Source organism: Sorex araneus, chromosome 1, assembly GCF_027595985.1.
Source record: "Sorex araneus isolate mSorAra2 chromosome 1, mSorAra2.pri, whole genome shotgun sequence".
NCBI lineage: Eukaryota > Metazoa > Chordata > Mammalia > Eulipotyphla > Soricidae > Sorex > Sorex araneus.
The window spans coordinates 23,797,524-24,067,640 of NC_073302.1; the positions used below are offsets into that span (position 1 = coordinate 23,797,524).

The 270,117-nt window shown below is 39.9% G+C and overlaps 1 protein-coding gene and 2 pseudogenes across 9 annotated transcripts; 2 read left to right on the top strand and 1 right to left on the bottom strand.

Annotated features, from left to right (window-relative positions):
• Positions 1-44,745: 44,745 nt before the first annotated feature.
• LOC129401060 (small nucleolar RNA ACA64) lies at positions 44,746-44,850 on the bottom strand (annotated as a pseudogene).
• Positions 44,851-65,411: 20,561 nt separating this feature from the next.
• Positions 65,412-215,154, top strand: LPAR1 (lysophosphatidic acid receptor 1). Of its 9 annotated transcripts, none has more exons than XM_055135409.1 (5): positions 66,375-66,421; positions 72,148-72,237; positions 121,403-121,562; positions 147,557-148,304; positions 212,698-215,154. In XM_055135409.1, the coding sequence occupies exons 3-5, from the start codon at positions 121,518-121,520 to the stop codon at positions 212,997-212,999; spliced, it is 1,095 nt and encodes a 364-aa protein (XP_054991384.1). In that variant the 5' UTR covers positions 66,375-66,421; positions 72,148-72,237; positions 121,403-121,517; the 3' UTR covers positions 213,000-215,154. The 9 variants fall into 9 exon arrangements, with proteins under 9 accessions (XP_054991400.1, XP_054991409.1, XP_054991344.1 ...); XM_055135418.1 differs by lacking the exons at positions 66,375-66,421; positions 72,148-72,237 and adding exons at positions 66,728-66,783; positions 75,738-75,878; XM_055135389.1 differs by lacking the exon at positions 66,375-66,421 and adding an exon at positions 66,751-66,783.
• LOC129400990 (U1 spliceosomal RNA) lies at positions 185,607-185,781 on the top strand (annotated as a pseudogene).
• Positions 215,155-270,117: the final 54,963 nt, after the last annotated feature.

A 270,117-nucleotide genomic window follows, 5' to 3' on the forward strand; every position in this document is an offset into this window, starting at 1 on the left:
GGACACAAGAAGACAGTTAATGCTATGCTTTAATGCTACAAGTTTTGGGAGTTAATTGGCTCTGAATGATATTTACCTCCTGGACATCTGTTCTCTCAACCTAAGCCTCAGTTGCCCTTACTTTTCTAGCACCCCAAAAGCAGGGGCCCGACGAGGTACTGGATGCACCCAGGGCAAACTGTGAGCTATGTGCTGCCTGGTGTCGAAATGGGCCTGGCCAAGTGCCATAATACTTAACTATAGGCTAAGACCATGGTCATGGACAAATGCTGTCATGATCCAAAAAAGCATAACTAGATTTGGACCCTGCTAGGATTGTATCATTTGTATCATTTGTCATCCCGTTGATCTTCGATTTGCTCGAGCAGGGGAATCTGCTGGGACCTGCTCTCCCCTCTCCTGCTAGGGTTAGAAATGATTAATCTGGCCTGAGCACTGTAGTCTGAGTCCGTGGCGAGATGTTCCCGGGAGAGCCACCCTATAAGCTCAAGCTCAATGTATCTCTAACAATGTCCATACAAAATAACTAATATTAAGAAGTCAGAATTAAGATGTTAATCACGATGTTAATTAAGTTATTGGACTAAGGAGAAGAAGAATGGCCCCTAGGTGGTGTTTCCGCCCTTGAGCCTGATGGACATCAGGAAGGGCTTTCTTATGTTGATTTTGCTACCAGACTGAGTATAGCGTCTACCCCCAATGCTGGAGAGTTGGAGGAAGATGAGTGGGTTGGAGAGAGATGAGAGAGAGAGAGCAGGACAGCAAGATGGAGCGCGGAGAGACTAGCAAGGGGAACAGAGAGAGAAGAGAGCAGGCACGTGGAGAGAGAGAACCCAGGCTATGAGTTAGAGCATGGAGAGATGAGGGGGAGAGACAGGAGGAGACAGGAATGTGGGGCAGTGTGAGACTAGAATGGGGGCCTTAGAGAGACTGAAACAGGCGCATGGAGAGAATGGAATAAATGGCAACTGACCAACCAGCTTGGCCCTTGTTTCCTCCTCCATCTGCCCATGACATGGGTTACCCTGGCTGGGGTGGGCGGCTGGCTCAAGACCACCCAACCCGGGTGGCACGGGGGAGAGCTGCCAGGACCTTCCCTAGCTGCCCAGGAGATTATACACCATTATACTCTTTTTTTGTTGTTTTTATTTTTACAAATTGAGAGATTGAGGCTCAGAAGATTTTAGTAAGGTGGGGGGATGAAGATTAGACTGCGGTGATACTAGGACAATAGTAGAGAGCCACGCATGCATTGGGGGGACTAGGAACCAGGAGCTTTGTGCACTGATGCTATAAATTTAAATACTATTGTAATCATATTGTCTAATCTACAATCAAAATTTTTAAATAAATTGAATAAAGAACTTTTTCTAAATTGTATCTAAACAGTGACAGAGCTGAGATTTAAAACTAAGTCTTTTGGGGCTGGAGCAATAGCACAGCGGGTAGGGCGTTTGCCTTGCACGCGGCCGACCCAGGTTCAATTCCCAGCATCCTGTGTGGTCCCCTGAGCACCGCCAGGAGTAATTCCTGAGTGAAGAGCCAGGAGTAACCCCTGAGCATCGCAGGGCGTGACACAAAAAGCAAAGATAAATAAACAAATAAATAAAACTAAGTCTTTTCCCACTATACACTCTTATTATATTCATTCTGTAAATTTTACATTAACTTTACTCCTAAGGTTTTTGTGGCTATTTATGGCAATCGTAAACAGCCTCTTCACCCTGCAACAGATTTAATATATACAAATTCACATGTTTGGTTGCTACCATTTTTTTTACATTAAAGAAGTAAAAGGATTTTGATATAGCTGACACCCACCCATTTATTTAAAAATTTTCTCTCTTTCTGGAACTGGCCAGAACCTTAATGTTTTCATGCATGTCTTAACATTTTTACCACAAATATATAAGTAGATACATAACATTGTATTTTAAACTATAGTCATTCGCTCATATGTTATCATGTTTAAAAAATCAGGCATCATTTTAAGATGAACCAATCAATTGAAGATGAACCAAATGAGCAGATGTATCACTTAGCAAAAATGTGGGAGGAAAATATTCCAAGAGCTTTCTATTTAAAACAGATGCTCTGGGATCTGAACTGATTCAAAGAAAGAAAATTTTAAATTAAGAATGAAAAAGGAAAATGGTCAATTTTAAATGTGACTGTTACTTTATATTTCAATAGGAAGAGATGTTAGCACATTTACTTTGCTAAAAACTAATCCAATGTGGAAAAATGATACAAGGGGAAAATAGTATAAAAGGAAACCCAATAAGGCTTTTGTAAACTTTTCATCCTGAGGCCTATAAGGTTTCTTGGGATATTATTTAAAGACTCTTTAATTAGAGAAATTGCTGATGAGACAAACTAATACAGGCTATTTCTCCTTTGTCTAGTTAAACTTCCTGAATTGTGGAATTTAAATTACACGTGGAGATGCTCTGTCAGAGCAGAATCCCCTCCTGCTTCTCAAGTAATTGAAAGCAACTGGATGTTTGCCTCTGGCTCATAACATCTGAGAAACTTCCATCTTTCCTCACTCCCCGTCAAGTGTATACAAACATAAAAGCAACTATCTCTAAAGTCTTGCAGGCCGATTGCAAGTATATCCTTATTCAACATTTTAAGTTGTAATTTGTGCTATAATATGCCGTAGACATAGCCAAATAAAGACAAGGTGAAAGGAGCATAATGTCAGTTGGTCTACACTTTTTATATTTCCACCTGAATTATTTGTGTACTCTGGCCTCAGGTCTATGCTAAACACATGGAATTTCAGGGCTATTTTGCTGGCCTTTAGAATTCTCTTGTGGAATGTAGTCTCTGAGTTATAGCCCCTGGGAACCCACACAGATAAGGATGGAACTCGGTTGAATTCTGCCTGGAAGTTGAAGTTGAGACATACTGGGGGATGAGGTTGAGACATCCTCAGAAAGGCAGAGCTTCCACCCTACTGAGACTGTTTCTCCAAGATGGGGCTCTGCCCTGCTCGCCCTTCCTCCTCCCTGCAACACTGTCAGTCTCTTCTCTTGAAGTAAAGTGTAAGCTGTTACTCCAGCTGCACTATACAAAGTGTCATGAAAACAAATTCTGTAAGGATATTTATTCACCCTTTTAAAACCCAGAGAATCCTCAGTAGAAATAACTAATTTTCTATAACCACTGAATTTGAAACATCTCATTGTGTTTGGAATAACTTGGAGCAACCATATCACCACTTTCAAGTACTCAAAAAAGAAAGTAAATTAATAGTTAAATTTCTAATCATAGTTAAACTGGGTTATGTTGAACAATTTTTGAACTTGTTCTTGAGAAATATGATTTTAGGAACTATTTTCATAGGATTGATCTTTTAAAATGACATTGAGCAAAAAACATACTAATTAGAAACTCTCCTTGCACAATTGGTAGACTTTTTAGTAATATGAGCAGAACCCAAGATTTTAATTCAACATGAAAAATGAAAATATCCGGGAAATAATTAAATAATTTCCAAACTCTATTTCTTGTAAAAGAGAGAAAATAAGTGATCAGAGTACAATTTGATACAATTGAAACAACTCACATTTTTTTAATAATTTAAATTTTATCCTGTGTATTCGTCCCAGAGGAATGTTTGCAAATTGAGGAGTAGGCGCCATGGGCGGAATTTCTAAGTCACTCTGCAAAAATCATTTTCTTCATTGGTCTGTCTCTCATTTTTCCTTATATCACCATCATTTAAAACCTTTTTGCTGAACAAGACAGTTGATGAGAAAACAGATCTCAAATGCCTCATATTGAACTGAACCATTTGTATTTGAAAAAATATTTTCACCGCTATCTCATGCTGAATTTTAACCTCTTTTTTCTTTAAACCTCATCATCTTGAGTAATCTTCATTGAAACCTCTAACAACATTCCTGCCATATTTCCTCACCACCCCCATCCCACCAGATGGTGTCTTCTTTTGTGCTACCTCTATACCCTGTCTTGACCTTAATCACATCATTTAAAGACCAAGGCCCTACGAAAACAGGATGAGAACGCTATTCAGGTTTCCCAAAGAGAAATCAAAAGAGCTATGCTAGGGAGTTCCGACCTCCATCGACGGTCAAGAATCAGGGATGCTGTCTCATTTGCCAAGGCATTGAAAATTAGATGGGCTGCACATGTAATGTGATTCAAAGATGACCGCTGGACTAGAGCTGTTACCAACTGGATTCCACGGGACGTCAAAAGACCCACCAACGAGATGGTCAGACTTCTTCGTCAAAACCCTGAATAAACGATTTGAGGCTCTTCCTGTTTCTGGAGCAAGTAGATATCTTTGGGCTACACTAGCACGTGACAGGGACAAATGGAAATATTATTGCTGCTCGCTTGAGCAAATCGAAGATCAACAGGATAACAAGTGACAAGTGACAGGTGCATCACACTTGATTACTAGTACACTTGTAGAACATACTGTGAGATCTTAGAGAATAACTTTTTTTTATGCTTCAAAGCATTGCAAAGAACCAGCCTCTTGGGAGGTCCAACATAACATGTTTCATGAGAAATTAATAAGAAGATGAAGAAAAGTTCGTGAGCAGAAATAAGACGGAAAGTCCCACTGTGGCACATAGCTTGCATGATGATGCTTCTGGATGCTTGAAAGAAAGAATTATTTCAACACCTATTTGGAAAAGAATGTGGAGTTGTTATTTATTGAGTAGCTTCAGTTTTGCAATGTAAAAAAGTTCTAGATTGGTTGCCTAACCAAGTTGCCTAAAAATGTCTACTTAAAAATAGTTAAGATGGTGCATGTTATGTTTTGTGTGTCTTACCACAATTAAATATTTTTCAAAGAGATAAATTTGAAGACAGATACATACAAGAAATCCTAAGTGACCTATAGATCCCTCAGTTGGGCCAAGTGGAGATAACCAGTTTTTCAAGAACCACTTGTTGAGGAAGTTTTTCTTGCTTCAATACATATTTTTTCACTCATTTATTACAGATTAACTGATCATATATCTGAGGGTCAGTCTTTAGTCCAATACCATGCTGTTTTAATTACTGCCACTTTGTAGTACAGTTCAAAGTTGGGGAAATTATGCCTACCATCTTCTTTTTTCCAAGGATTGCTTTAGTTACTTGGTACTGAGGGTAGCTGAGGGGGGTCATTTATTGCATATGAATTTCAGGAGTGTTTGATCCATTTCTTTGAAAAATGACCTGGTATTCTTATGGAGACCTCATTGAATCTGTATAATGCTTTGTGGAGGATTGCCATTTGAATAAAATTAATTCTTCCAATTCATGAGCAGGAATGTTTCCATTTCCTGGTGTCCTCTTTTTTTTTGAGAAAAGTAATTTAAACAAAATTTTTTTTTTATGAATCACTGTGTGATAAAGTTATAAGATTTTCATGATTAGAAAGATTGCACTCATCTGTGGAATATAGAATAATAGACTATAAGACTAACACCCAAGAATAGTAGAAATAAGTACCAGGAGGTTGTCACCATGGCTTGGAGGCTGGTCTCTCATTCTGGGCAACTCAGAGAAGGGAACACCAAGTAAAATGTGGTTGGAGGTCATGTGGGGGAAAGATGATGCGGGCCGAATATAGACTAGAGACTGAACACAATGGCCACTCAACACCTTTATTGCAAACCACAACACCTAATCAGAGAGAGAACAAAAGGGAATACCCTGCCATAGTGGCAGTGTGGGGTGGGGGGAGACGGGACTGGGGAGGGGGGGAGGGATGTTGGGTTTACTGGTGGTGGAGAATGGGCACTGGTGAAGGGATGGGTTATCAAACTTTGTAAGGGAGAAACATGAGCACAAAAATGTATAAATCTGTAACTGTACCCTCACGTTGACTCACTAATTAAAAATAAACTATTAATTAAAAAAATAAATAAATAAATAATAAAAATAAAAAAAGATTTTCATGATCAGGTTTCAGTAGTACCATGTTCCAACACCCATCCCTCCACCTGTACATTTCCCACCATCAATATTGCCAATATCCCTTTCACTCCCACCACACCGCCACCCCACTCTGTCTCCATGGCAGGCACTTTTCTTCTGTGTCTCTCTATACTTTGGGTCATTATGGTTTTTACTACAGATATTGAATGGCCATTAGGTTTGATCCTTTACCCTATTTCAGCACACATCTCCCCTCCAGAGCGATCTCTCCAACCATCATTGTCATAGTGGTCCCTTCTCTATCCCAACTGCCCTCTCCGCAGCATTTGAGACAGGCTACCAATCGTGGACCAGTCCTCCTGGTCCTTTTTTCTACCTTGAAGGAGTGTTTTTTAATTTTCTTTGTACAAGTCTTTCACATTTTTACTTAAGTTGACTCCAAAGTACTTGATTTTCTGAGGCACGATTGAGAATGGGATTTTTTTTTTAAATATCTCTTTCTTCTCTTTCATTATTTGTATATATGAAAGCCATGGACTTTTTTGTATTAATTTTGTACTCTACCACTTTACTATACAAATATATTGTTTCTAGGAACTTTTTGGTAAGGTCCTTAGGATTTTCTAAATATAGTAATAGTAAGAGCTTGACTTTTTCCTTTCCTATTGGGTTCCCTTACTATCTTCCTCTTGCCTAAAACAAGCATATTTTTAAGGTTAGTTATTGTAGTTTAGATTAGATATTGTAGTTTCATATTTGTTAGTCATATGGTTCAGATGTACAGTTAAATAACACTTTTATACCACCAGTGTTATTACTTATAAGTCAGAAATTTGTGTTTCAAATAGAAAAGATTTTGTTGAATTGATTCAATGAAGTCTGCCTAAACCATTTCACTGTATCATTTTTTAAATTAATGATACATTTTTATTGTAGAATCATGGTTTACAATGGTATTAATGTTTTATACTTACAATGTTGCTATTGCACCACACCCACGCCAGAGTGACAACATTCTCTGCCGTTGTCCTCAGGTTCCTTCTTCCTTCCCCCACCTCTGTTTGGCAGCCTCAATTCTCAGTGCTATTGGCAATGTCTCAAGAGTTTGTTTTTATTGGATATTGTCTGTTCTCTTCTTTACTTCTTTATGTATGAGATCATCTGGTATTTATCTTTCTCTTGACACACTTCACTTAGCATGACACCCTCCAGTTCCATCCAAGTTGAAGTAAAATGCAAGATTTCATCTTTTCTCATAGCTGAGTAATATTCCATTGAGTCATTATGTCTTGAGGTGCAACAAAGAGATACAAGTTCCACTTGAATCACAAAATCAGTGAGTTTCCACCCTTTTCATCCATGAATTCTATAATTATACATATCACATTTAAGTAACCATACACAAGCTTTTTTCTGGATACTTAGGCATCTTTAAAACTTATTGATAAATTAACATACTTTTGATAACACAAGAGGCATAATCAATAATAATATTAATTATAGAACAAGCCTGGATTTTCCATTTAATAAAATGTTGATAAATTCCTGACATATATGCCACATTTAGTAATGTTAGAGATGCATAACAATGTATGACAGACTTACAAAATGGTCAAACAAAAGTGGCTTAAATATACACAATACATAGCCTCACAGTTCGGGAGATTGAAAGTCCAAGACCAAAATGTCAGAGGATTTGATTCCTCTCTTTAATTTTCAAGTTACTGCCATCATTCTTTGTTATCACATGGTTTTCCCTCTGAATGCTTCTTTGTCCAAGTCTTCTGGTTTGAGGATACCAGTCCTATTGAATTGTAGACCAACATGCAGACTTCATCTTATACTAATTACCTATTCATTGAAGACCTAGTTTCTAAAACATCCAGCGGTGCTAGGGGTTAGATCTTTGACCCATGTAAATTGGTGGTGGTTGGGGGTAAGTTCATAACAAAATTCAAAATTACAAAAGTCAGAGCCATTCATTCTATTGTAAATCATTGTTTGAGATGATGGGATCCAATTGCTTAAACCATTTGTACAATCAAAACACAGCCAAAAGTGACTTCACTCCAGAACACTTGGGGAAGTTACCTCCCTCTTCCCAATTACATGGCCATTTTCCCAAGGCTAAATAGAGATTTCAGTTATTTTTTGGCTTTATTGCTGGCCATGGGGCAGCTGCTGTTTGATATTTGAAATATGCTCTGATGAGAACATGGGTGGGTGGAGGTTGAAACTGTTTAGATGCAAATACACAAAGAGGCTGAATGAAACTATGTGATCTCACAGGGTGTATTGAAACAAACAGAAACTTTCAGGTCAATTCTATGAAATTCCAGAACTCTGCTCCTTCCCCCCTACCCCACCCCTGAGTGTTATTCTCCCTATGACAGGTCAACATATAATGAATTTGACAACACAGAAGAAAGTTTTCTTGATTTTGTTCATCCTTATATATGATTCATCCTTATATATGATTCCACCCAGATCCTCCATTTTCCGGTAGTTAGGCAGTCACACCCACAAACTGCCCCCCGGCTATAAAACCAAGCTCCTGGAAGCACACGGCCACTTTGTGGTCATGAGACATCTTACAGCCTAGTTCTCCCTCTTGTAGAACCTGACAAGCTACTGAGTTTCCTGCCCAAGCGGGAGAGCCTGGCAAACTCACTGTGGTGTATTCCTATGCCAAATACAGTAACAATGATGGGTCTCATTCTCCTGACCCTGAAAGAGCTTCTAATGTGGCCCATTAGGAAGGATGAGTGAAAAGAGGCTGCTAAAATCTCAGGGCTAGGACAAATGGAGACTCGAGCAAATCGACGATCAACGGGATGATAGTGATAGTGATATTGATATATATGATTCAAAATACATTAACTAGGAGAATTACTATTAAAGTAGACATGTATATCCTTCCTTCCTTTTTTCCTCCCTATCAAGGCTCAGGAGAACACTGTCAATTCTCTGATAATTGGGCCAGTGGTTCATCATTAGGGACCAAGGATGCGGGTGCCTTTGAGACCCCTCGGTGTCAGAATTAACTGTACCATTTTGGCGGTGCTGGGGGCCTCCAAGACTGGCTGCAACCAGCAACCAGCAATGCTTGAGGGACCAGGTGGCACTGGGAATCAAACTCAAGTCAGGCACATGCTAGCCTTGCACCCTAACTACTTCACTTTACTACCTCCCAGGTCCTAGGTATGTATAGATTTACTACAAAGCAAACGGGGAGGGGGGAATTTTGCTATGTTGTAGTTGATAAAAACTTTTCTATCTTTCTAGTAAAACATTATAATTTTCTTTTGTCTAAAATAAATTTTTCTCTTGAGCAAAGAGGAAAGCTCAAAGTGTTACATGATTGGCATTTGGGGGCCAAGGTTTTATCCTCTACATTGGATGGTTCCCGAAGCACTGCTGGGATTGACCTCCAAGCACTGAGCTGAGAGTAGCCCCTGAGCACCACCAGGTATGGCCACCAAAACAGTAAAATAGAGTAAAATAAAATAAGTACTATGTTTCCCGATAGTAAAATTCTTTGCTTCTGTCTTCAATGTATAACTGTGTGTGAAGTGAGGGCAGGACACACCTACACATGACTTACCTGTGGCCTTACACTATTGAGTTCCAAATGTGTTTATTGCCTGAACTTTTTCTTCTGAGTGCTAGGAGTTTGTTAACAGTTGTCTCTGGGTCTTGTTAATTGACTTCCCAAAAGGATATCTGTACTCAATATGTGCAAAAATGTGCCTCTGTGTGTCACTCAGTGTCACTTCAAAGTTCTTATGTCACGGAGGCTTATGACCCTACATCGCTTGTCTTAGTTCATGGAACTTAACCAGCCAGTTCCTCAAAAAAAATAAGTTAGATTTCTTACACCTTGACCACTTATTTAATATCTTATACTTTATTAAAAATATGTATGAGCAGTTTGTTGTTTCTCTGACTTGCTGTTCCTTGACTCAAGGTCATGTATTTATCTGCAATTAATTATCACAAGCTCCTGGTTCTCTTTTAAATTTATATTTGATTCCAGAAACCTAGACCTTTTGCTCTTTTTGTCTGGCCACAGCATGCTATGCATGACCTTCATTTCACATGGCTGAATTGGACTGGTGTCTTTGTCTATCTCATACAGTAGATTCCCAGTTTTGCATCCCCAAAGAGAACCTTATACACTTTCATGGTGCTCCAGCATCTACTCAGGACAAGCCAGAGAGTGAGTGCTCTAAGTGTATGGAATAAACAAATGTGAAATGCTTTGGAAAGCTTAAACTTGATGGTGTTATACAGGACCTTTTAAAACAGCAAACATTACAGCTATTGTTTTATTGTAAAAAGAGCTAAGAAATTACAGTTAGAAGTTCCAAGTCCTGGTCTATGTCTTTCTATTAACTATAATAGTTAATTATTTTTGACAGTAAAGTAGAGATTGCTACCATCTAAGCCAGTTATGAGAATCAACTGGCACAATATGATGGGATATTTATTTCTATAATATTAATACTGTTCTAGGGAAAGACATGTTAACATTAACTATGCTTGAGTCTTTCTGAAGCTGAATATATATATACACATATATAAACAGATATGAATTTTGTTCTTATCCTTAAATAGTCTACCCCATTTGTCTAATATTTCCTTGAGTCATAGAGAGTGATTTCCCCATTTTTAAAGAAGAATAATATTTGTAGGATTAGGCCTCAGTTAGCTGTTCATTACATATCCATGTAATTATCATAGAGCGATAGCACAGTGGGTATGGTGTTTGCCTTGCATGCGGCCAAGGGTTTGATTCCTTTGTCCCTCTCCGAGAGTCCAGCAAACTATCGAGAGTATCCCGCCCACACAGCAGAGCCTGGCAAGCTACCTGTGGTGTAATCAGTAAGACAAAAACAGTAACAAAGACTTATTACAGTAAAGACTTGTTACTGTTTTTGGCACTTCGATTACACCACAGGTAGCTTGCCAGGCTTGTCACATGGAGACACTACTGGTGCCCACTCAAGCAAATCAATGAGCAACAGGATGACAGTGATACAGTGACACAGTGATTTTACAATACATTGCTTTCACAATAGATAAGAAAGAAATTTAACCTAGTTGGATAGAGAGAAGTATTCTAGGACAGCAAAAACAAACTGGTTAATTCAAATACATGTTTTACTTTTATCTGAAAAACAAATAAGTTTTACTAAAACATTTTTTTAGTATGTGGGAGCAGGTGAAAGTTTGCACTTATTTAAGATTTATGAATGAAAAATGAGTCCTCTACAAACCTCCATTTTCTGTTTTAGGCAAGTTATGAAAAAATGCTCAACAGTTGGGTAATTATACCCAATAGTTGGGTAATTATTTAGAACAGTCTTAGAATGATCAATTTGTGCTAGTGGAAATAATAAAGAACCCCCCTCATTCTTTAAAGCATCTCAGCTTGGATAAAAAAAAAAGTCATATGTTTGGCAGAATGTCCTGACCCTGTGCCAGGCTGTCTTCCTGGGGGCACCTCGGAGGGGGGTGGGTTGAGTTTCCCTCCCTGCCCCAAGCAGAACCCCAGCAGCTGAAAACGTCCAGAACCCAACCACTGCCATGCTCAATGTCACCCTCCGCATGCTCAGACGAGCCTCACCCAAGTGGCATCCAGCAGAAAAAAAAAAGGTATGTGGGCCCTGTTACTGAGACCTCCAAGCCCGTTCGGATAGGGACTGGGCCTCCTCCCCTCAGCTCCCCAGTTTTCCAGTATATTGACAGTCACACCCAAAACACTGCCTACCCGGGACCAAGTAATCTTATAAACAGCATAGATCCAGAGTCTATAAACCAAAGCTCCTGGAAGAGAGCAACACAGAATCTTCTGGAACTTATACTCTAATCTTATACTGTAGCTCACTTCTGTACCAAAAGTAGTACACGTTTGTTTGGTTTTAACATACATGCTTGTATTCTCTTATACATGGGTTTAAATGGCTCCAGAATGAAATACAACAACATACAATAATCTTAACACACTTCTCTCTTATTGTGGTGGGAAGGTGCTTCATGGTAGGATTGGTGCTTGAATATTACCTGCAATGAACTATTGTGAACTACTTTATGAAAATAAAATATATAGAACTTGCAAAAAAAATAAACATATGTTCTTCCCAACCCTAGAACATATTGAATGTATGTGTGGAAATTTACCACCCTAAAGCCAGTTGAATTGGCACCTTCGACCTCCATCCAGCTGGGGTTGGTCACAGAGAATGAGATAAACACACAAGGAGACAAATGCATAAGGACTGTTCAAGTTTTAGGCTATCACTGTCACTGTTGTCCCATTGTTCATGGATTTGCTCGAGCGGGCACCAGTAGCGTCTCCATCGTGAGACTTGTTACTGTTTTTGGCATATCGAATACACCACGGGCAGCTTGCCAGGCTCTGCCACGCAGGCGAGATACGCTCTCTAGCTTGCCCGGCTTTCTGAGAGAGACGGAGGAATCGAACCCAGGTCTGGCCACATGCAAGGCAAACGCACTACCCGCTGAGCTATTGCTCTAGCCCACGGGAAATTTATAGAAGCAAAAAATCTACAACAGGCATCAAAGTCTACATCAGCAAGTCTAATGAGGAGAACCAGATCCCGGCTTACTAACGACCTCTTTAAGGAAAGACTCAGCAGCCCGAGGGGGTGCGTGGGGAGGGCGGGTTGCAGCGTGGGGGAGGAAGTGCCGTGAGGGGCGGGGAGGGCGGGGAAGGGGCTGTCGGGAAGCTTCCTCCTATGGGGTCCCCCCCCCGCATCCAGGGCACCCCCGTCTGGGCACGGCTACCTTCGCGCGTCCACAGGTCTCAACGCTTCTGTGGGAAGCGCCGGCTGTGCATGTGCAACACCACGTGACACCCTGACCACCACCAAGGCAGACCCCAGGAGCATGGCCAGGTGGTGTCCAGCCGTGGCCCCTGCCCTCCCCCCACCAGTCTCCTGTCCAATTAGTCTTTACTGAAAACATTTCATTTTGGGGGGTTGGACCTATTCCAAGGGGGACTCCGGAGACAGTTCAGTGCCCGCATTAGCCAGGGCTGGCCACATACCAGCCAGCCTTGACCTCTTTGACCATCTCTGCGGCCCTGGGTGGGAATATCCATGTACTGAATCCGACCCGGGGATTCTAGAAACGGAAAGGATCTGAGTAATACTCCGGCGTCCTGGTCCTCTCCACCGCCCAGCGAGTGGCCAGAGCGCCCAGGCGGCCCCCCGGGGCTGGGCTCCGCACCTGGTAAGCCCCTGGGAAGTTCCAGGCGGTGGCACTGGACTCGGAGAGAGCACGGTCAGTCCCCTCCCCGGAGACACAGAACACGGTGTTTCAAATGTTTCAAATAGAAACATTCAAAGCATTCCTTTTCTTCAATTTTCTTTCTTTTCTAGGTATTGAGATTTTCATTGTTTAGAAAGTTACAATGGCTTTTAAATGTATGGCGTTGACATACAAGATTTTCACTCACCACCGCTAAAGTTCCATGCTCTTCCTTCCTCGTCCCCTCGTTTTTTCTGATCTGCTCTTCTTTTCCCCACCCCACCCCCTACTCCTTTGGTGATTGGTTCTATATTCCAATGCTAAGGGGTTGTTATTGTTCAATACAGTCTGTTCTCTTCTTTTGACTTTATATTCCACACATGAATGAGATCATCTAATATTTGTACGTCTCCCTCTGGTTTATTTCACATATATGATGTCCTCCAATTCCACCCACGTTGCAGTGAACTCCAAGATTCATCTTTTCTCATCTTTTCTTACTGCCACATAGTAGTCCCCTGTGGCAAATACCACAACTTCTTGATCAAATTATCTTTAATTGGACCTTTGGGTTATTTCCATATTCTGGCTATTGTACAAAGTGCTACAATGTACATGGGATGCGCATATATCGCTAAGAACCATGTTTTTGTGCAATTTCTTCTTTCTTAAGTTGCTTCATTTTCTTCTTTAATAAGTTAACATAATGATTAGGTTTGACAGAACAATGGAGCCACCAAGCTTTCAGAGATGGGAAAGTATTGTAAAATAAAGATAAATCTCTCCAAATCTTGCCAGTTCTTTCTGGGTGTTTTCCCCTCCCCCCACCTCTTTATGGTTTCTCCTTTCTTATGTGATTGTAACTCTAACCCACCCATAAATGAGATTATAGCATTTATCTGTAGTATTGATTTTGGTTTCATTTCATTATTAATCTGAGCTGTTTGAGTATACAGAATGGGATTGTTGCTCTTAATGTTGTTATAGTTATAAACTAATTTTGTTTTCCCTTTGACGTCTCTGATTCAGAATACCTTGATTTCATGGGAAAACAGATCCTCGAACATGGATAAGATAAATGTCTCTTGACTTCTGAGGATATTATCTAGAAGTAAGTGCTTTTTAATTTTTTTAAAGCAAGATGTATTTATTGAAACTTATTTAGAAAGACGTGAGGAAAGGAAAGGGGAGAATTGTGTTTTTGAGAGAGAACATGACTTCTCCAGAGTTAAAAAAAAAAAAGCAAAGAAACTGATGGACAAACAAGTGATACTTGTGTTCAAGGGCGAACATGGGCCTGAAGAACAAGTCAGTAAGTACATTTTTATGGGCGTTCTCTGAGCAGGGATTCAGACACCTTTGGCAGGGGCTCTAGGCTAGCTAAATAGCATAGTTGCAATTTCTCATCCAGCAGAAAGTGTGACACATACACTCCAATTAGCAGTAGCCAAAACTATTAGCCCCGGGGCCTGCTGCAGACTGCAAAAAGCCCGCTAAGTTATGGGCAATTTCGTTCAGGTATTTACTTAACACCCATGAGTCAAGACAAAAGAAAGTTTATAGAGTAGGCGCCTACTAAGGGAGTAAATGTCTAAGAGAATGCAAGGCAGCTAATTAAGGAGGAAAATCAGAATCCTGCTGGGATTTCATTTCCCGAAATGCCCTAAATTTACGCTGGTTTATGGGACTCTGCTAATGTCATCTTGGAGACCCACTCTGGGCTCGGCTCCCTGCACCATGTCAACTTCCGGCATTAGGAACATTAGGATCACGAGGATAATTTTTGAAACCAGGAAATCCAGAGTCCACGATGATGAAGTCAATGACTCTTGCTTCTAAAATCTAAAACTGTGGGATTCACAGAAACAGAGAAGACTGATTACCCAGGACAGATGGCCATGGGCTAAGCATGGAGACATGTTGATCATAAAAAAACAACTTTCTCTTATAGGAAGAGTAAGTTCTGGGGGCCTAATGTGCAACCTATAGAACCTAGGAACTATACTTACCAATACCACATTGTGTGCTTGGACTTTGCAGAGAGTAGATCTTAAAAAAAATTGTGATAGGTAGGAGGCTCCCTCATTCTCAGGGGCATGGGGCCCACACCCAGCATTACCGAGTGTGACTGTGTGGCACTTCTGTACACCTAGTAGTAACTGGGGACCATCAGGACCCCTTTGGTATTAATTGGGGTGATGTGTGTGAGGGATCATGGAGAACCATGTGGGGCTGGCAGTCGCATTCTTGTTCTTGAGTGTTCTGGGCATGTGCTCCAGTCCTTGGAGTGACCTCTCAGGTAAATCCAATGTATGGCAACAAGTCGGGAACCAGTATTGGAAAGGGTTAGACCATTTCTCTAAAGGCCAAAAGAGATAGGTCTTATTTTTAATCTGCAACTTAATTTTTTTGTTTATTTTTTAAAATTGAGGTACCATGACTTACAACGTTATTTATAGTTGAGTTTCAGGTATACAGTTTTCTGACACCAATCACATCACCAATGTCAACTTCCCTCCACCAATGTCCTCACTTTCCCTCCTACCCCCAGCCTGTCTCCTTGATAGGCACATTTAATATATATATATGTGTGTGTATGTATATATATACATATATATAATATGTATATATACATATTTTATATATGTATATATGCATATATATTTTTTTTATTTAGTCACCACTTTTCAATAACTAGGCAGTGACTCCCAGAAACTCCCCTGGAGCCCTGTAATCCCATCAATGGCCAACATCCAGAGACTATAAAACCAAGCTCCCAGAAGAGAACGACACTGAGTCTCTTGCCCCCGCACCTGGATGACTCCACCGGGGCCCCTCGGAAGGGGTTGGTTGAGTTTCCCTCCTCACCCTGAGCAGAGCCCCAGCAGCCGAAGACCTCCAGAACCCAGCCACAGCCCCCTCTTCCGAGGGGCCCTGGCTGCTAAATTCTCAGGGATAGTAGCATGGATGAAGATGTTACTGGCACCCGCTAGAGCAAATCAATGATCAACAGAATGACAGTGATACAGTGATACAGTGATTTAGTCACTGTAAACTTGCAAAGTTATTCAGTTCCAGGCATACAATGTTTCAATTCCAATTCCTTCACCAGTGTCTACTTTCCCCCTACCAGTGCTACTTCCCCATATACCATACACCCCGTTTGCCTCTCACCCACAACTTTGCCTCTAAAGAGACGTGTTTTTTTATTTTTTAATTTTAAACAAGGTTGTGGATTGTGGTTTACAACACTTTACTGATAGGGTTCCATGTATAACACTTTATCATTTTTCTTTACCACCACCTCCTTCCAGTTAAAAAGTTCTCTCCAACATAGTCATTCCTTTGTCTTATTCTCCAGCACTCCAGCCCCCAAGTCCATGTTTCCAATTTGAAGACCAATTTTCATGTTCTTTGTTTCTACTGTCTTTGGGCATTTATTAATTCCGGTACTATGTCTCTGGAGGTAGTGGAGGTGGAAGCAGAACCTGGCAAGCTACCCGTGGCGTATTCAATATGCCCAAAACAGTAACAACAAAGGGCCTCATTCCCCTGACACTAAAAGAGCCCCCAATAAGGCAGCGTTAAGAAGAATGAGCAAGGAGAGGCTGATAAAATCTCAGGGACAAACTAGACTGCCAAAATAAAGAAGGATGAAAATTACTGTCTGTACTTTCAATGCACGTACGCTGGCATCAGAAGCATCCATCAAGGACCTGATGGTGCAAGTGCAAAGGATCAAGTACAACATCATTGGTCTCACTGAAATGAGAAGGCATCGATCAGTCATGCCATTTTTGACACTGGAGAAGAACTGTTCCTCAGAACATGTGACAATAGAGGTGTTAGTGGTGTCGGTGTCCTTGTCAAACACAAACTTGACCATGAGCATTGATTCATTTGAATGCCTAACAACTCGAAACGAATGATTATGCTTGAATAGATGTGGCTCACAGCTGGCAATTTCTATCTTCATCGTCTATGCACCAACATCCAACTATGATGAAGAAGAAATTGACAGGTTCTACATGGATCTGGAGAAGTTCTATAAAGAAGACCACACCTTCTACAGATCATTGTTGGTGAGTTTAATGTGAAGATAGGTCACCCGAAGAACTCCACAATGGGACCCATGGCCTACAATAGAACAAACAGGGTGAGAGACTGAGTTCATTATGTCGACGAAGACTATCCATGGTAACTCATAGTTCCTGAAAGCCGAATCTAAACGTTGGACATAGGAGTCTCCCGGTGGACAGTTCCACAACAAAATTGACCACATAATATTCAATCAATGGTTTTGCCTGCCCGATGTTGCTGTTGTCCCAAAATTCCAAATGGGATCGGAACACCATCTCCTTTGTGCAAAATTCTACTTCACAGAGCAGGGAGAATGAACTGCAAAGTTTAACATTAAGAAGAGAACTCCCAGAATGACCACCAACTGGGAGTTTTTTGGCACTATTGCGGCAACATGGGAAGATGCCATCGTTGACAACATCGACGAAGAATATGATCAACTGGTTCAGCACCTTCATGACTGTGCGAGGAATACCAAGAGTGGGAAAGCCACAAACAGATGCCTGTCTTTGGAAACTCTCGAGCTTATTTGCCAACATGGTTTGGCACAAGTCGCAGGCAATCACAAGCTAACTTCTGAGCTCACAAAGCTGTGCAGAGATGCGATAAAAGAAGACCTCAAAGACAAGAGCAGCAGTGTTGGCTGATGCAGCAGAAGCCGGGAAAAGTATTCATAACACTCGCCTGTCCTTAGCCAACTACAAGATGACTGCCCTCCAACATACTGATGGATCTATCAGATCTTCCAGAAGGGCAATGGACAGGATTATTCATGACTTCCCCTCAGATCTCTTCGATATCCATGTCCACCTGCCCACATACCAAATTCTGCAGGATGGATATGTCGCTTCCAACGTTTTTCCTTCCGAAATCTGACACACCATTTCATTGGTAAAGACAGATATAGCACCGGGTCCAGACAAGGTCATACCTGAACACTTGAAAAATTTTTCACCAGTACTCATCAATACACTGGCTCAGCTCTTCACATGCTACCTGTACAAGAAGGGAGACATCCATGACATCGCAACTATTGCCCAATCTGCCTGTTGTCTGTCTTCTACAAGTTGTTTACTCAAGTCATCCTGAATAGAATATGCAGAACACTAGATGAAGGACAATCATGCCAGCAAGGCGGTTCCAAACAGGATTCAGCATGACCAACCATATCCACATGGTGACCAAGCTCATTAAAGTTTTGTGAAAGTTCAAGATGCTGCTCTGTCTAACATTCATTGACTTTGATTCTGTTGAGACTGAAGTGGTCATCGAAGCACCTAACCAAACAGGGCATTCACACTCAGTACATCAAGACTCTTCACGAGCTGGATTCACCACCAGGATCTCACCATTCTACAAGGAAGTAATCATTGATGTAAAGAGAGGGGTCTGGCAGAGTGATACCATTTCACCGAAACTCTTCAGTACCACCCTCAAGAACTGGACGACTGGAATGCAAAGGAATGGGAGTGAAGATAGGCGGTCGGCAACTATACTACCTCCACTTTGCTGATGACATCATTCTCATAACACCAAACATTAGCTAAGCGGCACAAATGCTGGCTGACTTTGACCGAGAGAGTTGAAAGGTCTGACTTGAGCTGGATGTCACCAAGACAATGTCCATGAAAAACGAACTAGTCCCTGACGTTCCATTTGCTCTTAATGGAACAAATATCTCCAAATGTAGTGCCCTCTGTCCCACCTTCCCTCCTTCCCTCCTTCCCCCTTTCTCCCTTCCTCCCTTCCTCCCTTTCTCCCTCCCTCCAAGTTGCAACACATTGCATGATTTCATTCTTCCTTGCAGCTGAGTCAGATTCCATTGTGTATGTATACCATACCTTCATTATCCACTCACCTATTGTTGAATACCTAGGCTGATTTCATATCCTAGCTATAGTACTAGGTGCTGCAATGAGTAATAGTGTGCACAGAGATAGGATGTTTTAACCATATGGGACCCCAAAGTGCAAATGAGGTAGATAGCTTCAGTGATGTCAAGATTTAGCATCGCTGAATTTTCCATATCTCTTAAATTTGTCTCACTTAGTTTTTTGAGGAGAGTATTTTTCTTTAGAGCCTCCTATTTCACCCTCCCACCTCTCTTGTTAACCCCCAAATAATGAGTATTCATTTGCTTCTGCCAGGTCTTGGTCTTGAACATGACCGTAGTGAGCTTCACACCCAATTAATCTCTCATTTCATGTGACCTTGCTCCTATAGGGACTCTGCTCACTTTATAAATAAGACATGAAATCCAAACATATTAAAACATGTGAGGCCATAGGAAATCTTTTAAAAACAAATACTTTGCTGCTCATGGAAGCAAGAAGCTTAATGATAATGTCTAAGAAAAGTGTCTGGGAGGATTTCCCACAGCTCTCCCTTGGCTCTTGTTATCAGCTGCTGGGAACATCCCATCCAGCTCAAAGCACTCCAGTTCGATGACACAAAAGGGCTGCTAGCGAAAGGGCTTTGTGCTCTGATTCACCCAATAGAGACACACATTTCCCTCTTTATGGTGGTCTAATAGAAGTTTGGTTTGCAAACAATAAATTATGAAACATAAATTCATGTACCAGTGCTATTTTTTTTAGCTGTCTTATTTCCAGTGTGTGCTGACTTGGGTCTTGTTTAGGTTCCTTATGTGAGCCTTATCACTTTTATTGTGTGCTTGTTGCAGCATGTAACATAACCAGGTCGGCTAAACCTGGTGACACTTTGCTAATGTCCCATGGGAAATGACCTAGCATTTGCTGCTCGCCTTGCCCACCCGAGTCCTTCTGGTTTTGTCTTGGGATTAAGGGCTCAGCACGACTCTCCCCATCCTTCAGCTTTCTTCTGTTAACAGAAACACTGACAGCAGCATGATTTCTTGAACATTCTCTTGAGTTAAGACAGATGTAGGGCAGTCCATCAATGGCTTATGACAGGGGAAAATGGTACTGTGTATGAAATCTATGAGCATCTTTCTTCATACTGAGAATGACATAGAAGGAACTTATAAATTCAAATTCAAAACCTTACCGTAGAAAATATGACTTTATTTCTTCTACCAAGACATCTGGAGGAAATAAAATGAATCCTCTGAGAGTTGACCTACCAAACTGAGTTTGCTAAGGGTGAGGAATTGGAAGTGGGGAGGGCGGAGACCTAGAGGTAGTGATGGCTATTCTCTGGCACTCTGGTGCTGAGTATGGTTAGCAACATTGTATGCCTGAAATTACCATTAATTGTATGGTAATTCATGGTGTTAAGAATTAAAAAATGATGAATGCACTTCCTACCATGATTCCCAGTTCTTGTGCTTCCTTTATGAATTATAGTAAGCCACATATCTCATCCAGGAGGAGCCGCTGCTGGATGTGCCTGGTTCACCTACTAGATGGTTCTGCATGGTCAGCCCTGTCTGTGCAGTCTCTCCTGGTGCCCCTTCCTCCACTATATGTTTCCCCTCCTCCACTTCTCATCTTCTGAACAATATTCTCTTTGATTGATTGCCAAATAGAAATAGCTTCATGAATGAACCCTCCACCCTGCTCCAAACTGCTCCCCTTGAGATTCTTAGTTATAGATATAAAAGCAACAGCCCAGAATCCCACACAAAGATAATGCTGTTGCTGTTCTTTGATGATGCTATGATCGAGGGCATTTCCTTGGGAGGGTGGTTAGGTGATGCTGATTTTTGAGAGGTGAGCTTGTCATAGTTCCCTTCGTGAGTGAGCTCTGTCCCTGAGCAAGAATGTCCTTGATACATAAAATTTCAGTTTCAGGTTTAAAATGATACATCTTCCATTTTTGTCTTCCAGAGTCATCCTGAAAATTCACTATGTATGCTATAATGTGCCCTTTAACTTTATCTGGTTGAATATTAAGACCAAGGGCTCAGTTGTCCTTTCCAAATATTAAATATCTGTTAAATACCTCTTATGTGGGAAACTCTAGTGGGTACAGAGGAAGAAGTTCCTGTCCTTAAGTACATAAGCTCCCTGTTGAGAGAAAAGGCACGTGCATTTAAGGTGATGAGTAAAGAGATTACCATAATCAAGGGCAACTTCAGAAAGGGATAGTAAAAGAAAATGTGAGGAATTGATGTTCTGAGACCCCCTTCATGGAAGTACGATAGATGTAAAGAGTTCCCAAAGTCTCTGTTGATAAAGGAATGGTTTATACATAATATATATGATTGCTGACATATGCATTTATGTCCATGTTAGTATATTTACATGTGCAGATGTGTATATAAGTGAACCTTCAAGATGTTGGAATCTTATTAGGGCTAAACAAGACTTTCCTCAGGCTTCTATATCACAGTTCTATAAAATGGGGTACTTGGAAGCAGAAATGTATTATTCACAGTTCTGAAAGAGGTTAGAAATCCAAGACCAAGATGCCAGTAGATTTAATATCTGGTGAGGGGTACTGTGTGCTTCAGGGGTGGCTGTTTACTTGCTCTGTCTTCACAGAGTTAGTGAAGGCTTTGGTTTCTTAAGTGTCTTCAGTGGCTCTAATAGCTGCAATTACCCTTTTATGCTACTCCACTCTTGTGACCTGGTCACTTCCATGGGCCCCCTCTCCCCACCAAATTGCATCACACTAGGAATTTAGAAATCAAGAGATGGATTTAAGGGAACATACCTGCCTCCCTCTTTTTCTCTTTTCTTTCTCTAACTGCCCTCTCCATAATTATAATAACATATAGGACTAGGTAATGTTATGTAACAAGTCCCCAAGGCTCTGCTAAGTTTTATTAATACTTCTCCCTTTGTTCCTCACTGTGGAGAATATTTTTTTTAATTAAATCACTGTGAGATAAAGAGTTACAAAGTTGTCCGTGATTTGGGTTTCAGTCATGCAATGCTCCAACACATCCCTACACCAATGTACATTTCACACCACCAACATCCCCAGTTTCTCTCCTTCCATCCCCCACCTACAGACAGTAGAAAGTGTCTATCTCTACTACAAACATTTTTCTTCTCCCCCATCTCTCTTACTCTCTCTCCCCTCTCTCTATTTTTCTCTTTCTCTCTCTCAATCTCTATCCTTTTGGTCATTATGATTTGCAGTACAGGTACTGTAAAGTTATTTAGTAGTCCCTTCTCTGTCCTAACTGCCCTCTACCCGTCCACCTACTTGTGACAAGCTTCCAACTAAGGGACAGTCCTCCTGGCCCTCATTTCTATTGTCCATGGGTAATAGTCTAATACATTTATATATGTGTGTGTGTGTGTGTGTACAACTTCTACTTTTGGTCTATCTTCAAATAAAATTACCTTTCTTTTGTCATCTGCACACATCTGTTAAATCTACCCGGTGAAATTTTTCTCATACTTTGTAATTTTCCTTTATAAAATTACTTATGCTTATATTTTCATATGCTTATATATTTCATTTATTGCATGCACAAAGAAAGCCACTTTGTGATTATGTATGTGACAATACCTGATTCACCACGGGGTTGGTTGGGTTGTTTTCTCTTTTTGATAGATTTTCCATTTTCTTAGTTCTCATGCTCTGATGGGTACTTGTGAGCTATGTCTTGGATAGCATCAATGTTAACAGGTGAATTTTGCTGTTTTTCACTCTTGAAAATTTTCCTTTGCTTTTTCAGATAATTATTTAAAAGCTGGGTGCATAAACGGAAGTCAGTTTCTTGGGAAGTATCCCTGGTCTGATTGACATCTTTTATAGGGGGTTGAGCGATCTGGAATCTTTTCTGCATATTGAGGGTTTAGAAGCCTGTCTGCAATTTGGGTAGTTTGAATTTATGGATCCTCTGACTTTCCCTCCAAGAATTTTCCTATTCTCAGGTCTCATTTTTCCAATTTCTCAGGGCTGGAAATACCGCATTTTCTCTACATTTACTCCATCTTCCACTTACTTTGTACTTTATGTATACTGTATTAAACTCAGGCTACAATACATGGAAATTGGAATATAGTGAGGCGTCTTGTCTTTTTTCCAAAGCAAGCATGCTCTTTTCAAGCAAAATTTCTCTATCTCTGTACACTTTCCAGTAGTTTCCTTTAATATCATGTCTCAATTTCAAAGTTGTTTTCTGCAGTGCAGAGGCATCATTCAACAGAAACTTAGTTTGTCACAACCAGAAGAATTTCTCCAATCTCCTTTTAGATAAACAAAAAGAAAATGAAACCTTTATGTTGATGGATGCATTTGCCATTTTATTGCTCTATTTGCCATATTTTCTTAAAAAATAAATGTATTTTCCCACTCCTCTACCCTTTCTTTTGTTGCTGTGATGACCCGGAGTCATTCACACACTTCATTGTGGTGCTCATATACCCTGGGGTGGTGTGCACTGCGGTTAACACTCCTTTTGTTGCGGTCCTCATGTCCATTCTGGTTGTAGCAATTGCACCCATTGCTGTCATGCTCACATATGTACTTGCTGAGAGTCACACCCTTTAGTTTTGGTGTGGACACATCTGGCATTGTGTGCTAGAAGTAATTTCCGTTGTCCAGGATTGCAGGGAGCAGAGCTGCCAAGATCACGTTTGGTACATATGGCGCACCACATTGGGAAGGGAACTCATTATGATCTTGTGCTTGCAAGGGAGGTGCTTTGCAACTTAGCCATCTCCCAGCTCCCAGCATATTTATTTTTTCTGCCCATTATTTTTTATTATTATTATTACTATTTGTTTGTTTGGGGCCACAGCTGGTAATGGTTACTCCTGGCTGTGCACTCAGGAGTTATTCCAGTGATGCTTAGGGGACCATATGGGATGCCAAGCATTAAATCTGGGTTGGCTGCATGCCAGGCAAGCACCCTATCCTCTCTACTATCTCTCTGGCCCCTGCTGCCTTTTCTATTTTGCCTTTTATATTCCTGTGAAATTAATTATATCAAAGTCTTGAGTAATCATTATATCCTTAGCTTGAATCACCAATAAATATATTCCTGGATTCCCAACTCCCAGAAAATGGATGATAGTAAAATATTTGCCTTTTAATTGTCAGTTAAAGGAATCAAACCATTAATCTTGAAGGTGAATCTCCCCAGATCATCTTCTCTGATGGTGATTTGAAGAATGTCATGAAGAGGAGTGTTAGTATTTGTGAAAAAAGAAATTCCTGACAAATTTCAATTGGAAGTGGTAAAAATATAAAACATCCGAGAACCCTTTCTGATAGATTTAATGATGGTTTCCCTGAAGAACAAAAAAACACCTAGAACAAAAAACCAACCTGTGGGTGGTTAAAGTGAAACAGGAGCATGACCATATAGTAGGAGGGCGACCAGGCATTTTTTTTGACATTCTATGGAATCTAGTCAGTAAGGGCTCTAGTTCAGTGGATGCTCTTGAAGGCGTTCTGTGCCGCTCTCTTCCTCCTGTACAGTTCCGGTGCCAAGTTGTTCTTCATGTTGAGTTCTCGATCCAGGTACACATAACTGCTGAATTTGGAGATGTTCATTCCATTGAGAGCAATTGGAATGCCAGGAATGAGTCCATTTCTCATGAACATTGTCTTCAGGAGAATCAACTGCAGTCCGACCTTTCCACACTCGCAGTCGAAGTCAGCCAGCATTTGTGCTGCTTGGCTAATGTTTTGTGCTATTAGAATGATGTCATCAGCAAAGCAGAGGTGGTGTAGTTGCCAACTATCCATCTTCACTCCCATTCCTTCCCATTTCAGTCATTGCATGATGTTCTTGAGGGTGGCACTGAAGAGCTTTGGTGAAATGGTATCACCCTGGTGAACCTCTCTCTTTACGTCGATGATCACTTCCTTGTAGAATGGTGAGATCCTGATGGTGAATCCGTAATACTGGCTCACAGAGGATCCTGATGTACTGTGTTTGAACAAGAAGGATTGAGAAGGTCACCCCAAAACTCAACATTGGAACCCATGGCTTAGAATAGAACGAACAGGGTGAGAGACTGTCTGAGTTCATCATGTCGACCAAGACCATTCATGGTAGCTCACAGTTCCAGAAGGCTGAATCTAAATGTTGGACATGGGAGTCTCCTGGTGGACAGTTCCACAATGAAATTGACCACATCATATTCAATCGATGGTTTTGCCTGACTGATGTTGCTGTTGTCCCAAAATTCCAAATGGTATCAGACCACCGTCTCCTTCCTGCAAAATTCTACTTCACGGAGCGAGGAAAAAGGGTTGCAAAGTTTAAGAAAAGAACTCCCAGAATGACCACCAACTGGGAGCCCTTTGGCACTATTGCAGCAATATTGGAAGATGCTGTCATTGACAACATCGACGAGGAATACAATTGACTGGTTCAGCACCTCCATGACTGTGCCAGGAATGCCAAAAGTGAGAAAGCCACAAAAAGACGTCTGTCTTTGGAAACTTTTGAGCACATTCACCAACATGGTTTGGTGTGAGCCTCAGGCAATCATAAGCTAGTGTTTGAGTTCACAAAGCTGTGCATAGAAGTGATAAAGGAAGAGCTCAAAGAGAGAAGATCAGTAGTGTTGGTTGATGTGGCAGAAGCTGGAAAAATTATTTGCAACACCCGCCTGTCTTTCACCAACTCCAAAACCAAGATGACTGCCCTCAGACATCCTGATGGCTCTATCGCATCTTCCAGAAGGGCAATGGAGAAGGTTATCCATGACTTCTAATCGGATCTCTTTGATAGCCATGTCCACCTGCCCACATACCAAATTCTGCAGGATGGATATGTCATTTCCAACGTCCTCCCTTCCGAAGTCTGACACACCATTTCGTCAGTAAAGAAGCGTACAGCACCCAGTCCAGACAAGGTCAGACTGAAGACCTGAAGAATCTGTTGACAGTACTCGTCAATACAGTGGCTCAGCTCTTCACATGCTACCTGTATGAATGCAAGTTTCCACCCCAGTGGAAAACTGGCAGGACCATTCTGTTGTACAAGAAGTGAGACATCCATGACATCAGCAACTATCGCCCATATGCCTATTGTTTGTCAGCTACAAGTTGTTCACTCAAGTAATCCTGAATAGGATTGGCAGAACACTAGATGAAAGACAACTATGGTTCCGAAAAGGATTCAGCACGATCGACCATATCCACTCAGTGACCAAGCTCATTGAGGTTTTGCGAGAATTCAAGATGCCGCTCTAATGTTCATCAATTTAAAGAAGGCCTTTGATTCTGTTGAGACTGAAGCAATCATCGAAGCCCTAGCCAAATAGGGTGTTCAAACTCAGTATTTAATTACAATTGTCTCAAATAATGACTTTAATATCTCTGATTATAATTCTTTCAATAAACTAGTGGACTATTCTGGGATTCATTGGCCACAATTTACAGGTGAGGAAACTGTTTTAGGAGAATAAAGTGACTGGCTCTAAAATAACATAGTTTGCAGAACTTACACTAGAACCCAAAGACTCATATTCTTTCTATGGTACAGCATTATTTCAATTTTTTTTAGTTATTAAGCCAAGTGTCTATATTTTCCTTCCATTCTCTTACCTGCTAAAGAGAATAGATTCCAGAACTTCATTGAGAACCATTTGGTTTTTGTTTCTTAATTTTACAGCTGAATTCCTTTCACTGGGAGTTGCAAACCACATAACGAAAGATAAAATAATGTGTTTATTTTATTCCTATTCTTGGTGAAAGGTCTTGGCTCAAGGGATAACTTAGCTTTGTTTGGCAACTTGAGATAATCAGATATTGATAACCTAAATCATTTAAATCTCTATCATTTTAATCTTGTCATGGAAAATTAAGGATGGTCATAGGTCAGAGAACCCAGAGAAGATTGCAATATTTACTTTTTCTAATTGTAAAGAAAAGAATTAGAAGACAGTATCTCAGGAAAATAAAAACCGACAACAACAAGGGGTTTGGAGTTTGTATGGTCTCAATTAAATCACAATTCAGCTACTTAAGTAACTTAACTATTTTAAGACTCAGCTTTCTCAGTTATAAAATGTGACTGATAAGTACTTGGAAAGTCATTACAAGAATTGGTACTGGAGTTAAGGGGTTAAGGCACAGGGGTTAAGTTCAGGGTTTAAGGTACTTGCCTTATATGTAGATAACCCTGACTTGAATACCCAATACCACATATAGCCAAGGCTCATTCCTGAGCACAGAGTCAGGAATAATCCCTTAGCATAGCCAGGAGTGGCCCCAAATTCAACCAAAACAAAAAGAGTTGAGTGAAATAAAGAAAGTTCTTTATGGAGCACAATTATAAAGTTGAAGCTCAGTAGCCAATATTAGTATTTATCATTGTTGTTGTTGTTGTTATTGGACTGGAGCAATAACACAGTGGGTAGGGCATTTGCCTTGCACACAGCCGACCTGGGTTCGATTCCTCCATCCCTCTCGGAGAGCTTAGAAAGCTATCGAGAAGTATCTCACCCGCCTGGCAGAGCCTGGCAAGATACCGCTGGAGCAAATCGATGAACAATGGGAAGACAGTGCTACAATGTTACAGTTCTTGTTATTATTATTCCCTCACTACTATGGTGTGTTGGGTTCTCAGCAGCCAGCCTGAAATTTTGACCAAACCCCCTGCCCCTGAAAGCAAGAGCCAGCCCTGTTTACAGGGGCCCAGGGGCTTGCTCCAGCACTCCACACACAGGCACTCCGGTTGTGGAGACAATGAGATAGATGAGGGGTGTGACAGTTAACATTTGCCTGAGCTAGTTAACCCAGCCAAGATTGGGGAATACAAATCATTAACTAGCATCTGTACTGAGCTCCACGAGATAAGCGGGATACATGTGTGGAATGCCCCCTCCCCCCATTGTGTGCATAAAACCTCCTATGTAAGAGTCAATAAACGGAGACCTGCTTGAGCGCTAGGCTCCCCGGCTCTGCTCAGCAACGACGTTCTTTCTCGGTTTCTTTCTTGGCAGCGGTGCGGCAGGAATCCCGAAGTGAGCGGAGGGCCAGGGCAGAGGCTTCTCCCCTTTGCACTCCCTCTCCCATAGGGAGTAAGTCCAGCGAATTCAGGGGACCATACTCCAGTGTGCCGGGGTCGACTGGCCAGGACCCCGACAATGGTGCTCTGAGAGCAATGTTGCTAAACATTTTAATCTTTGTCAGATTATTTCTCCCAGAATTATTAAAATGCGGGAAAAGAATTGGGGTCCAAAATGGTGACCAGCTAGTTAGGCTGAGGTGCCTACTTTCTCATCATCTGAAGCCATAACAGCCTCGAACCCTTTGCACAGAGCAATGATTAGAGGAACAGAGCAGACGGAATGTCTGAGTTACTCCCTGAGTGTGTGCCGATGACCACTTCTCAGTTTTAATTTCAACATCCATAAAGTGAGTAGGATGATAACAATCATAGAAATGGTTCAAAATAAAAGGACATAATCTATATGGAGTACTCAGAGGCTAACATCTTACTGGAATTCACAAAGTCTTATGTTCTGGAGATCAAATTCAAGAACTTGGAATGACATAGAGAGTGCTTCAAATTCCCCATGAGTGCTGTGCTGCATTTAATCCCACTATGTCGGGTTTCCCAGCCACAGGAAGCTATATATTAGCTTCCTTTGAATATCTATGGTATTGTCTTTGTCTTTATTTTTAATTTTTAAGCTCATCGGAGCTGGACGTTCTTTCTCTCCCTCTGTCTCTTCCTCTTCCTCTCTCTCTCTCTCTCTCTCTCTCTCTCTCTCTCTGCCGACTCTCGAGAAGGCCACTGAATTTGTGGTAGGTAAATGCAATAGGTGAGTACAAAGTGGCGTAGGCGTACATGCAGTGATTCTGGACTGAATGAAATAAAACGAAATGAAAGATGAGAAAAACTAGTGATCTAGAAAGTGTTGCCAACAGAGAAAATATGAGGAGTGTGGAGTGTGGAGACCAGAGAAACTTGTGGAAACTCATCATTGCGAAGGGCAGGGGGGAACTAAAGAGTTGAAGAAATTGTGAGGGTAACTAGGGAGATAAGGAGAGACATTGCAACAAAAACCTTAAAATGATAAGTATTATGACCCAGAGATTCCATTCCTTGGCATCTACCCCAAGAACACATGCACAAAAAATTAACTTGAAAAGATATAGGCATACCTATGTTCATAGCACCACTATTTATGAAAGTTAAATATGAAAATCACCCAAAAGTCCAATGACAGAGAAATAGAATAAGAGTTTGTGATTTTTATATGTATATAAATATACATATGATCATATAAATATATATGTCATTATATATTTATAATCATGTGTACATCTGAGTATATATGTATATATAGAGGGATACGTGTCATGAGTAGTATTAAGGTGACTTCTTGCCTTTTGCTATAATGTGAATGAAACTAGAGGGTACCATGCTAAGCAAAATAAGTCAGGTGAGAAGGACAAGTATATCACTCATATGCACTATATAGAAAAACATAGCAAAGGGATGGACAGTATCAAATGATATCAAATCCTTGACCTTTGATTGTGAAACTGAGATTACCAAGCAGAGAGAGGAGGAGGCAAATTTGAAGTGATGGAAGGACAGTTCTGAAGGATTTTGGGCATTTTGGTGGTGGCGGAGGTGCAGTAATTTTCTTTGCCAAAACGTAAATGTCAACACTATTGTAACCATGTTACCTCAACTGTAATTAAAGAAAAGTTGTCAAAATAGTTTATACTTCTCTATCTCCATCCCTCTACCAAACTGAGTTTGCCCCACTCTACTAAGATTTGTAGTAATTCCGGGCCTAAGGAATTTTTTCTGGAACTCTAGGAGAAAAACCCATGTGACTCAAAGATCATTTCCCAGAATTTTCAACAAAATCCTTAAGAGTCCCCACTGATCACATATGGTAGGCTTTAAGAGCTCATATTTTTCATCCACTTTAATCAAGACCTGCCCAAGGGTAACTCACAAAAGAGATCTGAGCAGGCACTTAGGCTCCCTGCCTTCCTATACTCAAGGAACTGAGATGAACCCCTACCCGTTAAGTCTTTTCTTTTCACTGGCTACCTCTCTAAATGGTGGCTGGTGTAATAAAGTCATCACAGGAGTGACCTAAGGCTGGCAAAATACTGCCACAGAGCAGTCCCTCTAGGTCAATCACTCTGTCACCAGCCTCTGGAAAAAAAACTTATATAGATATTTCTGAAAATTCCTGCCAACCCTGAGGGTAGACATTTTTCATTTGCTCTCACAAAATTCTTATCAATGAGAATAACATTTGTCTCTACTTTCCTGGATACTCTGGGCAATGTGCAGTCAGCGGTTTTATAAAAAGTCCCTACAACCCAGTTCATAGTTTTCATTTCCATAGCCCTTTGCCAGGATCAGTTTTCCCAAGAGTCCTTGCATGACATTGGATGTTGCTTTAGCTTTTCCACCTCTCCATAAATGCTTAAACCCACATTATGTTCTCTTAAAGATTTCTCTCAAAGATGATCACTGGGCATTTTCTACAGTTCTCCCTCATTTCTTCCTGGTTGCAGTGTGTTTCCACATTATTCCAATGTCTTCCTGGGTTTAGTCGAAGAAGCATATTATTGGTCACATTATTGGCTAACTCTCCCTGATACTTAAATCCCTGTGAAACTGGAAAAAAAGCCAAGAAATAGTTCTTCCACCAAGAATCCTACCAGAAGGATTTTGATGTGCCGTGGTTTTCTAGCTTGAGGCAAATAACTGTCTCTAATAACTAATATTAATCTCAGAGGATGTGCCTCTAGAGAATAAAACTCACCACCATCACCATCATCAACATCATCCCATTGTTCATAGATTTACTCGAGCAGGCACCAGCAATGTCTCTATTTCTCCCAGCTCTGAGAATTTAGCAGCCTCTCCTTAGTTGTCAACAATTCACAATGATTGGAGGCTCTTTCAGGGTCAGGGGAGTGAGACCTACCGTTACTGTTTTTGGCATATCGAACACACCTCGGGTGGCTTGTTAGGCTCTGCCCAAGCGAGTGGGATACTCTCAGTAGTCTGCCGAGAGTACATACACATATATGTATGCACATATACACATATGTGTATACATAACTGTCACTCTCACCCCTTTGCTCATCAATTTGTTCGAGCGGGCAGCAGTAACGTCTCTCATTGTGAGACTTATTGTCTACCAAGAGTATCGCACCTGCACGTCAGAGCCTGGCAAGCTACCCATGGCGTATTCCATATGCCATAAACAGTATGTGTATACGTATTAATATATATACACACATGTACACATCTATGTGCTTATATCTGTCCATATCACTTGTATCACTTGTCATCCTGTATATCTTTGGTTTGCTTGAGTGGGTGCCAGTAACGTCTCCATTTGTCCCTGTCACGTGCTAGTGTAGCCCAATGATATCTGATTGCTCCAGGAACAGGAAGAGCCTCAAACCATTCATTCAGGGTTTTGATGAAGAAGTTTTACCATCTTGTTGGTGGGCGGCCACATGGTCTTTTGATGTCCCATGGAATCCAGTTGGTAACAGTTCTAGTCCAGCAGTAGTCTCTGAATCGCATTACATGTCCGGCCCATCTGATTTTTGATGTCTTGGCAAATGAGACAGCGTCCCTGATTCTTGATCGTCGATGGAGGTCAGAACTCCAGATTCCTTCTCTCATTGAGTGAAATGTGATACTCCAAGTATAGCTCTTTTGATTCCTCTTTGGGAGACCCAAATAGCGTTCTCATTCTGTTTTCTCAGGGCCCAGGTCTCTAAGGCGTATGTTACTGCAGGAAGAATGGTGGAGTAAAAATAATATGCCTGGAGCCAGAGGTTCTTTGTCCTCTTAACCACTTCTTCAATTCTCTTGAAGGATTTCCAAGCTGCTCTCTTCTTCCTGCGCAGTTCTGGCACCAAGTCGTTCCTCATGTTGAGTTCTCGACCCAGGTACACATAGCTGCTGCATTTGGAGATGTCAGTTCCATTGAGAGTAAATGGAATATCAGGGACTTGTTTCATTTTCATGAACAACGTTTTGCTGAGATGTTTGCAGCTCAGATGAGTTTTCAGCTGCAGTCCAACCTTTCCACACTCATGGTCGAAGTCGGCCAGCATTGGCTAATGTTTGGTGTTATTAGAATGATGTCATCAATGAAGTGGAGGTGGTGTAGTTGCCGACCATCAATCCTCACTCCCATTCCTTCCCATTCCAGTTGTCGCATGATGTTCTCCAGGGTGGCACTGAAGAGTTTCGGTGAAATGGCATCACCGTGCTGAACCTCTCTCTTTACGTCAATGATCACTTCCTTGTAGAATGGTGAGATCCTGGTGGTGAATCCGTAATACAGCTCGAGGAGGATCTTGATGTACTGAATTTGAACACCCTGTTTGGCTAGGGCTTCGATGACCACTTCAGTCTCAACAGAATCAAAGGCCTTCTTTAGATCAATGAATGTTAGACAGAGCGGCATCTTGAACTCTCTCGAAACTTCAAAGAGCTTCGTCACTGTGTGGATATGGTCGATTGTGCTGAATCGTTTTCGGAACCTGGCTTGCTCTCATGGTTGTCCTTTGTCTAGTGTTCTGCCTATTCTATTCAGGATGACACGAGTGAACAACTTGTAGATGACAGACAACAGGCAGATTGGGCCATACTTGCCAATGTCATGGATGTTTCCCTTCTTGTACAACAGAACAGTCCTGCTGGTTTTCCACTGGGACGGAACATTGCATTCAGACAGGTAGCGTGTGAAGAGCTGAGCCAGTGTATTGACGAGTACTGGTGGCAGATTCTTCCATAAACATAATTAAAACATCATGGTACTAGAATAAAGACAGACTCTCTGGTCAGTAGAATAAAATAGAAAATCCAGAGTCAGACCCCTCAGGTATATGATCAGTTAATCTTTTATAAAGGAGCAAAGTGGAGCAAGAAAAGTCTCTTTTGCAAATGATGCTGGGAAACTTGGTCAACTATATGAAAAAAAAAAAGAGAGGTGAACTTAGACCTCTTATTGACACCATACACAAAAGTCAAATAAAAATGGGCTAAGGACTTCAATATCACACCTGAATAAGATACAGAGAAGAAAACATAGGCAGATCTCTGCATGATATTGAAACTGGAGGCATCTTTGAAGTGGTATGAAACACCACTGACAAAGCAAATGGAAGCAAACAAAAACAACTGGGATTACATTTTTGTCTTTTTGGGCAACTCCCAGAAATGCTCAGGAAATACTCCTGACTCTGCACTCAGGAATTACTTCTAATAGTGCTCAAGTGACCATATGGGATTCCAGGGATTGAACACAGGTCAGCTGCATTCAAAACACCCGCCTTACCCATTGTACTATTGTTCCAGCTGTAAATTGAGAAGCTTCTGCACCTTAAGGGAAATAAGGACCAGAATACAAAGACAGCCCACATACTGGGAGAAATTATTTACCCACCACTCATCTAATAAGGAGTTAATACCCAAAACATATAAAGGTAGAACTTTGCAAGAAAAAAAATCCAACCCTATCAAAAATGTGGGGAAAAGGAGCTGGGGCCATAGTACAGCAGGTAGGGCATTTGCCTTGCACATGGCCAACCCAGGTTTGATTTGCAGCATCCCATATGGTTCCCTGAGCACCGCCAGGAGTAATTCCTGAGTGCAGAGCCAGGAGTAAGCCTTGTGCATCACTGGGTGTGAGAGAATAAAACTGGGAATGATAACTTGAGCATATATTTCCTGCAGCAAAGAAGGTATGAGAAGGAGGTGAAGGGCACATTTAAGACCAGAATAATTCTCAAGTTGTGTGATGTAGCTGGTTTCCCCACTGGATGAAAAAAAAAAAAAAACAGAAGACGAGTGTATGGCTTATATAACTCACTCACAAAATGTAACAAGGCTCTGGCATTCAGATTTCAGTTGTGTACAGTGCTGAACTGGTTTCTTTTTAGTCAATAATAGTTTCTCTGAAAGGGTTTGGACTGTGATCCCTAGTGAGCGAACGGAAGTGAATAGGACAAAAAAAAGTGATGAGGAGAAATAGTGACAGTTTCCAGATTTCCTTAGGTTTTCTTTCCTTTCTCCAGCTTAGGGTAAGGGGGGGGGAATAATACAAAAAAAAAGTCTACAAGTGCTATTAACTTAGGGTCACAAAAATAAAACCTCTAAAAACAAGTCTAAGTAATCAAAAGTAGACATCTTTTGTGTTTTCATTTATGGAAAGTGCAGGGAGGATGTAAGATTTCTTTTCTCTTACCTGTGACTATTATCTTTTTAAAAATTGTCTTCTCTTTAAACCCGCATTCTACTAAACAGTTAACTTCAAAGTGCAATTGTTCAATACAAAATGCGAAATAGTAGAGCAACCCATCTAAGGCCCACTTTGAGCACATTAGAACTGTCTTATGTATTTTATAAGTTTAGGGAAAAATAAGAATTTGAAATTGTGAAGATATACATGTCTGATATGAGCGTACATTTAGTAGAGGAAAAGGTCACCCCCTCTGGAATTTGCTCCCTAAGGAGAAGAAAGCCATCTGCCATTTTCATCTTAGCCTCTGAACCCTTTCTCAGGCCAAGCATTTGGTTAAAAGTTATTTCTCCCTCAAATTCAGAGCTTCCAACTGCCGCTGCTATTCTTTGTCTCCCTCCCTCCTTCTCTCCCCCTCTCTCTCTCTCTCTCTCTCTCTCTCTCTTGGTCCCTTTCTCTCTCTGTCTCTATCTGTCTCAGTCATTCTCTCTCTCTCTCTCTCTCTCTCTCTCTCTCTCTCTTTCTCTCTGACTTGCTGTCTCTGTGGGGGAGGGAAGAGCAAAATTCCCTTTTGTTATGGGAAGATCGGAGCAAATATTTCAGTTTGGATTGGAGAAGAGAAAGGTCCTGTGGGTTCCAGGAACTGAAATCCTGTTATTCCAATAAAAGGTTGACTTCATTGTGGGCAGAGTTGCATCTTTGCAGAATTTGTTTCCTTTTGGAAAATGCTGGTCTTCTAAATACGATTTAGCCTGCACTATTACATTTTTTTGATGATTCTTACAAAGTATATGAATAGATGTTTTCAGAGCTATACACAGACTGTATATGTATTGTTGTTTTTGTATAGCACTTCTCTAATGTTGTCATAAATGGTAAACATCATATCTATTGCATAACATCTTATTGTGTGTCATACAGAGGACACTATTATTTTCACTTGAATACAATATATTTAATGAAAATCAGTTGTGAACTAGGGGTCAGTGACTTATATTTATTTTAGTATTTTCTGAGAAGACTTCTACCTAATGAAGGTTATTATTTCAAGATCCCAAAGCATTAAAAATAAAGGTAAGCACTTCTCAGATGGTATTGGAAGGTAGGCCATAGTTTGATAGAAGGGAATGAGGGACATCAGAACGTTGATATAAGAAGGTAACAAGAAATATAGACTGAAGGAAATGAATATCTAAGAGAGAGGACTTTGCCATAAATAAAAGTAGCAAATTGAGCAGACATTCAGGGTATCGCCTATGTGTGCAGTGAGTTATGTTACTGTCATAAACAGATATATCTGAAAATTGAAAGTATATGATTGATCCTGGGATTTTAGCTAAAGGGATTCTAGAAGGGAAAAGAGTGTTTACCAAATACTGCATGCCTAGCAGAATGCTTTCACATACATATTCCCAGGAGAAGCAATAACTTAGAAACAAGTTACACATAGATTAAAATTTTCCTCTGCCTATACCTTCAGTCTTTGTGAGGAAATAGTTAGCCCCTAGAAAATTAATTAACCTTCCTGAACTCCACTTTCTTCATGTATTACATGGGAAGGGAAGGTCTTCTCTCGAAAGGGTTATAAAGTTCTCTGAAGTGCATGGAGCATTGTCCTTCTGTTAAAAAACAGCGAGACAGTTTTCTGCTGTCTTGCTAATGGTTCAGAACATTGAAGTTTTTTGAAATGAGGAGCCCTCTTTGCTAAAGAGCTTTGACCAGATTTAGGTTCCCTTTTTCCTCTTCCGATTTTCCCCACTCACTACACTTTGTCACCACCCACACCCACATGAGAATAAAACCAATGAGGCAACCTCAACCCAGCTGGTGACGCGGGGGTCACTGAGCAGTTTTGAGGAAGACAGCTACTGCTTGTTTTCTCAAAAAAGCACAGAAAGTAGCTTTATCCTGGAGACAGAAAGCAAAGGGCTAACCCACTGTCCCTGAAGGTACATAATTTAATCCAGCGGTTGAGTTAGGAAAGAATTCTGAGCTAGGGGACTAGAGTCGACACGAGTGGAATAGTGAAAACCTTTTTTAAGGAAAAAGTGTTGCTTGCAGAGCCACATGGGATGGTAAAAAGAAGCTTTGGGATGATGGCGGACATAAGTGGCAAGTTACATTTTGGCTTTGAGATCATATATCCTATCATTTCCTGACAGAGTCATTAGCAAGACACACGACTGAATTTTGAACTGATTGCGATTCTCAGGTCAGAGAAACCAAAACGTCTGTGAGGTCCTTGTGTGCACTTCACAGGACCCTGTTTTGTCTCATTCGCTCTAAATCAAGTCTGAGAGCACTGGCCCAAGCTCCTTCTCTTACCCAATTTGTTTTCTATGGAAATGTATAAAGATGGTCACATCTGTGTATGGCAAAGTGAAGGGCCCTGGGACTTGTGGTTTCATGAAATAAATGAGTCGCTCTTTCCCTGCTCAGAGGAATCTGCCCTGGAAGCAGATAGGGAGGTTTGTTAACGGATATTCATGAGACAGGATACCCTGACTGGCATTGCGGGCCTGGTTGGCAGACTGGGAGGAGACATGCTGAGGAGTGTGCTTTTGGAGAGTAACTGGAAGGACTGATGTCATTTATCTATATTTCACAATACAGCGCTAAGTCGAGCTCTTAAGCCTCTCAGAACTGACGGAACCATGTGCGCACGTCTAAAAGGAGGAAAACTAAAAGCAGAGCATGAAGAGTATGTTCCATTATAAGCTCAGGAGGGAGGTGAAAAGTTTAAGCAAAATGAAGAGCAGAATCTTTGTCAGTGGTCAGACATCAAGATTCACAGAAATGTGCCCGGTCATTTACCCTCTGCCCGTTATTCCCTAGGGGCAGAAGAGAATCCTACATGATACAAGGGGGTCAGTGAGCGATTTTTCCTTAGCATGATGAAATCCAAGTTTTCGAGTGTTTGACCATGTCTGTGCTAGGGAGAAAGAGTTTTCACAGAGAGTTCGAGAGCAGACCTTGCCACGGGGACACGAAGCTGGTATAATCAGAGGAGGGGAAAGACCATATTATTTAGGATAAACAAGAAAGAGGGAAGAATTTAATTGGTTCCTGATGTTCCACATAACACAGCCCAGAGCTCTTAAAAACCTAGTGGCTTATTTTTATTTGTGAATAGATTTGAATTTTTGAAAAATGGGTTTTCCATCTGTATTGGTGGAATGAATTTCAGTCAAGGAACTTCCAAGCCGCTTGCTTTGATCTGGTACTCACCTTTCAAGGCTATAAAAGATCTTTTTTTTTTATCCCTTTATGTTAAACTACTTCCAGTGAATATTTAATAAAAAAGAGATGTTTATCAAGCCTGAGATGGGCATGTTGAAGCTATTCAGGGAGTGACACTTTCTTTCTTGAAGTGACACTTCTTTCCGTTTGCTCATCACTGAGGTTTTTTTTTTTTTAATGTTCTCAGCTTCAGCCACTTGACTATACTTCCCACTGTGAGTTTATACAGCTGAGGGGGGTCTGGTGACAATTAATAAAATTGTTATAAAAGTTCATGAGAAGAGGAAGGCTTACACTGGGATTGCTGTGTAAGGGAGAAATATGCATTAAATTCAATTGCAAAATCTCTGTCAGCAGTCTGTGATTATTTCAGAGCTGACAATTTCAGTGCTGTCTGCTTGCCAGATCTTGATGCAAAGTCCAGACTTAGAGGCGGTATTTGAAGATAATTTTCAGTGGATGCTGCTGCTCCCCACCCCCCCACAGACATCTTGAGAGAGCTATTTGTCTATAAATGATTTAAATTCAGCAAAGTTAGGTCTCTTGGGGGAACTTCTAATAAAATGGAATTGTTGGTTTGCAAACAATTGAAAAGTTTTTTTCTTTTTTCCAAATGAAAGAAGTATCTAGGTTTTGGACATAATGCCTAGACATCTGACAAAATTCTAGAGCAAAATAGCATTTTTCAGTTCTCTTTCTACCTACCAGTTTTTTTCTTTTTATGAACTGTGATACTCACCAGTGAACTTGCATATAACTAGTGTTGTTTCTTATGTGGTGACCATGGTTACTGGCATTGCCCATATTTATTTTTTTTTTTATTAAATTTATTTATTTTTAATTAGAGAATCACCGTGAGGGTACAGTTACAGATTTATACACTTTTGTGCTTATACTTCCCTCATACAAAGTTTGGAACCCATCCCTTCACCAGTGCCCATTCTCCACCACCCGTAAACCCAGTGTCCCTCCCACCCTCCCCAATCCCATCTCCCCCCCACCCCACCCTGCCACTGTGGCAAGGCATTCCCTTCTGTTTTCTCTCTCTAATTAGCTGTTGTGGTTTGCAATAAAGGTGTTGAGTGGCCGCTGTGCTCAGTCTCTAGCCCTCATTCAGCCCGCAACTCCCTTCCCCCACATGGCCTTCGACTACAATGTAGTTGGTGATCGCTTCTCTGAGTTGACCTTTCCCCGGAACGTGAGGCCAGCCTCGAAGCCATGGAGTCAACCTCCTGGTACTTATTTCTACAGTTCTTGGGTGTTAGTCTCCCACTCTGTTATTCTATATACCATAGATGAGTGCAATCTTTCTATGTCTGTCTCTCTCTTTCTGACTCATTTCACTCAGCATGAAACTTTTCATGCCCATCCACTTGACTACAAAATTCTTGACCTCCTTTTTTCTAACAGCTGCATAGTATTCCATTGTATAGATGTACCAAAGTTTCCTCAACCAGTCATCCGTTCTGGGGCATTCGGGTTTTTTCCAGATTCTGGCTATTGTAAACAGTGCTGCGATGAACATACATGTGCAGATGTTGTTTCGATTGTACTTTTTTGCATTGCCCATATTTAAAGCAAAAAACTCAGCTAGCCAGAAATATATCTATCTACTTAAGGGAAAACAGAGTTTTGACGAACTGTCATAAGCAAATACAAGGCACAGTAAGATGAATATTTGCACATTAAAATCAATTATAATTACTGTTATTTTGGTTTGAGGACCACACCTGGCCATGCTCAGGGACTATTTTCCCAGTAGTACCTGTGGACCATGTTATGTTGGGGACTGAACACAGATATGTAGGCAAAACATGCTCTCAGCCTATTGAGATTCTCTCCAACCTAAAAATTAATTCATTATTTGACTCAAAAAAAAGTTACTAATACAAAATTCCTTTAAAATCACAGATTTGGGGAATGTAACAAGTATATTTTTATTAGCTACTTTAAATATATTCATCTTTTAGTAATATTGATTGCAGTTTTTAAAAAGTCTATTTCTAAACAGCTTTCCTCTAAAACAGGTTTATTACAAATGAAACAATGAAAAGACTTTGTCTGTATTACCTCCTTCTGCAGCTAACAGGCTTTGAGGATATTTCTTCTGTTCTACTAAGAGAGACTCATAAAGTTACAATTAAGCCTCTTTTTCTTCTTTCATCAGAGCTACAGGATGGAAGCTTCTTAAAAAATAATCAGTGAGTATATTGTGGTGAAGGATAAAGGAGGCAGGACAATGTCAGCTTTTAAATATCCATTTATCACACGCTCCAGATCATGGAAAAGAAATGCTGGAGCAATGGGTCAGCTGTTTTCATGTTTCTCCCTGAATCAAAAAGGGAGGGGGCTTTATGGATCCCAGCTGTGCTTACTTTCGGGTTTCCTGGCTCTTTAACATTCTGTAGTCTGCAGTCTACATTTTCAAAGCTCAAGTGGCAGTTTTGCTCCAGCAGCCTGTGCCCAAGTTGGTTTCCTAATGGTTAGGGTATTGCTGTGGCGATGCACTTAAACATCACTGGGGTCAAGCTAGAAGAGGAGTGTGGGGAGAGAAAGCATGGGGGGGAGGAAGGGAAAGAGAGAATAGAAGAATGAAGAATAAATCTGTGTTTTAACTTTTTAACTTTTAGATTGCCTCATAATCATCCACAAGTCTTGTAAAATAAAAATAAAGCCTGCGAAGTGAACAGTTTCTTTTATTTTCCTCCTTATTCCTGCTTGTGGGCTCAGGGATCACTCCTGGCAGACATGGGGGTCTACATTGGCCTTGTGCAAGGCAAATGCCCTACCCAATGTACTATCGCTCTGAGTTGTCTGTGGGACCTGAAATCTACATTTTTATCAAGCAAAACCTTACTAGTCAGAAAAATGTTGAGAAGCCGTTCTTCCCAGTTACGTAGTCCCTGAAGGTAGGCCATGGTGAAGTCACATAAGAATGAACATTTCAGAGGGAACTAGAGGAACACGATAGAGAAATGCATCATGAACAAAACAAACGTGACACTATGGGAGAAAGGGGGTCAAAAAAGGGAGGGAGATGTGTCAGAGATTCTTCTTTAGCTACGAGCATCTAAACTTACCTGCTGTGATGCAGCAGAAGACAGAAAAGGGGGACAGTTATTTGTGCTGAGGCATTGCTTAAATAACTCAAGATTTATGCCTTGAGTCTTCTATCCCTTGGTCAGTCATATGCTTCAACAATTCTTTTTCACATACATTGTCTGCATAAACAGGGACAGCACAGGAAAGTATACCCAGAATAAACGACTGAATTCATGGCCCTTATTCCCAGAAGTTCCACCTTTTGTGAGAGAGGAAGATGGAATTTCAGTGTAGCTGAAAAGGCAATCTGATCCAGAAGAGATAGCATCAGAAAGCACTAGTAGTAGAATGGAAGCCTGTTATTCCCTGCCTCAGAAAAGAAAACTTCAGAACTTCAAAGTTCAAGTGCCCGTTTTAAGAGTTTAGAGTTCAAAATGGTATATGGTTAGCCACCGATGATTGCAAAATTTCTATGTGCGAGGGACTTGGAGGCAGCAATGGGCTTGGAAGGCAGCCCGAAGTGGGTTTGCGGAGCCACTTGACATAAATTTGAGAAAGTCAGCTGTTCATCTCAAAGAGTAAGGGGTGATGGTGGTGGACTGGGGGTGGCGAGAACTCCCCTAGTTTCTTTCTTAGTGTGCCAATCCTGAGGCTACTACTCCCCCAGGCAGTCTCTCACAGTCTCACTGACTTATGGATTCAACCACAGGGAGAAATGAAAACATGAGTCTTAAAGAGGCAAACTACTGGGGCTAGAGGGGTATGGTCCAGTGGATAAGGTACTTGCCTTGCATGGCGGCTGACCCAGTTTCTATCTCAGGCAATCCATATGGTCCCCTGAGACTCGGCAGGAGTGATCTCTGAGTAGGAGAAAGGAGTAAGACCTGAACACCACCAGATATGGCCCCCAAATAAAAAGTGGCAAACTATTGCTGGTCTTCTGGGTAGGACTTTATTGTCTTTAAGACCCTGAGAATGGCTAGTGCACATCCTGCCATCTGAAATAAGTCATCCTTGTCTACAATCTCTTAGATTCAGCAGTGCCCTCGGGTCATTCAAAGAAGGGTCCTGGGGCCAGAGCTCCCTTGAGGGCAGACATAGCTGTGGGGACTCATCTCTCCAGCTACGTGTCTCCACTAGCACTGCACAAAGGCACTCACCTCTTGTTGAACTCTACCTGGAGCCTCCCTATGCTCCAGGGAGGGTGTCCACTAATTCCAGAACTCTCTGTTTCTGATGCCCTTCCTAGAGTTTAAGAAGGCCATGCGGGGGAAGGGTGTTGCGGGCTGAATGTGGGCTAGAGACTGAGCACAGTGGCCACTCAACACCTTTATTGCAAACCATAACAGCTAATTAGAGAGAGAGAGAACAGAAGGGAATGCCCTACCACAGTGGCAGGGTGGGGTGGGGGGGAGATGGGATTGGGGAGGGTGGGAGGGATGCTGGGTTTACTTGTGGTGGAGAATGGGCACTGGTGAAGGGATGGATTCCCAAACTTTGTATGATGGAAACATGAGCACAAAAGTGTATAAATCTGTAACTGTACCCTCACGGTGATCACTAATTAAAAATAAATAAATTTTAAAAAAATGGACCTTTGGGGGCTGGAGTGACAGCACAGTGGGTAGGGCATTTGCCTTGCACACAGCTGACCTGGGTTCAATTCCCAGCATCCCATATGGTCCCCTGAGCACCGCCAGGGGTGATTCCTGAGCGCAGAGCCAGGAGTAACTCCTGTGCATCTCCAGGTGTGACCCAAAAAGCAAAAAAAAAAAAATATGGACCTTTTCCCTAAGAAGACGAATTGAGATTACAGGAATCTGACTTCATCTGATCTTTTCTTTTCCTCCAAACACCATTAGAAAAAGAGGATGGATTTTCATTCCTCTCTGAGGTCTAACCGAGTCCTCACCACTTACTGCTTATAGTAGAATTCTATGATGGAGTGAGTGATTATATAAGTGAGAGAGCTTCAAGAACTTAGAAAATTCTCTCTTTGACAGTCTGAAGCCAAATATTGACTGCTTTCTTTGTGTCTTGACAGTGTTCAGGACAGTGTTCAGCTTGTTGTTCAGGAGGTTACTCCTGCTGATACTCCGGGGACCATGTGATGCTGGGGATTGAACTAGGACCTCCTGCATGTGAAGCTTGTGCTCTGCCCACTGAGCTATCTCTCACGCCCTGCTGACTTCTTTCTTTACTTTTCATTCTATTTATAATTTTGATTACCACTGACCGTCCTCCGAGTTAGATGGATCTAAAATCCCGACAAAATATTTCAAAAAGTATTATTATCCTAAACAATTATTATTTTTTTTAAGTCACAGTCAAATACTGATTAAACCACCATCCCTTCACCAGTGCACCCGTTCCACCACCAAGAACCCCAATACACCCCCCTCCCAACCCAGCCCCCATCTAAGTAGTTGATGATATTCCCATTGTTCTCTCTATATATTGAGTACATTTCATATTTCCATACAGAACTCACTATCCTTGATTGGAAATTTTCCCCAACAATCAGGCCTGCTGAATAAGCATCACCTAATAATTTCTCTTCCTTGGTAAAAGTGAAGACTTTGAGTCCGCGCGGCCGCAATAGCGGCCGCGCGGTTTTCGGTTTCTAATATTTTACCTCAGTTCACAGTCAAAATGGATGGCTGCAAGAATCTGCTCTGGTGCCAAAATGGGTTAGGAGACCTCAGGATCACAGTCAGTAGGCGGGAGGCTCTGCTTCTCGTGCCGCGGCTCTTGGTTCATCTCTGGGCGGAAGGCGCGCCGGGAACACCTCCCCTCCCAGGATCACCTACAGGCTACGTCACTAAAGAAAGTCCTGCCTCCTGGTGTAGGGGTCTTAGAGGGTGGCTCACACCGCGTGGCTGCTGCCGCTGCCGCCATTTTCGCTCAGAAAAATGGGGTGGAGAGGGAAAAAAATCCCTCCCCGGGCTGCACGAGGTTGTAGTTCGGTTCGCAGTCAAAATGCATGGCTGCAAGAATCTGCTCTGGTGCCAAAATGGGTTAGGAGACCTCAGGATCACAGTCAGTAGGCGGGAGGCTCTGCTTCTCGTGCCGAGGCTCTTGGTTCATCCTAAACAATTATTTTTTAAGTTCATTTTTAAAAAGGTGTGCTTTGGGGGATTTTGTTTATAGGCATTTAGAACAATAGAAGTGAGCAAGGGAAGCAACCTGTACCATTTGAGGACCGTTTCACTTTCCTTTCTTTCTGCCTGAGATGATCCCTGCACCTCTTCCTTGCCCACTTGTCTGTTTTCTATGCAGATCTTGGCTCAAATGACTTCTCTACAAAAGCTCATTCCTGACAGCTCTATCCAAAACCAGTGCTGCTCTTTCAACACTGCAGTCTCTAAACCTTTCTCAGATGACCTACATGAACACTTGGTTGTCACTTGACATACTAGCTGCTGATTGATTTTGTCTTCTCCACCAGAATGTAAGCTTCTTGAGGGAGAATTGCTTTGTTCCTGTTCTCCCCATGATCAGAAAAGTTTTCTGCATTCATGTACTACTTGGTATCTTCATTAAGATATACTGCAGTAAATTGTCCTTCCTTCTTGACTGTGTTTTGAGGATGATTGACGGATGAACTAACAAGTCATTTTGGACTCTTATAGAAGCTTTTGGACTGGAGCGATAGCATAGTGGGAAAGGCATTTGCCTTGCAGTGGCTGACCCGGGTTAAATTCCTTCTTCCCTCTTGGAAAGCCCAGCAAACTACTGAGAGGATCCCACCCACATGGTAGAGCCTGGCAAGCTACCCATGGCTTATTAGGTATGCCAAAAACAGTAACAACAAGTCTCACAATGGAGATGTTACTGGTGCCCGCTCGAGCAAATTGATGAACAACGGGACGACAGTGCTACAACAGTGCTACAGTGCAACATAGATGCTTTTATGTAGCTATTTTGAAGCTGCAATTTCTTTTTTCCACTGACTTGATAGAAAATGTTATTGAAAAGGGAGAAACTAAACCCTCCTCTCCTCAAATGAGCAGGTCATCACTGTCTCAGATTTCAGGAATCTGTACATTGGGTGAACAGAGGAGGAGGCTGTTGTCAGAGGCAACACAGACCATAAACCACATGGGCTGGATTTCACCTCCCCACACAGGAGAGAGGGCGGTGAGCTGAGGCCCCATATCTTATCTATAGCCACGGTCAAAACCTATGGTGATTTTCTACTGATGCCAAGCCATCTGTTTTATAAAGTTTTAAGGGATATCTTCATAAATCAAAATGCTTTGTACTCTCTCTTAATGATATTAAAATATGATTGTGTGTCTAGTAATTTTTGCTTTAGATAATTAATGCAATATCATTTGATGCATTAAGCTTTATCACCATTTTAAAAAGAAATCGTATCATCTCTTCAAACATGCAATCATCTTTATGACAAAGGATTGCTGCTGACCGCTAGAGGCCTGCTATATAACCCAATCTCCTAAGAGGAAAACATATCTTGAAACATCTTGAAACTTGGTCCAATAATGTTTTCCCTAAGAGCCCAAAGTAATCTTTGTAGTTGCTAAGCAAAAAACCCCAAACTTTCTGAAATTGGGCACAATAACACAAATGGCACCTCTTAGCTATGACCATAAAACATGAACTACTGGGCTGGAGAGATAGTACAGGGACTATGGCACTCGACTTGTGTACGACTGACCCTGCTTCTACTTGGGAGCTGCTATGATCCATCAAGTACTTGCAAGAGTCACCCCCCCGAGCTCAGAGTAAGGAGTGAGCCCTGGGAACTGCCAGGCCTGGCTGCCCTTCACCCTCCACCCCCTGCCGACCATCAAAAAGCCCCCAAACCTTCAACAATTGTTGAAATTGCCTTTCACCCTCCTATATCTCCAAGGATTCTTAGTCAAACTACACAGTATTTTCTTTGCATTTTTAAGAGGAGCAATTTATACTTTTTTGTTTAATGCCCTGAAAGCCTAGTTCAGTGCAGGAATAGCCTCAAACACCAACCGTTTTGCTTTTCTCCAGAACCTTCTTCGGGTAATTCATCCCCTTTACCCACGGGCAACACACGTCAGACTCTCTCCAAAGAGATCAAAAGCCCATGCCTCTCTCTTTTAGAACTTTTTCTAAAGTAAAAGTTCTTTTACTTTAAATAGAAGTAAAAAAATATAAGTTTTAGAAAGCTTAAACGTTGGAGATTTCTTGGCCTATATACAACTGAGATGGGTTCAAATTGTGGCAACAGGATACTGTCTTACTTTGTGTCTCTCACTGCTACTTTTCTCGGTGTTGGCTTAACCCTTTGACAATTTCTCATCTAACTCTTTGACAAATACTCTTTTTTATTAACTCAAACATGTCTGATTAAAGATTGTACATCATTATCTCTAACAGAATAACTAGATACTGGGGCTGAAGAGATAGTACAACATATAGGGCTCTTGCCTTACATATGGCCAACCCAGGTTCGATCCCCCACATTGCAGATGGTCTTACAAGCACTGTCAGTAGTAATTCCTGAGTGCAGAGCCAGGAGTAACGCCTGATCATCACTTGGTAGGGCCCAAACAAACAAACAAAAAGAATACCTAGTAGTATTAGTTTAATTAGTATTAATACCTTAGTATTAATCAATGTCAATAATGGAATTGAAAGTTTTGAATGGATTAGAAGACATTACAGGAAAAAATTAAGTCAACAGAAAATAGTAGAAAGGAGTGTCAGAGTGCTGTTAACAAAAGTTTCCATGGATGCTGGGTGTTAGTCCCATACTATGTTTTTTTGTATTCCACAAATGAGTGCAGTAATTCTATGTCTGTCCCTCTCTTTCTGACTCATTTCACTCAGCATGATACTCTCCATGTCCATCCACTTATAAGCAAATTTAACGACTTCATCTTTTCTAACAGTTGCGTTAGAAACATTGTGTAGAGGGACCATACTTTCTTAAACCAGTCGTCATGACCCATCTTATGATAATAAAGGACACCAAGACTAAAACATCCATAGAAGAGCAATATGACTTCAGGAGAGGAAAACTCTATTTTGTAAAAACAAGAGTAGCTCTTCCTAAGATTTACCATAGACTGGTCTTCTTGGCATGCACTCAGCCCATCGAATTATCTCTCTGATCCCTGATAGTTTCTTTTGAGGGGAGTAACCCAGTAGAGCTCAGAGGTCCTGGGACCACCCTGGGGATGCCTGGTCCAGCAATGCACTGCCATTGGACCTGAGGGTGCTCAGTGGTGACGAGGCCTACACCCCGTGATATTTGGGAGTCATGCAGTGCTAGGGATAGAACTTAGGCCCTGCACATGCTATATCACTTGAGCTATCGGAAAACGCCTTAGATAGATTTAATTTTTTTTTAATTTGGGGTGCTCATCCAGCAGTGCTCATGACCTTGTCCTGGTTTGGTGCTTGGGGGACCATACAGTGCTGGTGATCAAACTTAGGTCTCCAGCATGCAAACTATGTGCTCCAGCCCTTTGAGCCATCCCTATGGACTAATCCTCTGATTGTTTTCACCAGGAGTTAATACCATACTTCTGTTGCTCACTGAATATTTGACCTTATGTAAGTTATTTGAGTCTATTACTCCTTGGTTTATTTACCTAGAAAGCATAATTGACATCACAGGATGGATGCAATGATTGATGGGTTAGTTAATATGTATAAAAAGTTCACAATATTATAAAAACTATTCAAGTAAGGTGAATATGCTTAGTGAGAACACTGCTATTATTATTCAGCATTTTATGAATATTTATATACTCAGTAAACAAAGTGAAAAAATAATATCAAGTAGCAAGTTCCTTGAAGAAACAACCAAAGCACAAACCCACATTTTCTCTTTATGAATCCCGCCTAAATTATCCACATCTGAGTAAGAAAGTGAGAATGACAAACTAATGGAAAAACAGGCTATTAAGCTGACCCTAGTTTCACATTCGAGGGGTAGAATAATTTATGAGAAAGTTCTCTAGACTTCTAAATGCTGCAATCAAATCACTGTATGGAGAAAGCTACAAAATCAAATTCCAAACAATGAAAACATCAGTTTCTTAATGGAACAGTTCCAACCATCTGGCATTCATATGTTGTTTGTAGGGTGGTTATTGTACAGACATAATGACCCAATCCCACCTCTAGGCAAGACGCTTTCATGAAGGAAATTTACCCTGGACATTTGTGGCTCATTAATATTACCAGACTTTTTTTTTTTAACTGTTTCACTGTTAACATTTCAATGTAGAATATGTTTTTCAAGATAATACAGAAAGGAGTTTTAAATATATTTTCAGAACGTGAGAGAATGGGCAGATTTCAAAAGTTTTTTTTCTCAAAACAATTTTTTAAAAAGAGATGCCCTACTATGTTAGCTTTATACAGTCTTAATGTTAAGCAGATGTTTTTTTTATAAACATATTCAAGTTAAATATTAGAAAATTATTTTACTACACCTTAAAACCTAATTTTGAATAAGCTTGAAATACCAAAAAAGCAGTATTTTTCCCTGAATGGGCTTTCAATTTCATTAGCATATTATCTTTCACTTTTATTTTAGAACCTGGCCTATAGTTGGAGGATCATTCATTTACTTAAAACTATATGTAAACAATGAAATAGAAGAGAAAGAAATTTCAAAAACCATCTCATTTACAATTGTGCCTCAAAAAAATCAAGTACTTGAGAATCAGCTTAATAAAAGAGGTAAAGGACTTACACAAAGAAAACTATAAATCACTACTGAAAGAAATCAAAGAAGACACAAGTAAATGGAAACATAACCCCTGTTTAAGTTTCGGCAGGATCAAATTTACAGTCCTACCCAAAGTGCTCTTCAGATTCATGCAGCTTCTATAAAAATACTCATGACATCTTTAAAGACATTGACAAATACTGTTGAAATTTATATGGAGCAGTAAACCCCCACGTAGCCAAAGCAATTCTAGGATAAAAGAAGATGGGACACTTCTCTTCTTCCAATTTTAACTGTACTGCAAAGCTACAGTAATCAAGATAGTGTGGCACTGGAGTAAAGACAAACTCTTCGACCAGTAGAATAGAAATTGAGATTCCAGAGATAGACATGCAGGTACCTGGATGGTTAATCTTTAACAAAGGAACAATGAGTATGAAGTGGAGCAAGGAAAGCCTCTTCAACAAATGGTGTTGATAAAACTGGTCAGTCACACGTGAAAAAAATAAATTCAGGCCCCTTTCTCATATCACACAAAAAAGTCAACTCAATATGGATTAAAAACTGTGATATTAGGTCTGAATGCATAAATTATATTGAAGAAAACATAGGCAAAAACACTTTATGTCATTGTATCTAGATGTATCTTCAATAATTCAGTGCCACTGGCCAAGCAAACAGAAGCAAAGATAAACAAATAGGACTACATCAACTAAGAAGTTTTGCCATTGGTAAAGAAATTGTGACCAGAATAAAAATATTAAGTACAGGGACCAGAGATATAGGGCAGTGGGTAAGACACTTTGCATATGCCCAGTCTGGTCTGACACTATATATGGTCCCCCAAGCACCATCCTGAATATAGTGCTAGGAGTAAATCCTGAGTACTGCAAGGTGTGGCCCCCAAACAAAACAAACAACAAAAAAAGACAACTTCCACACACCAGGAAAAATTATTTGCACACCATTTATTTTATAGAGGGCTAATGCCCAAAATATATAAAGTATTTCTAAAAATTTTAAAGAAAAAAATAGAATAGTCGGTCCTATCAAAAACTGGGAAGAGATGAACAGAAACTCCTCAATGAAGACATACAGATAGCCATTAGATATATGAAAAAATTTCAATGAAAAATGAAAAAAATTATCATCAAGAAAATGCCAATTAAAGCAATGATTATATATTCTCTCACACCAGTGAGATTGGCCCACACTATAAAGAAAGCAACAATAACAACAACAACTAGTGTTGTCATGAATATGGGGAAAAAGGAACATTCCCTCTCACTGTTGGTGGCAATGTTGACTGGTTCAAACCTCTGGGAAAATAATACAGACATTTCTCAAAAAAAAAACAAAACAAAATTAAGAAATTGAGCTTTCATATGACCCAGCAATACTGATCCTTGGCATCAACCCCAAGGACCCAAAAACATAGCCTGAAAAGAAACTTACAACTCCTATGTTTATTGCAGCACTTTTCATAATAGCACAAATCTGGAAACAACACAAATGTCTCAGAATAGGTGACTGGATAAAGAAACTATGGTTCGTCTAAATGATGGAATACTACTAGGCTATGAAAAAGACAAAATCATGCAATTTGCTGCCATATTTATCTGGAGAATATCATGCTAAGTGAAGTTATCCAGCAGGAGAGGGACAAACACAGGAAAAATATCTTTTAAATAAGAAAGATATAAAGAAACATATTAAAGAAAGAGCAAGTGTTCAAAGGCACTTACCCAAAACCTGAGAACTCATCTACAGAACTAAGCTTATGACAGTGGAAGACAGATGGGGAGATTAGGACAGTTGATGGAGGGAATGAACTCTCTGGTGGCGGGTGTGGTATTAGAATGCTGTGTGTAAATCACAGTATCATAAATCACAGTCCCTAAAATAAATATTTAAGAAATTAATCTGACAAATACTTATTAATCTTTACTAGGCCTACACAGTGAACTAGCACACCTATTTAACAGGGTGCAGTGTAAAAGAATGTATTTTTAATAAGTGGTAACAGGGTTGCCATGAAAAGAATGAATTGATATAAATATTTATAGCAAAAGAGAATTTTTAAAAGTTAGTTGGATGACATAAAAAGGAATATGGATATGCAAGAAAATTTAAAATTCTATATAAATTAATTAATGTAGAAGTGATGAAATAAAAACAGCACGGATAATAGCATAAATAATGCAGATTTCACATTTTATAAACTCTCCTAGGACATGAGACAGAGATGAGACAAAGATAAAAATGACAAGATAGTAACTGAATGAGAAAACAGAGAACAAGGAGGAGCCAAATATATGGATGTGACAGTTCCTGAATGGACCCAGGGCAAGCTGTGAGCTACCCTGGCATCGAAATGGGCCAGGCCAAAGTGCCACAATACTTAGCTGTAAGTCAAGAACATGGTCACGGACAAACTCTGTCATGACCCAAAAGAGGGAACTGAATAAGGACTCTGCTGGGGTTAGGAAGACTAACCTGGCCTGAGGACTATGGTCTGGAATATATAGTGAGATGTCCTCAGGAAGAACCAAACTTTAAGCTTGACATATCTCTTATTTGTGCTCATACAAAATGACATTGCTAGAAATATTAGGAGTAAAATTACTATAACTATTTAAGTGGATTACTAGCTAGAGAAAGAAGAAAGCAACACAACCTGAATGGAATCCCACCCTTGAGCGGGTCTCCTAGTAATCTGGAGTAATTTCCTTAGACGAGATTTTGTCCTTGAGTTAATCTCCTGGAGGAATGGTCTTACCACTCTTTGTTGATTTGTTAATCTTCAACCCCACCTTTGTATTCCCACCCTATGTGATTTCTATATAAACTAGGCTGTGAGAGTGGGCCGGGGCATCCAGAGAGAGAAGCAGAAGGGGAATCAGAGGAGAATGGAGAGGAGATTGGAATAAATTGCAGCTAATACCAACCAGCCTGGCCCTGGTTCCTTCCTTCACCTACCCATCGCCATCGGCCTCCTTGGGGTGGGGGAAGCAGAGACCACCGAACACAGGTGGGTGAAAGAGAGATAGAGTGCTGCTGCCCTTTAGTAAATACAAATTTGGCGTGCCTGGGTGGGCATGAACCACATACCTTTCGGTGAACAGCCGACCATGGCATTCAACTGTAATTTTTGCTTGGCAAAATTTATCCCTAATGGACCAGATTTTTATAAGCTTATGCAGATGTCTCTGTGAAGAAGTCCAGTTGTTGTTATTGCTAATTGTTCAGAAACTAAAGTCCCATAAAGGGATAGCTTTTAATAGATTTTTTGAGATATTTACTTAGAAATTGAACATAAACTAATGTCATCAGCAATTTCTGTATACATAATTGCTATTACTTCCTCTGGACCATAGTTTCCCTTACTTAGAGTTTTATGTATTTGTATATTTTTTTTTATTTGGGGGCCATGTTTGGCTGTGCTCAGGAATTACTCCTGGGTCTGCATTTAGGGATCACTCCTGGCAGTGCTCAGGGAACTAGATACGGTGCCTGGGATCAAATCATGTTGACTGTGTGCAAGTTAAGTGCCTAACCTGCCTTACTTTCTTTCATCCCCTTTCCAGGGGATTTAAATTGTTCTTTGTTACTGTTTCAAATTATTAACAGTCCATCTGTATTCTACAAACTAGCAGTAGCTTTTGTAAGGTTGCTTTAGTCTGCTCAGGAAGTCTTCAAGGTGGTGATCACAACTTATTTCCAATCAACTTCTGTTCTAGGGTTTTTCATCTTCCCATGGTGCTGAGCAATGACTGGTGAGAACACCATGCTTAGTGGGTGTTATGGGATAAAGTATGTTCCCTCCCATACTCATTTGTTGAAGGACTAACCCCCCAGTACCTCAGAATGTGACTGTCTTTGGAGACAGCATCTTTAGAGAGGTCATTGGATGGCTCAGTTGTGAAAATGCCTGCCTTGCAAGTTGTTAGGGTGTATGTAAGTTTGATCTCGAGACTGTGCGCATGAGCACCGGCTCTGCAGCTCTGCACTTAGGGATCCTCAACACCAAAACACAGTGCGAAATATCCACCACAAAGCCAGGGAGGTGCAGACAGCTGAAGTGTGGGAATCCCCCACCCTCAGCCCTGGCTCCCAGGGAACATGCGTGTGAATACCACACGACACGCCCCCTTACCCAGGTAAGTGCTATAATCGGAACGTACAAGAGCATCACACCAATAGAGTAGGACCCCTGGCGAGTACAGATGCAAACACTGCTACTAAAGTGTGAGTACACATACAAACAAGCGTGTGTAGGACCCCTCACTTGCCAGCAAGGACAAAGACAAGGAAAGGGAGGAATGGGTAAATAAAGGGATCAGGCTGAATGTGGCCATATACATGGATGCTAACTCAATAGTTTCAGTCCCCTTATGAGAGAAGCGATTAGGATCCAGACAGACTAAAGGGGATATTGTAGACAGACTAAAGGGGATATTGTGAGCACACCAGGAACAAACTTTACGAGGAGAAAGGCAGAAGAGACATCATAGCCAACATCCTTGATCTTGAACTTCTAGACTCCAGAACAGTGGGTAAGTAACGTTTCTGATATTTAAGCTTCTTGATCTTATATAGTTTATGTCAGTCCTAGCAAAGGAATACAGTGGATATGAACCTCAGCCAGAAAACCAATAGATATTTAAGAAGTATTTTCTGTGTTTCAGATTAAGTTCTTGCTTTGGATCTCCCTCTCCTCAGGGTTGGCAGAAACACATGAACTTAGCTCTTTTGGAGTTTCCTTTCATTCTTAGGGAATTATTTACATGATCCAGGTCAGCCATCACCCCATAGTTTTATTTTTTAAACTTTATTTAAATGCTAGTGATTTACAAAGTTGTTCATAAACCCCAGAGTTTTCTATAATGTCAGTGTGTTGGAGAGATTCCCCAATTCCATCCCACTCACGAGACATAAGAATTTATCACTAAACTATTCTAGGTCCCAACTACCTTTAGACTCCTTCAGTCTTTTTTTCTCGAGGATCTTGCTGTCTCCCCACTAGCATTGGAAGGGAGCAGGGCAGAGGTGCCTGTGTTCTCAGGATGCACAGAGCCTTTTTCAGATGTTCTCCTACACAAGAGTACATTTCCCCCTCTTATACCAGTTATTCCTGTAAATTCCTTTATCCTAAGAGCATGCATTCTATACAGATTTTTTTGTTTTGTTTTGTCACACACTTACCTGTGCAATGAGCATAGAACATATGGTTAGTCAATGATGCATAAAGTGGAAATACAAGGAGATGTGGAATAAAAATATCAAAATCCAGCCTGTTAAATAATTATTCTGTCCTACTGAAGACTGAATAATCTGCACATTATTATAAAAATATGCTTATGGGTTATATGAAATTGAATGCTAGTCATACAGTTTATAGATTTTCTATATCTCTTGTTTATTCTAAAATGTTTTCTTTGAACATGTTTTAATGTGTCTTGGTTTTACATAGGAGTAAAATAATTGTGATTAAGCACATTCAAGCTGTAGTGTATGTGCTTAATCACAAGTTGTTCCCAAAAAATGTAATGACTAAACATTATTCTATAATAGGTTTTTAAACTTATTATTGTATGGATAGATCAAAATTGTTTCTCTTGCATTAAAATATTTATAAACAATGAATTACACCATTCTTAAATGTTCAGTTCAGTGAGTTATAGAAACTCACATAACCACTACACTAAACAAGGTACAGAAACTTACTTCACCCCGGGGAGTGCTTACGTGCACTTTTTTCCAGTCAATCTGCTCTCCCTAGGCTGGAAGTTTCCAAATTTATTTGGTCTATTACTCCCTTCTCAGAAAAAAGTTTTACTTGGAGCCTCTTTGGAAATCTGCCTTACTTAAGTGGGGGAAAACCAAAAACAAAACACCAAACCAGAAATACTCAGCACAAATTTGCATTCTCTTATTTAACTATATATATATATATATTTCAGCCTATATATATGCATTAGCATAGTGATGAAAAGTGTTTTAAGACACTATGAAATATGAAATTATAAAATTACTTATAAATTGAACCATAGATATATTCACATTAAACACTTTTTAATGTTTACATTAAATTCTAAACAGAATTAGAACATCAAAGGATGGTAAGAGAGTCTCTTGCCCTTGTGCCTGGCTGTCTTCCCTGGAGCCCCTCGGAGGGGGTGGGCTCCAGCTTCTCCCCGCCCCAAGCAGAGCTCCCTCAGCCACAGCCATGCTCAAGGCCCTTCTCCACATGTTCAGACAAGCCTCACGCATGAAGGTACCGGCAGAGGAACCCAGGTGTGTGGGACCCGGGGCTGAGACCTCCAAGCCTGCTCGGATCAGGACTGGGCCTCTTCCTCCCATATTTCCCATTTTCCAGTAGCTAGGCGGTGTAATTCCACCAACGGCCAACAGCCTGAGACTTAAAACCAAGCTCCCGGAAGCTTATGACATCTTATAACCTAGTTCTCCTTCTGGGAGAACCTGGCAAGCTACCAAGAGTTTCCTGCCTACATGGGAGAGCCTTCCAAACTCCCCATGGTGTATTCATATGCCAAAACCAGTAACAATGCTGGGTCTCATTCCCCTGACCCTGAAAGAGCCTCTAATGTGGCATCATTGGGAAGGACGAGTAAAGAGAGCTTCTAAAATCTCAGGGCTAGGATGAATGGAGATGTTACTGAGACCGCTTGAGATATTCGATGATCAACGGGATGATGATGATGATGATGATGAACGATAATATTGAAATACAAAATATGAATAATACTAGAAATAATCTTAATGAGAAGGATGAACCTAGTGTGCTGAAAAGTTTTTAATGTTCAGCTCTATTTTTACAAGTAGCTTACTTAAATCACCACAAAAAGCTATTTACTATTGATGTCTTTTATATTTAGTTAACAGAATTGTTATTGTACTGAACCAATATCCCACTAAATATCATGAAGAAAATTAAATTAAAAAACTTTTGTGCTATATCCAATAATCCAGGATTAAGTGTAGATATCTGTTTTTGCAATCAGAACTGTTGGTAGCCATATTGAATTTAAATTTTAATTCCCTCATTTGTTTTTACTTCTGTCAGTTTTTCATATAATTTTGAAAATTCTTCTGAGTTTGTACTTCAAAAAGAGTTCCAATAGCAGGTATATTCATTTTAAGAATAAACTAAAATAAAAGGAATTAAAGTCTTTGATTGAAATCAGAATGGGAAGAGTTTAAGTGCTGACAATAGATCAAGAAATCTTCACCAAGTTTTACTGCTCATATATTTGGAAACTGGCTGCCTTTCCCTCATTCTGAATTTAATTTATACAGAAGAAGTTTTGCCACAAATCCAGAAACAAGTTTTTGTAAGCTCATCACCTTGAAGCTGTAGATTTGTGTCATTAAATTTATTTAATAAGTTTTTCACGTAAGGCGTATCAATATTGTACTCAATGAAGTTGACCTATAAAACATTCTCGTTGCTTTTAGGAATGCTAGCACTTAGTCAAAGGGTTTATTAAACTCATTCAAACAGATACAGTTTTGTTTGTTTCTGGGCCACACCCTGACTACCTTAGGGGTAACTTTTGGATTCTGTGCTCAAGAATCACTTCTAATGGAGCTTAGGGGACTCTATGGGATGCCAGGGATGGAACCCAGGTATGCCACATGCAAGGCAACCGTCCTATCCACCATTACCAGCTCTCCAGCCTCCCAAACAGACACCTTTCACAGCCAAAGAGCTTCTGTATGGAACACCAAGAGATGGATTTTTCATAGTTTTTAATGCAAGATTGTTTAAGTAATCTGTCCTTCAGTGAATAGCTTTTTATTTTGTTGAATGCTTTAATGACATTTTGTAATGACCTATGTAGGCACTCATTCAGACTTTTGGCAAGTAAATGTTGATGATAGATGATAGATGATACAGTGTACAATTTAATACATTAAGGATTAAGGTTTGTTTTTTTTTTAAACTCTGCAGGAAAGCCCCTGTAGAGTTCAGTCATTGCCGGAGCACCATCAGTAACAAATGATACATTCACAGGGGTTTTATTTTTCTCTAAAAATGCATGCAATGCATAAAACACCAATTTTCCTTTAGTATCAGTTTAACATTGTTCGCAAATAATAAATTCTTGGGAAATTTGTCTTCTTTTATGACTTCTATATATGGTAAAGGTAAGGCTTTGATTTCTGACAAAGTTGACATAAAGTTTGGCAAATCTGAACATTGGTAACACACACACAAATATATATGGTTTTGCAGTCACACCTGGATGTGCTTAGGGTTTACTACTGGTTCTCCATTCAGGGATCACTCCTGGCGTAGCTCTGGGGACTTGATGGGGTGCTGGGGGCAGAGGCAGGCAAGTGCTTTAATCGCTGTCTTACCTCTCTGTCTCCTGGAAATGTATTTTTAATAGACAACTGGGTAAAGTCAAAGTTCAAATATTCAGCACTATGTCAACTACATTTTTCTTTAGGTTTAGTCATAAAATTATCTCAAAAATAAAATGTTGACGAGCGGGTTCTTGGGCGTGTCCCTGGCCGTCGCCGTGGTGAAGCTAAGCAAAGAGGTCAAGCAGAGGTCAAGAGTTGCAGCAACTCTTCAAGGGCGGCCAGTTTGCCATCCGCTGGGGCTTCATTCCTCTCGTCATCTACCTGGGATTTAAGAGAGGCGCAGATCCTGGAATGCCCGAACCGACCGTTTTGAGCTTACTTTGGGGCTCAAGGACTGTTTGTTTGGTCGTCTGGATTAGGACACAGTCAATGGACGGGAACAACATGCAAGGTATACGCTCTGGCTGGGGTAAGAGATGGGACGTCGTTCAGACACGCCCCAATTGGATGGCACATGGCTCTTACCTCACGGATGCACACGTGGCGAAGTGGGACCTCTATGGATTTATTTATAATAGATTGTACCAAAATAAATGTTTTTAACAGTGAAAAAAGTTGAAAAATATTATAATAAGAATATAAAATTATATTGAATTATATCATTTAAAAGATGCAATTTCTTTTGTGGAACCAGAGTTTTTGCAATGAATTGTGCTACCAGACCCGTGGTCACATCAGGTAAGTGGTGTTTTTACGGAAAACATCAAGAACCAAACAAATGAAAATGCTAATAAAACTAATGAACTGGGTTTTGTTCTTTTCTCAGCATTAGACATATGTACCTGATATTAAATAGTCAAATATAAAGTTATTCACAACTAATTTAAATATGTTAACATGAAATTAAAGTAAGTCAATGGTTTTTTTAAATGTTTTTTGTCAGTAAGTCAATAGTTTTAACTTAGTTTGCATTTACTTAAATCATTGTTCCTTATTCACATATGCCTTATTTACAAATTAGCACAGATTATTCAATAGATAAGTAATAATGGTTAATAATTTCTAAGGATTTAATTCCCATTTCCATTAATGTAATAATAAAAGACATGACAAGTATATTGACTATACAGTTCAAATAGAATTCACTGATATAAGGCTGCTACAACTTTATTAGTAGTAGAAACTAGAAGACACAAACACAGGAGTGGTGCAAAACAATTTATAAAATGCCAGAAAATTGCTGTTTTATTGAGACAACAATCAATCTGAATTGTATGGGATTCATAATCTCTAAAGATCCATGCTGTTCTGCTTGAGCTTTGTAGTATTGTGAGACACCGAGGCTTGCCCCAGGAGTTCATCAGGGTCACACCCAGAAATGTTTGGGAACATACAAGCAACGCTTAGGGGTCTTGCTGTACGTGGGATCCAATTTGGGGCCTCCTATGTCAGCAATGTGCTCCAGCCCTGTATGCAATCTCTCTGTCTCCTTGTGTTCATTAAAAATATTATTTCTGTGGCAATATGGTTTAAACTAGTGCCGATGGTTATGCATTTGTTGTACAAAGTGACTGCAAGCAAATGCATGACTCCTGGTCATCACATCCACAGAAATAGGAAGTGGCAGGAGGGAGGGTGCTGGACCAGAGGCTGCTTTAGATCTGATTTAATGAAGACAAAACACCTGCAAGTAAACCTAACAAAGGAGGTAAAAGACTTATATTCACTGAAAACTATAAGATATTACTCAAAGAAATGAAAGATAGCCCATGTTCATGAATTGGCAGAATAAACATTATTAAAATGACCTTGTTACCTGAAGCAACCTACAGATTCAGTGTAATTCCTATTGAAATTCCAGTGACATTTTTTAAAAGAAATTAAACTAAAAATTTTTAAATTTGTATAGCACCACATAAGACACCCAAATAGCCAAATCAACTCTGAGAGAAAGAAGAAAATATAGAAGCATCATGTTCCACGAGCTCAAACTATATTACAAAGCAACAATTATTGAAACAGTATGATATTGGGTGAAAACAGGCTCACAGGCCAATGGAATGGACTATAGAGGTTAGAAACTGCCTCATTCCCCCCAAAACACATATTCTAAAAATTAAAAATTTAAATTTTCTTTTTAATTTTGAATTATTTTTGCTAATTAAAAAAGTGTTCGCCTTCTCCAGATGGAATACTGGTGACACTGAGCTTCTACTAACATGGATGGATCTGGTATATGGGGACCGGGACTATTTTTCCAAACCGACCTTTCCTGATATACTATAAGCCTCTCAGGAGCGGCTCCCCCACCCCTGGGTGGCCATGATCCCAGAGACACACAAACCAATCTCAGAATGCAGCGGCTGCTGGCAGAAATACCTCTGGACTTAATTACTAAAATACCAGAATTCTAAAACCGTGTGGCCACTTTTGCAGCCGTGCAATATTGTATGCTCTTCGTTATCAACAATAGAAAACAAATTATCTAATGATGCGTTTTTGACAGTTCTGATTGTTTGGGGGGGAAACTCCAAATAATAATAATAATTAGTTTTCTGTCGAAAATTGAATGTAATCAAAGTAAAGAGAGAGTAAAGTGAAAATCATCTGCCACACAGGTAGATTGGGGAGTGGGAAGTGGGGGTATACTGGGGTTCTTGGTGGTGGAACATGGGCACTGGTGAAGGGATGGGTGTTTGATCATTGTATGACTGAGACTTAATCCTGAAAGCTTTGTAACTGTTCCCACAGTGATTCAATAAATAAAAAATAATAATTTTTTAAAAACAGTGTTTATTTGAAAAATGTTTATTTTAATTTTTAGATTGCCTTTGATAATTTTATTTATTTATTTTTATATTTACACATGACTGGAGGTATAGCAAAACAGGTAGGGCGTTTGCCTTGCACGCAGCCGATCTGGGTTCGATTCCTCCATTCCTCTCAAGAGCCTGGCAAGCTACCGAGAGTATCCTTCCCACACGGCAGAGCCTGGCAAGCTCCCCGTGGCATATTCAATATGCCAAAAACAGTAACAACAAGTCTCACAATGGAGACGTTACTGGTGCCCACTCGAGCAAATCCATGAACAGTGGGACGACAGTGCTACAATGCTACACATGAACATCTAATCTATGACAAAGGAGCCAAGCCCATGCAGTAGAGGAAACAGTCTCCTAAGTAAATGGTTGGGAAAACTGTACGCCATAACAGGAAGAAAGGAAGGAAGGAAGGAAGGAAGGAAGGAAGGAAGGAAGGAAGGAAGGAAGGAAGGAAGGAAGGAAGGAAGGGAGGGAGGGAGGAAGGAAGGAAGGAAGGAAGGAAGGATTGAAATTAGAAATTTCATATGATTCATTTATCCTAACCTAGGATTTATCCAGAGGATATGAAGTTTGGATTTGAAGAGATATACGCACCCCCTCACCTTCATTGCAGCATTAGTTAGAATAACCAAGGGTTGTAAACAACAAAGTGCTCCTTGGAAGACAATTGAATAAAAAAGGTGTGTTGTGGCCCAGTTAGAGAAATGGATACTAGTTAGCTATGAAAACAAACAAATGTGGGCCGGAGCGATAGCACAGCGGGTAGGGCGTTTGCCTTGCACGCGGCCGAACCGGGTTCGATCCCCGGCATCCCACATGGTCCCCCAAGCACTGCCAGGAGTAATTCCTGAGTGCAGAGCCAGGAGTAACCCCTGAGCATCGCTGGGTGTGACCCAAAAAGCAAAAAAAAAAAAAAGAAAACAAACAATCCTGCCATTTGCAACAGCATAAATGGAGCTAGAGGGTGTTATGCTAAATAAAATAAATCAGTTGGAGAAAGATAAACACAGTATGATTCCATTTACATGTGAAATCAAACCAATGAGCAGACAAAATTAAGTGAAAAAATAAAACAAAGTAAAATATTCTTAGATTATTAAAATAAAATAATGTTAGTGAGGTGGAAGGGTTATTATATTGAATTAAAAAGGTAAAGTTGTTGAAGGATGGAAATGTCTTTTGGCAGCCCACAAAATGAAGTATATATAGGTAGTAAAGATGTTGATTGATAATGCCGTACAAATGAAACTTATCTAATGTTGTAACCCATTACTTCCATAAATAAAAGAAACATGAATTCAGTTTATATGGTAGTTTTATATATATCAATATTTAAATTTGTCCATTTTTTTAGTAATGGACATCTCACTGAAAAGTATTTTAGCTTTTAAAAATGTTCCATATATATGTGTATATATATATATAATGAGACTAATATCCAAGGTGAGAGTAAACAAGGGTCAGGAGGACAGAGTCAATGGTTGGAAGCTTGACACAAGAGTGGGTGGGGGTTGAAATGTGCAGGTAGAGGCATATACCTGATAATCTTTCTTTATCAGTATTTTCTTTATCAATCTTTCTTTATCAAATCAATGAGCAATGAGATGACAGTGATACAGTGATACAGTGATCAGTATTGTAAACCATAAGGCCCAAAAAGGAGAGAGCGAGAAAGTGAGAGAAGGGGAGGAGAGAGAGAAAGAGAGAGGAAAGAGAGAGAGAGAGAGGGAGAGGGAAAGGGAGAGGAAGAAGGAGAGGGAGAGGGAGAGGGTGAGGGAGACGGAAAAAATTGCCTGCCATAGTGGAAGGCAGTAGGACAGGGGAGTGGGATGGAAACTGGGACCAATGTTGGTGGGAAAAGTACACTGGGTAGGGACGGGTGTTGTAACATCATTTGACTTGAAATCCAATCATGAACAACTTTGTAAATGTGTATATCGTTGTGATTCAATTAAATCACTGTATCACTGTCATCCCATTGCTCATCGATTTGCTCGAGTGGGCGCCAGTAGCATCCCCATTGTGAGACTTGTTGTTACTGTTTTTGGCATATTGAATATGCCATGGGTAGCTTGCCAGGCTCTGCCATGATGGCGGGATACTCTCAGTAGCTTGCCAGGCTCTTTAAGAGGAACAGAGGAACCGAACCCGGGTTGGCTGCGTGCAAGGCAAACGCCTTACCCACTGTGCTATAGCTCCAGCCCATAATTAGAATATCTTTCATAATCTTTTCTCCCCCTGCCCCCCTCCCCAAATTAGTCTTTCTAGAATTCATCTATTTTGCAGAATTAGGTTTTTGTGTTGTGATCTTTGCTATGATATTCTGGCATCTGGGTCCGTGTCAAGCTCTAAAATCATACATATAACACACAGACATTTTCCCTTTTTTCCACATTCCCCCCTTTAGCTTTTAGATCAAAGTCTTTTTATTTGGGTGAGGGAAGATGGCTAGCTCCTGATCTAGCTCAGACATTACCCAGGTTTTCCATGCAGAATTGCATGGAAAGTGAGCTCAGATTTGAAAAACAGTGTATGGTCTATTTAGCAATTTCATTTCATTGTTGTCTCATCTTCAGTGACTGTCGTTTTACATCCACCCCCAAAGTCCACATTTCTGAAATCACCTCATGAGACTTCTACCCTGAGGAGTGCTATTTTTTTCACTAATTTCGGCAGCCTCACCCCCCTCTGCTACTGGTTTTTAAAATAGAAAGATTTCCTAAGGAGAAAGATTTTCTTCTAGCCCATGGGAAAAACACTGGAGAGCATAAGTGCCCAGTTTGAAGAAGGAAGAAATTTATGCCCCAGACTGGGGTATAGAGCAGAGCTTTTTGAGGGGGAGTGACAGGGCGTTGAGGCTAGGGGTGGGTGGGATGTGGAAACTTTCCCAAGCAGGCTGAATTCTCTCAGGCTATTGTTTCCCTGGGATATATTCTCTGAAGCAGTTTCGATGTTAATAGAGAGGAGGGAGGGAACGTTTCCAACAGATCTTTGGGCTGATAGTTTTGATTACTCTCCAGTAGAAAAATTTCAAAGGCCTTTTGCCAGACGGAAGGGAACATGGAGAGAAAAAATGCTGGCATGACCAGAAAACCCTTCTGAGCAAATAATGAAGCCCACGGAGTGACAGCCAAGTTTTTGATCTTGAATGATTGCCAGTTCCAGTCCCAGGACCTCAAGATAAAATCAACAACCTGGCCACTCCACGGTAAGATATGAATGTAACTTTAAGATATGACTGACTGTAAGTCGGCTTGGAAATTTTTTCCTGTCAAAATTCTCTTCATTCCAGAGAAAGTATTTTTTACCTTTCACAGCCCTACTTTGGATCATTGGCTGTGCTTGAGTCCTGGGAGAGGATAAAAGAGAAAGGTCGGGAGGGAAAGCATGCCGGACTTTCCAAGAAAAGAGGTAAGTCTATGAGAGCACCATAGACAGGTGCCAACATCCGAGAAAGTGTCTCAGGGTATCCTTCCTATCTGTGGAAACGACATCATCCACTTGAATTATTTTGAGAAGGCAGACACAGTCAAATATATTAACTTACCTTGCTAGGGGCACTTTAGAACTCAATCCAATAACAGCACCATGCAATCTTGGCCTTTTACGGTGGAGGAAATTGGCTCATTGGGAACACGTGACTAGTTTTGATGGCCAAATCTCTGTGCTAAACTGGATTGAGTCTTGGGTTTCATTTTCTCTCTCCTATGACACCAGGCTTACAACTATACTTGAGTTAAAATTACTGACACAAAGATGGCTGTAGAACAGGTTCATTCACATGTGCCCACACTTGCTAGGAAGATGGTCTGTCTGGATTGACCTCAGATTTTATTCTTATTTCATGTCAGGCTATCACAGACCAAACAGAGAAGAAATAAAGTGCCTGATAGCAAAGAACTTAGCATTCTAGAATATAAAATACTAAGTGTGGCCCCAACTCTCACTGGATGCTAGAAAGGAAGACAGAGCAATCAAGGCAAATAAACAGAGCACAAGTGACCATTTTTCCTTAAAATGGCACAGAAGAAAATCAGTTATTAGAAAATATTGAAATGTAGTGATTTATTTTCACTACATGTAGTGAAGTACACTACATGTATTTTCACTAAATGTAGCAGATTTATTTTCTCTTTATCTCTGACTTATGAGGAAGGATAAGATGTTGAGATAATTTGAAATAAAATACTTAAAATACTTAAAAGACTGGAGTGATAGCACAGTGGGTAGGGCGTATGCCTTGCACTCGGCCAACCCGGGTTCGATTCCTCTGTCCTTGGAGAGCCCAGCAAGCTACGGAGAGAGTATCTTGCCCACACCTGGCAAGCTACCCGTGGCGCATTTGATATGCCAAAAACAGTAATGACAAGTCTCACAATGGAGACAATTACTGGTGCCTGCTCGAGCAAATTGATGAACAACAGGATGACAGTGGCACAGTGCTACTTAAAATTACTAATTATACTTTAAATAAACACTAAAAATATTACCAAGTAATAAGTTATTACTTAATACTTAGTAATAACTTATAAGAAAATAAAATAATAGCAATAATAAAATTATTACTTGGTAATAACATAATGTGCTTAATAATACAATAATTTAATTAAAATAAGTGTTAATGTGATGACTATTTAAATAAAACTTCTAAATATTCTTTTCAGTACGTAGTAGAAATGTTGCTCTTGAGAAGACCAACAGTAAATAAAAAGTGAGGCGTATAATAAGGAGGGGAAGTAGAGAAGTGATTTTTCTGTGTGACATTGAAAACAAAAGCCTACTTTTAGTGTTCATTTTTACTTTCCATATACTTTCTTTTTTCTTAAATGTTTCATTATAATTTTATTATTTTTTATTTTCTGGAAAGATTAATAGTTTATTCCAATTCCACAAATCAAAGATCTTCCACAGCACACAGTACATATACTTTCTTATTATGGCTTTCGCCAAAAATTTATTTTCCTTTTCGTCTCCGCATATCACTCCTTCGAATTTGTCTGTAGGATAAGCGTTTCATGCATTTTTGTACACATTGTATAAACACAGAGCACCGTGCATTTTTGAATGCCCACTAAAAAAATTTTTAGATGAGAGTGAGCGAGCAAGCAGACTCCTGCACGGTCAGGGGAGGGGCTGGGGGGGGCATTTGGTAGATTGTTTGCGAAAGGAAACGACTAGCAGATAGAATTGACCAGCCGCCAGGGCTCAGCCTTGAGCATCCTGTGAAAAACCGCAAGGCGAACCCCGTCACGGTGGTTCTCAGCAGTCACCGGCCGGCGCAGGCCCGGTTCCCTCGGAAGCCCGAGTCGCTGAACGCTTGAAAAGTTTCCATCGCCTCCGGGAGGTCTTCCCCCTCCCCGCCCGCTGCGGTCTGCAGTGACCTCTCGGACCCCCCCAAAGCCCAAGATTACCGGGCCGGCACCCCCAGCGCAGCCCGCCCACGCCGCCTCGCTGCCTCGCTTTCCTGCCAGGGAGCTCCGAGGGGCTCCGGGCCGCCCGCGCCCCCCCCCCCCCCCCGCTGTCCTCCCCGCGTGGCCGGGGTTTTTTGGCTGCCCAAGGCCCCCGGCAGGGCAAGCGAGAGGCCGAGAATCCGCGACACTCGGGGAAAATCCCGGGAAGCCCAGGGTGGGAGGTGGCAGGACGAGGTGGAGAGGGCATGGCCCGAGAAAAAAAAAACACCCCACCCACCCATCCCTCGCCTTCCCGGGCATCACCACCCCGGGACAGGGTGCGGCGCATCTATAGGGGGGTCTCCGCTCCCCGCAAGAGCAACCCCCACCTCCAGGCCCGCGCCCCGCGCCGCTCCCGCCCACACGTCCAGGTGTGCATTCCCCGCCTTTGATGAATCTCTCGCCGGGGGTTGGCGCTGGCCGCGCTTGCCCCGGGAACGCCGGAGAGAGGCTGCCAGCGTGGGGATGGAGAGCTGGGGCAGCCCCGGCGCGCGCACGGCCCCGCGCGGACTCGGAAACCTGGACCACCTCCTTGCCAGCGGCGACGCCAGCGCGGCTCGGGGCTGTGCAGCCTCCAGGGGAGAGTCTGCACCGGGCGGGAAGCGAGGTCGGTGTAGGCGGGAGGGAACTTCTGGAAAGTTTTACGACTGGATCTCCTGGACCGAAAAGTTCTTTATTTTAGTGTGTGTGTGTGTGTGTGTGTGTGTGTGTGTGTGTGTGTGTGTGTGTGTGTGTGTGTGCGTGCTCCGGCGCGGTCTTCCCGAGCGATCCAAGTGGGCTAGGTAGAGCGGCAAGATGAAAACGCCACGCGTGGGGTAGCCCACGGCGCAGAAGTGAGCTGGGGACGGGGTGAGGGTGGGTGATCCCGGGCGCGCGGCCGCTGGTCTCCCCCAGGTGGGTGTGTCTGATGGGGTTTGGGGAGTGAAGGGGGAAGGCCTGGTTACCCAGCCGCTCCTCCTCCCCACCGCCCACCGCGGGGGGCGGGAAGTTGAGCAAATGAATGGGGGGTGGGGGGAGGGCGGGGGAGGGAGGAGCTCTGAGCTTTGGGGGTTCTGGGGGTATCGTCCCCAGGTAAGAGGGGGAGCAGAGCTGCGGGACTCATGTTACGTGGAAGTTAAGGAAGGCGGCGGAGGAAGAAAGGGGCCCGACTGCTGCCCCGATCGGCGCCCCCTCCCCCCGCCGACCCTGCCAGCGCGCCCCAGCGCCGCCCCGGCCGACGCTCCCCCAAGTGGCGGCTCCCCGACCCCCCTGCTTGCTGCCGTCCCGATCCGGGGCGTCCTGGGCCCCGGCGCTGCGGATTCCTCCCGGGACCCCGGCGAGGTGGGCGCAGGGGGGCGGCCCCACCACTCCGGGCACACGGCCGAGGGGCGGGCGGAGGGGCCGGACTCGCCCGGCCGCGGGGCGGAGGCGGCGGGGCGGACGGCGCAGTCCGAGGCCAGCCCGGGCGCGGCAGGAGCGGGGCGCGCGGCGGCGGGGGCGCAGGTAAAGAGGCTGGCAGGGCGGGGTCGGGGAGCGAGCTCCGACCGCGCTGTCCCGGGGCACAGGGGCTTTGAGGCGGTGCCAGTGTTGGTGTGTGTGTGTGTGTGTGTGTGCGCGCGCGCGCGCGCCCATTTGTGTGTCTGTGTGTGTGTGCAAGTGCGTGAGCGTGCACGCGCGCGCGCTCTCGTCGGTGCCGGGATCGTGTGTGTGTGTGTGTGTGTGTGTGTGTGTGCGCGCGCGCGTGTGTGGCGCACGCACGCGCTCCCGCCTGCAGGAGGCGAGGCTCTCCTGGCCTCCTCTGCCATCCAGTGGACCGGACTCCGGGAGGGAAGTTGGGAATCTGGCTCTTCGGTCCCCCCAGCCAGGTCAGTGCGCCGCGGGGCCCTCTGCATGCGCAGTGCCCACTGCCGGAGCCCGCCCAAGTGACACGTAGGTGGCCTCCAGTTACCTGGGTCGGGGTCGGGGGGGGGGCACTGGAAAGCGTGCGGGGGCTCCTCCAAATGCCCCCACCCCCAAATGGCGCCCGGGTGGACGTAGACTGCCCGGGGTGGGGAGTCCCCGCGCCGGGCAGCGCCGAGCTCCTGCTCCACATGCTTCTCACCCGCCACTCAGTTGTCTTCTCCGGGGCTGAGGACTTTAAACTCAAGTTTTTCTGTCCGACCGCTCCACAAATGCGCTTAGTGAGTAACTGGGAAATGTAAGGCAAGGGAGGGACCTGGCTTTGAGTTGGCGGTTTTGAAATCGACGGGCTCCATGGGTTTGTGCAGGACTGGTTTGTTGTGAAGGCATTTAAACTTTATTCTTGTTTTTCTTTGCTGCCGTTTGGCCTGCGATGTGTTAGGATGAAGGCATCCAGGACTTGCTGCTTTCAGCCTGCGGCCTGAGTTCGCTTGCTCTTTGCTTGCTGCTGCTCCTTATTTTATTTTATTATTTTTCCCCCCTAAATGTTGAAGTCTATGAGCTTTTTTGTAAAGACTGGTTTCCAGCGGGTTCTGGTTCAAGTTTCACTATGAATGCGTTGTTTCTCATTGTGATAGATGCAAACGTGGATTTTGAAAACGCGTAGCTTCGGTTCCTAGAGCAAAACCCACTGTTCCTTCCAAGCTCTAACAAATCTATATTTCCCACCTGTTTGCAAAACACAGTTTGCCAAGACAAGGATCTGCAATCCTGCAGTTCTGGCTTCAGGGAGTCCGTATTGGAAAAACCGCTTGTAAGAAGCGATTCCCTTGTCAAGTAGCAGAGTAAGCCTCAAGGAGTAGGGGTAATGCACTGGAATTAAAGTTGTTTGGAGAGAACGAAATCGCACCAAAATGCATGACCACGGGTAAAATGCCAGCTATGTTTTCTACGTACTTGATTCTCCAAGGGTTGGTAAAAGTCAGCAGATATGCCCCAAATGCAACGTAAGTTAAGGAAATTAAGGCAGCATCCTTCTTGACATCATTTAACAGGAGGGCGAAGAAGTCCAAGTGGCCAGAGAAAGAGGCAAGAGTGTGTGGCGGGCAATTGCCCGCCTAGGACGGGCCTGAACCCCCTGGGCTGTCATCCCGTGAGCCCTCCGTGGCTGCCGCGCCCCCTAGTGGTGCGACCTCAGCCTGTCGGGTCAGCTGGTCTCTCCGGATCCTGCTCTGGAAAGAAGGGGACACAAGAGCTCTGCTGACGCATCCCCCAAAATAAGTAGAAACCGGGGGTGAGGGGGTTTGTTATACCCAAGTTAGAACCGCAGAAAGTAAAGGAAGTATGACTGGGTTAGTTCCAAGAAAGTAGAAGAAAAAAATCGGAGACTGATTCCTGGGAGGGAAACTTTCTTTCCTCTCCCCAAGGGCATCGGTAAACATTTCTCCTTCCCTTATTCCTATTATTTAGAGCGTGTGCGCCTGCTTAGCCTGGACATCGAGGTGAAGTTAAGTAGTGGACAACGGGAGCCACTTTCCCTTTGCATGGCTGTGTCTAGGGGGGAGCAGCTGCCTCCCTGCCTGTGGGCACCCTAGATCTCTGGGTACCTTTGATGGAAGGACGAGCAGCTCTCTAACCGAGGGAGGATCGAAAGTTTCAGCAATTTGCACTTTGAAACTTTCATTCCCATTGGGAAGTGGATATTTTCCAAAAAGTCATTTGTTGAAACAAAAGGATAAGTCTTATGGCATCCGTTTGTTAGACTTGCTGGAAAAAGTCAAAAGAAAGAAAACTCCCTTCTGAAGTCTCTATTTCTTGATATCTCATGACGCTCAGTTTGTCATGAGTGATCCTTAGGGTCAGGCGTCTGCTTTCAGGTGCTTAGTAAGGGACCTTGCCTCCTGGACAGAAAGTAGTGTGTTCTTTTCACTTGCAAGGCTCCAAATACCAACACTCGAAATCATTTTGAGATATACAATTTAAAGTCCCCTCTTGATGTGGGGCCTGTAGGCCTTGAACTTTTGTTGTTGTTGAGATCATTGCTCCCTTGGTAGCTTTGTGTGAACACACTTGGGGGATGTGACTTATTTTAAAAGTGAAGTGTGATTAATAAAAACTTGAACATAACCATCATCTTGGTTTAAAGTCCAATTATTCTGGCCTTGTTATTTCATCATTCTAGTTGGTTTTACATATCACGTTACCCCCAAAGTCCCTATAGAGTTTTTACTTACCTATCTCACAGAGAACTATTCTGGATATCTTAGAAAGTCAGAAGTGGGCAGGGAGGAGGTATTTATTCAATAAACACTTAATTCCTTCCAAAATAGCATATGTGATAAAGAAGATAGAGTGATAAAGAAGAGACTCTAGAAAGAGCTGGGGTGCAGTGAAGGGTGGGGGAGGACCAGCCAGCTTCAGTCTATGACAGCTGTATCCTGCAACATGGGGGCTGCTAGAAGCCAAGAAGAATGCTGGGCATGCCAGGGAATGGAGAATTAAATTCTGATTCTGGGCAAGACATCACGCAAGGCATGTAAAGGATGCAAGTGATGTGTCTTTAAAAAAGATGAATGGTGGAGAGTGAAGATGGAGTCAAGCCTGGTATAATGAAGAGTGGTAAAGATCCAAGATGGTAAACTGGGGGTGAGGGACGTGGATGTTACTTTAGGAATTGTTCTGCACCTGGCAGGGAAGGGAAAGTATTGTTTAGCCCTGAGATGCAGGACACTGAGTCATGCATATGGTGATATAGTGAGGCGTGAAGTGATTGAGAGCTGATGAGGCTTTTATTCACCCACTTTCTGTTCGGAGAAGTGAATTCTGTTGCGTTCTGGGGTCCTGCCACCTCTGGAACTAAGTTCTGACACGATTACAGAATATAGGAATTTGTGGTTTCTTCCCTTGATTAACCTTCAAGGAGACTGTTGTTGTTTTTTTTTATTTTATAAAACACAATTTAGTAAAAGTGAATGATGCTGTTGTGCTTCCTCTGGATTTTGTGAGGCCTTTTGAGTATATGGGTTGAAAATCACTTCCCAGACACTGCTGACCAAGAAAGTCTTTTATTTTGTTTAGGGAAGGGCCTGCTAGTTAATCCTAATTTAAACAGGACCCTCTGGCCACCAGCGATCTTTACTCGGTTTATGTCATAACCTTTGTGGTTGGATATTTGTAGCACAGAAAGGAAAGAATTATTATTAGTTTAGAAATGGGGTTAATGCCCCTGAGATGTAGGGGGATTCCAGAGGAGAGGAGGCGAAGAAAGGCTCAGACCCTGGCAAATTGCGGTAAGGACTGACGCCGGAAAATCCTTTTTATGGTTTCCTTCCAAGAAAAGTCACTTGCTCAGATCTGCGCACTAATGCTCCTTTAAGTATCTTCTTTCCGGTCACTGACTTCAATTCATCTTTCAAGTCAGAGAGACAATTGCAGAGGTGAAGGTGCTTGCCTTGCCTGCAGCTGACCCCGGTTCCATACCCAAGCACCATCAGAAGTGACCCCCGAGCACCGAGCTGGGAGTCAGCTCAGCACCAGCAGGTGTGACCCTAACCTTTTTTCCAGACAAGTCTCTTCAGCTAAGATGTCGAGCACATTATCTTTAATATGGAGAGAACCTTGGTGAGACCCATTTGGGAGAGGTGGTGAGCAGGTCTTGAGGTTTCCTCTCGGACCCCAGGTCTCTGTGCCAGGTGGGAAAGGATGACTTGATTGCTGCATGTCAAAGGTAGAGCTAGATGGGCATGTTTTTTTTTTTAATTTATTTTTTAAATCTTTTTTTATTGCCCTTGAGTCTGGTGATGCTGGACTGACTACCAAGAAGACAGATGATTAAAGGAGATTTGGTTCGTTGCTTTTTCCTCTCTTCTATAAATATTTTAGAAACAATTGTAATGAGTGATTCTTCCAGCTGAAGAGTGATTCTTCTAGCTGATGATTTTTTTCTTCTGCAAGAGAAGTTGGATTTGGCATGTTAAACCGTTCAGTAAGTTGAACTGAAGGAGCTCAAGGTTATATATTTAAGAACTATACTTTATTTCTTAAATGGGTGTATTCTGATGTGTTTGTGTAAGAAGTGGGTAGTGGTGTTTTTATTTAAATTCCCAGACATTTACATTAGCTGGTTGATATGATTTCAAACTAGTGGTATTGTTTTGTGTTATTGACCTATGGGGATGGGACCAATATGTGGATTTTAGCTCCTATTATTTGACTAGTGCTTTAGAAACTTTAATTTGATGTTCATATAAACTTACATTTCTTCCAGAACTGAAAGAGCACTATTTTTATCACAGGCATGGATTTGGGTTATACTTTACATTAGGAATATTTGCTTTGGTGGTGATATTTTCAAAATGTAATAGAACAAGAACAAACATGTACATGCCTCAATCAGGTAGATCAGACTGTTTAGTAGAAAATGATCTAAAAGCTATTCTTTTTGTTTGAATTCTGCTGTATATTTATATATATTTATTAAGGCACTGCGATTTCCCACACAGCAGAGCCTGGCAAGCTTCCCGTGGTGTATTTGATATGCCAAAAACAGTAACAGCAAGTCTCACAATGGAGATGTTACTGGTGCCTGCTCGAGCAAATTGATGAACAATGGGAGGACAGTGCTACAGTGTTACAGTGATTTATAAAGTTACTTATAGTTGAGTTTTAGACATGTATATAATATTATAGCACCGTTCCCACTATCAGTGTCAACTTCCCTCCACCAATATTCCCAGGTTCCCTCCCTTACTCCCCATGCCCGTCCTCGAGAGCCTGCCCTCTTGATAGACACCTTTCTATGTTCAGTTGTTTAAGTTCGGGTCTCTTGATTTCAGTGTAAAAACTGTTTACTTTAAATTTGACCTGGTCATGAATACCTGGTCATGAATCTCTCACTGGAGTGAGATTTCCAAGGTTGTACTTGTGAATTCAGGGAAATTTGTTCTTTAGTTCCATTATTGTGTTGAAATTTCTCTTCCAGCAGATGAGTGAGCATTCCCAGGTAGTGCATAATAATCACCTGGGGACCTAATGGTTCAATACTAGGGCCTGGTGGTGCAGTGTTGCTTGGATCTTGCCACCAGGGCCACTCCTGGTGGTGCTGGGGGCTGAACATGCAGTGGAACCAAGGGGCTTACACCTTGCCAGGCATATGCCCGAGTGCTTAGAGCTCTCTTCCTGGCTTCCATGTTCTGTGATTTTAAAGATTGTAATTCATGTATAGGGACTGGTATTGTAAGCAATTCTTTTTTAGAAAGTTTCTCTTTATTGATTTGTTGTTCTTGTTTATTTTGGTTTTGTGGCCACATCTGTCTGTCCTTATGGCTTAGGTGCTGACTATTTGTTCAGGGATCACTCTTGGTGGGGCTCAGGGAACCATCTGCAGTGCTGGGGATTGAACCTGCTCAGCTTTGTGCAAGGTAGGTGCTTTATTCACTGTACTATTTCTTCAGTCCTCCCTTGATACATTTTTTTTTTTTTTGCTTTTTGGGTCACAGCTGGTGATGCACAGGGGTTACTCCTGGTTCTGCACTCAGGAATTATCCCTGGCGGTGCTCAGGGGCCCATTTGGGATGCTGGGAATTGAACCCGGATTGGCCGTGTGCAAAGCAAATGCTCTGCCTGCTGTGCTATTGCTCCTACCCCCCCCCCAATCCATTTTCTAAAATGTAAAAATAGCGGGACTGCCTTTGACTTCATGTCAGCTTGTCATGCTCAGTTTTCTTTCTTTGTATTCAATTGGTCTCTTTAACCAATTCTTAAGTTGGCTTTATTCTGATATCTTATGTGAATACATGGATATTTCTGGCTCTTTGGAAGAAGAAATGATTTGGTGGCAGAGAGAATACATTTTATTCAGGTCCAGTAGCATTCAGGCTATATACCAAGCATTATTCTTGGTATAAAGGGGCAAGTAGGGCAGGATTCTTTCTCTCCAGGAGGAGCTTACAGACATATTAACAAATGGTTGCAATTCATTGTCACATGTACGATAAGATATATGCTTGTGGCACTGTGGGAGCACTGAACTGAAGCTTTGTTGAGTTTGGGGTGTGGTGAATTGTAGGTGAAGGTGGTGATGCTGAAGAGGTTGGCAGTGGTGAGGGTCACAGTCACAGAATACTTTAGGAGGATTATGATCAGGACCCCGAAACCTAGATCTCTCCAAGAGAGAAAAAGTGAATAGGAAAGAAGAAACCAAGGGACTTCCTCTATCTAGTTTTGCAAGTGTGCAGTAACTCAAATAGTTGTTCACACCTGGAAACACCTTTTATCTGTAAAATAGGAACAGGAACTGGTATCATCTGGTGTCTACTTGCAATTCTTATTGACTTGTTGCTTAACTTAATCTTAGATTCAATTATGTATTCAGTCCACACGCAGCAGTTTTTTTCTTCTTCTTTTTTTTTTTTGCATATCTACCATCTACTGTCAGGAAGAACAGAAACAAGGCGTGGATAGTCCTTTCTCTCAGGGAGCTTGTGTTCTATTGTGTTTTGCTAACAATGGGAATTCTTTAGAAGTGCGGCCTGTTTGTTGAGTTATTCTTCAACTTCAGGAATGCTTTCTTCAAACAAGTTTTAGTATTTTCGGGCCAGTTAACTTTTCCTTTGGAGGAAAGCAAGACCGAACTTGGTCTCCTCATCCTCTCATAAACTTGGAATCTTTTGCACAGATTTACCTCTTAGTGAAGAATAGACTAGGGTCAATGTGCTGTATCTTATCTGCAATCCTGGCTTGCTTCCATCTCATTTTGGATACTCCTCCTTTTAGCTCCACTGAGTTTGAGTTTATGATATTCAGTTTATGACATGCTTCCTACGTTAATGCAGATCTGCTGTTTACAGGAAGTCAGACCTGTCTTTAAGTCAGCCTGTCATTGTAGTTTGCTTTTTTAACCTATCATCTTGTTTAAGTCACACAATAATGTGAATAGATTAGGAGGTATTTTGATAAAAAAAAAAAAGCCTTGGCTGCATTCTTTTACAAAAACTGGGCTATAAATAGGTGTTTGGGCTGGAGTAATAGTACAATAGGTAGGGTTGCCTTGCACACAGCCAACTCAGGTTGGATCCTGGTACCACACATGGTCCCCGAGCCTGCCAGGAGTGATCTCTGAGCACAGAGCTAGGAGTGATCCTTGAGCACAGTGGGGTGTAGCCCCCCAAACAAACTTCCCAAAGAACTTGGGCCTTGGGGGTGTAGTGGTCCAAGCAATAGAGAGGTCTTCAAGGTAAATGTGACAATCTCCTTCTGTCTCTTCAGCTTCATCTCTTGCAACCTGTTTGTCCATAGTTTGTTGCTTAACCTTCCATGCTCGTCCTCTTGCCTTACAAACCTACCAATGTGTTTATGTGTGGGGGATGTGTGTGTATGGATGTTTATGCATACCCTTGTGTGTTTATACATGTTTGCATGCCTGTGTCTGTGTCTGCGCTTGTGCCTGTCTCTCTTCTCTTTGGGCTTCGAGGGGCTGCTTATTGAGGCTGTCACCAGGGTCAGAAGTTCCAAGTCTGAAGACTTTGCCTGACTCTTCTTGAATTGGTGCAAGATGAGAGGACTCAGTTAAGATCTCCTTTTCAGAGAGATCTGAATGTATAGCTGTTCTGAACCAGAACAAGAAAACTTTCCAGTCCCTGGACAACCCAGGCAAGGGGATCCTGGTAGAGAATGCGACAGCCACAGTGTGCTTCATCTAAATCTGAGGACGCAGGCATTTTTGGAGCATGTGTTAAGCTTTTGCTAGCCTTTTTGTTGGGTGGAAAAACTTGGAGTCAGTTGGAAATGTATTGACCACTCTGGAGCTGAGGAGATAGGTGGAGTTATTCATTAGAGGCAGGTCTCATTGTGGGAGAGTTCAAGGAGGACCCCTTCGAAGGCAGTTATCAGCAGATGATAAGATGCAGTGTTCTGGCTGAGTAGCAAAGCTGAAAACAGAATTGCCTTTTGTTCAGGGGCTGCTTTGCCGGTTGGACTCTGCTTCATTGAGAGTGGGTTTGTTGCCACATCGAGAAAAGGAGGCCGTCACTGAGTACCCAGGATGTAGTGTTCTCCATTTCATAGAGAACTGCTCGCTTTTACTCTGGCAGTAGACAGAGTGACCCAGCGATAGGTTCAGAAGCAAGGAGAGAATGACTGACTTTTCCAGATTCGGCACAGTCTGTTCTCTGGTCCTGAGACCATATCAGTTCCTTTTCCTGTAGCTGGAATCTGGGAGGCATCTTTGTGGTTTTATCCCTGTGTGGGCTGGAGTGATAGCACAGCGGTTGGGCATTCGCCTTTCACGTGGCAGACCCGTGTTTGATTCCTCCGCCCCTCTCTGAGAGCCTGGCAAGCTACCGAGAGTATGGAGCCCGCACAGCAGAGCCTGGCAAGCTACCCGTGCGTATTGGATATGCCAAAAACAGTAACAATAAGTCTCTCAATGAGAGATGTTACTGGTGCCAAGCTCGAACAAATCGATGAGCAACGGGATGACAGTGACAGTGACAGTGTGGTTGAGGAGACTGAAATGAAGGAAAAAAAAAAGCCAAGGAAGGAAACAGCCACTCAGAAGGTGAGGACCCTGTATCTAGTGGGTCATAATCATGAGAAGCCCTCAGTGCTGATGCTTCTGATCAGGGAGACAACGATAAATATTGTGACCTGTGACTGAGCACTATCCAGATAGCTGAGGATGGAGAGTAACTCTGTCTCCCAGTTGAGGAAAGATGTGCTGCAGGATGCTGGTGGCAGTGACACGGGGGCTGCGGAGCTCATCATGTGTGGAAGAACCATGGGGGATGGTTGGGGAAGTGTTCTGGGAGTTCTGGTTTGTGGTAGAGCAGTAGGATATTCTAGCCCACTTCCCATCCCCCGCCCCCTTCCTTGTCTGCTGGAGGCGCCTAGTTGATGGAGACTTTTGCACATTTGATTGCAGCACCAAGGATCACCACAGCATCTGGCAGTCTGTGACACTGTGGAGGTGCAGTGAGCCCTCAGTCATTTTTTGGTTATCCCAGCCTGGCCCTGCACTCAGGGATCACTTCTGGGAATCCGGGGTCAAGCCAGCACGTGCAAGGCAAGTACCTTAACTCCAAAACTATCTCTTTGGTCCCATCACTATCTTTTTAAGCCTTATTTTTTTCTTTTCTTTTTGTTTGTTTTACTGAGGATTGACATTTCAAGACCAAAATCCAGGTGCTAGAGATAATCATTGTATTTGCGTTGATGTTCTTTCTATGCCTTTTTAGTGAGTAATCAGGAGATAGTAGATATTCTGAGTCACCTTGATGGCCCCACAGAAGGTGCTGGAAACTGTTGGGGACCAAAGAAAAGTGTGGGAGCTTGCTGATGTCCTTAACAGAGAAGGAGTGTGGTAGTATGTGTATTGTTCCCACATTGTTTGTTTTGGATGTATCTAAAACCACATAGACCAAGATTTTTAGCTGATCTCTGGAAATGTGTGTTTGAAGCATAGCTGAGAAATGAGTGTTGTGGTATTTGGGACTATTTGTTGTCTTTTGAAGAAAATATAAGTGAAATTTGTAAATTTGCTGCAGGAAGCCTGTAGAGTGAGAAAAGTGATATTCTTGGTGATTTGGTCTTATTTTTGTCCCCTGTTTTATTGAGGGATAGTTGAAAAAGATGGCGAGATATTTCAAGGATGATTTGCTGTCTGTTTGGCTTATGAAAGGATATCCCTACATTGATTCTCTTGGTCCTTGAATAAGAATAGAAATTTTTTTATTCTTTAATAAGAATAAAAATTTTTTAGTTTTTTAATAAGAATAAAAAATTGATATTTTAGGTTATTTTCCTTTCCAGCAGACTGTTGAAATTAGTTTTGTAGGTAATCTGACATTTGCTGAATGTCTGCTATGGCTTTTTTTGATGGGAAGTTTCTGGAAATTTACAAAGAAAATGATATTTTAGCTGGATCTCCCATTGTGTTGAATAAAAACCAAAAACTATTCTCTAACAAAAGACCAAAAAATTAAATAATTGGAAATTAGTGTAGAATCTTGGGCTTGTGGAAGCATTGCAAATTTGGTTGTTTTTACTTACTTGGGACTAATCAATGTGAATGTCATTATTATTACTATCATTAATACAATAAAAATGAACCTAAATACTTCTTAGAGATATATTTGGAAAGCCTAGTCTAAATCAGATCACTCTTTGATACTTTGAAAAAGTCTAGAAAGTTTGTAATGAAAGTTTAAAACATTTGATCAAGTAAAGGTAAGCTCTAAATCCCTTATTACTCTAAAAACATGGGAGATTACTTTGCTCTTCACCTGGTTAAAAAAATCTTGCTAAATTAAACTGTATCACTGTCATCTCGTTCATCGTCAATTTGCTCAAGTAGGTCCAGTAACGTCTCCATTAGTCCTAGCCCTGAGATTGTAGCAGCCTCTCTTTACTCATCCTTCCCAACAGTGCCGCATCAGAGGCTCTTCAGGATCAGGAGAATGAGACCCATCATTGTTACTGTTTTTGGCATATGATTACGCCATGAGGAGCTTGCCAGGCTCTCCCATGTGGGAAGTAAACTCTTGGTAGCTTGCCAGGTTCTTTGAGAGGGAGAACTAGGCTATAAGATGTTGAGCGGCTGCAAACGCAGCCACTCACTTCTAAGAGCTTGGTTTTATAGTTTCTGGATGTTGGCCGTTGATGGGATTACACAGCGTGAGTGGGGGGCAGTTTCTGGGTGTGACTGCCTAGCTACTGGAAAATGGGGGATCTGGGTGGAAGAGCCCCAGTCCCGATCCGAGCAGGCTTGGAGATCTCAGCCCTGGGTTCCGCACACCTGGGTTCCTCTGCTGGTTCCTTCATGCATGAGGCTCAAGGCCTCAGCCATGCTTAAGGCCACTCTCCACACGCTTGGATGAGCCACTATAAAGTAGTAGTGGAAATTTGAGCCCAAATTTGATTCCAGAATTTGAACACTCAGTTTTAGTTAACACAATATACCAATTCTCAGTATGTTCTTTAAAGCTAAAATATCTTTTAATTTTGGAATAATTTCACTTGTAAAATGAGACAAATATTATAAAAATGCTTTTGATTCCTAATGTTAAAAAAGTGAACATTTTCGCCATGTTTGCTTTATCATTTTGTCTACATATTTTACGATATGAGGCTAAATTAAAAATACATTTTTATTTCAAATGATTAAAAGTTCCTGAAACATTGAATGTGCTAGCTGTCATTGTCATTGTTGATAGGTTGAACCATATGCTGTTGATATTTGACTGCTTTTGACCTATAAGATGGAAATTTAATAGGGTTCAACATAATATAAGCTTTCTGGCCTTTATTATTCCCTCATTTGTTTCATGCACCTGTAGTATTTTCAAAATTATGGACCAAGTTAGTTTTTTTATGATTGTCTTTGCTTTTTTAGTTTATCCATAAAGCTATGTTGTTCTTGTTTCCCAAAGACAAAGGACTTGATACCAAATTTGGTCCTGTTCCTTTGCACAAAGAATTTTGTATCCTTTTACTTCTTATGCCTTTTACCTCTTCTCAATTTCATCATATTTAGATATATACCACCTTGTAAGTTAAATTTAATTTTAGCCTAATTTTATTAGGTTTTAGAATTTCATATTCTATTTTATTAATAAAACCAGTAGTCACGTTATATTTATTTATTTGCTTTTGGGCCACACCTGGCTTTGCTCAGGGCTTCCTTCTAGCTCAGTGTTCAGGGATTCTAGTGGTGTTCAGTAGAGCATGTGGAGTACTGGAGATGGAATCCCAGCCAATTGCATGCAAGTGCCTTACCTGTACTCACTTTCTGCCCCAGTGGTGATATTTTTTAATGTGTGTAGAGTTAGTTTTGATCCTCATATATACTAGAGTTATCCCAAACCCTCACTCTGGATGACTTAAAAGGTGCCACCCAGGTAGCCGGGAATATCCTCTTCCTTTGGCCTTGTGTCTTCTCATTTCTCAGTCAGACTAAGGATTTTCTTCCTCCATTCTTGAGAGCACCTATCTTGTTGAAGCCTAAAAGTTCTGATGTGCAGCTTTCCAATTCACATGGTCCAAGAATCTCCTTTCTACCAGTTCTTCAGAGTATAGTTAGTGAAAGGTGCCCAGTTGAGGCATTTCCCAGCTCTTTATAAAGCTGTTGCTAAGTTTTGCCACTTGGCCTACTGGTTTGAACATCAGTGGGAAGGTGGGAGGAGCTGTATTTGGATGAGAAGCTTTCAAACACTTTTCCAGGACCCATGGTTAGAAGTGGCTGCATACATGTGAAAAAAAAAATGGTATACTCTGAAATTTATCTTCTCCATTTTTTTTCTATCATAGGACAGTAGCACTGTAGCACTGTTGTCCCGTTCATCGATTTGCTTGAGCAAGAACCAGTAATGTCTCCATTGTGAAACTTGTTGTTACTGTCTTTGGCATATTGAATACGCCACGGGTAGCTTGCCAGGTTCTGCTGTGTAGGCGGGATATTCTCAGTAGCTTGCCAGGCTCTCCGAGAGGGACAGAGGAATTAAACCCGAGTTGGCCGTGTGCACGGCAAATGCCCTACCTGCTGTGCTATTGCTCCAGTTCTATCATAAACTTTTTATTTTTAAAAAAGGTACTGGCCAGGGTCCGGTGAGTTACTACAGCAGGTAAGGGGCTTGCTTTGCATGCAGCTGACTCAGGATCGATGCCTGGCACCCCATATGGTCCCTTGAGCACCTCCAGGAGTAATCCTTGAGCACAGAGCTAGGAGTAACCCCTGAGTGCTGCCAGTTGTTGTCCCCCCAACCAGCACCCCTGCCTCCTCTTCCACTCCCCCCCACCAACAAAACAGTACTGGTCAGAACTCAGAAGTTTTTTTAAACACTGATCTAGTCCCGAGCTGTAGTTTGAAAACCACTGATTTAGTCACTTGCCATTCTCTATGGAATTAAGGTCATTTATTATTAAGTAAATGCTGGTTTCTAGATGATCAGTTGAGAAGAGGTTGGTGAATAAAGCATTCATATAACTGGAGATGAAGTAGAGTGTTGGGAAGGAGGAGCTAGATGATCTGTTACTCAAATCTGTACATATAAAATGTGTTGAAATTCTACGGGGGGAAAGAACAAAGAGTTTTAAAAGAATAAATAGGAACCTCATCTGACTCTGGGATGATTCAGGATTTCCCTAGGGGAGTGACATTTGATTAAATTTGCAGTAAGAGAAGGGTTTAACTGTGTGGAGAGCTGAGGTGGAGTGTGTGTGTGGGATTGAAGAGTCATGGAAGAATTGAGTAATGGAAGGAAAATAGAGTATTGGATGTGAGTGATAGACAGAAGGCAGTCTTTCTGTTTGATGAGTTGGCGATTTTTGTCAGACTTAGTGGGCTTCCTGTTTGTGACTTTCTCTCCTCCCCCATTCCCTCGAGACAAATAGGAATAAAAAAAGGATATTTGCAGGGAGGTGAGTATAGTGTGTTCTGAAGCAGTTTTGTATAATGGCAACTGCATTTATTGCTACATAATAGCTTAGCACTTATTTATGACTTGTTCTGCTTCAGTGACTGAAAAACTTCATGGATATGTAGTAATAGTTTAGGTTGGAATGAAAAAAATCGTTTATGTTGTGTAATTACAAATTTAGTCACTCTATGTCGCTTGTAAGGAAGCTGAAACTCTGAAGTTATCTTTTGGAAAGTGAAGACCAGATAATTATGAGAGCATTTTATAGCTTCTTGATGTAATTTAAATGATTTGGGATTTTTTACTGTTTATTATTTTTGTGTGTGACACCAAGGACTAGAGCCCAACATCTCATATGTACTAGGAGTTTTATTAACTATACTTTGGTAGAATTTTTGTTGTTGTTGTTATTATTTCCCTCATCTTTTCTTATGTGGAGTTAAAACTCATAAAGTAAGTTTGAGAGGAAATGAGATTCAAAAGCCTCCTTCTCATTGCTGTCCATGGCACATTTTCCAGATTTTTAGGCCCCTGTCTAAAATAGCTTGGGGGACAGAGAGATAGTAAAGGAGTTAATGCACTCCTTTGCCTGACGCTCACCCTAGTTTGATCTTCGGCACCACATATGGTCTCCCAAGTGCTTCAGAGGTCACTTCTGAACACAGAGCCAGGAATAACCTCTCCCCACCGTATTATTCAGTGACTCCGTATTATTTTCTCAACTTTGCTGTTTAGTCTTTAAAGACTTGATGATTCCATACCATTGAGCTGATTCAGTCTAATAAACTCAAGCTAAATGTGGAAGAACTCTAAGTATTTGCATCCTGATGCAAGACTCAGATGGCACACATGTAAGGCTTAGATGACATAGTATGTAAGACTCGGATGGCACAAATGCCTGTCTAGTGGACAGCCTGAAAATGCTTCTCTTGGTAACATAAAAGAATAGACAGATTAAAGTTTCTGTCTATTTTAAGAAATAAAATAGGGACATTGGTGGAGAGAAGGTCTCATGGGTGATAGATTGATGTTGGAATACGGAATGCCTGAATGCCTGAAACAACTCTATTAGGATTAAATTAAAACCCAAAACAAACAAACAAACAAACAAAAAACTTTGCCAGAAAAATCCTCAGACTTGAAATCAGTTGATTCAGATATCATTTTTTATCATTTCAAAAGTCCCAGCCTCTTAAGTTCAAATATTACAGTATGAATACCTTGATCTACCTGTTTTTATTTTAAGGAAAATATATTTGAGGGGGAAATGAACCTCCCTCACCTCCCTTTGAGCTCTATTTAATTTTTCATTCATAAGTATTTATTTAAGAAGACTAGGTAACCTTAGATATTTTGCTTTGTGTATTTTGGTGCTGATTCATCGGATTCTATACCTTTATTTGCTGGTGTTATGGTATTTCCTTACACAGACATTGTATGGAAGCTAGCCTGACTTGCTCTGGGACATGGCAGAGCCAGTAGTGGGGAGCTGGTTGGGTTTAAGTCCAGGCAGTAGTAAACATAGGTGCCACTCAAGTTTAGAATTTGAAATTGGTTGGATTAAAAGGGATTGGGGTCATGGGGTTAAATGGCAGACAAAGCTAGATCAGGCAAGTATATTCTCGTACTGCTAAATTCCTAGGGAAGACATTTTGGGTAGTCCTAAGAAAGGAGTTACATAGAGTCTGAAAGAGCTTCCTGGAGGAATTTTATTTTCTGAGTTGGGTGTATCAGCTGAACCTCTTGCTTGTTCAAGCAGGCCTCAGCCCTCGGGCAGGGCTTTGCCACCATGACCTCGGGAAACAGTTTCAGCTACTCCTCAGCTACTTGGCCACTTCCAAGTGGAGGGATATGAATCACAACCGGCTGAGGGATCTTGCTGAGTACCTTTTGGAGAAGAGGGAATCAGCCTAGGGTTTCAGGCCTATACTATTTCTTTAAGAGATTTTCTGTAAAGTCTTTTTAATATTTCATTAATTGGGGGGAAAGGTTTGCTAATTCATGACACAGGTTAGTGAATTCTCTGTATTTCAGGGGGAGACACACAATTATGTACCCAGTCCCTTTCTTTTCCTTCTACATCTCATTTTGATGATAGAATAATTCAGTTGGTAAAAGTTTTTAAGTAAACACATCTTAGAGTAATTAAAACTGTTCAACTATTTTAAAAGCATTTGTTTTTATGTAAGGCACTGCTTAGAATATTCTTTAAAATGCTAAAAAGATTTTGAGACCACATTGTGGCAATATTTAAATAAACAAACCCACTCATATTTGCAGTTCTCTAATGTAATATATTTTTCATTTAATCATGTTAGTTTTATGGTCTATTTCCACTATGGTCTATTTTATGGTCTACTTCTACCTAGAAGTAATAAATGTGCTTTTGTTTTCACTAACCAGATTCTACATCCTGTTATATGTGGCTATATGTCTGAATTATTATATAATAATAGTCTATTGATAATCAATATATTAAGTTGTCAAGTCATTGTTTACTTGTTTACTATCCTATTTTGGGGAACTGATGCATCGTTAAAGAGATGGTTAGTAAATTGGTGTATCATTATGAAAAAAAGTATGAAGGTGCCTCAAAAAGTAGAACAACCATATGATTTAGCAGTTCTGCTTTTGGGTACAAATATGAAGGAACAGAATCACTATTGAAGAGATATAGGTACTCCATTGTTCACTGTAGCATCATTTATAATTCCAAGACAGGGGAACACTCTCATCTATGAACAGATAAACGGAGACATAGAATGTAGCATTACATTTACACACATATATATAATGGAATGATGCTCATAATAAAATTCTGCTATGTGTGTCACATGGGTAGAATTTGAAGACATTATGCTGAGACATAAATGAGATAAAAACACAGTATAACCTCATAACTGAAAATAAACCCCAGAGGAAAAAAGATTTGTGGTGGCCAGATGAAAAGGAGGGGAGAATTGGATGAATGTGGTTGAAGGGTACAAATTTCAGGTATAAGATACCTAAATAGGGGAGATGTAACGTACAACTGAATGGTTAGAGCTAACACTGTTCTATGGTTTTTTTGAAAGTTCCTAAGCGAGCAAATCCTCAAAATTAAAGAATCAAGTGGAAGTTAGGAAATTAAAGTTTTGTCTTGAAGCCTTGTGACAATCCAAGCAAAATCTGATGGAAAATTCTAATACTTCTAATTTAAGCAGTCAAGTTGCTTGCAAGTTAATAATATAATTTCTGTCTAATAAAATCTGATTTCTCCTTGATAAAAAATTCTCCATCCCAAGGAAAACATCTTTAAATGACCACTTTTTTTTTCTTTTGTATCTATATGAGATGATAGTTAACTTACTGTGGTAATCATATTACAATAAATGTAAACCTTGCCATGGAACTAAATTTAATAGTGCATATGTTAATTACATTAATAAAATTGAAAGAAGAAACCTTAGATGTAAGGAACATAGACATTTTCATGGAAGTAAGGAAGGACTGTGAAATTAGAAAGTGATGGGTGTGCATTTAAGTGGAGACCTTGGCCAAGGCTGACGTCAGCATGCTGTGTGAGGTAGAAAAGGACCACACATGTGGGCCCTGACCTTTCTTGTGATTTATAAGAACAGGGGACATAGTGAGATAGTCCAGAGAACCTGTGAGTAGAAGGACTAAACACAGATGCTGGAAGGAGTGTGGAATTCATCTGTGACACTTTAAAAGTTAGACATTTTAGTGTCATGACCAGTGTCTTCAAACATGATCTTTGTAATAAGTGTTATAGTGGGGTGAGAAGAAAAGAATATTGCTCAATATATTGGACACTGGCATAATGGCTAAAACTTATCTCGAAAGAATAATTCTGTGGGAGAAAAAGCAAGATGGTTCTGACAAGTAGCTATTCGTGGGGGTGATCCTGCAAGGATAGACCTTCTGCAGGGGATGGGCTAGATGGGCTAGGTACCTTTCACATTCTTGCCTCTGAATATTATTTCTCAGGAATATTTCTGATAAGTATTGGTGAGGTCATATTACATATTTTCTTTGGGGGGGCAAAGGATGCAGTGGTGCTCAGGGTTTACTCCTGACTTTGTGCTCACGGATCACTCCTCCTGGGGGGTGCTAGGGATCAAACTCTGGTTAGCTATTGGCAAGCAAGTGCTCCACCTGCTATACTATGTATAACTTTGGATCAGGCCCAAGGTTACACATCTTGATGATGTTTCCTTTCCTGGTTATAAGTTAAATGCAGATTTCTGTGCTTTCCGTGCCAGCCAACTGAGGTAGCATGAGATCAGCTTGTGACAAGTGTTTGGGCCCCGAGGCTACTCATGGGTATCTTCCTGAATCTTTCAAGCTGAGGAGTAGAAGGAAGAGAAATGAAATTCCTGACATAAATAAAGTAAGCTTTTGGCCACAGTTGGCAACAATGGAAATCTGTATTCAGTATAATGGGTCCTGGACATACAATTTTTAGAGGCTACACAGAAGAGGCAATGTTTAATATGGGTGGGGAGGAAGGTCATCAAAGATTTCACTGAGAAGCAGTTCTGAGGCTGGGACTGGAATGATGTATAGGCATTGACAAACTTAGTGTATAGATAAGGGAGAATATTCTAGGGAGAGCCAAGTAATATGCAGAGATGGTCATGTGAATAAGCACCACATGCTGGAGCTTAATGACAGGGAGGTTATGGCAGAAGTGGGAAGTAACAGGAAGACTCAGTATTTGGTAGGTTCACCGTGATTGGCCGTGAGAACACTGTTAAGAACCCTGGAAGAGCATAAAATGGAACGACATGCTAGATTTCTGCTTTAGGATGATTATTTGCCACATAGCCAAGAGGAAGGGAATGGAATATCTTAGGGGAGAGGATTTAGGGCATAAATTAGTGCAATGATGGTGGGTTTGGAGGGAAGGAAGTGGATATTAAAAATAATTAGGAGGAGGAAATCAACACCACTTCATAATCGAGTTATGAGGCAGCTAAGGGGGAGGGAGGACTAAGGCTGAATGGACGGCTATTCCATTGACTGAGGTGGAGAAGTAGGAGAGAGTTACAAGGGCATGGGGCATGGATTGATTTCCTAGGACAGTCATAACAATGTTTTCCAGGAAAGATCCTTAACGAAAATATGTTTTCTCACAGCATGGAGAAAATATGTTTTCTCAAAGTCTCATCAGAGTATCAGTTGATTGGTTTCTTCTCAGGCCTCTTTCATTGACTTTTAGGTGACCTACTTTTCCTTGAGTCTTCACAAGATTTTTGCTCAGTATGCCATGTTTGCTTTCATACAGATGGATTGCCATCATCTGTAGTGGGGTCAAACCTCACAATACCATGTTTTATTTTATTGATTCTTTAAAGACTCAGATTCTTCAATACTAGTGATCAGGATTTGAATATGTAAATCTTTGGCCCACACTTTGGGTACACACTTTAGTTCCTAGAAAGAAGGATAAGACATGCAGTTGGGTGTATGTTGAGTTGGAGATTTCCGTGGATATGCAGGAGGGGAGTGGTGGTTGTAGATTGCATTTAAGAAGCAGAACAATAAAGAGTTCCAGATTTGGTAGTTAAAATAATGGACATGGTTAAGTTGCCTTGGTCAGAAAAACCCAACCTTAGTTTAACTATCACTAGGAGGAGATTTTAAAATAATACATACACAGAGACCCTACTTAGATCTATTGGAAGAGATGCAAAAGCCCTCTGATGAGTCTAATGCATCTAAGTTGAGTGGAGTAGTCTATGGTGAGTGTAAATGGGTGAACCAGAGAAGGTAGCTAACAGTATGGCCCAGAAGGAGGGAAGGGTAGAATTTTGAAAGATTTCTTGAATAATGCCTACTGGTTTCTTGTGATAAATATGAAGATTAGGGAGTTTATTTGAGTGGGCTTAGAAGAGGTGCCCTGAAAAGTGAAAGAGCAGAGAGTAGTGACTGGCCACTAAGTCTTCTCCGTGAACCTCTGAGTTCTATGAATGGAAGCAGAGTTTGGAATTTAATCAGAGTTGGGTGTCAAAAGTCCAGTGGGCAGAAAGGTGTGTGGGAGGTAGCAGGCTAGTCTGAGGGAGTTTAAGGGGTGGACCACAGTCTCTTGGCAGGACATTATGAGAACTGTGACTTAATCAGACTGATGAACAGGGGGAAGTTGAGGGGGGCAGGAAGTAGGGTAAATTGATATTCAAGGGGAGATGATAGTGTATGTGAGAGCAAATAGCCATTCTGATGAAGAGTTCCATTTCATAAAGGGGATTTTGTGGTGTCCCAGGCCAGGCCAGTTCTGGCAGATGAGGAGCTAAGTGGAGAATTAGTTGAAAGAAATATTCTGAGTGCCAGACTTTTGGAAATGTTGAAATTGCCTTTGACAATGAATTGCTTGATGATTGAGTTGTTTGAGGAAGAGAATAAAGGGGAGAGGATTTACTATATAACCGTTCAGTTTTATAATTTAACAAAATATCGTTTTGGGAATCATTGCTCTCAGAACAGAATAATATGAAAGGTCACCATTTAACAATGCCATTTTTTTTTATTGCCCTCAAACCCTTGTAAATTGTAAATGTTTGACAGGTTATGGCCTCTCTAAATGCCTTTGAAATTAATGCCTGTTTTATAGAGTTCACAGGGTAAAGTAGTTTTTGGGCAGAAAATGCTTTTATATTTCTGATCTCTCTATACCAAACAGCTGACTTTGGAGGTCCACAGTAGACGATTATGATAGAAAGAGAAAAAGAAAGAAAGATAGGAGGTCCTGAATTTCTTTTTGAGGTAACATTAATTGGATTCATCTTTTCCAGCATGCTGAGGGACATTATTATTACATTTGCCATTTTGGTTTGGAGTGTAAAGACTTTATTGTGGACGGGTTGGTTCTAGCCAGTTTCGGATTTAGTTTTGTGGTAGGATGTTTTGTCTACAAGTTTGCATCTGTATTTGGAACTGAAATAGAGTGCAGTTATAAAAACCTGATCCCCAAACAGTGGAAAGTATTGTGGAGGTACTTTTTGAGTTCAGTATTAGAATTTCTTCTTGATATATAAGTTCAATGATACTCCCCAAATATTAAAATGTCCCTTGAATTTTGCTGTTCCTGTTGTAGAAAACACAGACATCAGCTACTTTGGTTTTGACTTACTTGTTTGGGGAAGGATGTTTTCATAATTGTTTCTAACTTAGTAGTAACATAAGAATACTTAAAAATCTCAGTGGGAACTCCAGTACTTTCACGAAGCCACACGACTAATCTAACGTGTCTGTTCTGTACAATCACCGGAATTCCCCTTCTATGGCATGAGATTTTCCTTCCTCATTTTTCTTAATTGTCTTATTTGCTCCCCTTTTGTGGAAGTTTCTTTCAAATTGAGGTTTATCCACTTTTTCTCCCTATATTAATGTATTAATGGGTCAAGTGTGAGTGAATAATTGCTTTAGGTTTTTAATTTCTTCCCATTTAGTACTCTGCCCCCCTCAACCTTCTCCTACTTTTCAAATACTGTTTTCCTCTTTGAGGGGCATGCTTGGACTAGGACCAAAGGAAAGTTTCTCTGTACCTTGTCCTAACCCTAATTTAGCCATCTATTGAAAGCAGGCCAGACTGTATTAGTTATTTTGTTAGGAGAGGGAGAGAACATGAATTTGCGTGTGTTCAAGCCATACCAGTTCGGTTCGTACCTTTTACTCTGTGTCAGAATCATCAGAGGGGCATGTGTTTAAGATGCACCGTCAGAGATTCCGTTTCAGGGGTGGGAAGTGGGACTTAGTGGTAGAGCATGTGGTGTGTGTGTGTGTGTGTGTGTGTGTGTGTGTGTGTGTGTGTGTGTGTGTGTGTGTCCCTCGGTTCAATTACCAGCACTGAGAAAAACCTGCAGAACCCCAAAATCCAATTCAGGCCATCTGGGAAGGATTTTGGACCCTGTGTTTTAAAGACTCTTTTGGTAGACCACATTTTGTTTGCGAAACAATGGACTTGAGGATTTCACATTTTTTTTGTTGTTGGTTTTGTATTTTGGGTCATACCCAGTAGTGCTCAGGGATCACTCTTGGCACTATTAAGGGGACCATATGCAGTGCCAGGGGCTTAGCTGTATGAAATGCCTTACCCACTGTACTATCTCTCTGGCCCTAAGGGCATTTAAATTTTTTTTTTTTAATTCTCAGGTGAATAGTAATGAGTTTTTTTCTAAGGTTAAACTTGCTGAAATGACTGTAGGATGATATATTTAATTTTATTATAATGTTTTCTCTAAACACTTGATATCTAAAAATTAAATTGATAGCAAATGAGATGTTGGCTTCAACGTATTCTGATTTAGTGAACACAGCCTAGTAAAGCACTGTGATGTGTGTTAGGTGCCATTCCTTAAGAATAATTTTATTCTCAGTGAGAGGAGGGAGAATTAGTAAGGGATCTCTGATATAGGAATTTTGAGAAAGGGGGAAATTGGTGATCTTATTTTCTGTCTTCATTTCATTTGATAAACCTTCAAGTATTTGGAGGCTGGAGCGATAGCACAGCAGGTAGGGCATTTGCCTTGCACTCGAATGACCCGGGTTCGATTCCCAGCATCCCATATGGTCCCCTGAGCACCGCCAGGAGTAGTTCCTGAGTGCAGAGCCAGGAGTAAGCCCTATGTATTTCCGGGTGTGACCCAAAAAGCAAAAAACAAAACAAAACAAAAAAAACAAAAAAATACCTTCAAGTATTTGAAGGATACGTGTCAGTTTGGTTTTAGAGGAGCAGCTGGATTCGTGGATGGGCTTTTCAGTGAGGATAGTCTGAATTGTGTTTAAGGGCAAACTTCTAGTGAGCAACCTGCCCCGGGACCTCCAAGCTGGCTTTGGAAAGCCATGAACTTCCTGCCATTTGGAAGCGTTCCCATGATACTAGAGAATGTAGATTAAAGCTTTGGCTAGGAGTAAGAGCTAGATGATCTCAGTCATTTCCTTCCAATGGTGAGAGGCTATTACTTTAATGAACAGCACACTTCAACTTCTTTCAGGACATTTTTCATGCATCCAAGGCTAAAATAAGACTAACTTATAGTTGGTCCATTGATTACATACACATGCGTGCATGTGGATGCAGACACATACAAATATATGCACACAAATGATAAATGCCAGAGGGGGGTTTGGATTGCCTTTGAAGTTAATTATTTCCAGGTGCAGGAGCTCTTAGTTTGAGTTTATAATGCTTCTAGAAGCAAAGTTGCTCTCTCGAACTGTCTGAATTGAAGTTTAAACATCGAGTTGGCTATAAATTTGGAAAGCACTGCAAAACCATCCCCTTTAAATTTCAGAGAAACACTGAATACAGTAAATGAAAGTTTCCCCCCTGATACTTGGCAGGGTTGATCGCCAGCAAGGGACCTCCCTTCAGAGATCTGCTTATGGAGAGAGAAAGTCTTGGCATTCATGGGAACTGTAGGAGGCAACGGGAGGCTTTCCTTTCATTAGCTAATAGTATACACTTAAAATCACATGAAAGTATGCTGCTTACGGCCTGAACTTTTATTCCTGAATAAATTAGAGATTGAAATCTGTGGTTTCTAGTTCAAGGAGTTTGTATACATACACACCCATCCTGTCTCTGATGTGGGTTTTGGTGTCATCAAGAGTTGCAGCAGCCAACCATTATTAGCTTTGTGTCCCTTTTCTTGGTCGCATTGGTCTTCCCCCTTATGCCGAAAAGGCCATAGTAAATGTTGACTTTCTCCCTTTAATTGCCAAGAATTGAAATCTTAATGTATTTTAAGATAGGTGGTTTTAGCCCTTCTTGTACTCTTGAAGCTCTGCTGCTTTGGTCCCATAAAAATTGAGGCCAGATGTGTGTCCACATTGAGAACCTGACTGTCTTCCTGGTCTAGCTCCCGTCCTCGCCCCTCAACCAACCGGGTAACGGTGACTGCCGTTGTTACTCTTTTTTGCCCTTTCTTCCCTTGTAGCTTCTTGATGAGTTTTGCACCATTCTCTCTCTCTCTCTCTCTGTCTTTCTTTCTCTCTCTTTCTCTTTCTCTCTTTCTCTCTCTCTCTCTTTCTTCTCTTTCTCTCTCTCTCTCTCTCTCTCTCTCTCTCTCTGTGGGGGGTCCTGTACCTAGTGGTGTTCAGAGCCTACTTCTGGTTCTGTGCTCGGGGGTCACTCCTGGGAGTGCTTGGGGGGAGCATATGTTGTGGTGCCTGGGTTTGAACCAGTGTCAGCTATGTGCAAGGCAAGTTGTTATAACCCCTGTACTATCTCTCTGGCCCCATTCTTATTTTGTGGTTTAAAATTTTGACATTTAAAAGCAACACTTTTTCCATTGCCTTGCAAATCTCAGTGAGCATTGTCTGTAATTGTAGGAATAGGCAGCATATTTACTTGCAATTTGAATTATTTTTATTTTTCATTTTCAGCTTTTATTTTTTAATTTTGATTTTTTTAAATTTCAGTTTCGTCTTACCCTTTATATAAACACTGGTTTACAAAGTTGCTCGTGATGATTTGTTACAGACATTCAACACCAATCCCACCACCATTATATCTTTCCAACATCATTATTTCCAATTTTCTCAACCATCCCTTGAGCCTGCCCCCATAGCAGGCCCTCAATAATTTTATATTGCTTGTTATAAATAATTTCTAAAATAATAGTCAAAAATATTTTCTTAGAAGAAATAAATTATTTAAAAGGAGATTTTCTTGCACTGTTTCCCTCAGATTTTGAGATCTATCTACACAGCTACATGATAATGTTAAAAAAACATTTTCCTAATTCTACAAGTGGAAATGAGTAAAATATAATTATTGTACATCATTCAATAATTCAGTAAGCATAATAAAGCCACTTTATGTTTGGAAATACTGTTTCCCACACTCTGTATTTAGACATATTATTTGTTTAGTCATTGATTAGAAACTATAGGTAAAAATCATACAAATTCTTACAAACTGGAAATATTACCTAAAAACATTTTAGGCCCAAGTCTTTTTTTGTAATCAAATAATACAGATATGTTAAGCACTGTTAATTTCACTTTTAAAAACATTTTGGTTTTAGGTCACACCTGGTGATGCTTAGGAATTAATCCTGACTCTGTGCTCAGAGACCACTTCTGGTGACCATATGTAGTGCGGGGAATCAAACCTGGGTGGACCACATGCAAAGCAAGCATCCTACTCACTGTACTATCTCTTGGGACCTATTTGTTTTCATTTTATAAACCTTTCTTGTTACAATAGTGATATATACACAACTGAGAACACCAGGAAAATAAAAAGCACTGTAGCACTGTAGCACTGTTCATCGATTTGCTCCAGTGGGCACCAGTAACGTCTCCATTGTGAGACTTGTTACTGTTTTTGGCATATGGAATAAGCCACAGGTAGCTTGCCAGGCTCTGCTCTGGCGGGATACTCTCGGTAGCTTGCTGGCCTCTCCGAGAGGGACAGAGGAATCAAACCCAGGTCAGCCGTGTGCAAGGCAAATGCCCTACCTGCTGTGCTATTTCTCCAGTTCATCGTCACTGTGGAGAGGAAAATGAAAAAACAACTGAAAAATTAACAAATATTTTCACTTAAAAATAAACAAACTAACCACGTTTAAAACAAAATTCAAGAATGTACACATCTCTGTGAATATACAGTTTTTGAAAAATAAAAACTGTAGAATTTTTTACATGTAGAATTCTCACTGGAGAATATACTTCTTTGTGTTTTTTTTTAAACACTTAAAATGTGTTAATAAGTGTTCTGTTAAATTTGGTTTGCATATATAGTATTATAATGCAGTGTTATTTCAACTAAAGTCTTGTTTTGCTGAAGAATTCCCTTTATTTATTTTGTTTCCTGAATCTGAGGACTGACATGCTTTCTCTAGTTCTTGGGTATTATTGTATATTATTTCTTTGAATAATGCCTTACTTCTCTTTATTTCCCTCACTCTTGATCTTTTTTTAGAGGCTTGAGACTTTCTCTTGTATCATCCTTCCCTTTAAATCTCACTTTCAGGTCTTTTATTTCTGTGCCTTTGCCCTTCATTCCGTCTAATTTCCTTGTTGCAATGCTCTTCTTTATTATTTTTCTCATTAGTTTACTTCATCAGATATTTAATTCACCTATGTGTTTCTAATCTGAAATGCTGGTATTTTTCTTTCCTAGAAACCCTGGATACTTTTCAAGTGTGTGTGAATTTTTATTAGTAGAATTCATATTATCTCTCAAATGTATTTCCATGTGCTCAAATAATGCATCTCCTTGTAACCTTTAGTTTCTTTTCAATTTCTGTTATAGTTTTACCAAGGATCTCCTTATCTAGATAGCTTAGTGTAGGTTACTGATTATCTCCCTGGGATAATTATCTTGAAGCAGTATTGCTAGATTATACTTGTTTGGTTTTCGGCGCACATTGCCAGAGTCACTTTGAACGATTAAGATGACTGTTCACATTGAAATTTCCAGTCACACTAGGACTTAAAGATACATACTTGGGGGCCAGAAAGTAGAATTGGCAGGGTGCTTGCCTTGCATGTGGTCACCGGCCCAGGTTAAATCCCCAGAAGCCCATCTGGTTGCCTGAGCCTGCCAGGAGTGATCCCAGAGCACAGAGCCAGGAAGAAGACCTGAGCACCATAAGCTGTGACTTCAAAACAGAACAAACTGAAAATAAAAGTGCCATTCTTGCGATGTGACTTAAGAGGCCGAGTGTGACTTAAGAGGTCGAATATATGCCTTGCCTGAGTGAGGCCCTGGATTTGATTCACACCCTCACTGCCGAGCTTGGACCTCCAGATTTCTGTGGTCATCTTGGGGTAACATCCCGGCCCCCAAGAAAATGACAACAAATAAGGAAGTGCCACAGTCATTAAAATGCAGTATTATAAACGTAAAGAGATTCTTGTGATGTCGGGAAAATGGCATATAATTAAAAATTATTTCATACTGGAGAGGTAAAATTAGACTTTTTCTTGTGCTCACTATTTCTCCTAAAAATCTCATGTTTATCACTTATTTTTTATTTGCATCATCACTTTTAGGTTTATAGTGATTTTTTTCAAGTTGTAGACTTGCGTATGGTTCTTTTTAAAATTTGTGAGTAATTCATGTTTGCCATATGATATAAGGTATTCCTTTTACTGTGAATTTCCTTTGTAAAATATAAAGAAACTTTTACTGGGTAGTCACCTTTATCAGTCTTTGCTTTCATGACTTAGCTTTGGCATTCTGTTAAATAGCTTCCTCTCACATTTGGCTAAGTGTTCTATTAGATTTCATTCAGGTCCTTTATGTTTTATTTTTTATGTGAAACATAAAAGTTTAGTGGTATAAAGATATCTCATTTTATACTATTGTGATTTTTTTTCCCCGGGGAGGATTAGGCCACATCTGGTGGTGTTCAGGGATGATTCCTGCTTCTAGTGCTCACGAATGCCTCCTAATGGTGCTTGGGGGCTCAAAACAAGTTTGGCTGCATGCAAGACGTACCTTACTCCTATATTATCTCTAAAGCTCTTGAAATTTCAAGTTAGTTTGTCTATGTACCTTTTTTGAGGAATGATTTAGATAAAAAACAAGTAAATTGTTGATGCTGCAAGTTTGAAATGGACCCAATTTGCAGTTAGAGTGGAGATGATTACTCTGACGATAGTCATAATGAACTCTAAATTAGTAGTGATTAAAACAGGTCAATATTTTAAGAAAGAAGCATTGAATTGAGATGTGTTGAAGAAGGTTGAGTATAATGTTTAACCACAAATGGATAAAGTTCTCATTAATTCTCACCTTTCTCACTGTCCTGTTAGCCACTGGGAATTGAATTGTGGAATTAACCAGTGCGTCATAGCATTGTTAGGATCTGCAGTGATTTGAGAAAGCCAGGGAGATTTTCCATCTGCAGCACTTACTTTTTTTTTTACTTACTTTTAACAATGTGTACCGATATCTATTGCTTGAATGAATAAAGAATACTCACTGGTTAGTAGGTAGAGTTAAAGATGTACATGTACAGTTTAAGTACTGTATAGCAGCTAAATTCTTTAGTTCAGGTTTTTACTTTTTTTGACCATATTGCTACTCTTATTTTTTTTGTTATTCAACAAAATTTTACTGAATTTGCCTATATACAAGGTACATTAAACATTAGGTGCCTATATGCTAGATACATTAAACATTAGGATGCAAAGATAATTATGGGGACACTGGGATAGTACAGTGGGTCAGGTGCTTGCCTTGTATTCAGCTGACCATGGTTTGATTCCCAGCCTCACATGTGGTCCCTTGAGCACCTCTAGGTGTGATCCAGGAGTAAGCCATGAGGACCAACATGTGTGGCCCCCAAACAAAAAATAGATATTATAGTTGATAAGGAAGGCCCTTGTCTTGGCCTGTGTGTAGGCCTGGCTTCATTCCTCAGCATAGCATATATTCTTCTGAGCAATGCCAGTAGTGATCTCTGAATCCCGGAGCACAGCTAGGTGTGGCTTATCCCCCGTCTGCCACCAACTAAAAAAAGATAATTATGGTGCTGACTTAGTCCTCCAGAGGCTCAAAGTCCACTTACCTCATAAATAGTCTAATATGGTTAGTGTTATCTCATATGTGCAAGGTCTAGAGATGATGGCATATAGGAAGATACCACTAACCAGCTGGTGGCTGTGGTGGTGGTGGTGATGGTGTGTGTGTGTGTGTGTGTGTGAGAGAGAGAGAGGGGGGGGGGAGGGAGGAAGGGAGAGAGAGGACTAGACAAAGAGACACAAAGACAGTTCTGAAGAAGGCATTCCAGTCATTGAAAATATAAAAGGTATGTCAAGATATTACTTTATTACTTTTTCTAGGAATTCCAAGTTGATTGTTAAATATTGAAAGGTTTATTCCATTTGCTTATGCAGGAGAGACAGAAGCCAAGTTTTGCAGAAGTGTTTACCCCCCCCCTCAATTCTTATCAATTGAAAAAATCTTAACAATTTTGTAAGGTCATTGTGGGAGATTAATATGGAGATGGAAAAAGAACTTAAGTAAGATTAAAGAGAGAGACACTTGCAGTTGTCCCGGGAAGAGGAGCTGAACAAAATAAGTGGCTCTGGGGGCTGGATGAGGAATAATGGATTTGCATCTATTGAAAGTGTAGTCAACTGGATTTAGTGAGTGCATGTCTGAAAATAAGTTAAATTTATCATATCTTAAAGTTTGAGGCTTTAAAATTTTTTAGCCTGGGTTTTTAAAGTCTGGATTTTTAAATCATGTAAAGGGATTGTCAGCCTGCAAGTGTCTATGGGTAAGTGGATAAGATCTCAAAAGAGTGAGCGGAAGTGGATTAGAAAAGGGTTAAGCAAAGAAATCAGGGGTGCGTCAGTGTTTCTTGGTTAACCAAGGAAGGAGATTCTTGGAAGACGCCTGAGAAAAAGGCACAAATCAGATTATTGGTGAAGACTATTGGATGCTTTGCATGGGGTGAAGCACATCAAAACCATAAGGGTTAACCCTGTTGTAAACAAGTGGCCCAAAGTATAATAAATTCTATAATTTATGATTTTTATTTTTAATTTTATCGAAGCACCATGATTTGCAGTTATTCGTAGCTGCGTTTTAGAACATAGCTATCCATAGCTATGTTTTAGCACCATTCCTACCACCAGTGTCTTCCTCCCTCCACCAGTTCCCAGGTTCCCTCCCCTCTGCCCAGCCTTGACAGACACATTTTTAAGTTTGGTTGTTGAAGTTAGAATCTCTTGCTTTCAGTGCGGTTGACTCATTTGGATATTTAGATCTACCATTTCTTTATACCCTCTCTGTATTTGGATCCTGTTCTCCCCATCACTTCCATCTGTCTTCTCCTCATCACTTTCCATCTCCACCCCCTGCCACTTGATTTATATTCTGTCATTCTCCTATAATAATTTTTTATTTTTATTTACTTATTTATTTATTTATTTATTTATTTATTTATTTTTTGTTTTTCTTTTTGGGTCACACCCAGCGATGCACAGGGGTTACTCCTGGCTCATGCACTCAGGAATTACTCCTGGCTGGGCTCGGGGGACCATATGGGATGCTGGGAATCGAACCTGGGTCGGCCTCGTGCAAGGCAAATGCCCTACCCGCTGTGCTATTGCTCCAGCCCCGATATATAATAATTTTTTAAAAGACAGTGATTAACAATATACAATGCTACTAAAGGGTTAAGTAGGATAAGAACAGAGAAGTGTCCTTATTTAGAGAACAGTGATTTTTTTTTTCTGAACTATGAATGGTCAAGTCTGTTTACTATGATACATTATATTAGACATTGAAGCAAAGGGCTCAGACTAGCCCTTTCATATTTTTGGCCTTGAAAGGGAAGATGGGAAGTGAAGAATTAGTAATTTTTAGAGTGGGAAGAGGAAGAAGTAATGATTGGGGTAAAGGAAGTATTTCTCTAATGTGTTTGTTTGTTTTTGAGACACACCCAAGCTGTGCTCAGGGTCTACACCTGGATCACAGCCAGGCTTTCTGCATGTAAAGCATGTGCTCCAGCCCATAGAGTTATCTCTTCTTCTGTCTTTGTGTGTGTCCAATAGAAACGTTAGTGTGTATTTCAGATTGACCTGAGTTGGCCATGTGCCAGGCTGTACTGTCAACCACTCCAGTCCCCAGAACTTCTCTCATTAAGAATGAATCTGTGTGGCTTTTGATTTGATCTGTTGATTCTGCAGGACTCAGGGATTCCTTTGCCCAGTGGGTTCTGGATGGACCTGCCTTTCTGGATTCCTGAAGTTCTGAGCTAGGTACACAACTGGGTTTTTCTGTAACAGACATTTCCCACTTTTGTGGTCGTCTGACCACAGCTGCCAGTGTTCAGGGTCTACTTCCTATTTAGTGCTCAGGATCTGCTCCTGATGGTGTTGAGAAGGTGATGTGAAGCCAGGGATGGACTCTGGGACTCTGCGGTGCAGTGCTCTACACTCTAGCCCTGTGGAATGTCTTTCTGAGTCCAACATTTCTCTTTTCTCTTGTTTCCTTGGAGAGGGGATGTCATTTCTCATCAGTGCTCAGGGAACCCTGGGAGGACACTGGAGGATACTCAACCCAGCTGTGTGAGTAGGACAGTTCAGCATTTGGCTTGGTGGTGCAGGATGCCATCAGGGCGGTGTGTGTGGGTGGGGTGATCGTCCAGTGCCAGAGATGGAACTCAGAGTTTTGCATTGGATGCGGACCTTCAAGCTAGCTCCTCGGCCCATCACTTCCCTATTTTAAAAAAGAAATTACGTGCCCAAGTGCTTTCCACTCTGGGCAGGCACACCTTTCTAGAGCCTGGTCCTTGCATTCGTCAGTTGACAGTTTTACTTGCTTTGTTCCATTCACCTTGGCAGGAAAAATCCTGACTATATTTATATCTTCAGACTCTCTAGTTTATTCAGAGTTTGTTAGAGGTAAGAGAATGCCCATCTGTCTTGCTCTCAAAAGGCTTTATACTTCTCTCTTTTTTTTCCCATTATGAGCTTATTGTTGTGTGACACTTCCCTCATTTTTAAACTTAAGCTCTTTCTGACAGATGTTTTCATGTACTTTTTGGTTTGATACGATTAATTCTGACACACAATAAATTTTACCTGGTAAAATTAGATACATATTTTGCTCAAAGATCCCTACAGTATGTACATACTATGACTTCAGTGTGTAGGTTTAGGTGGGCCAGAAATACATTTGGAAATTAAATTCTCAAGGGAATTTTTCAAGGGAAATATGAGATGCATATACATGTATAGATAATTGAACACTATTCCTTGAGCTTAATGATAGCTCACCTTCCATGAGTTGATTCTAACATATTCAAAATGAGAAAACACCATAAAGAGAAAGGTTTGACTATGAGCTTGTTAAAATCTTCTTAATGTTTATCTTCTTTCCCAAGTGTTTAGATTTCATTCTGACTCCAAATTGGGAGAAAACTCTTGAGCTACATTTTGTTGAAAACAAGAATCCTGCTTTGATTTTTTTTTAACATCAAAGCTATAAAGTTTATGGGGGCTGGAGAAAGAGAGTATAAGGCTGAAGGCACTTGGCTTGATGCTGCTGACTCCAGTTTGCTCCTCAGCCCCACATTTGGTCCCCTGGGCACCATTGCAAGGAGTGATGAGCACAGAGCTAGGAGTAAGCCTTGTGTGACCCCAAACCCTTAATAATCAAAACACAAGTTCCAAACTTTTCCCCCAAGTTCATAGTTTTTACGGACGAGACATTAGCACTGTCCCCTGAGGGTCCCCCTCATCAAAATTTTTTACAGTAGTAGAAGTACCTTTTTTTTTTTTTAACATTGTCTATGTATGACAAGTAACACATTGGATAGTGTAGGGTTGATTTTATTTCAATGACTGGGGTTAAAAATCACCCCCCATTTTTATTATGATTCCTCTCTGTTTTTACATAGCTTTGCCCTGCCCTGCTCCCTTTGCCACGTGCCCTTGTGCTGTGAGTGACCTGTGCCATCCACAAGGGCAACCCCATCAGTCCCCTCCGCCCCCCCCCCCCACACACACAGCAGCTCACTGAAATTGGAGAAAACCTTGGCTCTATTTCTCCAATTATCCCAGGCAAAATGGGACCCATTCTTTCCTGAGCTTTAAATCAATACTGAGAACCTTGGCTAGCCACAAGGAAGTTCTTCATGTTAGAATTCTTCCTGCCTCTAGATCTGTTAAAACAGCACTTGTGTTCTCCCATGTCTAGTGGGTCATAAACCAGCCAGTGGATAATTTATCATGTTTGCTGATTTTGGAAAAAATGTCTTTGCAAGGGACTTCTGTAAGTGATAGAGGATCCCTAGTGACTTCAGAAAGAAGTTCCTGCCAGTATTCTTGATCCCTCACTTCCAGAAAATGCTGACTCAAGGACGGAACCAATTAACTTCTTGCTGTACTTTTTTCAGAGAGCAAGGCATTCATTGGATACATCATTTTTTCTCTCACCTTCATCTCACTGCAATGGTCTACTATTGGACTTCATCATAATGGTCTACTATCCTCAGTAGATATTATTTCCATCTGCTAACAAATGACTCACTGTAATTCCTGGTGCAAAGCCATTTTTAGTTTTTGTCTTTGTGCATTTTAACTATAGGTTTGGTGAGGATATATACAGGAATTTGAGCAGGTGTCATTTTCATTTAGAGTTTAGTTTGTGGACTATTTGCAGGACTTACTGATTTAGCCATGCTTTTTTGTTTGTTTTTGTTTGTGGGCCATACCCAACAGTACTCAGGCCTCACCCCTGGCTCTGCACTCAGGGATCACTTCTGGAATGCTCAGAGGAGCAAATGGAGTTCTAAGGATCAAAGACGGGCTAGCTGCATGCTAGGCAGGTGCTGCACGATTTCACGATTTCGCAGGTTCCATTAGCCATAAGTTTTGAGGCCAGTGAATGTCTCTGCGTTGAATTGAGGAGTTGAAAAGATTCTAGACTTTACTGTCTCCTAAGAAGTTGATGCAGCCATATTGGGAATGATATAATATGTAGGTATGATCTTTTCACAAATATAATTCCATTTCTAGATAATATCAACTCCTTTGCCTCCCATCCCTATATCTGTATGTGGGGGGGGGGGGTCTCCCAAACCTCCCAGTAGGTGCATTACATGCAGTAATGCTCAGCCAATCGCGCTGGATAGTTTCATGCTTAGACCTGGCTAGGCAGTGCTGCTCGGGCCCAGCAGTGCTGGGTGCCCCCAGGACTACAGCCTCAGACCACCAGGATCTACCTGGCAGGATAATATCTTCCAGTGACCATTTAGCGCTCCAGAGGGCATTTGGGACCTGGCACATGTAAGGTTGTGCCCCAGCCCTTTGCACTATCTCCCTACCCTCTTACCCACTTTAAAACTCCTAATTTAAGTGAAAAGAAAAACTTTGTATGAACTCAGTATTGCCTTTTCAACAGAGCTCGGGTGAGAATTTATGAGCAGGAAATGAATTTCAGAAGCCTAAGCTCTGTGAGCATGTTCTCTTAAAGGGCAAGCTTGCTATTGACCATCAAAACTGAAGCTGTTGCTTTTGGCAGGCCCCTTTGAGCCATTCCGATGGGTGGCATTTACTAGCTTCCCCACACAGGTCGGTTCATATTATGATGTGGTGGGCCCAGTTTTTCAGGTCTCTCATTCTTGTGGACACACCCCGGGAGGGAGGCCGGTTCAAAAATAACATGTTCAGAGTAGCTTCAGTAAGTGTGTGGATTTGGAGAGGGGCGATCGGTATTTATAAATATAATATCTGCCTTTAGGTCTTTTCTTCACTGACCTCTAGCACTTTAATTGAAGTCTAAATGTTTTAAAAGTCCCTTCCAAAGAAAATGTCTCATCAGTCCTCATAATTGAATCAATGAAATTGAATTATAGTGTAATTTTTATTTGTTTATTTATTTATTAATTTTAGGGGCCATGCCCAACAGTGCTCAGAGCTTATTCCTGGCTCTATACTCGGAGATCATTCTTGGTTGAGTTCAGGGAACCCAAATGGGATGTCAGGAATCAAACCCATGTTGACGTGTACAAGGTGTGTACAAGATTATCCATTGTATAATCTTTGTGGCCCGTAATCTAACTCAGTAGAAAATCACTTTTTTTATTATCAAAAAGCTTATGAAACTTTTGTAGTTATCCACCCTGAACTCTTCTACCTCTTTTATCAAAGGTTCTGGTCTGGAAGAATCTATTTCCTAGTTCCCTCTAAGGCCATGTGAGGTAGCTGATATGTTGAATAGACTGTCCTGTTAGTGGTTTTCAAAGCGTGTTTTCTGGACCATCAGCATGAGCATCCTCTGAAAGCTTACATGAAAGTACAGATTTTCGGGCCCATCCCTGAAATCTTCTGAATCAGGGACTGAGGAGCATGGGGCCCAGTGTATGGACAAGCCCTCCAGTGAATTCTCGCTGCTGCATGCCTGATGCAGTAATTAAAACATCTGACTTTCAACCCAGACTCACTTCCGGCACTCATTAAAATACAAACTTTTGGTTCCCATTATGCCTCAGTAGACCCAGGAATCTGATTTTTAAATATGCTATGGCAGAGCCTGCCTTGAGAACCTGTACTCTCACCTTTGTTCTTACCACCTTCAATAGCTAGGGGAAAACATGTTTGTTCCCATGGCAGTGCTGTAAGGTCTCAGATTTAAGATAGTGGCTTGTTATCAGATGTTTGTTTGTTTTGGAATTATATAAGCAAACCCAAAAAATACAGGTGTTGGAGCTGGGGAGATAGTTCAGAGGGTGGAGTGCATGCCTTGCATGTATGAAGCCCTAAGTTTGATTCCCAAGCACTGAACTGTTGTCAGGGACTCCCAGAGACCTTTGTTTAAAAATATGCAGGTGACTGTGTTGTCCTAATTAGAAACCTTGTTTAGGGATGAAGGAAATGTGTGTTTTTGTGTGTGCTGTGTTTTAAGTTTCTTCATACAGAATGTTCCTTGCGTGTGATGGATTTTTGTATTCAGCTCTTATTGAAGGTTGGTCCTATCAGAATCTAGAAGAGGAAAACAATCTCTCCTTTATTACAGTTGATGATATGTAGCTCTGTGTTTTCACTTTTGCTTTCTCAGTAGAAAAGTCATATTAAACTTTCATACTCAGTTTTGAAATACCCATTTTCCTTGTTTAGTTCAATCTATAGGTTGCTTTATTGCAGTTTTATTGTAATATCATTGAAGTACTGCATAAGTTTAGAAGTTGTGTGACCACATGCTAGCTTGGTCAAATAAATATTGCAATGTCAGAAAGTGTGAGGTCTCTTGCTTTTTTCCCTTAGGATTGATGCGATTTTAGATTATTTAGGAACTAATGTGGTTCACATACATTTTGGGATTATATTTTTTCTAGCTCTGTGAAATATGATATTAAAATTTTGGTAAGGATTGCATTGACTCCTCAGATGACTTTGGGTGATATATATATTTTAATGTCACTCATCCCACTATGAACAAAATGTTGTTCCATTTATTCGTACCTTCTTCAATTTCTGTCATTAGAGTGTCATACATTTTGTGTAAATCTTTCACCTTCTTACACTTATAAGTGTATATTTGTTTTGATGCTATTGTAAATGGTATTGTTTTCTCTTTCAGATAGTTATTTGTTAGAATATAGAAATAAATTGGGGGGCTGGAGCAATAACACAGCAGGTAGGGCGTTTGCCTTGCATGTGGACAACCCGAGTTCGATTCCCAGCATCCCGTATGATCCCTTAGAACTACCAGGAGTAATTCTGAGTGCAAAGCCAGGAGTAACCTCTGTGCACCGCTGGGTGTGACCCAAAAACCAAAAAAAAAAAAAGAAATTTGGTTCATATTTTGATTTTCATATAGTGCAACTTGATTGAATTTTTTTTCTAACAGTTTTTTTTGTTTGGTGAATTCTAAGGTTTTCTACATAAATGATCCTATCACCCAAAATAGAGACAATTTAATTTTTTTTTCTTTTCAACTTGTATGTATTTTATTATTCCTTAGCTTCTCTGGCTAGGACTTTAAATATTATGTTCAGAAGGGGTGGTAAGAATGGGGTAGTACCCTTGTTTTATTCCTGATTCATTGGGAAAGCCTTCAGTATTTCACTGCAGAATACGACTGTCATAGGTAACAATCACATACATACTGTGAGGTTGTTATATATGGCCTTTCTTATATTTACATATGTTCCTTTATAGCCAATTTGGTGAGAGTTTCTTTTGTCATGGACAGGGTTGAATTTTGTGAAATGAATCTTTCTATATCCATTGAGTGTACCTTATGATTTATCCCCTTTACTAATGTGATATATCACAATTCATTGGTATATGTTGAGCCATATTTGCATCCCAGAGATGAATCCCATGTGATTGTGGCGAATGATCTGTTGAAATCTATCTGCTTGAATTTTGTTCTGTTTTTATCAGGGACATTAGAAAGGTCATTATCTGGTAGTGTTCTCTTCTGGTGTTGGTATTATTGTAATGCTGGCTTGAGAGTGTTTTCCCTCTTCATTTTTTTTGTTTTTGGTGAGGGATAGTTTGAGAAATATTGGTGAAATTATTCTTTAAATGTTTGGTGGAGTTCACCAGGAAAATGCTCCTAGTCTTTGCTGGGAAATGTTTGATCACTGTCTCCACGTGCTTGTTACTGGTCTTCTCTAATTTCCTATTTATTTATGATTTCACCTTGACTAGTAATTTTGAAGAGTTTATCCCTGTTTCCTAAATTTTTTAGTTCAGATTTAACTGTTCACGGACAACCCTTCAGCTTGTTTGGAGGTAGATGGAGTCCAGAAACAAAGCAATTGATGGAATTATCTGACCTTTGAAATGAGTTTCTGGTTTTCAGAACCTTCCCCAGTTCTGGCCAGTTGCTCCTTTAGGTCTTTCTACATATTTTGGAGGCACAGCATTCTTCAGTAGGCTGGCTGTGAAAGAGTTACTCTTTCCCAACTCCAGGCACTGACATAGGCAGTGGAGGAAATTTGGTTCATTTTGTTTCAAAATACACCATACCTCCAATAAGTACAAACAGCTGCAGTGTGGGACTGGGGCCAAACGAAATCAGTGTGGTGCTATGAACTCCAACTGAGAGGAGTTCATGTAACATGGATCCGAGATCAGGCTCCAAAACAAAACCATCAGGTCCCAGCAGGGGAAGGACCCTTGCTTGTCATCCCGGGTACACCCACAGTCACCATCCAAAGAAACAGAGAAGTGACCCTTTCCTGTTCCCTTTGGAACTCCTTCTCTGTCGTACATTGAACGCACCACACTTTCTTAGAACCCAGAACTATTGTTGTGTCCCGTGAAGGAATCTCGGACTACAAAGGATCTAGAAAGAGGCTGACTGCCTGCTCATCCGCTTGCTTAAAACACAATGGTCATAATAACCTTCTGGCCCTGACTCTTCTTCCTTTTCCAGCTCTACAACATTCTTGGGCAGGTAGAAAGGGCAGCCACTGGTTCAATTGGCTTAACAAATGCTGCCTAGAAAGTCTGGGAGAGGAAGTAACCAAACTCCCTCCACTTCCCCATTTATTTGCTACCGGAATTCCACTTCTAATGCGCTAGGGCCCTACCTTCTCTTTGGAATGATCCCAGAATCCCTTTGCACCCTGGGAAAGGCTTTCTCTATGGCACTCCGCATTCTCCACCTATTTGGATTTCGGGACACAGAGGACAGCTCCTTTGGGTCTGATGGGTGCAGGCGATGAGAAGTCTTGGAAAAGGTGTAGGTGTCTCACTGTTGTTTGTAGATTGAGCTCAGGGACTTTGTAGTGGCTTCCTGGTTTTGGTATCTCTCCATAGTTCATTGATGAAGAAAATATCTTCCATTTACTACAGCTATCACACTAATTAAAAAAAATGATACGCGGTTACATTTGAAATGCTTTCATAAAAGAAATCAGGAGTTAGCCAATCACTTCTGTACATCTGGGAGGTGCTCTGCTATTGTTTGTTTTCATAGTGACTAAATCATTGTGAACCCAGAAGAATCATATCATTCCCATTGCTTCACATTCCTAATGTCTTCAACAGGGGATAATGTTGGAAATGTTACTTTTAGGATTGTTCGTGACTAAGGCCAGGCGTTCCTCACTCACCTCTTGCAAGTTGGCAACGCCACACATGGGAATGCTCAGGAAAGCTCTGGTATTTACATATCCTCTGCCCAGCTGGGAATAATCTATCCTCCAGCACAATACTAGGTTTCTTTAGATTTCCCTCTCTGTTGACTGTTTTAAAGAAGTCTGTTTTAAAGTGGTATTGCCAAGAGGGACTTTGCTGAGGAAGAGTGGTGTATAATGGGAGCAGGAAAGGAAATGAAATTAAGCGCCTCATTATTTTTCCCATGGTAAGGTAGATACTAAGATTGCATTCAATACTGGCTTGCCCCCTCCTTCCCCCTTCTCAAAATGTAGAGCAGGATGTGTAAGTCTAGACTTAAGCCATGCACTGATTTTTTTCCTCCTTCAAGCTTTTATCTCCAGTTTAATTAGAGGTTAGTGAAGGAAACTAGGTTTCTTATTTGGCTCTTGAACTTTGAAAATAAACAAAACTTTCATATATTTTTGAATAGCACATTGTGGGCCAAACAGCATCTGGAAGTGATTATTCTCACTGGTAGGCAGAAGAAATTTCATAATCCGCTGTCTTCAAAGAACATGGTACCTTGTCACATTTCCTTTGTATCCTGGAAATAGGCAATCCTAGGACCACATAGCTGGGGCATCAGCCTTTTTCTTTGTTTAGCATCGAGAGTCAAGTATCTCTCTATTACTGTAATGTTTCTTTATTAATCATGGTGGCAGGATGCCGCCTGGACTGTTTACTATGATCCAGTCATCTTCTTTTTCAAAAGATCTTACTTTTGGCAATGTGCCTCTTAAATGCTACAATCTGTCTAAGATGTCTTTTTCTGTCTTCTTTGAAATCAGGCCCATGTGTGGCTGTGATAGGTGCTTTGTCCCAGCAACTTCCAGTTCATTTTCATATATATAAAACATTATATATAAAACTGGAAGTTATATATATATATATAAAAAACTGGGAGTTTATATATAAAAGCTATATTTATTCATGGGAATGTCTGCTCTTACATTTAATAGTGGCAGAAATACTCTTCCGAATAAATACAATGTATTTTAGGTGACAGGGCTTCTATTTCTTTCCCTCCTTTTCCTACCCCCTAAGATTACAGAAAAGCTGCCAGTGTGGTACAAAATGGGAAGAAACATTTTTTTTTGTGGGGGCTGTTATCCATACTTGGCTCTGCTCAGGGATTACTCCGGCCTCTGCACTGAGGGGTCATTCCTGATGGGTTTGGGGGACCATATGGGGCACCTGCAAATCAATGCCCTACTCACTTTATTATCTCTCTGGTCCCTGATGAAGCTTTTTTTTGATCTCAAAGAGTATATCAAGTTGGCAATAGAAATGAAGAGCAGGAGAACTGGTCCTTAGTGGGAAGCTTGCCATTGTGTAGGAGAGATAGTTCAGGGTAGGACACTATGACAACGATAGAAGGAAGTAGTCAATCTGGACAAGGTCTGGGTGCTGCAAAGAGGTAAAATGATATTATGACACTCTACCAATAGCAGTATCATAAACCATTGTGTTTAAATGGAAAAGAAAAAGAGGCAGGCTTGGGGGCACTGGTGCAGTAAGGGATTGGCATTGGAGCATGGTACACCTGAAATCTAATCATGAATAACATTGTAATTCACGGTGATTCAATAACATTTTTTAAAAAGAATGAATCACTGACATGATATCCTAGCATTCTCAAATATTTGCAGTATATTTTACAGACCACAAAGACTAATTTTTTAAAATTTATTTTAATTTTTTAAATTTTATTCTTTTATTGAATCACCATGTGGAAAGTTACAAAGCTTTCAGGTTTAAGTCTCAGTTATACAATGCTCGAACACCCATCCCTTCACCAGTGCACATATTCCACCACCAAGAGTCACAGTATACCTCCCCCCCCCCCACCTCCCCAATCCCCCACCTCGCATGTGTAACTGGTAAATTTCACTTTACTTTCACTTTACTTTGATTACATTCAATATTTCAACAAAAAAAAAAGACTGTAATTTTTTTCTCCCACATAATCACAAAACCACCACCAGAAATTAGGAAATTTTTATCACTTTTTACTCTCAGTTAAGTTTCTGGTCTCATGCAGTTTCCTTCCAATTATCTCAATAATACTCTTTATGACAAAAGATTCAGTAATCTTACACTGTATTACTTGGTCATGGAACCATTTCGGAGATCATTTGTGAGTTATTTTGTATCTCGGTTTGGATTTTATGCCATGTTTCCTTTTGGTTAAATTCAGATTGTTTTTGTTTTGAAGCCATGTCCAATGATGCTCAGGGCTTAGCCTTATCTGCACTCAAGGCTTGTAGGAATTCCTGGCAGTGCTTGGGAGACTATATGGGATGCTGGGAATTCTATATGGTTACATGCAAGGCCAGTGCCTTACTCACTGAACTATTGCTCCAACCTGTAGCAAAATTCAGATTTTGAAGCTTTAATAGAAGTGTTTCTGTTTATTCTCAGTGCATCCTTCCTGATAGTTGCAATATCAATTTGTTTCAGGTTTTGGTGGCATTTACTTGGATCATTTAATTTTTTTCCACTATGTAAGTGAATGTTTTGTAATAAGGATTCTGTGAGATATTTGAAAACATGGCAATACCATTGTAGCACTGTAGCATCGTCGTCCTGTTGTTCATCGATTTGCTCGAGCGGGCACCAGTAATGTCTCCATTGTGAGACTTGTTACTGTTTTTGGCATATGGAATACACCACAGGTAGCTTGCCAGGCTCTGCAGTGCAGGCAGGATACTCTTGATAGCTTGCTGGGCTCTCTGAGAGGGACGGGGAAATCGAACCCAGGTCGGTTGCATGCAAGGCAAATGCCCTACCCGTTGTGCTCCCGCTCCAGCCTAAATACCGTATTTCTTAAGTATTATTTTACATTAAAATGGACTCATGGATAACTGTTTTGTTCAAAGGGTTATTAATCTATTACTGCCATTTAATTTGAAGTTTCAAATTTCCATTTTAGGCTTATGATCTCAGGCAAATACTGATCTGCTTTTGGTTACCACAGCTTAGTTTTAATTTCCCATGATTGGGTATAAATGAAATCATACAGTAAGAACTGTAGTTTGTCTTGTTTCTCATTCCTTTTTTGTGTGCATTTTATATACTTTATTATTTTATTTTATCTCCTTGGCATACTAGTTCACTATCACAACCACTATAATCCCTTTGAACATTGGTTTGCTCCAGTGGGCCCAGTAACGTCTCCATTCATCCCAGCCCTGAGATTTTAGCAGCCTCTCTTTACTCGTCCTTCCCAATGGTGCCACATTGAAGGCTCTTTCAGGATCAGGAGAATGAGCCCCATAATTTTTACTGTATTTGGTATATGAATATGCCACAGGGAGCTTGCCAGGCTCTGCCATGCAGGCAGAAAAACTCTCGGTAGCTTGCCAGGTTCTCCAAGAAGGAGAACGAGGTTATAAGATGTCGCTTCTGGGAGCTTGGTTTTATAGTCTTTTTATATTCGCCATTGATGGGATTACATGGTGCCAGGGGCAGTTTCTGGATGTGATCATCTAGCTACTGGAAAATGGGGAATCTGGGTGGAAGAGGCCCAATCCCAATCTGAGCAGGCTTGGGTCTCAGCCCCGGGTCCCACACACTTGGGTTCCTCTGCCGGTTCCTTCTTGCATGAGGCTCGTCCGAACGTGTGGAGAGGGGCCTTGAGCATGGCTGTGGCTGGGTTCCAGAGGTCTTCAGCTGCGGGGACTCTGCTCTGCTCTCCCCACTCTGATCAGAGCCCCAGCCGCTGAAGCATACTAATTATATAGTATTTTTGGTTTGTGTTTGAGTTAGCATTTGTGGTTGGTTTTAGTTTATGGTAGGCTATATTATGCTGTTATGTTCCTGGGGACATCTGGAGGTGCTAAGTGTGTGTGTGTGTGTGTGTGTGTGTGTGTGTGTGTGTGTGTGTGTGTGTGTGAAGATGGTGTGCAGGGCCACACTAGGTGCCACCAGGGTTACTCCCAGCAGTGCTTTCGGAATCATTCAGTGCCAGGGATCAAGTCCAGCACCTCTAGCACATTCTAGAGATGTGCTGTACCACACTGAACCACATCCCTAGCCCCTGTAGTCTTCAAGGTTATGCCTATTGTGTATAATATGAGAACCTTACAATACTTAGATCTTCTTTTTCCTTACTTTTACTTTTGTAACCCTATCATTGTCAATTTTGCTTTTAACTACTGAGATGTAATTAATATATAATTCAACCATTTAGGGAGTAAAAATTTCAGAGTTATGCAATAAAATAGACAATTAGAAAAATATGTCATTATTAAAGGAAATTTAGTACTCAGAGATTTCTTTCTCCCGGACATTTCATATAAATACGCTCCTGGGATATTTGATGTTTTGTGGCTGGATTCTTAACATTGCATGATATTTGTTGTGTGATAGAGCATTTATAACTATTTAATTTCATTTATAATATGGGAATATTCCACTGTTTGGAAATACCAAACTTAACTTTTACTTTGGATCACATTTAACTTTTACTTTTAAATACCACATTTAGCTTTTACCCATTCATCAATTGATAGACTATTTGGATTATTTTATTTTTAAAAGTATTATGTATATGCTTCAATGAACATTCCTTTTTTTAAAATTTTAATTTTATTGAATCACTGTGAGATAGTTAGAAGCTTTCATGTTTGGGTTACAATCACACAATGATCAAACACCCATCCCTCCACCAGTGCACATTTCCCACCAACAATATCCCCGATATAACACCCCTCTCTCACCCTCCCCCTGACTCCATGGCAGACAATTTCCCCTATACTCTCCCTCTACATTTGGGCATTATGGTTTGCAATACAGACACTGAGAGGTCATCATGTTTGTTCCTTTATCTACTTTCAGCACACATCTCCCATCCCGACTGATTCCTCCAGCCATCAGGTGTGCTATGTATATTTTTTATTCTCTCAAGTATTTACCCTGGAGTGTAATTGTAGGTCATATGGGAACCGCATTTGAGGGACCACCAGAATGTCTTTCATGTAGCTGCTCCAATTCACATTATCATTTGCAATCTTTGAGGACTCCAGTTTCTCTGCATCTTTGTTAATTGTTATTGTTTGTCTTTTTAATTATAGCCATGTACTATCTCACTGTGTATTCAGTTTTTATTTCTTTGGAGGATAATGATGTTAAGTATCTTTTCGTATACTTACTGACCGTGTATGCATATTTTTGTGGAGAGTATTTATTCAGGTTCCTTTCTCATCTTAAAGTGGGCTAATTTGTTTCTCTATTTTTGAGAGCCAAGAGTTATTTGTAGATTCCATCTACTCGTCCCTTGGGATATGTGCTTTGCTGTTAGTGGAAATGTCATCCAGTTCAGCCTCTGTGAAAATCAGTAAAAGACTTCTTAACAAAGTAAAAATAAAGCTTCCATATGAACCTGCAATTTCACTTCTTGGCATCTACCACCAAAATACAAAGCATTAATTCAAAAGTTACACTTATACTTTTGTTTATTGCATTATGAAGTACAGGAGTCTGGATTTGGAAACAAGCCAAATGTTCGTTAACAGCTGAATGGATAAGGATTGCTTTGCTCATATTCAACCTGGTCCTCTCTTCAGCACCTCATATTGTCCCCTGCATTCCAGCGGCAGTGATCACTGAGTACAGAGCCAAGAGGAAGCCTTGAGCAGGACTAGTTGTGTTTCACCAACATTTTTCCCAAACATATGGCCATTTACAAAAAAAGAAAGATGCAATTTGCTGTAATTTGGATGGAATTAAGGAATATTATGTTAAATGAAATAGATACAGGGAGAAGAATGGATACCAGATTATCTCACTCATCTGTGATACATAGAGAACAAAACAAAGGAATAGACTATATGGGATGATGACAAATCCTTGACCTTTGATCTCAAAACTGAGGTTACTACGTTGTGTGGAGTTAAGAAAGGAGGAATGAAGAGGCAGACTAGAAGTGACATAAGGACACATCTAGAAGGACTTGGACACTTTGGTGGTAGTGAACATGCAGTAACTTGGCTCATCAAAACCATGAGCATTAATGCTATTGTAATACATGCTACCAAAAATACAGTAGTGATTTTTGCAATGTTATTTGCACATATTTTCTCATTTTGAGTTGTCAAATTATAATTTAAAGTGATTTCTATAATAAGGGTTCTGTTAATTCTCTAAACATAAACTATTTCTTTGCATTTTTCAAAGTAAATTATTACCCTAAGGATACTTAGTACAATATTACACATAACTGGAAGGTTTTAGAAGTGATCCTCCCAATAATACAGTACTTGCCAGTGGAAGTACTTATTTATGTATTACTTATTTAATACATATTACTTATTTAATTACTTATTAAATACTTATTAATTTATTTAATTACTTATTAAATTGTAAAACTTATTTAATACATATTAAAGCTGTATATATACGTGGTTCAATTTTATCTAGGCAATAAAAATTAAATTGTACCAAACTGAGGCTTCTGTTTTCCACATTTAGGAAACACAAAGAAAAGTGATATATGTATGTGTAAGCATTATAACCTAAAATAATACAAACATTGTCATTTTTCTTTTATTTACTTATTTCTGACTTCTCTTTTTTAAAAAAAATTTATTGAATCACCGTGAGATACAGTTACAAAGCTTTCACGTTTGAGTTTCAGTCATACAATGACCAAACACCCATCCCTCGACCAGTGCACACTTTCCACCACCAATGTCCCCAGTATTTCCCCCCACCCCACCCCCAATCCCACCGCTCCCCCTATCTCTGTGGCAGACAGTTTTCCCCACACTCTCTCTCTAGTTTTGGGCATTATGGTTTGCAATACAGATACTGAGAGTTTATCACGTTTGGTCCTTTATCTACTTTCAGAACACATCTCCCATCCTGAGCGATCTCTCCAACCATCACTGATTTCGTGATCCCTTCTCTATTCCAGCTGCCTTCTCCTCCAGCTCATGAGGCAGGCTTCCAAACATGGAGCAATATTCCTGGCCCTGTCTCTACTGTCCTTGGGTGTTAGTCTCATGTTAGTTTATATTGCACAAATGTCATTTTCCTTTAAGAAAACACATATTCTTGGACAAGATGAATGGGAAAGGGCTAAACACAACTGCCTGCCTAAAGCAAGCAACAACAAAAATATGTAGATTCCCACCTCTGTCTTTTTCTCTCTCTTTGTGATTGATAGCACTTATTTGGGTTCAGATTTCCCCTTTAAATGCATAAATCTGTAATTCTGGTCCATTCCCAGTCCATTATTCTTAAATTACAGATGTTTCCTATATTTTTAGTAGTATCACAGAGACTAGCGTGAATTTAAGACTCGAGCTATGAGTCTTAAACAGAGTATGAAATATACTCTTTGCCCCAAGAATAACAACTATTTTGATATTTTACTCTCACACGCAGAGCCTGGCAAGCTCCCCATGGTGTATTCAACATGCCAAAAACAGTAACAAGAAGTCTCACAATGGAGATGTCGCTGTTGCCCACTCGAGCAAATCAATGAGCAATGGGACGACAGTGCAACAGTGCGACTGTCAATGCTGTTTTTGAAATCTTGATTATTTTGACAAATTTCAGGAGAGCACCTCTCTCAATCAGGAGTGCAGTTCAGAAGTGAAAACTCTGTGTCTATCAGTACAGTCTTTGTTTCTTTTTTACTCTCCAGTTTTTGTGCAGCACCATGTTTGACAGTACAGTTAATGGTAATGTCAAGCATGCAGTACTCTGATACCACACCAACCACCAGCGTCAGCTTCCCTCCACCAATGTCCCTTGGTGCCCTCCCATCACTCCTCTCTTCCCTGCCTTGGTAAACTCAGTCTTGGAGAGAAATTCTCAGATTCTGTTGCCTCTGGTCACTTGTTATTGCCTCAGTGAGTTGCTTTATTTTCCACATAAGACAGAATGATTCTGTTTTTGTTCCTTCCGATTTTAGTCAACATAATAGTCTCTACTTAGTTTCCATCCATATAGGGGCAAACGGCATGATTTCATCTTTTCTTATAGCCCAGTACTATTCTGTTGTGTGTATATACCACAATTTCAACTCATCTGTTCTTGGACACCTGGGTTGTTTCCAGAACTTGGCTGTTGTGAACAGTATTACAGTGAACATAGGAGCACAGATACCTTTTTGAAATAGTATTTTAGGCTCTTGGGATAGATGCCAAGAAGTGGATTGCTGGATCCCATGGAAGCTAAATTCTTAATATTTTTTATTAATTTTTTTCTTTTTGGATCACACCCAGCAATGCTCAGGAGTTACTTCTGGTTCTGCACTCAGGAATTTTTCCTGGCAGTGCTTCGGGGACCATTTGGGATGCTAAACCCGAGTTGGCTGCGTGCAGGGTAAACGCCCTACCCACTGTGCTATCACTCCGGTCCCCAAATTCTTAATATTTTTGATAAGCCTGCATGTTGCTTCCCAAAATGGTTGATGCTAAAATAGAGACAAACTTGGACGCGTGGAACAGAGTTGAGAATTTAGAGAGAGACATTCAGGTCAGCTAATCTTCAGTACAATCTTTGAAATCAAGATAATGAGTTTCTTTAAATAAATTGTGGCCATTTTTCTTCAAGTTGTAGAGTTCTTAACTCTGAATGGGAAAAATGCTTATAAAATTACCCTGTATTGGTGTTTGTGTTTTACTTCTGCTGGCAGCATGAATAGGATGTCTAGCTGTACTTTTTCCTCTGAACGCATCAGCTGAGTGCCATTTGGAAAGAAAGATGGACTTTTAGGCCAGATGCATAATAAAAAGGTCTGATCGAAAAGCTGGAGAAGCAAATGGAAAAACTGATCCTACATGTAGAAAGGAAAGGTTTTAAGAACCTGGAATATATTGTCTTTTCTGGATATATTTTTGTTCTTTAAGCCTGAAACTCTCTGTTTTTTAAAAAATAAACATTAGAAATAAAGTGTTGACTGATTTATCAAAAGGTGAAGAATTCCCATTTTCTTGCAATTTCATAGATTTTTTTCTTAATTCAATACTATTTTTTTTTCTTTTGGGGTCATATCCGTCAATGCTCAGGGGTTACTCCTGGCTCTGCAGTCAGGAATAACTCCTGGAGGTGCTCAGTGGACCATATGGGATGCTGGGAATCGAACCTGGGTCGGCTGTGTGCATGGCAAATGCCCTACCCGTTCTCCTATCACTCCAGCCCCTGAATACTATTTTGTATTTAAGTTATAGAGCTGTTCTTTTACTAGATGTTCTCACTGCATTTGGGGGGCGGAGGGGGCACCATTATGACCACTGGTGTTCTGCATTTACATGTATTGGTGGGCCGCTCAGGCCCATGGATCTTCTCCAAGCACGTTTGATTTGTCACATTTATACTGAGTCCTCCAGTAGGATTTTCGGGATAAAACGTAACCTGGTCATTTCATATTAAACAAGAGCTGCACAGTCTTGGTGTATTGCTAGAAAATGGCTGAATGTGTAATTCTTCATATTCCTGACAAAATCATGATAGTTGCTCCTATATCCTGTACTGTTGATGATGGCTGTGTCCACTCTAATTTTTTCCCCTTGTGATTTGACATTTTTCCTCCTCCTTACTTTTTTTGGTTTGTTTTTGGCTTTGGGGCCACACCCCATGCCTTCCTTCTTAGTTTCCTGCTGAAGAACATCCTCCAATAGAATTCTAGGTCGTAAATCACTTTCCTCATTGATCCATTGTCTGTTTGCTTCCAGGCTCTTGGTGAAAAGTCTACATATTTTCTGATTCCTAATTCTGTGTTTAGGTGTTCTCTCCCACTCTAAATACTTTCTGATAGCTTATCATCTTCCCCCTACCCCCAAATCCCTCTATTTTAGAACAAAAATCTCCTGGTGACAATGTGCACCATGTGTATGCATCAAAAAGTAATTAAGTAGGTAGTTGGGCTTTTACAGCCAGTGAACTTAGGACTTTTATGACTTTTCATTTAAGAAAAGTTTGGCATTAGTAATTTATAACATATCCTTCCACCCCTTCCTTTCCTTTATTTTTTTCTTTCTGGAATTGATTTAATCTGATTAGATCTCCTGGAATAGTTCTGTAACTCTCTTGTTCTTATGGTTCTATTTTCGTTCACTTTTATTTTTCACTCTGCAGTTTGGGACTATTTCTTTATTTTGTATCCCTGTCCAACTGCATTTCAAATAATCTGTTTTTATGCTTCCTGTTTTTGTTTCAATGGATGTGGTGTCTTCTTCCTGATGTTACTATTATTAAGTCTTTTCATCTGCTCAGATTCCAGAGAGATTCTTCCAGTTTCCAGCCTTGCATGATTCAAGACTTACTTCAGAATCTATTTAGCTCTGGTAAGAGAAATAGACAGTAAGAGTCAGAACTAGACAGTAAGCAAGGCAAATTCTGGCTTTGGCCTTCCTGTATTTCATAGTCCTGTTCGGGAGTCCAGCATTTTCTCTACTTGATTCCTGCTAGCTCTCTGCAGAAAACACAAACTTCAAGTTTGAAATGTTGTCATTTGGGGATGTAAGTTTTTTCTGTTTATGTGTGTTTATAGAGCACTGAGGGTTTCTTGCCTTCTGCATTATTGGTTCTTTTATTTTCACTCCTTAGTATGTTTTGTTTTATTTATCTGTTCTGTTTCAGGGAATGCAAGCTTTGAAATCCATTTTGTTTGTTGATTTTATTTCCCCCCACACACCTGGCAATACTCAGGATCATACCTGGAGGGCTGAGGGGACCACGTATTGTTGGAAATCAAACCCAGACCTCCTGCATGCATGTCTGTTGAGCTTTGAAATCTTTAGCTGCTTCCATTCTCCCACCCACCCCACCCCCAGCCCTTTTACCCCCGCTCTGGTTTGTCTTTGACTTCACTAGTTTTATTTTGGGCAGAAGTTTTTATTCTGTTCTCTGTTTATCCACTGCCTTCATTTAAGTTCATAATTCATTCTCTTGCTCCCTCTTTTTTGGTTAATACAGTCTCATTTCTGATCTCATATTCTTCTGAGGTTTTCTCTTTTATGTAGTATACATTTCTTAGATAAATACTGCTGTGATTTTGAGTCTTTCCTTTTCCTGAACCATACAATTTTTCATTTGCTTGGTGGACTTGGAATTTTTTTCTGTTGCATATCCTTAGAGGGAAGTCTGTGCATATTCAGTATCAGGGATTGCCCTGTGTTCTTTCAAGAGTCTGAAATGAGTCACTGTTTGACTCAAGGCCAGATGAAGGAAAAAGGTTAGATTTAGAGTAGATTAATTTGCCAATTAGATATTCATCTTCCTATGAGGTTTAGGGAAGGAGCCAGCATCAGCTTCAGAAGTAATTAGAGGACGCTTGCCTTAGAACCGGAGACGTCTTTTAGATATTTGGTGTGGAACTCAATAATAAGCAAGATCTCTGTTACTTGGCTCCATTACTTGTTTCAGAAGTCCATGGGTAGTGTTTTTTTCCCCTCATGTTTTCTGGGGCAGTCATCATGGCCACATAAATCAGAATGAACGCAGTCAGAGATTACGTGTTCAGTTGGCCCCTGGAGCCAGGAACTCCTCGTAAGGCATGTGTATATATTAATTACACTCTAGTTCTCCCCGAGTAAGCTCCCCTCCGCCCTTCTCCCTCTGAATGGGAGTATAATAAAAAGTCTCCTAAGCTCTTGTTTGCTCATTTTCTGTCCCTACCATTACAGATTCACATGATGGGAATGCTGTGGCTAATCCTCTTCTTCAACTGCTTATGCTGATTCTTCCCAGTTTATACTACTGGGAGTTTAAGTAATTTCCATGATCAATCTAGATCTGGATGGATCTAGATCTGCACTGGGCAATTTTCCATCCCTGTAGTCACTTAGTTATCACTCTAGTATCTGATATACAAGTGTGAGCTGAAGTTGCTTTTTTATTTTCAAATTGCGTTCTGTATATCCATTTTGAATTATAGGGAGAGATGTTGAAATGATTCATTCCCAGTGACAATAGAGGATGGGGTTAACGGGCAAGTGAATAAGTAAGAGATGAGGCTCATCTTTTGCTCGTTAGAGACACTTGTTTTTTGGTTTGGAGATGAATGAGATAGAGCAGAAGAGATGCCCATATAGAAAAATTCAGTTAATTAGGGACAAGTTAAAAGAGCAATTGGTATGGCCAAAGGGCAACTAGGAGAAAAATACACTGTCATATGTGTGTATCTATATATATTAGAGTCTCTTGCCCGCACGCCTAGCTGTCTTCCCCAGGGCCCCTCGGAGGGGATGGGCTCCAGCTTCCCTCCCCACCCCAAGCAGAGCTCCGGGCGGCTGAAGATCACCGGAACCTAGCTACAGCCATGCTCGAGGCCCCTCTCCACATGTTCAGATGGGCCTCACGCATGAAGGTACTGGCAGAGGAACCCAGGTGTGTGTAATCCCATCAATGGCCAACATCCAGAGACTTAAAAGCAAGCTCCCAGAAGCTCGATATCTTGTTGCCTGCTTCTCCCTCTGGGAGAAACTGGCAATCTTCTGAGAGTTTCCTGCCCACATGGGACAGCCTTGCAAGCTTCCCATGGTGTATTCATATGCTAAATCCAGTTACAAGCTGGATCCCATTCCCCTGACCCTGAAAGAGCCTCCAGTGGGACATCATTGGGAGGGCCGAGTCGAGAGAGACTTCTAAGATCTCAGGGAAAGGATGAATGGAGAGGTTACTGAGCCTGTTTGAGAAATTGATGATTAATGGGATTTTTTGATCGTGATCGTAATATATATTATATATTAGATAACATATAATGTATAATATATATCTGGTTCTATATCTATATATAATATATGTAACATATATTATATATCTGGTCCTATTCTTGGTCCTATATTATATATCTGGTCCATATTATATTTTATATATATGGTCCTATAGGGATCAACCTGGGTTCTTCTGCATGCATGCAAAGTGCTCAGCCTGTTGAAATAATTCTCCCCTGCCGCAACCTAGAAACTATTGCTGCTGCATGCATTATACAGCCCAAAGTTTCTTACAGACAGGTTTCTTAAATGTGATTGTGTTCAGTTTGAAATGTATTTGCATTTGAATGCTCATATCTTTAACATTTAATTGACATCAGTTTACTTGACTTGTGACGTACAAATTAGGAATAACAATCTAAAAATAACCAGAAAGAAAAAATTTCTATAAACAAAAGTGAATAAAACTCTTTATTTTCTTTTCGGTTCACACCCAGCAATGCACAGGGGTTACTCCTGGCTCATGCACTCAGGAATTACTCATAGCGGTGCTCGGGGGACCATATGGGATGCTGGGAATCAAACCCGGGTCAGCCGTGTGCAAGGTGAACATCCTACTCACTGTGCTGTCACACTAGCCCTGAATAAAACTCTTGAAGCCATGTTTGGATTAAAGATACTCTCAGGTCTGCCTACTCTGCCATATATATAAGTTGGTAAACAACTTTCAGAATTTCATTTATTTGTTTTTTTAGAGTGGGAAGACTGAATATTTTTCCCTGCAAGCTACTGAGAGTATCCTGCCCACACGGCAGAGCCTGGCAAACTCCCCGTGGCATATTCAATATGCCAAAAACAGTAACAATGATGGGTCTCATTCCACTGACCCTGAAAGAATCTCCAATGCGGCACTGTTGGGAAGGACGAGTAAAGAGAGGCTGCTAAAATCTCAGGGCTAGGACGAATGGAGACGTTACTGGTGCCTGCTCGAGCAAATTGATGAACAACGGGATAACAGTGATACAGTGATATATCTGTATGTATATATTGCTGTAGTATGATTGTAGAACAGTTTACCAACTGGGAGATTGTGAACGCAAGACTAATGGCAACACAGCGACGGTGTTAGAACATCTTGGGCTCTTTGGCAGTGGTGAAGGAGTAGTAGTTTTGTTTATCAAAACTATGAAAGTTAATACCATTATAGCCATGGTACACAAACTACAGTTAAAAATTTTTTTTTTCTGATAGTTTGAAAGGTTTAGGCATTGTCTTATGTTCTTGCAAAACTGAAGAGTTCAACAGACATTCTAGTCTCCCTGCAGGCTCGATCAGGATGTTTTATTCATTATGCCCCTTGGTCTCTATAGGTGAGCAATTAGTAGTGTTGAATAAAATTAAAGATATTGTTAGGTGGTATAAAAACTACAGAAACATGAAATTTTTTTTCTTAAGGAATTTTCTAAAGTATTTTTCTTAAAGGGAAAAAAATTTCCCCCTTCTCAGGGAGATGCCCAGAATCATCCCTGGCCCCAGAGTTTAGAGATGAGAAGTAAAGAAATAGAGTGGAGGGAGGGGTGAGTAGAGAGACAGATGAGAAGCAACGGAGTAGGTAGGAATAGGGGGACAGGTCAAGGGACTTCACGTATATCGCTGGTGTTAAGGGATGATAGAGTCAAATATCCAAACCACAGAGTTCACAACACTGAAATTATGACACCCAGACTTTAGCAATTGAAATTTAAATAGGTGCCTGACAGAGGGCAGGCTGGGTGATGGCATTGGGAGGGCACCTGGGAACACTGGTAGATGGAAGTTGATACCACTGATGGGATTAGTGTTGGGAATGTTTTGTGTCTAAAACTCAATTATGAATAGCTTTGTAAATCACAGCACTTAAATTATTTTTAAGAATAAACTATTGCCAAACAACAAAAAAATCGGAAATCACTACTATGAAATTTTTAAGAGATAATCATTTTAATGATTTTAATTGAGGCAATAAAACATTGGTAATTGATAAGCCCCCTCCCCCAACCAACTTCTGAATTAATTTCAGTGTGGAAACAGCCTTTTGATAAAATTTGAGACATGTTCTGTGCAGAGAATTTGATGTTTTCTATGTCCTTAATGCCACAAATGAATAGTGGAAGGTTTGGTTATATTTTGTGCTTACCTAGCATTCTCTGAGACGTCAAAAGGAGTTTTAGAATGCTCTTTTCTCAGAAATGTGGGAACCTGACTTACAATAGTGTCTTCTTCTGTCCTATTTCCTCTAATCCCATTCAGTTATCTAACTCATTCCTGTGACTAACTCCTGTTACTTTGGAGTATTTTGCCTTTTAAACTTTCTAAAATTGAGGCACCATGGTTTACAAAATTGTTAATAGCAGAGTATAAATGCATGAAATATTCCAGCATTATACCCTTCATCAGAATGTCCACTTCCCTCCACCATTTTCCTCAGTATCTCCCCACCCCAAATCCTTTCCCCCTCCATTCCTCCTCGGTGGTCAACTTCCTACTGAAGATCAGTTCTAAGTTTCTGCTGCCTTTGGGCATTTTTTTTATTCCCTTGCCATGTTTCTTTATATCCCAATCTGAGAAATATTCTCTGTGTGTTTCCTTCCTTCTAACTAACTTTAACTTTACTTAGCACAATACTCTTCAAATCCATCCATGTAGCAGCAAATTACTCTGTGAACAATAATGAGTTATGATTTCATCTTTTCTCACAGCCAACTAGTATTCCATTGTGTAGATGTACCATAGTTTCTTTATCTGGTCACCTAGGTGCTTTTTTTGTTTCCAGAGTTTAGCTACTTTGAATAGTTTTGCAGTCAACAAAGGAGGGGAGATGTCTTTTTCTGAGCAGAGTTTTGGGATAGATGCCACGAAGTGGAATTTCTGGGTCACAAGAAGGCTCAATTTCTAGTTTTTTGAGAAGTCTGCATATTATTTTAAAGATTGGACCAATTGACACTCCGACCCGCAGTTGAATGAGGGTCCATTTACCCCCCACATCCATGACAACACTGGTTGTTTTTGTTCTTTGTGATGTGTGTCACTCTCACAGGTGAGAGGAGATATCTCATTGTTGTTTTGATTTGCATTGTCCTGATGAGAAGTGATGCAGAACACTTTTCATAGACCTTTTGGCCATCTATATGTCTTCTTCAAATATTGAAAGGGCTGAGTTCCTGGAGGAGCATGGAATGTAGTCACTTTCTTAAGTTTCTTATTGGACTAGGAATTGGTTATTGCTCTCCTCCTTGTTCTGCTATTAGTGTATGATTTTTGTCCCTTCTTTACTCCATGCCTATTTTTTTCTAAATGGTCAGGCTTTTTCTGGGAGATCTCTGAGATAATTGGTAGTATTAATCTCTTAACCTTCACATATTAACAGTCAGATCCGAGTTGTGGCTTATGATTATCTAATGGTAGACAGACTTCTCCCCTCGGCCCCCTCTCCCCATCTTTACAACTTGAAACTCTCTTCCCAAGAAACACATTATAATGCATGCAGAATTGGATTCAGATTTATGAAATAGGTTCATGTGATTTGGACTAACTGTACAGGTTTACATAAATTAGGCACAAGTCCTGAATTTGAGTTTTTAGATACCGTTTTCCTGGGGTGCTTTTGTTTTGTTTTGTTTTGTTTTGTTTTTCTTGTTGGGTCACACCTGGCAATGCACAGGGGTTACTCCTGCCTCTGCACTCAGGAACCACCCCTGGCCGTGCTTAGGGGACCATATGGGTTGCTGGGAATCGAACCCGGGTTGCCCTACCCACTGTGCTATTGCCCCAGCCCCATGGGGTGCTTCTTTGCTTCTCCTCGCCAACAGTATTTTACTCTGTAGACTCACCCTCTTAAGCTAAATATGGTATTTCATATCTGTTTCCAGGTACACAGTTTCTCCTAGCATGACTGCCATCTGATTAGCAACCACAAGAATTTGACTTCTGTGTCTGGTGCCGTTGTGCTGGGGCTTGGTCACTGCCCACAACTAGAGAGCTGCCATGGCCACTGCCTCTACTTCCACCCCTGTGATTTCACAGCCCCAGGTAAGCGATTGAACTTGGCATAAGCTGGGGTGACTCATGATTTTGTGGCATACTTAAAGTGAGCTTCAGGAAGTGTGTTTGACTCTAGGGATCACGTATATCTTTCCATTATTATTTGGTGATCTTTGGATAATAGTGATTTTTGTGAGGAAGGTGCTTTTTGGTTCGAGAAGCACCTAGCACAGTGGATGAGTGATTTTAGTAAACTGACTTTTGTCGGGAACTTGGGTTTTAAGACTGTCTGGTTGTTACAGTTGACCTCAGACACCTGATCTAGGCAGTCAGTAGTAAAAATTTTGCTGCTTTCTTTCTCGGACATTATCAGGGTGTAATCAACTCTGTCAGAACAGAGCTAATCTTACAGCAAGTCATCTCAATGTTGACTCATCGTCCTTCCTTCTCCCATAATGATTATTGTTATTTTGCCTTAACCTGTTCCAGAAACTTTGAAAATGTAGTTCTTTGAATAATTAGTAACATAAGTTACTTTTCCTGTCCAGTGAGAACTGTTTTTGCATGATAGGATTCTGTCTTTGTTTAGTTTTACACCTTGCCCTGTTTCAGTAGTAATTATTTCAGCCTCAGCATGATAGAATGGAGAGTAGACTTTGGAGTCATTAGGCCACCATTTACACTACAGGTGGGTTAGGAGGAAAAACCTAACTCAGCTTCAGTTTTCTTTTTGTGAGAGAGTTTGGGCCCCACCCACTGTGCACAGAGCTTAGTCCTGGCTCTGTGTTCCAGGATCACTCCTGGTGACCTTAGAGAGTGCCTGGGATCAAATACAGGTTGGCCACATGCAAGGCAAGCTCCCTGCCTGCAGTACTATTGCTCTCACCCTAGTTTCAGTTTCTTGACTGCGTAGATTAAATGATGTTCCAACTGAAGCGCATAGTAGATATTCAGCTAGTGAACTTTCCCATTGCACCCTCCTCCTCTTCCTCTTAGCCTGTAATCTCCTTTCTCAGTCATGACCATCATTTTTAGGTCAGAGTTCAAGAAGAAAAAGAAGTGTACTTTGAGAAAGAACCATATTCACTGCAGTTTAAAAGTTGATGATACACGGTGTTGTCCCACACATTTCCCTCCCCCGCCCCCAATAACACTTCACATGGTACCTGAACATGAGAATGCGCTATGTATTTTAAGAACAGGTATGTGTGTGTGAGGCAGGTAAAGACAGAGGAAAGGGAGGAAGGAGAAAAGACATTTTTTACTTCACTTTTTATTAGTGCCTTTTATTCTTTTCTTTTAAACACCTTGAAATTTTACCATTTAGATAAAATCTTTGAGCTTTTTAACATGCTGAAGCTTCATGCTGAAGCTGAATCACCGAACACCCAGGATTTTTCCCCTGGGTGTTCAGTGTTACTGGCAGGTGACCTTTCTTTCTAGTAAATGGATCTTTGCCTTTTCAGCACTTGATTTGCTTTGGGGTTTGGTTTTTGTTCTTCTCACTCATCTTTTGGTGCCTGAGTAAGTTGGTGAGGTAAGGCTTTGAAGGCCACACTTCAGTTCCCATGCTGTGGCCATTCTTAGCCTTTCTGAAGTGAGTGAATTAGGCCCTAGCACAGTTTTTTTGAATTAGCATCCCATAGTTCTCTGCTGTCATGTTTCAGCATTTCAAAAAACATTGTCTTATCTATGTTATCTTCCTTCTTACACAAGTCTCTATCATCTGGTGATGAGTAGGACTTTTTTTTTTTTTTGCATTTAAGCTCATTTTTTTTTTGTAAAAATAAGGGAAGGGCGTCTTCTCAAGTATGGGGAAGTAATAAAGTAGTTACTAGTTACAAAACTTAGCCAGCGATGTAATTTTTTTCTCCTTTTTATTTTTCACTCTTCTTCACCAATTCTTCGACTCCCTACCCTGCCTCTGGCATTCCATGATCTAGTTTATATATGTAAGAATTTGCTTTGTTTTACTTTTTTTTGTTTGTTTGTTTTTGGATCACACCTGGCAATGCTCAGGAGTTACTTCTGGCTCTGCACTCAGGAATCACTCTTGGCTGTGCTCAGGGAACAGATGGGATGCCAAAAATCTAACCTGGGATGGCTGCATTCAAGGCAAATGCCCTACCCAGTGTACTATGGCTTCAGCCCCTTTCTTTTACCTTTAGATCCCATTAAATTTGGCACAGTGTCTTAAAGGTTGGAAGTGGCAAGGTCTTATTTTTATGGCTCAATAATATTCCATTATATGTAATGAACACTACATCTTTCTTTGCCTACAAATCCATTGATAGGCACTTAGACTGTTAGCATATCTTGATTCTTGTGAATAATGTTGCACTGAACATACAGGGGTAAAGGTGTGCGCGTGCGCACGTGTGTGTGTGTGTGTGTGTGTGTGTGTGTGTGTGTATTTTGGAGTAAGAATTTTTGTTTTCTCTTGACAAATAGCTGGGAGTGAAATTGCTGAATAATATTGTAGTTGTGTTTTTAATTTATGAAGGAATCACTGTACTCTTTTTCCTAGAGACTATACCAGTTTACATTCCCATTAATTTGTTTCCAAGGGCCTCGTTTCCCCACATCCATGCCTATACTTATGCTTTCTTATCTTTTTAATGAAAGTTATTTTAACAGGTGTCAGATGATATCTCGTTGTGGTTCTGATTTCATTTATCTGACATAATTAGTGATGCTGAGCCATTTGCATAGACTTCAGAACTATTTCTGTGTTATCTTTAGAAACATGACTTTTGCTCATTTTTAAATGGGACTATTTGTATGATATTCTTTAAACAACTGATTTAACATTCTTAATATTACCCAAAGTATAAAGAGGTGATATTTAATATAAAAAACACTTTTGGCAGGATTGAGGATGTGGCTCATTGCTAACGTGCATTTTTCGTATATGTAAAGCCCTGACTTAGATCCTTGGCACCCCCAAAATAAATGTGAAACAAACAAGTCTCTTTAAAAATAAGAAGCGTATTAGGGAACGTGTACTTTTGTATATTTTCTGTGGTAAAGTAAGCAGGTCTAATCACTCTGAGGGATAATTTGACTGTATGTATTACAATTTTATATCTTTGCTTATATTGCATTCCTGGATTAACATAAAATATGAGGAAAATACTTGTGCATGAACCAAAGAGACTTACTTGCATGAAGATATTAATTGAACCATTAGTTGAAGGCCAGGAAGTACAAAATTTTCTCAATATTGAGTATTGAAAGGATAAGTTGATATGATTAAAATTTTATGCAACAGTTAAAATTATATATGTTTGTTTGTATACATACATACATACCCATATTAACACAGCTGCATCTTCCCAAGATATCTAATGGAATATAAAGAAATAAAGAAAGCAAGAAGCTGACTAATAAATTCAGGAAGACATCATTAAAACTGCAAAGCAAAACCATATGTTTTCAGGGATAAATATATGGTATAAAAATGCAAATATCTCGTGAAAAGACTAGAACATAGATTGTCAGCAGTAATGATATTGCCCTCAAAGGGGCGAAAATTGGATCTTGGAAGATGGAAAAAACATCCCTCTTAAGTTTAACCCTGCTTGCCCACATTCGTTTCTAGTAGTTTCTCTCATTAAAGAGAATTTAAATTCAATTAAAATATTCTCTCAAGGAGAATCAGAAAACAGAGGTCCAGAAAGTTATACTAGAGCTCCCTGGTCACATTGCCTGCTTAAAATCCTATTTAATGAAGCTTATGGGGAGGGGAGATAAAGGTATTCATTCTCTTTGTTGCCTCAGTTGCCTCCTCTGCAAGACAAGCACAATCGTAATAAAGTCAACATCAGTCCCTGGGTCTGCTTTAAGGATGGAATGAGATAATATGTGTGAAACTTACAGCAGGATCGGGTTCATATTGCTCAATACGTCTCAGCTATGATAGTTTAGCAAGCCCTGTGGCAGGTCTGCAGATACCAGAATAAATAAGATAAACAAGGCTTTTGCCCTGGCGGAGTTTAGAAACACAGTGGGAAACACATAGATAAGGAAACAAACCAAAAAAAATGAGTGCTGAGTCACAATTTCTGTGCTTCTCTACAAGCAACGTAGATTTCTCAGAAAAGGATGACAGTCTTCAAGAGAATTTGTGAAGAAAGACAACCACAAAGCTGGGCGCTTGTGGGTAACTAAGTACGAATTATTCAGGCAAAAGAAAAGAAATAGCATGTCTGAATGGTAAAGGTTCTACACACCACACTTAGATGTTCCCATGCAGTAGGGTCTGAGGCTGTAGACCTGTGTTGTGTGAGAGACCTGTTGTTATAGTTTTAGGACTGTAGTGAGCTGACTGACTTCGGGCTTGTAGTTTAAGATCTGCCAGGGTGTCCTCATTTCACCATGGATATTGGCAAACACAGCCCCTCACTCCTAAGCACCCACTCCATCAGCACACGTTTGCTGGTGGGGCCGGTAAATGGTTAGGTTACATTTACCTAACTGGAAAAGATTAGAATGTGTCCCTGCATCCACATTAAGGAATTTCAAGATGAACATTCATCTTGTGACTTTTGAGTTTCCACCAGGGTTCAAACTGTACCTTTTTGGCAGTTTAGTTGATTTTTTTTTTTTTTGGCTTTTTGGGTTACACCTAACGATTCACAGGGGCTACTCCTGGCTCTGCACTCAGGAATTACTCCTGGCAGTGCTCAGGGACCATATGGGATGCTGGGAATTGAACCCAGGTTGGTCGAGTGCAAGGCAAACACCCTACGTGCCGTGCTATCGCTCCAACCCCTTGACAGTTTAGTTGAACCCATGTATTAATTCATCTCACTTAGGGTAAGTGAGTCCCATTGTCATATGTTAGGAACAGTGGCAATCATCCATTTGGAAGGAATAGGTAAAAATAAAGGTATTAGGTCACTGGGAGAGGCAGCTCATTCTCTAGAAAGACATGAATCATTGGGTCACTTGGTTCCCAGGATCCTCTTGGCAATGATGGGCTGATTTTCTATAGATCACTCATTCCATGTAATCTCGACAGTCAACTTTTAGTCCAAAGCTTACTTGCCCTTGCCGCCCAGGCCTGTATTGAAGCCTTCTTTTCTGTTACCAAGTTTTCCCAGGTTCAGAAAAGGTAAAAGCAATTTAAATACAGCCTCTCCTTAGACAAGGCGTAATAAGCAGTTCAGTCCATCAGCTTAGCCTGGTATTGTCTGGCACATCAACTTGCATTCTTTCAGAGTGAATTCAGGGACCGTGTAAAGATAAACCCACATTCAAGTGTGAAAGGCCTGATAATCCTTTTCTAAAGCAAAAACAACAATTTTGAAGGGGCAAAAAAAGCTTTTGCTTTTGTTTGCTACTAGGCATTTGGTCACAAAGAACATTTTTCTAATGAAGGCTGCTTCGCACTAGTTATAAACTAATTAATATGAACAAATAACGGGTGATTGTTTCAAATAATAATAGGGAAAGAAAGCTTTCATTGTCACTTCTGTTGGGATTGCTTTTAGTTAGTGAAAGATGGGCCTCGTGCTTTGAAGTGGGACAAGTTTGTATTTGCTGCTTCACTCCTGACTAGACTATAAGATGGATTTTTGTTTTCTTTTGCTGAGAGAGCATCTTGTTCTTTGGAAGGATACTGAGGCATAACTGTACCAGCAGCAACAGGAAGACTCTGTGTATGTGATTTATAGCCCTGCTAGTCCAGACACTGATAAAGAGTTTCCTTACTCTGGGGAGGTGTTTGCAGACAGGAACATGTTCATCATTAGGTTAAATTAATGTGTGTTTATACCCTGCAGATATGGGAGTGGGGTGGGGTGGGGTGGGGGGGATAAAGTGGGATCGGAAACCAGAAAGTTTGCCACACTTAATGACCATTTTCTGTTCCTAGACCTTTGTTTTGCATTACTTTAATTGTAGCTCATCAAGTTACTGTGGGTAGAAAATGGATTAAAAGCTTTCTCTCTCTTTTGAATGAAAGGGTCAATAGTTCAATATATGGATGAGAGGTTTGGCCTCTCTTAAAGCCAGCAGTGGTATTAGACTCCAGAAAGGGTGTTTGAGAACTTCAAAGGCATGTAAGTCTCACACCTGTGATTCCAGTGAGAAAAGTATCTTTTCCAGCAGTATTTTCACAAGGCATTTAACTCTTTCTCATTGACTTAATGGCCATCTTGGCTTTGAAACCAAGGGGGGAAAAAGATGTTTTGACTCTTCTAAATGGTTTTCTATAGCTTTCATAAAAAACATGAATTTGAGTAGGTTCTTGGCATTTTAATCAGCAGATTTGTTCCTCTGGTTTTAAATCCAGTGTTCTGATCTTCCACTGTGAGATCTCTACTTGCTCTCTGTTCAGGTGTTTCTGAATATTATCAGTAGCTTTTCCTCACAAAAATTCATATTTCCCAAATCTATGTCTTAAAGGTTTTATGTATGACATTAATAGTAAATGCCATTGAATTATTACAAATGAGTTCATGTAAAATGGGTTACTTTTCATATTAAAATACATTTTGTAGAACTTTGTATCATGATAATTTGCAAGAATGCACAAAAATAATAATATAATGGATTTCAGTATAGCCATTTCCTAGATCCAGCAGTTACTAATATTTTGTCATACTTCATTTTCTCCCATTTGTGGATTATATATAAGTATTTTGTGAATTATTTTAAAGGAAATTCTTGATAACATGTCAGCGCAACCCTCAAATATTAGTATAATTTTTAAAAGTAATTTATAATACTATTGATATCACACTTAGACTTAGTCTTAAATATAATTTTATACTCTTCATCGGTTATTTTTCTAACATGTGTTTTTACTGTTGGTATGTTAAATCTCCTTTAAAAAACTGATTAGATAAATTTGTTCTTCTGCATAAAACAATTCATTGTCTTGTTGAGAAAATTAATTGAAGCCAGGATAATTTATCTCTGAAGATTAAAATAATGAGATAGACACAGAAAAGTCTAAAGTAAGAAGTAGTAGGTATTTTGATAGTGCTCTTTTTTAGGCTACAGTATGCACTATTAGTTGCACTATAATACACTCCAAGTGACATACAATAGGAACAGTGTGATTTGACTTCATTTAATGTGGAATTGAGAAAAAGACTGCATAGGCTTGCAGCTGGAATTTGGTTTAAATCTAGGTTTAGATCCTGTAGCTGATAGATCTTTCAACGTAGGTATTTTTAAATTATTTTTCCGCCCCGCCCCTTAAATTATTTTTTAGGTTCCTGAATTCAAACAATATGTAGTCACAAATAAGCTGTAGTCACAAGTTTAAATGGTAAAATATCTACTTAGTACTTTGTACTATATTGACCCTCTAACAATATCTGATGTATTTTCCTTTATCCCCCTCATAATTATTCTAGGACTTTTTTTTTTTACAGGGGAACATGATTATCTCTACATTTAGTCTGTATGCAGCACTACATTTAGGGTGCTATGTAGTATGCCAGAGATCCATCAAAGGAAAGCCAAGTCAGATAAACACTCTATGGAAAAGTTAAGTGTATTGCCAGAAATAAATGCATGTAAAGATAAACACTGAGATTTCTCACTTACTCCTTTTTGGACAATGTTTCTGTTAGAAGTCAAATTTGTTCTCATATTGCAACTTTAATTCATCTTGTGTTCTCATTGTGTTTATCAACTCAGATAAAATTTAGGAAGATGTCCTTTTAGAATCGGAGGTTACATTTCGAGACTTTTGTTTTTCACTTATAAGTCAAATTTGAACAGGATATCTAGGATAAATCACTAAGGAGACCTTCGATGTTTGCATCTTTTTCTTTTTTAATCCGTTTTCTAGTTGATTTAATCCTTAATGATTAATAAGGTGGCTCATTTATCCTTCAAAGGGGTGTGAGTTTCCCCCCACTTAATGCCCATTATGATTTGTCTATTTTTCTTCTTACACTCTTTGATTCTGCAGCTGTTTTTGTTTTGTGACAGCTTTTCCATGGATATACACTAAGGTAGAGCTACACCCTGCTATTTTTCCCAGCTAAGAAGGTCATAATCATAGTCCTGGGGATTTCTGTCTTTTGAGAACTGTACCTTGCTATAATGACTGTCATTTAAAAAAAATCAACCTTCATTTGCTGTGTGATGATGCTGCCATTTGGTAATTGCATAGCATCACTTAAAAGCTGTCCTTTAACTTAAACTTAACTCATTTCATAAATGATTGTCCTAGACAGACTCAGGCTGGGAGAGAAGTTATAGTGGGTTGTTACCTGCATCCTGCCATCAAACAGCATGTTTCTGAAGGGCTAGGAAGCAGATTACCTTCTAGAAGCAATAAAGCAACTTTCAGAGTCTGACACAGCTTTCAGGAGCAAAACCTCTTCTCTTGCAAGAGGAATAGTAGGGTATAGTTGTGGTGCTAGGTGGCTGCTTGATTGCGGAAATATTTCACTTAGAACGAAGCTCTATCACTAGCACAAGGAGATTATTGAGTTGAGTTTAGCCCTGGAAGAAATTATCAGACGTATTCAGATTCAGGCTCCAACTTCAAGGGCTTTGCATGCTCTAGAACTATGCGGAATATTATCTTAATTGTGATAAAAATGATTAAGGGGAGGATCCAGCAAGAAGCCCAGTCTGATGGCTCATAGTCAGGGTTTATCTTTGACATTCAGGATTGCATGTGAATGATGAATGAGGACTCAAGACTGAACAGTCCGGATTAAACATAAATCTCACCCCAGTGAGAAATATTAAGATGGAGACTCACCTGCTGCTCAGCCACCACCATCGCCCCCCACCCCCAGCCTACTTTTCAGGATTAACTTGGAAAACAAGAGCATGGTCTGCTTGCTGGCAGAGGTTCACCTCTGGCCATGGAGCAAGAAACGGGAGAAGAGACAAGGTGTTCATGATGGCAGAGGATCTGTGCCGAATTGTCCACTTATACCAGAATGCCCGAATCTCAGGCAGTCTACCAGGAGCATAAAGTTATTCCACGAGATCTTTTTGTATGTTTTATTTTTCTTAAAAATACTAAAGCGGGGCCAGGAGGTATGGCGTTTGCCTTACACGTGGTCAATTCCGAGTTCAATCCTCAGAATCCCATATAGTTCCCTGAGCACCACCAGGAGTAATTCCTCAGTGCAGAGCCAAGAATAACCCAGAACATTGCTGGGTGTGACCCAAAATGCAAAAAAAAAAAATATTAAATGCTGCTTTTTTCCGGTTGCATATTTAATGACTCCACGCCAGGCTGTTTTCACTCAGGGCACCCCAGAGAGGGTGGATGAGGACCCTCCCTGCCCCAAGAGACCCTGCCCCAGCAGCTGACCTCCACTACCCAACTGCTGCCGCGCTCCAGGCTGCTTTCCAGACCACATGGCCGCGTTGCGGTGGCGCAACACATTATAAGACACTTCCTACCCATTTTTCATAATTACCACAACATATTTGATGGAGTTCAGACAGTAGGCAACAAATCATAGAGAGTAGTATGTATGTATATATGTATATATATAAATATGCACACACATACCTCTCAGAGAGCCCAGCAAGCTACCAAGAGTATCCCACCCAGATGGGCAGAGCCTGTGGCATATTCGATATGCCAAAAACAGTAACGATAGGTTTCATTCCCCTGAGCCTGAAAGAGCCTCCAATCATTGGGAAAGATGAGTAAGGAGAGGCTGCTAAAATCTCAGGGCTGGGAGGAATAGAGACGTTATTGGTGCCCGCTTGAGTAAATCGACAAACAATGGGATGATTTAATGACTTCTCCAAGGGGCCGATACCAGCGCACTACTTTTGGTTCCAGAAACTGCTTACAGACATGCTGCTAGACTGTCAACTAAGCCATAGCCCCACGCCGGCTGATGACGGGAAATAACCATCTTTCTCGGTTTTTTTTCTCTTTGTCAGGCAGCATGGCATAAATCATACTATGAGGATTACTAAGCAGGCATGAACTCGGTGGCGCGGGAAGGAGGGGGGAAAAAAAAGAAAAGTTATGTAACAAACAGCGGGACTTAATATCTCTACATTCTCAGCAATGGAAAACTAACTATCAAATGCTTCCTTGGCAGTAGGACTGTCTTTTTTGAGGGGGGAAACTCCAGCAACAATAGTGAGTTATGTGTTGAAACATGGAATGTAATCAAGATAAAGAATAAACAAAGTGAAACTTATCACTTACAAGGGCGGGGACTGGGGGGAGCGGGAGGGGGCGGGAGGTATACTGGGGTGGTTGGTGGTGGAATATGGGCACTGGTGAAGGGAAAGGTGTTTGAGTATTGTATAACTGACATAACCCTGAGAACTATGTAACCTTCCACATGGTAATTCAATAAAATTTAAAAAAAATAATGACTTCTCCAAGCCGGTTACAGATAAGACCTTGACATGCTGTTTATTATAGTAAGAAAGTGCAATAAGTGTAGGTAGTAGAATATAACAAAAATATAAAGAAATTGGTATTCAACCCTTTACAAAAAATTGAACATGTGAAACATTATGTCATTTTTGTCTAATTGCTAGAAAGGTAACTTCCAACTGCTAAATGAGAAAATAAAAATGCATACAAATAATACTATGAATAAGACGTGGAGAAATATTCAAGATTATGTATATAACTTTATTAGTATATTAATAGACATTTATGAATGCAACAGCTGTTTTGATAGAATATAAACATTAATTGAAACCTCAGGGCAAGTTAGTTTTGTTTTTTTTTTCAGTTTTTTTTTATTTTTTATTTATTTATTTATTTATTTTTTATAATTTATTTATTTTTAATTAGAGAATCACCGTGAGGGTACAGTTACAGATTTATACACTTTTGTGCTTATACTTCCCTCATACAAAGTTCGGGAACCCATCCCTTCACCAGTGCCCATTCTCCACCACCCGTAAACCCGGCGTCCCTCCCACCCTCCCCACTCCCATCTCCCCCCCACCCCACCCTGCCACTGTGGCAGGGCATTCCCTTCTGTTCTCTCTCTCTAATTAGCTGTTGTGGTTTGCAATAAAGGTGTTGAGTGGCCGCTGTGCTCAGTCTCTAGCCCTCATTCAGCCCGCAACTCCCTTCCCCCACATGGCCTTCAACTACAATGTAGTTGGTGATCGCTTCTCTGAGTTAGGGCAAGTTAGTTTTAATATTTATTGTAAAAATACAAAGACTAAAATTAGCCAATATAATGTCAAAGAATGAGAACTAGGAAAATTGCTCCTCCAAATACAAGAATTTGAATCTCACAATAAATGAGACTGTACAAATTGTGTAAGAAATAGATAAGCCATTGGAAGAAATGGAAAACTTGGATCTCTATCCACACAGATAGCATGGATAAAAAATAAATTGGAACATGATTATGAAGAAATATATTTTTTACTGGCTTGTGAAGAAATTGACTCATGGAAAAAGGTTTTATTTTTATTCTTCACATTTAATTGTTTTCTTTTGATCTGCGAGATTAAGAAGACTATATTTTGGGGACAGTTTTTGGCTAAAAAGATGGTCCAAGTCTTCTCAGTTAGTTGATTAACTTATTCAACAGATGCTATAGACACAGTCATCCAAAATATATGGTGATGTTTTTCTCTTCATTTTACAGATGAGGAAACTAACTTCACATTGTAGAATATTAAATAATTTATTGAAGTCACATTACTAAATTAAGTAACTGGCATTTGAACCTAGGTCTTGACAATTCTAAGACCTAAGCACTCGGCCACTATAAATCTATAATGTTATCTCTTAGGACCTTTGCAGTCTCTCAGGAAACAGAAATTGTAAATGAAATATTTTCACATATTTCACTTCTTATCCATTCATCATTCTTTGGGCCCGCTGCAGTCTAGCTGGAGTGCTTGCTGACTTCCACCACTCCCCGCTTCCTTCTCTCTTGTATTCACAGAAACCAGTTTGCTGTGACTCAGACTCTATTATTTTCTTTTACTATGTCAACATACAAGAAAGCAGGCAAAGCATTATATACATTTACTACAATGCATATGTAATTTACCTACTACTGAACCATTCCAAAATGTTAATATTTCGATATAACTGCCTCAAATATTTTGAGCTTTAATAAATGTTACAGGTCATTATAGATCCAGCTGGAGCCCTTTCACTCCCTTGGCTATTCTGTTAACACTTTGGCTCACAGGATATTGAAGCAAACCAAACATCCAACAACAAATGAGTGAATAAAAAAATAAGTTTTATATATATATATATATATATATATATATATACACACACACACACAGTGGTATATATACACCAGACAACCAAAGATTAAAAATAAAGTCTTGCAGTTCAGGGGAACTTGGATGGAATTGGAGGGTGTCATTCTAAGCAAAATAAGCCAGAAACAGAAGAACCAATACAGGATGATCTCACTTATATGGGGCATAGAAGCAAATCAATGGCATAGAGAGTATCCATAGATACTAAACCCTGCATATTAGATTACAGACCTGAGAGTGTCCATCTGGGGAAGGGGAACTACAGAAGTAACACAGGAACTTAGGTTGAGGGTGTGGATTACATTGTTGGTAGACAAGGGAGGTTACAACAACATGCATCAAATCATACTATCAGTAGACAAGTAATGGGGGATGGGTGAGGGAGAGGAAAGTTTGTATTAGGGGTGCCAGAGGGACAGGGGTGAAAGGTCAGGATCATGGCAGTGGGCATGCAGTAACTTTGTACATTAATGCCATAAACTTCACCACCATTGTAACCCTAATACTTAGACTATAAAACAGAACCTCTTGAATAAGATCATAAATTAATATTAATTTTTACTTGTTGATAATTGCATATTTGTTGATAAACTTCAAATGTGGGAAAGTATCTTATGTTTTCTATCAAATATTAGTGCTCTTAAGGATGGGTGCACTACATATATACTTTTAAAATTGCTGTATTTAGTAATCAATAGGGATGGAGCCCTTTACTTTGCTTTTATTGCTTTATAATGTGCCTTTCTGCTTATATTGAAGTTTATCTATTTTATAGTTGTTGAATATTTACTTCAACTTATGATATTTTTGCTTTAAGTATATGACAATTAAAATTCTTTTCCATGTCCTCTTAGAGTCTCTCACATGCCTACAAATGCTTCCAATATAAATGTTTTTTCTTTCGCAATAGACCCATATCGTTGTCTTCGGGCTCCACCACGCCCACAAAGCGTCAGGATCTCTTCACTTCTCTCAGTGTCCCTTCTCTCCTTCATCATGGCCATAAATGGCTTTGCCAAACTGTTTTTCAAGACAGTTATGCTAAGTGTTACTCCCTAAACCAGTATCATGAAGGAAGTTGGTGATGGTTTTCACCAACTCTTGGTCATTTCAAACTTCTTAATTTTTTTTTTTCTTTTTGCTTTTTGGGTCACACCTGGCGATGCTCAGGGGTTACTTCCTGGCTCTGCACTCAGGAATCACTCCTGGCGATGCTTAGGGGACCATATGGGATGCTGGAAATCGAACCTGGGTCGGCCTCGTGCAAGGCAAACGCCCTACCCGCTGTGCTATCGCTCCAGCACCCACAGACTTCTTAATTTTTATCAACCTGATGGAACGATAAATTAGACCTATCTGCAGTTTGCAGTGAACTTTCTCTGACACTCTAAAAGGTTAATGATCTTTTCATATGATTGTTGAGCATTGGGTTTCCTCTTTTGTCAATTGGCTTTTCCCCAACCTTGCCTATTTTCTACTGAATTGTTTGGCTTACCCTTTTAAAGTTTTTCTTTTCCAGTCCTTTCCTTTTCACTTTTCTTTGCACAAAATGTTTTTTTTTTTTGCCCTGACCATAGTAGGTGATAAAATTGATTGGTGATTGAGCCAAGCTTGTTTGGTTTTGATAGAAGAGAACACTTCTATCAAATTGGACAATTTTATGAATTTAAAAAAGTGCTCTTTAATCCAAGATTGCTCAATTTTGTGGAAGGATATAAAAATTTGCCAAACACATCTCCTGTGTCTTGTGAGATGATGACTGGATTTTTTCCCCCTTGGTATTTATTGTGTGGTGAATTACATAACCAAAATTTGAAATGTGTAATCATATTTGCAGCCTGAACAACAACAGCAGTGTATAGGACAGAAGCGAGACATGTGGAGTGTATTTTTATCAAGGAAAAATGTTACCTTCTGACTTTGTATTTGTATATTAAAGCACTAAGAATGAGCAGTAAAAAAATAAAATAAAATTACATTACTCTTGAACCCATTGAACTGGAAAAGGATATCGTAGACAGTTCAATGTATGTCTTGAATCTGATATTCTAATTCTAATTGTGCTGCAGACTGTTCATCCGAGTCTTACACATGCTGTGCAAACCCCATTTTAATTCTTTTGCATGAATGTATTAATATTCCATGCTGCAGATCTAAGAGCATTCTGTGTGGCTGCATTGAGGTCTGACTCTCAGAAAGGGCTGATGCTTGCTAGTGCCAGGCACGTGGAGTTGTGGGAGGTGGGTGTCGGGAGTACCACAGTTCAGATCCTTATTTGTGCTATTTTCTCCTCTGGGTTCTCAGACCAGACAAACAGTCTATCTTATGTTATGATTTATATAGACGTGGGGGTCATGATTGCTTGTAAGTGTTTTATTTTTTCAGGAGCCTAATCTAAGACAGTCCAACTTCCTTATTTTCCCCAGTGAAGTTGGGTAGATTAATTTTCTTTGACCTTCTCTTTTGCAGATATGGAAATGTTTAAATATCCTAGCAGAGGTTCTTCATTCAAACTCTCTGTCTCTGTCCAAGCAAAGGGCTCGTCTTTTTCTAAATAATATTTGATGCTCTTTCCATAATCTACAGTCTGCTGCCAGAGCAACCTACCACCTTGGTTTGCAGTTTCCTCTTAGTTCACTGATGCATCTGACAGACTATTTTATCCCACATATCTTAGTCTCGTCAGTGACATTTCCTATTTATTCTTCTTAGGACCCACGGAAATTTCTCTCTTTGGAAAATGGACAAGTCTGATTTGCCCTTATTTTCTCAGCCTGGTACAAGGGACTGTCACAGATGCAAAGAATTTTCACTGATTTACAACTTGTGTCTTCATTTTTTTTAATTGACATGTACATCACATTCATGTATTTTGTGAGCACTTTCTAGTTACTTTTAAAAAAATCTTAGTGTTGCAGGTTTGTTTTTTTTAAAAGTAGGATCCTTTGAAGGACTCTAATTTAAAAACGTTTTATTTGGTCTCAGCATTGTGGTATGACTATTTTCTTGTTCTAGCTGCAGGTCCTCTCAGTTGTGTAGGGGGGAGGCATTGTTTTGGAAACTAAAAAGGGCGAGGTTCCGTGCTGTTTCTTTTCCAGTCTTCTTTTGGAGGGGACGAAGAAATGTGTAGTATACTTGACTCTTTCAGAATTAAGAAGTAGGATTGAAAAGGCCCTAGAGACATCTTATTTTACAAAGGAGAAAGTCCAGTGCTTAGAAGAGTTAAAGGACTGTTAGGTGGTTAGTGAGTATCAGACTTAGGAAGAGTCCATACAAAAGGAGTTGACTATTGGCTTTTATTTATTTGGTTTCTGGACTGTACCCAGTGCTGTTCAGAGCTTACTCCTGGCTCTGTGCTCAGAGATCACATTGCTGCTTGGGTGATTTTATGTGGGGCTGGGAATTAAACCCTTGTCAGCTGCTCACAAGGCAGGTGCCTTATCTGCTGATTACCCCTTTGGCACATCACTGTCCTTTAACAGAAGTGGGAAACAACTCAGCTTGTTATATATGCTATGAATGGTCATTTCATCTAGCAACGATTAAACTCTCTCTTAGAATCTCCCTTCTGCCATGCATATTTACATTCTTACCTAAATATTTAGTAAATCACAGAGGTTTAACCTACTGGTCTGTGAGCCTGTGCCAATTATTCTCTTTACCACTTGGCTATTAAATATGTTACTATCTTTCAGGCACTGTAGCACTGTCATCCCGTTGTTCATCGATTTGCTCTAGCGGGCACCAGTAATGTCTCCATTGTGAGACTTGTTACTGTTTTTGGCATGCCGAATACGCCACGGGTAGCTTTCCAGGCTCTGCCGTGCGGGTGGGATACTCTTGGTAGCTCGCCAGGCTCTCCGAGAGGGATGGAGGAATCGGACCCGGGTCGGCTGCATGCAAGGCAAATGCCCTACCTGCTGTGCTATCACTCCAGTTTTTCAGAAGATTACAAAATATATTTAAGGACTTGTGATTGACCCCAGGTATATTATTTTGCTACCCTTCAAAGGCAATGTCATGCCAGTTATGATTCCTGGCATTTTGTGTTTGTGAATGGACAAAAGAAACAATGAAATGCAGATCACAAGGTGAATACCACATGCATCTCTTTAGGGAGGAGGGTTCTTTTTGGATTGCTTGATAGAGTAAAGTTCAAGTATAAGACTTGAACTTCTGCTCTGTAAGACAGCCAGAAAGGCCTCTTTTCTCCACCCTGTCATTCTGAACTATAATTGGCAGATGGGAAAAGGGCATGAATGTAGACTTCTCTTAGCAGTACTGTGGACAAGCTAATTTTTTTTTTAAAATAATCCTCTATATACATCTTTGTTTTTGGTTTCTTGGACAGGGCAGAATTCTGTAACTTCTCTTCTTACAGAAAGATTTCTAAATATAGCGACTTGGATTCAAGAATAATAAACTTAAAACTTACTAAATTTTGTCTAGTTGTATTTTTTTCTCAAATATCTTAAAATAAGTATTCGTTACCTTTCTAAAGAATGAATCACATCCAGAATACAAGTCAGAAATGCTCTGTGTTTTAACTATTGTTATTTTGGGAACACACCTGTTGGTGATCCTCGACTACTTCCAGCTCTGGGCTTGGGAGTTGCTCCGGTGTATCTGCTGGATTATGCAATGCCTGGGATTGAAACTTGGCCTCCTGCGTGTGAAGCATGCATTCCAGCCTGCTGAGCTATCTCTCTAGCCCCAAATACTACACTATTCTTTCTTTCCCATGGTGCCAGGGATCAAACTCAGCACTAACCCTACGCTGGGCCACATTACAGCCTTCAAAAATCATTTATTTATTTATTTGTTTGTTTGTTTGTTTATTGAATGACCGTGAGATACAGTTACAAAGCTTTCATGATTGTGTTTCAGTCATACAATGTTTCAACACCCATCCCTCCACCAATGTACATTTCCCACCACCAATATCCCCAGTATCCTTCCAGCCACCACGGCCCCAACCCCCACAGCCTGCCTCGATGGGAGGGACTTTTTTTTTTTTAATTTTTTATTGAGTCACCATGTGGAAAGTTACAAAGTTTTCAGGTTTAAATCTCAGTTATACAATGCTCGAATACCCATCCCTTCACCAGTGCTCATATTCCACCACCAAGAATCCCAGTATAGCTCCACCCCGCCCCCTCACACCCCTAACCCCCCCACGCCCCTAGCCCCCCCACCCTAGGCCCCCCCCCCGCCTGTGTAACTAATAAATTTCACTTTACTTTCACTTTGATTGCATACAATATTTCAACAAAACTCACTATTATTGTTTGGAGAGTCTCTCCCCTAAAGTCAGACCTGCTGAAAAGGAAGCATTAGATAATTTGTTTTCCATTGCTGAGGATGAAGAGGTATGAGGTCGAGTGACCACACTTAGCAGCCTCTCAGTTTTGGGTTTCTGTAATTTAGTATTTTAGTAACTAAGTCCAGAGAGATATCTGCCAGAAGTTGCATCGTTGCCAACTTGTACTTCTCAGTTACATCATATTCCACATATGAGTGCAATCTTTCTATGTCTGTCTCTTTCTTTCTGACTCATTTCACTCAACATGATACTTTCCATGTTGATCCATTTATATGCAAATTTCATGACTTCATGTTTTCTGACAGCTACATAGTATTCCATTGTGTAGATGTACCAGAGTTTCTTTAACCAGTCATCTGTTTTGGGGCATTCTGGTTTTTTCCAGATTCTGGCTATTGTAAACAGTGCTGCAATGAACATAGAAATACATATGCCATCTCTACTATACCGTTTTGCCTCTCCGGGATATATTCCCAGGAGTGGTATTGCTGGGTCAAATGGAAGCTCAATTTCTAATTTTTTGAGAATCGTCCATATTGTTTTCCAAAAGGGCTGAACCAGTCGGCATTCCCACCAGCAGTGAAGAAGAGTCCCTTTCTCCCCGCATCCACGCCAACACCGGTTGCTTTTGTTTTTTGGGATGTGGGCCAGTCTCTGTGGTGTGAGATGATATCTCATGGTTGTTTTGATCTGCATTTCCCTGATGATTAGTGATGTGGAACATTTTCTCATGTGCCTCTGAGCCATTCGGATTTCTTCTTTAGGAAAGCTTCTGTTCATTTCATCACCCCATTTTTTGATCGGGTTGGCAGTTTTCTTCTTGTGGAGTTCAACCAGTGCATTGTATATCCTTGTTATCAACCCTTTATCGGATGGGTACTGCATAAATATCCTTTCTATGGGAGGGACTTTTAATCTTTGACTCTCTGTCTCTGTCTCTGTGTCTCTCTGTCTCTGTCTCTCTCTCACTCTTTCCTTTTGGGCATTATAGTTTGCAATACAGATACCGAGAGGCCATCATGTTTGATCCCTTACCCACTTTCAGCACATATCTCCCATCTAAAGTGATCCCTTTCAACCATCATTGTCATAATGGTTTCTTCTCGATCCCAGCTGCCCTCTTCCCGAGCTCGGAGGCAGGCTTCCAACCATGGACCAATCCTCCTGGCCCGTGTTTCTACTGTCCTTAGGTGTTAGTTTCGTACTATGTTTCTTTATATCCCACAACTGAGGGCAGTAAATCTATGTCTGTCCCTCTCCTTCTGACTTGTTTCATTAAAAATGATACCCTCCATGCCCATCCACTTATAAGCGAATTTCATGACTTTCATTTTTCCTAATAGCTGTATAGTATTCCATTGTGTAGATGTACCATAGTTTCTTTAACTAGTCATCTGTTCTTTGGCACTGAAGTTGTTTCCAGTTTCTGGCTATTGTGAACAGTGCCACAGTGAATATACAAGTGAAGATGCCACTTCTGCTGTGTGTTTTTGAACCTCGGGGGTATATTCCCAAAAATGTTACTGCTGGGTTATATGGAAGTTCAATTTCTAGTTTTTTGAGGAATGCCCATGCTGTTTTCTGACCAGTAAGTTGGACCAGTTGGCATTCCCACCAACAGTGAATGAGAGTTCCTTTCTCCCAGCATCCACACCAGCACTGGTTGTTCTTGTTCTTTTTGATGTGTGCCAGGCTCTGTGGTGTAACATGATATCTCATTGTTGTTTTGATTTGCATCTCCCCAATGATTATCAAGGTAGACCATTTTTTTATGTTCTTTTTGGTCATTTTTTTATTTTTTGAGGAAATTTCTGTTCATTTCTTCGTCCCATTTTTTGATGGTGTTGGAAGTTTTTTCTTGTAAAATTCTTCTAGTGTCTTATGTATCTTGGATATTAACCCCTTTTCTCATGGGTATTGTGTAAGTAATTGTTCAAGTCCTATCAGTGCCCTGTATATCTTGGATATTAACTCCTTATCCAAGGATATTGGGTAAATAATTTTTCCCATTTCGTGGGCTATCTCTGTACCCTAATCACTGTTTCTTTTGAGATGCAGAAGCTTCTTAGCTTAATGTAGTCCCATTTGTTTATCTTTGCTTCTACTTGCTTGGTCAATGGTATTTCATCTTTAAAGATGCCTTTAGCTTCAGTATCATGGAGGGTTCTGCATACGTTTTACTCCATATACTTTATGATTCAAGTCAGACCCTTCAATTTTTAAAATTTTATTTTTATAAAGTTGTTCACAATAATTTTTTACATTCAATATTCCAACACCAATCCCACCACCATTACACCTTCCCACCAATGTTATTTTGAATTTTCCCACCACCACACAAGCCTTCCCCAAAGGCCGATCCTTCATAATTTATTTTGTATTGCTTGCTATGAATAACCCACTAAAAATGATCCAATATATTTCCTTAGAGGAAAGTGTGTGAAGATTGTTGTATCTTACTCAGGAAACATTAAGGTCTTGTATAAGAGATTACTAACATGTTGTACATGTTGATCCTTGTGTGTTAATCTTTTTTCTTTTTTTCAAAATGTGTTGCCTTCTGCTTTATATCCCACCAAATGTGGTATGCTACTCTTGGTGTATCGGTTGTGTAGAGTATGAGATGTTGTGACTGCATGCTCCAGGAATTTTAAAATTTAAAATAGGCTGATACAACTGTAGTTAAATTTTTAACTGGATGGTGACTTTGGGTTCTGGAGGCATCTCTGAAGCTTGTGGCTCTCTTCCAAGATTTATTTGTGAGTCTGTTGGTCATGGCTATTAATGAGCTAACATGGTGTCAGAGGCAGTTTGTGGGCATGACTGCCAGGCTCCCAGAAGAACAGGAAGATGGGGGGAGTGTGCCTATTCCCAACTCCGTGGGTCCTAGAGATTTCAGTCACAAAATCTACACCCCTGAGTTTTACAGCAAATTCATTCTCATGTGTAAGGCTGATCCCGAGAGTGTGAAGATTGGCTGTGAGCATGGCAGCAATTGAGTTCTGGAGGTTTTCAGCTGCTGGAGCTCTGTTGGGGCACATGCTGGACTCACCTGTCCCACCTGGGGTCCCCTAGATGAGACTTGGCTTGGTGGTAGCCCTTCAAAATTTGATCTTGTTCTTTTCATCCTTCTCTTCTCTGCCCCCTCTACCTTCCAATTTTAAGACTCATAGTTGTATTGTATTTTCCCAGAACTTGATGGGATTTCTGCCTAAGCTACTGTACCTGAAGAAGTAAGAAAACCCATCCATGCACCTGACGTTTCCTTCTACTACCAGGTCAAATTTTCCAGAATCTTTACTTATTCTCAACTACGGTTGAGATTCTTCTTTCAGATCAGTTTGGTTATGTAAAATTATGCTGACTTTTCACTCAGGTTTATCATATTATTATAAGTTTTAATTCTTGGATATTTAATATTAAACTGGCAGTTTTAATAAACTTTAAAGTTCTTCCCAGAATTATCTTGGTATATAATTTTAAACTGAAGTAGACCTTATATATAATTTTGTTCAGTTTCCTCATTTTGTAGATGATACAACTGAAGTTAAGAAGCTTTAAGTAATATCATTAAAGATGGGATGGTTTTGAAGGTATTTCTGCTCAATTTCTGAGAGGAAAAAATAGGTTAGGCCTGAGTTATATGCCAATTTTCGCTTTAGTGCTTAGATGCAATTAGAAAAAAAATTGTCAGTTAAGAAAAATATTAGCTTGTTGTGCCTTTAAAATGTAATTTGTACATCTTTGCCTTGACTTCTTTTTTGTTTTGTTTCTGGGTCACACATGGCAATGTTCAGCATTTCCTCCTGGCTCCGTGCTCAGAGATCACTACCAGTGGGCTCAGGGGACCATGTGGAGTGCCAGGGGTTGAACCCAGGTTGACCTTATGCAAGGCAAATACTCTACCCACTGTACTGTCACTCTGGCTCCTGCTTGATTTTTTTTTTTTTGCTTTTTGGGTCACACCCAGCAATGCACAGGGGTCACTCCTGGCTCATGCACTTAGGAATTACTCCTGGCGGTGCTCAAGGGACCATATGGGATGCTGGTATTCGAACCCGGGTCGGCCGCGTGCAAGGCAAACGCCCTACAGGCTGTGCTATCACTCCAGCCCCCCTGCTTGATGTTTTTAAGGTTTAATTTCTCCACGTGAGGAAAAACAAGAAATGAACACACCACTGTTTAATTTTATTGATAATTTGTATTCAGATGATGTCTACCTCATTTTTGATTGAAAGTTTTTCTGGTCTGAAATAAGAAAATAAGAATGGAGAGATTAAAGGGACAGGCACAGAGTTTTTCATTTATGTTTACCTTGTTGGGTATATTCTTATAGAAAAAAATGTATAAACTAAACATTTTAAAAATTATCTTCCATTTATTCCAAAGTAACCACAATATTTTTAACATCTAGCTGCTAATATTTAAATATTAAACAGCAACGGACAAGAAGGCTAAAATGTCTATTCTTATAGAACTGACAGCCTATAAAGAGTTTAGCAACTATTATGCAGTGTAGTCAGTATTGTGATAGTAGAGAATCTGCAGTAGGAAGCACCACGCCCAGATTAGGACAGGTTAGGGAGAATGACTAAATTTTACTGGCGATTTTACTGCCGCACAGGGAATGCAAGTAAGTAAAAGTTGGGGTAGGGTTGTGTCAGGCCACTGGCATTTGAAGGGTGATTCGTGCTCAGCAGCTGCAGTGTCACTGGATCTTCCATATTAGAAATTCTCAGAATGTGCCTAGCATCTGCTTCACAAACCTTGTGTGTGATTCTGATAGAGATGCCACATTTCTCTCAGTAAGTAGAGATGAAGTACTGCATTTTAAAATCCTTGATAGCTTGAGTTCAAGCTACAGAGGACAGTAAGCCCTGGTAGGATGGTGATGAGCAGAGTTTTTATTTTTTTTAATTCATAGTGCTTGGTTAAGCCACTGAAGTATTTTCCAGGCAAAATGCTATTTTAAGGGGTTGGGGGTGGGGTTCTTGTTGCCCTGCTCTCTTCTGATGAGGTTAATATCATGAGTTTATTCCCAAATCAGTCTCTGTCAGATAGGTTGGTTTTCATCTCTAACATTTTCTCTGTTGCCTAGGTGAAGGTATCGATGTAGGTGTTGGTATGGAGGTAGAAACCAATTCCATTCATCTAAGACTGGTTTTGTTTATATTTTTGGAAGAGCAGGGAGATGGGACCGCACCTAGTGGTGCTTGTGACTTACTCATGGTTGTTCTTGGAGCACAGCATGTGGTGCCAGCCGCACAAATAGCAACATCAAACCCCTGTACTATCTCTTTTCCCCAGTGTTATTCTAAGAAAATGTGATAACTGGAGAGATAGTTTGATGGACAGGAGTATGTGCTTTGTATGAAGAAGGCTTGTGTTTGATCCCTGGTCAGGAGTGACCCCTGAGCCCCAAGGTGGGAGTAGCCCCTGATTACTACTAAGTATGATAGAAGAAAGAAAAAGAATTGTTATGGAAAGATAGGGGAAAATATGTTAGAAAATAAAGATCTCTGCTGCCTTATGTGAGATAATTCACTAGTCTAGAAATAGAAGGTTTTTTTTTTTTTTAAAAAGTGCCAATGGGAAAATTTGCACCAAATGAATTGAGATTAGGTGATAGCATTTAACAAATTCGTGTGAGTATATGCTCATATATCTGTCTTTAGAAATTAATGTGCCTGATTATTGTCACATGCTGTATATTATCATGTATGAATTGTGTTCCATGTAAATCTTCTTGAGAGCAAAAGAAATTTTGAATTTTATTTTTTAAAGCCAGTCTTTTAAAAATTTTTTTATTTAGGCTTTTTGGGTCATACCCGGTGATGCTCAGGGGTTAGTACTGGCTTTTCACTTAGGAATTACTCCTGGGGGTGCTCAGGGGACCATATGTGATACCAGGGATCGAACCTGGGTCAGCTGTGTGCAAGGCAAATGCCCTACCAGCTGTGCTATAGCTCTGGCCCCAAAATTTTGAATCCTAAAGAACATTTGATCTCACAGTCTTCCATCTTCAAGAGGAGAGTGTTTTTTATGTTAGCAGCAAAGGGGTTGATATGATATTCTGTGGAATCTAAACTGGATAAAAAAATGAAAAATGGCTAGAGTCATAAACTGGGGAAAAGGTAGAATGCTTAAGGGGATAAATGACTTTAAGCAATGAATATATCAGTGATTGAATAAGAAAACTGGGAGATTGGGAAGTGTGGTGAGTAGTTAGAATGTATAATTATTTTTAAAGAAGGCATTTCTGAGCTGTTAGAGAATCTAGGGTGTGGCCATAGGAGTGGGCAGCTGAATTATAGTGTAATAGGTCATTAGAAATGAGGTCAAGAAACTGAGAGGCAAGAAAATTGGATGAGTGACTCAAAGTAACAGCAAGGTTTGAAGTAGAAGGGAAAACTGCAAGGCAAAATCTTATCTCTACTGAATGAGGCTCTGTAGAAATTATAAAGATACCAAAATGTGTAAGACAAGATTTTTTCTGGACTATGGTCTCTTTGAGAAGTAGATATGTAGGGACTAGAGAGATAGTTCAGGCATTAGCCTTCCACTCAGCTGACCCTTTTGTTCAATTTCTGACGCCACATATTGTCCCTTGAGCTCTGTCAGGTGTAAGTTCTGAACACTGACAGGTCACAGAAATAGACATGTAAATTGATAAATAATTTTATGATATGGTGAACCTAATATGGAAACATAACCTAAAGGCATTAAAATCTTTTTTTTTCCTTTTTGGGTCACACCCGGCAATGCTCAGGGGTTACTCCTGGCTTTGCACTCAGGAATTACTCCTGGCGGTGCTCGGGGGACCATATGGGATGCTGGGAATTGAACCCGGGTTGGCCGCATGCAAGGCAAACGCCCTACACGCTGTGCTATCTCTCCAGCCCCCAAGGCATTAAAATCTAAATGATGAGAGAGATTCTAGATATCACAAGCATAAAGACTATTAGTATTTCATATCATTTGGGGATTTTCAGTGTCTAAACAACATGTACTTTGGTGGTATAGAATGTTAAAAATAGTGGTTAAAATGGGCATAGTTGCTAAATAAATTGTTAAGTGCAATGCAAGATAAAATAAGAAAGATAAGATATGAACTGTTCTTAAGAAATATTTTTTAATTTTGGGAGTTTCAATAAAGGCCATAGAAATAAGGGTTTTTACTATTAGATGTGTAATTTTCAAGTTGTTCCTTCTTTATAGTTTCTCTGATATTTTAAAAACTATCATTAATTACATTGTTATGTGTCCTCAATCCTTTTTTTGGATCTTAAGTAAGATTATAAATATTAACAAGGAAATATATTCTAATTGGTGATCCTAAAAAGTAAGAAAACATCATAAAAGATCATTTCATCTTTTTAAAGATACAATTTATCTAATATATGTTATTAAACATATAGCACATAGTAAATGTGTTTTATTTATTGTGCAGCACTGAAATTATGAGACCCAAACTTTAATAACCAAATTTAAAAGGTGCCTGCCAAGATGGCAGGTTGGGACTGAGTTAGGGCAGATAGAAGACAGGCCCTGGGAACACTGGTGTGAGGAACTTGACACGAGGGGCAGGATTGGTGATGGAAAATTGTATGTCAAAAAACCAACTATGAATAACTTTGCAATCCATGGTGCTTTAATAAAATTAAATTTTGGAAAACAATAAAGGTATAATTTATCTAATCTTTTTTTTATTGATTGTACAGAGTATCAAAGTGTCAGCTGTCCTTTGGAGGTTACATTAGGTTGAATAATGTTATGATTTCCAAAAAAGAAAAAAGTGCTCAAACATCATAGATGGGTTGATGAATGCTATTCTGGGGATCTCGAGTCATGGGGGTAGACAGTGCTGACCACAGGAATGCTGAGCAGCGAATGCTGGCTTTGGGCAGAAAACCTTTGATGCATAGTGACCTCTCGAAAACGTTGTCATTGATGGCCCTTGTGGGAACTTCATTGCAAAACGCCACAGATCGAAGATCTTGTGTGAGAACAGAAATACTGAGTAATAGGGCAATAGCACCCTTTAATAAACCAACTCTGTTTACAGATTCCCTAAATAGTAGGTCAAAATAGGTTCCACTCTGGTGGATACTCCAATTGCAATGTTCTGCAAAAGTCCCATCTGTATCGTGTATTTTAAGCAAGATTTCTGGGCCATGTGGCTTTTCTAGTAGACTTCAGTGGTGTGCAACCACCAAGGAAAGGAGTTGTCATTTATTTGACTCCAACTGTCTTTAATCTTGAGGACAGTAATACAGTGAGAATCTTTGGGGTTTCAGTATAATCATAGCACATTATTTAAATCAGACTTTTAAAAGTTCTTTGCCTTTGGGTGTTTGTATGTGTATGTATGTGTATTGGAGTTGCTTTGGCTCCAATTTTTTTTATGGGAGTATTGTATTATCTGTATGTCTTTAAATTTGAATTTAGATCTTCCCTCCTTTTATTTTTCATCTTTCTTCTTCTTCTTTTTTTTTTTTTTTAGTTCACGGCCATGAATGAACCTCAGTGCTACTACAATGAATCCATTGCCTTCTTTTATAACCGAAGTGGAAAGTATCTTGCCACGGAGTGGAACACGGTCAGCAAGCTAGTGATGGGACTGGGAATCACTGTCTGCATCTTCATCATGTTGGCCAACCTCCTGGTCATGGTGGCAATATACGTCAACCGCCGCTTCCATTTTCCTATTTATTACTTAATGGCTAATCTGGCGGCTGCAGACTTCTTTGCTGGGTTGGCCTACTTCTACCTGATGTTCAACACAGGACCCAATACTCGGAGACTGACCGTCAGCACGTGGCTCCTCCGTCAGGGCCTCATTGATACCAGCCTGACAGCATCTGTGGCCAACCTATTAGCTATTGCCATTGAGAGGCACATTACCGTCTTCCGCATGCAGCTCCACACACGCATGAGCAATCGGCGGGTGGTGGTGGTGATTGTGGTCATTTGGACAATGGCCATCGTGATGGGTGCCATTCCCAGTGTTGGCTGGAACTGCATCTGCGATATTGATAACTGTTCCAACATGGCACCACTTTACAGCGACTCTTACTTAGTGTTCTGGGCCATTTTCAACTTGGTGACCTTTGTGGTAATGGTGGTGCTCTATGCTCATATCTTTGGCTATGTTCGCCAGAGGACTATGAGAATGTCTCGGCATAGCTCTGGGCCCCGGCGGAATCGGGATACCATGATGAGTCTTCTGAAGACTGTGGTCATTGTGCTTGGTAAGTTTTGTCATGATGGTATCTTGTTTTATTTTTATTTTTTTTTAATTTTTAAAATTTTTATTATATCACCATGTGGAAAGTTACAAAGTTTTCAGGTTTATGTCTCAGTTATACAATATTCAAACACCATCCCTTCACCAGTGCCCCTATTCCACCACCAAAATCCCCAGTATACCCCCCCCTGCCACAGCCCCCCCCAACTGTGTAACTGATGAATTTCACTTCATTTTCTCTCTACCTTGATTACATTCCATATTGCAAAACAAAACTCACTATTGTTGTTGGAGTTTCCCCCCAAGGAAGACAGCCCTACTAAGGAAGCATTTGATAATTGGTTTGTCATTAAAAGATTGTATGTTTTCAGTTTTTAGAAAAGGTCTAAAAACTGGGTGTGTTCCAGTCCTGCAACCCGGAGCCGTGTTAGTTGCTTCTCAGTGTCGCCAGGGCTCCATCCGGAGAAGGTGTGCCAGCTGTACCTCCTCCGTCTGGATCCCTGGTGTTGTTGGCCCGGATTCGGGTCCGGAGCATTTCTCCGGCCGCGTTGCTCACCAGACTGCCTCTGTCATGATGGTATCTTGTTTTATGGATTCTCAACATAGTATGGACCATATTCATTTATGTCGCAGGAAAGCAACAATATAAATGTTCACTTGTTGTATATACAAGAAGCACAAGGACAGGAAGCCTATATTAATCAGGTATCTGTGATAAAGTCAGTACAACAGTTTTTCTGCAATTACAGAATCAACTTTAGGCAAGTGCATATCTCAGTGATGTGGTATAAATGATAATGTGAAAGGTTATTTATAAGTTTGGCTGGCAAACATTAGACAGAATTAATCTCAAAAACCTTTTGAAAGGTTTCCTTAGAATTCTAATTATGGAATTTTTATCTTGTAGTCCTTTATTACACGTTGCCAGATAGAACATACTTTTGGATAGTATAAGTATGTTTTTGTATGTAGCTGTTTTATAAGTCTGCTTCTAAATAAATTATCTGCAGTATTTTATAATTGTTGTCTTACAGGTAAATACATCAAGATTTACTGCTTAGAATGGGTTGGAATTAATAGTGTTCTGTGATAGTCATCTTTATGAAAAGATATATTTTACTTATTTTCTTTTGTAGTAGTACCTGTTAATTCACATTTCAATGTAAATAACAAAATTTTATTATTTATATATGCACAATAACTATACCTTCAGATAACCGTTTTGTAGGTGAAAATTTCTTGGTAATGAGCAGGAGAAATATTGGTACTCAGAAAATTATTTTAAAAGTACTGAAATTTCTGTTATGATCTCTGAAGTTAAAATAAAAAATACAGGACATTTCTTTAAATTTTAGAGTGCCTATTTAAAAACTTCCACAGCAAGAATTTAGTTAAATGCCTTTCTATTTAATTCCATTTTATTCATACACTCTCTTTAGGTTAATGTTTGATCATGTTTTGAAAATATTTTAAAAATATTTTTAGCACTCTATCCTTTCCCATGGACATTCCATGCAATGTTCCTCTAATTTTCTTTACTCCAATTTGTAAAACTATGCTGAATGCATATTACTTGGAATTGTGTGATTCCTCTGAAACTGTGAATTATGTTCTTAATTACGTTTTTAGCACCAGGAGAGAGACAGACCTAAATATCGCTAAATAAACTAGCATCCTGATTGATGCATGGATGCTACATATTTTGATTTGGGTGGTTGCATCAGTGAGATATCTTGGTATCCTGGTCATGACCTCCTGGTTGACTTAAGAATAAGGACCAGGTCTTGTAATTGCTGACTTAACTAAAACTCTACCTGAGATGTACTGGTACAGCTAGATAATAACCCCACTGGGGTCTCATCAATGCAGATGAGAGATTGTCTTATTCCATTCAGTGGAGTTTTAGTAGAAGAACACAAAAGGTTTTCCTAGATGTTTATCAACAAAAACCTGAGCATACCTGAGCCACACAACATATTTTTCCTAACACAGATGAAACCCATCTTAGTTTATCATGGATGCTACTTTTATATGAAATTAGGTAAGGTGAGATATTTTACTTCTGTGTGAACTCATTTTTTTTCCCTGATGATGTATCTTTTCACATTGTTGTGATTTTTCTATTTTACCTCAAGTGGTGGGCTGGAGCAATAGTACAGCAGGTAGGTGTTTGCCTTGCATGTGGACGATCCAGGTTCGATTCCTCCATCCCTCTCGGAGACTCCAGCAAGCTACTGAGAGTATCTCGCCCACACAGCAGAGCCTGGCAAACTACCCATGGTGTATTCGATATGTCAAAAACAGTAACAAAAAGTCTCACAATGGAGACATTACTGATGCTTGCTCGAGCAAATTGATGAGCAACAGGATGACAGTGAAACAGTGACAGTGATACAGTGATACCTCAAGTGGTGCAAGTAACTCATAAAACCATCAGTAGAACATGACTCCTAAACTCGATCTATGAACCTGCCAAGTTCTTGTTTTAATTTTGACCTTTGTACTGGCCTTGAGAGATTTCAGTGGACAGTATGTGGAGTGATTCATATCAAGTTAACTCTTGAGTCTTCTTGAGCTGTTTGGAAAAATTAGATTTAAATAATTGTGTAGGCTCAAGTGACTATATTATTTCATTCCTGTGTGTTCCTCTTTTACCTAGTACAGCAACCATAAACTGGAAAGCACAGAAAGTACAGAACTGGAAAATACAGACCTTTAAAGTTTGACTAGCATATTCTGTGAATATTGGATACTGGGAATTGCCTCTAGATTAAGTAGTTGTTACTACAGGTTTCTGATGGAAGATGGTTTAGCATGGGAAAATACAAGTCAGGGTGATAAGTGGAGCGAGTTGGTGAGGCAAGTAGTTATGTGATTATTATAAAGGAGGGAGAAAAATAAATAGAAGATGACCTTTTAAAAAATAGGGGCCTGGAGCTGGAGCAATAGCACAGCGGGTAGGGTGTTTGCCTTGCACACGGTTGACCCGAGTTTGATTCCTAGCATCCCATATGGTCCCCTGAGCAGCACCAGGAGTAATTCCTGAGTGCAGAGCCGGGAGTAACCTCTGAGCATCGCTGGGTGTGAACCAAAAAGCAAAAAAAAAGGGGGGCCTTCGGGATAAAAACATGATAACCTTTTACTAGCTATATTGCAAACCATGGGCGGAGCGATAGCACAGTGGGTAGGGTGTTGGCCTTGCACACGGCCAACCTGGGTTCAATTTCTCCATCCCTCTCAGAGAGCCCAGCAAGCTACGGAGACTATGGCACATGCACGGCAGAGCCTGGTAAGCTACCCATGGTGTATTTTATATGCCAAAAAACAGTAACAACAAGTCTCACAATGGAGACATTACTGGTGCCCGCTTGAGCAAATCTATGAGCAATGGGCAGACAGTGCTATTGCAAACCATAATGCCCCAAAAAAAGAGAGAGAAAGAAAGAAAGCAGAGAGAGAAAGGAAGGAAGGAAGGAAGGAAGGAAGGAAGGAAGGAAGGAAGGAAGGAAGGAAGGAAGGAAGGAAGGAAGGAAGGATGGAAGGAGGGAAGAAAGGAAGAGAGAGAAAGAAAGAAGAAAAAAGAATAAAAGAATGAAAGAATGAGAAAGAAAGAAGGAAGGAAAAAAGTGCCTGTCACAAAGGCAGACTAGGGGCAGAGTAGTAGGCGGGAAATGGGGATATTAATGGTGGGAAATGTACATAGCTGAAGGAAAGGGTACTGGAACATTGTATGACTGAAAGCCAGTCTGGAACAACTTTGTAAGTGTGTGTCACATTGTGATTCAATTTTTTTAAAATAGGGGCTAAACCTTGTGGTGCTCAGGATATTTGAAAGCTATTCCGCAACACACAACCTGGGGTACCAAGTATCGAGCAGCTTGGACCTGGCAGTGCTTGGGGCCACCAGGACTACAACTGGTGCTGCTTATGTGAGCATACAGTGGCAGTGATCAAATAATGCATCTTGCACTTGCTAAGCATGTGCTCTACCACTGAAGCTAATGAAAACTGTGAGGATGGCAGGGAGTTGGAAAGCTTAGAGTAGGGCATTCACGTCCTCCACAGTCAGATGCCTGTCAAGGTGATGCTTAATCCCACTTCTGTGGCCCACTTGATTCTAATTGCCCATCTTTAACTCCATGAAAGAGATGGGCTATTCTTTGTAGCAGCCAGTTCTTGATAGTGATGTTCTGTAAGTGTACTTTTTGTTTTCCATTTCTGCTCTGCCCGACCGTCAACTTTATTAGAGCAGGTAGGAATTGTAATAATATATTCTCTATTTTGTTCCCAGGACATATCAGAGTATCCAAGTGTCCAAGTAGATACTTATTAATTAATGGCTGGGCATGTGAATGTGTCAACAAATGGCAATTTTTGGAGCTTTCACAATTGAGGCCCACCAGAGAGCCATAGTGAGTCCACTAATATAAATGCCACTCAGCTGTCACATTTCAGGACATGAGCTCTTATAAAATCTTGCAAAATAGACACAACAATGCATTTGTTTTTATTTAGTCCAGGAATAATTACGATTTGACTAAACATTTGGAAAATTAATTTCAGTATCATCACATCAGAATGATCTGGGGTTTCTATCTGATCAGATCCCAAGAGCGAAGGATTTGTTGATTAGCAACTTAAATTCCTGAGAGTCAGCACAAAACGAAGACATCTTTAAGACTTTTCTGGCAATCGTAGTAGTTTTTAAAATGCAAGACATCCTTGAGACTTCTTTTTTTTTTTTTTGGCTTTTTGGGTCACACACGGCGATGCACAGGGGTCACTCCTGGCTCTGCACTCAGGAACTACCCCTGGCGTTGCTCAGGGGACCATATGGGATGCTGGGAATAAAACCTGGGTCGGCCGCGTGCAAGGCAAACATCCTGCCCACTGGGGTATCACTCCAGCCCCCATCCTTGTGACTTCTAATGTAACTCAGTAGTAGTAAAAAAATACAAGGTTGCATAGAAGTTTCCAATATAAGCTACTGAAGAACTCTGGATCTCAGTGTTTATTTCTTGTGTCAAAAGCCTATGTAATATTATGGGTCCAGCCCTGCTCTAGCTAGCAGTCAGTGTTTGTAAATATCATCCTATGGAGTATAGGTACCCAGCTCTATTCGATAGCTACAGCATCAAATAGTCTATTTGTTATCTTTATTTTTCCAGAGGATGAGGAAGAAAGATTAGGTGACTCCAGAAGTCCCACAGCTATTTAAGGACAGGACCTGGGATGTAAACGCAGGCACTTTGGTTTCAGAGTGCATTTCAAATTATTTATTTATTTATTTTTTTACCTCCATGCCATCCTGCCTCTATAATAAAAATAACTACTAACATATGTTTCAGTTTGCCATTAAGTCTGAAAGGCACTGTGCTATTAAATTGAAGCTTTGTGATCCCATTTATTTCCACGTATACTGTCGAACTGCAGGGCGCTTTGTTTCCTGGGTAGAAGAACCCTTTAAAGCAGCATTCCTTTCCTCTTTCCTCCTGGTGGTGCTGGTGATGACGTTCAGACTCTAATTTCATCAGTTTCTTTCCACTGTTCGGTGTTAGAGCACCAGTAACTGTTTCTGACCAAGTGAGTATTTTGCTCAAGGTGTAGTTAACATAGGGCTCATTATCCCAGCATGAAGTCAGACAAGCCTTCCTCAAGAATTTCTTTTATGTCCATTCCACAGTTCAATTGGAATGGTAGTCAAGAAGTTCTTCCTTATTTGACCATAGTCAATCTTAGGTTGTGAGTCCTTGCCTTTTCGACTTCATTGTCTGCTGAGGATGGGTACTTAAGAGAGGGAAAATAGTGACAATAGTGACATGATAGTGTGTGTGTGTGTGTGTGTGTGTGTGTGTGTGTGTGTGTGTGTTGGTGGGGAAAGCGAGGTCAGCAGAGGATTTGCCCTGAACATAGGATAGAGTGAAAATAAATGTGAGTGCATTTCTCTTTGAGAAAGACATTGTTATTTGCTAGATTTGATCTGTCCTGGCTGGAAATTAACACAGTGAAGTTAAAGAAATGCCCCTTTATTGCCTGTGAATTTTGAGCAGCGGTCACTATGTGGTACTAGCGGTTCCCATACTTAAGGGAAGTGGTGCCCCACCGATATTACCCCAAAGGAACTGAGTTAAGATAGAGCAACTAACTTGCTCAAGATCCCTCATTTCCCAAGTGACAGGATGGAATTCCATTGTAGATCAGGACCTTAACTCACAGGTCCCGGCATTCCATGGAGCTCCTTGGTGTTGATAAGTGGTAAAGGCCAGAGGAGTGTCAGCCCATTGTTTTCTTGTTCGTGCTGATGAAAGATTATTCAGGGCAATGTCCTGTTTGCGAATCTTAATGTACTTCTCTTTCTTTCCATTTTAATTTGACATGCATGTTGCTGAGTGGTCGTGTGTGTGAAAGGATAAAAAGATGAAAAGGACAAATCCATTCTTTACAACAGGGGTTGTCAGGTAAAGTTAAAGAGAGTTAGAAACCACATAAAAATACCCTGGGCATTGGAATAAAAAAAAAACAATGACCCAACAGAAGTGGGAGGGAAGAGCAGTGGGGAAGACCAAACTAGTTGGGATGCTAGGAGGGTCATGGTGGGGAGTGAGGGTGGGGAGGTGGGGGCGGGAACTTTGGTGGTGATGAGATAAATTATTTGTCATATATGTATAAGGATCCATACCATCAATACCAATTCCAGTGTAACTGCCTAAACTATAATAAACATGATCAATATTATTAATTGGGTCTTTATGTCAGTGGAGGGAGGGATGGAAGTGATATCTAGTCATGTGAAGGGAGATGTCCCAGAAGAAGAGGTCTGAGTTGAGCTTCACAGCGTATAGGTTAACTTGCCAGCCTCTAAAGCTAATTGATAGTAACAGTAATTGTCACCTTAGTGAAAGCAGAAGAAGTCAGATAATGATAAGCAAGTCGTAGGTGTCCCAGGATGGAAGATGTGTTGGAGAGCCAAAAGCTAAGGAGTTTAGGCTTCTGACTGGTGGAGATCAAAGGTACTAAAATATTTCCTAGGATAAGGTGCACAAGTTTTCATCCTTTGCAGTGCAAGGTACTGAATCTGGGTCAGCAGTGAGCAAGGTAAATGCCTTAGCCCTGGTAATGAGACACTTTAGATAGTGAAGAGACTTGCTGGAACATTGTGACCATAGGTATAAACCAAGACCATTCTGATCAACACAGGATGTACGGTCACCTTGTTTTCTGTTTAGATTCTTTCCACATGCCCTTTGGGTCAACTGCGGAGTGTAGTGCTTGACTTAAAACATTGCATAAATGCAGTCAAGAAGAACTTGGATTTTTTTTTTAACTTTTTAAAATGGAATCACTGTGAGATTGACCCTTACGAGCTGTTCATGATTGGATTTTAGTCATACAATATTCCAACGCCCATCCCTCCACCAGTGTATATTTCCCAGCACCAGTGTCCCCAGGTTCCCTCCCATCACCCCCACCTCACCCCCCACCCCATGCCTGCCTCTATGGCAAGCGCTTTTCTGAACTTTGATTCTTTTTAAAAGCAGAGATCTGCCTCGATTTAGAATATTCTAGCTGAATGGGTCTTTAGAAATCACACTGTCTGAGTTAATTGACAAACTTAGTATGAGTTAGCTTGTGGCCTCAACCAGAATACAGACTTCCTGTCTTCTAGTAAAGTGATATTCTGAATGCCTGTGCCTCCACACTTATTCAGCCCCATCCACATTTTCCATCATTTTCTTCTCTGTGAGCATCAATGTTTGTTTATGTGGCTCACCAGGACTGGGTATAAACATTGTGGCTATAAAGGTATCTGGCACCCAAGAAAGGTCCTCTTTAATTTGGCTTCTTATTAACTGTCAATTAACTGGTAATACCTATAATGGAAGTTTGACAAAAGTTATTAAAAACTAAATTGCTTACTCATGTGGATTGTATGTTTCAATTTCATAACATCCTGCTAGATTTTTAAATAGCATTGTAGTAACTTTTCGTTCAGTTTTTAAAATAGCTGTACAGTTTACCTGGTTTGTGGTGTGTGTGTGTGTGTGTGTGTGTGTGTGTATGTGTGTGTTCTCAATATTTGTTGAGGTAGGATTCCTTGGGTTTATTATGGACTCTGCCACTACTTCTCTGGATGATTCTGAGCATTTTTCCCCCTCTTCGTGTGTTCATTTCTCTGTACCTTCATCTATAGGGTGAACTTGCCGAGTTTGATTTAGAGTTGTATTTATTCCTTATTCATTAATTAATTCTATTATTAATAGGAGAAGAGGAACATTCACTTCTATGGATATGGTATTTAGAGTTTTCGAGTGAGAAACACAGAGAAGGAATGGGGACAGAAACAAGAGACTATGATTTCTCTTACAGCTTCTGTAGTAGTTGGTCTTTGGTATTCTGTCCCCCACAAAAGAGAATGGCCCCTATAGAAAGGATGATCTCAAGGAAATAAAATTTGTCTTCCTTTAGATAGCACAGCGGGTAGGGCATTTGCCTTGCACATGGCTGACTCGGGTTCGATTCCTCTGTCCCTCTCGGAGAGCCCAGCAAGCTACCAGGGTATCCCACCTGCACACAGAGCCTGGCAAGCCACCCGTGGCGTATTCAGTATTCCAAAAACAGTAACAAGCCTCACAATGGAGACGTTACTGGTGCCCGCTCCAGCAAATCGATGAACTACTGGACGACAGTGCTACGGTGCTACCTTTTGGTTGCGAATGGGTGACAGGAAGGGATGGTGTTGGGTCTGTTCCTCGTGGAAGGAGCAAACACAAGAGTCTTTAATTCCCTGACCACAGGTGGCCCAGCTGCACATCCTGTTGCTCTGAAGAGGAACCAAGGCTACCCAAGTCTCCTCAGGTCCCCGTGGCATCTCTGTGAAGGCCTCTTTGAGGAAGAACCAGCAGAGAGAATATTCATGAGAGCCTGGGCTGTTGGTCTAACCATGAAGCTGGCTGGGCCTCATGGGTGTGGTCAGGAGACACAGCCTGCCTGGGGACCCCACAGTGTTGTCCAGACCCCAGTCCTGGGCCCAGGTGAAGAGAAAACAACTTCCCAAGGCAGCTCTTTATGCCCTTTTGTTGCCCATCTCCATTCAAATATTTTTATTCAGAAGAAACTTTTTAAACAGAAACAAAACCCGTCAACTAACACGCTAACAGAGTTTCTTTTGAGGTGTAGACAGAGCAGCCAGAACACAACGCTCTTTATTTTGGGTCTAATGAGAGTAATTCAGGCCTCGTCTAGCTGAGACTGCTGTCAGCCCCAATATGAATGCTGCATAGTCATTTGTCCTTATCCTGGAAGGTCATAAGTGATGCAAAGAATCCCTGAAAGAATAGCAGTGACCAATGGGAGTCACTCTTGCTCAGAGAATGAGAATTTAAAGTTTGGGACTTGAGGCAAAAAAGGACCAGAATTTTAGATCTTTGCTTACTAGTTTCATAGCCCTGATAAAATGACTTACTTTATCTTAGGTATTTTGTGAGTGTGTATGTGTATGTGTGTGTGTGTGTGTGTGTGTGTGTGTGTGTGTGTGTGCGCGCGCGTGCACACACACAGTGCAGTAAATGTTTTATTTAGGAGTGAGGGAAAAGAGAAGAGGGCTTAACATAGGGTTTGGCTCATAGAAAACATGTACTAAATGGTAGCAAGTATTATCTTTGCTATTGGGTTTTATCTACGTGTGGTTTCCTACCCACATTTCTTTCTTCTGACTCATTCACACCTATCCCACATATGCATACAATAGTGGATTCCAGTGGTTGGAATGATGCTTCATTTCTCTGATGTGATGTAAGAGTGTTGTTGGGTTTTAGCAGCTGTTGTTTCTAATTACGAACATAATTTTATTCCAAAGATAATTCTGACCTGTGGAATGGCTTGCATTTTATTGTTAGCTTTAGCCTTATGTCCTATTAGCAAATTAAGAAATGGCTGTTTCTACTTTCAGAAATGATTAAATGGTATTGGCCATTTAATGCATGTTCCTTGATGGAAAGACACAGCATTTTAGTAAACTTAAGATATTTATCAAATAAATAAATGAAATGTACCTTTTATCCTGGACAGGAGTTTATAAGTTGCCTAGTAACAATAGAAATAGAACCGGTTTAACTTGAAATCCAATGGTTCATTCAAAGTTTGTTTTAAAGTAGTTTAGTAAGACAGTACCACACCCTGCTTATTATGGCCTGCCTGCCTTCCTTCCCTCTTTCCCTCCTTCCTTCCTTCCCTCCCTCCCTCCCTCCCTCCCTCCCTCCCTCCCTCCCTCCCTCCCTCCCTCACTTCTTCCTTCCTTCCTTCCTTCCTTCCTTCCTTCCTTCCTTCCTTCCTTCCTTCCTTCCTTCCTTCCTTCCCTCCCTCCCTCCCTCCCTCCCTCCCTCCTTCCTTCCTTCCTTCCTTCCTCCCTTCCCTCCCTCCCTCCCTCCCTTCCTCCCTCCCTCCTTCCTTCCTTCCTTCCTTCCTTCCTTCCTTCCTTCCTTCCTTCCTTCCTTCCTTCCTTCCTTCCTTCCTTCCCTCCTTCCTTCCCTCCTTCCCTCCTCCCTCCCTCCCTCCCTCCTTCCTTCCTTCCTTCCTTCCTTCCTTCCTTCCTTCCTTCCTTCCTTCCTTCCTTCCTTCCTTCCTTCCTTCCTTCCTTCCCTCCTTCCTTCCTTCCCTCCTTCCTTCCTCCCTCCCTCCCTCCCTCCCTCCCTCCCTCCCTCCTTCCTTCCTTCCTCCCTCCCTCCCTCCCTCCCTCCCTCCGTCCCTCCTTCCTTCCTTCCTTCCTTCCTTCCTTCCTTCCTTCCTTCCTTCCTTCCTTCCTTCCTTCCTTCCTTCCCTCCTTCCTTCGTCCCTCCCTCCCTCCCTCCCTCCCTCCTTCCTTCCTTCCTTCCTTCCTTCCTTCCTTCCTTCCTTCCCTCCTTCCTTCCTCCCTCCCTCCCTTCCTCCTTCCCTCCCTCCTTCCTTCCTTCCTTCCTTCCTTCCTTCCTTCCTTCCTTCCCTCCTTCCTTCCTTCCCTCCTTCCTTCCTTCCCTCCTTCCTTCCCTCCTTCCTTCCCTCCTTCCTTCCCTCCTTCCCTCCTTCCTTCCCTCCCTCCTTCCTTCCTTCCTTCCTTCCTTCCTTCCTTCCTTCCTTCCTTCCTTCCTTCCTTCCTTCCTTCCTTCCTTCCTTCCTTCCCTCCTTCCTTCCCTCCCTCCTTCCTTCCCTCCCTCCTTCCTTTCTTCCCTCCTTCCTTTCTTCCCTCCTTCCCTCCTTCCTTCCCTCCTTCCTTCCCTCCCTCCCTCCTTCCTTCCTTCCTTCCTTCCTTCCTTCCTTCCTTCCTTCCTTCCTTCCTTCCTTCCTTCCTTCCTTCCTTCCTTCCTTCCTTCCTTCCTTCCTTCCTCCATTCCTCCCTCCATCCCTTCCTCCCTCCCTCCCTTCCTCCCTTCCTTCCTTCCTCCCTCCCTTCCTCCCTTCCTCCCTTCCTCCCTCCCTTCCTTCTTTTCTTCCTTGCATGAGCTTGTTAATAATAGTTCATGTTTTTCAACAAATATCTTGAATGTCTTTCAGGGAATAGTGTTGCAAAGATTAATATGCACTATATCCTCAAGGAGCTTTTATTTTGAAAGATCAGGCTAATTTCAACAAACAAGTTATATATATATATATATATATATACATACTAGAAAATGAAATGTCTTAAGAAAGGTGGTAGTGCTATTTTCTGATTGGTGTCAGGAGGTTTCATAATGCATGTGATAATAGGATTTGTACCTTAGATGATAAATGGAAGGTTAACACATCAGCCCAGGTAAATGAATTAATTCTATTAAATATTCTTTGTACTCCAATTTGTGTTAAATATTCAGTCACTTGCCTTATACTGAAATTAATATGCCACTTAGATGTGACATTAACTCCTATTAGGCTTGCAAATCTCTTGCAAATTGCTGGAGGTGGAGGGAGAAGCTTCTAAGACTTTAAGACAATATCGTTCCTAGATTTTTTTGACTGTTTTTTTGTCCTGGTATTTTCTTTCTTGAAGTGACATTAGCAAATTCACATCAAAAATTGATTATAGTTAAATTAATTTAACTGGTTACTGACCTCTCATGCATTTCTGTATGTGAAAATCAGCATCCTGTGGAAAGAAGCACTTTGCAACGACATGCAAATGTCTCATGACCTGAAAGACCATTCATTTCTAGAAAAGGCTGACCGCTGGGCCTGAAGCAGGTGGTTTTCTGCAGTCTCTCAGGGCATTGCGGGTAGGAAGATTTCAGACTATCTGTAGTTGATTATTGTTATCATCTGTACGGTAATAGAATTTACAGCTAGTTGTTAGATCTAGAAATACACAGTCCTATTTTCAGGGATATACATGCTTTAGGACTTTAAAACATTGTGATTCCCTGATGTAATTTTAATAAGGACGAACATAGGATAAATGCACGTATGTTAATGAAAAGTGCCAGGCCCAGCAAAAATAACTGCAGGGACATGTTTATATTTGCTGACATATTCGCTGTTTCCCTAAAATTCAACTTGGCCTCCTTTAGGCTACCTGGTGACCCCAACATACACACAACATTGACTAGTAAATAAACCATTTCCATACTTTATAGATCACCACGTTATTCTGGAGATCAATTTAAATGCTCAGGGTGGTTAACTTGTACAGTATATCTACTTTTCATTTAGAGTTATCCAGAAATCAAGGAACATTAATGACTTATAGGACTTTCTTTTCATTTCTTAGGAGTTGTGTATGTTTATGAACAGGTAATGTTGTTTACACCTCCAGTTCAAATCTGCATGATCTCTTTTCACCTCTTTTTTTTTTTGTCATGCTCTTTGAAACATCATGCCAATGACATTGGGCAATGCTGGGTCCCCTCCCAAGGGATGCTGGGAAGGCTCTAGTTAGAAGTGTATGGTGCAGTTGGAAAGTGCTTCCTTTTTGTTCTTTTTGAAGGGAGTGGGGTGGGAGCAGGAGGCATTGAGAAATTTTGTTTCTGAAAAGGGTGGCAGTAGGCCAAATACATTTGGGAGCGTCTTTGATATATACAAAGGACTTTTCCTCCTTAATGTTTTTCCCCTTTGAGGTCTACACTACAGTTATATGCTGCAGAGAGTCCACTCTTGTTCATTACTTTCGTGAAGATGATAGTGTCTAGACTGAGTGTGGTCATGGCTTCACTTAAACCCTGGCAGGTTTCCTCCGCCAATAGAGGAGTTATTATAATGATCCAAAGCAAATATGAAGCGCTACGAGGGTGACACAGTAACAACAGGGTCTTTTTTGAAGAAGTGGGATTGAATCTGGCATTGGGAGACTGGAAATTCATGGCTTCACCTATTTATCCTGCCCAGGCAGACTTTTATTGACACAAAGAACATTGCATTTTAAGTAAGGTTTTCCATGAGTTCATTTTAAACAGGTATTTCTTGCATTTCAAGACGCCTTCTCTTTGTGTGGCAGGCCAGAATTTATTTGCTTGCATTATTTTCCTGTCATTTGGGAGAGGGTCAAGGTAGCCACTCAGGCATCCAGCCTCTCAGGACGTGTGCTAAAGACTGATGAAGTGAAAACTTGACAAGCTTATGCTGTAGCCAGCAAGTGATTCACATAGTGTTCTGGACGGATTTGCTTTGCTAACCTTGCTGAGCACGTGGTACCCAGGAATGCTCCTTTGTATATTGTCTGAGCCAAAAGGAAAAGCTGAGCTGTAAATCAACCAGCTTGCTGCAATCAGTGAGTTTCTGAACAAAAACAGGGGAGACTGTTTAAACATACTACAAAATACAAAATGGTAAAATAAAAGTTGTCTAGATTAAAATATTGGCTTTAATTAATTTGACCAAAGTCTGATGTTTAGTGGGGGAAGCAAAGATGTTTTGATTTAAAAAAAAAACATTAATTCTAAGGTACCATATCTATATCCCAGCAATTTTACCAGGGCTTTAATTTTTTTAATTAATTTATTTTTTAAATTAGTGAATCACTGTGAGGGTACAGTTACATTTTCGTGCTTGTGTTTCCCTCATACAATGTTCGAGAACCCATCCCTTCACCAGTGCCCATTCTCCACCACCAATAAACCCAGTATCCCTCCCACCCACCAATCCTATCTCCCTCCCACCCCACCCTGCTCTGTAGCAGGGTATTCCCTTTTGTTCTCTCTCTCCAATTCGGTGTTGTGGTTTTCAATAGGGGTGTTGAGTGGCCATTGTGTTCAGTCTCTAGTCTACTTTCAGCATGCATCACCCTTCCTGCCCGTGGCCTCCAACCACATTTTACTTGATGTTCCCTTCTTTCTCTGAGCTGCCTTTTCCCCAGAATGTGAGGTCAGCTTCCAAGCCATAGAGTCAACCTCCTGGTACTTATTTCTACTATTCTTGGGTGTTAGTTTCCTACTCTGTTATTTTATATTCCACAGATGAGTGTAATCTTTCTATGTCTGTCTCTCTCTTTCTGACTCATTTCACTTAGATGATACTTTCCATGTTGATCCACTTATATGCAAAGTTCATGACTTCATTTTTTTCTAACAGCTGCATAGTATTCCCTTGTATAGATGTACCAAAGTTTCTTTAGCCAGTCATCTGTTCTAGGGCACTCGGGGTTTTTTTCCAGATTCTGGCTATTGTAAACAGTGCTTTGATGAACATATAAGTGCAGATGTCATTTCGATTATACTTTTTTTGCTTCTCTGGGATATATTCCCAGCAGTGGTATTGCTGGGTCAAATGGGAGCTCAATTTCTAATTTTTTGAGAAGCGTCCATATTGTTTTCCAGAAGGGCTGGACCAGTCGGCATTCCCACCAGCAGTGTAGAAGGGTCCCTTTCTCCCCACATCCTCTCCAACAGCGGTTGCTTTTGTTCTTTTGGATGTGTGCCAGTGTCTGTGGTGTGAGGTGGTATCTCATGGATGTTATGATCTGCATCTCCAGGGCTTTAATTTTTAAGAATGAAAGAAAATGTTGTAAATACTAAATATAAATAAGTGTGTCTGGAGTATAGATGATTATATTGTGTGGCAAAATAATAAGATATATTTCATTTTATAATGTCTTAATATTTCAGTTTAATCTGAAGTGACTCAGCCATTTTTAAGCCATGAAGTTTGTCTTCAAAGCCTTCATTAAAAAAAAACAACAAAAAATAAATAAATAAGAGCGGAAATAGGAAAAATTGAAAATAGTTAAAAATACATTCCTCTGGGGACCAGAGCAATAGTATGCCAGACAGGGCGTTTGCCTTGCATGTGGCCATCGTGGGTTCAATTCTGGCAACCAAAATGGTCCCCTGAGCAGTGCCAAGAGCAGTTCTTGAGTGCAGAGCCAGGAGTAATCCCTGAGCATCAGCAGATATGACCCAAAAAGAAAAAAAAACCCACTTGTATGTTTCAAGCTGTAATATGTTACATAGTTAAGGTTCTCCTGCTATTGTGCAACAGTACATTATGTTTAATGTAGTTATCCTTCAGCAATTGCTGATTTATAACTTGAATAATGATATATTATAAGATTTGCAAGTAGAACTTCTGAAATTGGGTTAGAAACAATGAATTAATTCACTTTCACATCAGATCTTTAGGACATTTTTATTGCATCTTTGTGAACATAGATATTTAAAGCAGAACTAGAGTAACATTCAGTTTTTTGAGAAGGTATTTTCTGGTAAATATATTTGCCCCTAACCTCTTCAACAATGTGAAATATGGTAGAGTTTAAACGTACCAAGTTGCTATAGCTTTTAATATTTAATGAATTTTTTGTGAGAATCAAATGTCTTTATGGAAACTGTAGAGATTAAGATTTATGATTTTTTTCAACATGCCGAATCATAACAATCAAAATGTCTATCATCGTGAGTTTTTATTCTTCTCATTTTTTCTTGTCCTTATTTTAATCAATTTTTATATTTTTAGGTTTGTAATATGTAATATGTTTCATTATATGCAATTTGGCTGATTTTATTTCTTCTATACATTTGAACTCTGCTTCAATACGGTATTAAAACTTTCTAAAAGTAATCAAGAACAATACTAATTATAATTTGAGTACTAACTAAACAAGTAAATCCTACTTTTTTTTCCTCAGGTATATATAATATATAATTTTGAGCAGAAATCTACTGGGGAGGGGCAGGGAAGGTTGAACCCACAGTCTCACATGTGCGAGGCATGTACTTTACCAGTAAGTCAAAGCCTTGGTCCTTGACCAAGAATATTTATCACTCTGAATTCAGTTACCTTGTTTTCCTAATGTAGATCAATTATTTTGGTGAAGGTCATATGTGATAATGATTGCAAAGGCTTTGTTAATAGAAAGTATTACATAATGTAAGCTCTGAATGTTTGTGCAGTTGCTGCTTATAAAGCAACTGGTTTTGCATGAATTTGATACAGTGTCTATCTCACTGAGACCTTTACAGAAAAGACTGATCAGTCATTTTGTTGTCTATAAACTTTTTATGAATATGGCTCGGGCCTAATTGGAGATGTGGATGAAGGAGCAGATTTATTAGGTATGATAGCTTATTCAAGGAATCTGATGGCTGAATTGCTGGATGTGGTCTGGGAACCTCCCTGCAGGATAGGTCTGGCGGTCACGGTGCCATAGGGCCTGACGTCACAGCATCCTCAGACCCTAGCACTGAACAGCTGTCATGTTAGCCAGCCCTCTCTATAAGGGGCCCCTGGGCTACCAGAGCACTGCTTGGAAGGCTCAGAACCGAAACAAGTTGGCGGACATTCTTAACAGACTTTGTGACCTTGGGCAATATAACTGACCTTTCTGAGTTTTCTGTTTTTCATATATACTTGGACAGAGCATTACTATCACTTCCCCTCCCCCAGATGAAGAGATTATGAATTTAAAGAGATTGGGAAGTACTGAGAAAGACTGAAAGTACTTAGAGTGCTCTCCACATGTGTTAGGGGAAGTTCTTTTGCCTTACTATGGCTAATACTCCAGCTCTGTATTCACAGAGTTGCCCTCTATGGCTAGCTGTGGTTAGACATTTGTAGTTTTTTCCCCCGCAATGGTCAGTTTCCCATGGAGTCACTTACCTTCTTTCATAGGCTGTATCATCACAAATGTCATTTTCCTACCTAGAAATGGAACTGTCTGTCTTTAGAAATGGAACAGAGAGGTCTGAATGATGGATCGTCATTAATCTGTTCATTTCTTCATCAATTCTTTCCTTGAATTATTTGCCCAATGAATGTAGAATCCTTGAACTCAGTGTAGGATGAATATCAAACTCCAAAGATTATGATATTCATACTTTCTTCCAAACCCAGCCTTTGTTTGTACAGTAGTACAACAGAGCCTGGCAAGCTCTCCGTGGCATATTCAAGATGCCAAATACAGTAACAATGATAGATCTCATTCCCCTTACCCTGAAAGAGCCTCCAATGCAGCACCGCTGGGAAGAATGAGTAAAGAGAGGCTGCTAACATCTCAGGGCTAGGATGAATGGAGACATTACTCGCACCTGCCCGAGCAAATCAATGATTAATGGGATGACAGTGATACAGTGATACTGATACATAGTTTCTCACACATCTAGGATGCAGTCTGATCATCCTGCAGGTCAAACTGTCTTCAAATAGCAGAACCATTCTAGATAAGAATTGCTTTCTTGGGTGCAATGCACTGGATATAGTTCTTTCCTCTTGGTGCCATCAAGAACACTGCAAACCAATTTGATTGAGATGAAATTTGTTATCTCTTGTATGTTGGAATAGCAAACATGATACATATTGGCCTCTTGTACATTGGGATTCCAAATAAAAGATATATAATTTTCACTCATTTACAAGTGAAATATAATTAATGGTAAGGTAGAATGGGAATAGGCATTACAGCGGATAGAAAGCAAATATGGATGTTAGGAAAGATTACACATGTATATAGATAATGATTATCAAAGACAAGAAGATAAAAATATCAGAGAATAAGTATGGAGAAAACTGAATAGGAACTTAGAAGTAGGGGTAAATCCTACCAATACTAAAAGGAAAGCATTTTGAGTTTTATGAGTTGAGTGTGAAAGTGTGGTGAAATTCGAGAACTGAGGTATATATACTTTAACCTGGTACTTACTGAATCCTGAATATCTTAATTTTTTCTTAATCACTAAATTAATACACATTCATCAGGAGGAAAAAAGAAAAATTAAGAAGGTTAAAAGTGAAGAAATTTAAGAAAATTAAAAATTCAGCATGATTTGGAGAAAATTTAAAAAGCAAAATAAACATGCCGTTCTAATTCCTTGTCCTAATTAATATTTTATAACTGACAAGGTATAGTTATATAAAACATTATTTTGCTGCATGAGTTAATATCTGTCTTGGAAGTGTAACCATGTCAATAAATAATCTTTGAAAATGTGTTCTCTACAGGTTTCACTACGTATACATAAAAGGGTCCTGGGTTAAGGGGAAGAAAACTAGACACCTAGAACCTGGAAGGAAAGAAAAACAGGAACCAGGGAGCCAGAGTAGTCAAATATCAAGCAGAAAACAGAACAAACTAGCGGACCAAAACCCAGAAATACCAGTAGGGCTTTGGTTCCCAAACACTGCCCCCAGGGCACCTCAGGGTTCCATACTTTTGGAAAGAGGTTTGTATATAACTTGAGATAGAATGTAACTTAGATGAAAACATAAAACCTAAGTGGCTGGGCACTTAGATTTTATCCCCCCCATCTTTTTTGCTATTATGAATAACATTGAATTCATGCATAATAAGCATCGCTACTTTTCTCACGGAGACTTTGTGAGTCTTGGTTATATATTACATTTTCTAGAATTTTGAAATATTAAGCAATGAAATATTAAGATGATTATTTATATAAGACGCCAGGCATGGAAATACCTTTGCCAGTTTCTAATTTTACCACAAGAAAATGAGAATATTTTTGGTACATTTTTGCAATATTAGATGGTTTCTCTCCACCCACCTCAATGCTGTGACCATTATTTTCGTTGGTGAGGACAGATGAGCAAATCTAGGAGAGAGATGGAAACCTTTCTGGGTTTGGGAAAGTAAAAATAAGCATAGGAATGCATTCTGTACTTTGTAAATATATGCATTATTTTGAAAAATTTCCTTCTGAACCAGTGTATGAAGTATATGTATTCCTCAGGAAACCTTTAGATCTGGAAGCTGAATGGTGTCATTGGGGATAGCGGTGGTCCATTCTGATCCTGGTGTCTTTTGCATATCAGCATCATTGACTTTGCTGTTGTATTCAGTTGTTCCCAATTTCTGGTTCCTAGGACATATTGTAAGAGGCAAGGCAGAAGCAATGAAATATTAAAATGATTATTTATATAAGACATCAGGCATGGAAATATTTAATATGTATATATCTACTGTTATAAAATATGTTTCATCCAATGATCATATTACGGTGTTGAAAGCTGGTGGATTTTCATAGCATTGTGAGATTTTCATTAAATCATCAAGTGGCTTTTCATTTTACTGTGAAAGAGGAAAATAGCTTAGTGGGGTCCAGACTCATTATGTTTCTGGGTCTCACAGGCCTAACTCTTTCTGGAACTGAATGTTGTTGATATCTCAGGAGTCTCTGAAAGCAGATCCATTTCTCACTTCTGAACTTCCATCCTCACTTTTCTGCTTCCCTGGAAAAGTTAAATCCCTAATGTAGAGGTTCTTAATAATGTACTGACAATTTTTTGCACCATTCGACTCGATTAAAAGAAATACCTAATAGTTTTATAAATACAACTAAACCAGCTTAGTAAGAAGTAGTCCAAGAAATTAGTGACCACTTTGTTAAACAAAACAAAAGCACATGGATTGAAAGCAAGGACATTATTTTTATCTGATTCCCACCAGCAATAGCTCAGGGGCATGTGTGTCTGATGAGGCTGACAGTTTCTCAAGCAAGAGTTGGAGCTGGCTCACACACAGTTGTGCCCAGGTCCTGAGCCATTGCTACACTTGATTTTTTATCATGCAACAGCCAAAGGCATATGACATCATCGAAAGAAATGCAATGCCATCTAATGTTAAGTCCGTGAACTACCTCAAGCTAGCTGCTCACGTGGTGTCTGACAGAGGGTCCCAGTTTCCCTCAGTTGAAAGCATCCAGCAGTGACAATCCTCTTTCCCAAAGTGTGGAACCCTGAGGTGCCCTGGGGCAGTATTTGGGAACCAAGGCCCTATTGGTATTTCTGGGTTTTGGTCCGCTAGTTTGTTTTGTTTTCTGCTTGATATTTGACTCCTCTGGTTCCCTGGTTCTTGTTTTTCTTTCTTTCTAGGTTCTAGGTGTCTAGTTTTCTTCCCCTTAGCCCAGGACCCTTTTATGTTGTTTTTGCACCTGCACGTGCTTTGGTTGCTGAAGGAGTTCAGTACTGTCTTCCTGGCTCACAAGATCCACTCCATGGCATCAGTACTGTCACCGTGTGTGGCAAGCTGTCCACTGTCGCCTTCCTTGCCTTTAGCCCAGACCCTCCTGCACACCAGGGCCATGAGCTGTCTTCCGGCCACAGAGATCTGCTCAGACCATCTCTCTGTGCCCCCAGTTCCTTGTTCCTGTCTGTCACTCTGGAGTTAAGCACTTGCTTTCGTGTTCCAGGTGACTACATACTCCTCTATTCCCTGCAAGCTCAGATCCTTCTGATAATATGAAGATAATAATAGGTCTAACTTTGAGTGAGAATCAGATGAGAAAATGTGTAGAGCATGGTGCCTCAGGTTCAATAAATGCCAGTAAAGCACTTAAAATTAACTGTTGCTATTTTTTCCATTTTTCAATGACAGCAGTTACAAGATTTACTGCCAACTATTTTATTTCTTAAAAAGGAAGTAGCTGGTTGCTCACTTAAAGCATTTAGCACATGCCTTTGCCAGTATATGAGACAAAGCATCGAATTAAGTTTTTTTTTTATTTTATTGAATCATCAAGAGATAGTTATAAGCTTTCATGTTTGGGTTACAATCACATGATGATCAGACACTCATCCCTCCACCAGTGCACATTCCCCACCACCAATATCCTGGCTATACCCCCCTTTCCCACCCTCCCCCTGCCTCCATGGCAGACAATATTCCCCATACTCTCTCTCTACTTTTGGGCATTATGGCTTGCAACACAGACACTGAGAGGTCATCATGTTTGGTCTGTTATCTACTTTCAGCATGCATCTCCCATCCCAACTGATTCCTCCAGCCATCATTTTCTTAGTGATTCCTGATTGAATTAAAATTTAAAAACCAAACTTAACAGTTAACTAATGTTCGGTTTATATATAAATGATCTCTTAATTATGTAGATAAATTTGATATTTTAACAGTGTTCTAGACATTTCCTTCAGAGGCATGTCAGTGTATATTGTGTTTTGCCTGTTTTAGAAATGATATATTTGAGACCCAAGAGAATAGGTACATTGCTGAAAGTAATTCGGTATTGCTGAACATCGTAATTCAGGCTTTGTCATTTCCCTGCTAGTGCTCTTTACTGCTACACTGCTGTGTCTGTTATTTTAAAATTAAGATGGAAGGAGGAAGGAAGGGAAAAGGTAGCTTAGAATGAAAGGAAAAGGAACTAGTTATTTTCTTTGATCCTTCCTTGCTATATCCCTGCCACTATTATTTCAAAGTTTAAAAACAAAAGGAAAGAAAAGGAAAAAGATTGTTCCTCTATTTTTTTTAAGCAATGGAAAATGGCTATTACTATTGCATCTGGTATATTTGTTATTGCACTAGTGACGAAAAATCACCAGTTTGGAAATAAAAATGGCCACTAGAAGTAATTTCAAAAGAGAAAATGCTTGGTAAAATTTTCTGTGTACCAAAAATGCTATATTCATCACTCAGAAATGACAGCGCAGGCACTTTAAAATGAAAGACAAATCCTTCAGCAAACAGCAAGCTTTTCCTTCCCTCTATTTTCCCCTTTTCCCAACTGTTTACATGCCTAACACTTTCACGCAGGCAGGCCCCTGCTGTCTAACCACCTTCTGGGCACGATGGCATGGAAATACACTATCAGGGTATAATTGTGTGCACAGCAGAGAGAACATGCTATTATGGAAGGGAGCCTCAGTGGAGTAGCCTGCCTGCCTTAGACTGTGTTTTGATCTTAGTGTTAAAATGGAAACGAAACCTTGGCTGCTCCTTTCCAGAAAGTTGGCTGGCTCCTGGCTGGGAGGGCAGCTTTCATGCTGGAAAAGCAGGTGAGGGGATAACCAAAGCTCTGCAGCTTTAAAGTTGACTTCAGTGTGCGGAGTGACCACAGCAATCTAAGGGGTTGCTTGACTCTCTATTGGAGGGTTAGAAAATAGCGGAAATTCCAGGATTTCTCTAAACATTTCTTAGACTTCCATATAGATTTTTTTTTTAATTTGTTTCTGTTTGTTTGTTTGTTTGCTTTTGGGGTCACACCTGGCAGTGCACAGGGGTTTACTCCTGGCATTGCACTCAGGAATTACTCCTGGCAGTGCTCTGGGGACCATAGGGGATGCTGAGAATCGAACCCTGGTCGGCTGTGTGCAAGGCAGATGACCTACCCGCTGTGCTGTCGCTCCAGCCCCCTAGATTGTTTTCTTTGGGCAAGTGAGCTCTGAACGCTCACAGTCATCCTGAAAGTTAGCCCTCCAGCCAACCCTCATAAACTTGGTAAGAGCAACTTCAGAGTATTAGTATCTAGAACATTCATCTTTTTTTTTTTTAATTGAATCACCATGTGGAAAGTTACAAAGCTTTCAGGTTTAAGTCTCAGTTATACAATGCTCAAACACCCATCCCTTCACCAGTGCACGTATTCCACCACCAAGAACCACAGTATACCTCCCCACCGGCCCCCACCCCGCCTGTGTAGCTGAGTATCTAGAACATTTAATGTGGAGGATCTTGGCCAATTGTGATGTGACCAGTTAGAAAGGAGTCTGGTGTTAGTCATTTAGAAAAAATAAATTTAAAATATTCAGAGATTCTTCTGGTGAAATGCAATTTCCATTTATTTTTTTAAGCACAACAGGTAGGGCATTTGCCTTGCGTGCAGCCAACCTGGGTTCGATTCCTCCATCCCTCTCAGAGAGCCCGGCAAGTTACCGAGAGTATTCCACCCACACGGCAGAGCCTGGCAAGCTACCTGTGGCATATTCGATGTGCCAAAAAACAGTAACAACAAGTCTCACAGTGGAGACGTTACTGGTGCCTGCTCGAGCAAATCAATGAGCAACGGGATGACAGTGAAACAGTGATACCAGTGATAGTGGTTAATAAAGCAATTCCTGTATAAATGGACTTTCTAAATATGCTGCTTTAAATACTTTTCTTTTGAAGTTGGGAGACTTAAGTTCTCTTTATACTTATGCTTTTTGTGTTCATAGCTATTGCCCTTCCATTGTACGAGTGTACCCAAGACCCTCACCCTTGAACTAGTGTCATGTCTCTTCTTGTCTTCCTTCCCCACCTCCTCCTCACCCCCCACCCCAGTTAACCTCAGTTGTACATTCAAAGTCTGTTTGTTGCCATTTACTGTTAATTCCTATACTTTGTTCTTTTATCTACCATATCTGAGTGAAATCATCCAGTATTTTGTCCCTCTTCCACTAATTTATGCATATTTTTATGCTTTGTAGAAAATTACCATAAATTTAAGATTTTTTAAAAAAAACATCGATTTATACTTAAAATTTTCACAGATTAGAATCCCAGGCACACTTAGTTGGGTCCTTTGTTCAGGATCCCAGCAGGCTGAAATCGGTATGTTCACGAGGCTAAGTTCTCACCTGGACACTAGACTGGGAAGGATCTGCACCTGAGATCCTTCAGGAAGCTGGTGGTTGGTTCATTCTCTCGCAGTGGTCGAGTCCGTGGCAGCTGGCTTCTTCAATCCTCTGCTCAGTAGCAGGACAACATGAGTTATGTTCAGTAGCAGGACAACGTGAGTCTCTGCTGCTTCCCAGTGCCTGGTCTTGAGATTCTTTTTATTTCTTTTGATTTTAGGGCACAGCTCGCTGTGCTCAGGGCTTTCCCTGGGCTCTGTACTCCAGGTTCACTCCTGCTGCTGTTCCAGAGATTGTGTATAGTGCCAGGAATCAAACTGCAGTTGGCTGCCTGCAGGGCGAGTGCCTTACTTATGGTACCATCTGGCTAGACTTCTAGATTCTTTTTAAAAGACCTTTCTTCAATGGACCCTAACCTTGATTAGGTTCGAAAGGGACACTCAGTGATCAATTTTAAGTCAGTTTAGCCATATCAGCAGAATACGTTCACTTTTGTTATACTACTGAACCTAATCAAGGGGGAGACTTCTGTAACCATTATTAAATACATACGAATTATGGGTTCATCTCACACAGAAAGGGGAACATATGAAGATCTGACTCATTTGTGGGTTCACCATAGGTGTACCATGTATTTTATCCTAGGAATGGTTGGGAAAAAATAGCTTTTGAAGAGAACTATAGAACCAATCTCCCTCCCTTCCTTCCTTCCTTCCTCCCTCCTTCCCTTCCTCCCTCCTTCCCTCCCTCCCTCCCTTCCTTCCTTCCTTCCTTCCTTCCTTCCTTCCTTCCTTCCTTCCTTCCTTCCTTCCTTCCTTCCTTCCTTCCTTCCTTCCTTCCTTCCTTCCTTCCTTCCATCCTTCCTTCCTTCCTTCCATCCTTCCTTCCATCCTTCCTTCCTTCCTTCCATCCTTCCTTCTTCCACTTCTTCCACTGAGCTACATTCCTGACTCCTGACCCTATTTTTTATCAATTTAAAATATTATGGAACTTCAGAGATTTGATTTCATACTTCCAAGTTTGTGTAATCATCACCACTCCAAGCATCAAAATTCCAGTGCATCCTCACCAAAACAACCTCCCTTTTCATTCCACACCCCTCTTTCCTTTCTCCTCTGATAACTCCAAGAACTAGACATATCACTGAGTCTAAAGGATAGTTTTGTTGTTTCTTGTACTGTGCTTTCGTAATTCTTATTAAATTACAAATGAAACCATTAGATTGTTTTCTTTCACATCCTCCTTTCACTTCGCATAATTCCCTCAAGTTCCATCCATTGAAAAGTACCTTTTAAAAAGTGATGTCATTAAGACTTTCCATTTTATTTAGGTCACACAGGTTAGTGTTCAGAGCTTATACCTGGCTCAGTGTTTCACTCTTGGCAGTGACTCTTATGTAACTTTTATAGGTTGAATTTTGATGGTGCGGGGGAGGGGGGGAGGGGCACACCCGATGCTGTGCTCAGGAACCAACTCCTCCTATGGCTCAGAGCACCTTTTGCCCAGGTAGTTCCCAGGTCCGTCACATGCAAGACAAGTGTCCTACTCATTGTACAATCTCTCCAGCTCAAAATGTTGTATCTTGAGGTTTCTCCTCATGCCTTTCCATCGCTTGTCTTCTGCCCTGTGTGTGGAGAGAATTTCTGCTCCCACAAATCTGTTCTTGAGTTTGGTGTATTCTGCTTATCAGTCACATTTTAATTCAGAATTTACTTTTAAAATCTGCATGTTTTCTTACTAATGTCTGTCACTGATGCAATATCCTTACTGAATAAAATTTTTAAAATCATTACAATTTTTTAAAAATACACACTTAGAAAGACTTTGTCACAGAAGTCCTTGTCTTTCTTTAATCAGTGCGTTCTCTACCACCTCCTTATTGACCTTTTTCTCTTTCTTTGCTGGATAATACTCTTTTCTAACTGTCCTTGGGTTATTTTTTGTTTGCTTGTTTATTTGTTTGTTTGGGGGCCACACCCAGCAGTGCTCAGGGCATAAGCTTATACCTGAGTCTGTGCTCAGGGGTCACTTCTGGTAGGCTCAGAGGATCATATGGGATTCTGGAGAGTCGAACCTGGTTGGCTATATCCAAGGCAAGTACCCTCTCCACTGTACTATCTCTCCAGCCCTGTCCCTTAGGTTTTTCACTCCTTTCTAATTCCTTTACTCATTCTTTCTCCATCCCCTCCATTTCCCAAATGTCATATATCTGACTTGACAATTCCTCTATCTAATCATACCCTCTGTCTTCTCAGTGTTAGATGTCATAGGCCCAGACTATTTACTTCCTGAGTACAGTGGCAGGAAAACCCGTAATCATGATGTTCATATGACCCTGAAGATAAGATAATAATTCTGTTGGTGTTAGGCTGTAATCTGAATGTTTGCAAAATGGCCAGTGGGTTACCATCCTTTGACCATTTGAATCTCTGTTGAAATAGAAGTAAACCTTTATTTATTTCCTTTTTGGTGTGTAGGGGATTTGCTGGTGCCAGGCATGTGGGTTGTTTTTATGTCAAAATATCAGTATCATGTAAACAGTACCACAGACATGTGCAGAATGCGTGCGTGTATTTCTTTATACTTAACCTTTTATCAGAAAAGGACTTAAGACAACTTAAAAGGATGCATATAGTTTAGTGGACAAAGAATTTAAAATAAGCTAGATAAAGGGAGGGACAGGGAAAATAAACGTAGGAAAGTGAGTCATATAATAGAGTCAGGTAAGAACATATTCTAGCAGTTCATGAAGATATAACCAGATCAGACTCATGATTTTGGTGGCTAAAAGGTAAACTCAGGAGATGTCGCTCACCTTAGCACCAAGTGACTTTGTTATTCCCAGTGGATCTTTACCTGTGAAGGACACACAAGCCAGATGGCATGAATGAACTGTACTGGGCAATGCACAGTGTTTGGCACATGTCATGCTGTGTTCTGTTGGGGAATTTCCCACAACATTCCTGAAACCTAGTTGCTCACAGCCAAGCGCAGTTCAGTGAAAGCATTTCTATCACATTTGACTTTTTAATTCATTGTTTGACATGATCTAGGATAGTCTTTAGTGTTTCAGTCTTTTAAAACCCCATTGCCTTGCCCTTCAAAAATTTAAAACTTTAGGATAATAGTGCAATGGCTCACATAATCAGCATGTGGGGACAGCAGGCATTTGAACTTATTATGGTCGTGAGTTCAAAGGCTTGGTGTCAGTTACCATAAGCACCACGTGCAACCCTGGCATCTCTGCTGCTTGAGGGCTGCTCTGCTCTGTGTGGTCCCTGGCATCACAGGGGATCTCAGCCCCTCTGTGGCTCAGTGCGTGTGATATCACAGAGCACTGTGACCCTGGCAAAATAGTGCAACTGAAAAGAATGCCAGGACTGCCTCGAGTCTGATGTGTGAACACCATGGCAGTGCTTGGTGAGCACAAAGACCAGAGCTTGTCTGCCTCAGCTCCAGAATACAACCCCTTCTGCACACCTGTGTGAACACATGGAGCACCACACCTGATGTGCGCCCCCTAGAGAGCGCCGCAGCCTGGTGAGCATGCAACCCTACAACATCAGCCTCCACAACCAAGGGAGGGGAAGCAGAATGGAAATTTTATAAAAGTTTTTATTTTGTTTTCCATATCTTTCGGGGTTTTTTTTTTGGTCACATCTGGCGATGCACAGAGGTTACACCTGGCTCTGCACTCAGGAATTACTCCTGGCAGTGCTCGGGGGACCGTATGAGATGCTGGGAATGGAATCCAGGTCATCCACATGCAAGGCAAATGCCCTAACCTGTTGTGCTATCGCTCCAGCCCGAATATCTTGGATTTTTATGTAATAGGAATGGGTTGGGTCCTGGAGGTCTTCGGCTGCCGGAACCCAGCCACAGCCATGCTCAAGGCCACTCTCCACACGTTCAGATGAGCCTCACGCATAAAGGAACCGGCAGAGGAACCCAGGTGTGCAGAACCTGGGGCTGAGATCTCCAAGCCTGCTCAGATCAGGACTGGACCTTCTCCTCCCAGACCCCCCCAGTTTCCAGTAGCTTGACAGCCACACCCACAGACTGCACCCAGCAGCGCCCTATAATCCCAGAAGAGAGTGATGCAGAGTCTCTTGCCCCTGTGCCTGGCTCCCTCTTGGAGAACCTGGCAAGGTACTGAGAGCATCCTGCCTGCACGGCAGAGCCTGGCAAGCTCTCCTTGGCGTATTCGAGATGCCAAATACAGTAACAATGATGGATCTCATTCCCCTTACCCTGAAAAAGCTTCCAATACGACATCGCTGGGAAGAACGAGTACGGAGAGGCTGCTAAAATCTCAAGGCTAGGACAAATGGAGATGATACTGGTGCCCGCTTGAGCAAATCAATGATCAATGGGATGATAGTGATACAGTCATATAGTGAGGAATGGTTTACTTTACCTTCCATTTATGAAATGGGAAGAGTATTGAAAAGGAAGACTAGGAACGGTGTGGCAGTGGTGGGATCTCTTGCTCCTGCGCCTGGCTGTCTTCACCGGGGCCCCTTGAAGGAGGTGTGTTGAGTTTCCCTCCCCACCCTGAGCAGAGCCCTGGCAGCCGGAGAGCTCCGGAACCCAGCCACAGCCATACTCAAGGCCACTCTCCACACGCTTGGATGAGCCTCACGCATGAAGAAACTGGCAGAGGAACCCAGGTGTGTGGGACCCAGGGCTGAGATTTCCAAGCCTGCTCAGATCGGGACTGGGCCTCTTCCACCCAGATCCCCCATTTTCCAGTAGCTAGGCAGTCACACCCAGAAACTGCCCCCGGCACCATGTAATCCTATCAATGGCCAACATACAGAGACTATAAAACCAATCTCGCAGACCTTTATAGCCTCGTTCTCTCTCTCGGAGAAACTGGCAAGCTACTGAGAGCTTCCTGCCCACACGGGAGAGCCTGGCAAGCTCCCCGTGGCATATTCATATGCTAAAAACAGTAACAATGATATGTCTCAGTCCCCTGACCCTGAAGAGCCTCTAATGCTGCACCATTGGGAAGGACGAGTAAAGAGAGGCTGCTAAATTCTCAGGGCTAGGACAAATGGAGATGTTACTGGGCCCGCTCGAGCAAATCAACAATCAACGGGATGACTGATACAGTGATTGAAAAGGAACACACAGCACTGGGTATTCTGCTCTATCTTCTTTCACCAGCCTTTAACAGTCTCTGTTTTCACCCTCATTAGAATGAACAGTTAGACTGGAGTGATAGCACAGTGGGTAGGGCATTTGCCTTGCACACGGCCAACCTGGGTTCGATTCCTCCACCCCTCTCTGAGAGCTCAGCAAGCTACCAAGAGTATCCCGCGCACATGGCAGAGCCTGGCAAGCTCCCCGTGATGTATTCAATATGCCAAAAATAGTAACAAGAAGTCTCACAATGGAGACGTTACTGGTGCCCGCTCAAGCAAATCGATGAACAGTGGGATGACAGTGCTACAGTGCTACAGAATGATCAGTTATGCACTTCACTTCACTATGCATGTTACAGTAGATTTGTCCCAAAATTCTGTTTCTTTTCTGGGCCAGAAGTGAGACCTCCCAAGAAGTGCTCAGAAGGCCCTGGGTCTTCCCCAGCAGTTATTGACCAAGCAGGCTGTTGGTTCACTATAGTGGTCAGGGGATGCAGTGCTACAAAGGCCACTCTGGTAGGGCTAGTCCTCCAGAGAGTTAAATCTGGGTTGGACTCATGCAAAACATGAGCTATTACCACAGGACTGTCTCCCAGGAGCCTGCCCCATCTCCTAACAAAGAACAAAAATGTATTTCCTCATAAACCTGGACACTATCATTAAAATTTTTCTAATTCAGAGACTGGGGAGACAATATAAGAGGCCAGGTGCAGCCTGATGGTATTCTCAGAGCAGAGAGCAGGAGCAATACCTGAACATCACTAGGTATGACCCTCTGCCCCACACCTCCAATTAGAGTTAACAGTGGAATATTTGACATCAGTGGATTGCTGTATTTTTTTTTCAAGGGGGGGGGCGTGGTTGATAGGAGTTAGCAGTAGTTAGTATTCTCTAGTAGAACTTTGAGAAATTTTATTTATTTATTTATTTTGCTCTTTGGGTCAGACCTGGCGATGCACAAGGGTTACTCCTGGCTTTGCACTCAGGAATTACTCCTGGCAGTGCTCAGGGGTACCATATGGGATGCTGGGAATTGAATCCAGAGTAAGCAGCATTAAAGGCAAATGCCCTACCCGCTGTACTATCACTCCAGCCCCTTCAGGAATTTTATAAAGCATCTATCTTTTTAGGACATTTTGCTGCCTCAACTGTAAGTAAAGAAAAAGGAGAATTTGTGGTAAAGCCCAAGAGCTGCATGTAATAATACTGGGAGAACTAGGAAAACTAAGACTCATGACTCTGAGTCCCAAAGCCTGCATGTGATATTTACTATTCACTAATTTTTCCCAGGTAACAAAAATAAATGCATCCTGCCAAAGACACAGGACAGATTTTTGTTAAGCTGAGATATGTCTTGGTCATACAGCCTATTAAAATACAATCTTTTGCTTTCTTTGTTTTTAATTTTTATTAAAGAGCCATGGTTTACAACATTACTGATAGTTGAGGTTTAGGCATACAATAATTCAACAGCATCAGTGTCACCAGTGTCAACTTCCCTCCACCCATTTTTCCAGATTCCCTCCCCTCCACAACCCCTACTCCACCATTGCCTGTCAGCTTCACAGGCACATTGCAATGTTTCAGTGGTTGCCATTTAGGCCTCATGTTTTCAGCTTTGTCGAATCTGTGTTTTGGTTATATGGCTGTACCCCTCACTCATGTCACTGGTGTAACTGTACAATTTCTTAACAACCAGCCTTCCTGGGGGGAGAAAGCAGATGTCCAGTTGAACTCATGAGTCATTTCTCTTCACTTCAGTGTCTTCCCTCTCCTCTATATCCTGTAGAATCACTACTTAGATCTTCATAGTCAGCACTTTTTAAAATAGATCTCACTACTGTCTACAAAGTAAAGCTAAAACTCTCTTACCCCAATATTCACATCCTTCCAAAGTCATTTTGTAGCCTGTTCTTCAGACTTCCCATAATCTCCTTTCACTTTCTTTGCTCCACCCTAATAAGTTATTATCTGGGGGCATATCATGAGTTTGCTGTGTTAGTCTGGTTATCACGTGGGTTTAATATCTAATGCTAAAAAGGGCATAGACTTACTTTAAAAATATACAAATATTATGTATGCATATGTATCTAAAGCTAAATGGATAATATATAAAACTAAAAATTGATGTTTAAAAATATGTATAATGTATTAAAATCAAATATTCACGTGTATAATGACAAGTTGGTACTGATTTTCATTTCTCTTGGGAGGATGAATCTTTTGTTAGGCTCTCGGGATAGACTTGGTAAATTCTATCTTTGCTAACCTGTACTACTGTAACAATGTTCTAGAAGCATGTATTTCATATGCCTTGTGATCTGATGGAATATTGCCTTTGAGCCAAATAGTGCAGTATTTTATTTTCATCAAGCTAGAAAGATAGGCAAATAAATAGATGTCACCTGTAATGTGCTAGGCAAAATTCTGGGTATGAGAATAAAGTGAATTATATGGACTCACAGATGTTCCGTCAGTATGCTATTGTCCTAAGTCAGTTGAATTTAACTTTTGCGCCGGATTAACTTCAAATTCAATATGAAGCATAAATGTGAGATGTCCCCTGGGGAGTCCTTGTCCTATACACTGTTTACTCCTTGTGGTGTTCCTGTGCCCGACCTGCCGTCCTAAGACTGGAAACCTGACCTTTCTGGTTCCAACCAGTTGATGACTGCAGTTGAGCTCACCCCCATCACCCAGGAGGGACAAGAACAGCAGCCAATAGGCGATAAGGGGGCTCTCTCATCTGGAGGGTGAGAAGGACAGAATGTCCTGCTGACCTATAGAGTAGAACCTCCAGCCCTCCTCTCTGCACAGTTCCTGAGGAATGAAACTGTCATGTTGAGCTATTGCCTTCAACAAGACTCCTATGGTGATGTCTTAATGGCCGGTTCTGATTTAGACTATATCAGTTTCTGTAGATGATAAAAGTCTGAGTATCCAAGCGGTAGCTTCATTAATAAAATTGCGGTGCTCTTTGGTGAATGTTTCAAAGATGGTTTTGTCAACAAAAAGAGGAGCACATTTAATCTTTCCACTTTTCGCTTTAGGAAGAACTGTTAAATGAGAAATGTGTAGTCAGCAAAAAAGGTCTAGGACTTGTTGTCTCTGTCTCTGTCTCTGTTTCTCTCTCTTTCTCTCTCTCTCTCTCTCTGTCTGTCTTTATCTCTCTACTTTTCATTTTTCAAAGTTTTATATTCCGTCTCTCAGTCTGAGATTAGACCTTGGCATCTGTAAAGTCAGAATTGCCTTGGATGGAGGGATGTTTAAGTGTTTATGAAGTCCAGTTGTTTTTAGCTTCTTTTCATGATGAAGAGTTTGCAGTGAAGAGCCTTAGTCTCGGGGTGTGTTTTTCTTTCCATTTTCTGCCATGAAGTGTTTAAAATCTGCGACTTAATGACTTTGTTTTTCCATTGCTTTTGTTCTTTCCCCTCTCCCGAACACAGGCATCAGCAACCCAGATCTCTTTTCATCTGCTTGTCCGCTTCTCTCACCCCACACGTCGTTTGCCCCTGAGGTTTACTGTAGACTGGGAGAATGTCTCCCTGGGCTTTCTGCCTCCTCACTGCCCCTTAAAGCAAATGGCCAGGGCACGATAAAACTTCTGGTCCAGGAAAACTACCTGGAGCTCAGCTGATGGATGTGATGACCCATCACAGCTCTCTAGCTTCACCAGCACATGGAGATATTACACTTCCTGGGACATGTTTTTTTTCATTACTACATGGCTGTCCCATCACCCCACATCAGGGATGAAAGTCAGTGGTGCTTTGTACCCCAGAATTCCAGGACAAAGCCTGAGGCAAGGTGCAGGCCTAGGGGTCTGTGTTCTTCCCTTCAGCCTTTCTCTGCTTCACCACCCTTCAATGTGAGGACACCTGCCTCTCTCCAGAACCTTCCTCAATCCCCTGAAACAAGGAGCTGTCAGTGAGTCGGGCTCAGGGTTGAGAATTGCTTCTCTACTTCTTTCTTCCCTGATACAAAAATATAAATACACTATTTTGTAAATAACCCTTTTTCCCCAAGACAAAAACTAAGCACTCTGACTTTAACTTTAAAAATGAAATAGGTATTTAGAAATGATCAGCTAAGTATTTCTGAACATCTAAATAATTATGTAACAGTAGCATTTTCATGTGTTTTTTTTATTCGGGTCCCTGGGGGCCACACTCATAGGTGCCGGGTGAGAGTGGTGGCTGCCCCCAGCTCTTGCAAGCCCAGGGCTTGCTCCCAGAAGTGCTTGGGATACCATGCCCGTGCCAGGGAATATACTGGGGACAGCTGTGTGCAAGGCAAATGCCTTAGCCCCTATATTATTTCTATAGCCTTTTAACTTCTAGCTTAAATGGAAAATACTGAAATGCGCTCAAGGGAGAAAAAAGAAAATTAGACGAATGCACTGATTACTTCCAAGATCCTGTAAATTAGGAGTGATTGATCGAAGATGAAATTAATTTGAATTGGAAAAGAGCTTAGCCTTTATCTCCTGTAAAGGCTCTGTGTCCATTTTAGCTTTTCCCTGAAATCCTAAAAGGAGTCTATGTATGTGTTTTTAAGGATATCTCTTTTTCTTGGATGTGAAAATGTTAGACCAACTAAACTGCTAGGAATTAAAATTCTCAAATATTCTTTGGAATAGCAAGCTATTCTTCTATTCTTTATATAGGTCCTGCTTCTTGCTCTTCCTTAATCTAAAAATTATTTTTAATGATGCTTATATTCTTCCATTGGAAATATGATCTAATATCAATAGAGAAATTGGTGATAAAAAATTAAGATGGTGGTGACCTCCAGTGCTGTCATACAGACAACATATATAATCTTTGTCTGACAGGCCTTTTTCTTTTTGACACTCGCGTGAATGACAGCTCAGAAATAATGGAGCAAAACATTTCCTGCAAGCCCCTGGTTTACTATATCCTGATTTAGAATTGTCTGTGGTCCATATGATTATTTTTCTTTTACAGAAAACCCATTTATATCAGTCTGGGTGATTGTATGGTTCTCTCTCTTTCTTTCTTTCTTTCTTTCTTTCTTTCTTTCTTTCTTTCTTTCTTTCTTTCTTTCTTTCTTTCTTTCTTTCTTTCTTTCTTTTTTCTTTCTCTTTCTTTCTTTCTTTCTTTCTTTCTTTCTTTCTTTCTTTCTTTCTTTCTTTCTTTCTTTCTTTCTTTCTTTCTTTCTTTCTTTCTTTCTTTCTTCCTTCCTTCCTTCCTTCCTTTCAGTACAAACAGATTTTATTTGGAGGCTTTAGGAAGGGGAAGGACGGAGAGAAAGTAAGAGAGAACACGGTCTAAGGGCACAGAGAGCCCCTACACTCATCCCAGCATTAGCTATGGAAGCATGAAAGTGCACATCTCAAGAGGGGATATGTGGACACCACATGTGCTTGGGCGCCACATGTGCTTGGCCACATGGGCACAAGCAGCACATGGGCTCAGGCGGCATATGTATAGAATATGATTGATTCTTTCTTTTTGTGTCTTTTTCTGCACTCTCTTCCATCAAAGAGCTTGTTTCACTGGTGGCGTAGAATTTTGACTCCTCACTGCTTATTGTGCTCAGAGGATTAGATCCATCAATGTCTCAGGAACTAATAGGTCTATAGTGAATCTTTCTGGATTGTTCTCCACCCACGTCTGTTAGTCTTAGTTTCTCTCTTCCCCTCTAATGATGTTCCAGGATGGTGGTCACTAGACAGTATCATTTATGGCAATCAATTTTTGAATCACATTTAATCTCAGATATAGTGTCACTTTCTTACTTTTGTTAAAGCAATCTTATCAATGCATTATTAACACTTTAAACATACAAATCTTTTGAGATTAGGCAGCCATATTCATTGTAATAAACACAAATGCTATAGATACTCAAATGTTTTTATTAACTTTAGGTTTCTTTAAATGACAAAATTAAAATATTCATCCAAATCCATTTTTATCAAGAAAGGATTTCCTTTTTAGGGGAAAGCCTAAAGTTAATAAAAACCATTTCTGAGTATCTATAGCATTTCTGTTCATTACAATGAATATGGCTGTCTAGATAGTTCATAGGAATCAGGGCTCCAGTTATACCAGTGATTATGAGTGAGGGGTAGAGCCATACATCCCAAACACAGACTCAAAGAACTGAAAACATGAGATCTAAGTGACACCCATTGGAATTTTGTAATATGCCTGTCAGGTTGAGAGGTGGGGATGGAGTGAGGGTTGGGATAGAGAGGGAATCTGGGTACAATGGTGGAAGGAAATTGACACTGGTGAAGGGATTAGTGTCGGATTTTTGTATGCCTAGAACTCAACTTTCAGTAACTTTGTAAATCATGACTCTTTAATTTAAAAAATTAATTAAAAATTCTTTCCCCCCAAAGAAAGGATATCCTCAGATCATAATTTTTAGAAACTTCCATTATCTGTATGTTTCCCCTTAAAGATATTCAATATCTCTAGATAAACTATCATTTATATACTTTGTATGATTTAGTCTTTGTTTGTATTTTATGAAAGATTATACATTTTATTTAGACAAGTATGTTAGCTTTTTGAAGTGTTGTAGAAGAAACCTAGCTGTTTTTAAAGTACTTTGATAATTGGTTATCAACTCTTAACAGTTCTGCTGCATTTTATTTTCCTGATTGTCAGAGTCAAACCCAAGAAAAATATTTAAATATGAAAAAAATTTTCTACCGCAGAATGGTTGGAATGTGTGCTTTCTTGTAGTAGAACAGTTTTTGAGGTGACTATTTTGGCATGTTATTAGTATTAAAAAAAGAGAAGATAAGATTATATTTCAAGTACCAACTAATATGGATAAGATGTTCTTAAAGACTACTCAGATTTCTCTGAGGCGAGCATAAATCTTGACATATTTTTAAATATCATTTTTAATATAGCGAAATAAAAATTAATTTGCATTAATTAAATAATAAAAATTATTTTTATTTAAACCAGGCACCATGATTTTATAAAGCTACTCATAGTTGAGTTTCAGGTATACAATTTTCAAGCACCTATCCTGTCACCCGTGTCAACTTCCCTCCGCCGGTGCCCCCTTTTTCCTCCCAGCCCCTAGCCTTCCTCCTTGATTGACACTTTTTTTATTGTTTGTTTGTTCAGGGTCCACATTCAGCGGTGCTCAGGGATTACTCCTAACCTGTGCTAAGGGGTTACTCCTGTTGGGCTCAGGGGGCTATGTGGGATACCAGGGATCAAACCTGAGTCAGCTGCATTCAGGGCAAATGTCCTACTCATAGTGCTATCTCTCAACCCTCTGACAGGCACGTTTTGGTTTTTTTTTTGCTGTGGTCAGCTTCCTACTGAAGACCAGCTCTCAATTTCTGTTATCTTTGTGCATTTGTTATTCTCCTACTCTGTTTCCTTATACCCCACAGAGGCATCTTTCCCTCTCCTTCTGACTAACTTCAATCTGATACTCTCCACATCCATACATGTAGCAGCAAATTGCATGTATATCATCCTCTCTTATAGCTAAGTAGTATTCCAGTGTGTATATCTACCACAGTTTCTTTTTTTTAATTATTTAATTTTATTTTGTTGAATCACCGTGAGATAGTTACAAGCTTTCATGTTTCGGTTACAATCTCACAACGATCAAACACCCATCCCTCCACCAGTGCACATTCCCCCACCACCAATATCCCGGGTGTAATCCCCCTTTCCCACCCTCCCCCTGCCTCCATGGCAGACAGTATTCCCCATACTCTCTACTTTTGGGCATTATGGCTTGCAACACAGACACTGAGAGGTCATCATGTTTGGTCCATTATCTACTTTCGGCATTCATCTCCCATCCCAACTGGTTCCTCCAGCCATCGTTTCCTTAGTGATCCCTTCTTTATTCCATCTGCCTTCTCCCCTCCGCTCATGAAGCAGTCTTCCAGCTATGGGGCAATCCTCCTGGCCCTTGTATCTACTGTCCTTGGGTGTCAGGTGATGTTATGTGATGTTATGAGGCACATTTTTAAGTGATTATTGTCGTTTGAATCTCGTGCTTTCAATTTTCTGGGTTCAGATCTCTAGTTACATGACACCTCTTCACACCAAGGTGTCTGGGCCTCCTGCCTCCTGCCCCCATTATCCTCAATCAACCATTTCTCTCCTAACCCCCTTGCAGTTCCTTTCTGTCCCTATCCTTAGATCTACAGTCCATCAAATTAAAGAGGGTTTTGGTTTATTTTGTTTTGTCTTGTTTTTTGCTTTTTTTGGGTCACACCTGACAATGCACAAGGGTTACTCCTGGCTCTGCAATCAGGAATTACTCCTGGCTGTGCTCAGGGGAGCATATAGGATGCTGGGAATCGAATCCAGGTCAGACACGTGCAAGGCGGACACCCTAGCTGCTGTGCTATTGCTCCAGCCCGCTTTTTTGTTTTTGTTTTTGTTTTTAATTTTAAATCACATGGCAGCTTATTTACCTGGCAGGGAACATACTATGATGACAGAGGTGGTTTTCCCAAGAGGAGGCTTATCCATTGCACGAGTGCAATGTGCTGGATGTGTGGACCCCTGTGATTTCCCCAACTGTGGGAAACTCAACCGCATGGTTTGTGGTAGTTAGAGACTGTGTTTGTGCTCTCCCCTGGGGGGGCAGGGGGGTGAGTCTATCACATGTCAGAGTTATGGTATTGCAAACAAAACTGAATGTGACCCTGTTTGATGGGACACATTCATTGGGCCAGGAAGAGGGTAACACTCTGCCTAAAGAGGGCAGGCACAGCTTTAGAGCCAGGTGGTAAATGACCAGAGAGCCTCAAACATTAGTGAGCACCAGAGAATTTGGGCTGCAAAGGAAGCATGGCGGTTTTCCACAGAACGTGGTATATTTTTGTGTCGCAACCCTTCTACTGTCAGCAAAATTTATGACCCAAAAAATAAAAAGCCCCTGGATTGTAATAACTACTGCAGAATGCCAATTAGGCAGCATGTACGGGCGTCTGTGACTTGACTGGTTCCAGAGTTATTCTATAAAATGTGTATTGTTGTGTTGGCTTCCTCCTTTTCTCCCATTTCCCTGTAATTATCTCCCCTGCCCCCACCCCACAGGGGAGGAGTCCCCTTCCTTGGTGTGGCCCTTCCTGGCAGGATCCCCTTTGTGGGTCCATGCGCTCTCCCTGGCAGGAACCAGTCTAGCCTGGTGTGTTTTCTGGCCTCCATGGTTAGCTGTGCTCCTGGCTCACCCCTCCTCCTCCCTGCGCTGGAGAGACTGCTGAGTGTGGTGAAATTGGTAGTGCTTGCTTTGGTGGGGGAAGGAAGAAGGATCTGCTCTTTCTGGATTGGGGTGTGGGAAATCTAGGCTTGGCTGGTCTTCTGTTAGGGTGAAAGTTGCTAGACCCCTCAGGGTTTACGTTCCTTCTTTTCTTTTTTCAAACTTTTATTTTATTGAAGCACAGGAACTGCAAAGTCATTCATAGTTGGGCTTTTGATGTACAGTGTTTGATTACCAATCCCACCACCAGTGTCAGCCTTCCTCCAGCAGTGTTCCCCGTTAAGTTCCCCTCTCCTCACCCGCCACCCTTAGTCCCAGCCTGCCGTCCTGACAGGCACCTTTTAAATTTGGGTATTAAAGTTTGAGTCTTGAGATTTCGAGGTTATTGACTCTATGGTGTAGATATTTAGCTCTGTCATTCCTAAGCACCACCAATGTACCTGGGTCTCCTTGACTCCTAACCTCACTGCTTTTCACCCATCTCTTCTCCCTTTCCCCTTCACTCTGTTTTTCCCCTTATCTTCCCTAAGCTCTGGGGCCAAGATTTTTCTTTTCTCGGCATTTCAGAATCCTCTTTGTCCATTATGCTTATCCCCAGGGCTTACATTTCTGCTTACCCTGGGAGGCTGAAAGAAAGTAACCTCCACCCCCCAGGTCAGTCTTCTTTGGGGACTCCAAGGGAGGAAGAGGAATGACCCTTCAAATTCAGCACACTAGAAAATATAATTTGGTGGATTCGTTTCAGAAGAAGATCCTCCATTCCTTTATGTTTCTGTCTGTCCTCAGTCCCTGTAAAGAAGACCAGAGTAACTTTACCCACATTCTCTGTCTCTCTCTCTGTCTCTGTCTCTGCCTCTCTCTCTTTCTCTCTGTCTCTGTCTCTGCCTCTCTCTCTTTCTCTCTGTCTCTGTCTCTGTCTCTCTCTCTTTCTCTCTCTCTACTCTTCCCCCTCCTTTCTCTGCCTCTATAATCATGTTCCCACTTTAGACTTTCTTGAGTGAGAGACCTTGCATATGTTTGAGTGTGAAAAGTTCAAGTGAAGCCTTGGTTTTGTTCACCACTCTTTGTGGTGGGAAATGAGTCAGCAGATACTCTGCCCTTAGGCCACTACTTCTCCCTCTACCCTCCCCCTGCTTGCTTCTCAGAGGCATCCCCAAACTAAATTTTCAAAGACTGGGAAAAAGGGTCTAATGAGACCATTAGTCTAATCTTACTTATGGCAAGGGGTAAGAATCCTGAAGTGGGAGCTGGAGTGATAGCACAGCGGGTAGGGCATTTGCCTTGCATGTGGCTGACCCAGATTCGATTCCCAGCATCCCATACGGTCCCCGGAGCACTGCCAGGAGTAATTCCTGAGTGCATGAGCCAGGAGTAACCCCTGTGCAACGCTGTGTGTGACCGCCCGGCCCCCCCAAAAAAAATCCTGAAGTGTAAATATAGTCTGGCAAGGGGTAGGCATCCTGACATGTAAATACAGTTTTCTAATCATTACGCATCATTTCTCTCAAGCAGTTGAGTGGAGGCAGGTGTTTACTCTCAAGAGTAGTTTTTAAACGCAGATGGAAGAAAACGAGAGCTTAAAGTTTTTTGGACTGGGATTTGGAGGATAGTGCAGTGATTAGGGTACATGCCTAGCATGCAGTTGATCACAGCCCCACATGGTGCCTTGAGCATCACCAGTGCAACCCCGGAGGACCCTGGGCACCAGAGGGATGCTTCAGTAATCCTGAGCACTGCAGGGACCAAGCAGCACCACATCCTCAGGTCCACTTAGACAGGAATCACAGGGACCCCTGGATCTCATGAGTGCTGCTTGAGAGGATCCCCTTTCCACCCTCTTACTGCCCCCACCTCCCCCCCAAAAAAAGAAAAACAGCAGCAAGGAGACAAAAATAACTATGAATATAATTGTTTGAACTAGATTTAGAGTGAAGAATCCTCTTTATTCCTGGTGGTTACATAACTGAAGATGCCCTGACCCTTGTCATAAAAGAACTGAAATCTGAAAATTAAAAGATGCAGAGGGACTGCACTCATTTGTGGAGTATAGAATAACATCACATGAGGCTGACAGCCAAGGACAGTAGAGACAAGGGCCAGGGGGATTGCCCCATTGCTGGAAGACTGCTTCATGAGCGGAGGGGAGAAGGCAGATGGAATAGAGAAGGGATCACTAAGAAAATGATGGCTAGAGGAACCAGTTGGGATGGGAGATGCATGCCAAAGTAGATAATGGACCAAACATGATGACCTCTCAGTGTCTGTATTGCAAGCTATAATGCCCAAAAGTAGAGAGAGAGTATGGGGAATATTGTCTGCCATGGAGGCAGGGGGAGGGTGGGAAAGGGGGGGGATATACCCGGGATATTGGTGGTGGGGAATGTGCACTGGTGGAATGATGGGTGTTTGATCATTGTGAGATTATAACCCAAACATGAAAGCTTGTAACTATCTCACGGCGATTCAATAAAATTTTAAAAAATGTAAAAAAAAAAGATGCTACTGATGATGGTTTGGGTTGATAGTTCAGATAACAAGTCTTTCTTCACTTTCAAGGGAAATGAACTTTAAAAGAAACAGAAGTGCACTGTCTTCTAAAATTGACAATAATGTCAGAGTAGGGTATAGAATTTCTGTATGGGTCTTCTCTGTCTCTCTGTCTCTCTGTCTCTCTGTCTCTCTGTCTCTCTCTCTCTCTCTCTCTCTCTCTCTCATCTTTCATATTTCCTAAAGACAACATTTTGTTTTTAAAGAAACTTAAGTTTCTTTAACTGGACTCTAACTATATCCTACACAAGTGCCTATGTTGACCTATGAAATAAAACCTGACTGATAAATGGATGGTATTTGAAGTTGGGACCTATAACAAGGGCTCAGGGCACAGTCCTCATGAATGGAATCAGTGCCCTTCTAGAACCCAACAGTGCTCCCTAGAGTCTCTGTATTGTAAAGAGTTAATGAGAAAACAGTAATTGATCCATTGGTCTGTAACTGGGAAGAATGTATCCCCCATCCCAAATGTGACATGTTATTACTATGTGGGGTTTTGTTCCAGCAGTTCAAGAGGATTAAGACAATAGTTATCAGTGCTAATTAGAGGCAATTTCAAATTCTAGGAAAAAAATTAAAAGACTTAGAAATGAATGATAGCTTCTCCTTTGTTGGGTGTTGAAAATACAATCCAAAATTCACAGAGTTGGGGAGGTGTTGGGTGGCCCGATGAGAACTGTAAAATCTTAGCTTTAAAAGGGGGAAATATTGATTCTCGCTTGGAGGAACTTGTGTGTGGATGGAAATGTTATAAAATTCTCAAGGTATTTGTGGCACAGAGCATAGTTACAGTTTTCTAGGTCTATGGTGGGGGTGTGGGGATTGGCAGTTCTTTATCCTTAATTATTTTAGCTATGAAATTATTTAGTGCTTTTAATATTCATTTTATTGTTTTGGCAGGGAGAATTGATACCGGTTGTGGCATTGGTGTTGAATTATTGTACACCTAAAACACAACTTTGTCAATCATGGTTGTTTAATCAAACAATAATTGTTTTATTTTAATACTGGAGCAGTGAGATAAGGACTCACCAAATAAAATCAGTTTTCCTCTCCATGGGACCTCAATCTCTCACCTTTCATGTCAAAAGAGACTTTGAAGATCTGAATTAAGAGTCTTAAGATTGGAAATTTTGCTGAATTGTTCTTTTTGGAGATAGAAGAAGGGTCCATGATCCAAGAAATGTGGGTGGCCTTGGGAAGCTGGAAAAGTAAAGAATGTCTCCCTCAGAGCCTCTAGAAAGAAACCCAGCATTGCAAAATCTTTGATTTTTAAGCCAGGAAGACCCTTTTTTAGCTTCTGACCTCTGTAGTTATGAGAGTCAGTTTGTGGTATTTACAACCACTAAATCTATGGTAATCTTATGGCAGCAAAAATGAAATAAAATAAACTAGTACAGCTTTGGTTTTTTTTTAATTATTCATATAGCCTTGTTGCAATAGTGTTATAATTTACAGTATTAATGTGACATTAGTGTTCAGTTCATATAGTTTGCTATATGGACGTTTTATCTAGACGGGTGATTTTCAACCACTGGTCCCCAGTGGTTGTACTGACTCATGGGTCCGAAAAGGTTGAACACTGACTTGACTGCCGATTTTTTGCCTTCCACACCATGCTCATCTATAATGTCTGGCAATGTATGGAGACATTTTTATTTTCATAACCAAAGAGTAGAGGCCAGATATACTGCTAAATATTCCATCTCCCATGGAAATATCAGCCAGCATCCTCCTTCTATCTTTTGAATCCACACTGTCATTGTTATCCCAACAAAAATATAGCCAGACTGATTTACATACTCAAAACATGCAGGAAGTTGAGGCCTATTATCCAGTTCTGAATTAGCTGCATAGTCAAGATCTGCATTAGGTAGTTGGCCAGCTGTGGGGCTACATGTGGGGCTACTTAACATTTTTTAGTCATGCTTTACATATTTCAAGTGCTAACTAGTCACAAGTACCTAGTGATTACCATGTTGTATAGTTTGGATATGGAACGTTTCTATGATTACAGAAAGCCCTTTTGAGTTGTGCTCTCTTGCTATCCCAACCCAAAGTCATATGCTGTAGCACTGTAGCACTGTCGTCCCATTGTTCATTGATTAGCTCGAGTGGGCACCAGTAATGTCTCCATTGTGGAACTTGTTACTGTTTGGGGCATATCAAATACATTATAGGTAGCTTGCCAGGCTCTGCCATGCAACAGGATACTCTTGGTAGCTTGTCGGGCTCTCCGAGAGGGACAAGGAATCGAACCCTGGTCGGCCACATGCAAGGCAAATGCCCTACCTGCTGTGCTATCACTTCAGTAAAACCAGAATCATCTGAGATCTTATTAAAAAGGTGGAACTCTCAGATCCCATCCCACACCTACAAATCAGAATCTGTATCTTAATAAGATCTCTAGGTGATTCAAGCTCATTCACAATTGAGAAGCACTTGAGGGAGTGTAGGTGTAGGTGATTTTCTCTTGTTTTCATTCCTCCTCTCTGTTGCTCCCTGTTATTTAAAATTTTCATTCCTCAATCAAATAAAATGTCTCTGTCATCTCTGTATCACCCTCAACGACACTTAACACATTGACTTGCACAAAATACCTGTGTGGTATTTTTTTTTGTATTGAATTACATTGAAATAATTGTTGAACTGTCTAAGTAGGTCATCTCCCTCATATCCAACAAGATATATGTTCTTATTGTGCATATTGTAAGCTATTAAAGGACATTTCCCAGTGTCCATTTGAGGAAAAAAAAAACCCTAATGTTTCAAATACCTAGAAACTTCACAGTGAAAGTTCCTAATGATGTAAAGTGATGAATTTGTCATAAGAATGCCAACTCACTGTCTTTTTGGTGTATAACAAAGTGCAATAAAAATTATTATTCTTAATACTATCATAGATATATCTAAAACTATTACTTGTTCTAATGGGATATATTGTGTTACATTTTTAAAAACAATAAGCCATCTATTTTTTGATCATCTGTTAAGATCGGCTGCTTTAAAGCATAGGCACAACAGCAAGAAATTAAAGTTTCTTCTTTTCTATGAACACAATGAAAAAATGATAGTTTGTTGTTAAATTAAAAATTTCAATTTAGTTATCTCGTTCATTAATGATTCCTGACAAGCAAATTAAGAAAAGGAATGCAAAGAGTCACGCAAAATGAAAACTTATTTAGGCTAAAAAAGAATAAACAGAGTTACTCATAAAATAAGGAAAAGCCATTTTCACTAAGGAAGGCAGAGTTGTCCTATGCAGATGACCACACTAGAGTTGGTCTGAGTACTTGAGGTTGATGGCATTAAGATTTATTTTGAAGGACTGAAATATTTCTTATTATAATATTTTGAAGTTAAAGTGACATAGGACAAAAGATAAGTCCGTTGCAAGGGCTTACGTTCAATGGAGTTGGCTAAACCAGAGAAAATTTCTTTCATCTGTTTTTTATCTTTATTTCACAAATGTGTGTATTAAGTTAGATAATCCATGATCCCTGCATGCTAGCAGTATAAAAAGCTTTATTTATTTATCATTCAAAATATCATGCTCTTTTTAAGGTTTCACGCTGCTTCTCTAGACCATTTCTGTCTGAGAAGGAGAGAGGTGAGGGAGAGCAGAGGCAGAGAGCTAGTAGGGTTAATTACATCTACAATATGGACGTTGAAGTGAGACTGTAGTGGGTTTCTTTGCGCATCTAAAACATGAAAATATTCTATCTCATATGAGCATGAATTTATGCAAGATCATATTAATTTTCCAATATCACAGTTTTGGAATTCAAGAACAAGCAGACTATGTCAAATCAACTTTAAAAAAAATTCCTGAGAGCACAATTAGCATTGGAAAATGTAACTTGGTCCAGGAAGTTTGGTGTAGATTGCCTAGAATTAGAAGCAGAAGTTGTTTTAGGAGCTTTTCATCCCTGGAGGATGCAGACATGAATTTCACTGGGCTCTCCAAGGAATCAGTGTCTCAGAAGTGATTATAAAAGCCACCCATCATTTCCAGTCCTGAAAGACATAATTAAAGGCCAGTGAGACTAAAAGTTAGCCAAGATTATGATTCCATTTAGAAGGATTTCTTGAGTCTCCTGATTTCTCATTAAATATTATCTCCAGTCCTGTAGAAATTCTGGTCAAAGATCTTATGTAATATTTATGAACTGATCTCCAAATTGATGAAAACTGAACAACAGTGCTCTAGAGGCAACCACCAACAACCAAAGAGAAATTTGGGTATCTGCTTAAACAAATACAGAGCTATGTCTATCAATACCCACTTCTTTCTTCTGAGTCTCAGCTTTTATCTTTCTGGAATTAGTTTTCCAGTTCCTTATTCCTCTACCTTATTTCTTACCTTCAAAGAAAGTGGCCTAAGGATGGTCTTTTTCAGAGGACACAGGTGCCTATAACTTTTGCAAGAGAAAGCTAATTGATATTCTACTCTCAGGGAAGCTAATGTGTTGCATGCAAAGGTATTCTCACGTATGATGTATTTACAGTTCTGGTTCCTAGGAGCTTTACCAATGTATTAGTGTAGGTTTGATTTCCAGGTAGACCATGATATTTAGAATTACAAAAAATAAAATACGTAAGTACAAACTACATAATAACTTGTCATTTATTTATCACAGCAACTAAATTTCATATTAACTTGCCTTGAAACTGTCTTGTGTGTAGGTATTTTAAACATTTGAGCAAGGAGGCATTTTAAAGCAGTGTCATATGAAAATACATTGAAAAGGTATAATTGTATCTTCAAGCCTTACTTAAAATCAAAAGGCCAAAAAGACTGGGAGAATTAGCAGGTGTCTGAAAACTAAAGGTTGATTTGAAGGAAACGATCGGGATTTTGAAAAATAAAAGTAGCCATAACTAGTATCAGATACTAAAGAAAAAACATTTTTTTTTTATCATAAGGATACTGAAAAATATCGCAGGGTTTGGCCTCCTAACTGGTAACCAGACTAGTTACAAATTAGATTTGAAGCCCTTCTCTTGATTCTTCTACGTGGATTCAACCTAGAAAGTCTGTTTTTCTCTTCACTTGAAGCCCGAAGCCAGCATTTTATTGCTTTAGTTTGGAGCTTAAGGAAGCCATGGGCAATGAAACAATTTATGCCTTCCCAAACAAATCTTTTCTCTGCCAGCTTTCTGATTAAGCTCTTTGATCACAAGAATGTATCCAGACATTTGGATGGCAAAAGTTTGATGGGACAATAGGAGGAGAAAATTAAATGTCTGAAGTGACCCCAGTCTCCTTCCCCCTTTTCCACAAGCCCTCTCTGGACATCATGGAGAATATTATTACTTCTCTCTCTTAGGAAAATTGTGTTTTGTTTTATTTTGTCTCTCTCCTTTGGCCAAAAACTAATCAATGATGAATTCTCTCAGCCCTGGCCCTTTCTCAACAACCCATCTGCTTTCAGGAGTGTGGATCCAGTCTTTCAGAGATGGCTGCTGTGTTCAATGATGAACACCCCTGTCTACGGCTATACTTCCTGCTTCATCCCCACTATCCCCTCCCAAACTGTCACTTGTAGGCAAACAAATGTGGGACGGCCTGTGTGCACACCCTTAGCCAACCTGGATGTGAATGAAAACTTTATGAAATACAATTCATTTTCACAGCCACTTTTTGCTTTGTACCCCTTCATAGCAAAGTTGTTCGAAAGTGTTGTTCATACTTCCAGTATCAGTTCTGATTCCTTCCCTCTTGAACTTGCTCCGATTAGCTTTCATCTCAGATCCCCGGGCTATCGTCAGTGACCCCCATGGTAGCAGAGTCCTTCACTTCACTTCTTTATAGGTATTCCTGATTCCTCTCTCTCTCTCTCTCTCTCTCTCTCTCTCTCTCTCTCTCTCTCTCTCTCCCTCCCTCCCCCCAAGTCAATTTGTAAATCATTTAAGCCCTCTTTTGTGTGTGCTCACTTTTCAAAGGCACCAATGTCTCTTATCTGAGTTAGTGTATGAGCTGGCAACTGCCCCTCTTGCTTCCACTCTTTCCCACTCCATGCAAACACAGTTGCTCTCTGAAAGCTACTTAGAAATAATTTTTTAATTGAATCACAGTGATATCCAAAGTTACAAAGTTTTTCATGATTGGATTTCAGTCATATAATGTTCCATCCTTCACCAGTGTACTTTTTCCACCACCACTCGTCCAAGCTTACCTCCCACCCCCATACCCCCACCACCTCCACAATGGCAGACACTTTTCTTCTCTCCCCCCCTACCCCTCTCTCTTTCCTTTTGGGCCTTATGTTTTGCCATACAGATAATGAAAGGTTATCAAGTATATCCTTTTACCTACTTTCAACACTCAGTTCCTGTCCAAATTGATCATTTACAACTATTATTGTCATGTTGGTCCCTTCTCTATTCTAACTGCTCTTTGCCCCCCCCCCACACACACACATACTCCTGTGGCAAGCTTCCAATCTGCTCCAAAACACACAGCAGAAACACCTTCTGCACTTCTATGTTCATTGCAGCACTATTCCCAATAGCCAGAATTTGAAAACAACCCAAGTGACCGAGAACAGATGACTAGATAAAGAAATTATGGTGTGTGTATATACACAATGAAATACTATGCAGCCTTTAGAAAGAATGAAGTCAGGAAATTTGCTTATAAATGAATGGACATGGAGAGTATCATGCTAAGTGAAATGAGTCAGAAGGAGAGACAGGTATAAATATGGATATATATTATGAGAGTAATATCCAATGCCAGGGTAAACAGGGGCCAGAGGTCTGAAAGGTATTTTACTTACTCTATTTTGATGTCTTCTACATACCTCTTAGAACCTAAGCTCTGTGAGGATATAGGACTTTTATGATTCACTGTGCTGCCCTAAGTGCCTCAAATAGTATTTGACATACAGCGAACATTAATGTAGTTATGTCAGTTAAGCATAAAGGTTAATAGACAATAACCTTGGCCAAGAAATTTAGCTCCTGACAGTTAACAGGAGGCAGTGAACTTTGCTCCTAAAACACTTTATGTCAGGCAATTATAATAATTATTTAGCTAGTTAAATGTTACATTGTCTAATAAAAATAAATGCAACAAGAAAAAAGTTTCTCTGAAACTAAGGTGAATGCCTTGTTAATATTTTGTGAAAGCAAGTTGAGAAAAGAATGTGCTCTTACATTGCTGAAAACAACATAAGTTTGGAGAAAAACTGTAAAATACCTACAGGTTTTTTTTAAAACTATTTTATTGAGTCTCTGTGAGATAGACCCTTACAAAGCTTTTCATGATTAGATTTCAATCATGCAGTATTCCAACACCCATCCCTCGACCAGTGTACATTTCCAAGCACCAGTGTGTGGGTCTGCAGAGTTTTTGTACAGAAATTGCTTTATGGATCTGACTATGTTAGAGGAGCCTATTTGGAAGTAGTATATAATATTGTGTTGGTGTGCTTTCATCTGGAAAATGATGCCAAACTCTGATTCACTATTCAAATGTAAAGCCTTGACTGTATTACATTATTGCCCAATGATGCCCATTGGTACTTTATTTTTTGAAAAAAATTACCAAGAGTCCAAAAAACAAAACGGAGAAAAGACATTTAGTTGGAACCCCTGTGTTCCTTGAAACATTATCCACAATAACCCAAATCTGGAAACAATCCAAGTTTTCAAGAACAGATGACTGGATAAAGAAACTATGGTACATATAAACAATGGAATATTACTCGACCATAAGAAAAGATAAAGTTATGAAATTTTATGCTACGAGGGGTGGGGGGGACCTGTAGAGTATCATGATGAGTTAAGATAGTCAGAGGGAGAGAGACAGACATAGAATGATTATCTCTGTCTTACGTATTACAATAAGAAACACAATGGTGGAATAACAAATACCCAAAGGTGATGGAAACAAAGAACATGAGAACTGGTATTCAGTAGGAGATATGCCACTTGAGGGGACTGGGAGACAGGACAGGGAGGGGACAGTATCTATTGTGGAAGAAAACATTCAACCAGGAAAAGAAGCTGGTGCTGAAAGGTGGATGTGAAACTCTATCAGCAACAGTATTTTAAGTCACATGGCAAAAAGTGTTTATCTATCTATCTCTCTAAATGCCTCTTGTAAGTGCAGGTGGGAAGCAAACAGGCAGCGGTGCATTTGTGAAGGGAATTGGACACTGGTGGAGAGATCGATGTTAAAATTTTGTAATTTCATGTTGACTCTCTACCTGTTTTATATACATAAAAGTTAATAGTGTACCATTTCCCACAGTTCTAGGAAGGGATGGTTAGTAGAGGGCCAGGGACAATTCTCCCAGTAATTCTCATCTTGAAAGTGTAGACCTGATGGTTCAGTGCTCAGACCCTGTGATGCAGTGTTACTTAATCCCACTGAGGTATGGAATGGTCTCAGGTCTGTACCTTGCAGTGATGGTACAGTATGGTACCTGGGATCAAACTCAGGTCCTCTCACATGCAGCACACAAGGCCAGTGCAATACGACTTCACCTGTCTCCCTGGCCCAAGGTGGTATTTTAAATTCAAAGAAAATACTTTGAGATATTTTTAATAAGGTCATATTGGTCATGTTCTCAACATTGCTTAAATGTATTGATGATTCATTTCACTTGAGAGAGAGGCTTATAGGCATTTGTATCTGAACACGTGCTATATTGTGTTTTATTGGCTATTTAAATATCGGCTGGAGCGATAGCACAGTGGTAGGGCATTCGCCTTACATCTGCCCGACCTGGGTTCAGTTCCTCTGCCCCTCTCGAAGAGCCTGGCAAACTACCCGTGGTGTATTCGATATGCAAAAAAACAGTAACAAAAAAGTCTCAAGGGACTGGAGTAATAGCACAGCAGGTAGGGCCTTGCATACGGCTGACCCGGGTTTGATTCCCAGCATCCCCTATGGTCCCCCGAGCACCATCAGGAGTAATTCCTGAGTGCATGAGTCAGGAGTAACCCCTGTGTATTGCCAGGTGTGACCCAAAAAGCAAAAAAAAAAATTTAAAAAAGGTCTCAAAATGCAGACATTACTGGTGCCTGCTCGAGCAAATTGATGAGCAATGGGATGACAGTGACAGTGATTTAAATATAACTGGTAACACATTATAACTATTTTTCTATAGTTTATTGTTTTTACTATATCTTGGCAATCATTTGGCACCATTAAGGCATTTGAATACTGCTTAACAACTGAATAGGATTTCACTTTAGGAATGCAAAAGAATTTATTTCACCACTCTACTTGCAGTTACCTAGATTATTTCCAATTAAAAAAAATAAACAATAACAATGTTGCAAAGAATTCCTTGCACATGTGTGATTGTACTATGTGTGGCTGTGTGTTGGTTAAATTCCTAGTAGTAATATTGTTGCAGGTTTTTTTTCAGCGACCCAAAATGATTGAACTTTGTTCAGGATTTTAGCTGTTAGAATTTGCCTTGTAATGTTTAGGCTGTTTCAAACAACAAATATTTCACTTTTGAACTTTAATTAGAATAATTGAAACTCGTGCTTATGATCTTGAACCTGAAGCTCTTTGGCCTCACCCACTTCCCAACTAGATATATTTTTAATCACTTAAAATCTTTTAAGCTAAAGAGTAATAAAGTTTTCGAGAGCCAGAGAGATACTACAGCCAATAGGGTCCTTGCCTTGGACAAGGCCAGCCAGGGATCAATTCCTGGCACCCCATGCATCTACCAGATCCTGCCGTGAGTGCTCCTGAGTGCAGAGCCAGGACTAAGCCCTGAACACCACTGAGTGTGGCCCAAAAAGCCAAAAAAAATTTTTGATAGTGAGAGATGATATCTGAGGCACACAGCTATCTTATAGCAGAACAGACTGTACCTCCCTCTGACACAAGAATCTGTGCTTTGTAAATATCAACCCAGGACATTTGGCAACTGCAGGAGGCATAGCCAATCTCCAAAAGAACAATCCTGTTTATAATTTATGGTGATATCCTTGCTATTTCTTTGGACATTTTACATGTCAATACACATATGCACATATAATTTTAAATGTAAGTTGCAAGGATATTTCACCAAACTTTCAGGATGTGCTTTAAACATTTTTCATCCATTGTGTTAGTAAGAAACCAAAAAACAAATTAATTTTCTGTTACATTTTCTTTGACCTTGACTGGAAGTCTGTTTTCCGAGTAATACACATCTTACTGATCATGCCAGTAGTTATTGAACAGAAAGGAATAAAATCCACAGGATTCTGTCATCAGCTATATTCTTTCACAATTTCACCCAGATTTTAGTACTCATTTTGACCTAGATCATTTTGAGAGAAAGTTAATTCATTGCTGAAAAAATAAATATATTGCAAAACCAATTTTTAATTTTCTGTTTATATTGAACTTTGGCTAGAGGAAAATTCAGGGGGTTTCATTTAATCCTTGTAAAGGGATAAATATTATTCAGATCACCTTGGTAACAGCTGGATCATAGTCAGGCAATAAGTTTAGAATTCCATTCTGAGTTAAATGGTGTTGGTCTGGAGTTGACAACATTAATTTTCTGTGAGATTTAAGATTTATAATTTTTTAATAAGGATGAAATTTTCTTTTGAAAATTTTTGCAATTTTTAAGTTTGGGAGGCAAAACAGATTGCACTGTTCTGAGAATTGTAAATGATTTTCTTGTGACAACTATGTAAGTCACATTATCCTTTTCTGTTGGGTCTCATGTAAAAGAAAATAAACTTTAGAGACACCCAGAAATTCAGGGCTGCAGAGATAACTTGTGTCTCTAAAAACATCAGAGAACAAAAATACTTTTCTGAAAACAAATCGAATTGCCTGCTCTCCCTTTCCCATTGCTAGTAAACAATCTTTCTGCATTAACTTCGTTTATAACCAGTAGAAAAGAAACTAAAAAGAAACCACTAAATTTAGAATTAAAAGGAAACAATGTTTGAGAAGTGCAAGATCATATATTCTATAGTGTTTCTAAGCTATAGAATTATAAATTATTTTTAAATTTTTCTGATGATATTTAAGCTTTCTGTAGTGAAAAAACATTATAATTCAAAGAGTTAGCTTTGTGTAATCACTTAAACACCAATCACTCAAAGGAACACAGCTGATCCCCTTTCTAGGAAGAAATCACAACTTACAAATTTTCCTTGAGTTAAGTAAATTATGTCACAAATGTATAAAAATAACTCACCAATTTAAGTTTCTGAAAAAATTGCAAGTCTGACACCGGGAAAGTGTTGTGTGATTTCAAATTTAGTCTTAAGAATGGACACTGATTAAGCTAACAAGTTAGAATTTCATGTTTTTAAGGCATGATATTGCACGCCAGTGGGCAAGATGTATTGTCTCTCCTCATTTTCTGATAACTTTGTCATTTAAACATAGGAAGTCACATGTATCTTGGATGATGAGTACAAAAGTGTCGGGTCAGTGAATGATCTTTTTAGGTCACTATGGCCAGGGTCTGGTAGGACAGCAGGATACTATGGGACAAGTCTTCAGCCACTGCTTGCCTAATGCATGTCTTCTTTCACTTGTGAGCCAACCTGGTTCTCCAGTACTTGGTAGGTTCCACAGGTAATAGAGCACACGTCTGTATTAGCAACAATGGGTTGAAATGAAATTTTTTGCACACAGTAGCCACCTCAGACTCTATCAATATCTCAGATTCTTTCAATTCTTATTCAAATAACTTGCACATTGTAGGTGGTAATTTTTATCTTTCAAAATAGAACAAAACTTAATAACTTTCCTATGCAATTTTCTTGTTTGAAGCAAGTCTGTTAGGCAGTTAGCTGCTACTGGGCAGTTTAACCCGATTAAAATATACAAATGTGATGATGTGCCAGCCATTGTCCTAAATGCCAAAGATACTGACATGAGAGGTGCGTTCCTTCCTTTTACAAGGCATAGGTTTTCATTGAAAGGGGATAGAATATTGATATGTAAACCAATTCAAAAGAATTAATGATATCATACTATCACTGGTATGATAGTACAGGGATTGTTTCTTGCATTCTTTTTTTTCCTGAGTTTGATCCTGACACCATGTGGCATTGTTGAATACAGTTCTGGAAGCTCCTGCCAGGATGACTCTGCTGGTCCCTATCACCACAAGCCTGAGCAGTACCACATTCTGAGGTCTTTGCATTAGACCACCAACACGGTGGGCCAGTTTATTGCTATGAGTGGTCCCTAGATCCTCTGAGTACTGCTTGGAATATAACCCCTCCCTCCCCCCACACACACCACCACCACACACAAAAAAAGAAATTTTGGTTATAGATAAGGAAAATAAAAATGGTTTCATGTAATAATGCAATGGAGAGAAGGCTCTGGTTTTGTTTTGCTAAGATAATTTTAGCTTTCTAAATGTTAGGCAGGATTGCCTTTCAGGAGGCCCTAGTTAGCTGCAAGTAAATAGACATCCATGTCAACAGAAATAGTCCAGAAAAAAAGACCATAAAGGCAAAGATCCTGACAGAAATTAGGTGTGTGTGACTCAAAGTTGAACAGAGAGGTGTGTGGAAAGAAATGAAGTTCCCAAGGCACAAGTCAGTCATGGATGGCATGATGAGCCTCTATAAGGATTTCAAGTAGTCTTTGCGGGATTTTAAGCAGAAAAGTGATGGAATGTTAATCAGTTACTCTTTTGATAGAAATTCCGTTCAAGCTAGACGTTAGGTTGAGAGGGCAGATAAAACGGGCAGATAAACGTTATTGCTCATTGGGCTAGGGTTGAACTGTGCAGAATTGGTTTCTCTAGCTATTCTCATGCCCAAATAGTTTTCTAGATTAGTTTATTAGCCTGCAGGCCACTTCATGTGTTTTCCAATGTATAGTTGCAAGATGCGATTCAGAATCTGATGTAGGATAGGGAACATATGTGTATGGTTCTCATTGCTTAATGTTACAGAGTGTAAAATGCTAGAAGGCAGTTTTGGCATCCTCCTGCCAACAGGAAAGCCAACATTATGTTGGTCAAGAAAGTGTCATGGAGCTGAGACTTCCACCCAGGAATGGTAAAAGGAGAACAGAATGAGCATTCTGCTGTTTTTGAGATCTCTGTGTTGTTAATGCCCTTCATTAGGAAATAAATGTTGATTTTAGTAGTGAGTGATGGAAACACTATATGTGTGAAATACTATGACCATGGGTTGTGGAGGTTGGCTGCCGGGGCTGGGTCCCTTGGGGCGGGGAGGGCTCTCACCGGCCACCCTCGGGGGTGCCCCGAGTGAAAACAGCCTGGCACAGAGTTCAGTGGCATGTTATGGGGGCCTCTTTTTATGCCCTTGGGAGAAGCAGCCATGAGTTCTGGATGGTGGCTGATGAGGAGATTATCTGGTGCCAGGAGGAGGTGGCTTGCGGGCCACAACCCAACTGCTGCCACACTCCAGGCCACTTTCCACATGCTCGGGCCGAGCTTCACGTGTGAGTGAACATATTCCTAAACCGCGTGGACACTTTTGCGACCACATGACACATCATAAGACACTTCCTACTCATTTTCCGTAATTACCACACCATATTTGATTGGAGGCAAGATGGTGCCAATGCCGCCCAAACCCCTAATGCTCCCCCGAACCCAGCTCACCATCTCGCCTTAGACAACTTGCGGCTCAGCACGCCAGGCGTGGAACTCTACACGTAATCCCTGCTGGAACTCTGTGCGTGATTCCCCATGAATATTGCCAACTGTTTTGCAAGATTCGGACAGAATGGTGTTGGCGGGGCATGGAAAAACCACAGATGGCAGCCACAGCCTTGCCGTCTGTCTGTCCCAGCTGGGCTGAGCCGCAGCACCATCAGACATAGAGCTGTGGCAGCAGTGTGTGCAGTGGCTCATCCACTGTGGGGTGCTGTCCGCCAACTGTCCGGTGACCTGGGACTTGGCACAGGTGTTCAACCTGGCACAGACCCTCCGAGATAGGGTCCTGCTCTGCTAGCTGCTCAACAACCTCCGGGCGCACTGCATCAACCTCAAGGAGATCAACCTGAGGCCGCAAATGTCCCAGGTGTTGCTCAGAGACGCAGGCAGGTGTGTTTGTCAGTGTGCAATGGTTACAACATGCCAGTCGACCAAAAACTTAATTCGGTAGCTGGGAACACCTGTAAAGGCCACCCCAAAAGCCTCTGTCCCTCTCGGAGAGCCCAGCAAGCTACCGAGAGTATCCCGCCCGAAAGGCAGAGCCTGGCAAGCAACCTGGGGCGTACTCGATATGCCAAAAACAGTAACAGTGATGGTCCTCATCCCTCTGATCCTGAAAGAGACTCCAATATGCTATCAGGCTACACTAGCATGCGACAGGGACGAATGGAGACATTACTAGTGCCCGCTCAAGCAAATTGATGAACAGCGGGATCACAGTAATACAGTGGCAGTGATACTATCACCATGGCGGGAGGGGGAATGAAAGTGCTATGTACTAACCGAAATGAAGTAAAAACTGGTATATCAAGATAGAAATGATTTATTGTGGAGATCATGCAGTTGCATTTGTTTTGTCTTCTTGGTGTTTTGGGAAATTGATTTTATTATTTATGTTTCTCTTTTAAAAAGATATTTATCTCAAATTGTCACCACATGCATCTTCATTACAGTGACCCTAGGAATAAGCTTTATATCTGTCTAACAGCTTCCTTTAAGATTAAACATTTGAGGGGCTGGAGTGATAGCACAGCGGGTAGGGCATTTGCCTTGCACACAGCCAACCCAGGTTTGATTCCCAGCATCCCATATGATCCCCCAAGCACCACCTGGAGTAATTCCTGAGTACATGAGCCAGGAGTAATCCCTGTGCCTTGTCAGGTATGACCCCAAAAGGAAAAAAAATTAAACATTTGAAATTATTTCCTGGCTGTCCAATGCTTAAATGTGTCTCTTCGTAGCCAAAAACATAACTTAAAGAATAAACTAAAATGGTACCAAATTCTAGGATGTGAAGATACCTCCTCTGGAGCAGTATACTAGTAAGTGGAAACAGAAAATTTCATTTCTGTATTCTAACATTAATTTTTCCATTTCATGTCTTCCACAAGTCTCTGAGATAGAATAATTTCTGAAATCCTCATTTGAAAAAACAAGGAGAAAGAGGCCCAGGAGAGGTTAACTTGGACACACCACTGGTGTAGAATTGATTTACCTTGACTTGCTTCAGATCCGTGGGATGTCTGAGTTTTTGTGGAAACACAAATTTACCAGCCAGACTGGAAATGCATTCTGTTTTTTGCATCACAAATCTTGGGCTCTCTCCCTAGAGGTTTTTCCTGTCAGAGACTTTTTTTTCTTCTCTTCAACTTTGGTTCTTACGTTCCATATGTAAGAAAAGTTCAACTAGTTAGGAAAAAGTCACTCCAGAAAAAAAAAAGGCTAATTGTGAGACCAGCTGGTAAGCATTATTCAGCTGATTGAGTTGAGTAGATTTGAGGGAAAGTGGGGTAACATGATCTTGTTCTGCAGCTGTGACCTGTTGTTCCAAAGCAGTCTCCTTCCTCTCTGCTTTTCGTGTCTACATTCCAGCACCTCTTCTCTCATCTCTGTGGACATTCGGGCCCTCACAGATTGATTTGACAGACAAATAAGGAAAGAATGAGACTTGGTTGGTCTAAGACGAACAACTTCCGCTGCTTTTCCAATCCTTGGATATTTTCTTGAAAATTGTCCTCCCTGTATAACCTGTAATAGTGGTGGTGGCTACTCAGAGACTCAGATTGCTGTTGTGATGTTTTCAAGGCATCTTTACCTGAAGTCTTACATATGCTTCCCACTAAAGCTATATAGAATGCAGATTGTCATTTCTGTTCTCTTCACCTTTCCCCCCAGCACCATATCCTATGTTCTCACCTTTATTAAAAAAAATCCTCCCATTTGGGGTCAGAGTGATGGTACAGCCAGTAGAGCACTTACCGTGGCCAACCCGGGTTCAATTCTCAGCATCCCATATAAACCCCTGAGTGATATCTGAGTGCAGATATAGTCCCACCAGGAATAGTATCTGAGTGCAGAGCCAGAAGTTAGCCCTGAGCATAGTTGGATATTGCCCCCCATAAAAACACACACACACGCACACAAAATACCCCCACCTATTTTTCTTACATTCAGATGGGAAAGTTTGTAGAGTATTCTAGAGTCTTTTTCATATTAGTGCTTGTCTATGCCTTGATTTGTGGGAAAATATTTATCAGAAATGCTCTGGAAATATACAGACCACCTAAAGCACCATCCCTCCTGAGTCTCACATTACTTTATGCTTTCTCTTCCAGGTTATGCACTTTATCTCCTAAATACACTGCAGTTCCTCCAATATGATTTGGGTCTTATGTACTTTTTAGGGCTTCCTTTCCCTTTCCCTTGTGTTTCCCATCACATCCAATTACAACTCCTCGGGATCTCTTAGTCATATTGGTGTCATGTCAGTGCACCTTGAAACACTGTGTCTTCATGGCCTAGTGCAAGGTTTCATGTTCAGCTCTACAGGAAATCTAATCCAGTTCTGTGCCATATCCATTGTTGTACGAGTCACAAGAGCAATGGGCAGTGGCAGTCAGTTAGAAGCAATTGTAAAGGGGTGTGTATATCATTTAGTCCACACCACATACTGTAAAAAACTACACACGCTGAAGGGTGTGTGTTCGAGGGCTCTCCAGGAAGCTCTATCTCACCGCCTGTGTTCGGTACTCTGGAGCCGCTGTGTATGGGCTGGATGGGGACAGCTGTTGGCCAAGGACTGCGAAGGAAGAACGAGGACCAAGCTGGTTGCTGATTAGTTACCGTTTATTCAATCTCATCTCATCTCTCTCATCTCACACTCTTCTTTCCTAGCTCCTCTTTCCTTAACCCCGTCTCTGGATTCTGCCTGCTCTTCACTAGTCTCTCCCCCTACTTGTCTCTCTCCCCCTTGCCCTCTGGGCTACACTCAATCTTGTAGCAAAATCAACATAAGAAAGCCCTTCCTGAGGGCCCACCAGGTTCAAAGGACCACCTAGAGGTATTCCAAAGTACCTCTTAAGGTGTTTTTCTCCTTTCCTTAGTCCAAAAACTCAATCAACATCTTAATATTAGTTATTTTTGTATGGACACAATAAGAGATACAATGAGATTTGTAGGGCAGCTCTCCTGGGAACATCTTGCCACAGACTCAGACCATAGCGCTCAGGCCAGATTAGTCATTCTTAACCCTAGCAGGGTCCGAATCTAGTTATTACTTTTTAGATCATGACAGCATTTGTCCATGACCAAGCTCTTAACTTATTGTTAAGTATTAGGCACTTTGGCCAGGCCCATCTCGATGCCAGGATAGCACATAACTCACTGCTAACCCTGGGTCCATCCCTTTCCTCATCAGGACCCTGCTTTTGGGGGGTGCTAGGAAGTAAGGGCAGCTGAGGCTTAGGTCAAGAGAACAGATGCCCAGGAGGAAAATATCATGTAGCATCAAATGACTTCCAGGTTACAAAAGTGTAGCATTTACTGCTGTCTTCCTGTGTCCATACAAAAGGACATGGCTCTGAATAAACTTCAAAGCATTCAAGGAGAAGAGAAAAACAGTATTTACAAGTCAACAGAGTACAAAGAAAGAAGTTACAAATAAACACAGAGGAAAGGGAGCACTGTGATGGGAACAACCCAATACACCTAAGCTACCTGAGGCTATATTATCCTACATCATACTACAGAGCTTTCAGGAAGCAGTTACTTTTCTACTTTACAGGTGTCAAAATAGATTAATTTTGCTTTTATCATCCTGCCTTAAAGAGGAGTATTTGAGTCTGTACAGATTATCTATCGGTTCCATGATGTATATAGCAAGGTCTATAATATAATAAACTGTTGTTGGCCCTTTATTATCAAGAAGATTTAGGTATAGCACTGTAGCACTGTCATCCTGTTGTTCATTGTTTGCTCGAGCAGGCACCAGTAACGTCTTCATTGTGAGACTTGTTACTGTTTTTGTTTTTTTGTTTGTTTGTTTTTTGTTACTGCTTTTGGCATATCGAATATGCCACAGGTAGCTTGTGAGGCTCTGCCATGTGGGTAGGATACTCTTGGTAGTTTGCTGGGCTCTGCAAGAGGGACGGAGGAATCGAACCTGGGTAGGCCGCATTCAAGGCCCTACCCACTGTGCTATAGCTAGCTTTTACAAAATTTATTTACTAATTTTTTTATGATGCTTAGGGTTCAAGCTAACACTTTATATATGCAAGGCAAGAACTCTACCTCTCACTATATTTCTTCCAATTCCCTTTTTATTTTCAGAAGCTGCCAAAGTTTGGGCTATAGAGATAGTAGTATGTAGGGCACTTTTCTTACATATATCTGACCCAGGTTTGATCCCCAGCAGCCTGAGTCCTCAAAGAGTGCAGAGCTAGGAGTAAACCCTGAGCACAGCTAGGTGTGGCCCAATCCCAACCACCTTCAAAAAAATAGAGTTGACTCGGGATGGGAGATGTGTGCTGAAAGTAGACTATAGACCAAACATAATGGCCACGTATTACCTCAATTGAAAACCATAACATCCAAAAGGGGGCGGGGGGAGAGAGAGACAGAGAGAGACAGAGACAGAGACAGACAGAGACAGAGACAGAGTAAAAGGGAATGTGTCTGCCACAGAGGCAGGGGGGATACTGGGAACATTGGTGGTGGAGAATGGGCACCGGCTGAGGGATGGCTATTCTACTATTATATGACTGAAATGTAATCACAAAAGTGTGTAAGTCTGTAATTCTATCTCACGGTATTTCATTAAATTTTTTTTTAAGTTGATGAAGTTGGAACAAGCTTAATTTTATGATACTAATTCACTTTTTGTTTTAAAATCTAATTGTATTGGAATTTTTCCAAGTCTTGTTTTCCATTTGGAATACTGTCTTCATCTTTTTGTCATTTTCTTTCACTTTGTGAGAGAAAACAGAGTAGAAGAGAAAACTCTATATGATCTAAACTTTATTTTTTAATATATGGGATCTAAATTTTAGATCTTGATCTGGAAACTTGCATTGTATCTGAGTTCCTTAGATTCCTCAGTTGAGTCCTGAAGAGCCACATGCACTATTTGGGAAATGCGGTTCATCCTCATCATAATACTGAGAACAGTTGCTTTCAGCGAAGACCAAGGGGGAGGATTCTATGTTCCTCCGTAAGGTGCCCACAGCTAGCGCCTGTGGCAAGCTTTGGTGTTTCTAGCTTCTTGCTCTGTTCTACGAAGCCTCCTTGCACTTTTTGATCTCAACATACATTCCATTAGGCTAGTTTTTTAAAATAAATTTTTAATTGAGTCACAGTGATAAGCACATTTACAGAATTGTTCATAATTGGATTTCAGTCATATAATGTTCCAATATCTGTCTCTTCACTAGTGTACTTTCCCCACCACCAATGGTCCCAGTCTCTGTTTCCTTTCTATATATATATATATATATATATATATATATATATATATATATATATCCCTTTGTTCTTTTGGAAACCTTAAGATTTGCAATACAGATAATGAAAGGTATATCCCTTTACTTACTTTTAACACTCGGTTCCTGTCCAAAATGATCATTTCCAACTATTATTGTCATGCTGATTCCTTCTCTATCCTACTCTATCCTATGGACTAGTTTTTTTATTGCATGGTTTTTATTGGAGGAATGTTTACTTTTTTCAAATTAAAAAAATGAATAGCTGTTATAACAAATGGCTATTTGAATTCCGTCACTTCTGAGCAAAGTCAAATAACTGGAGCAAGTTCATGATAATGAAGGATGTTCCCTTCCATCAGAAAATAGAAAAAGATCATTTTTAAATCTATTAGGATGCATATTACTGGTGTCTAATGGAGCTCCAAATTTGAGTTCTATTCGAGCTTTGATAAAAGAAAGGAAACTTGAAAGAATGCTTTCCCATTCATGAAGGGCTTGTGTGTTTTTAGTCTCCAAGTAAATGGAATAATGGGACCATGCATTTTCCATCCAAGCATTTTCCACCCTGAGAATAATTCCCTTCCTGGCTTCTCAATGAATAATGCATTATTTCTGAAACCCAAGAGGCATTCCTTTGATTTTCCTTTATGTTTAGCTTTCTGAGTGATTTTCAAGCTAGGAAATTCAAGGACTTGGAATGAATGCTTTATTAACATTTCACTTGAAGTTCAAATAGCTCTTTGGCCATTATCTCCTGATATTTGAAATATCTTTTCTCTCTCTAAGGAAAGTCTAAGGTATTGTATTTATTAGAAAATGAAGCACCCTGGACAGTCTTCAAAGTGAACAGCAGTTTAAAACCAATACACATTTGTGTTTTAGAACAAAGAGCTTTATGGGGGTACTTTTCTCCTTTATTTTGATTTCCCTGCTGAAACGGTTCAAATAGAAGAAAACTCACATTTAAAACCAAGCTGTTTGGAGACTGGATCTTGTTTATTTACATTCTGTGGAACCCAGTCCTTGAGGTTAGTCCAAATCCACCACCCTGGTCCAAGCCTGCATCCACCTAGGCCAATGTCTTTTAAGTTGAAAGAGTCTAATATATTCCTTCGATCATCTCTGTTCCTTGTCTGCTTTTTTTGTAACCTGATCATGCATGTGGGACCCGTTAGGTGAAAAGCAACAGGACACGACAGTGCCCACCGTTTCTTTGACTCATGTTCTGTCACCTCTGAAGCCTCAGCAAACTCTGGTATAACATGCTTGTAGATGTGAAGGTTATTGCATAATCTCCATTTACCCTGGGAGCCAAGTGATTGATTTCAGAAGCTAAACAAACTGGAATTTCATGAACCAGATGTATTAATATAGTATTTTTGGAGTCTGTCTTTAAGAACAGAAACTCTGACGTTTGTTTTCTATTTGTCTCTCTCCAGTACTGTGACCTCAAGCAAGTTACTTAGTTTTTCTGGATTTTGATTTTTTTTCATCAGTGTGATAGGACAATAGCTTCTGCCTTGTACAGATATTAGGAAGATTAAATGAGATAATATTTATGAATCATGGAAAACTTAATATGGACATATAGAATATATTTGAAAATTGCTATTTCCAAGCAGGCCAATGCTAATGAGGAAGATAGTAGCAAATAATATTATTATCACTAAAATGTACCAAATGATTGTTTTATGATTAGGTTTTTAGTCATACGGTTTTCCAACACCTGTCCTTCACCATCCTTCACCAGTGTACATTTCCCACCACCTATGTCTCCAATTTCTCTCCCACCCCACCTCCCTGCCGGCCTGTCTCTGTCTTTATCTCTGTCTGTCTCTTTTTTCTCTCTCTCTTTCCATCTGGGCACTATGGTTTGCAATACAGAAACTGAAAAGTTAGTATGTACATCCTTTTACCCCTTTTCAGCACTCAGTTCTTGTCCAGAGTGACATATCCAACCATCATTGTCATAGTGGTCTTTCTCTACACACACACACACACACACACACACACACACACACACACACACACACACACACACACACACGGCAGTCTTTTAACCATGGACAGTCATTTCCTCCCAGCCCTTGTTTATACTCTCCTTGACTATTAGTCTCATACTGTTTTTTTATATCCCACAAATGAGTACCATCACTCTATGTCTGTCTCTCTCCTTCTGACTCATTTCACTCAACATGATACTTTCCATGTCCATCCATTTATAAGCAAATTTCATCACTTCATTTTTCCGGGTGGCTGCATAGTTTTCCATTCTGTAGATAAAACATAGTATCTTTATCAAGTCCTCTGTTCTTGGGCACTCAGGTTGTTTTCAGATTCTGGCTATTGTGGACAGTGCTGCAGTGAATATAGAAGCGCAGATGTTGTTTCTTCTGCGTCTTTTTGTGCCTCAGAGTTTGTTCCCAGAAGTGCTCAATTTCACTAATTACCAAGGAAATGAAAGTCAATACTATAAAGAGAAGTCATTCCACCTGAACTACCACCTCATATCTGCTGTAGTAGCTTTTATCAAGATGACAAGAAAGCAAGTTTTGTCAAGGCTGTAGTGACAAGGGAAGCTGAAGTATTGGTTGGAATGTAAATTAATGCAATCACAATATGGGAAGCAATATGAAGGTTCCTCAAGAAAACAAATAGAAAGAAAAAGCAAAACAAAACAATAAACCAAAAACAGAGTTGTACTTCTGCATATTTTTCCAAAGAAAATCACTGTCATCCTGTTGTTCAGCGATTTGGTCAAGAGGGTACCAGGAATGTCTCCATTCGTCCTAGCCCTGAGATTTTTAGCAGTCTCTCCTTACTTGTCCTTCCCAATGGTGCCACATTGGAGGCTCTTTCAGGGTCAGGGGAATGAGACCCATCATTGTTACTGGTTTTGGCATGTCGAATACGCCATGGGGAGCTTGCCAGGCTCTGTCGTGCGGGCAGGATACTCTCAGTAGCTTGTCGGGCTTTCCGAAAGGGAGAACTAGACAATAAGAGGTCACAGCCATGCGCTTCCGGCAGGTTTGTTTTATAGTCTCTGGATCTGGGTTGTTGATGGGACTACATGGAGGGGGAGAGGGGCAGTTTGTGGGTGTGACTGCCTAGCTACTGGAAAATGGGGGATCTGGGTGGAAGAGGCCCAGTCCCAATCCTAGGAGACTTGAAGATCTCAGTCCCGGGTCCTGCATACCTGGGTTTCTCTGCCGGTTCCTTCATGTGTGAGGCTCGTTTGAGCGTGTGGAGAGTGGCCTTGAGCATGGCTGTGGCTGGGTTCCGGAGGTCTTTTGCTGCCGGGGTGGGGGTGGGGGAGCAAGGGAGAAGGGAGAAGCTCTGCTTGAGGCAGGGAGGGAAACTCATCCCACCCTCCCTCTGAAGGGCCCCGGTGAAGACCGCCAGGCATGGGGGCAAGAGACTCTGCAACCTGCCAAAGAAAATTAAAGTGCTCAAATTAATATCTACCACCTCTATACTTATTTCTATGTTATTTATAGTCATTGGCCGAATGGGTAAAGAAAATATAAGATACATTTGCCCAACAACATCAAAAAAAGCAGAATAAAAGCAAACAAGCAAAATTCATAGATAGAATAAATTGGTGATTGACACGGTCTTGGGGTGGGTAAATGGGTGAAGGAGTCAAAAGATGCACACTTTCCATAAATTAAATAAGTACTAGGGTGGTGATTTACAGCACGGCGACTATAATTAACAATATTGATTTAAATATTTGTAAATTTTTAGAGGATAAATCTTAAAGGTTCTCATCACAAGGGGAAACATTATATAATGATAATTGTTTAAGTTGATGTGATGTGAAATTTTATAGTATTTTAAATCACAGTTGAATTTCTGAAATGAATGTTCTATATCAATTTTACTAAATAATGAGCCAAGAACTTAAGGTAGTCAACTTGAGAACTGAAACTGTGTCTTAGCTAAACAGACTCTTGTCATGGGGTTTTTGTTTTGCTTGAAAACAATCTCATGCTACTTAAGATCCTTATTTTTTATAAGCTACAAAATGTGTATCCTGAAGGTAATTTCTGTCTCTTGGTTGCTTAGCAAATTGTTTTGCTCCAAAAGATCATCAGTGTCATTTTAATAGGATCTAAATTAACAAGATATTGTTAAATTAATTATTGTACTGTCCCGTTTTTATTCCAGGAAATAAAAATTTCATTTAAGATTTCAGAAAATCTGATGTTTTTGAATTTCAGTATTTTTCTATTAAATTGAAATCATTCTATTTTTTGACTACCCATTTAATAATTATGCATATCTTTTTTGTTCTCTCTCTTATTTTTTCCCCCCATTTTTCTTGATCTCTACCCCTGTCCATGTAGGCGCCTTTATCATCTGCTGGACTCCTGGATTGGTCCTGTTACTTCTTGATGTGTGCTGTCCGCAATGTGATGTTCTGGCTTATGAAAAATTCTTCCTTCTGCTTGCCGAGTTCAACTCTGCCATGAACCCCATCATCTACTCCTACCGCGACAAGGAGATGAGCGCCACCTTCAGGCAGATCCTCTGTTGCCAGCGCAATGAGAACGCCAGTGGCCCCACAGAAGGCTCCGACCGCTCAGCTTCCTCCCTCAACCACACCATCTTGGCTGGAGTTCACAGCAATGACCACTCTGTGGTTTAGAAGGAAACTCAGCGAAGAAGCCAGACATCATGGATTGACATGTGAATAGTCTTCCCCGACCCGACCTGAATGCCAGGGCAAGGTTGGGTGTGAGAAGGAGCGGAAAGATAAACTCATGTACTTAAAACACTAACCAATGGCAGTATTTGTTCCTAGAGCCCCACAAGACTTGATATATATTGGACGTTAGTTTATGTGAGAACCCTCATCCTGATCCTTTTGGAAGTAGCAAGTGGAGATTTTGCAATGGAATTTACATATGGACTCTGCAGTGCACATTTAGATGACACTAACTAGACTTCAAAAGATTCCTTTGTGGTTTGGTACAGTCAGAACGAATTCTGACCAGTTGAATCTCTAACTTCATTTACAGACAAGCTTCCCTTGTTTTTAATGGATATGTTTCATTTAATAAACATGTTTATACCTATCAGCATGCTTGTGATAAGAATATAAACTTTTTCTAAAATGTCATAACTCCATTTTGTCTTACATCAGAAAACTGTAAATTAAAAAAACTTTTTAGAACACATGCATGTATTGTATGAATGCAATATGCCTTAAAAAAGATAATAGAGTATTAATTTTAAATCTTCTCGGAAATAGAAGAACCTAGATGTTAAAGCCAGTGTTCGTTTAGGTTACGAATCAGACAATAGTATAATCACATTCTTACCATTTTTTGTTAAAGTGTTGTGACAATTATAAAATAGGAAATGAATGTAAAATATTACCAAAAGAATACTACTCTAAAAGTCCATAAAAGGTAATGCATAATAATATTGCTCCTATATATTTATCATACTTATGAAATTTTTAATCACATCAGAGAATTTTTAATAGCCTTGTTTCCTGTATTATAAAATAATACATATTCATTATAAAAATCTTGGAAACTCAAGTGTATTAAGCAGAAAAATAATAACTGATAACACACCCCAGTAACCACCATTAATAGCTTCCTCCCTGTATGTCCCTATATGTATATTCTATACCATTTTATATCATTGGGATCATGCTACAAGCAATTTTATAAATACATTTTTCTTTCCACTACAGAATAGCCACATTTTGTTATGGCCTTGAAATTTTTGCAAAACCATTTTTGTATTTAATGAACACAAATCCATTTATTTTACCATGCTCATCTTTGTAGACTATTTCGGCTATTTCTAATTTTCACTATTATAAGTAATCTTATAACAGTTTTGTCTATAAAAAACTTTGTCCATGGAATTGATTATTTAGCCAGGACATATTTCCATGAAGGATTTTTTTAAATGTGAATTTTTCTTAATTCTCTTATCTTTTGTGAAAAGGTTTTCTGCTTCTAACTGCATGAGTCCTAGCTGTGAGGAAAGCCAATTAAATAACTTTTGCTTTTTTTTTTTTACCTTTAGAGAGGAAATACTGTGGTAACTTTTGTCAAGAGTAACTTTTTATAATATAGTAAGGTGGAATAGAAAGAATCAACTATTCCAAATATAGTTCCTAAATTAATATCTCTAGTAGTTCTAAGTTTTGTTCGAAGAACCAGTTATTCAACTCTTTCTAGCCACAACTGTAAAGTAGAATTGATGAAATGTAAAGAAATCAAATGTGCCAAGTGAATAAAGGATTATCATATCAAAACCTTGGGATCCTTCTATAGACAACAGGAATGAGTATGTCCTTATGTGACTGGATTCTGTCAGAATGTGATTAGGAACCACCGCCCCCCCCCCCATTGACCCCTGCCATGTTGGAGGATTCCAGTTTGATGCATTGACCAGGAAAACTAGCAATTGTACCCCTTTATTTTTTTTAAGTAACCTATGAAGTCATAGTGATGGGAGATGTGGGAAAGTCAGAGATGTTTAGGAGAATGATGTTTAGAAGAATGGCTGTCTCTGAAGTGGACGGTCAGTCTTGAAAGAGAGGGCATATTTGTAAAGTGTTCACAGTGAAAAGAATGTGGCGAGCCAGTTTACCAAAAAAGGTTTTTGCACGTACTTTTTTTTTACGAAATACAGAGCATTTTTATATCGGAAATGAAGGAAATGAACATGGGTTTTCTTTTTCCTCATGTGATAATATTCTGAAGGAGATATGGACTATTTGAAATTGAAAGCATACTAATACTAATTGGACCATAATAAATCATTCTTAATCCGTGTTTGCTGACGTGTGGTTCTGGTCAATGCTGTTTCTCCTATTCAGGAATCTTCAGATTTGCGTTGCTTTCCTGTACCCTTCCCTCTGTGAACTCCTTTTACTTCCCTGTCATAAGGCTACTGAACTCTGGTGGTGAAACCACTGTAAGCTTCTATGGCTTTGAACTGCTCTCCAGCCTTCCAATCTGCAAGAAATGGCGTAGTTTATGTTATATGAAAGGAGAGATAGCATTTTAAGATGAAACATCAGTGTGACTGTCAAGGTGGAGTTTCCTTTGGAAAAAAAATAATTTTATTAAAAACTTTATTATGACTTTATGGAAAAAAATCTCCCCAGGAGTTTATAAAGTTATAGTAGTCTTCAAGGATCTTCCCTTTTTCAGTCTATTGCTAAGATTTTGGAAAAGGATAGTCAAATATTGATGCACATGAAATACTCCATGAATACTTAATTGGAAGAGTCTTCTTGAACTTTCATTAAGACTTAGAAATTAAATGACTGAGATCTTTTTCCTAAATTGATTATTCCTCATATTGCCTTTTTTAACTGGGGAGACCATCATTTCCAAGACTCAAAAACACAGCTGATATTCTCCCTGTAGTGAGTCTCAAGACTTTTCATTCGTGTTTGCCTATTTACTGTTGGTAAAACTTGTATTCTTTATCTTCCTTCTATTTTATTCCATTCCATTGGTCTCCCAATTTCTGAAATGTAATCTTATGACACTGATTTCTAGCCCTTCCTCTCCTTCTAGAGTTTGGCTCCTGCTAGATCAAATCTGGAGAAATACTTCCTTATTTTTCCCTTCGTTATGCCAAGGTAAGCATAACATTTTTTACTTTAAGACCTTTAGAGACAAATTACTTAGTTGTTAACACGGAGTGAGCATTACCTGACTCCAAACCCTCAGGAGGATTGGCGTTTGTTTGTGTTTGGGGATGGGCTTGGATTAAGGCCCCATCTAAAGGAAGAAATGTGTCTAAGTAGGTCTGCTCTGTGGCATCCAAGGAAGTGTCTGTATATTCTGTAACATTCCTCTGTACTTTGTACATAAGCCTTTCTCTCATTCTTCCCTCGAATACTGTTTATAGTCACAAGAGGAAATGTGCTAAAAACCTGGTTCGTGATCTGGTATTTGAAGTCCATTTAAAAAAATCTAAAGCTGTAATAGAAAAACAGGTTCATGGGCCAAATCAGTTTTGTTTTTGTTTGCTTTTAATCCATACTTGGAGGGCTTAAAGGACACTCCTGGCAGTGCTTAGGGAATCTTATGGTGCAGGGATCAAATCAGGGCCTTCCACATGTAAAGCATAAACTCCAACTCTTTGAGCTACATCCTGGACACTAAAATTAGATTTTTTTTATGACATCTAAATTTAGGGTAAGGGTTTAACAGGTTTCATGATTGAATAAAAATTATTTTGTAAGATTTAAAATTTATATGAAGTACAAAATTCAGTGTCCTTAGGGAAAGTTTTATTGAAATGTAGACAAGACACATTTATTAGTCGATGTATTGTTCATGGCTTCTTTTGTGCTGCAGCAGCAGAGCTGAATAGTTGCAACAGAGCCTGCCTCTCAAACTTGTAAACTATTTCACTATCTGATCCTTTATTGAACTATGCCAACCTCTGTTTTAGATAGTTACATTTTCAACCAGCCTATTTTCATTGTTGTTTACTGCAAGTGGACTTTGTTATTCACTGCAAGTGGAAGGGAAAAAAATGGGGCACAACATGTGATCTCTTGAGCTCTTAACTTCAGAGTACATGGTCATTGTCTTTTTATGGTCAATATAAATTTTATTTTGAAACCATCTCCAACTTAGAGAAAGGTTTGCTAAATTTACAGAATACATTCCTGAATTATTTTTAATACGCTAAAATAACGCGTAATCTCTGAATGCACCGTGTAATTCCTACAGATGAGGACATGAACTTCGTTCATAACCTCGAGACCATCAAAATCTAGAAATAAACATTGTTACGTAAGCTACCACTGACTGCACAGACCCCATGCATAGTTTAGTAGCTTTCTCTAGTAATGTCCTTTATCCAAACTCGGATCACTGATCACTAATCTCCAGAGCCATCAATCATTTCTTAACCTTCATGACCTTGTCATTTAACTATCAAAGAGCAAACGTTTTGTAGAATGAGTGCTCCTCCGTTTGGACTTGTGTGATACTTCTTTGTGATTTGGCTTATATGGTTTATCTTTATCTTTATTATTTAAATGCAGTGACATTGCTGTGGTTCCTCACACGGAATCCTATCAAGTGACCCTTGTTAATGTTGGTTAATTTCCATCAATGGTAATGGAGACTTTGTATTGTTGTCAGATGGTGTCTGCCAAGTTTCTCAGCAATGAAGAAACTATCCCTCCCCTTTTAAATATTTGAAAGAAATATTTTGTTCCTCATATAATTTTAATGACTTATTAAATCCATTGCTTCCCCCAAGTGAATTAATTCTTGTTCCGATGGATGCAAAATGATGAATTGCTAATTGTTTTGTTTTTCTTCAGAAAATTTGTCTGCTTTCTGCTGTGAGGTAGAGAACTCTGGAATTTGTTTGTTTGTTTGTTTGTTTTGTCATTTCTTCAATGACAAAGTGCTAAATTCCTATAAAGTGCTACTTTATAGGAATTTATGAATTTATTTTTTATTCAGATAGCCACAGTGTTGTTACCATTTTTAAAATCAATGTTTAGTTTTTGATAGTATGTTTAGAATCACATGCATTCTTAATAAAGAATGTAGGGAGATGGAAATGATCTTGTAAAACCATAGCATGCTATCCTAACTAGAGTAGTAACGCTGATGTACCCATGGTACAGGCTGTCAATTTCTGTCACCATAAGAATCACGCCTGTTATGCTTTAAAAGCTAGTGCATGCAGTCCCATGCCCTATCCTAGCAATTACTAACATGGTCTCCATTTTTTCAATTTTATTTTAACAATATCTCATACTACAACTTTAAAACAATGAATGTAGGGAATGGGGATGATACTTTCCCACAGATTGTGTGTGTGTATGTGTGTGCATGCTTGCATGTATGGATGGTTTCCAGAATGTTGTGCTAGTTTAAAAAGTTACGCAACATAAATATTTCAAGAAATATATAACTCAATGTAGTAAGTAAAGTTACTAGTGTTATATTGTCAAAAAGAGCAAAACACATTTTCCTTTGTATGAAATTGTTTATAGTTTTTATACACCTCATCTTTTATTTTACATCTTTCTTTTAGGGCAGTAGAGATAGTACAGCAGGGAAGGTGCTTGCCTTGCATGTGGCCAATCTACTTTCGGTACCCATCACCTCTTATGGGCCCTTGAGCCCTACCAGGAATGATCCCTGAGACCAGAACCAGGAGTAAGCCCTCAGTACTGCCAGATGTGATCCCAAAATGAACGCCATTACCCATTAACAAACAGCTTTCTTTCAGGAAAGAAATTTTATTTTGTACTTTTCTTCTCACATATGTAAAAGGGTTCATTAGTGCATAAATCTTGCTTATTAGAATGAAGAAAATATATGAACCCCAATAAAAGGTATTATTGACTAACAAACGCTGTTTAGTCTCAAACTCTGATAAGGATTTGCTTCATGATTTAAAATATAACAGTTAAAATTAAATAGCACAACAAAAGTACCAAGATCAAGGCCTTTGATGTGTTTCATAAACAAGTTAACTTTATCAGTGTGCTACACTTATTTTAGTATTTAGTATTAATGGGTGTTTTATTTTTATAGTGTGACCTACGGCTTACAGAAGACACTGATCTAATTTATATTTTAGACATTTTACCTGAAGGGACTATCTTAGAGGACAAAGTTTTGGCTTAATAATTGTTGCCAAGGCACATATGCTGCCCGAGCCCATGTGCTGCTTGCGCCCACGTGGCCGAGCACATGCGGTGCCCAAACACATGTGTCGCCCGCATCTCCCCTCTTGAGATGTGTACTTTCATGCTTTCATGCTTTTGTGTCTAAAGCTTGGATATGTGTAGGGTCTCTCGAGAAGCCCACGTTCTCTTGAGCGTGTTACTCTTACTTTTCCCTCTCTCTTATCCCTTTCTCCTCCCCTCAAAAAAAGCCTCTAAATAAAATCTGTTTACTTTTAAAAAAATTGTTGTCAATAGAATTATTCTAATTGATGTTATCTATATTGAAAATAATAATTCTCATCTATCTTGGTTCCCCAAATTATGAGTTTTTGATTAATGTGATATATTACATCTTTAAATGTAAGAGGGTTACATACAAGACAGGACATTAACCTGAGGTTATGAGCAGATGTATTACATATATTGCTTATGTTACATCTCTATCCCATTTGAAGAATATGTTCTTTGGGAATAATACAGTATTGAACTTTTCACCTCCTTTTTTTGTGATCCAAAATGACTGCAGTGTAAATAGAAATATGGAGCTGTTTACCTAAAAGCTCTTGAGAACTTGAATCTGCACTGATATCCAATCCACAGTCATACAACTTACTTGAAAAATTGGCCATTCAGTGCATATCCTGCCCGAGGAGTCCATGTGCTGCTTGTGCCCACATGACCGAGCACATGTGTCGCCCGAGCACATGTGTCGTGTTGCCTGCATCTCCTCTGTTGAGATGTGTACTTTCATGATTTCGTGTCCAATGCTATGAAGCATGCAGGGGCTCTCTCTGAGAAGCCCACATTCTCTCTTGAGTATTCTCTCTCTCTCTCTCTCTCTCTCTCTCTCTCTCTCTCTCTCTCTCTCTCTCTCTCTCTCTCTCTCTCTCCCTCCCTCCCCCTCCACACCTTCAAAAACCCTCCAAATAAAGTCCATTTTACTTCATAAAAGACTGGCCATTCAAAGAGCATAGGTAAAAGAAATTCCAAGTTAAATGTATAAATGCATGGCAACAGAAGGTATGAAATTTGGGAGAGGTCAGTAAACAGACTATAAAATGAGACACCCAGCAAGTATGATATTTTGAATGGTTTTGAGGGGTTAAATAGAGAAGTGGGCAGTCTGGTTTCTGTTTCAGGACAAATAGAAGAAAGAGAGGGATGAGGCAAGATGTGAGTTGAATTAACTGAGATGAAAGATTAAAGTAGTAAAGAATGTGCAAAGAAACCTTTATGGGTGTATTTGAGAGATGTTTAGCACCTGGTAACTATGTGGCAGTTCCTAATCTGGGTATTGGACGGGTCAGGATATGACAAAATGAAGTACCATGGGATAATTATGGGTGGAATTTCTGATATCTATGCCACCCAAAGAGAACTTTGCAGTAGGGAAGTGGTTATATGATATATGAAGCTGCAAATACACCACTAGGCTGAAGATTTAGATTTTGGAGATCCATTTTCATTCTGTTGTCATTCTTCCATCTACCTGTTTAAGGTAGAAGGAAAAGAGCATTTTATCATTTGAATTTCTGACTATTCAGCATTTTATGTTAGAATAGTCAGAAAGGAAGGGAACAAGAAAGAAGTAAAAGTCCCAAACTTACTATCGAAAATATTACCCAGAAACATGGAAATGATTCTTTAGAACAAAGTTAGGTATGTTATATGTAAAACATATTTTAATTTGATAATACAGTGTAGAATGGCATCCAAGTCTAATAAATACGTATATACCTAACTGTGTAGTTGAGATAGAGATTTTTAAGAGTACATCAATATCTAATTTCCCCCTCCTTCCTGGTCTCTCGGAAAACTGCATTTCTGTTAGATAAACACATGTGTTCGGTTAAAACTAATGAACTGTGTCATTTCTAGTCTGTGGGAGTGAAAAATCCCAAGGATATTCTCTTGGGTTTTTCCTTCTGAAAGCCAAACATGAGATGGGAATAGCAAGAGGATGAAATCCTTTATCAGTTTAGAACATTTGGTGAATAATATATAGAATAAAATTCCTGCCAGCTCATACTGAATGTATAGGATAATCAAGAAATAAACATCATGTATTTGGCGAGATTGTGATTCATTACTTGATATTCTTGGTTTGTTTTGGCCATGCAATCTGCCTTGTATATTTAATTTTGTAAGTATTTGGGTTCTTTGTAATTGTTTACTTCTCTGGATCTTAGGGAATGTTACACTGTACATTTTAAATCGGATAAGCAATACCAAAATGACTTGCAAAAATATAATGGCAGTTTAAGTATGCAATTTAAAGTATACAAGGACATCTTGTTACATATTCACTAAATGCTCTCAATCCTTTTGGTTGTGCTAAGGGACACCAGAGATCACCCAGGGACAGAAAGGTGCAGAGAACATTGTTAGTAATAAATATGAGCTTCACTCTTTTGAGCTGTCTCCTTATATCAGTCTTTGAGGTTTCTTTATAATAGAGAGTTTGAATAGAAAATCATCAATTTCTAAGTAAAACATGAAGAAGAGAAGAAATCTCAAAGCTTGAAGTGTTTTGAATTGCATGTAAGTACAACTCATGAAATTTGTGGGATGCAGTTAAAAATGCTTGGAGTAAACTTTATCACAGGGAATTCATAATTAGATAAGAAGATATATCTTAAGCCAAGTATCAGTGCTTTCACCTTAGAAAACAAGAAAAAGAGAGAACAAATTAAACCCTAAGTAGAAGGAAAGAAATAATAAAATGAGAGTAAGAATTACTAAAATTGAAACTAACCCGTAATAGAGAAAACTGATGAAGCCAAAAGCTACTCCTTTGAAAACATCAATAAAACTAATAAGCTTCTAGCCAGGCTGAGGAATAGAAAAACTGCTAATATCAGAAATTAAAAATGGGCTAAAGTTCTATAGACATTAAAAAGGTAAAAAGTAATTATCTGAACAATTCTGTGCTTGTAAATCTGTTGACTTAGGTGCAATTGGTTAACATTTCCTTGAAAGACAAATATGCTAGATATTCTAAATAGGTTTATGTGTATCAAGAAAGCTAATAAATAATAACCTTACAAACTTCAAAACATCAGAGCCAGATGAATTGTACTTAAGAACTCATACAATTCTCCAGTCTATTTCAGAAGATAAAAACAGAATACTTACTCATTCTTTAATACCAGCTTTATGCTAAGTACCTAAAACAGACATTATGAAAAAATTATACACCAATATCTCATGCACATTGCTGCACTATTTTTATATTTAAATATTTTTAAATGTGATTAATACATCAAAATTAAAAGAGAAAAAATCAATGATTCATAAATTGTTAACAAATGCAAAAAGCACCAACAAAATCCAGTGTCTATTCAAGATAACAATGTTTAGTAAACTAGGAAAACAGGGATTTCCTGACAGGATTATGAATAATTGTCAGAACATCATACTTAATGAAACTCATCATTTCTAATGAGATGAGATGCAGGGCAAGGACTGTCTTCTGAACATGAACATAATATTTTCAGCATCACGTGAAAAAGTTTACTTAATTGCTAATAGAGAATAACTGAAAAATTGCTAATTGTTTTTAAATAATAAGTATTATACAAGATTAATATTAGTAACTCCTCTACAGAGCAGCAGATAACAATTAGAATTTCAAATTGAGAACACAATTCCATTTACATTGATACTAAAGACAGTTACTTAGGTGTACATATAACAAAAGATGTACAGGATCTGTATGAGGTAAAATACAAAAATGAATGCTAGAAAGCAAATAACTGAATAAATATTTCATGTTCATAGATAGAAGCTCTTAATAAGATGTCAGTGTGTCTTAACTTGATTCACTACAATCCTAATCCCAAATCCTGCAAGTTATCTTGTGAAAATTGAAAAACCAATTTTTTAAATTATATGGACAGCTAAAAGACCTAGAAAAACCAACAAAAAATTGAAGAGAAGAAAACAATGTTGGAGGACTAACACTATCCTACTTAAAGATTGACTAATAAAATACAGAAAACAAAACATTACTGAAGAAGGATTGAATACAGATATGGAACACGGTAGAAAACCTCAAAACAGACCTACATTAATATTGTGAACTAACATTTGGTAAAGACGTAAAGGTAATACAATGGAACAAAAATTGTCGTCACAAATGATGCTGAAACAACAGGATGTCCTTATTGTAAAAACTAGCCAGGATGTCCTCACTGCGATAACACAGTGGTTGGGCGTTCGCCTTTCACGACGCTGACCAGAGTTCGATTCCTCCGCCCCTCTCGGAGAGCCCGGCAAGCTGCTGAGAGTATCGAGCCCATACGGCAGGGCCTGGCAAGCTACCAATGCATATTGGATATGCCAAAAACTGTAACAATAAGTCTCTCTATGAGAGACCTTACTGGTGCCCGATCGAACAAATTGATGAACAACGGGATGACAGTGACAGTGACAGAGATATTGATATTATACCCTTTAAAAGGGCTGAAGCTATAGCACAGGGCGTTTGCCTTGCACACAGCTTACCTGGTTCGATTCTTCTGTCCCTCTCGAAGAGCCCAACAAGCTACCGAGAGTATCCCACCCGCACAGCAGAGCCTGGCAAGCTACCCATGGAGTATTCAATATGCCAAAAATAGTAACAACAAATCTCACAATGGAGACATTACTGGTGCCCGTTTGAGCAAATAGATGAGCAATGGGATGACAGTGATAGTGACTCTTTGCAGGAATTCAGTATAGACCAGTTACTTTATTGTAAAATTTGAAACTAAAACTCTAGAAGAAAAAAAAAAGAAATGGGTTATTTTGGCTTGGCGACGACTTTAAATGAAACACCAAAGAAATAATTGATTAACTAGATCTCATTAAAATTAAAAATATTTCTGAGATAAATACTGCCAAGAGAATGATAAGACATGCCACTAGCTGGTGAAAAATATCCGATAAAGGACTGCAAAATAATATGCAAATAAGTTGACAGTAAACAATCCAATTAAAAATGGGCTAAGTAGGTGGAAGAGCAATAGTACAGCAGGTAAGGTGCTTGCCTTGCATGCAACTGACCCTGTCCTCCCATGGTCCCCTGAGCATCACCAGGAGAGATCCCCGAGAGCAGAGCCATGAGTAACCCCTGAGCATCTCTGCGTGTAACCCCAAAACTAAAAAAATGTGTACTAAGTAAACCATAGCAAAGAAGATATATGGGTATCAAAAGTCATATTGTAGAATTTCACGTTAAAAGAACAAGAAGATACCACTACACATACATATTCACTGTCACTGTATCACTATCATCCCATTGCTCATGGATTTGCTCGAGCTGGCACCAGTAACGTCTCCATTGTGAGACTTGTTGTTACTGTTTTTGGCATATCGAATACAGCACGGGGAGCTTGCCAGGCTCTGCTGTTCGGGCGAGATACTCTTGGTAGCTTGCCAGGCTCTCCGAGAGGGATGGAGGAATAGAGCCCGGGTCGGCTGCATGCAAGGCAACCGCACTACCCGCTGTGCAATCGCTCAAAATACAAAAACACAACATCAAATGCTGCTGAAGTTGTGGAGCAGCAGGAACTTGGATTCGTTGCAGGTGAGAACAGAAATAGACTGCTTTGAAAGACAATGCTGGTCTCACAAAGCTCTTTGTCATCTTCCATGCCTTACAAAGCTCTTGTGGATGCGTCCCACTGGATCCAAAATGGTGTTCCTCTTATTCCTCTTATTTCCCTGTAGAAGTTGAAACTTCCGTTCACATCAAAATAACTCAGTGTTTTTGTTTTTTTTTCAGAAGTTCTTTTATTGAATAAATCTCAATGGCACCAACTTAAGACTTTTTTTTAAATCTGAACAAAGTATTTTAGAATCACAACCTTCGCCTCATCTTTGAATCATGTTTTTCTGTCTGCCCTCAATTTGTTCTTTGCCAGAAACTTTTTTACTTAGCATCATTTGATATTTTAAGAAATTGAAAGTTTTCAAACCGAACAATTCCTGGATCCTTTTTATTTAGCAACCCTTTCTTTAGCTCACCTCTCTCTTGGTGGTGCCTTTTACTATAAGTGGCAAAAGAGGATCAAAAAATAAATCCCGACACTATACTTGAAATCCACACAATTAGCAGGTTTGTTTTCTACACGCCCTGTTTCTGTAGGTGTAAGAGTTACTAAATTTCCTACCACTGTTTTTCAAAGGAGCGATCCCCGAGGGCGGAGCCACGAGTAACCCCTGAGCATCTCTGGGTGTAACCCCAAAGCTAAAAAAAATGTACAAAGTAAACCACAGCAAAGAAGATATACGGGTATCAAAAGTCATATTATGGAATTTAGATCCCGATGCCATTGTCCTCCCTTTGCTCAAGTCTTTACCAGTAAGAACCTTAAAAGGCGACTATTTGTGAACATTTCATATTTTCACTACTTCCGTGTTGTAATATTTGAGAGAGTTTATTTTGAAATCCCCCAAAGTACAATTCTGTGTCTCGATTTTTCATTTCTTATCAATCCTTAAATTCTAAAAATAAAAGCTGACAATGCAGCTTTTCATCTGTGGTTTTTATTTAAATACATTTATATGTTTTCTGTGGCTTCAGTTATTTTTTTGGTCTTGTTCAGAGAAGCCACTCCATCTATAGCATAATTTAAAATTCTCCATTCTAAAATTTTATGACCCTGATAAACACAGTTTATCCATGTAGAATTTTTCCTGTGGCATTTACTTGCTGTTTTCTTTCAAATATTAATAGCACTGCATTGTAGCACTGTCCTCCCATTGTTCATCGATTTGCTTGAGCGGGCACCAGTAATGTCTCTATTGTGAGACTTGTTGTTACTGTTTTTGGCATATCAAATACTCCCTGGGTATCTTGCCAGGCTCTGCCGTGTGGGCGGGATACTCTCAGTAGCTTGCCAGGCTGTCCGAGAGGGACACAAATATTAGTATTCTTAATATTTTAAAAAATAATCTAGTCTTTGAATTTTATCTTTTGATAAATTTTTATGTTCAAGAATTTGATAGTTGTACATATTATGGAATGATTACCACAATAAATTCAGTTGGCATCTGGTAAAAAAGTTTTTTGTGTGTTTTTTTGTTTGATTTTTGTTTTTTTTCCTCATCAGGTAATATTAAGGGCCTATTCTTGGATCTGTGCTACAGATATTAACACCCTATCAGATACATGATTTACTTAAAATATTTTCTCCCATTAAGTAGGTTTTTTCATTTTGTTTTTTATTTAGTTTGCTCTGAAGAAACTTTCTAGTTCACATATTATTTGACTTGTTTTCTTTTCTTGTGTTGCCTTTTTTTTGGTGTCAGATATTAAAATTCATTTTCAAAGAATTGGACATCTGTTTTTCTGTAGTTGTTTTGGCTTCATTGTTTTGGGTCTTATATTTAACTGTTTCTAAGACACCTCAAGTTAGTTATTTTGTGGTTGGTGTTACAACTTGTTCTAAGCTTGTTTCATTATTTTTCTGTTAACCTTACCTTTTGTGATAGATATGAGATAAATGTTCATTTATGTGTAAGGCAATTTAAGGCTGTGAATTTACTCTGAATCTGAATTCAAATTTAGAAGGATCTATTATGTTTAATATAGTTTTTTTGTTGTTGTTCTTTAAAATGTATTTGAACATTACATTAAATTATGCAAGTTCTGTAAGCATATTTTAGTTTTTGGAAGTGTTGTATATTACAAATCATTCCAAAGTATCTTAATATTCACTGAATTCATTTATATAATTCTATTGGAGCTAAAATAATATAAAAGACATCAAATACCATCTTTGTTAATGAGGAATAGGCTCTACCCCAGCCATTTGATAGGAAGAATTTCAACAATCACCTTTATGGTGATGGCAAAATTAACTAAAGCCTAATTTCCCTCTATGAGATATATTTTCTCTTCTGAACAGTCACAGCATGAGTCCTTGAGAGAAACAATAGCATTGTGCTGTGGCTCCCTACTTTATGAGTTTATTAAATAAACGTTTTTACCTTTAACAATAGGTTTTTATTAGCAAAGTTATTGCTAGACTAAAATGAGATTCTTTGTGCAAACTACCTACTTAATAATTTTTACAAATACGTTTTTCTAACTGTGTTATGATGGAATACATATAATCAAATTCATAATAAAATATTTATCAAGTTTTTAGAAAAACATTAAAATTGTCACCATTCATAAATAGTTCTGCCTCAAATGTGACAAGGTGTAGGACCCAGCTATCAAAATAATAATTACTTGCTTTTTTCTATTCAACTAGGGTTGCACTGCACTGTAGCACTGTCGTCCCATTGTTCATCAACTTGCTCAAGAGGGTACCAGTAATGTCTCCATTGTGAGGCTTGTTGTTACTGTTTTTGGCATATCGAATATGCCACAGGTAGCTTGCCAGGCTCTATCGTGCCAGCGGGATACTCTCTGTAGCTTGCCAGGTCTTCAAGAGGGACAGAGGAATCGAATCTGAGTCCGCCACGTGCAAAGCAAATGCCCTACCCACTGTGCTATTGCTCCAGTCTACTAGGTTACTATATTTAATTTTTATGTATTCTCATTCATTGGGCTACACTAGCACACGACAAGGAGGAATGTAGACATTACTGGCACCCGCTTGAGCAAATTGAAGATCAACGGGATGACAAGTGATACAAGTGATGTGTTCTCATATATAGTCTAACATCATATTTAAAGTTTGTTAATATGCATGCATATACTGGGTGAATTATTAAAAGTTTAATGAAATGATTAAGGCAAACTAAGCAGTGAGTCTATTAATATTTGCTGGGGGCTGGTTGGTGTGTGGGTCAAAACTCTCACCCCAAAAGAGCTGAGACTTTCTATGCTCAAGTTGTTTTGTTTTTGTTTTTGTTTTTTTTGGGTTTTGGGTCACACCTGGTGATGCACAGGGGTTACTCCTAGCTCTGCACTCAGGAATTACTCCTGGCGGTGATCACGGGACCATATGGGATGCTGGGATTTGAACCCGGGTCGGCCACGTGCAAGGCAAACGCCCTACCCGCTATGCTATCACTCCAGCCCCCATCTATGCTCAAGTTTTATATTGACAGGTAGAGTTCCAGATCCCATACTTTCAATTCTTGGATTGTAATATTCTACTATTAATGTAGTAAGTGAAATTTATGCCATGTGCTCATTTTATTAGTCTACAGTTTATCTCTTAGGAAGAAAATCAGTTTGAACTATGACCCTCTCGGGGCTGGAGAGATAGTACAGCAGGTAGAGAACTTGCCTTGCATGCAGCCAAGCCTGATTTGATTCCTGGCATCCCATACGGCCCCCCCAAGTACTGCGAGGAGTAATTCCTGAGTGTAGAGCCAGGAGTAACTCCTGAGCACGGCCAGCTGTGGCCCAAACCACCCCTCCCCCAGGAAGAAAAAAGAAAGAAAGAAAAAGAAGAAAGAAAACTAACATTCCCTCAAATCTGGTATTATGTACATGGTGAGACTGGAGGGAAGAGTTGAAATACAGAAGGTAGAGTGGGCGTAAGTTCATAACATAAAGACATGCCAAAAGCCACAGGCAGCAATAGTGTGAATGTGTTATACACACACGCACACACACAATCCTCTAGTCTGAGATCCATGTCTAGTCCTCAGACACTCAGACAGCAGGTGGAACAAGAAGTTTGGGCTATAGGGGAGCCCGATAAACCAGTACTTTCTGTTTCCAACATCTTGAGTTTCATAAATTTCTCTGTATCCAGATGCTTCTAGCAAGAAGATTCCAGAACAAAATAAAGGAGAAAATGAAGTAAAAAAATCTTTCCCAGAAAAAAACCGAGTTCATCTTTAACAAAATATATTTTAAAATAATTTTCAAAGTCACTCTGCAGGAGTGAGGTTCAGTACCTAATGAAAATTAAGTTAATTTCTTCCAAAATAAAAGGTTGCTTTTCAATTCCTTCAAGAGCCAAAGATTTAGATTATGGCACACATATCGCATCAATATATATTATTGTTTACACAGTTCAAAAATTTTTATGAATCCACATATTTTTGTATCTCAGACTTGAAATTGCTGTCTGACATTCCATTTATACAAACACTGTAATACTCTATGGTGTTACTGAAGAGTGAACATACAAGTTAAAAAATTACTTTAACTTGAAAGAGAGAGAGATACTGAAGAGTGAACATGAGCGAGCGAGCAAGTGAGAGAGAGAGAAAGAGAGAGGGAGAGAGAGAGGAAGAGAGTGCCTGCCATAGAGGTAAGTGGACAGGGGTGGAAACTGGGACCATTGGTGTTGGGAAAGGTACACTGGTGAAGGGATGGGTGTTGAGACATTGTATGACTGAAACCTGATCATGAACAGCTTTGTAGCTATGTATATCACTGATTCAGTTAAACAAAAAATACTTTCCCTATTAAAAATTTCTGAGGGGCTGAGTTACAGAACAGCAGGAAGAGTATTTCCTTTGCATGTAAAGATCCCAGGTTTGGTCCCCCACACTGCATGTGGTCCCTGAGTTCTGCCAGGAGTGATCCTTGAACCCAGAGTCCAGAGTAAACTGTGAGCAGAGCCAGATGTGACCCCTCATTTTTTTTTTTAATTCTGAGATTAGGGGCCAGGAAGATAGCTCAGAGGACTGGAGCTTAGCCTTTGCGTGTGAACACAGATTTGATCCTTGGTACCCCATGAAGCCAATGGGAGTGATTGCCAAGCAATGAGCCTGGAGTAACCCCTGGCACCACCCAACATGGCATCAGAACAAAAATGTTGGGATTAGAATCTTACATGGTTTTCTTTGTGCATTTGCCTAATTACTTCTCTACAAAAACTTTGTAGTTGTCAAATTGTTGATACAATAAATATGTGTATTAAATTTTTTATGGTGCTTACAGGATTTTTTTTTAAAGATTTCCAGTTGTTGCCCTTTTCCTCATTCCTTAATCAATACTGAGTGATCTTTTGAAATTTTTCCAGGTTAATATACTCATTTTAATTTCAATTTCTCAATATTGGTGAGGCTTAGGAATATTTCATGATATGTTTCTTGTTTTTCTTTCCATATCCTTTGTCTATTTGTATGAATTACTGGGCTTTTAAATTTAGAATCTACTTCATCATTAATATGCTTCTTTGATAATATTCCTTTTGTTTCTCTTATAAATTCTAATTTTTTCCTAGTTTTGAATTTAATATACTTGACTGCACAAAAAGTTTTATTTAATTAAGTCAGTTTGAATATCTTTTTTTCTCATTATATACTTCTATTATTTTTAGTAGTGGTAAAGTGGAAAGTCTCCATTTTTTTCTAAGAAGAAAGCCAAATTTTCTAACATCAGTAGTATAATTGTATATTATAAATGTGAGTATATATGGGAAAAAATAAGATAATTTAGGCTGCTGATCTCAACTCCTTTAATTCAGAAATTTACTATAATATTTATTTTAACATTTATTTTTATTATTACAATGGTATTTTAATATATGACAAGGAAAGCTACTTATTTTTGTATCAGTATTTTTATATGTATTCTTGTATATTTTTCACTTACAATTTAGAATTAATTGTCAAATTTCCCCTGAACTTGACAGTATTTTAGTCTTTTACTGATTATATAGATCTCTATACTTTTCCTAATGAAATTTGTGATAGGCTAATATATCATCACTTTTCTCTTATACATTAGGTATAAAATGAAGACAGTTTTGATATGACCAGGTCTTATTATGATTGTGATTTTGGTCAAATCAAATTTTTATGATTGACAATGATGAACATTTTAGTCACTGAATAAAATGTTACTATAGATTCTCATTTAGTAGAATTGGGAAAAAATTTTTTTTTTCTATTTGAATTTCTGTTGCTCTAAATGTTATTTCCAAACCTACTGTTATGTCATTTATTTCCAACTCCAACTCTAAAATAACAACTCTAAACTACCCATAAATACAATTTATAGACAGAAAAGAGCTTGATTTGCTTTATTCATGTCATACACTTTTGTATAACAAGATATATAGGTATAGTAGGTTCTCTTTTTCTTATACTTAAGTGTATTCTTATTTTTCCTTGCCAATTTGCCATCTTGAAATTATTTTTTTAGTTACTTTGAACTTATACATTAAATTTTTTTTTCAAAAAGCATTCATCCTCTACCAATAAGAATAGGAGATATGTTTTCTTTTTTCAAGTTCAGAAATTTACTGGTTTTACTTCCTTCCTATTCTTCTCTCCAAATCCCTCACATGTTTAAAAATATTCATACTTCTTTTCAGAACATTTTTCAAATTACTATTTCTCTTGGAAGCATCTTTAATAATATAATGTTTGTAAGTCTTTAGACATCTCTTTTTTGTTGGTTATAGGCTCTTTGAACGTTTTTAAACATCTTCCTCTTTCTTTAGTCTTTATGATCTTTTGTTGATGTTGTTGTTGGCTTCCAAAAATGATATTTTATTCCAGAAAGCATACTTTGTGATTATATGCGAGAAAATATGTTTCATTTTTTTCCCTTCACGTGAATGTTCTTTTGGCTGAGTTTGTAGGGTTGGGTAATAATCTTTTCCTTAAGAAATTTTTGAACATTGCTCAATTGTCTCTAGCATTGAGTGTTTCAGGAATGATAAATGATGCCTGTCGGGTACATTATCATAGTGCAAAATTTTGTCTTTATTTTGGAATTCAGGAATTAGGAGCCTCTGAGTCTCTTTCTCTTAAATGTCTCTTAAAATGTGAAAATAACTAATAATCTCTAAAGATTTGATGCAAAATACTGTGTTTTTTCTTTGGTTTATGCAAATTATTTTTTTCTGTTTTAAGCAATTTAGAAAGTCATATCATTTGTTACTTTTCCTGAGGATGTCTATAATATCTATTTTATGCCTTTTGAGAATATTTATTTATTTATTTATTTGCTTTTTTGGGTCACACCCAGCGATGCTCAGGAATTAATCCTGGAGATTATATGTGATTATATGGGGTTCTGGGAATCGAGCCCGGGTTGGCTATGTGCAAGGCAAATGCCCTACTGGCTGTACTATTGCTCCAGCCCCCATTGAGGCTATTTTTAAGGCGTGTTCAGGTAGAAAATAATCTTCCTAGTGAGTAAAATATATTAAAAAATATATAAATATAAATATATTAAAACATATATAAATATATATATTTCCATGCTCTTTAGAAAGGTCTTTAAACTGAAATGTATTACAACTTCATGTTATATAATTGAATCCTTTTTTTCATCATTAATCCAGATTGGGAGAATCATTTTGATGTAAACATAAATCAGTTCAGAGAAATTTTCTTCCATTATTTCTTTCATGTGCTCTCTAGTCTTTTGAAAACTCTTTTACAGGTATTGGACCATCTGTCTCTCATATTACTGACCATTGCTCTTATCATTTACTTCAATATCTTTGTTTTTCTCAATTGTGTAACAGTTCCCAGTAGAGTAAAAGTTCCCAGGGTCCAAGGATTTGATTTGTGTTTCTTGTATCCTTATTGTCTAAATATGAGCTTGGACCAGAGATGTGCCTCTGTGGGAGATCTTCCCTTGCATGTGTGAGGCCGTGGGTTCAATTACCAGTGCTGCCTGGTCCCCTGGAACCCTGCCAGGAGCAACCCTCAAGCACTAAGCAGGGATTAGCCCCTAAACCCAACTATCATAAGGCCACCAAACAAAAACAAAAAACAAACCAAGCCAAATAAACCCCAAACAAACAAACAAACAAACAAAAACAAGCATGTGAGCCTGAGGACTGGTACTTAAATAATGTTTACTTATTGGTAATGAATTTTTGGAGTGATTTTTCTATCACTTTTCAAAACTCTTTACTATTTGTGAACACTATGACAAATTTTAATTTTCTAAATTACATCTTCCCTATAAAAGTTCATTCTCGTTCTTCTGATATGTCCCTATCCATACACTCTACATTCATTTTATGTATCTCTATAGTCTGTGAAATTGCACTGAATGTACATATTGTAAAATTTGGAGGCGGGGGGCACACCCAACCATGCATAGATCTTACTCCTGGTTTTGTACTCAGGGATTACTCATGGTGGGTCTTGAGGATCTTATGAGGTGCTGAGGATCAAGCCAGGGTCAGCCATGTCTAAGGCAAGCACTTTACCAGCTGTACTATCTATGCAGTCACACAATGTCATTTATTTTAGTGGAGCTTATTATGATATGGTAAGTAACCATGGACACAAAGTGCATTGTGTAGGAGGTGAGTACCTGAGAAAATGTAGAGCAGGATAAAGAGATTTTTGGATACAGAGTTGAGGTAGGTTAGGTAATACCACTGGGTAGCTCGTAAATATGCAGTAATAATATCCTGTGCAGTTTTTTAATAAGTGTTCAGAATAAGTGTGCACAGTATCTGTGGATCTGGCTAGGCCAAAGCTTTGGTTGTACCGGAAAAAATTGGTGTGTATGTATCTTCAAATAAATTTGAAGTCCCAGATGGTACCTAATTGAACTTTGTTGACTCAAATCTTTAAGCATATCCTGACACATGTGCTGTGTCCCAGGCTTTGTGCAAATTGTGGGACTCCAAGATGGTAAACAGTTTATAGTCCTCTGTAATAAATGCAACCCAAGCACAAAAGACCAAAGAATATAAAATGCTTTGTTCTATCTTGTCTGGGAGGAAGATTTCATAAAGAGGTGAACAGGTGTTGGGGGGAATGGGAGGGTACTGTGCATGTATGTCTTTGAAAAATGTTACTTATTTTATTTTGCAATAGCACAGCGGGTAGGGCGTTTGCCTTGCACACAGCCAACCCGGGTTTGATTCTTCTGTTCCTCTCGGAGAGCCCGACAAGCTATGGAGAGCCCAGCAAGCTACTCCATATAGCAGAGCCTGGCAAGCTCCCTGTGGTGTATTTGATATGCCAAAAACAATAACAACAAGTCTCACAATGGAGAACTTACTGGTACCTGCTCGAGCAACTCGATGAGCAACAGGATGACAGTGACAGTGACACAGTGATACATTTTATTTTACATGGATTGACTTTAAATATTTTATTTTTTACAATTTTATGATAGTCTGGGTTACATGCTGACACTAGTGTTGTCTTTTATGGTTTTGATATAGTTACCTCACTATATCACCTCAGTATCCAAGACTAACGTCCTTCTGCATCACTAATGGGAAGGAAGTTTCCCCCTGGTTTTGCTATTAACTGTATTTCTCTAAGGAGAAGGTTTGGTATAGGTTAATGATGCAGTCTGTTGCAAGACACTTTTGATGAATATCTCTATTAGTGTCGGAGCTTATCTGAACCCTTTCAGCAGTATGTCACTTTGGGATGTTTCCAGTATGGCCAAATGGACGAGATAGGTCTCACTGGAGGAGTCTGAGAAAAAACTTTTCTTTGGGTTTGGTTAATAAATCAGCCTAGAATTCATCAGAAGTGGTGAAATAGATGGCTGCTTCATGGTTACTCTGAAAATGTCTAAATTCTCACTGCTAGTAAAAAAAAAGTTTATAGTCTAGCCCACTGAAATGCCTTAAGCAGCACACATGTGTTTGGTTTTAACCTACTCGCTTGTATTCTCTGATATACATTCTCCATCCCTCTTGGAGAGCCTGGCAAGCTGCCAAGAGTATCCTGCCTGCATGGAAAGAGCCTGGCAAACTCCCTCTCCCTGTGACGTATTCGATAAGCCAAATACAGTAACAATAACAGGTCTCATTCCTCTGACTCTGAAAGAGCCTCCAATCATTGGGAAAGACAAGTAAGGAGAGGCTGCTAAAATCTCAGGCTGGGACGAATGGAGATGTTGCTGGTGCCTGCTTGAGCAAATCAATGAACGGGATGACAGTGATACAGTGATACGGTAAAAAAAAACACCCCCCCCCAAAAAAAAAAAACCACATTTAGGAAGAAAAGAACCAAGCACTTAAAACTTGGGAGTCACATATGTTTTAAGTGAAATTCAGACCTTAATGCTGGGATAATGTTCAGCACACCTCTACTTCTAACCAACGGGACACCTGAAAGCAATGCCCTCCTAACCCGGAAGTATATCTGTGATTACTCACTGAGATACTGTCCACACTCCTGTTCCTCCCTACTCTGGTCGCATATTCTGAGGTGGACCCTTATTCCTTTGTTTAGAGGTAGGAGAAGAGGGACATATAATCTACAACCAGGATTGTTACCAGAGTTACAGCTCCAATGCCAACAATCTGGGACAGAGCTCCTAGAGTGACAACTGAATAAATATTGAATTGACTCTGTAACTTCCCAATCCTCAGCTTTAAGCTTAGCGAAGGGTTGTAGTCATCACCTGGAAGACATCCAGAAGTGCATGAAAGGGCCATTTTTCTGGTATACCCAGTAATAATTTCTTGGAACCCCCCACTTAACTGAGAGTTTTCTTTTGCACGTGTATGTATGCATGGGTGAAGGAGGAAAAGCAATTTTAACCAGAGGCAACTCAAAAATTTTAACTCATGTAAGTAAAAATTTCAGCAGCCCAAATTTCCCAAGAGAAATCTCTTCTTTTACCTCCACTTCTCTCTGAGGAATATATTTCTCTGCCTCATGAGCTCCTGGAAATAGTGAAAAAAGTACAGAAAGCTTTTAGCAAGTCTGGCAGTAGGAAGAGGGGAGAAGAGACGGCGGGAATGTGAATGAAATGGATCTTCATAATAAGTCAGAGGGGGAAAAAGGTTTCTAGTTGCATGTTTCTGACTTAAAATAATTTTAATGATTACTTTGGGTTGCTTTGCCTCTGCTTCTTTGAATATGCCATCCTCTGAAATTCATGACAGTCACCATTTCTAACCTTGTTGCCATGTCTTTTGCTGCTTATTCTTAACCAGATTTCAGAATTCTTTTCTAAAGTACCTCTTCAAACCTCAACACAAGTACATCTGACTCTCTACCTCTGTTATAGCAAGAGGTTGGCCCTTAAGTCTCCAGTTTGTCATCTGACCTCTCTCCAAACTCTTCCTCACAAATCCAGAGTTCAAGCTCTCTTCTGATATTCCACTTTCAGTTTTCTTGTTGATCTGCTGGATTTGCAAGCAAGAGGCATTTCAAATCCTGTGGTTTGATAATGTTCTATGTTCCCTTTCCTTAGCCCTAGACAGTGTGTATCCTAAACACCATTCTTGCCATTTGCTTTATTCCTAAAGAAATATCTTCCAATGTCTGTGTTATCATAAGCAGGTGGTTTTTATTATATTGGTGCTAATTCCAAGTCTTTTTATTCAGATTGTACTTTATTATTTGACATTATGCATGCTTGAATGATTTATAATATAGATTAATTTTGGTAGTCAAAGATACCTTTGATTTTGTCCTAATCTGAACCTCTATTTCTCTCTCTGCAGTAGCTGTTACAATACAGTCCCTGCTAGGAATATTTGCACCAATGTAGAGTACTCCTTTTAGATATCTTCAATTTAATACCAATGGGGAGATATTTATAGATCACCAGAAAAAAAGGTGTTTATTTACTGGAAAAAAAGGACATCAGATGGAAAGTCAAACATCAGTGAGATAATGTGAGTAATTAAAGTTGCTAGACAGTTTTAATATTAAACACATGAAGAGTTACTAGTAACAGGATTGATTAAGACCAGCTGCTAAGTCCTTATTAGTGTGAATAAGAGAACAAACATTGGATGGGGGTGTCTCAGAATTAATATTATGTATAAATACCTTCTATTCTATAGTTGTAAGCACTCAATAAAAATGAAGAATTCTTTTGGCCTGGAGGAATAGTGCAGTGACCGAGAGCGCCTCGCTTGTGGGTATGTGGTCAGAAGTTCAAATCTCTGCTGTCTCATATGACGAAGCCCTGTTGCATTCAATCCGCCGTGCCATGAGATTTCCAGCCTTATTGAAGCCAGGTGTGTGTGTGCACACCACAAAGGGGTGTAACTGTTGGGGAGCAAGGGTGTAAGCATAACAATTTAGGGAGTGCAAAACTTTCTGGCGCTCTCAGCGGCTGAATATGTAAGCCCTGCAACTTGCTGTGTCACTCCCTGCTGAACACCACGCCACAATCCTTGGTCATCACAGCAACAGCAAGGTAGGCAAGAAGGAGGTAACAAATTGAAAATAAAAGCAACTTCCTTTTTTTTAAACAAGTGGAATGGTTGCTAACAAAATATTTGAAAGTCTTCAACAAAAGGTATGTCCCATTTTAACCAAGCAAACTAGTCAGGAATATATAAGTAAGGAATAATCCAATTGCAATATATTGCAAGGACTGTAGTCTGGGTGGAGTCTGGAACACAGGCTAATAAGTGAGTGACTATCTCCTATGCAGAAAGGGAAAGGAACTACGCCCACTGGAATGAGTAGACCGAAAGCCTTTAATGGGAGTAACATAAGAGGTTTGGGAAGGAGTCACCTGCTTTCTCTTGGCCCAGAGCACACTGAGAAACTACCACGATTGTTACAATTATTATTGTGGTTGTGAAAACAAGGCTTGCTTCTCAAGCTTTGCTCTTCAAAGCTTCATCCAAGACCAGAGGCCTCAGCTTCATCTGAGGAGTTCATTTTCTGATTTGGATAGTGGGTTGGGGAATCGAGGCAAGAGATTTTGTTTTGTTGTAGTTAGTTCATTCTGGGCCTTGTTGTGTTTCAACCTCATTCACTTGTTCTAATGGAAATGCCCGGCTTTTAATTCAGAATCTATTCTCAGAATAAAGGTGGAATGCTTAAAACTTTGAATTGTGATAAGGTTCTTAGGAGAAATGATGCTAACCCAAATAACTGAAGTAGCAAATAACTGATTACTAAAGTCAGAGTCTAAATGCACAATGAGTTTTTTTAAAAAGAATTACTGGGGTGGAGTGATAGCACAGCGGGTAGGGCATTTGCCTTGCATGTGGTCAACCTGGGTTCGATTCCCAGCATCCCATATGGCCTCCCTGAGCACTGCCAGGAGTGATTCCTGAGGGCAAAGCTGGGTGTAACCCCTGAGCATTGCCCCGGGTGTGACGCGAAAAGCCAAAAAAAAAAAAAAAAAAAGAATTACTTGGCATTAGAGGAAAACCAGAAAGGGGACAAGTAGCCATGGAGAGGGTTAGAGATTTTCATTAGACGATATGTTGGACTTGGGAATCCACAGGTTATTGGCGATGTTGATAAGGCTGGTATTAGGTAAACGATGGGTTAAATGGCTTAGACAAAATTGCATGTAACATTCAAATAGATCATTGGAGACTCAGACCAACGGTCTATTTTCCAAGTCAATTTTTATTTGGTATGAACTACAAATCTATTTCTTAAAGTCAGTTAAGATATTGTCATGTTAATTGCCAAAGGTTATGTGGGAGGAAAGAGTGGGAAAGAAGCATAAATATAAATAACAACTTTTGAAAAGGAACCCTCCAGGGAGTTCTTTAGGTCAAAATCCTGATTTTAGCTCCTTATTGAATTTGGGCTTCTGAATTTGCAAAACTAAAGATTCCCTTCATCTTGAGCCCTGATAATTCCAGGAATATGCAATATACTTTGAGACTTTGTCACTCTGACTAACTCTGGGTCACATGAACCTCAAAGGAACGACTGTGGGATTCTTTTATTCTACACCAGTGGAGGTTTGAGTGGTTTTGACAAGACAGAAAGGAATACCTAATGATGGCTCTTAGCTTTTCGACTGTCCCTTTGCAAAAGTTCTTCATTCATGTGGGCGCTAACTCTTGAAACTAACAAAATGTCAAATCACCCTAACCTAAAGATCCCTGAAAAATCCTCCCTTCTTCCTTCCAGTTAGAATGCTGACACACAAAAAATAAACTATCCGTCCAACATTGTGGTTGCAAGCATTTTTCCAGGCAAAAATAGGAAAGGGAAAAGAATGTAAAGAATTTTAACTGGTATGCATTCTTGGGAGGTGAAGCAGGACTTCATAATTCCCAGTTTTTAGGACTCTGCCTCCTCCAAGACTGGTTTGACCTCTCACCCCTATTCCCATTTACCCGCCATGCACACTTGCCTTGTTTTGTTTTCCAAAGTTTTCCATTCAATTTCTTAGACTACTGGAATACTGCATTAGTAAAATTAATATTTAAAAATTATTTCTACTTTATGCAGTCCAATACATAGGAAGAATAATTTTTCATGATTTCTCATTTTTTTTTCTTTTTGGGTCACACCTGGCGATGCACAAGGGTTACTCCTGGCTCTGCACTCAGGAATTACCCCTGGCCGTGCTCAGGGGACCATATGGGATGCTGGGATTTGAACCCGGGTCGGCCGCGTGCAAGACAAATGCCCTACCCGCTGTGCTATCTCTCCAGCCCCGATTTCTCATTTTTAAAGAGAACTTTTAAAACAAATTTATTGGTTTATTGTGTTAATTAATATTCTAGGGCATATTTAAAGGATGATCATGGCAATAAAAATATTTTATTTTCTCTCTTCCTTGTGTCACCATTTAGTATGTGTCACTGTTTAGTATTATAGCTGTTTGACATGGGTGTGTAGGCAGTCTTCTATTTTTATTTATTTATTTTTTGCTTTTTTCAGGTCATACCTAGCAATGCACAGGGGTTATTCGTAGCTCTGCACTCAGGAATTACTCCTGGCGGTGCTGGAGGACCATATGGGATGCTGGGAATCGAACCCGGGTTGGCTGCGTGCAAGGCAAATGCCCTACCCGCTGTGCTATCACTCCAGCCCCAATTTTTATTCATTCTATTTTGACTAGGGGCTACAGTTCATGTTGCTTAGGGCTTACTCTTAACTCTGTGCTCAGAGTTCACTCCTAAGGATACTTGGGAGACCAAATGCGCTGCTAGGATTTGAACTAGGGCTGATTGCACCCAATGCAGCACCTTAATCCCTGTACTATTCGCCTTTGGATATTGTTTTGTTCCATCATCCTCTGTCCCAAGCCCAATAGTTAATGAAGGTTATCATGTTTTTTGGCATATGATTTTTTAAAAAATTATATTTAGTTGATATGTCAAATTACTAGATTTATTTAAGTAAATCTATTCCTGAATTTCTGGGATAATTCTTGATCACTGATAATCCATAATTATTCATTGTTATAAAAATGTAATATGGTGATGGGGACATAATATACAAGTTATGAGAATGTATTCATTTTTATGCTGTTTATAGTAATATAATTTGATATAGCCTCTACGGAAAACCATAGGAAAACTCCCTAAAAATGTATTCTTATCTAAAATATTACCTAGAAAAATTCTAGCAATATAACTCCATATTAGCTAGCAATACATATTATCTAACACTACAACAATACATCAATAACACAGTAATACTATCTAATAATAGAACTTTCAGACATGATCATTCTATTTTATTTTATTTTTGTTTTTTGAGGGAGTCATACCCAGTAATGCTCAGGGTTTTCTCCTGGCTCTACATTCAGCCAACACTTTTGGCAGTGTTCAATGAGCCATATAGATTGCAGGGGATATCAAACCCAGGTCAGTCATGTACATGATAAGCCCCCTACCCACTGTAATATTGCTCCAGTACCCCCCAAACATGATCATTTTAAAGGCTAGCTGCACCCCTGTGTTCATAGTAGCATGGTTCACAATAGCCAAAGCATTAGACACCCATTGCCAGAGACTGGATAAAGAGCCTGTGCTATATATCACTGTATATATACTCACTAGAAAATGATTCTGTCATTGAAAGAAAAAGTGAAATTGTCCTATTTGAACCAAAATAGATGGAGCTTGAAATAATTATGTTAAATGAAACAAGAAATCAAAAATAAGAATTTGAGTGATTTCATTCATATGTGGACTAAGCAAACTAAGCAAACTAAAATAAATCCAAACTAACTTCTTGGCTTGGTGAAAATGATAGTAGTTACAGGCTCAAAAGGGAATGGGATTGAGAGAAAGGGGTAGTGGGCTCCTTTGGAGACTAGCATGGCCCTGAAACTTTGGAGGTATGTGTGATGAGTCTTGTATACATGTAGAGTCTATTCCTGAAATTCTGTAGTATTGTTAGCCAATGGAAAAGTAATAAAAATATACATATTTTAATGATATACATAAAGTAGGCCCTTCTATGTGGGCAGGATACTCTCATTAGCTTGCTGGGCTCTCCAAGAGGGACAGAGGAATTGAACCTGGGTCGACTGCATGCAAGGCAAACTCCCTACCCAATGTGCTATTGCTCTAGCCCGAGAGTATCCCGCCCACACTGCAGAGCCTGGCAAGCTACCCGTGGCATAATCGATATGCCAAAAACAGTAACAAGTCTCACAATGGAGACGTTACTAGTGCCCGCTCAAGCAAATCGATGAACAATGGGACAACAGTGCTACAGTGCTACATAAAGTAGAGTGCCTAGATTTAGATCAAGTACACTGCTTGCGAGCTGCATAATTTTGGACAAATTTCATAGCCTCCTATGCACAGTGAAATATTAATTTCACTACCTTAATTTTACTACATTAATAAATATTAATCGTTCATTTATGTAATGAAATATTAATCTCCTCAACTCCCTACATAGGGCTAGTGCCATGATATACATACATATTTTTTTCTGTTCTTGATTGTTCATATGTAATTTTTCTGAAGCCCATTTTGGTTTGAATCGGATCTGCTCACTATCTAATCTTGTTTTGTACGGGTTGGCATGCTTAACGCCTGCAGTTTTCACAAATCTATGCAGCTAGTATTTATGATGTGATTTGGCCTTGAAAAATGAATGTACTTTGCAAGTGAGCTGTTTTTCACTCGTTCTTGTACTTTGCAAGTAAGTCCTTTTTAATTTAGTAAGTGCAAGTACACTGAATGTCCTCCATTTCACACATAAAGAAACTACAAGAGGCAGCATGGCTCCACATCTGCCCTCTGTAGAAACAATTTAGTGATTTGGCACTAACCTTCTTAGCTCAAAACTGCCATGTGGCTATGAAAGTTGTTCCTGAAAATGTAGCTGAAAGTCTTTATAATTTTGTCAGTGTTCTTAATGATTCTGCAAGTCATTTGGTACTATGTTATACTTTCCTGCTTAAATCAGCACACAAAATACTGTGTGTTTTTTGTTTGTTTGTTTGTTTGTTTGTTTGTTCGCAACTGGCTGTATCAGATACATCTGGAGCCGGGTGCATGTTTGGGACAAAGGAACCACAAAAGCTGCTAGCTTCTTCCTTGATCTTTTGTATGACTGCTCCATAGTTGTTGAACAGTGTAAGAAAGCAATCCAGCAGATGCAGCAGAGGCAGGGTACAATAGAGAAATCTCCCTTTTCATCTTATTTTCTTATTCTTACATTGTTATTCTGGACTTTGCGACAGGTTGTTTTCACTCGGGGCATACCAGAGGGGGTCGGGTGAGAACCCTTCCCGCCCCAAGAGACCCAGCCCCGGCAGCCAACCTCCACTACCCAACCGCCGCCACACTCCAGGCCACTTTCCGGACACATTATAAGACACTTCCTACCCATTTTCCATAATTACCACACTATATTTGATGGAGTTCAGACAGCAGGCTACAAATCATAGAGTAATATATATATATATATATATATAGCACTGTAGTACTGTCCTCCCGGTGTGTGTTTGTGTGGTGTATGTGTGTGTGTGTGTGTGTGTATGTGAGAGGGGGGGGAGAGAGAGAGGGAGAGAGAGAGAGAGGACTAGACAAAGAGAGACACAAAGACAGTTCTGAAGAAGGCATTGAAAATATAAAAGGCATGTAAAGATATTACTTATTCTAGGAATTGCAAGTTGATAAATATTAAAAGGTATATTCAATTTGCTTATGCAGGAGAGGCAGAAGCCAAGTTTTGCAAAACTGTTCCCCCCCCCCCTCAATTCTTATCCTGGGAAGAGGAGCTGGACTAAATAAGTGACTGTGGGGGCTGGATCAGGAATAATGGGTTTGCATCTATTGAAAGTGTAGTCAAGTTGGGGTTGGAGCGATAGCACAGCGGGTAGGGCGTTTGCCTTGCACGCGGCCGACCTGGATTCTAATCCCAGCATCCCATATGGTCCCCTGAGCACCGCCAGGGGTAATTCCTGAGTGAAGAGCCAGGAGTAACCCCTGTGCATCGCTGGGTGTGACCCAAAAAGCAAAAAAAAAAAAAAAAAAAGTGTAGTCAAGTGGATTTAGTGAGCACATGTAAGAAAATAAGTTAAATTTACCATATTTTAAATTTTGAGGCTTTAAAATTTTTTAGTCTGGGATTTAAATCCCAAATAATGTCATCCAGCAAGTGTCTATGAGTAAGTGGATAGGAAGATTTCAAAAGAGTGAGCAGAAGTAGATTAGAAAAGGGCTAACCAAAGAAATCAGGGGTGCATCAATGTTTCTTGGTAACCCAAGGAAGAAGATTCTGGGAAGATGCCTGAGAACATATATAATAACATATTATTATATATCATTATTAACTATAATAATTATATATTTATATATTATCATTATAATTAATAATAGATGATATATTATTAACAACGATTATATTTTATGTCATTAATTATATTGTTATATGTTAATATTAATATATAACATATTATATAGAATAATATATACATATATATATATGCCTCTCAGAGAGCCCGGCAAGCTACTGAGAGTATCCTGTCCACACAGGCAGATCCTGGCAAGCTGCCCGTGGCCTATTTGATATGCCAAAAACAGTAATGATAGGTTTCATTCCCCTGACCCTGAAAGAGTCTCCAATCATTGGGAAAGATGAGGAAGGAGAGGCAGCTAAAATCTCAGGGCTTTGAGGAATAGAGACATTACTGGTGCCCACTTGAGTAAATTGACAAACAACAGGATGGTAGTGATACAGTGAATAGTGCTATATTTTTCCTAAATATTATTAACTAATCCATTCTCACTGTTTGAAATGTAACCTCAATCATATGTCAAATATATCCACACACATCAATCTGTTCTTTTTTTTAAATAAAAATATTTCCTGTTTATTCTGTTCTTCTGTTACCAATACCACACTTCTCTGGTTATGGTAATATTTAATATGTGTGGATAAATGCTCTCTTTTAACCCAACATTTTATAAACCTCATGGATATTTCTTCCAGATGAATATTTTTGTCAAGTTCTAAAAATAGCTTCACTGAATTTTAATTCAGGAGATAACTTATATCTCATATATTAAATAGTCCCATTTCAAAACATATGTCTCTCTATGTAAGTAGTCTTTATTTCCATAAATAGAATTTAGGAATTTGTTATTTTGCATAATTGTGCAGATTTATTTTTATGCCCATTCCCAGATGTTTTATACTTTTTATAATTAAGAGTGACATAATATGTGTTGCATATTTTAAATTCTTACGTAGAATATATTCATTTGTAAATTTTTTTAACTCTCATCTCCCTGAACTCTCTCATTTTTCTCTCTCATAATTTCCAGTTACTTAAGGGCTATCAGTGTTGTCATTTTTGTCTATAAAAATGACAAATGTGGGTCCAGAGCAATAGTATAGGAGGTAGGGCATTTGCCTTGAACACAGCCAACCTAGGTTCAATCCCCAGCACTACCTAAGTCCCTGAGCCTGCCAGAAGTGATCCCTGCATGCAGACTCAGGGACAAATCTGTCAGGAGTGACCCAAAAAACAAACAGAAGGACAAGTATTTTCTTTTCTAATGCTTACATCTCTTGTTTTATTGTGTAGCTATAATTAGTATAATATGGTGGATTAGGTATCCTTTTAGTGGATTCTTTTTGGACGTCAGTGGGAGCATGAAAAGAATAATCCTATGGGTTGGGCGGTTCCTTTTAGACTCAAGAGCTATCTACTGATTTTCATCCCTCCTAGGCTATGATGCAGTAGACAACTGGCTCACCCTCTGTTCATTCATTTAACAATTTCCTTGCTTAGCCTGGTCTTACTAGCCCATATTTAGCCACAATGACTTCATCAGTTCCCCAATGGGTGATAAGACAAATTTATATCAATAGGAGCCCCTGTTCTCTGAGTCTTGAAGCTCTTCATGGTATTCATTCCTTCTGTATCTCTGTGGCAAAGACAGAGTCTGCAAAGCTATTTCTGACTATGTCACCCATTGGAATATAAAAGAGAATTTGTAATGATTTGCAAGAAAGGAAATATCCAGAGCTCATAAGAATAGAGAAAAACAAGACCTTGTTGTTGGGTAAGTGAATCCCTATGAGCTTTCTGGAGAGCAACTTGGCAATATGTTTCAAGATCTTCATAATGTGTGTATGCTATGTTAATTAAAATTCTTTGGTTACAAATAACAGGAAACAACTTGAGTTGACTGAAACAAAGAAAAGGAGCCAAGGAGTTTAATTTAAGAATACAGAAGTATCACAGGCAATTTTAGGGCAGATTTGCAGTTGACCTTAAAAAGTATTAGAACCAGGATATGAAAGGTGTCAAGAGCTCAGTTCTTGAATTTCAGGTTGCTGGCTCTGCACATCTGTTTTTTTCATCTGTACTTGTCTGTTACTCTTGTTTGTTCTTGCTATGGAGCTTGGTTGTCAGAGATGCTGTGCCTGATTTCTGGCACCTGGTTCTCATGCCTCTAAAATCTGTGTTCTTGATTGTGATGTGTGTCTGTCTTTGATCAAGGCATCTGGCTTCCCTATTAGGGCAACTTGGTATTTATTTTTGGGGGGAGGGGCCCATACCTGTTGGTGTTCAGAGTTTACTCCTGACTCTGTGCTCAGGGATCATTTCTGGTGGTGTTGGGGTGGGGGTGAGGGGAGAGGGCACAAATATGTGATGCCAGGGATTGAACCCAGGTAGGCCAAGTGCCAGGCAAGATAGTTTTACCACCTGGTTTCAGAGCGACTCAGTGTTCTGTTGTCTTAATTTCTAAATTCAGTGTGTCCTTAGCTTTTACTCAACATTTTCATTGTTGTCATACTATCCATTGACCTTGATTGCAAACTTTATTCCAACAGTCATGGCAATAAGCTGACATTTGATCATGCATTGTAGCACTGTCATCCCATTGTTCATCAATTTGCTCGAGTGGGCACCAGTAAGGTCTCTATTGTGAGACTTGTTGTTACTGTTTTTTGCATATCGAATATGCCACAGGTAGCTTGCCAGGTTCTGCCGTGCGGGGGGGATACTCTCAGTAGCTTGCCAGTCTCTCCAAGAGGGACAGAGGAATCGAACCCAGGTCGGCCTCGTGCAAGGCAAATGCCATACCCACTGTGCTATTGCTCTAGACTGACATTTTATCATAAACTTCTATAATGTAGAGATAAGCAACATTTATCCTTTTTCAATTCTAGAGCACACTGATTCTCAAATTACTGGCACTCTCTGTAATTAGAGTAAGTGTTGTAGCAGAGATTTTTGTGCTGGTTTTGATTTAAAGTCTATGTAAAAGACCTGTTCAGGCACCAACATCAAATCATCATTCTGGTTAGGGCTTCCAGTTTTGCCTTAGGCTAGTAAGAAACCAAGCCAGATAGGTCTCTAATTTCATCTTTCCTGACATAATAATGAAGTGACTCAGCTTTGGATTTTATAAAATAGTGAGTCAATCTCAAACCATGCAACGAGATATAATACTTTAGTAGCCATCATGAGGACAGCCTGTGCCCCCAAATCCCCTTATTCCTCTCAAGGATATCTATGATATGTTTCTATTGTTACCAGTGATGATTATTGGGTTATTAGTTAAACCCTGAGCCTGGAATGGTCTCTATTAGTCTGTTCTACCCTACATAGCATGTTACATGGGACTTACCATGTTAGTAACCTTTTGATTTTAGACATAACAAAATGATTTCACAGAAGACAGTTTGTAACAGACAACAGACCAAAGTGTAGGAACAAATCAAAGTATATTCTTGAGGGAATCTTGTGCTGTGTCTAGGTGGCTTCATCAACTTTTCCATTGCTCCTGTTCTTTTGGGTTTCTTTTTTCACTATCTCTAAAATGAAGGTAGGACTGCTGGGATTCTATTTTATAATGATAGTTGTCGTAAAAATAAAGCCAAAGAAATTCTTAAAGCTTTGATGAGAGATGGTTTGGAGTCTTCTCTGACTGTAAACAAAAGAAAAAAAAAAGAAAAGTATTTTTCAAGTCGGCTATTTCCTGAAAGCCTTATCCCCTTTAATCAGAATGCCTTTTTTTTTTTTCTATGCTTACTTTGTATTTACAAATATTTAACAGCCTCTTGCCAGCAGGAAGAAGGGTTAAGAGCTATGTACTTGCAGTCTTTGCGGATAATGCTGTTGTTTTTTTAAAAAATGAACAGCCTTACCAATTAACATCCAATGTATTTGTGGTTTTAATCTTTTAATCATTGCATGGACTGTTTTAAAAGTTAATATGAAAAATGAAAGACATTTCTAAGGAAACAAGACAGGAGTGATAAAAATCTATTCTTATGCATTCTAGAAGCAATTAGATCTAACAATTTGAGTAAAAAAAGTTTCTCATTCATTCTTGCTTGCTTTCCCAAAGGACTGCTCATAGTTACCCTTGTTTGTTTACTAACAGAACATTAAAAAAAAAAAATCATTCCCCTCTTTTAAAATTGGCTTTGATTAACAAGCTTTCTCTGTTTTTTTTGACCAAAAAGTGACATTTTATAATACCCATTATTTTTGTTGGTAGCTAACTTGTCATTTGAGGTCAACATATTTTGTACGGAAAATTAATTGCATTTTTCTCTAAAGTCTGATATTTTTAAATTCTATTTTTTTTCTTTGCTTTGGGTGAAGCATTCAGTACACATTCTCTTCTAATCTTCTCATGTGTGTGTCAGCTGCTGGTTCTTATCCAAATGTGGAATTCATTTAACTAAGAGCTGCCAGGGCCTTTTCTATGGGATTTCCCCATTACAAGCCCCCCCCCCGCCCCCCACATACACCGCTCCTCCTATTTCTGGAGACTTCTATTTCTCCTAAGTGCCCTGGTCTGGGAAGGATTATCTTGGCAGAGAGGGGGAACATTGAGAAATAAGAGAGAGGGTAACCCCTTGTTGCCGAGCAGAAGTAGAACCTCACTTCCCGGAGAAAGGGGAGTAGGAGAAGGCTTGGAGTCCCTCCACTTCTCAGAGATAAAAGTGATCTCCTTCCTTTCCTTAAATGACTTTCAGTAAAGCCGAGAAGGGTGCTTGCGAGCTTGTCGTTTGTCTCTTCAGTCCTCACTTTATAAAATCATGATATACTGCTATGACATCTGACAGTAGCAATATATGATGGGTGCTCTAAAAGGACAGGCCCGGACACTCAAATAACGAGTCATGTAATGTACCTGTCCTATTTGCAGGACTTCATTACTATTGCACAGGACATACCTGTGCTAGCCAGCAGAGTTCTTTTTTAGATGCATGCCCTGGGGTGTGCTACTGGTTAAACTCCTGAAACATGCCAGGGTCCTCCAGATTGGTTTCCTGGGCGCACTAAAATGTTCGTTTGCCAAGAAAAGTTTTCTCTGACCTATGGAGGGGCCTTCCTAATCTATTGATGCCTAGACTGGACTAGATCAGATAGTAAACATTTGAATTATTACTTCTAATACCCAATGTTCTTTCTAGTTCTTTCTTGCAACCCATTTATTCCTTTGTGTTTTTTTTGGGGGGGGGTCTATTTACTGCTAATTGATATAAATGTAAGGCATTGTAGTAGATGTGAGAAAAACTAGCAAATTAGATGGATAAGATCCCTGATCTGGCAGCATTTTCATTCTAACAGAGCAAGTAGTACATATTAAATACAGAGATATAGACCAAATTATTTCAGCAGTGATGGGCATTCCAAAGACAGCATGTAGCTAATATGATCATTAACAAAGGGAGGTTTGCTAGGTGAGAGAAAGCCTCCCTTCAGGGGAATAGTTTTCTTCTGAAATTGAATGGGAGGTTCTGATCTCTCTTGGACTAAGTTCAAGAGAGATTGTATCTGAGTTGACATGTTCCTTTTGTATATCCAGAAGCCTACTAGAATAATTTCTAAGACAATTTCATTTTTCACATGCCATTTTTCAATGGCAAAGACAGAAGTCTGAAAATCCATCTCCCCATATTCTGCTCGTATCCTACTCAATTATCATCATTAGCTAAAGGAATTTTCTTGGACAAAGCTAGAAACAAACCAAGAAGATATCATAAAATTAAATAGTGAAGGATGTGGATAAATTCAAGGATAAAGACATGGGATCATTAATGCAATGAATCAACCATCAGTATGTTTTTCTCTTTTAGCTAAAAGATTAAAATAGAAATTTTTTTCTTTTCTTTTTTTTTATATCTGTCTATTCTTGTAGTTTTAGAAGTTTTAGTGTCTTTTCTTGGTCACTTTCAGGCGGTTCATACTGTTTGCTGCAGATATCTATCAATGTCTATATATGTCTCTATCCTTCGGTTTGATTCTTATCATGTTAATTTGTTGTAAATTTTCTGTTGGTCTATTTTTCCAATATATGATTAATGAAAGAAATGATGAGTTTTAATTTACAAGGTAAAAGTGCCAGCAGGCAGGTACCAAAATAAGGGTCCTTATGCTCTACATGGGTCCACTTGATTCTATCCACATTTAGATGCTTATTTCGTAGATTAGTATCTATATTTTTAAAAGGCAAGTTAAAATGCAGTGTAATGTCTAAGTCAAAATATGTAGTATATTATGTATCACAAGTCTTTTTTTCAGTAATTATTAATGTCATTAGTCTTCAATATGGTCATATCTCTCACACCACATTTCATCTAAGTCTTGTCTGTGTGTTAGGATTTGAACCAAATTGTGCAATCAGAAACCTTAGTTCTGGTTTCCAAATTACATGGATTTTCATCTATGAATCTTTATTCTTCTAAGTCTATTTGTTTTAAAATATATATATCATCAATATATCACCAAAGTACTTTAAAGACTGAATGAGCTTTGAGTTGGTAGATCAATATATCAATAGACATATATGCATATGTGTGCACACACATTTTATTTACCTTTGATTAATGATACTATAGAATTACAGAGGTATGGTTTCATACCTCTATCTCTAAAACTCACCACACCCACTATGAAAGTTGCTGCTCTGGTCTTTGTTGGGGGTTAGATGCTGATGTCAGCCATCACTGTACATGGCCAGGGGCCGAGGAAGAGTCAGTGGCACAGACCAGCAGCTGTTCCACTGGGGGAAAGGATTTCTGTTTTTCCTTCCCATCCCAATTTGTATACCTTGCCTCTTCCTTTTCTACTCTCAATGCATTGTTCTCTGGTTTCCTGTGCTCTGTTATCTGTCAGCAAGACCCATCTGCTTTCTATCTTCTATAAATTTACTAAAGCTGTAGTTTATCAAGGCCCCAGAAGGTGAGACAAGCACATGTGTTTCCTCTTCCATCTTGGACTGGAAGTTCATCTAAAAGATCCCCTTCAGCGGTCCCCTCCTAAATGAAAATGATCAAATAGTAAATCCTTCCCCAAACATAAGTACTTTGACCTGTACCCATATTGGCCATTTTATATCACTGATAAAACATCATTGTTTAATATTCCCTTTGTAACTAAACAATATTAAAAATTGCTTTTCACAAAACACACGCCCATAAAATCCACTCTTAGGTGCCGTTATGTGCTAGCTGTTCCAGGGGCAAAGTATCTGCAGCAATTAGTTTCCACTTAACTTTCAGTATTCTTTCCTTTAAAACTCTCCTACATCTCTTAGAAATTTTACCCAGAGTAAGACAGACTTAGATTGGACATTTTTTAAAAATGTCAGGAAATTTTTGAAAAAATCCTCTGGAAAAAAAAAATCAAGTAATCCCTATGCTCCCCAAGTCTCTCCATCTCCCATCCTTCATCCGCAAATACTCTCCAAAGATGCTTCCTGGAGATAAATTATTTTCTAACCAATGATTCTACCCAAGAGACTATGGACTTCAGTGCCTCAAACAAATTGCCCACATGGCACTGCTGGTCAGCGGCCAGGGGTTGTTCAATAACACAGAACTCCAGTTCATTTGCCCCTGTCTTTGAGGTTTATGATTTAAGGAGGGTGAACAATTCTTTCATTCCCTTTACTTTGATGTAGGGTGGAGCTTCCCCACTTCCTCCGGAGAAACTAAAAGAAAATCTTGCCTGTATAAGACACAGTGTCATTGTAAATGTATTTTTTTTAACACACTTCTATTAGCATGCCCTTTCTGCAGCCCACTGGGAAACTTATCTGTGGCTGGAATTTCTTTGACCATAGAGTCATAAAACATGTATAATTATAATTCCTGGAATTTAAACAAAAATTTTTGGCTTGTTTTGGAATATGTTAATGTCAATGAACCAGTGCGTACCGAGAGCAGGAAAGCATGTATATTAAACCAGTTAGGGCTTTAGATGCACACTGTAACTCACTGCTGTGTCTCAGTCCTGTGCCCTAAATCTGTCAACATTCGAGCGTCTCCAACTGAACAATTGAATTTTTATTGAACTTTTTGTTTGTTTTCAATAGCTCTGAGGCATAAACAGTGATGGGACCCAATAGCTTGGATAATGGGGCCTGGCTCTATATACTGGCATAGAATGAGTTTGTGCCTCTGTGATTACTAGGACACACATGAAAAAACTTTCTTCTATGAAGACAGCTAGAGTCCAGAGGGACTATATCTAATCCTGTACCCGTTTGTCTTGCTTTCATAAGATAAGGCAATTCCTGTTCTTGCTCAGATTCCTCATCTGAAAGCTAGAGAATTTCATCTGAGCTGAGTAATTTCTAAAAAGAATATTTAAGCTGTGAATAGACCAATTTTACTCTTGTTTGGTAAAAGCTAGGTTTCTTTTCTAGGTAAGAATACTCAAGGAAACAGAAAGACACTCCATATTTTTTTTTATAGTTTCTCTACACTTTTGTGTGAGTATATCTGTAGCTCTGATAGGATATGTATTTAATGATTTATTTCTCCAGTGTTACAGTTTTTTATTTTTCCAATTACTAATTTAAATGCCAAACCATTCTTCTGCTTGAATCCTCTTCTTTTTATTCTCAGTTAAGGACCCAGTCAAAGGAAATGTATATTCCAGAGACAGGACTAGAGGGTATCAGTCCATCAATTCTCTTGCTGCAATGGCTTCTGTGGGAGTTTGTCATGCTTGTCTGTGATTCTAGCAATATATTTGCTAGTCCAACCAATCCCAGTGATTTGGAAGGGTTTGGACTAGCAACAATTTGTGTGGGTCAACGGGTCCAGAAATGCTTCCTACTTTAGCCTCATACTGTCACAGAGCTAGCTTTGCAGACCAAATTTTACTCTTCTGAGCTGAACTCCAATACCATCCAAATCTTCATTTCCTTTGTCATGAATATTTTTTGGTGGTGCTTGGTGGGGTTATGAATTTTTTTCCCTTGGGGGAAAGTCACACCTGATAGTGCCTGAGGGATACTCACAGCATGGTGTTAGGGAATGGTCTAGTTGTGCTTAGGGGACCCTGTGGTGCTAGCGATTAAACATAGCCTTCCACATGCAAATCATGTGCTTTCTTCATGCACTAGCTCTCTGGCGCTGTTACTTGTTTCTTCTATAAGAATTTGGTCATATAATTACAATTTCTTTTTCTCCTTCTCTTCCGCCTTCTTCACTTCCTTTTCCTCACTCTTGTTTTTGGACCATGCTAGGTTATGCTCAGACTGGAGCCACAGCACAGTAGGTAGGGCATTTGCCTGGCACACGGCCAACCTGGGTTTGATTCCTACATCCCTCTTGGAGAGCCTGGCAAGCTACCAAGAGTATCCTGCCTGAAGGGCAGAGCCTGGCAAGCTACTCATGGTGTATTTGATATGCTAAAAACAGTAACAAGTCTCACAATGGAGACGTTACTGGTGCCCGGTCGAGCAAATCGATAAACAATGGGACAACACTGCTATGACAGTACTCCTACAGTGCTGGGCTATGCTCAGGGCTTACTCTTAAACCTGTGCTCAGGAATGACTCTTGTGTATGTATTCAGGGATCACTCTGCCACTGCTGGGAGTGATGGGTGGTGCTAGGAATGAACCAGGGTTGGCTACATGCAAGTCAAACGCTTTATCCACTATGCTATCTAGCTCCCACAATTGTTCTGCCAAGTCCTTCTAAATGAATATCAGCATACAGTGTAGGCTTTGCCCTAGGAAATCATTGCCCTGAGCTCCCTTTGCTATGTACTCCTTTAGCAAACTGCTCCATAGCACCTGATTGTCATCATTAAGTCAGCTATTGTCGTGTATACGATCCTGATTTTTTTAAACCCCAATTTCACGGAGGGTTCTGATGCATGCCAAATTTATTCAAGCTGTAACTCCCAAGAGGGCTAAAAATAATTGGAAATGAATGATGAACTGGGTACAGATTTGGAACCAGGTATATGGAATCAATCTCTATGCCTCCTGGTACAGGTTATTTTAGCTCCCTGTAAACCCGCATTGAATTGTGAGGATTAAGTCAGGTATGTAAACTTAGTTCTGGCCACCTCATAACTCTATTATTATTTGATTTTGACTCCCTCACCTATATAAATAGATCAGAATTTTAGCACTCGTTGGAATGTGATGCTTTGGGCAGAACTGGACCCTGGTCTTTCTCTTTTCTTTTCCCATCTCTGAGCCTGTCCAACATATGAAGGAATTTGTGCACATTTCTATTCATTCATCCCCAAACATCTGCCTCTTGGTCAAGTTTAGCCCCCCCAAATAAAAGTTTCCAGCCAGTGCTGTCAACTGCACACCGGAAGAACTGTCTAGAGCCTGAACTAAAACTCAGGGGTCTCTGACAACTGGAACATTTTTCCCCAGTTTTTGGTCCACCTCAGGGGTTTTCATGGCTCATTCTTAGGTCTGCGCTCAGGAATCACTCCTGGCAGGGCTCAGGGGACTATATGTGTGACTGGGCATTGAACCTGGTTCAGGCACATACAGGCAAGAACCCTACCCACTGTACTATTGCTCTGGCTCCTAGATTATGTTTTAAATGGATAAATAGGTTCTAGGTAGGCATGGGACTTTGGCTCCATTCCCCCTTACCCCTATCCCGTGCGCGTGCACGCACGCACACACACACACACACACACACACACACACACACATACACACTCCCATGAAAAAGCTCTGGGCTGAGAAGGACATTAATGGGTCTCTTTTCTTGTAGAATGCAAGTCAGCACCCCCTTATGTCCAGATGTGAGCACTGTTAATTATTCAGTGAGGGTCACAGGTGCTGATTGAGAGATTACATTGTTTAGTTACAAGCTTGGAATTTTTCTGACTGAGCAAGTCTCTTCGTGGCATTTATGAAATATTGTCAAATCTGCTTTGAGAAGTTTCCCAAGTACAAGCAATAATGTGAACATCTTGACAGCAGGAAGAGTTATAATATACCAAACTTAAACTGGGACACTTCCCCTTTCTCATTTCCAGCACACAGAGGCACAGACCTCCAGGAATATTCTTTATCAGGTTTTTACTGAAAAAAAAAAAAAAACTCACTTTCTATTTTAAAATGCTGAGACCCAGATTGCATCCACAATAGAAATCAGGGATGTTTGGTCATTTGTTAAAAAATAGCAGAGTCCCTCTCTGTTTCTTCTCTTTCCTTGCTGTGTCTCAGCATTTGTGACACTTTGAGAGCTCTGGAAGCAGGGGAGTTTGCCTGTGTCTCAGGATTAATCATAAGTGGTAACTGTCTTGCAGGGAAGAAGACTCAACTAATGGGCTAAATGTGTCTATCAGTGTTGCATAGAGAAAAAGCGGAAACAGTATTTTCTATCTTATCCCTTAAGTATGAAGGCAGCTAAGAGTATCTGTTCTTTTTTTTAAAGTTCAGCTGCTGCTTCAAAATAAAGGCAGGCAGGATTCTGGGCCACCAGAACCAAAATACTAATTTTTTTTTTTTAACCGGGACTTAAACTGCATCTGTTAGCAGTCTTAATGGAGGTATTCAATATAAAAGGAATTCTATTGCCACTTTCGTTTATTCAGTCCTAGGGATTGAACTTTACACATGTGAGGCTTATGTATGTCCACTGAGCCACATAGCTGGCCCCTGGTTCATGACTCTTTAACAAGAGGATTGCAATCTATAATATAAACCAAATAATAAGTATTTCCAAATTGAAAATTCAGTTTGAGTTGAAAATAGTCATTTCTGCCCACAATGTAGCACCTTAAGTCCATCCACTGTCCCCAGTTTTGATTGTTAATAAAAAACCAAGCAAAATAGCTAGAGGGAACATTCTAGGGAAGAATGCCATGTACAAGTTAGAAACAGAATTTTTTTTTGCAAGATAGAAGCAAGTAAATTTGGACTGATGGTTCACCAAAGAAGATGGTCTAGAGAATGGATGGAAAAACTCTTCTTCCTCCAACAGAAATTTCTGGATTCCTTTATCTCAGAACAGCAGAATTGATGACAACAGTGGTACTTTAAAGCTCCACTCAGCTCCCATCCCCCATTCTTTCTTAATCCCTACTTCCTGACTCTCTAAAGCAACATCTTTCTCTTTCTAAGGTAGTTGCATCTCCAAACTAACCCAAACATGGACCTAACAGGTCAGTGTCCTTTGCCTCTGAGTAGGACAACTTCTGTAGTCTGAGTCAACTACAGAGTTCCCCGTGAGGTCAAAGCTGAGCTATACTTTAGCTGAAACCATCCCTTGGTCCAGCTTCTACACCCAACCCTTCTTCCCTTCCTTGTTCCCTAAAAGTTTCCTCGATGAATCATTGATGCAGCAATTTTCATCTCAGCGTTGGCTTCCAGAACAGCTGGATCTAGGACAGGGACCTAGGAGTGGTCCCAGGAAGCGCACACTAATGGGATTGTGAAGTTCAATTGCTGATGTGGAGAACACTGTCCTGCGGTGTCAGAGTGTGGAGTCAACCACCCCTCGAGGACAGAGAACAGAGCCGATAATGCAAATCACATAGTGAGGTTTATTGTTCTAGCTAGCTGGGGTCCAAGTGTCCGCCCGATGCAGTAGGCCTCAACAAGGACCCTGAGCACTAGGTTCAGCAAGTTCTTACACTTTCATTTTGGCAAGTCAGCATTGCTCAGCAATTTTCTACTTCCAACAGAGTACACATATATTTTTGTTGTTGTTGTTTCAGCCCGCAACATCCAGCCCACTTCCTGACAGTTAACATTCCAGAGCCAACCTAATCTTACTCCAGGGATATAATCTTTGACAAAAGCATCTGGTTTTTCTGCTTTTCTTGTTCCTGGAAGAAGCCTAGGTCACTCAGAAGGCCACAGAGCCTGTCATGGTGGTTCTCCAGCTAAGTGGGTCCTAACAGTGGAAGGTGTAGACTTCGCAGTCCTTGGCATCCCCTTGCCGTGCAGTTGCCAATATGTAGTAAGCAGAGACATGCAGACACATGGTCTGTGCCATCACAGAACCCATTGCTGTTTGAAATTCTTTTCTCAATGTCTTTGTTTCATGTTTTGTTTGTTCTCCACTAGAATAGAATATCCATTAGGTCTGAGGCCTTGTCTATCTAGCTCACTGATGTTTCCCCAGCACCTTCAACAGCATCTTACATTTAATATCCTGTCAGTGACAATGAATAAAAAATTAGTGGATGGACTGGAAGTAACAATGACTATGAAAAAGACGATTTGCTGTATGTGATGGTTATAATATTTACTAATATGGCCTGGGTATGGACTATAGGAAGAAGAAGAAAATAAGGACGATCATAACACTAATACTTGGAAGTGCTCTCTTACCAGGTGCTACCAATGCAGTTAGTAGATAAAAGGAAATAGGCTCTAATATATTAGCCTTTCAAAGGTTTAGCTAACAGGTATTTTCTACCCCCATTGCATCATTCTTGCCTTTGTGTTCTGTGTCCTTCTCACCTCTTAAAGCCCATACACACATAGAGATTCCTGTAGTATGATAACCTATCATAATGTTTTTAAGTTTCTCTCTTCATAAGTTTGCTATGATTGCTCTAGGATTGTATTATATACTGACAACTTAGAATCTGTGTCCTCATCTTGTCCCATTGTTCATCGATTTGCTCAAGTGAACACCAGTAACATCTCCATTGTGAGACTTGTTGTTACTGTTTTTGGCATATTGAATATGCCACGGGTAGCTTGCCAGGCTTTGCTGTGCGGGCGAGATACTCTTGGTAGCTTGCCAGGCTCTCTGTCTGAGAGGGATGGAGGAATAGAACCCGGGTCGGACGTGTGCAAAACAAATGCCCTACCCGCTATGCTAGCGCTCCAGCCGTCCTCATTTTACCAGTTGAAAAGAAATGTAGCTACTTTGCCTTCTTTTACATCTCTCTGGTCTCATCTGTTTGCAGTATAATTATCTCAAATCCTTCCTCTGCATACAGTTAGAACTCAGCAGGGATAAAAGTCTTGGCTCCCATTCAACTGAGATTCAGATGTTCCTAAGACCAGTTCTGTGGGGTGTGAAAGCCTCAATTGAGCTAGAGAAGGAAGGCAGTAGTCAGTCTAGGTCACTTGACCTTTGCTGGTCTGGGTGGGGATGAGATTTTTTTTTTCCTGTACTATTTGGCTGGAATAATTATTGCCTCAATGTGCTCTATCTTGCTACATGGACATTTTTTTCTGCTCCTCTGGTTAATTAAGCAGGCTTTGGTTAGGGCTACTTCTTCTCCTCCTTCTCCTCTTTCTTCTCCTCCCCCTTCTTCTCCCCTTCCCCCTCCTCCTTCTCCCCCTCCCCCTTTCCCTTCTCTTCCTCCCCCTCCTCTCCCCCTCCTCCTTCTCTTCCTCCCCCATCTTCTTCCTTCTTTCTTCTTCCTTCTTCTTTCTTCTTCCTTCTTCTTCTTGTCATGGGTATTTCTGGGTTAATAACTTCTTCAGCTCCAAGTCTATGATATTTGGGGTAAGAGTAAAATCCAGGGAGGGCTAGAGAGATAGTACAGCAGGTTGGGCACTTGCCTTGCACATGCCTGACTTGAGCTCAATTCCCAACACCCCAATATTGTCCCATGAGCCCCTCCAGGAATGCTCCCTGAACGCAGAGCCAGGAGTAAGCCCTGAGTACACCTGGGTGTGGTCCAAACCAAACAAACAACAACAAAAAGAAAAATCTAGGGAACTCACCACTATCCCTGGGTTAGTCTTCTTCCTAGACCATCTTCCCTTTTCTTTCCACATTTCATTATCATCTTTTATGTGTGATATTTTATATGTGATAGGATTTTCAGCTGTGTTTTATGGAAGAAAAAGAGAAAAGCACATCCACTTCATTTTCCTACAAGCAAAAGTCTTCTATATAGGTTTTTATAACCATATCCCCCTGCTCTTTTGGGCCACATCATGCAGTGCCTTGGGAGTTACTCCTGGCTCTGTGCTCAGGAATTTCTTTGGTTGATGCTCTGGGGACCATATGGGATGCTGGGATTAAATCCCAGTCAGCCACCCTACCACTGTATTATCGCTCCAGCCCTGAGGTCAAATCTTAATCCAATTTTCTAAATCTTTCTGTTATTTGGCTAAGAATCCAATCCACATTTTTCTGCTCTGTGGAAGTATTTTATAGGAACATACCCAGCAGAGCCAAGGCAACCAAAGCTACCCTGGAGCTGCTAAGAATGTTACACAGTGTGGAAGGTTGAACTCAGGGCTTTAGACAGCCTACACACATGTTCTTCCAGCTCCTATGTTGCATTATTTTACATTAATTTTAAATTATTTTTTAATAGGTAACATACATCGTCGAAAGGTTATAAAAATCTGGGACTGAAGTAGTAGTACAGTGGGTAGGACACTTGTCTTGCATGTGTCAAACTCAGCACCCAATATGGGTCCCTGAGCACCACCCGAAGTGATTCCTGAATGCAGAGCCAGGGGCAACCCCTGAGCATTGTTGGGAGTGGCCCCCAAATAAAAAAACAAACAAATAAAAAAAGACTTTATCCAGAAGATAATTGTATAAAGTTACTACACTATGAGGGGAAAAAGGAATTTATGCAAAGCAGTCACAGAACATGCATTCTAATAGGGATTCAAAAACATTAGAACTGAACAGATGGAGGACAGTTAGTAGAAAAGAAATAAAACATTGAATAATTTGAAAAATATCAGACAAAAGTATATGAATACCACATAAAAGATCCGCAATTGGGCCAGAGAGAGTACAGAGGTTAAGACACTTGCCTTGCATGTGGCTGACCCTGGTTCCATCCCCAGCACCACCAGGAATGATCCCTGAGCACAGAGTCAGAAGTAAGCCCTGAACATCATTAGGTCTGGTCCAAAAGTGAAAAAGACAAGACAAAAACTCAAAATGTCTCCAAGAATTAAAAACAAACAAACAAAAAACCCTTGTTTTAAAAATGAGATAAAGTTTTCTCACCAAACTAACAAAAAGATAAAATTGAATGGCATACTAAGTATTAGGCTTGCTTATTTTCATATATTACTCTTGGTTGAGAATATTGTTAGGTTTTGGGATGGTAATTTTATAACATTAAAATTCTTAAGTCATGTATACTGAGTGTAACCTAGTATCTTAGATTTTATGATTGTATGCATCCTTAGGAAAAATTAAAAAGATATGTGCAATGATCTAGCCATAGTATGATTCATGCCAGCTTATATTTATATAATATTAGAACTATGAGTAGCATTATGTATATGGTACTTTTAAAAACATTCTTTTTATATTAACCCATTAAATTCTTCTCCAAGTCTAAGAACTGTTACTTTTTTTTTTTTTTTTTTTTTTTTTTTGCTTTTTGGGTCACACCCAGCGATGCTCAGGGGTTACTCCTGGCTTTGCACTCAGGAACTACTCCTGGCGGTGCTTGGGGGACCATATGGGATGCCGGGGATCGAACCCGGGTCGGCCGCGTGCAAGGCAAATGCCCTACCCGCTGTGCTATCGCTCCGGCCCCGAACTGTTACTTTTTTTATAAATCAGAAAAATTATTAGATAACAGATTAAATATTGTTGGAATTTGAGCCAATACTTGAGTCTATATCTTTCATTACTCCAGCTGCTGCCTATGTAATAGCTGTTATGTAGGTTTTATGATAGTTTCTTACATGGTCATTAAAATAACATGTGAAATGTAGTTAAAATACTAAGATATATTCCAATTTAATTTTAATGGAAAGTTACTGTTTAGTGAATAATATCAGCTATCTTGGAAAAAGTATAGGCATAGATTTTTAAAGTGAAGAAAATATGTACCTTATCAAAGGATTACTGGTATTTTCTTTAGAGATATCATGCCTTGGAATCATCTTGATTGAGCTGTAGATCTAACTAATGATTTTCCTGGTAACAATAATTATTCAGACATCTGCCAGATAAGTTCATATTTACTGTAATAAGGCAAGGGGTCTTTTTAAGAAAAACTGGACTTTCCCTAAAATTCTTGAAAACTGGAGGAACAGATGCTTTCTCCTTCCAAACTGACTTGTACTTAAGAACTTTAAACTATGTTTTCATGCAGCTTTGCAAAACTGATCTCTTAATTTAAACTGGGTTTGTTAGCCAGAGTTTGAGATAAAGATAAATGATATTATTGTTAAAATAAATCTGCCTTCTTCAAAATTGAATTTACATGTAGATCTTTGCTTGCTCCTTGGTGGTTTCCTTTGTAGGGTTTCCTCTCTTCTTCAGTAGTTTGGGTTCTCATTACCTGCCACTTTGGGAAATAACTGAAATCAGAGTCAGACATCTCTCAGGTTGCCATAAAGAAACCTACCTGAATGAATAAAGTGGGACAGGGATGATGAATATTTCCTGAGAAGGTGATCTCTGAATCTGAAGGGATTTAAGTAAATATTAAATAAATTCATAACACCCAATGAAATTTCCTTAATGACCTTATATATAATACACCTCAATAATTAAAAAATGAAAACATAAGTGAAGTCCACATTAAATTGCATGTGTAGCCCATACTCAAGCAAAACATGATTTTAAACTAGAAGGAACATCACACTAACCACCTTGATGTCAACATTGAAGAAAGAAAGAAAGAAAGAAAGAAAGAAAGAAAGAAAGAAAGAAAGAAAGAAAGAAAGAAAGAAAGAAAGAATTGTCAGGCCAGCCTCTTTTATTTTGATCACAGCTCTAAATAGTGAAGAACACACCCAGAAAATGATAGTGTCTATCTGAGTCTGGTGCATTTTTTGGTGGTCAGCATCTCTCTGACATAACCTTCCAAAGTCCAGGAAGTTTCTCTTCTGAAGGGTGAAATTCTAAATACGGTCCATACTTTCTGGAGGCTGTGGTTTGAGAGGAAAGTAATGATGACTCCTTGGGCAATTACAGGTATGATGACAAACTTTATAAAATAAAGTACCTCTTTTGAGTCTCTTAGACGTTTGTAATCAAGAGAATCCTGGTAAGGAAGACATGTCAAAGTTTAGAAGTCATGTAATTATTTTTGTTCACCATTACTTTGCTTTGTACTCAGATGACACAATTATTTCATAGGCAAGGCAAATCTCTAGTCACAAACACATCTTTGTTTATAAGATGCATATGTGTATTTGCATTTATTATCACTATAAGAAATGCAATAGGAAAAACTTTGAGTTTTTAATTTTGGGGGGCAGGGTACGTGCAGTGGTGCAAGAGGCTAACAGCTTTTGTTCTTTTGGATGTGGTGGGGGTGGTGAGAGGGATACTGAGATCATAGGTGGAGGTGAATGGGCACTGATGGAGGGATGGGTAAACTATCACTGTATGAGTGAAATGCAAACACAAAAGTTCATAAGTTTGTAACTGTACATCACAGTGATTCTTTAATAAAATTTTTTTTTAAAAAAAGATGTCCAAGGATTGAGTTGTGACTTGTACTGAAATTAAAAATCTGGGATAAAGGGGAAAAGAAAAGAAGCAACAATGATTAACAAAGAAATAAGCAGGTTAATTCCTAACATATTTCAATATTCCAAATAAGACTGCTTGGCCAAATAGTAGAGTGAGTCCTTTTCTTTCCCTCGAGGATTTCATTGATGTGACAGCAAATATGTATGAATTAGAATAAATCTATGTACATACTGAAGCCAATCTGAGTGCTGCACCACTTTGACAAATATTTGGAAAGCGGAAAGTATCTTAATGTTCTTATTTCGCCGGGCACAGGAAGTGTAAACTGCAGCCTGCAGTACACATAAGCCAGCTGTCAGGAAAGTGGGAAGTGATTTTACTTGAATAAAGACTCTGCTTTGAGTCAGCAGATAAAGAGAGCAGAGTGATCTGTGGGTTGTCAGCCCAGGATGATGAGTGAGGCTTGTATATCAGTGAATGAAAAGGCTTCACCAGCTGGAGCCCAACAAGATGTTTTCTCAGTAGACTGGAAGATTCACCTTAGGCGTGTTTGGTAGAGCTGGAGGAAGGTCCTTGAAATGAGTTGAATCTAGATAGGGATGTAGAGTAGAACTTGGGGAGAATGGTAGACTGTCCTCAGGAAATAGATGTGTTGGGCCCAGAGCGATAGTACAGCTGGTAGGATGCTTGCCGTGTACACAGCTCTGATCTAGGTTCTATACCCAGCATCCTATATGGTCCTTAGAGCACCACTAGGAGTAATTCCTGAGTGAAGAGCCAAGGGTAATCCCTGATCATCGCCAGGTGTGTCCCCAAAACAAAACAATAACAAGAAAGAAAGAAAGAGAAAGAAAGAAAGAAAGAAAGAAAGAAAGAAAGAAAGAAAGAAAGAAAGAAAGAAAGAAAGAAAGAAAGAAAGAAAGAAAGAAAGAAAGAAAGAAAGAAAGAAAGAAAGAAAGAAAGAAAGAAAGAAAGAAAGAAAGAAAGAAAGAAAGAAAGAAAGAAAGAAAGAAAGAAAGAAAGAAAGAAAGGAAAGAAAGAAAGAAAGAAAGAAAGAAAGAAAGAAAGAAAGAAAGAAAGAAAGAAAGAAAGAAAGAAAGAAAGAAAGAAAGAAAGAAAGAAAGAAAGAAAGAAAAAGAAAGAGAGAGAGGGAGGGAGGGAGGGAGGGAGGGAGGAAGGGAGGGAGGAAGGGAGGGAGGAAGAAATAGATGGATTCAAGGAATAACTACTCTTTTCAAGAGGGAAAATATTAAATACCTTGAAGTCTTTCATCACTTTGGAAATTGTAGGAGTTTTAATTTAACCTGTCTATACTCTCTCCAGAAACCACATATGTGGATCCCAGAGGTGCTATTCCATTTCAAAAAAGGTCCTATGTATAAACATTTCAGCATTATTGCAAGGATCCCACTCCTGCTACTAATAGGAATGCAAAGAACTCGTCATTTTTAATATATATGGTAGATTACAGATCCACATACACTGGCGGAAAATAGAGCATGACAGATAGAATGTAGATAGATGAAAAAGGAAGAACAATAATGTTAGGAACATAAGACAATGTTAAACTGCATAATGTATGTGTATATATGTATACACACATGTGTGTATATATCTGTGTGTACCTCTATCTTATATTTCACACACACCCAACTTTGGGGTCATTCCTGGCAATAATTGGCCAGTGATGACAATCTAATGGTTCAGTATTTGGCCCAGAGGTGTACACTCCTGGTGTCATACCCAGTGGTGCTTTGTGGATATGTGGTGTGGTATTGAACTCGAGACTTTGCACATACTAGAAATATGTTCCAGAAATTTGAACTGTATCCTGACCCCCTGTAATATTTTATATGACAATTCACCCATAAAACAGAAAATATAATTAATGACTATGAAAGTACTGTCAAAATAATTGCAGTTATTTTACTGATAATGCATAAATACTTGCACAATAATATAAGCCATCGATTCTTCATTATTTGAATTAACCTATGATTAATACTTAATCTGAATCAGCTAGAGAGCTAAATATAAACATTATAGATCCTCACAGTTTTGAAACAGATGATTGATTAGGAGTTTGGTGTGGGGAGAGAAAAGTGTTTGAAAGATCTGTGGGACCTCTAATTGAATTTGTATGTAAGAATACTTTTTAAAGTTATGATGATAAATAATATAACTCATAACCAGTTAACATTCCTAGGAAATAAAGAGGAGGCTTAAGTAAAAGCACACTAACTGTCCATCTTCTAGGAGAGGCAATATCAAATATGTTTCAAAATGAACCTGTTCTGGAAGAAAGTTTCGAGTAATTGTTAGAATTGCAGCAGAAAGTAAAAACGAACTACAACCAGAAATAGGTAAAATAATTTGTACTTAGGTTAGAACTGAAAGTTAAAGAGAAAGTTTTTACTTGCCTTTTTCTTAGGATTTCTTTTAAAAAATTATTCATGTATAAAGCTTTTATTAATAAATAACAATTGTCTGTAGCATTGTCGTCCCGTTGTTCATCGATGTTCTCGAGTGGGCACCAGGAACGTCTCTATTGTGAGACTTGTTACTGTTTTTGTCGTATCGAAGACGCCACAGGTAGCTTGCCAGGCTCTGCCATGCAGGCAGGATACTCTCGGTAGCTTGCCAGGCTCTCCGAGAGGGACAGGGAAATTGACATGTACGAGGGTAGGGAACAATTTGCTGTACACGTGTGAACATATTTTTTTAAAAAAGTGCGTACACATGTAATTCTGCTCACTTCCCGTCATCCACAAAGACCAAAACACTTTTTACTGGGAACCAACTTCCAGCATGCCCCGAGCTTGATGAGACGGAAGCACGGCATCATGGAATTCCCCTCCCTGCTGCCGAAATTCACAGATTGGGGCTATACGCTTGTTCCATGCGTCTTGTTCCCTTCCACAACTGTGGGGTATTCGCTGACATGACCATGAATGTAGCTACATTCTTTTTTTTTCTCTCCTTCAAATAACAATTACTATAAATAAATTAACCAAGATAATAGAAGAAGTTTCTGTTTGAAGGTATCAAATACTGATAGCAAATTCTAACATATATTTAATACGCTCATAAATATTGATGCTATTACTAAATATTTATTAGTAAGACAAATTTGGTAGTAAATTAAAAGATTAATTGATACAGCCAGATAGAGTTTATTCCAGAACATAAGGATATTTTAACAGTAAAAAAGTCAACACATTTTTACATTTTAACAAACTAAGGGGAAAAAATAATCTCAAAGTTGAAATTTCAACATTGTCTCCTGCTTATAAAAATCTTAAAGTAAAACACAGATAGAAGTATATATTTCACATAATAAAAGTGGTTGAAACACGTATAACAAAATTAAACTCCTTATATCTTAGATCTTGTTGTTTCCACAAAGCAACAAGAAAAGTACAAATCTGGTAGAAAAATAACAGTACAAAGCAAATAATCGAATAAATCAATTGTTTCCAAAACACTGAAAGTTATTGTCTTATTTAAATAAATGTAAGCATTAACTACAAAATTAAAGACCACTATACAGGAAATGATTAAAATGCTAATGCTTACTATTGAGATTTTAAAAAGCTGAAATATGAAATATGTTGATAAAATGAGCAAATTAATTTGCAAATTGTTAATGGCTAGTACATTAAAAAGCATTAATTAAAAACCCCTTTGGTCTAATTTCCATTTTACTAGTTATAAGAGTCACAAAATTTAGTAAGAGATTAATTATTATCAAATGTATTTTATAATGAAATGTAAATAAAACCAAATGTTCAACAAAATCATAATATTTAAATATAATATAGCCTCACATACCAGAATATCATTCAACCATCTAAAGTCATATTATACATGAATATTTATTGATATGTTATATTTTAATGATAAATCCAATAAAATAAAGCAAAAATTAAAAAATAATATAGTGATATGATATTGTTCTCACTTAAAATTTTTTTGACTTACCTAACTGAAAACATATTAGTTACAAACCTTGTTGATTTTTTTCATTTTCTTCATCGCTGTTCATTATATAGTATTGTTTTATTAAAAACAAGCATTGCTTTTACAATGAAAATTAGGTGTTACTTTAAGGCAAAGAGGTATCTTACATCTTCAATTTTATATAAGATATATCAAAAGTTTAATATTCTTTTTAGAAAATGAGTACTACATATTAGAAATAAAAACACGCAATGAAAAAACGGGTTGTAGATTTCCAAAATAAAATGAGCTAGAAACAAGAAAATTCAGCTTCACTGATTAAAAGAGTAAAAAATAAATAAATTTGTACTATAACTTAATAGACAAAAATTTCTAAGAAATAGAGAATTCTTTATGATGACCAAGTTTACTCCTATGAGATCCCTATACAGTGCACAAATGGTAACACTATTTCTAGAGAATATGCCAATTCATAATATAGCATACAATGTGCACCCAACATTCCCTTTGCTAAAATGTATATGAAGGTGCTGGAGCGATAGCATAGTGAGTAGGGTGTTTGCCTTGCACGCGGCCAACCCAGGTTCGGTTCCTTCATACCTCTCGGAGAGCCCAGCAAGCTACTGAGAGTATCCCGCCCGCAGGGCAGAGTCTGTCAAGCTACCCGTGGTGTATTCGATATGCCAAAAACAGTAACAAGTCTCACAATGGAGATGTTACTGGTTCCCACTTGAGCAAATTGATGAACAATGGGACAACAGTGTTACAGTGCTATACTTTTAAGCTTGATATTTGTGTATGTAAAATTTGTTATTGCGCTTATATCTCTATACTAGAGAGCAACAGTTTTATAAGAGGCTCCCTCTTGAGTTTATAGATTGATCCTACAGCAAGAGGGAAGAAAATCGTTATTTAAAAAACTAAACAATACTGGTCAATAATGTGTCCACATTCCTGATACCCAGAACCATGGGATAAACACTAAGGATAAGACAGACCTTAACGTGACTTGAGAAGGAATTCTGAGCAAACAGAAAAGTAGGCATGCCATCTGTCAGACTTGTACATTAAATTGACAATACCAAGATATCCTTTTCTGCAAGTCAGCCAAAAACTTGGGTATTTTTTAATAGAGGAGATTAACAGGATGAGGAATAAGTGCAGTGTGAGTTTGGAAGCTATACAGAAATTACAAATAATTTCTAAGGAGGCAGCATGCTATGGTGGCTTTTAGTCAGCTTCTTTGAATCACAGATTGGACCCTGTTGCTCTATGTGTCTGGGCTAAATTGCACAATCTCTCAGTGCCTGCTTCCTCATCTATAAAATGGGCCCAAGGCCCAGGGAGCTGATCAAGTGATAAAGCACACAGGCTTTGCATGTGCCAGATCCGGAGTTGATCCCAGAACTGCACAAATCCCAGAGCACCCCTGAGGTATAAAAACCCTGGTGGTACTTGAACACCCTTAAACAAACCACTGCATCTGGGCATTATTAATACTTGTTTCACAGAGATATATGGTTTATGTGAATGCATTTAGAAGTTTTAGAATATTATCTAAGATTTTTTTAACTCTAATGCAATTTCTACTTTTTGGTTTTTAGTTACTTACATAGTTAATAGAACAAAAAGGTTTCCCTATTACTTACCTACTTGCTTGCTTAATTACGATTTATAATTTTTTTTCTTTTTGGGTCACACCTGGTGATACACAGGGGTTACTCCTGGCTCATGCACTCAGAAATTATTCCTGGCAGTGCTTGGGGGACCATATGGGATGCTGGGAACAGAACCCAGGTCAGCCACGTGCAAGGCAAATGCCCTACCCGATTTGCTATTGCTCCAACTCTACTATTTACTTTTATTTCTATTCTTTTAAAGGACCCTTCCCAGCTATGCTGGTGTCCAGGGACCCTGGGATCACTCCCCATAATGTTTAGCCCAGAGACAGGGACTTGATAGCCCTTGGGCTGATGTGCCATTGCTCAGCTAGGTGGTGCTTGGACCCAACAGGGACATCCCCATAGAGTTTAGGGCCACTCGGGTAGTCCCAGTGGTGCTTGGGGGAGCATCAGGTCCACATCTGGCAGCGCTAGTGGGGGACACCTTGTAAGTGCCAAAGATCAAACGCAGTGCTGTGAGCATACCAAGCAAGCCTTTCACCTCTTTGAACTAGCTCCCTGACCTAAACCATATTGCAATCTTTTGTTTTTGCCTTGGGATCTTTGACTAACAGAGGTGGAAGTTTTAAAAAACACAACCTTAAGGAAGGCACAGGACAGTCAGGAGCCAGAAAAGTTTTAGTCAAGGAAGGAAGCAGGAACTGAGGAGCACAAAACATGGACTAGATAATTCAGGCAACTGCCTCAGCCTTTCTTTTATGTGGTGTCACTTTTCTGATTGGCCTGACTTCCATGTCTTTCTTTAGTAATAAAAATCTATCCACGGAGGAAATCTGAAGCCATCTGTGAGGTTTCCAGAGCTCATGTCGCACATTTCCGTGAGCCATTTAAAGTACTATGGAAGGTCCAAGCCATAGCACAGAGGAGAGGGTGCTTGCCTGGCATGCGACCGACCCAGGGATTTCTTCCTCAGCACCCCAAACCCTGTCAAAAGTGATCCCTGGGCGAAGAGCCAGGCGTAATCCCTGAGTACCACTGGGTGTGCCCTCCTCTCTCTGACTCCCCCCATAAAAACCAAGAAAATAAAATAAAATAACGTATTGTTATGGTACCAAAAGTTAGAGACTTGCTGATGTCACTTCCATTTTTCTGCTCTCAGGGCCTTTAATTTTTTGTTTTGGACTCACGATCCAATGACTCTTCATCTAGTCCTTTGGATGCCTTTTGATTTTGGATTTAAAATCATGGCTTTCAAGCACCTAGACTCTGACTGTGCAAAGTGTGAACAAAACTGTCCCCACATTGCCACATCCCAGAGGACCTGCTCAGGCCTGACAAGGCAGGAAGTTTAGATAGTAAGCAGAGATAGCGTTTGAGTAATGAGTAGCCAGATGGAAGGGGAGGGATGGTGCAGGAAGCACACAGAAAGTAAAACCAAAGAGGACAATATCTAGAATAGTTTTCATGTTTTCCCGTCTTGTTTGCCCTGGGGAATTACAAATAAGAAGCCTCAAGTTTCCCAACAAAGACAAGATTACATGAGGTAGATTCGGAGATTTCAGGTGGGGTCTTCCAACAGACAATCGAAAATCTGCTTTTAAGAATTCAGGCCATTCCTGTCCTGCCCTAACCACCAATTCATTTGAGTTAAAGAAAATTGACACAAAGTAGATTGCTATTTTCTTTTTCCCTGTTTATTTGCTTTTTGGGAGAATTTGTGTTTATACTCTATCAGGAATAAATTTACATCATTCAAGTCAGAAAAAGACAATGTACTTTGTGGGAGATGTCACTAAGAAATCTTATGTTTTAGGAATCTTAGTTTCAGAAGCTTTTTAAAAGAATTATAAAGGGGTAACTAGTCAGGTTAATAGTCATATCAGAGGTTGGTAAGCAAAACATTAGTACTGTCAGAGTTTGGGGCCAAGGATGTAATTCATTGGTGGCTTTCATGCTTTGTATGTATGAGGTCCCAAGCACCTTCCCAAACAGATGGTCAAGTTGAACAAACACACTCACTTTGAAATCATTTGCAATGCTAAGAGCATCTTGTGAGATTCCTTAATATAAGTGTGGTTTAAGAAATAAGCTGCAGTAGTAAAATTAATGGATGACAAACTTGAAATGTGAGACTTCAAAGGCAAATACAGAAGAAAATGGTAAATGATATATGCATATTACTCTATTATTTTGTTTTTGAAGTGTTTTTCTTTCTGCAAGTGTTTATTGTCTATCATTTTCGTAGCTGAATAACCCAAAAGGTCAGAAAGTCCTGGAGAAAGGAAGAGATAAAGATTATAGAAAGAAAAAAAAAGGCACCGATAAACTTTTCAGAGAAAAGTTTAAATAATACATCCATTTCCCCCCCATAAAAATTGTAGGAATAAAATTAGCAATTAAATTAGTAAGTATGCATGATGGAAAAACTTCTAAATAGAAAGAAAACAAAGACAAGAAACTAAACTCACAACAAAATCTATCCTTGCTGATCTCTCATTTTATTCCTTGTCAATCAAGAGGAACCACAACTCCGCTGAATACAAACAAATAAAAAAAAATTTGCCTTCAATCAATAAAGTCCATAAAAACAACAACACAAACACTCATCTTCGGGTTGGGAAGACAAGGAGTGGTTTGGCTTTTCAATTTTCTATACACAGATGACTTTTTTTTTTTTCAGAAGATAAGCTACTTTCCTCACAAAGAGGAATGAACTTTTCCACCAATCTCCAAATCACATTTGATGTGAAAACGTTAACACAGCGCAGTCTTCCGCTCGGCTGCCGGCGGACTCAGGAACTGACCAGGATGACGTCCTTTCTGGAACACTCTGTCACAGAAACCTGCCCCCAAGG

Bases quoted from the DNA above. Each gene is read 5' to 3' on its own strand.
- LPAR1 (XM_055135425.1), top strand. From the start codon at position 121,518: ATGGCCACTGCCTCTACTTCCACCCCTGTGATTTCACAGCCCCAG. The intron at 121,563-147,556 runs GTAAGCGATTGA...TTTTTTTTTTAG, and splicing joins CTGTGATTTCACAGCCCCAG to TTCACGGCCATGAATGAACC. The intron at 148,305-212,697 runs GTAAGTTTTGTC...CTGTCCATGTAG, and splicing joins GACTGTGGTCATTGTGCTTG to GCGCCTTTATCATCTGCTGG.